Source organism: Dermacentor albipictus, chromosome 7 (assembly GCF_038994185.2).
Source record: "Dermacentor albipictus isolate Rhodes 1998 colony chromosome 7, USDA_Dalb.pri_finalv2, whole genome shotgun sequence".
In the NCBI taxonomy this organism is placed as follows: domain Eukaryota; kingdom Metazoa; phylum Arthropoda; class Arachnida; order Ixodida; family Ixodidae; genus Dermacentor; species Dermacentor albipictus.
Window position 1 is genome coordinate 84,775,158 of NC_091827.1, and position 244,313 is coordinate 85,019,470.

General features: G+C 47.0%; 3 protein-coding genes across 6 annotated transcripts; 1 reads left to right on the forward strand and 2 right to left on the reverse strand.

Moving 5' to 3' along the window:
- Window positions 1–3,730: 3,730 nt before the first annotated feature.
- Window positions 3,731–7,399, reverse strand: LOC139047859 (pneumococcal serine-rich repeat protein-like). Its single transcript, XM_070522005.1, has 2 exons — window positions 7,324–7,399; window positions 3,731–5,508 (listed from the first exon to the last, which is right to left on the reverse strand). The coding sequence occupies exons 1-2, from the start codon at window positions 7,397–7,399 to the stop codon at window positions 3,731–3,733; spliced, it is 1,854 nt and encodes a 617-aa protein (XP_070378106.1).
- A 10,751-nt stretch (window positions 7,400–18,150) lies between these two features.
- On the forward strand, window positions 18,151–192,817 carry LOC135899659 (5-hydroxytryptamine receptor 1-like). 2 transcript variants are annotated; one of them, XM_065428968.1, is made up of 3 exons: window positions 149,884–150,019; window positions 150,119–150,266; window positions 191,542–192,817. In XM_065428968.1, exon 3 carries the CDS (start codon window positions 191,788–191,790, stop codon window positions 192,598–192,600), a length of 813 nt encoding a protein of 270 aa, XP_065285040.1. In that variant the 5' UTR covers window positions 149,884–150,019; window positions 150,119–150,266; window positions 191,542–191,787; the 3' UTR covers window positions 192,601–192,817. The 2 variants fall into 2 exon arrangements, with proteins under 2 accessions (XP_065285041.1, XP_065285040.1); XM_065428969.1 differs by lacking the exons at window positions 149,884–150,019; window positions 150,119–150,266 and adding an exon at window positions 18,151–18,242.
- LOC135899657 (cuticle protein 16.8-like) lies at window positions 93,723–242,410 on the reverse strand. Of its 3 annotated transcripts, XM_070521347.1 has the most exons (4): window positions 241,124–241,217; window positions 100,580–100,682; window positions 95,700–95,837; window positions 93,723–94,092 (listed from the first exon to the last, which is right to left on the reverse strand). In XM_070521347.1, the coding sequence occupies exons 1-4, from the start codon at window positions 241,126–241,128 to the stop codon at window positions 93,736–93,738; spliced, it is 603 nt and encodes a 200-aa protein (XP_070377448.1). In that variant the 5' UTR covers window positions 241,129–241,217; the 3' UTR covers window positions 93,723–93,735. The 3 variants fall into 3 exon arrangements, with proteins under 3 accessions (XP_070377448.1, XP_065285039.1, XP_070377450.1); XM_065428967.1 differs by lacking the exon at window positions 100,580–100,682 and having other exon boundaries at window positions 241,124–242,410; XM_070521349.1 differs by lacking the exons at window positions 100,580–100,682; window positions 241,124–241,217 and adding an exon at window positions 242,293–242,406.
- Between the last annotated feature and the right edge of the window lie 1,903 nt (window positions 242,411–244,313).

The following is a 244,313-nucleotide window of genomic DNA, read 5'->3' on the forward strand; positions in this document are numbered from 1 at the left end:
CTGCGCTTGAGGAGCATGCGTTACACTCCTTCGAATCCGCCGAGCACGGGATAAATAATGAAAAGTATTTTTTTTTTCATTGTATCAAAAGTCACATAGTGAGGCTATAAAGATAGACAGCTTGATGATATACACAGTTGTTGAAGCAGGCTAAGAATCAGATTTGTACGCCACCATTTGCATGTACCTAATTACATGCAATCATTCATATTTGTTGCTAATACGGTAACTTAACCATTACTTTTTCGTTAACCTAACAGTCACTGTTTTCAATTACATATTCCAGTACCCAATCACTCGAAACCACTTACTTTATTATTGGACCAACCCGAGTTTTGCCCACCTCTTTTGGAGGAGCTTTTAGGCGCCATCTATAGGCGGCGAGAATAGCTACTCAATTCATCGCGGAGCGCAGTCTATGATTTCTCTTATATCGACAAGTTCTTCATCATTAAACGTTCAGTCTTTTTTCACGTCTCACACTCACTTACAGTTGTAACACAAACAGTATTTGTCAGGCCTGAATGATAAACTATTATAGTTTTAATTACATTACAGGCTTAGCCACCTTTTCAAGGAACGCGAAGTTCTGCTAGCGCCCCTTGCAACTCTTCGGTTTAAGTCTGAGTGGCTAACGAGCCGAGGGGGCCGGAGAGAGTTCCACCAGATACGTTCGCCGTCGAATTGAACAGTAATTGCTATGACTCTTATGCAATGGTCACTTCTGAGGTCTTTGCGAGCAAATCATCTTGGAACAATATTTTTGTTTTCAATTTTCCCTACAAGGAGCGTCTTCTGCGAACTCCAACGACAATGAAATACTGCCGTTCTTAAAGGACCCAGATGCAGGAACCGGGGCATCGAGCAACCACGATCTCGAGCGCAATGTGTTCATACGCTACAACATCGCTGTTTGTTCCAGCGCGCACAACGAACAAATCTTTAGTTTTGCTGCTGATGTCTTCACAAGAAAAGCAGGGAAGATCAGCGATCACGGGTTTGAAAAAACAGTTGCTAGTAAAGTTAAGCAGCTTTTGAAGGCTGCTACGACGCACTAAACGAGCCAGTCCACCTCATTTTACATAATTACTATATTCGTGCAATAGTAATAAATGTTGGAATTGTTGTAAAAGTAATCGATTACTTCTTTGTTATTGTTAAGGTACTTTCTTAGGGCAGTATTTGGTAAGTAGCATCGCTGACATTTCTTGTTCAAGTAACTGTAACTCTAATCGGTTACTTTTTTCCCATAACGTGTACAAGTCGGTTAAATATGCTAAAATTTAAAAAAAAGTCGTCACGCTGTCGACACAAGTTGGCTGCTAGAGTACCTGTGTGATAAGTAGTTTCTTGAGTCAGCGAATATCCATCGGCGAAAACTGCACAACAAGTGACTGTGCGCACGATGGAGGCGAAAAAAAAAAGAACAACAAAAGAGGTGCGAGACGCAGCTGCAAGAAATATACGTAAATTCAAAAAACGTGTAGTCTCAAGGCGCGACAGACCTGTTCGGATGTGTTAACTGAGTCGAAACTTCCTACAGTAAACACTGACCAGCTATACAAACAAACGTGATTCCAACCCATCCTGGAGCTTTTCACTTAGTGGTCTTACGCGAAGTGTACTATGTGTAGTTACTGCTGGCCTTCAGTTGAGTCAGATCATCGGCGCCGCAGAGCTTGTCTGTGAGGGGCGCCACTTTTATACGTTGCTTGAGAGCACAGCGTTGTGAAGTATGGTTGAGTAGAGCCGATGTTGTGCTAGCCTGCGCTCAATCTGGCCCACTTGATTTTTTCTGGCGCGTTTGATTACCGGCGATGGCGGCGGCACTTAAATGAGTACGAAATGCAAAAAAAAGAAAAAAAAGAAAAAAAAGAAACCCTTGTGTAATCAGTTTTAGGAGCACGTTACAGAACTTCAGATGGTCAAAATTAATCCACTATTGCGTGCTTACATATTGAGTCAGTGGTTTCAGCATGTAAAACTTCACAATTTATTATAACTTTACGATGCCCCTCATAAGGCCACTGCACAGTTTCTAGACTTGAGAATCCCCTAATAATAGTATTCATCTTGTATTTTCTTCCCGCTGAGGCTTGTTCGTCTGTCTCTCGCGGCGTCTATAAACAATGATGCGCAATCGTCCTTCGGCGTATGCTGACATCTTCTGATAATCGGAACTCAGTTAAGCCGAACTTCCGTGTGTGGCAAACGTTTTCAAGCGCCTGGTTCTGTTTCTCTATAGGAACGATGCGTAAAAGATGAGGTGCCCCTAAGCACTTTAGTCGGCCATTTTTAACAGACTGATGCGCGTTCGATTACCAACAGAGGATAATAGCAGTTTCGCCCAAAAGGCGAAGCACCCATTGCCGTTGCGAATGAGTAGAAAGCCATACGAACTAAGGATATTAGTTTTGTCGACCGTATAAACATGTAAACATTGCTTAATAAAGAAATTAACAAGCATGGCGTCTGCGCGCGCAAGCAAACATGCACGCATCACACTCGATTACCGCTGACACTCGCTGTCAACAGGCTGGCGTGAGGAGGCGCGGTACCACCAGTGAGTGAAGTGACCTTCCTGTTGTCTGTCGTTTCAACGCAAACTGAGCGGCGAGAACCCAGCACACGCAAAGCTGCGAGCCGTCGGCACATGCACCTAGATTGTGCGCCCAAAGCAGATCGCTTTCAACATAAAGCCCTCGCGATCGAACGCGGCCGCGCCACACGCAGTTGCTGCCAAAGTACAATGCCTCAACCTCTCCTTTCCTCCCTTGCTCGCGCGAGAGATCGAGCCGTGATCGTCGGTTCTCCCTTTCACGTTTAACCCACGCACATACAGCATACGCACGGCGGGCGACGACGGCGTTGTCGTTATTGGACTTTACACGGAACACCATGGCGATACTGACGCCAACGGCAAAAATGCGCCTCGAGTGTCCATATACTTGCCATCGTAACAAATGGAGGATATAGCTTCTCTATTTAGAATTTCACACCATAACCACAGCGTGGCTATACGAAAATATTACGCCGTGGATTTGAAGGTATTCCTTCGCATAAGAACTGTTTTCGCGCGAGAAAGAAACAAAGGTCGGTAGCTCTGCACTTGTCCATTTTGTCTTCCCGCGCCATTGTGTTCTCCGTTTACCTTCTGTTTTGCTTCACATTTAGTGCAGTGTTTGCTTGTTTATTGATCAACGATTTGCCACCGATGAGGAGATGCTATCAACACACATGCCGTCACAGACCGATGGTGCGGGAACTTTAAAGGGCTGTCGCCATTGATAATTTATCAATCAATCAATCAATCAATCAATCAATCAATCAATCAATCAATCTTTATTTTCGTTTACACATTTAGAGCTCAGCTATTTGGCTCGCTTTCCTGCGTTGAGCGTGGCCGTCTTCGGCGTAACCGAGCGAACGAGCACAGCAAAGGATGAAAGAGAGAACGTGGAGGGTAGCGGGGGATGAAAGACGGCGATAGCGAAGAGAGCGCGAGCAGGAAAGCGGAGGAGGAGAGAGAGAGAGAGATTCTTGGTTTGGGAAGGAAGAACGTGGGGTAAAGTGCAGCACAGTAACTGTCTCTCAGATGAGGACACCTCAACCGCACTGCACAGGGAGGGTAGGGGAATAGATAGAGGGGTGAAGGAGGGGAGGCGGCGGCGGCTAGAACGCCGTGCGCGGACAGGTCGGTGGCCTTCGCTTATGAGGCGCGGTGACGCGCCTAGTCGTGTCGGAGCAGAGCTTCCTGCGCGGCCAGGGCCGCGTCACACATTTGACGAACGTTGCCGTCGATGGCTGGGCACTGGTCGAGCAGGGCCCGCAGTGCAGCAGCGAGAGCGGCTATTAGCGCGTCTCTGGGGTCGCTGTTCGTAGCGGTTGGAGGGCCGCATGACGGCTCAGCTGCGGCTGTCTGGTTGTTGCGGCCGCGCAGGGCGTCACTGTACGATCGGCCCTGTGGGGAGCTGGCAGAAGTAGACGGAGCGGCCGTACGCGGCTCGGTCGTTGCGGCGCCGGCTAGTTCAAGCGCTGTTTTGCGCGATAAGGGCCGCTGGGATGAGGACAGCAACACGGCCGCCCTTCTCTCGCGCTGCCACTCAGGACAGCTTGGCTCGGTTGAGGGGTGACGGCCACCGCAATTTACACAGCGTGGCTTTTCGGCGGGGCAGTTTCCTGTGGCGTGCGACTCCCTGCAGCGAAGGCAGCGGGCGTCGCGGAAGCAGGTGGCGCCGGCGTGGCCGAAAACACCGCAGCGGTCACATTGAAGTGGTCGAGGCAGACGGGGACGAACCGCGCGGAGCTGCTTGAAGAGTCTGACGTTTGTGGGTACGACACTCCCGACGAAAGTAACAGTGACGCTAGCGCCACTCCGTGAACAAGACAGCACCGCGACGGGGGCTTCGATGTTTTCTTTCACAGTGCGGACGTCGAAGGATGGGTCGACCCCATAAATGACACCCACACAGGAGTTGCTGTGCAGTGCCTTCGAGCGCACCGCCACGCCACTGATGTCGCACACTGCGAGGAGGGGCGCCAAATCGGCACCGCGCGTCACATCCGCAGCCACCACATTGCGACGAAAGTTCACGCGAACGCATCGCACACCTGAAACACAGGCGAGTTGCGCCGCGATAGTATCCCGCGAGAGTGCCAGGAAGGTTGCCTTGCGCTCGGTGGGACGGTATAGAACCGTGACTGAGGTATCGTGGGCGACACCGCCGTCAGCGGGTGGGGAATACGGCTCGAAGTCGACGAACCGTCGAAAACGGCGTCTCCTTCTTGCGGGCTTCTCCGACTGTAACGCTGCAGGCTGGCAGGGTTGGGCGTTCTTGGCTGCCTCGAGCAGCTGTGGGGAGTTCCGCGGGTTGAGCTCGCCTGTTCCCGCAGGTACTGGGGCAGGAGTAGGTACTCTCGGCAGGCTCCTGTTTGACGAGGGGCCGTCAGCTGGGTCGTCATCGACGGGAGCGGCCACCGCCGCGGGGAGCGATCCCTCGTCCGCCGCAGGTGCAGTGGGCTTGTTGGTAAGCGGAGGTGACGAGCAGGCCGTCGGCGACGACAATGATGGAGAATCCGGCCGGACAGGACTTGCCTCGGGCGAGGTGGTCGCGTCCGTGCGGGAGGACGCAGTGTCGGCACCAATCATACTTGCGGTTGGCAAGAAGAAGGTGCCGGCACTCTCGTCGGTGTCGCCGGCCGACGGGCAGCAGGCATCGTCGTCGGTGGAGGCGGCCGAAGTGGAGGCCTCTGAGGTGGCGTCCGTTGAGGCGGACTGTGCGGCGTGGTGGCCGCTGGAAGCAGTCTCCGCCGCATCGAAAAGAAACGCGCGGAAGCAAGTATCCAAGGGTGTTGGAATTCGCGCGGATGGCGTCGCACTCCCCTGCGAATGTGTGCTTGACGGCGTGGAGCTCGCCGAGTCGGCCGACAGTGCACGCAGCGTACGTGCCTTCAGTCCGCGCTTCCAACGCAAGGCAGGAGGCGATCTCCCGGTGCGCGGCTGCCGCACTGGAACCACGAGACAGAAAGCGTATAGGAGAAGGGTATGGCGTAAGCGTGAGAAGAAAAAACGTCCGTGTCGCTCAAGGATGGTCCCTGCCGCGACGACCGCTACGAGATGGCGTCAGAGTAGTGCGCCACCGTCTGTTCACCGATGGCAAGCGGAGAGCGCGTTCACCGATAACATATATGGAAACAAAGCGCTGCATGTGTGGAGGCCTGTATGCGGCAGCTGCTGTTAATCGCGTAACCCACGCGCGTCCTCTCGTGATCTCCCGATGAGCGTGGCAGCCGTGCCACATTTCGCCCCATTTGAAATGTGCCGCAGTAGATAGACGGCCCGCGCGCGCCACGCTACTAACGGCGTTCTGGTCCGAATATAAACCGCGTACCTATATAATAATAATAATAATAATAATAATAATAATAATAATAATAATAATAATAATAATAATAATAATAATAATAATAATAATACAAACTATTGACACCCATCTTGCATTAGGGAATGTCGTAATGGTCGGTGAATTTTTCTTTTTTTCTTTTGGGGGGGGGGGAGGTTACAAGCCAGCGCTCACGGGATGACTACACGTTTGGTATCCCAGCAACATTCCCTCAAAAAGCCTTACCTTATGTACTGCAGCGGCGCCTTACCAATTTCGCTGTTTTATGTTGCTTGTTCATGTCATCGGTGACAGTTCAGTCACAAGCGGCGGGTTTATTTCCGGCCCATGCCCCTCACAATTACCCTTTCCGGATCTTCGGTTCAATTTGGACAATGTCTCTTCATTGCAACGTTTCTTTCTTAAGCTTTCTTCGCGCTTCTCGTGAATTCAATCCCTTTCGGGTTTTCGTCGAGAAGTAACAAACAAGAATCAGATGACTATAAGAATAATCCACGAACATAACTAAGGGGAGCTTTGGCAATAGTGGTTACGGGAGCTACAAATATGGCCAAAACTTCATCCTTCTGGCTTTAAACGGCTTTGCGACTTGGCGAATTGCAAATTTCCAACAAGATATTGCTCTATAAGTGCAACAACTCGCAATTATTATAGACGTGCTCAGACAGTAATGGCATTGTCGTGTTTAAAAAACCAAGAATGCTGGAAGTTTAGATGGATAAAGTATAATGAGAAACGTCACAGGAACGTTTCAAGCAACAAGTGCGAAAGCTAGACAAGTCAATATCATATATTCATGGTTCCCATGGTAAATGAACGATCGTAGTTCCCTCTCTTAATGTTTATAAAAAACTCTATGGACAAAGGCACAGACCTCATAACTATAGCTGAATCAGGATAATTTGGCGTCTTTTGTACCGCAAGGATTGTCCAAAATACGAGGAACTGCGAAGTGAAATATGTGCTTAAGGAGCATGGGCACCTGGTATTTTCGAAGGCAGTCGAAAATAAACCAGCGCGAAGATCCAATTTACATTCAGTATACCAAACCCAGCAATCCTGGCGTATCGAGGTATATCCTGCAAGAGCAAATGAAATCGTATATCTGAAAGCGCGCGTTCGCAGTGATTATCGGGGCTTATCGAATATCGATATCATGAAGCGTTTCGAGCATTATTTGCCAAATCGTTATCCGGATTGCCTGAGCGCCCAGTTTTCTGCGCTCCAGCTCCTTAAGGCGAATTTGCGTGACGACCCGTGCTTTGTGCGCGAGCGCTTAACAACTGTCAACCTCCATCATAAGGCGCTGGAGGGCAGAAACCTTGGCGCTTGCGCGGGTCCACCTAACGATCTGACCGGCTCCACTTTCGCACGCGCCCTTGCAGTCGCGGAACAAATGAGTCCTCACCTCGTAACTTACACCGGCGGTCAGGGTTCTTCCAGCCGCCCGCCTCAATGTGGGCCCAGATGTAAAACCAAACATCTACGCAGCGCATCCCGGTGCGCGGTGTTGCGAAAGAATAGTGCGAGGCTGCGCTGTTGTTACGCAGCTCGGTCTTCTCCGATATACGCGCCCTGTCAACATCTCTCAAAGTAGACTTCGCAGTTGCTCCCGGGAAGCGGTTCGGTTGCTAGCCAAACGGCCCTCCGATAAAACGGCAACGCCTCCGCAAATGCGGAAAGCTACAATCGAACAGCGAAGAAGGGGAAAGAAAAGCAAACGCGCACTTCAGTTGAACAAAAGAAATGCATAAATGGCGACAGCCAAGATTAAATTCCACGACGACATTTACAACATCGGTGCGTCGAAATCACTGTGTGCATACGCCTGGTTGAGTGTACACTTGCGTGTCTAGATAGCTCTTGTGGTGCGTAAACATTGCATGAAGGTAAAAATGTGACCTGCGCAATGCGTAAACGTTGACATTGCATAAAGGTACGCGTTGCACATGATGAAAGCAAGCACAATCTAACGCATCGCACTTGGATTTAAAGTATTCAATTAACCGCTTCACTGAGGTTTCGCGAACGCATTTACTCCATCATGTGAGTCGCATCAGTACAATGTCTCGTTTTCGCTCAGGGCCGAACGATTACAGAGAGTTGATCAATTTGGCAAGAATTACGAAAAAAAGTCAGGAAAATTGACAGTGTTAGGAAACTAAATTCACGAAAATCCTTTACGCTAGAGTTGTTCGTAATGGAAAATTTCAGTCAATCTTGTTGCTGGACGTAGTATTAGCGAAGGCGGCCAACCAATGCCAAAGAGCACATACGAACAAAAAAAGCTTCGTGTGATATGGTTCCAGAGGATCATATACAAGATCAATACGACGTTGTTCTTTTTATTAGCTTTCCGTTTAGTTCTTCATTCTTTGCTATCTTCTTTCCGCGTCCTACATGGTATAGCTTTTTTGTCATTTCTCCCCGTAATGCTTCAGCGCCTCTATAGTGTCTCCTAAAATGAACTGCATGACGCAAGGCGCTTGTTTTCGACGACCGGCGAGTGCTTTTGCAGGTACGCTACCCCTCGATTCTCTGTAGACCTTTCGTGCAAGAGAAAAAGATGAGGGCCCTTCGCGACAGATGTGCCAGTTCCATGTCTTCTCCCGCGTATACCGTTACGCAAGCAGGCCCGCATGTTTCTACGGCGCGACACGGAGCTTCTCTCACGAGTGTCAACAAAAAGACGTGTTGCAGGCGGTGTATATAGGTTGTTTGCTTAGTGCTCGCGGAACAACAGCTACGCAAGCATCTTGTGACAATGGCGGCAAAAAAGACAGACTCCCCAGTACGGCCTTCGGCATGGAGCTCGTCGTTTATTCATGCCCTGGTCATGTTTCACTTCGTAGTGCGTGAAGTTGGTCGAACATAGAATGTCACTGGAGCCAATGTGTCGACAAGGGGACTCGATCTTTTCGTCGTGAACTTTCCATTACAAGAAATCAACACACAACGACACCAACGACAGCATAGGGGAAATTAAATGTGCTTGGTAATTGAAATACAGAAATGATAAATTAATGAAAACGAATGTGGATGAAAAACAACTGGCCACAGGTGGGGCGCGAACCGACGCCTTCGCATTACCCGTGCGATGCTCTTACCAATTGAGCTACCACGGCGCCGTTTTCCCATCCGCCTTTCCGGGTGTATTTGTGTTTGTCTACGGGAACTAAGCCTGGGACTGCTAGCCAGCGCCACACCTCACGGCCTTGACAGAGGATGTGGAACACATTTTTTTTTACGCAGGTGTCACGTGTACGCCATATTTTTGGGTGAAGTCAACTGGTTAATAAACCCACACATGCTACCTAAAGGCATCAATGCTATCGAATTCGAGGCCTCGCTATGTAATGAAAGAGAAGAAGGTAAACCGAGAGACTGATCTTTATTAGTCATATCATAAGAAGAAAACAAACGACACCAAGGATAGCATAGGTGAAATTACATGTACTCTTTAATTGAATTAAAGGAATGACAAATGCATGAAAATGACAACGCATTAAAAACAACTGGAAGCAGGTGGGGCAGGAACCCATGCCTTCACATTTTGTCGACCTCTTCGACCTTCTGCCACTAAAGTACGTTCTATTAAATCCAGGCGAGTAATTACATGAAGGGTGTTGTAGGAAAGAGTGAAAATTGACAGTCACTTTAGCATACACCACAGAGGGTGAAGGCGAAAGTCTGCGCGCTCAGCAAAGATTTATTAAATTACTTTACATTCTCATTCCGATGCGTTGTTGGTTCTTATTCCTTATTTTCTCCCACCTATGGTCATCGGTTGGAAGGCTTTAATTGACGCTACCTTGATCAATTGTGCCTTGATAAACTTCGCCCTAATTAACAGCAAAGTTGGTGGGTTACTTACTTTATCTTAATTAAGTTTGTCTTTTTTTAGCATGATGCGCGGCGTCGGAGCAAGCTGTGCAAGGAGATGACAACGAACACGAGAGCAGTGGCAAGAGCGCGTGTCTGCACGAGGCGAGCTCACGTGACTCTGTACCGCACGCCGCGTTTTCCATACCAACGGGGGTACGACGAGCCACTTATGGCTCTCGTCTGAAAATACTGTGCCGAACATCGAAATTGACTGCAGTACTTATTTCACAGCTCACTTCCTACGAGAAGAGGAGATGGGGGTTCCCGTGTTCTGATAACCTGCGCACGAGCTTTTTAAGGAGACTGCAAGTAACATGTGAAGAGCGACTTTTATTTCTCACTGATCGGCTCACTTCTCGTATCGTTGGAGTACACTGACTTAAGCTGGTCACATGCTCACGACCCGATCAACAGCCCTTCGCTTCTTTGTTTAGTGTGGAGTGTGACGCTAAGAACCAGTCTGATGTTTAACTAAATCACTTGACCGCATCCGCTTGTCGTACTACGGCTGTCCTTCAACGAATAACGGAATATCGCCTTGCAACTACTGTATGCATAGCACCTGCAGTGAAGTCCGCGAACGTGCACGTCAGGTTGACTGACATAGCCATTCACCGGGGCGCGAGGCTATACCTCGACCTGTTGGCGCTGACTGATTGTGTTGCTGCCGCTTGCATGGATGCTCAGAGCTACGAATTAAGTCTCCATTGTACACCCAACATATACTACGGCATCTTCGGCTAAAAGCTACCGGACTGCCCGGTCAAGGCGAGCAGTGACGTTTACGCCTACGCTAAACCGTATATTCCGCATAGTGCCATGTATTTACGGAGACATGCTAAATCTCTCTAATGCTATGGACACTCCACGCGAGGTGGAAAACACCGGCTGGCTTCCCGGCATTGCACCTCGACCAGCGAGCTGTAAATGATCGTCCTACGCAGGCAGGGGTGGATGAATGCGCTATGGAGATCGAGCGTTCCGGTCCGATAAGTGGGGCATTCTATTGGAACTTACGCACTGTATCTAGGTCCCGGATGATGTAGACTACTGGAGACTGACGGTGTAGGACACTGGATCGTCATCTGGCACAGACCTAGTGGCCCAACATGGGAGACAACTTGTGCAACTGGGTCGGTGGGGTAAATGGCTAGGTAGATAGCTAGATAAGCCGAGAAGACCGGAAGTAGGCAAATCATGCAAATCGTATTAATATTGAATAAAATTGGCTTTCAAGATGAGCAAGAGATTTCGCTGATCAGCCGCTTTACGCAAGAGCACTAGTGTTATTGTAGTGCTCTTTTGTGTTTTCATGAAAAGACATATAGTCTCAAAATGAGGTGAAAATTTATCGATGACGGCTTTTTCATCCGTAGCGTGCGGAATTAAAGCAGAAACTGCTATTCACGTTTTGTCAGCATGTCGGAGTATCCTTCCCGAGCTATATGCAGCCGTAGTCGCCAGGTCAAAGGTCTTCCGATAAACAGGCGGTTGGTGTTCTATAGAACTATGTATTAAGCAAGTAGTAACGCGAAAGCGAGCTCCGTGTTTCCGTGTAAAGCCGGTAGCGCTGCTGACTAATTGTGACGGCAGCCATATTGGTCCGACTCATGGTATTCAGAATAAGAGGGTTATTGACTCGAAAAGGCACTGCCGGGAAGTGGAGTATCTGGCCTGCTACTCTGCGCAAAGGAAGGGGAAGAGGAGAAGAAAGAGGGTCACAATGGGGGCTGATTATGGGAGAAACGAGATGAAAGAACACATCGCATAAGTGCTACCATCACAAGTGTCCCAGGCCCGTGTCGCCTAAGAAACGTGAAAAGGCACTACGCATTGCCTCTATCGTCGGCGAACTCTCCGGCCATGCGCCTAGCAGGAGGTCCTGCGATAGCGGTCTGGTGTCTCAATGCCTCAAGGTAGCTGCCAGTGTCAGTCTTTCGCGCGCATACACAGGGGACACCATGAGCACACGGTCCCTATAGTTTCAACAACGCCACACGCTGAACAGTGCGGGGAGTCCGCCAGTTCAATGATCTGCAAATACCTGCGCGTAAAGGTGGTCTGTGTATCAGGCAGGCATTAGGGCGTAGAATACCATGCGGGATGAAAAATGTATAGCGGGATCCAGCTTTCTAAGGCGGGCGTGGCGAGCGTCTGGCTGGGCCCAGTATCTTCTCGTCGCACGTCATTAATTCCAATAGGATGCACGTGATGTCCGGCCTAGAAAACGGCACAACAGCTTGCAGGTTATTGCTGAGGGTGCGCCTTGCCTCAGCATCGGCAGTTATCAGCCATATAGTTATCAGGCAATTGTCATTATGTCATCGTGGCCATGCCGTCGACGTCGCTATCGCTTTGACATGTGATTCTCGTCATGCCGTCGTCGCCGCACCATCGTCGTCACACAGACTTCATAACACAGTAGTCGTGATACAAATGCTTTATGATACAGTCACGATTGTCATGATACACTATTTGTCATATAACTGTCCTCATACGATTGTCGTGTCATCGTCGTCCTTACTTCGACGTCGTGTATTCGTTGTCCTACCGTGGTCGTGATGCTGTCGTTTTGGTTACATCGTTGTCGCTTTAACATCGACATCTGACTTTTGCCATACCTATGTCTCCAGCCATCGTCTTCAAACAGTCGTCGTCATACGATTGTCTTCACGCCGTCATCGATATAGCGCCTTCGTCGATCCATCAACCTCATTTCTTGTTCGTCATTCTGTTTTAATCCTGTTCTCATCCTTCAATCGTGATTATGTTTCGTACCACCATCGCTGTGCCATTGTCGTCGATCAGCTTCGTCATACCATCATCGTAGTAACGCTGTCGCTGTTATACCATCGTCATCATTTAATAATCGACTTTTCGCTGTCGTGACGCTGTAGTAGGTATTTACCGCCCTTGTCTTGCTATCGAAGTTGTTGCTTCGTCATTCTGTCTTCGTCATTACGTTGGCGTCGTACAGCTGTCGTCATGCCCCACCTTGAAGGGAGAACATGGCAATCAAGTGAGATAGCAAAGTGGCATATAACGGAAACGATGAAAGTCTCAGAATGGCCGGAATACATGGTAAATAAACTTGATTTCATGAATACAGTGTTTCGCTACGTTGCTCTAATGGTATTCGCATTACCGTCAGTGAGTTTAGGAGTGCGTCCATTTCTTACTTCGCCGACAGTAATCGTGGAGTGAGCTCTGCCCGTATTTTTTTAAATCGCGTTACCTTGAACATCATGGCCGTACGCAGGGACATCGGCGTAGAGTGTGCTAGGATATGATGCACTCCATATTCGCCACAGATGCAACCACCTGATTGCCGCCAGTACAGAAATGCAATAAAGAGCCTGCCGGTTTTAGCGCCCGCTTTTATGGCTTGGGAATTCCATTACGGGCCCCTGTGCCGGCGTTGAGGAGTGATTCGAGCTGTGTTAATTGGCAGAGCGTGCACTGCTCAAATCTGCAGCGATATGAATTGTTGCTGCAGCACTGTGGAGAAAAGCAGCACGGTAAACTAATAACTGGAACAGGGACGTATTTCTAGGCATAACTGGTTGTTTTACGAAAGTGGAGCTTTGCACGTGCACGAAGTTTCTAGCACACGAGCACAGTGGCATTCTGCAATTACAACATGGAAAAACTGATAATTTCATCTTGAGTCCTTTACTTTTAGAAAAGTGCTCTGATACAAATAACGAAGAAACACGTGATAAATGACGCATTATGAACTTGCTATGTATTGTTTTTAAACTCAAAGATTTACTAAAGAAAAAGATTATTTAACCTGCATGTATTAGTAAATTGTCCTTTTACAATGCTCCCCCCCCCCCGCCCCCAAAGAAGCACCCTTAGCGTGAGAAGAAACTGGGTAAGCTAGGAAAGGTGCAAGAAAGGAAAGACGGGGAGCGACGCCGCATTGAAGTTCCCGCACCCTGTCGCCGTGACGTCACCCACTTTAACAGCTTCAGCTAAGGCCTAGTTAATAGCTTATTGGTAAAAATATACTACATTGTCTTGTAAAGGAGCAAAACGTTTAACGTGGGAAGTTTTGAAAGGAAGGAAGGAAGGAAAAGGTGGAGAAGGAAAGGAAGGGAGGTTAACCAGTTTAGCTTAACCGGTTTGCTACCCTACATCACCCCCATCCCGCTCCCTACAGATGGGAGTGGGATGGGGGTGATGAAAGATGGGGAAGAGAGAGAGATAGCACATAGCACAGCACACACACCGTCAGTTAGAATCCATCACTCTTGCGTGGTACGTGATGATATCACTGTCCAAGCCGCTTGTCCAATCACGTCTCTTTCAAAAACCGAAGTAGTCCCTTCGTCGGATTCAGCTGCGATGTCTTCTGTCGGCGGCATATGAAAATCGTTTCGATGGACCATGGTCTAGTCTCAAGGTGCGCTAGAACGGATGCCAGGGTCTGTCGCTGAACGTTATATTCAAGACAGTCGCACAGAATGTTTTCCAGCGTCTCCTCGCAAAGGCAGGCATTGCAGAGAGCGTTGTCGGCCATTCCAATGTGAAATGAGCAAGATTTCGTCAAAGCCACCCCTAGCCATAAACGTTAAAGCAGAGTGGCCTCGCTTCGCCGGAGTCCAGTTGGCATACAGAAATGCAACAAAGTGGGCAGGTGGTATTGACGGTTGCTCCAGTGGGTCTGCCTGTTTGATGTGCACCATATAGAGAGCGTGATCTCCTCCAGAAGCACTCGAAGTCTGCTAGCTGCGTCGGACCGTGAAAGTGGTATGGCCTCTTGTGTGTCTTCAAGCTCTGCCCGAGCTGCATTATCGGCGTCTTCGTTTCCTATGACGCCTCAGTGACTTGGCAGCCACTGAAACTTCACGTGGTGTCCTTTCTCCTGTGATGTATGGAGTAGGCATCTGATACCTATTACGATCTGTTCGAATGGCCCGCGACGCAGAGCTGATAGCACAGATTGTAGGGCTCTCTTTGAGTCGCTGAAGATTGACGATTGTCGAGGTGGCTCTTGATTGACGAAACAAAGTGCAGCGAGAAGAGCAGCTAGTTCCGCAGATGTCGATGTTGTTGGGTGGTCAGTCCTAAAGCTGATGGTAATAGCTCTTGCTGGGACAACTACAGCACCGGACGAACACTAGTTGTTTGTGGAACCATCAGTATAAATATGTGCACTGTCCGCGTACCTCTCGTGCAGAAGCAGAGACAGTTCTTTCAGCACAGGCGAGGGCAGCTCAGATTTTTTCCGATTCCTGGCACACTGAGATGCACTGTGGGGCTGACAAGACACCAAGGGGGTATCGATGGTTTAGATGCAGCGGTGAAGCCCGAGGGAAGTTTGTCGTAGTACTTGACAATAGATTTATAAAATGATGCTTGGTGCCTGCCTGAAGGTAGTGTTGCAAGGTGGTGATAGGGGGCAGGAGCAAAATGTCTGATGTGCGTTCTCAGGGCTTCCACCGTAATGTGAGTTTTCAATGGATGGTCCCGAGTAATCTCAATAGTTGCCTCTGTTGACGTGCATCTGGGCAAGGCAAGGCAAACTCTGAGTGATTGAGCTCGTGCTGCCTGCAGAACACGAATATTTGTCTTGCAGGTGTTGTTCAGTACAGGTAGACATATCTTAAAAACCGAGAAAGAGAGCTCTGTAGAGTTTCAGCACTGCGTGTACTGACGTCGCCCACGTCTTTCCTGTCAAGTATTTAAACAACTGGGAAGTTGCTGTCGGGCGCCGTTTCATGTAGGCCATGTGCGGGCTCCAACAGTGGTGCGGTCAATAATTACGCCAAGAAATCTGTGGGTTCTGACAAAGGAAATGGTCCGCCCGTTGATTGAGATGACATAAGGCGTCATCGGTTTGCAAGTTTCGGAAATTTTTACTTAGGTAATGCGGCCTAAGTGATCAGAAAATATTGTGCAATTTGTGGCGTCACACTTAAGTACCGGCTCTGATTTTTCAGTGCAAAATTTCAAGAAAATCGAACTTTTGTTTTCATTTTCTCTGCGAACGATCAAACCATTATCGCGGAAATAACAGAAATTGAGTTATCAACGAATACGTGCCCAATATAGATGAATGAAGTTTATTTTTCAGGGGGAGGATGGGTGGTCCCCTTAAGCTGATTTATCATATACTCTGCTAACCAAGGACGATGGCTTTTAAATTCTGTAGGTCGCATTTCTCGTTTTCGACATAATACAGCTCCACACAGTACCCAACTTTACCTATCGAAGCGTGCTGGCGCGTTACAGTCATTTATGTTGAAAAGTGCGAAGTGTCTAGTAGGAGCTGTGTTGCGCATTGTTCTCGTTTCTTGTAGTGTGCAGTGATTAAAAAGAAAATGACCTAGCATGAAATCGATGCCCCCTGGAATAAGCTTAAATGACCAATAATTGCTAGACTTCGGTGACTCTGGGTACCTTCACGTATTAGCCGACATGTGTCTTTTGCACCTTTAGATACGCGACGTCCCAACTGATCTATCGAAAATAAAGGTACCGATACTCGTCTCCACGAATGTATCACGATACACATGCACAATACCCAAATTTTATGTCAAGATTCTATCGAAAACACATGTATGTTCGATACTGCCCAGCCGTGCCTCTATCCAGTGAGGATCTCTGTTACCGCACTAAAGTAGCACTGTTACAGCACTTTACACCTCTGGTAGCGTAGCGCTAGCTGCACTAATCTAGAAACAATTTCCATTGTTGCTTTTTGGATTATGTCTGTAATTTTAAAACTCCACACCTTCTGGAGCCAAGAGTCTGCAGTATACAACAAATAAAATAAATAAATAATAAAAACAAACAAATAAATAAATAACTGTCTTTTATTTGCATATACTATATTACTGAGCCATAGCGGCTGCTGGCACAGAGATATACCATAGTAAGGTGTCCAATTGTTCTTCGCACAACATGGGTGAGCCCCGTCGTCCACACCTCTAGCGCTAAGCGCCGGTTTCGGATAAGTTTGTTCAGAGAAGGGCGTAAATTTTTGAAGCCGTCGACCTGGCCATCCGCCTGAATTAGACAAGGCAGTTGGGCTGGTTGGCGCTTAATACAGACTTCATAAATCATTAACTAGCGCGACAAAGATATCGGACGACAGCGAGTAGCACTTAGGATAGAACATTAGGATAGAATTTTTTACTGCGAAGAAACATAGGATTCATGGGATGCGCAGAACCGAGACGCAAGGAAGCAACATTCATTTTTTTCCCATTCCCCACTCAAACACAGGAGGTTTCGGAACAGGTCGATTAAAAGGTTATTTTCCAGGCACGAACACTCTTTTTTGCTGAAAGCCAGGGCCGGAGTGCTTAGACACGTATCGCCCGCCTTTATGATACAAGACGCAACGAATATTTTCCTATCGACTTGCCTGTGGAGCCACCTGAGCACACGAGCGTTTTGAAACTGCTCGGTGCACGAGCACCTATATACGGCAATGATCGGCCAGATGGCCACCAGCCGCTAAGGCACTGACAGTTGCCCTCAGTTTTCTATCATGCAATCGTTTAAACACCGACCCGCCTAGGCGACATGGTACTTGCCGCACGATACGGAAATCGTGCACCCTGAAGCCACATGACAGTCAAAAAATGGCTTGGTGTGCTTTATTGAAACACGCGTCAGTACGTTGACCTTCATTCACCATGTGGATTCCCAGTAGTTGTGGATTCCTAGCGTTCTTTTGTGTCTGCTTCTCGCTGTAGCCCGAGGTCTTTTACGCGCCAGTTAGTGCTGTCTCAAGTCTGTCTAACTCAAGCGCAAGCTGTAAGGAGTGAGGGATCGCGTGATGGCGATCCCTCACTCATATATATATATATATATATATATATATATATATATATATATATATATATATATATATATATATATATATATATATATATATATATATATATTTGCCTGCAACTGTGGAGAGTCCGAGATTGTTGAGGTTCCTAGAAACTCGCCATCACGCGATCCCTCACTCATATATATATATATATATATATATATATATATATATATATATATAGAGAGAGAGAGAGAGAGAGAGACTTTATGGAAAGTTGCAGATCTTAGCCCAGCAGAATGCCCGGCGTGCTCTGAAAAAGCGCACCTGCCCAGCTTCGTTGCGACTAAACTGGCTAAAGCTCAGGTTGCATCAGGCGTCCGAAAGGTGAGACGATGCTACAGGTAGGAGCACACGTCGCCTTAGAACAGCCCGCTGTCATCAAAGGCGGCACTTGAGGATGAAACTCGTCCAACAACATTCGTAGCAACGCCAGAAACACGCGCAGGGATGACGCGGCAAGCCTCACATCTTTCTTTTTTTTTCCATTCGCAGGTAGCCGTTCCTCCACCTGGTTGCCTCGCTGCCGGACCTCGTTAGTTGGCCCCCGAAGAGTGGAAACACGCGGCGGCCACCGCTCAGCGAGCCGCGACGAAGGAGCGTCACGCTCAATGACGGTGAGCCACCCTCGACTGCACGCGTTGGGGCAGCACGTGCCATTAATTTGCCTACCGCCGGCGCTCTACCCTGCCTACGAGCTCGCGCACCGGATTAAACCGGAGAGAACCAGACCGAGCAGGAGCGAGCCTAACGCAAAACCGCCGGCAACTTTTCCACTTAAACTTTTCTGCTGCAAGGCTCGTCGTGTTTGAGTGGAGGCCGAGACGCTCCTGCTGTGTGGAAGGATCGGACGCGCGCAGCGTACGGTACGCGCCCGGGAAAAAAAAGAGCTCCTCGAAGGCGCACTGTCGCTTAAGATTTCCACCTCCTTGCACCACGGTACTCGAGGCGAAGCTGGAGCGGTAATTTCATTCTCAGTAATCCTGCTCATCTTGCTGAATTCTGCTCATCTTGCTGATCCGAAATACGAAACACCTCCACGGCAGAAATCTAAAACCTCGACGTACACACATTCTTTTTTCTTACCGCTGGTGTTCTTTCTTGACGACCGCGGCGACATCCTGATGAGAAGCAGAATGCACGAAGACTTCTATCATCATCATCATCATCATCATCATCATCATCATCATCATCAACAACAACAACAACAACAACAACAACAACAACAGCCTGTTTCTGATGTTCACTGCAGGAAGAAGGCCTCTCCCAGCGACTCTCCAATGACACCTGTCTTGCGCTAGCTGATGGAAACTAGCACCTGAAAATTTCAATATTTCCTGAGGTTAACAAAGGAGACTCCTATACTAAGTACCAAAGAGACCTGCGAATAGCGCGAGAAAACAAACTGTTTGCTCGAGAAAAGAACGCGCAGCTTTTGGCTGCCGTATTGAGTACGTCACGGGTGGCGCCGCGCAAACTGAAGGCTTGCTGTCGACTTGACTGGGAAATTCTGCGATATAGAGTTGCCAAGAACTCTCCCATCACTTAGACTTGTTCTTTTCTTCCCAGTGTATATTGCTGAACGGAGTTCAGCAATATACACTGGTCTCCCCATGGTCTCCCCATGGAGACCATGGGGAGCAGTGGCTCTATAATAAATATGTAAACTCGCTTGCAGCTTTTATTAAAAAAAAAGAAAAGTGAGAGAAATATGCAGAACGGATACTTCAACACAGGCCGACACTAACACACTCAACGGGGGAGAAAAAGTACGAAACAAGAATGAACGCGACTGAATCTGCCTAACATCATCCTGAGTATTTTGAGCACATGTCCCTTTAATCAGAAAACGAATCAGAAAACGAAATCAAAATCAGAAAACGAAATATTTCACTGCAGTGAAACGTTCTCTGAATTCTCAGAATGACACCGGTTTTGAGACATGTGCCGCCAAACTTGCGATAAAAATGCACTGTTGTACCACTTACTTCGTAAAGAAAAAGATCCTTTATGCATTGAATTATAAAGGTAACTGGAACGCCCAAGTATTATGTCGGACTTCTAAAATATTGAAATGAATGAATGAATGAATGTTGTCTAGCGGCGCAAGGTAAAATATTGGAACTGCGGCCATCTCGAGACTTCGTTCCAAGTGGATACGCCTTGCGAGCTCACCAGCTACAATCTATAAATTGCTATATGTGCTGTAAATTATTCAATTAGAACCAGATAGCCAAATATTTTTAATTCCGCAATTCCGCATTTGATTTCACGTGAAACTAATATACACCTGATCGAGTAATTTAGTTTAAGGGTTAGAGAATTGCGCTTTATGTCACAGGCGAATTTTGTTTTTAATTTGTTGTACAAAAAAAAATATTCCATTCACCAAGTGCTCTCCATATACTTGACAGCATAGCTGCGGCTACGACCAAACGCCCGTTTTTCAGCCCTCATTGCAGGCGACAATGCCTTCCCAGTTGAAAATGACAACAGAGGTTGTGTTCAGTACTACAGAAATTTCTGTTGTACAACATGATTTTTCTGTAGTAACTACAGATTCCTGATGGAGCGACAGACTTTTCTGATGTACAACAGACATTTGTTGTTGCCACTACAGAAGTACAGTCTGTCGTATGTCTGTTGTTACAACAGAAAGCTGAAGCTCTACAACAGATTTTTGTAGTACTACAGAAATTTCTGTTGTACAACAGGATTTTTCTGTAGTAACTACAGATTCCTGATGGAGCGACAGACTTTTCTGATGTACAACAGACATTTGTTGTTGCTACTACAGAAGTACAGTCTGTCGTATGTCTGTTGTTACAACAGAAAGCTGAAGCTCTACAACAGATTTTTGTAGTACTACAGAAAAAATTGTCATCACTACAGGCACCCTGTTGTCCCAACAGAAATGTTCCTGAAGTAACCCGAAAAACTTCTGTAGTGCTACAGAGAGCTGTTGAAATACTACAGAAACCTATTGTGGCAACAGGCCCCCAATTGTCATAACAGAAGTGTTCCTGAAGTAATGCGACCAACTTCTGTTGTACTACAGAAAAATGTTGTTGTACGACAGAAACCTATCATTACAACAGGCCCCCAGTTGTCATAACAGAAGTGTTCCTGAAGTAATGGACAAACTTCTGTTGTACTACAGAGAACTGTTCCACTACGGAAACCTATCGCCGCAACATGTACCCAATGATGACAACAGAAGTGCACTGAAATTGTGTGGTGCGACAAGGTTCTGTAGTGCCCGGTTGAAAAAGACAAAAGGAATTCCTGTCGCAACTACAGAAATTCTGTTGTACGACAGAAGTTGTTGACATTTCTTAATTGGGAGACATTTCTGACATTACGACAGAAATTCTGATTTCGCAACAGAAGCATTCTGTCGCGACAACAAGAGTTCTGAAGTCGGAACAACAGCTTTATATCCTGACAGCGACTCCGACGTTACGACACCAATTCTGACGTCGCAGCAGAAACATTCGGTCGCGACGGCCAAGAGTTCCGAAGTCGCAACAGAAGCGCTTTCCGTCGCGGTCCTTTAAAATTGTATGTTTTCGCATCGGTGGTGTACACTGTACTTTTCTCTTGCGCGGTATTCAATCGCGCTTCTCTGAAGCCGGCAATGCTGATTGCACCGACACCGGTTATAAAGTCGACGTGGCGAATAGTTATAATTGTGCCGTGACGACGCGGCACCAGCAACGCCCTACCGGCCTCCTCAAAATCGGCCGCTGATCAAAATCATACCATCTGCGGGAATGGCTGCGTATCCGTTTTTTTTTTTTTGGTAAGATCTGGCACACAGGCCTGTGGACTTACATGTGCTGTTACACTGACGCATTAGTTAATTTCCCAGGAATATTTCACAAGCTTATGCGAAGCGGAAAAGAAAATTTGGGTTGTTCCACAAAGTTGCGTGAAAAGCTGTCTCGCTCGGGTCTCATTAATCTGGTACAGTGCTGCCGTGAGAAGCCAGTATGCTGTCAGAAAGAACTCTCATCCACGAATGTTCATGTAGCTATTGTGCATTGAGCACACGAATTATATGCGCGCTCAAAAGTGTAAAGAACGAGAGACAACTGTCGAAACTAGCAGTAATAACCCTAAAAGTCAACGGTGTCTATTTCTGAATTTCTTATTTAATAAGGATATCGTACATCAAAATCGAAGTTCTAGCACTGCAAGATGTACCTGTCGATGGTACGAACACTCTTGCTCTTCTAGAGATGCGGCACTTGACGCGGTGGAGTGATAGCGGATCTTGACTCTCAAAATGCAAATCTAAACATCAGCGCATCGGCACATCGTACTGTTCACATGGCCAAAACGTACACTCGAAAAGCGTGTCGAGAGCCCAACGGCCGCAGCGCTGAGCGATGAAAAGGAAGGCGCCATGCCAGGGACTCGTGAGTCAGCGCCCAGCACCCCCAAGTCGGCAACCACGAGCATGGATACCAATTCACCGCAAGATATTCCACGCCCTTCTGAAAAAAGCAACGAGGAACCCATGGAGTCTGACCCTGCGGCTGCGAAACGACGCCACGACGATGTCAGTGCAATGAGCCAGGAGCAACGACTGCGTCTCCTAGACCGCCAGTGGGGCGTAGGTGAAGGGAAAAAGCAGCGTGTCACCAGCGGGCAACGATCGTCGTCGCTTCCTCGCGACGACAACCCGAAGACCTAATAATGGAGGGACGGCACTACACGGCGCGGCGTTGTGCGCATGAAGGTAAGCGCCGTACTGGCGGACTGGTCTTGCTTAACGATGGCGGCATTTGAAAGACACCTCGTAGTAGCCACGCTTAATGTCAGGGGTCTTTCATCCAGGAGGAGGCAAAATCAGCTGCTGAGACTCGTGACTGAGCAGGAATTGGATATTGTAGCGATACAAGAGACCAAAATCGAGAGTCAAGACCAGACCGACAGAATGGTGCTCTCGTTCAGTAGTCGGTATGATGTTTGCGTGTCTCATGCCGTGGGTACCTCGGCAGGTTGCATGCTGTTGATTCGCCAGTCTCTGGGAGCGATTGTGGAAAGAGTTGAGACTTGCGCTTTCGGTCGATGGATTGTCTGTGACATCACACTTGCTGGTGTGGAATTGCGTATTATCTGTATTTACGCACACACTAACACGGAAGAGAGGCGAAACCTTTTTGAGACAGTCGGCAACCATTGTGACACAGACCGTCTGCTTGTCTTACTTGGCGATTTCAACTGCGTAAGCATGGCACGCGACAAAACCAGTGCGACGCCCTACCGAGATGCGAGTACAGCCTGTTTAAGTGACATAATTGATCGCTGTCATCTAGAGGATGTTGGTGATTGTCTCGGATGTGGTTCTGGCGTTCGGTTTACCCATTACCAAGGAACGAGTCACGCGCGTCTGGATCGGGCGTACGTATCTGTTGAACTGATACCGTACTGCGGCGAATACAGCGTACAACCAGTGCCGTTCAGTGACCATTGTCTTGTTGTCTTCCATGTAGGTAAAAGAAAAGGAACGAAAAGCAAATTTGTGTGGGAAAACTGGAAACTTAATGAGAAGCTTCTAAACGATGATATCTTCGTGGATCGCGTTACGGCGGCGATACACGAACTGCCAATGGCGGACAACGAACTTCTGGGAGCGAAGTGGGAAAGATTTAAGCAGGCAATGAAAATGATGGCAATTGAACGATCGTGCGCTATAAAGCAAAAGCAAAGGCTGCAGGAAAACACGCTGAGAGATGACCTAAAGTTTTTGATAATGCAAGAAGGAAAGCAGCCAGGCACTTGCACCGAAGAAATGCGCACCGTCAAGCAGAAGCTAGAGGCAATAGATACGGAGCGATATCGAGGAGCGATCGTGAGGGCGAGGGCACAGCGGCTGATAGCGGGCGAAATGCCCACAAAACGTGCTCTCGGCTTGGAAAAAAGGCACGCCAGCAAGAATGACATACCAAAAATAGAGTGGAACGGTGTAATCTACGTAGACAAAGGAAATATAGAAAGGGCCTTTTATGAATACTACAGCGGGCTCTTTGGTTACACCAAAGTAAGAACCGAAGACTTCAAGACCCGTTTCCTCTCTTTAATGCCGCGGCTTAGTGATGATACGAAAGAGCGGCTAGAACTGCCCATTTCAACAGAAGAAGTGCGGAAAGCCATAGAAGACCTCAACCCGGGAAAGTCCCCAGGACCAGACGGGCTAGTAGCACCGCTTTATAAGGCATTCAAAGATGATTTAGCACCGATTTTGGCTACACTGTTTAATGAGGCTTATGACAAGGATATGCTTCCTCCTTCATTTTTAACATCCCATACAATTTTAATACCAAAAAGCGAAGATGAAGCTAGACTGCGACAGGTTACCGCTTACCGACCCATATCCCTGACTAATGTAGACTTCAAGATCTTCATGAAAATTCTGGCTAAAAGACTCCAAGCCGTGATGCAAGAATTAGTGGGACCACATCAGACCTGTGGTATCAAAGGTCGCACCATATATACCAACATACACACAGCCCGGTCCGTGCTCGAGTGTTGCGATGCTTTGCATGAAAGCATCGCAATGCTCCAGCTCGATTTAGAGAAAGCCTTCGACAGGGTGCCGCATGACCTCTTGTTCTCTGTTTTAGAGCACGTTAATGTTGGATCAGTCATCTGCCAAGGCGTAACCATGGCGTACAGAGGATGCACGACGCGGTTGTTAGTAAATAAGGGGGTGGGAGCGCGCATCCAAGTGCAACGCTCTGTGCGTCAGGGTTGCCCCCTGTCACCATTGCTTTTTTGTTTGTATATTGAACCTTTTTGTTTGAGCGTTATTGAAAGCAACAGCGTTCATGGTTTTCGTTTGCATGCGGCGGAGGTCCGCATTCTCGCGTATGCTGATGACATTGCCGTATTCTGTGCTGACTACGAAAGCGTTCGTGTTGTGGTTCAAATTGTGAAAGACTTTTGTTCTGTGAGCGGGAGTGCTGTGAACTGGGCTAAGTGTTTGGGGTTCTGGCACGGCGACTGGCCCTTAACCCCAACGAATTTGGCAAACATGACTTGGACAGCAACCCCAGTAAAATATTTAGGAGTGCCGCTGGAGAATTATCGCGACAGTGAGCCATATTGGAAATGCCAAGTTGCTGAAATGCGTGAGAAGGCCGACAGGCTCAAAGGCTTCAGCTGGTCTATTTTCGCGCGTGCCACAATTTGTAACCTTTTTTTTGTAACCAAGCTGTGGTATGTCTTGCAAGCAATTCATTGTTCTCGCGTCAATGTGCAGAAGCTGCACCGTGTATTTGCGGTTTTTGTGTGGGGAAGCACTTGGGAGCGGACACGACGCACCAATCTGTTTCACCGCGTCCGCTCTGGAGGACTAGGTCTGGCCCATCTATATCTGCGCCAGTTGGTTAACCGATTTATGTTTTTTCGTGACACGAATGACCCCTTTTTGCGAACTGTGTGTCAGGTTAGGTTGGGCAGGGTTTTGCCAAATTTGGTTGTTAGTTCGGAGAGTATGCAAGGGAGCATTTTTGGCTTCCTTAAAGAGGTGTACATGGCATGTCGCGTCTTGCAAGTGCGATTTTCGTTTGAATATTTGTCAGTGGTGTCGCGAAAGAAACTTTATAAGGACCTGTGTGAGGTCTTTCTTCCGGTACCGTTGTACAGGTCGTTGTACTGTGCAGGTCCATGGCAGTCAGTTCTAAAACGTGTGAAAAGAATGACTGTACCAGGCGGAGTTAAAAGTTTCTTCTTTAAGCTCCATACGAACACTCTTGAAGTCAAGACGTATTTGGAAGCGAAGGGTTTCTTTGTGCCTTGGGGAAATCATTGTTTCATATGCCGGAAGCCGGAAACTATCGAACATGTTTTCTTAGATTGTTGGGAAGCCCTTTTCTTTTGGGACATTCTCCAACGCACGATTAAAAAAGACTTACCGGTTGATGCTTTCGGAATTAGATTTCTGCCCGTCGAGAGTGAAGACGGGATTCCTTTTGACATGATTATGATATTGGGCCTGCACAGTATTTGGCGATCCAGGATGGCGGTCAGCCACGCAGACATTGATGCCAGGCCCATAAGACAGTATTTTTGTGAATCTGTTAGCAGAGCTATTGAAGGATACAAGATACAAGACCCAGTGCCTGAGTGGCTTCCAAGAATGGAAGCTTTGCTACACATGCGTGAATTTTAATCTCATCACGTAACCCCAAGTGAGGGTGACGTATTTTTAACATACGTGTTGTGTTCTTCGCGCGGACTGATTTTGTAAACTGACGTGTTGAAGACGGCAATAAAGAAAAAAAAAAGTCAAGGGGTGGTGCAGTGGTAAGATGCCGGGCTCGGAATCGTGAGGTCGCATGTTCGAATCCTAGGCGAAGACGTTTATTTTTTTTACTTTTATGTTTTTCTTTTTTGTACTAACAAATTTACATAACCTTACGGACGTCTCTGTCAATTTTTAATTAAATATTGATCAAGAACTACACAACTTTCTACTACAGGACGTCACACTACAGACAACAGAACTACAGACAACAGAACTACAGACAACAGAACTACAGGCAACAGAACTACAGGCAACAGAACTACAGGCAACAGAACTACAGAAACAACGTCCCAAAATACGACAGACTCTTAAAATTTCCTGTTGTGTTTTTCAACTGGGTTTATACTCGTAACTGCCAATCCTCGATGTAGTTCCACCAGACCTTCATCTTTTCTCAGTCGGTTGGCTGCAATAACAACAAACACAACACAAAGCAAACGAACAGACAACAAAGATGTAGGCTCGCGTCCGCGTTGCCGCACTCGCAGTGAAGATGTTGAGCACAGCCTGCGTGGTGGAGGACCTTTTTCATCCCCACAAATATATGAGAAATAAAGTAAAAGGGTCACTGTACGAAGAACGAGGGAGTCTCAGAGATTTCTGCTTAACCGTATCGCTTTGTCGTTGAGGTCAGATGTTCTGCTAAACACTGAACACATTTAGAATGGTTGTAATGAGAGCCCTGTCATTGTAATTTTACTCCGCGTACTGCGGTTCTTGTCGCGCTGCTGCGCACACTGCGCAATTTCCAGGATGTCCTAGGACGGAACGAAAGACTACGGTATACCGTGTTTCATGATATTTACGAAGTTTCTACAGAAAAAAAAGCGGGCAGCGTTGTAAAAAAAAAAGCATAGCGAAATCTACTTGCCCCATTATTTACACAGTTGGGGGACAGCTGACGGCCATTGCTGGAAACACTTAACGTTGCGATGAGCACGTGCAGGTTTCCGAGCTTCTCCAAACTCAAGTTTGTCAGCGCGGCAGTCTCATAAAATGCCGCAAACTCACTTAGTAGAGGGACGATCAATGCAACCATCAGCGCCTTTACAAAGCGCCAACGCTTTACAACGCCAATGCTTGTCAAGCGCTCATTGCACCAGCACCTCCTAATTAAGCGAAACGTCCTTCGGCTCTTTCCCTAGGGTTAGTGTTTCGTTCGCGTGTCGTCCCGAGTTAAACTGCTGTGAGTGACAGCAGCAAGAAGGACGGCGAAACAGGAGGTAGCATTGCACAACGCGACTCAAGTCAAACGAGTCCGTCCAACAGGTGATTATCACGTCAGGACGCGCTTTAGGTCTCAGTGCTTACGCCCTGCAGGCAGAGCTGCGGCAGTGCAGCCGAACAGGTGCTCATCGATTAAAAACTACCAGGAACCAAACATTCTCGGTCGACGCACCGAGTCTCGGAGGTCACGTGTTGGGCAAACACTGCCAGGGAAAAAGCGAATGGAATGGCTTCACGGAGAGTTCGCTTGCCAAGGATGGCAGCGTGGTGTAGTGGTCCCTCCTATAGCATATTTCACTCCGCAGTTCGTTACAATGCCACCACCAGCTCTCGCGTGTCAGGATCCTTGCGAAAACGCAAATGAGAAACCGAGGAACAAAGATTCGAAACCAACCGGTCGGACTAACTTCGATCAAGGGATATATGGCACTGGGCATGTGCCGCTGTTCACTGAACCGCTCTGATGCCAACTTGGAGCACTGGGAATGTGCAACTGAATTTGTGTCACTCGTCAATGAACCTGACGCCAACTTGGGCCAATACAGAAGTGCCTCTAGGTTATACGCCACTCTTCAATGAATCTCTGTTAGGCTAACTACGGCAACGAAGCATGTGCCACTGCCTATGTGGGGCCCTACACTGACATCAGTTAAACCGTTTCACGCCAACTTGTGCTACTGGATATGTTCCACATGGTATGCGCCACTCCTAAATGAACCTCTTTCAGCGCAACTTGGGTCTCTGGCTATGTGTAACTGTGGATTCAAAAACATCATCTTTCTTGTATTCCTGTGTATTTCTCGTGTATACAAAAACTTGACACTTCAAAACTTCATCGATGTCAAATGCGGCCACTGGGTATGGAAAACAGGGCATGTGCCGCTCTCAAAGGAAAAAAAAAACATATGTGAATGTCGGCATGTGCTTGCACTCATCAAATAGAGTGCATGTCGATTCCCTTCTGTATTGTCCTGTGTTTCCGCGCTAAGAAGTCACATCATGGATTAACAACTAGCCCCATCTCTAACACTGTTAAAGAAAGCTCTTTACAACCGCTTGAATAATTTGCTTGAATCGCTTGAAACAAGGTATGCGCCACAAGCATTGTGAGATTTTTTCAATCAATGTCTTTTACGTTAACTTGGATCCCCAGCTAATCGTACTAAAGGGCACATTAATCTTGGGATGGCTTGGGCCAGATTTCTTTTAGAAACCCAAGTATTATTAAAAGTTGACAGTCACTTTAGCATACGCTAAGAGCATCAAGGCGAAAGCCTGCGTGCTCACAAGACATTCATTACATTACATTACATTTAATTGCGACAGCGTTAAGCGCCCCGCGTGAAAGACCGTCTTTACACGAAAACTAATCCCGAGCCGCGCAAGCCCAACCGCGCAGGCACTCCATCTAGCGCAGAGATTTTATTGAACCACTCGAAATTTTCAAAGTAAAATGGGTCAGAAAAATCGTGAAATACGACTTACGCACAACCTGCAGACAGGAAGGCGTTGAATTGTAATCTGAATATGCGGGAAAACATGATTCTGTTACGCTGAAATTCAAACCCGAGCCCCTTTTCAAGCCTTTCTACCATTCAGGCAGGGGCGGGCCCGGTTTCTTGCAACACTTCCAGATGACGCTCGCCTCCGCGCATCACGTGTATTGAAATATCAAGAGTAGAGAGAAAACCGTTAATTGCGGCCTTTTTAGACATTGCGGGAGCGTATGACAATGTAGACGCAACATTTTGTGTGATATTCTAGAAGGGGACTGCGTAGGTGACGACTATCTGCAGCTTTTGAGGGTGATTTAGATAGAAAATACCGTTTGCGTTGAATGGGAAGATATGAGGAGCGAGGAGAAAGTTGATATTAGAAGGGGGGGGTGCCCTTTATCCCTACTGCTGTTTATGATGTACATGGTAAAGAGGGCGCTAGAAGGAAGAAATATCGGGTTTTAATCTCTCATACAAACAGGCGGGTACAGTATTAGAGCAGCACCTTCTATGTTTATTTTATGCGGACGACATTGTGTTGCTAGCTAATAAGCAAAGTGATCTGCAACGTCTGGTTAATATCTGTGGACAGGAAGGCAACCATTTAGGTTTGAAATTTAGTGTTAGAAAATCAGGTATTATAGTATTCTATGAAAACAGTGAACAGACCGTGGCGATACAGGGCCACGAAATACATCGGGCAAAAGAATATAAACATCTTGATATATGGATAAACGAAGAAAATAGATATATGAAATCATAGGAAGAAACAATAACAGTAAAGGCGGAGCGAAATGCAGCCACAATGAAGCGCAGAGCGCTATGGGGATGCAATAGGTACAAGGTGCTCCGGGATATGTAGAAAGGTGTAATGGTTCCAGGACTTGCTTTTGAAAATGCGGTTGTTTGCTTGAAATCAGGGGTACAATCAGGACTCGATGGGAACCAAAGGTCAGTGGGTCGCCTCTCATTGGGCGCTCACGGGAAGACTACAAATGAAGCTGTGTAGGGGGATATGGGCTGGACTAGTTTCGAAGAGAGGAAAGCTCACAGTAAAATTGATTATGAAGAACGACTGAGGAATATGGCAGAAAGTAAATGGGCTGGGAGAGAGTTGAGGTATCTGTACAGGAAAAACAATGATTCAAAGTGGAGGAATCGAACTAGGAAGCTCACTATCAAGTATGCTGCCTGTAGGGTGAACTACACAACAGCAAAGAAGGTCAAGCGGAAAGTCAGAGAGGCTGAAATCATCTCATGGGTGGCGGCAATGGAAAAGAAACCTGCCATGAGTAACTACTTAAGAGGAAAAAAAAAACGAAATCAGGTAAAGAAACAAGTTAATATAACTCAAAGGGAAGCTCATTACTTTTCAAAGCGAGATCGGGATGCCTTAGAACACGCACCTATAAAGCGAGATATAAGAAGGAAAAAGAAGCATGTGCTTGCTGCGGCAAAGCTAGGGAAACGATAGATCATGTTTTATTAGAATGTGAAGACATTTGCCCAGCGGTCGATTTAGGCACTACTGGTCTTCTTGAAGCCCTTGGGTTCAGCGAGAGCATGGGAAAAGTAAACATGTCCGCAACAGAGACTAGTAAGAGGCGATTAGAAGATTGGTGGAAGCAAAGTAGGGTAACGACAGAAAACGGAGACTTGCAAAAGCAAAGTTCACAATAGGGGGTCAGAAAACGTGGTTGTGGGAGTTCGTCATGTTTTTCTTCTTCTTTTTGTTAACCTAGGTAGGACATTAGGCAGTATAATAGGAAGAGCTGGGTGGTACAACCCGCCGCCCCGTTCCAAAGGGGACGCTCATAACATTCACCCATCCATTCATTGGCGCCTCATACAAGAGGCGGCGTTTCTACAACAAAGCTCGCCTTTGTGCTTAGCGTTCGCCGCTAGCGTTTCCTGGTAAACATTACGCTTACATAAGTTGCAGTTGCCGCGAAGCGTAATAAGCAGCCAGGGATCTTTGAATGATATCGCGTTCCACTCTTAAGAGGAAGCTTTAGCTCGGCTGCTCCTATCTAAATACATGTAAAAGGAGAATTGGTTTTGTCAAAAACCACTCCACCAAATCTGACGAGGTTCGCTGTTCTTAAAAGAAAAGCTTCAAATATCGTGACTGCTGGTTGCAAATTTTTTATTTAGGTCATTATTTTTTTATTAAGAATTGGCAAAATCCCACATTTTCAGAAAACGACACTATCAGGTTTACAACTCTGTAACTCAATAATGAAAAATGATATCACAATTATGTCAATCATCTTGTAGTACTTCTAAAGCGGACAAAATTGATATGTTACATATGCATGCCAAAAATTTAGCAATATGGAAATACAGCTTTTGCAGAACTCTTGTACACAACGTAGCAAATTCACGTAAGATATAAATTGACATACTGAATTAGTCCGCCTCGAATGTGCTAATGGACGCCGTTTACAGAACTGCGATATCTGTTCTTGATACGGAGATATTAATTGGTAAACTTCATGCTTCTATTTTTTTTCGAAATTTTGTACTTTTGAAAACTTGTCAAACAAAATTCAGACCCTAAATAGAGATTCCACTTGTACAGTAAGTAGAGTTTACCTGTGTCGTTCAAATCCAACAAATTTCATTAGAACCGGTCCAGGGGTTATCTCAGGAAGGCGTTTCTGCGTTTTACGTGTATTTGAATAAACAGCGTCGGAGTTGGGCCCGAGCTAAAGCTTCCTCTTAAAGGCGAAGCTTAAGCGTCCTCTAAATTTTTCATTCGAATGCATTATTTCCTATTACTTGTTTTGTCCCAACAAAGGTCATGAGTTCAACTGACTACCTGCGATACTTTAGTGGTGCAGGTGGGGTACACCTAACGCCTCTCACATTCTGTCTAAATTGACTCTACCTTAGTTAACTGTGTCTTAATTAACTTCACCCTAATATACACCAAAGGCCGTGGGTTCGGCTTTCTATGATTTGTTGGTGCCATGATTGTTGCCATAACGCTGGACATCGAATGTTTCGCCCCACGGGCCGTTTAAGGCTTTCACCTCAATAAAAGCGACCCGTCAGTAACACCGCCCATCCTAGTCACGTTACCATAAAGTAGTTTCAATTCAATCAGTCAGTTAGTCACGCTATTCCCAGCAGCCAATGGCAACGTGCGGAGCTCTCTTTAGTCTCGAATAATCCAAGCAAAGGCAGCCGCAGTCTCTGCCGCTCGATATTCTACGCCGGCAGTCGGGTGGACTGCCTGCGTGTGATGTCCCCGGTAGCCGACACGGGCCCGAATTGTAACATGCTGCTCTGGTGACCGTCATTGGTCACCCGGGACTTATATTCAAGTAGATCAGTTCTATAGCTGCACCACGTATGTATGGGACAGGCACTGTTGATCCTTCTTGCGCGTTCGCCGACCCCTGCAGGCGTCGGTCGAACATGTGCAGCACACTTCTTGAGGCGCAACGCCGAAGAACGAGCAGGCGACTTCCACCAAGTGCGGCAGCGTACGCCATTAGGGAGTTTTAGTGCAAACATGCGAGCCTTTCCGGAATATGCCGATTTAGCGCATACACACACGTGAGCGGCAATGCTGACCAGGCCCTAACATAGCTTTTAACCACGAAGGCACCGTGGTATATCGCGCGTGCTATAAATATATAGTATCTTCAAGGCAATATTCCGGTATTTCAACGATAGCTGTAGTGTGATAAATGAGTGTGGCGAAGTGATATAATTAAACTTTCAGTTGATTCTGATATTTCAATTGCACAGTAAAATATCCTTTACAGATATATGTCAATCTGCGTACTGATACATCACCTACACTGAAGCTGTATGAGTGAGTTCTCAGACTTTTCGGAAGTACAAGCCGTCATATTCAAAACCGGTCCTCCACATGAAGCTATCCCTCTGCACTACTGAGTAGAGTTACTGCATATGGCTCCGGCAGGCAGGCAAAGTTGGGCATAGGTCCGCCATCTTGCAAGCGACATTTGTGCAGTGAAGCCATCTCTCGTTGGCGCAGGGGCTATTTCATTTATTATGTACCCTCAAGACCACAAACGTATTACAGAGGGGATCCATCTCATGAGCTGCTTGCAGCTCTGTGGACGCTACACAAGTTCTCAGCCAATAGGAAGGCCGAATCTCCTTCAAGGTGTACTCATCCGCGAGGCGTCGTCTGCTCAGCGTCTGCTTGCCATCATGTTACATGCTCCTCGGCTGGTGGAGTGACGCAGAAAAATGTCTTGACGCCATTACCATAAGCTGCATCTACATGCATGCGCTCTAACAGAAGAACTTATTTTAGAATGCCGAAATCACAAACCATCGCAGCGGAGGGCGACGAGGGCACTGTTGCACTTTTTAAGGGCAACAGAATTGGACAAGCGGCTGTAGCCTGACAAAATGTTTATAGTGCTGCAAGTGCTACTGTGCTGTGTGGTGACGGTATACGGTGACAGTATTTGACAGTGATTGTACGTATATGATCCTTTCTTTCTTTCTCTTTACCTTGCTATCTCTTTACCTCCCCCTCCCCACTCTCCCCAGCGTAGGGTAGCAAACCGGATCTACCCTTCTGGCGAACCTCCCTGCCCTTCCCCTTTCTTTTGTCTATCTCTCTCTCTACATGCATGCGACAGCAGGGCTTCGCTTTACCTATAACTTTTCCCTGCAGTTACTTTGCAGCCTCCTTAGCCAGTAGTACGGGCGAATGCCTTTACAAATGTTCGCATGTGCCGCAGCGTCTGCTCAGCGTCTATTTTGCATTTGCTCCCTACCGTCATCGTGTGCCACGCTAGAGCGGGGCAATAAGTAAATGATGCAGTGAACAATTAGGGTTTTATAGCTTTCCGCTCCATCAACGCATTACCATTGCTAAGGCTGTAACGCCATCCGCTAAATAGAAAGCAAACCAGTCTTACGGCTTGGTGCTGTGTCTGTAGTCCTATCAGCGTGAAATCAAACCACCGACCCCAATAATTACGACAAAACGTGCCTAATGATTTGACCTCAGCTTGACATGAGTCTTAGCGATGGCAGATCATGCGGCTTGTTTCTTGCTGACAGGGCAGACAGCCAGTAACCAGCGCGAAAGCGGATAGAAGCGGTCGGTCGGTGCTGTATGGGTGCTGCCACGTCGCCACTGTTAGGGTGGCTTCTCTGCGGCGATTCCGAGTTCCACGAGATTGCGCTTGGCGAATGACAACGGGGCGGCACGTAGGAAACAGAGACCCAACTGTGGCTCCCTGCGGGAGCCATATACAGTAACTCTACAATGGATGGATGGATGGATGGATGGATGGATGGATGGATGGATGGATGGATGGATGGATGGATGGATGGATGGATGGATGGATGGATGGATGGATGGATGGATGGATGGATGGATGGATCGATGGATGGATGGATGGATGGATGGATGGATGGATGGATGGATGGATGGATGGATGGATGGATGGATGGATGGATGGATGGATGAATGGATGGATGGATGGATGGATGGATGTTATGAGCGTCCCCTCTGGAACGGGGCAGTGGGTTGCGCCACCAAGCTCATGCCATGCGGCCCAATGTCCTACCTAAGTTAAGAAAAAGAGAAAAAAACACAACGAACTCCCACAACCACGTTTCCTGACGCCCTATTGTGAACTTTGCTTTTGCAAGTCTCCGTTTTCTGTCGTTCCACTACTTTGCTTCCACCAATATTCCAATCGCCTCTTACTAATCTCTATTGCGGACATGTTTACTTTTCCCCTGCTCTCGCTGAACCCAAGGGCTTCAAGGAGACCAGTGGTGCCTACATCGACCGCTGGGCAAATGTCTGCACATTCTAATGAAACATGCTCCATCGTTTCCCTAGCTTTACCGCAGCAAGCAGATGCTTCTTGCTTCCTACATCTCGCAATATAGGTGCGTGTTCTAAGGAATCTTGATCTCGCTTCGAAAAGTGATGAGCTTTCCTTTGAGTTATCGTAAATGGTCTCTTTACCTGATTTCGTTTTTTCTTCTTAGGTAGTTACTCATGGTAGGTTTCTTTCCGTTGCCGCCAGCCATGAGATTATTTCGGCCTCTCTGACTTTCCGCTTGACGTTCTTTGTTGCTGTGTTACCCACCCTACAGGGCGCATATTTGCTGGTAAGCTTGCCAGTACTTTTCTTCCTCTGTGAATAAATGTTTTTACTGTACAAATACCTCAACACTCTCCAGGCACATTTACTTTCTTTCATACTTCTTAGTGTGTTCTTCATGATCAATTTTAGTGTCAGCTTTCCTCACTTCAACACCAGTCTAGATTATATCAACCTGCACAGCTTCATTTGCAGTCTTCACGTGAGCGCCCAATGCAAGGCGTCCCATTGACCTTTAGTTCCCACCGATTCCTGATTGCCCCTGATTTCAAGCAAACAACTGTATTTCCAAAAATAAGTACCGGAACCATTGCGGCTTTCCATATACCCCGGAGCACCTCGTACCTATGGTATCTCCATAGCGCTCTGTGCTTCATTACGGCTGCATTTATTTTCCCCTTTACTGCTATTATTTTTTCCTGTGTTTCCATATATCTATTGCCTTCGTTTATCCATATACCAATGTATTTACAGTCTTTTACCCAAGGCATTTCCTGGCCCTGTATTGCCACTGTTTGTTCACTGTCTTCATTGAATACCATAACACCTGATTTTCTAACACTAAAATTGAAACCTAAATTCTCGCCTTCCTGTCCACAGGTGCCGGACGTTTCGAATGACTTTGCTTGTTAGCTATCAGCACAATGTCGTCCGCATAAAATAAACCTGGAAGCTGCAGCTCTACTACTGTACCCGCCTGTTTGTATGAGAGATTAAACCCAATATTACTTCCTTCCAGCGCTTTTTCCATTCTCGCCATGCACCTCATAAACAGCACCTCTGCCTGATTACATTGTTGATATCAACTTTCTCCTCGCTCCTCATCCCTTCCCATTCAACGCAAACGGTATTTTCCAGGTAAATCTCTCTCAAAAGCTGTACACAGTCGTCCACTAAGCTTTCCCCTTCCAGTATATCCCATGAAATGTTGCGGTCTACGTTGTCATACGCTCCTGTAATGCCTAAAAAGGCCACATATAATCGTCTGCTTTCTACTCTTGAGATTTCAAAACATTGAGTAAGAACAAATAAGTTATCATCCAAACGCCTACCTATGCTGAAGCCATTCTGAAGCTCTCCCAAAATACCATTATTCTCAGCCCATGCTTCCAGCTTTAATTTGAATGTCTGCATTGATATCCTGTATATCGTGGATGCAATGGTCAATGGTCTGCAAGAGTGAATTCTGTCTTTCTCGCCCTTACCTTTATAACTTAAATTCGTAGTACTTTGTCGCCAACTGTGTGGTATTAGGCCATCTTTTTTCCACTTTTCCAAGTTTTTTCCACTGCTTTCACCAGATCTTCCTTACTTTTTGGTCCTAGTTGATTAAAAAGCCTAACAGGAACTTCGTTGAGCCCTCTGGCTATCTGCTTAAAAATTTTCTCTTCGGCTTTCTTCCAGTCGAAATTTGTCAGAACCAGCTCCTTTTCTATCTTGTTCTCTTTCATGCTCTTTTTTCTTCAAATACAACCTCTTGATTGCCTTGGAAAGATTCGGCTGTTATTTTTCGGATGTAATTTAATGACGCTTTTCTTTCCACTTTGTTTTCACCTTCGTCTAGAATACGTTGTTGTATTGTCGTTGAGTTCCTGCCTATTACATTTGTGCGGTTCCAAAATAATGTAGATGCGGTCTTCATTTTCTGACGTATTTCTGACAACCAACGTAAACTTTCACCTTTTATTTTTGCTTGCACCAGTATTTGAACTATATACTTTTTTCTCCCGGTACATTTCCCATTGACTGGTTACTTCATCTTGCGGGAACCGCGCCTTCTATGCCTGTCACTGCTCTCTGGTGCTTCCTGTCGTTCGGCGATCGCTTCTCGTATCCCTCTGTTCTACCAGCTGTTTTCCTTTCCAACGAACGTGTTGTTTCTCTTTCTGTATTTCTGTCATTATTACACTAAGGCTCTCACTATATTCCCATTTTTTATTTGGCCATTTGCCAAGTTCTTCTGCGACTCTAGCGACAATATTTGTTATTTGTTCAGCGATCAAAGTTGTACTGTCCATTTTGCACTCCTTGCTCTGTTTCCCAAATGCATATCCCATTTTCAACATGATATGCTTATGGTCGCTCCCTATGCTGCTATACCCTTCCTCATCAATGACCATTTCTCTCAACTTATCATGAATTCCTTCTGTCATCAGACAGTAACCGACGGTCGATTGCCGGTTTCCCACTTCCCACGTGATCTGTCCTTCACACTTACGCCCTGTATTCACGATCACGAGGTTATGTTGCTCACAAAAGTCTAGCATTGACTTCCCGTTGTTGTCGGTATAGCCATTGAAATCCTGTACGTGGGCATCCATGTCACCTAATAGGATAATTTTGGCATCATTCCCGAAACGCCTAATACCAGCGCTTTTTTTTAGCACGAAACCCTTAATATCTCAACCACTCTAGAGGGTGTTGATCCGGGCCGCCTTCCTCACTCGCGCACGCGAGATTGAACCGCATTCGGTGGCCGACCCTCTATCTATATAATTGCTATCGCAATGAAAGAGAGAGCACAAATATTACTCAAACATAGCAGTCATCTCTGACCAAAATGTTGACTGAGTTGCGGATGTCTACAATTTAGCCAAATAAATACTTCCTTGTCGTTGGTCCTTAATAGCGAGGAATGGACCACGTAAGTCTTATTGATTCAAGTTGAATTTTGCGAGGGTGGTTTGTTGGGCGAGCTGGTATTCTGTTTTTGATGCCGGCACCAGAATTGATACAAACGTAAGAAAGACGAACACATTGCTGACTCACCTGCGAAATCTAGATTAGAGTTTTGTATTAAATGTATCAAAAGCGGCACAAATTAGGAGCTTGGAAATCAGTACCTTCGTTATAATTTTTTTTAATTTCTTGGCAACACTGTTATTAGCTCCAATGCTTGTTAAATGATCCTGCCAGAAAGCAGTAATGCAGTGGCGGTTCGTTAGCATACCAATGGCTGTTTGTTTTCGGCATACTCTATGAGAAAAGGGGAAATAATTAAACCACTGAACACACGGCTCGCAGTCGGATAGAGACAAAGACGCAATCAGCTCAATGCTCGCGAAGACCGGAAATGAAAGAAGGCCTTTTTTGCGTGTGCGTGGGTCGTGGGTCCCAGATAAGCATCAGGACGACACGTGCAAATTGTGCCAGGAAGGACCAGCAACACTCAAACACATGCTGTGGGAGTGCAATGTAGTTATAGGAGGGATGGCAGTTACTCCGGAGACCCTGTCGTCGAGGTGGGCCGCCGCTCTGCGCAGCTCAGACCTCGGAATCCAGACGTGGGCAGCCCAGCAAGCCCGTGAGGCGGCGTTGAGGCAGGGCCTTGACGTTGCTCCATGGGAGACCTGAGCCCGGGTCGCGTTAAACCTTGCCGGACGTACAAGAAAGTTGTATCCATCCATCCATCCATCCGTGGGTCGTGGCAACTTGTAATTACTTCCTCCCGCTTTCCTTTAGCCGTCGCGGTTTTACAGCAAGGCCATGAGCTAATTATTTACGCGCCAGCCATTCATCGTTTATCAGGCCCGATAATTAGATGGCCAGAACTATGAAACAGTAATGAAGGTCCCAAACAGAAATTGTAATAGGCATAGGCGCAGACTACGGGGATGAGCTCCGGGGACCGAGCCCCCTTCGGAGTTTACAGGGGCGGGGGGCAGAGTCCCCGGCGATGCTGAAGTCCAACGACCAGTGGACACAGTGGAAGAAAAGGATTCAAAGCCCATTGTTTCAGGACCAACTGAGAGCAGTCCATAGGGCCCATGATGTCGCTGAAAGGCTTGGCCAGACAGTGCCAACGTGGGAGCCTTGGGTTGAGAAGTCGAGCCTCCGGACCTCATCAAAATAAAAGTTTTCACATACTTCGATAATTAAGACAGTGCTTCTCGAGTTAGATAATTAATTGCAATTATACCGAAATAAATCTCACTACATTAAGAATTACTGACGGCTGCTCCACTGTACTGGAAACAATATGCACGAGGTTTTCCTCGAGTAACCCGACTGCTCTTTTCTTTAGTATTGGCGCATGATGATTTGGGTACATTGTATAAATAATGCACTCAGTTACCGAAATGAGGCCAAGCCGCATCCACGCGAAATCAATATCAACGGTAGTCATGCGCAGCAGCTCTTATATTCAGACTCATGCAAAAAAAGAAGCTAGATGCAGAGGCTGCAGTTTCGCCGCAAAGCGAAGCACTATTAGTGATAGCGAAGTATACGACAATTACACGAAAGAAGGTTACGCCACTGAAAGACGCCAGATTCTTGGTTGTATATATATATATATATATATATATATATAGGTAACAGCCTATGGTAACAGGTCAATACATTCTGGAGCCTGCACGTGTGCTATAGTGGCGAATACAACTTGCAAGGTTATAATGGAGACCAGGACGGAAACTGCACTTTATAAAGATAGCTGGGGCTGTTAAACATAGAACGAGACGAAAAAAGAGGTTCACAGACACTTTTCTTCTTCTTTTTCTCCCAAATCTCCTCGCTCCCGTTATCAACAGCACAGGCTTGGGAAAGATTCGAAAGTGCCACTAGCACGGAGAAGGAAGGAAGTGCCATTAGTATAAGAATATTGTACAATAAACGCATAACCAAAGGCATGTGCGATCAAATTAACCTCCTCAAAATATTCATGACAAAGTGTCATTTTTACCTCTTATAACTTCAGTGAATACCTAATGACCATTGTGTGAGCAGAGAGAGAGAGATAGACATGCATTAATACGAATGTGAACCATCTTCCGTATAGCGGTGACCCTCATCTGCACTTTCCAATATCTGCTGGTGGTGACCGTAACATACACAGACGCGCTACGCACTCGTCGTATGAGGTTAGAAGACGTGTATACAGGCAAGTTTTTATATATATGTATACAGGTAAGTATACAGGCAAGGCTGCCTGTTGCGTGGGCGTCCCATCCGATTTTGGAGACTGAGCTGAACGGAAGCGAAGCCGGCGCAGCACACGCGAAACTCTTTCCTGCGCTTTCCCTTTCCGGCGGAAGCGAAACGGCTCTGATTGGTTGCGCGCGTGGCGTGAGCGCGCGCCTATTCAGCTGGAATCTTTGCTAGCGACTCGCGCTTCGGCGTCGGCGCAGCTGTCAACTCATCAAACCGCCCTTTCCCGCAGCTGCTCTGCTCTGGGAACAACTTTTTTTTGCGTGACCATGACAACGCCAATTGTCAGCCAATACAAGCTTGGCTTGAAAAAGTATGCGCCTTCTTATTCGATGCAATATAGTGGCACTCCTAGAGACTCCAACGCTTATTCTACCCAGTATTTTATACTGTCCTTATGTATGAATATAGTGATCATACAGAGCAAGGAGAGCGTTTCGCGCGGGTTAGCAAGCTTCAAGTGATTACTACTTCCAGCATTGGTAACAGAGGTGGGGACACCGCTGTTACTAATGCCAAACGCTCGTCTCACTATGACAACTGCCAGTGCAATATAAAGACGAAAATAAGTACTGGAGTGTCCAGGACTGTCACTCTGTTGCTTTCAACAAGAAAGCACATTCCTTTTTTGATATTTAGCGATATATCCGAGCTTATTTATTCACTACTACAAGGACTGGATGTAACGTTAACCAAGCATTCAAGACGAACTCGGGTTTATTATGCTTGTACAACAGATTGAATGAGTCTCTGATAAGCTGGACTATTCCAATTAACTGGGCGAGCGATTTAGTACCCCTTATACCAACGTATCCTTTGTTAAAGTCTATAGCGGTTTCTAACACACCATTTTTTTTCTTCCTAAATGTAGAACACAGCCAAGCGATCAAGCCTTCGACGTATAAAGTGTGAGGAGGACTAGTGTGTGCGTAAAAACGCTACTGAAATTACTAATAAAGAACTGCTTGGCTTCTATGCCATGTCACGTGATAACCATTTATGTCGCTGTCTGGCGTTCTCTTCCAACATCGCTGTACAATTGTATCGAGGTGCGCTTTCCTTTCGTAGCACACCTCAATTGTTTTCTCGACGCTTTATGCGCCGAAGGCGCGCTGCATTACATTGCAACTACTGTGTTATAAACTCGTTTTTACTGCTCTGCAAGCGCGTGTCAAGCTGCTCCCGACATGCGTGACCTGTGCGCTTTCCACGTAGGGCTGTTATACCTTACTCACACGAAGCCGCCCGTCACATCGGTCCTTTTGTTTTACTGTGGTTGCCGCGTAGTCACGGCACGTTTCCGTTCGCACTCAATTTCTCGGCTCCGTCACCGTTCACTGCAGACATCCAGTTTACTGCCGCTGTAGAGAACTGCAGCTTTCACGCCCAGTTTCCGCGTGTCCCACTTGCAGTGTAGACGAGGACTTGGACCGTGTTTTCTTTTTCTTTTTTTCATCTGTAGATGGCTCGAAACCTCAGGGGCTGCCTTGAAGAACAATGTTAACGCGTGTCGCAACACAAACGTTGAGGCACGGGACGTCTTCCTACCGCGTGATGGCTCCGCACTGCGCACCAAACATACACTTCTACTGTCCAAGCGTATGTGTGCCCGCATGTGTGTGTTTGTGTGTGTTTTTAGTATTATTTCATACTCTAAACTAGTTTATGTTTGCGTGGTAGCCCGTGGGAAGTCTTAGAAAGGCGTCGGACAATTTCCGCACGTTATGCTGACTGCTACAGAAAAGCACGCCTCCTAGTTCTAACATTTGACTAGCACTTAAGACCACAAAGCTGAAGCACCGTCTCGTATGAAAAAAGAAATGCTAGAGCAAGCTGTTTACCACCTTTTTTTTGTTTTGTTCTGGAGGGTACGTTCGTAAAAAAATAAGGAAGCGTTACTAACGTAAATTACAGTTAGTAGTGTAAATATTAAAAATGTTTACGGCTTTGCTATACTGCCTAGATGTGAAAACTCGCTTCAGCTTTTAAAAACGCGATTATGAGGTTTGAATGACGTTTGCCACGCTTAACTCTTTAACTGGCATGATAGGAAATACTTTGCATAGAATTTCTTTGTTGCTTTATTTCTTATTCATATTGCGTAAACACATACGAAATGAAATACGACAACGTCTCTTGATAGATTACGTGAGATAGAGTATATAGGGCAGAAATATTGTTGAGCTGCTGTTAAAAATACTGCCCAAGATTGGTGTTTGGTACTTGCTTTGAAGAGGTCAGTGTGTATTCTTATATGCACCTCCATGGAGATAAAAAAATAAGAACTTGCTCAAACAAATGAAGCAATTTTGACAGTGGCAAGAATGAATATAACCACCAAGTACGCTAAGAAAAAAACGACGAAGCCTGCGGGTCCGGCCAAGCAAACATTTTGAGGCAACAACATCTACTGCTGCTTACGATCGACATTTTGTCAATACCACAGTTGAGCAGGTAGATAAATAAAGGTAAATTTACAGGTATACATTGATATGTACAGTTGTATAGTTATTGCAGACGTTTTGTTAGCCAACAATATTATTGAGCTGCCAGTTCAAAGTCAAACCTCCACAGGTCTTAGAAATTCTTGTGGCACAATACCTTTTAAAATGATATCTTAGTGTCAACGGACCTACTACGAACCCAATTTGATGGCAAGGGCTTGCATTCTCACATCACTTCCGCATGTATGTGGACAAAGGGTGTATTTCACCAGTTATGATAAAAGCCTATTTTCTTTTCGTAAACAGATACACACAGGATCAACATCACATGGCGGTTCGTCGCGTTCACTAGCCTCCATCGTCACGTACTCTTATGGCATATGAAGCCCACAACAGATTCATGCTTTGTTATCTGTAATAATGCAGCGGTATGTCTCACAAAGTATCAATATTTTCTGGAATCGGTGACAACAAAATGTTTACACTCCTGTTAAATAACGACGCTTTCATTTAACGTTGGGTTGTACGAGAATATCTTGAACTATTATTTCTGATGTAATTACGTCTTCCCCCGTGCACCATTGCCCAAGCCGCAAGGCGGCGGTTCTGAGGGCCTAGAATTTTGTGACCAGCTATAATTTACTAACTAATTTCTCGAGGTATACCAAACTCCACGCATATCAGATGCATACCTGCCAACCATATGCAAATTTAGGCTCGTTTATGATTCTTCACATATTGCGTCGATATTCACGATAAATCAGAATGTTGTCGAAAAATTTTTGCGTCGTCGTTCCGGAACACTTCATTGGAATACTTTTGTTGGTGAAAAGAAGTCATGCCGTCGTAGTCGCGCAGTTCCCGCCATGGCGTTAAGGTCATGCCTTCGTCACCACTCCAGCATCGTCATCCCATTGTCTTTATGCCATCGCCGAAATACTGCCTTCGTCGATCCATCAATGACATTGCCTATTTTTATCCTCGCAATCGTGCCACCGTTATTCCGTCGTGATTATGCCGCGGCTATCACGCCCTTGTCGCCGTTGCGTCGTCTTCGGGCAGTCGCTATCATGAATGCGTCGTACCCGCCGCGGTTGCTCACTGGCTATGGTGTTAGGCTGCTGAGCACGAGGTCGCGGGATCGAATCCCGGCCACGGCGGCCGCATTTCGATGGGGGCGAAATGCGAAAACACCCGTGTGCTTAGATTTAGGTGCACGTTAAAGAACCCCAGGTGGTCGAAATTTCCGGAGTCCTCCACTACGGCGTGCCGCATAATCATAAAGTGGTTTTGGCACGTAAAACCCCATAATTTTTAATGAACGCGTCGTCATACCGTCATGGTCATGCCGTTGCGGTCCTGCAATCCTTCTCACTGCAAAATCGACATCTGGTTGTTGAAATACCATCATCATGGGCTATGTAAGCGCGCGCCACAGAAAAGTGGGACGATACTGGAGTACGTCGCATCTAGCTGAGGCTGCCGAAATGTCCGAATGATCACTGCAAAGGTAATAATAAACGTGACGTCGGAAATACGGCGCGTCGCTACATTTCCCGAATGCTAATCGCATTACCGTCGACGGTCAGCGCGAGATGGTTTCTGCAGTAACATTCATTACCTTTCCCGTTCTGCTTTTCTTCATCTTCTCGTAGATTGCTTCGACCACTAAAGCATACGAAGATATGCGCCACTGTTTGTTTCACCGTTGGAATTTCTGCCATAGAAAGCCGCGGTGCTCCGCAAAGCACCTCAGCGGGCACGCGAATTGAGATGTGTGATATTCCGGAGTACGACGTCCAAGTGGTCGCTTTGGAACTAATAGTTGTCTCGCGCAAAATGCACGCGCAGCAGTTCCGCATACGCAGATGTGGAATAACAGGTTATTACATTAAGGGTGTGCGAAAACGACAGCGTACTTGTAGCTAACGAGTCATTTGTTCATTTCTCTATACACGGTCGAGCTTACCCGACACTGAATCCGAGCTGCGGCGCCATGAATGCATGCCTTAAATTATCGGGTATGGAACTCCAGCTAACCAATTACATGCGCTGTTGTTCTTAGCGTCTATCATTTTACGTTAGTACAGGTTTAGGTTAGTGCAGACTCAGGAGACACGGTATGTTTGTATAATCAACAACCCACGTGTTTATGAACCACGCATATATAAAATGTTCGCGACGAGCTAGCCAGTGCCGGCGGTATCGATCGCGCGTTTAGGGGGCGACGAATGTAATTAAGGAACACTTCCCCTGGCCAAAGCTAATAGCGCTTGTTTAGTAATTGCCGCGTTAGCTACTGAAGCTAAAGTATCGTTTTTGTCAGATTACCTGGGAACACAACTAAAACGAGCCGTGCGACGCTTTCACGGCTGCCCTCTTAGTGGTGGAGAGTTTAGGCTCCGATTCACGTCCCCAGGTGGCGTGAAAAAGAAAGAAACTTCGAGTTGAGTATATACAGTATGCCTCTAAGTGAGCTGTGCATACAGTGGCTCGTTCCAATTACTGTATACTCGGCGTGCGCAGCATGGGTCTGCAAATACAGTTATACTGTGCGCGGAACAGCGACGAGGAATGTTTCCCGCTGCGTCGCAAACCTCAGCTGCAATGTTTGTAACTTTATTTCGGACAAAGTCGAGAGGTTGCGGCCTAAGACAGCCCACGTTTAACTAAACGTCACTAGGTGACACTGATCGTGATGCGTATATGTGTCGCGGTTTAGAGTAACAAACAAAAGCAGTCGTTATGTTGTTGCGCTTCGGTTATCTACCTAGGTGACACTTAAGACTCGTAGGCAGTAATCATATTTAAACAGATGACCATGAGGAAAGAACAGAAGGTATGCGGATGTCGATAGATGGTCAAAATATAGGCTCGCACAGTCGTTTAAGAAAAGCATAGCAACCAGTGATTTCTTCTTTTTTTATGTTTTCATCCCTGCCCCTGCAACTAAAATTAGACAGTCATTACATGTTGCTGCAATATGTAGATTCCTTCATCCGTTTCGGCAATAGACTATGCATTCATTTGCCGCCACATAAATGAGCTTCCTCATTAGCACGAAATGAACATTGATGTCTTCGAAGGATTTAATTACCGCTTAGCTCGAGCTTGATGAATTCGTTGAAGCGCTCGGGAGAACTGATTATGACTTCCGCATAGCGGTAATGCCCAATAAAAGGTTTGCTGGTGGTGGCTTGAAATGACGGTGCGCATCTAGATCGAATCATTCTTTCCGTTGCTACTTCTGTCGCTACGTATAACGAGAAAGTGATGGCCTGTGATGTTGCAAAAGGCAAAACTGAAAGCCGGTCATCATTACACTGGTGTCTCGAATACCGTTGTTTATTTTCGCCTCGAATAATGACCTGGAGATGTATACGAGTTCTAGTAACCGCGCGAGATGAGTAACAAGAGAGTTATGTGGCTTGCGCCCCACGCCAGATGGCGCGCGTGAGTGTGAGCGCACTCGTTACAACCGTTTACACGCTCTGAAATATCGTAGTAAAAATACCTACGCCTACCTGGCGCCACTTTCATACCAAGTCGACAAAGGTAAGCCCTGTTTGCTCCCCCTTGCGACGCGTTCTTCTTTTGGACAGCCGACACTGTATCACACCGCCTATCGTGAAGAGACAGCAAACATTCTGAGAGAATAGAAAGCGTTCGTGGACGTTTTTTTGTCGCACGAAAACACAGGCGCTCACAGCTGCGCAGGTTGATATTGTAGATGACTACGCAAAGAGGTGGGCAAACATTTCTCGCGTCGTCATATGACGTAGCGCCGTAGCGCCCACCGAGAGGAAGAATTCTCTTGTGTGTGCTAACCAAACGACCGAACGCAGCGACAATCTACAATCGAAGAAGACAATCCGCGAACCGCTTCCGCAACATACAAAGTATCCACCCACAGTAACCGATATGAGAAAGCATCGCTAGGGCTGCGTTCGGTCGCAAACAGTCGCGAACCCCGGCAGCCTCCGCTCCCCGAGGTGCACTCAGGCTGGTTTTTGACGCATTGCCCTGTCCGGCGAGCAACGCAATGGCCGCTACAAGTTACGAAACGGCCGGGCGGGACCCGGCGTCGCGATAGCAGGAAACGCTAAAACAAACTGAACGGCTCCAGGCACTGACCTGCGCTGTGTCATGGTTCGTCCCACTGAACAACACCCAGGGTGCCAATATATTAGTTTGTGTAAAAGGTAAATGTATACCATCGTTGTGCAGCCACACGCTCGATTGGTGATGCTCGTGTGTATATCGCTGTGAGCCGCAACAGTTGCCGCTACCGCGAGGTCGGTGACAAACGTTGTCAAGGCGCTTAGCTTACTCAGTGTGAATTATTGAATTGCTTTGTTCGCAAAATGGCGTTTTCTGAGACAGCGGATTTCCTCTGCTGCCTCTTTCGTTCCGTACCACTTCTGCGCTCCCCCTTGAAAGACAAATAGACGACCTGCAAATATGTGTGCATATAGGCCGCAAGATAACAATAGGTGTGTGAAGTGTAGACTGTTCGGCCAGTCTGTGCATCATGTAGTAACGTTGAGCGAAAGTACGGCTGGGAATTTAAAGGTGATCCAGGGAGAGGAGGGCAGCACACGCGCAGTCAAAAGGCTGATAAAAAGCTCCAGCATAATCACATGCAAAAAATACTAGCACCCAAGAAGATATTTATTTCTTTATCCGTCAAGGCAACTGACGGAACACTGACACTCGTGGCAGATTGTGCGCATATCGGGTCAGTCTCAATGATTTCTCTCGCCAGTCTGTCATTATACTTGTTTAAAGTGGATGCATTTCTGACAATAACAAGAAAAATCACATGCAAGCCATTAATAAGTTAATACACGCATATGAGGGTACAGAAGAGGAATTTCTCAATGAATTACAGCAGAAATACTTAAAACAGGCACCCCCTTGCATCTATCCTATCTACAGCGGGAATACAAACGCAAAATTAGACGAGGAACTCACGGAGGCAGAAATCCGCGCGGCCCTACAAAAGTTAAACACCAAATCCGCCCCAGGCCCGGACGGTATAACCAACAAGACTCTCAGGAACCTGGATGATGAATCGATAGCCAAACTAACAGAATACATAAACGAGTGTTGGGTAAAGGGAGAAGTGCCAGCTCAATGGAAGAAAGCGACGATAACGCTTATTCCAAAACCGGGTAAGAAGCTTGAGATAGACAACCTCAGACCAATCTCCCCAACATCCTGCGTCGGAAAATTAATGGAACATGTAATTTTAAACAGAGTAGACAACTTCTTAGAGGATAATAACATATACCCAGATACAATGATAGGATTTCGCAAAAATCTTTCGACACAAGATGCGATGCTCCAACTTAAGCATCAGATAATCGATCATAACACGCGCTCGACAAGGGTCATCTTGGGCCTTGATCTTAAAAAAGCTTTCGATAATGCCAACCACGCAACCATATTGGAAAACATCGAACGAATAGGACTAGGGCAACGGACGTATAACTACATCAAGAGCTTCCTATCAGACAGGAAAGCAGTCATCTCCGTCGGAGGGCTCAAGTCGCCCGAGATCGACATAGGGGGGGGGGGGGGGGGGGGCCGACACGCCGCAAGGCGCTGTCATTTCGCCGATGCTGTTTAATCTCGTCTTGATGGGACTCCCCGAAAAATTAAATCACATAGAGTCCCTGAATCACACAATCTACGCGGACGATATTACTATCTGGACCTGTGATGGCAGCGACGGATCAATAGAACAACGACTCCAGACTGCAATTAATACAGTAGAGGAACACCTCATAGGAACAGGCCTCACATGCTCTGCAGAGAAATCTGAACTTCTATTGTACCGCCCCACACTTAGAGGCAGGCCTCCCAAAGGATACGACAGAAGCAAGGCTCATGAGGAAATCAAGCTACACACCAAGAACGGGCGGAATATCCCAATAGTCAACCAGCTCAAAGTGCTGGGTCTGGTAATCGAGAACAAAGGCACAAATAGGGAAACCGTAAAGAAGTTAGACACAAAGGTAACAAACACCATGAGATTAATCAAACGAATTACTAACAAGAACCAAGGTAACATAGCAGCCTTCCACAATTGGTTTGCAGCTGAAAAGCGTAAAATTAACAACATGATAAAAAAGCATGCAAACTAGCTCTAGGGATTCCCATCAGTACGAGCACGGATCTCTTGCTAAAGTTAGGACTCCACAACACACTGGACGAACTCATAGAAGCACAACAAACATCTCAAGCAGAGAGAGCAAAACTAAAACGGGACGGCATATACTAAGCAAACTAGGAATGAATTATCACAATCTATACGGGGAAAAGAGGACGATAACGAGAGAAATTCGTGACAAACTCCTAGTACCAAATATACCCAAGAACATGCATCCAGGTTACAACGACGGCAGACGCAAGAGTAGAGCAGAGAAAATTATCCGAAGCTTTGGGTCAGACGACAGAGCAACCTTCGTAGACGCGGCTGAATACCCAGACAGAAATAGCTATGTAGCAGTAATCGTAGATCACACCCAAAAACCCCTTACAAATGTATCAGTTAATACCAAACATTCCGAGACCGCAGATGAGGTAGCCATTGCACTAGCATTGGTCTCCACGAATGCTCAGTACATCATATAAGCGATTCTCAAGCGGCCATTAGAAATTATGCAAAAGGTAGGATCTCTCCTGAGGCATGGCACATCATCAGAGTCAATGAAGCAAAGTTCTCCAATGCAGAGAAGAACGGCAGGCAATTACTCTGGTTCCCGGCGCATACGACTCCAGACATTCCCGCAGTCAACCTCAACGAGGTAGCACACCGCGAAGCTCGAGGTCTTACTCGCCGAGCTGAGCAAAGAGTGACTTCCATAGGTCAGGAGAACGCGGAGGAGGAAATCTGGAGAGAAAAAGATATATTAACAAGATTTAGTGATATTACCAAATTCTATCAAAATTGGAGGCGAGTATTACCACCGCCTCACACTAAACTGAACAGAGCCGAGTCCGTTACTTGGAGGCGACTACAAACAGAAACTTATACGAGTCCCGTGCAACTAAAAACTTTCTACCCCGATATATACGAGAGCGATATGTGCAAGCTATGCAAGTCTGTTAGAGCCACCCTTCAACACATGTTGTGGGGATGTGAAATATACCAAAATAAAATGGCAGTCTCCCCAGAAAATCTACGGGCGCGGTGGTCGGCCGTGCTGCTCAGCTCAGAACTCCAAGACCAACTTTGGGCCGTCCAGCGAGCCAACGAAGCCGCACGGGAGCAGCAGCTCCCAGTGGCCATCTAGGCGGCCCCAGGCCCGGGCCTCCCAATCGTCGGATTCCAAATAAAGTTAACACATCACATCTAAATAGCGGAGTGCAACTGCAATATTTGACGTGTGCAGGTAGGTGCATACCACCCGTAACAGCCTTCAAAGACGCCGAGTGCTTTTCCACCTATATTTCCGCTCAACGTCACCACAAATAGGTGTATGGCCTATTGGAACTCATTCAAATCGCCACATGGTAGCCGAAAGATTTAGTCCCTTTGATTTGAAAAAACGATATCCGCCTGCGACTAGGTATACATGACTTGCAGATCGACATATCGTGCTCTTTGATTTCTCAGATTGCTTTTCGTTCGACGTAGTTCTTTGATTTTTGTTCGTTGTTTTCTCTTTTCTTTGTTTGCTTGCTCATTCTTGAAATTTGCTATCTCCTAGAATTTATTATTTATGTTTTGTGGGACAGCTTCAGTGGCCTATTTTTCTAGGTTCTGCTAAAGTAATCCGGTCTCGAGGCACAGTTAATTGAGATCATCCCCCACGGAAAAATTCGACGAAACATTTTCATTCTCCACCTGTACAGCTCTCCTTCCGCTCATAAGCATAATCTCCACTCACTACTAAATAGGGTCGCAACTACTGCGAAATCGCAGCCATTAATAGTCGCAGGAGATTTAAACGCTCCCCACCCGGCTTGGGGTTATGTAACACGAACAAAGAAAGGGGCCAACCTAGTTGCAGCGAGTACAGACCTAAACCTGACACTGGTCTCGGACCCACGTTTCCCCACGAGGCTGGGAAACTCGGTCGCCAGAGACACGACCCCTGATCTCAGCTTCACTAGAAATGCTGTGGCCACGTGGTCCAACTTACTTGGGGAGCGACCACTACATAATAGAACTCAGGATGGAAATAATAGCAGCTCCTCCCAAAACCTATAAATACACAGACTGGGACCTCTTTAGGAAAATAAGAGGTGAAGATGAGGCAGTATACGACACGTTCCGTGAACTGCTTGTACAGATACAAATGGATGTCGAGAAGGCCACCAATGAAATAGTTACGGATTTTGATGCCCCAGGGATGGACGCAAGGTTAGCGCATCTCCTGGAAGCCAAGCGCTCTCTCCTCGAGAGATGGAAGACACAAGGACTCAATCACAGGCTACGGAAAAAGATCGCGGAGCTCAATAAACTCATTGAGGAGCATTGCTCAGAACTTAATAAACAGCAATGGAGAGACGCCTGCTCGGCAGCGGATGGAAAAATGCTAAAAGGAGGCAAATGGACCCTCTTCAAACATCTCTTAGACGATGGACAATCCAAATGTAATCAGAGACTAGTCATAGACCGATTAATTAATAAGGAAAAAATGGAAGGCATCTCAGAGGCCTCCATATTTCGGAACCTAGCGAACAAATACCTTCCCATTGGCCAAAGCCCAGGTTCTCCCCTCCCTCAGTATTAGGGCGCGCCTGCCCCAGAGCTGGACGTCCCCTTCTCGGAAGCTGAGATCAGGGAAGTGCTGCACAATTTAAACGGAAGGTCTGCCCCAGGCCCCGACGGAGTTACAAACCGGCTCTTAAGAAATTTGGACGACAAAGCAATTCAAGCTTTAGTGAAGGAGATAAATGAGATATGGGAGGAAGGCGTTGTACCGGAGAGTTGGAAGAAAGCCACAGTGGTCTTAATCCCCAAGCCAGGTAAATCACCCAGCTTGGAGAACCTCCGTCCTATCTCCCTTACTTCTTGCATTAGCAAAGTAGCGGAACATGCAGTGCATAACAGGATATCGAGACATAATGAGCGCAACGAACTATTCCCGTACAATATGGTTGGTTTCAGGCCCTTGCTTTCAACGCAGGATGTCATGCTCCTGCTCAAAACACAGATAATCGACTCTCAAAGCAAAAATGTAAAAGGCGTCCTCGCACTGGATCTATCCAAGGCATTCGATACAATTGCACATGACTATATCCTTCAGGAGATATCGGCCTTGAACTTAGGAGTTAAATTCTTCTCCTTCGTTGCATCCTTCCTCGAGAGCAGGACGGCGGCCATAAAGTTGAGGCAATCAGTCTCGGAATACTTCACACTCGGAAACAGGAGTACTCCCCAAGGGGCAGTTATCTCACCCCTTCTGTTTAATATAGCAATGCGCAAGTTGTCGGAAAGCCTTGCAGCAATTCCTTACGTAGGTCATGCATTATATGCTGACGATATTACATTCTGGTGTCCTGGAGGATCGGAGGCTACGGTCGAACAAGCCCTACAGGAGGCTCTGGATGTTACAGAGTCTTTCTTGAAAGGTACGGGACTGGCACTCTCGCCTGGAAAGTCGGAACTCCTGCTGTACAGACAGGCTGGACGAGGTACTAGGGGTCTCACCCCACTCGATCAGGTGCCAGTTAGCGTTCGTATCAGAGATGGGCACACCATCCCGAGAGTAGACTCTATCAGAATACTAGGGCTTTCAATAAACTCAAAGGGATGCAACGCTAAGACTATAGCCCAACTCACCACGAAAACTGAAAACATTATTAGATTAATCATGAGAGTGTCCAACAAGAAAGGTGGCATAGGCGAGGATATACTCCTTAGGGCTCACCATGCTTTCCTCATCAGCCATGTCATTGGACGAAAACAGAAATGGATAAATTAGACACATTTATGCGCAAAAGTATCAAAAAGGTGATCGGCGTGCCAATCACGGCTAGCACAGAGCAACTCATGACATTGGGAGTACACAACACAACATCGGAATTAATAGAAGCACAAAGATCAGCACAAATTATTAGATTATCAAACTCCAAAGCAGGCAGAAGACTTCTGGATGCGGCAGGCCTCCGTCCTAGCTTCAATCAGGAAAATATCACGCAACTTGATGTTCAGACAAGGAACTCCTTTATTGTAGACCCTTTTCCAAGAAATGTCCACCCCCAACACAATAAAGGTCGAAGGTTAGCGAGGGCTAGAACTTTCTTAAAGAACATATCCGGAACGGAGACCTTTGTTGACGCGGCGCGACACGCCAGTGCCAACAAGTTCTCCGTAGCCATAGTCAATGACAGGGGAGAACTCCTCTCGGCAGCCTCGCTGAAAACCTCCTCGGTCGATGTGGCGGAACAGGCTGCTATAGCTCTCGGATTACTGGACTCAAAACGCACTACGGTGTACACGGACTCCCGAGCAGTCGTTAGAGCGTTCGCATCGGGATTGATAGCCAAAGAAGCAGCCAGGATTCTAAACGGCAAACACCCCTCTGAGGTTGTTCACCACATAGTCTGGTTCCCAGCTCACATGGGACCAGACGTATTACCGGGTCACCTGAACCCCAATGAGATAGCCCATGACCGTGCGCGAGGTTTCGTATGCCGCGACGGGATGGTGTCTCGCGTGAATTCGGGAGAGCTCGTCCACAGTGATCCACTGGTTACCTTTCATGAAATCACCTCTCATTACACAGGGAATAGGCAGAGTTTTCCTTTCCCCCATCATAAGCTTAACAGGCCACAAGCTAGCACGCTTCGCATGCTCCAGACGGGGTCCTACCCCTCTAGGGGCTTTTTGAACAAGCTCCACCCGGACATCGATCCACTCTGCCCAGATTGCGGCACTGAATTTAGCTCATTAAATCACATGCTCTGGCAGTGCCCTGTGTTACAGGATTTTAATACAGAAGAAGACTGGACGAAGGCCATCACAGACCCGAGACAGGACGTCCAGCTCCTGGCTGTCCAGAGGGCCCGTGAACAAGCGGAGAGGCATGGCCTCTCTGTTCCGACATGGGACGAGCCAGCGGCTGGGTAGGGACCTGCAGGCCTCCGTTTAGCTCCTCAGGACCCTAATAAAGTCGTTTGCTGCTGCTGCTGCTAAAGTAATGAAAGCCAGTTTTTTTTTTCCTGGCACGATGACACATTTGGTTCTCCTAGCGTGGCCTGCAGAGCGACACCCCGAAGAGGCTCTGCGACTGGCTATATATGAATTAAGGCGGAAGCAATGAAAGTTGAGCGAGTCGGTATGAATTCATGATGGCTGCACAACTCAATGGCACATTACACATAGAAAAAAAAGAAGACAGGACAATGCAGGGCCTGTCCTTTTTTCTTCCTCTTGTAGGATTCCCTTGCACTGTACTTCCATGATATCCACGAACGTAATTTGGCGAAGTTACCATGCAAATAGGCACCCGGTCGGATGGCCGTGGTTACGCGCTGCTGCCTGTGAAGCCCTGCTGTGGCGGTTCCCCGAATGGAACGAGCCAGTACACGCACTCATCGACGGGCAGAAGAACCAAAATGGCAATGGCGGAAACATCGGCTATGATGTGAAAAGCTGTGCAGAGCGTGAAAAACGCATGACACTGGAAACTGACGCAGAGCAGCGCGAAAAAAAGAAGTTACGTGAAAGGGACACGATAGGAGCGCAGGTCGTGTTACCTTAACCCACACGTGCTACCTGAAGGCATAAAATGTTGACGGTTTCGAGACCCTCGTTATGCAATGAACGAGAAGAAGAGAGGTTAAAAAGGACCCGACGTTGAATAATCGTATCGTTAGAAGACAACAAACCCTCGGTGCCCTTGTTTGTTGGCTTCTTATGCTATGATTAATAAATATTGCTTAACCCCTCGGTTAACCCCCTTTCTTCTCGTTCATCACATAACGAGGGACGCGAAGGTGGTACGACATGCAGCAATTACTTAGGCAGCGCCACAAGGTATATAAAGAAGGTTTGAGGAAGAGAAAGAAGGCATAGGCAATGTATACGAAAATATTAGAAAGAGAAACATGCATAGCCTACCTGATTAAATGAGGCAGGTTAGGTGACCATTGGACACCGCCCCGTTCCAAAGGAACAGCAGCAGCATCGTATTGTGCCACTTGTCACGCGATGTGAGAGGGGCGTCCCGTAGCGTCGATATGCGCAAATTTTTCATTGCAGTCGCAGTGAATTCCACCAGGTGTCACGACATGTAGTAGTTGCATCATGCTGAGTCACTTGTAAAGTGATGTGACATGTGCGCCGCGTAGTCTGGGTACCTGTGTTAACTCTTCGCTACGAACCGCAGCTGAAGAAGCGAGTCCTAGAGCTCCGCGCGCAGCTGCAAACAGGCAACGTCGGGCTGAGCAGACCGCCATGCAGAGGGCAGCACAAGCCGCAGCTCGCCTCAGACGGCGGGCGCAGAGTTCGGTTCGTTCTCGTGAAGACGACGCGAACAGACTTCGCCGCAAATACCCTTTAGCGTGTGCTGTCGAAAATGGAGTTCCTATGGAGCCACTTCACCAGCTTACGCTGTGACTGCTGCGTGGGCTGCGCTGGCCTCTGACTTGTTCTATGAAGAACCCTTGTCTTCTAAATTAGATAGATAGATAGATAGATAGATAGATAGATAGATAGATAGATAGATAGATAGATAGATAGATAGATAGATAGATAGATAGATAGATAGATAGATGGATAGATAGATAGATAGATAGATAGATAGATAGATAGATAGATAGCCTAACATACTTCATTCCATCACTCTTTGCGTAGTCCTTAACTTGTTTTCGAACGTCTCTGATAACCTACAAGTTTATGCGCCATCTATTAGCATTCATAGAATGCAATGACTTTACACTCTTTTTTTCAGCGACAGTGGTAGGCTTACACTCATGATTTGGTAATGCGAGCCGTATGCACTCAACCCCATTTTTATCCTTCTCTAAATTTATTTATCAGATTCAGTGAACCGTGTAAGTAACTGACCTAGATAAACGTACTCTTGTGCAGTATCTAGAGACTGACTGTCGATCCTGAACTCTTGAGCCCTTGCCAGGATATTAAAAGTGAGTTGTCATTGTGTTCTACATATTAATATTCAACATACATACATACATACATACATACATACATACATACATACATACATACATACATACATACATACATACATACATACATAAAACTCCCGTTTGGGATCGGGATCCTTGCTCCACCTTTGTGTCCCTACGCTTCCTTCCAGTTGTCGGTTAATTCGCCTTCGCTCTGCGATCAGCCAGCCTCCTCCATAGCTCAGACGATAGAGGGGCCTATATGAAACAGTGTTTATCCCGACTTCGATCCCCAGACCAGGAAGAACTTCGCTTCACCTCGAAAGCTTTATGTTTTGAAAAATTTTTACTTTTGATACATATGCAAACGCAGTATATATATATATATATATATATATATATATATATATATATATATAGAACACCTACATGTGCACGGGTACACAGATACCTTTATCCAAGCGCAGGTACGCACGGCAGGAGGTAGGGACGACATTCTCAATATTTGCACAGCATCCCACGCGTTATGCGGAGACTGTGAGTTTTGTTCATAATGTCGGCATGTTGACATTTTGTTCACTTCGTTTACTTACGCTTCTTCCTTTCGTTTAATCTATATAGTAAGGTAACTGCGCATTCAACCTTTATTTCTATTTCTATTGTTTCTCAGACTAAAATTTTCAGATATATGATTTCGAAACACTTTGCTTCGTTTGAAGTTTGAAGTGTGCGCGAGTATTTGTGCCTGCTTTTTGTCTGTGTTTACCTGTGCACGCGTGCGATTGTGTGTGTCTGTGTGTGTTTGCATTTGCACGCGTGTGTGCGCGTGTGTGCGCGCGTCTGCGTTAGCATTCCACCAACTCCGGAAGCGTTCGCTGGATTCACTGCACCGCGGACAATACAGCAAACGGACGACGTTCCGCGCACCTTGCACAAAAAACTTCCGGGTGCTCGGCAGACGGCCAATCCATTACAAACCCTGCTGCAACGTTCCCTGCTGCTGCTCTCCCTCATTCGCAAAGTGGCTGCGGTGCTGAGGATGGCAGCCATTGTTACTCTTGTACGAACTCTGCTACTCCGCCATACAAGCAACTTCTTGCGCATAACACAACTCAAAATATCGCCATACAAGCAAACGTGCAGATTATGTGGACGTCCACAGCGTGACGGAGCATATTGCAGCAGTATCGCTGCCGTGCTGTACCGGGTGCCAGCCGTACCAGTGCGAAGGCAACCGTGTTAAACGGTACTGCTTCGGGATGATGGTATTGTATTTTAGCAGAGTACGATGTGGGGCTAGTTGCTCGATACACGTTTTTTATAGCTGCACCAATTTTTTTAAAGATTGCCTATGGCAGATGGCAGAATCCTCACCATTGATCTAAATTACTCGATGAGGTGGCCGCTACGTCTAGGAGAAATCAGTGTCAGTGTCGTAGTGTCGCAGTATAGGCGGAGGCGTCAGGAGGCTGCGTAAGATCACGAACCCGGTGTCGCATGCAGGAGACCAGGAGGATAGGTCGTTGGCGCCTCTTAAGAGTTGTGTGAGAGGTGATATAATCAGAATCAGAATCGGTTTTTATTGAGATCATTAGAAAGATTACAAGTTGTTAATATTCGAAAGGAGGTCCCGAAGTCGAAGACTGTAATGGGACCTCCTTTACAAAGTAAACGTAATAAAACAAAAGTACAGCAGTTACAACAAATCTTTAACATAGAAAAAAATTACAGTTTTCAGTATGAACAGCATGATTGAAGAATTACATATACATAAATGTCGTGAAGGAAAGCACTGTAACACAATCTCGTTCACAACTGATAAAGTAACAGCGCAGGTGACGTGACGAACACAGTATAATTTGCTAACTCGAATGTATACGTGAGGCAAAAACAGAAACCTAATGGTATGGCAATGAAAATGGAATGAAGGCACCCTGAAAGAATGGTTGTGAGTATGGACTAGGCATCAGTATTCGACAGAATGTAATCTTTTAGTCCTTTCTTGAATTCGTGAATTTCAGGTGTTATTATGTATAATGGTAGTGTGTTCCTGAATGCGATAGAATGAGAAATGGACGCTCTGATTGCCATAATTAGTATGTATTTTTGGTAAAATGAAGTTCCTATATATTGCAAACCTGGTAATGTTAGTATTAGTATTAGTATCGAAACAAAATTGCGAGAAGAAGCGTCTGAACTAAGAACAGAGGCCGATGAAGGCGCGGAGTTCTTTGAGTGCCTTACGTTTAGGAAACTCTGCCACAGCGCGAAGTTTTGATGGGTCGCGGTAAATGCCATCTTCTGATACGACGTGACCTACAATCATGAGCTTGCGGGCGGCGAACTGGCACTTTTTCAGGTTCAGTTGCAGGCTTGCGTCGGACAAGGACGTCAACACTTGCCTAAGGCGAAGAAGATGCGTGCTGAAATCAGGGGCGAATACAACGATGTCGTCGAGGTAGCAGAAACATGTGCTCCATTTTAGGCCACGCAAGATATTGTCCATCATTCGTTCAAACGTGGAAGGCGCAGTGCATAGGCCAAATGGCATCACATTAAATTTGTATAAACATCTGGAGTAATGAATGCAGTTTTAGGGCAATCAACTGCTGACATCGGGAATTGCCAGTAGCCCGAGCGTAAATCCAACGAAGAAAAGAATTCAGCGCCTAGTCCTTGTGCTCTTCTTCTTCATTACAATATATATATATATATGTATATATATATATATATATATTGTATATATATTGCCAGTAGCCCGAGCGTAAATCCAACGAAGAAAAGAATTCAGCGCCTAGTCCTTGTGCTCTTCTTCTTCATTACAATATATATATATATATATATATATATATATATATATATATATATATATATATATATATATATATATATATATATATATAAATTCGGCGCTGTGAGATGCACCTCTCATATACTTGGCAAACAAACACACATCAAATGAACTCGCGCAGGAAGAACACTGCCAAGAATAAGTAAACCAGCGAAAGTCTAAAATGAAGATTTGTAGTAGCGTTTTTTGAATTAGGTCTGGAAAAATTATAGAGCAATATATTTTTGCGGACTAATCACAGTCCTTTTGAATCCCTCGTTTACTGCTCTACCAAGTGCCCAAACCGACTCGTATTGTTATTCGGGAAGTTACGTAACGATGCGTGGCGGTTGGTCCCGTACAACCGCGTTGAGCGCCGGACGCTACGGTTCTAGACGTACTGCGCCCACCACGGAAGGTTAGAAAAAACGCCCACATAAGCACAGCAGAGAAGTCGCTACGTCAGGCGGCTCGACTGATAACTTTATAAGCGTCATTCAAAACACACGGAATCATTCTCCGCTTCCGGCGGCGCTTTCTCCACTTCCTTTTTAAATGAACAGATGTTGATCCATAAATACTTTCAGAAACAACGGTTAAATTTGTTAATATCGGTTTTCCTTCCTCTTTGCCTGTTCCCTCGGCTCTCTCCCTTAATAGATTGCGTAATTTCTCAACTCCTTGAGACTCTTGTTTCCAGTTAGCAATTTGCGCGAAAAGTGTTATACAATTAGGGAAAAAGCAGACGAGGTAACGGGTGACATTCATATTGCTTATGGTTTTAACGGTTATTGCAGAGTTTGGTACAGGATGCTGTTTCGCGTGATCTTATCCTCCACCTTTATAACCCATATCACGGGTATATGGCTCTGAGGATCTGCCGGCATCGCGGTGAGCCGTCACTCGAGGAAATAATGAAGCAAAATGAAAAGTTAAACGCGGCTGGCGCTTCCTCCTGCCGCAACTCGTTCCAAGAGCAAACACACCAGCCTACTACGAACCGAATCCTTTTCTTGGTCCCCGGATCAGTCTAAACAAAGAAGGTTGAACTAACGAAGGAATAGCGATGCGCGTGACCGTTGCAATAGATGGTGACAACTGAACGCATTTCGGGTTAATCGCGCGGGCACCGAATTATCGAGAAAACTGGCGTTCACACCCCAGGAGATGCCGATAACTAGCGCCATGCGAAAGGAGTGAAAGAGGCCGCAAAATGTTCACCGCCGAATAGCTGTCAAGTCTCAAGCTTGATTTGGCGGTGCTTTAGAAATGTGTGTGAGGGGTGGTGGCGTGGTCAGGAGGGAGGGAAGGAGGTATGCCACTTAATTTTGGGGGAAGGGCAGGTCCCCCCTTCCCCCCCCCCTTGGGTAAATGCCTGCTTCCCAGTCTAATGACTTGAATGCTTAATTCTTCTAAGCATGCGGTGAATAGCATTGGGGAGATTGTGTCTCATTGGCCCTTTCTTGATATGTGCACGGCCTCCACAGCTACCTTGCTTCGCCACAAGAAAAGTAGAAAATTACCTATCGAGAAGGGGACACACCTATTTTCCGAAATAATCACGTATGTGTCCTGTATTCCTGAGCTACGCATTACGTCTGACTGCTGGTATCTCTGCTGAGTCAAATGAATGTTCATAATCTACGAGAGCCATATGGCGAGGTTGATTACACTGTGGATATTTTTCAATTACCTGACTAATGACATGGATGTGATGCATTATAAAGCGTCCCATCCTGAAGCCAACCTGCTCTTTTGTGTGACTGACGTGAAGGGTCGTCCTCCGAACATGCTATGGCACTATGGCCCGTTTCTACAAGGTCAGTAACGTCCTGTCTTGTGATTCAACACCGCTTCAATACTGAATGATACAACTGCTTTCTCTTAAAGGCTACTGAGGGAGCCGTTCGTCACTAATATCCGTAGCGCGTTTCTTGTCTCAATTGGCATTCTATTGCTTATAAAGATATGAGGTTTCAAGGTTCTGTTGGTAGCCAGTCCCCGGCGCCGCAGTCCAGCCGCACGTCCTCCACGATTGTCCTGGTCGTACGCCCTTTCCGTAGTGAGTGAGTGAGTGAGTGAGTGAGTGAGTGAGTGAGTGAGTGAGTGAGTGAGTGTGTGTGTGTGTGTGTGTGTGTGTGAGTGAGTGAGTGAGTGAGTGAGTGAGTGAGTGTGTGTGTGTGTTGTGTGTGTGTGTGTGTGTGTGTGTGCGTGCCTGCGTGCGTGTGTGTGTGTGTGTGTGTGTGCGTGTGTGTGTGTGTTGCATTTTCTACTAACAGTCGCCGCACAGGAATCGCTGTACGTTGAACAGCTTCACCGTAAAGCGGCAGACACACTTTCCCGAAGTTTCATTCAGATTTTCGTGAGCGTCAGAAGCGATGCAGGAAAATGACGATCAACACGATGGGCAAACCTTACGAGGTCAACGAGGGCAGGCGGCGGTGCGCGCTCCTTCTGCATGTCTTTAGAATAAAACCCGGAACAGATTCGACGAAGGTATAACGCGTACGCAGGCACTGTCTGTGACCAAAGTGTCTGGCAGGAAAAAAAAAAGGAATTGGTGATGGGGGAAGAGCTAGTTAGTTAGTTAAATGGGGTTTAATGGCGCAAAAGCGGCTGAGGCTATGCTGCGCCAAACACGAGGTGTTTTAAAATCCAGTGAATGAAGGAAAAGGCTCTGTTAATAATCTATATTTTATGTAAAAATCCAGTGTCGTCTAAAAATTTACGGACGTCACAAAATGGGACCAGTGGATCATCGCCTAAAATTAGAGCAGGGTGTAATGGTATGTGTTGTTCATATAATTTTTTCAAGAGTGCTCGTCTGTGTGTTTCAATCTGCGTACATGTGAGTAATATGTGTATAACTGTTAGTGGCTGTTGACATTTCTCGCATGTTGGTGTGTCTTCTTTCCTAAGTAGGTAATTGTGCGTGAGGTGTGTGTGCCCGATGCGTAGTCGGCACAAAACTACTTCGATGAACCGCTCCTGATGATAGCATGACTTCCACTCGCCAACTATGGGTTTCGTGAGATGTAGCTTGTTGTCGGCACAACGGTCCCATTCGCGTTGCCATTTTACCGCGAAGGCTTTTCTAATTGCACGGATGCTATCATTATATGGGAGTTTCGTGTTTGTAATATCTTTGTGCGCTGCAATCAATGCACATCTATCAGCCGCTTCGTTACCTGGTATCCCAACATGGCTTGGGACCCAGCAGAAACGAATTGACCTCCCGTATTCGTTAAGCAGCAACATGTTTATAATGTCTCCTATCAGGGGTTCGTACTCAGATTTCAACTGTAGAGCCTTCAGTGAGCTTAAAGAGTCTGTGTATATGACTGCATGTTTGTGTTTATCAGTTATAATCTTTTTAACAGCAACCCAGATAGCGTAAACTTCAGCGGTGAACACAGAAGCGTGTTGTGGTAATCGAATACTTGTTTCCCAATTTTCCGCTACGACCCCCACACCCACGTGATCTTTTGTTTTAGAGCCATCAGTGTAATATTGCATGTTATTTTGATATTTGTCCTGAAGTGCACGGAATTCTTGTGTAATGTGTTCGCGTGGGGTGTCTTTCTTCTTTAAATGAGTCAATGTCCAGTCGCACAACTGTGTGAAATCGCACCACGGTGCCAGTCGTTGTGGTTTCTTGGCAACCTGGAGGACTCCATGAGGAATGTCATAATCCCGACAGTATTGCTCATACCGCAGGACAAGTGGCTTAATCATGTTCGGTTTATTTGTGTAGTGTAAGCGTGAGTTGCATTGTGTGAGGATGTTGTAGCATATGTGTTGCGGTGATGACTGAATTCTGAGTACGTAGGAAAAAGTGAGTAATGCTCTGCGCTGCTGTAAGGAGGGTTCATTACATTCGACGTATAAGCTTTCAATGGGTGAAGTTCTGTAGGCACCACTTGCCAGTCGCAGTCCAAGGTTATGTACTGGATCAAGTCTTTGGATGTAGGATTGTCTGGCTGAGCCGTAAACAATGGAGCCGTAGTCTAAAAGGCTACGAACAAGAGACCAATAAATGCGTAAAAGACACGTTCGGTCAGAACCCCAGTGCTTATGAGATAACACTTTGAGGATATTCAATGCTTTATTTGCCTTAATTTTTAGTGCTTTAATGTGGGCAACAAAGTTTAGTTTTTTGTCAAAGGTTACTCCCAAGAATTTGTATTCTTGTTTTACCGGCAGCGCGACATCATTCAACCTTAAATCCGGGTCTAAGTACAACCCTCGTTTTTGCGAAAGTAGCACTGTAACAGTTTTCTGAGTAGAGAAGCGGAAGCCATTTTTCTCAGCCCACTCCATTAGTTTATTTATTGTTATCTGGAGTTGCCTTTCACATGTTCGTAAGTTAGAGCCGCGGCACGCTATTTCCAGATCATCGACATATATGGAGTGCATAACAGAGGTGGGAATTACTTTGTTGACAGAGTTCATTTTTATTATAAAAAGTGTTGTGCTAAGTACGCAACCTTGTGGCACGCCGTTTTCTTGGATAAATGTACGCGAGAGCACAGTGCCTAGACGGATTTGGAATGTTCTGTTGGACATAAAATCAGCCAGACAGTTTAGCATTTTGCCACGGATTCCTAACGCGGCGAGGTCACGTAAGATTCCAAATCTCCACGTGGTGTCGTACGCTTTCTCTAGGTCGAAGAACACCGCCAGGCAGTGCTGTTTGTGTAAAAATGCTTCACGTATTTCGTGTTCAAGTCGGACGAGGTGGTCTGTCGTTGAACACCCTTTCTTATAGCCACACTGGTGAAAATCGATGGAGTTCCGTTTATCAAGCGTGAAGGTTAACCTCGCATTTACGACACTCTCGTACGATTTTGCCAAACAACTTGTCAGGGCAATGGGTCGAAAGCTGCTTGGGGATGTGGGGGATTTTCCTGTTTTTAAAAAAGGCACAACTATTGCATTTTTCCAACATTTTGGCATGCTTCCGGATTCAAATATTTTGTTAAAAAAAATTAACGAGAGCATCTACGGATGCTTGGGACAGGTGTGCGAGCATGGAATAATGGATCCGGTCAGGACCTACTGCAGTTTTTTTTGCCAGCACAGAGAACCCTGTTAAGCTCTTGTAACGTAAATGGAGCGTTGTATTCGTCCCTTGACGTACAAGTAGTCGGTAGTTTCTGTTTTTCTGCAGATAGTTTGTAATTTAAGAATCTGTTTGTATAATTGGCCGAGCTAGAGACGTTATAGAAGTGTTCCCCAAGTATATTCGCTTGTTCTTGTAGTGTTGTCTGAGTGCCTGAAGGTGTGAGTATTGGTATCGTGTATGGTGTGTAGTCCCCCTTAAACTTCCTGACCTGTTCCCACATCCTTTTGGATGTGACGGTGCTATTAATTGTTGATACATATTTTTGCCAGGAAGATTTTTCTGCCTGTCTCCGAATGTATCGAGCTTTCGCTTTGGCTTGTTTAAAATTTAAAAAGTTGTTATGTGTTGGGTACCTGCGTAAAATTCCCCAGGCCTTATTTTGCAGCTTTTTTGCTATGGTACACTCGTGTGTCCACCAAGGATTTAGCTTTTTGCGAACAACGCCAGAAGATTGTGGAATGGCCTTTTCAGCTGCAGAAATAATACATGACAAAAACTGTTTACAGCGCAAACACATGCAACCACAAAGTAAGGGACAGGGCTTGTGTCCTGTCCCTTACTTTGTGGTTGCATGTGTTTGCGCTGTAAACAGTTTTTGTCAAGTATGCACCAACTCGCCCAGAAAGAAGTTTTAAAGAAATAATACAGTTAGTAAATTTTTCATTAATTTCGTCAATGCTTAAGTTTGTTAAAATAAGCTCCTCCAGCCTGGCACTTTCTGTAAAAACAGCCCAGTCTGCCATTTGTAATTTCCATTGGCGTGGTTTGTGCGATATAATGGGTAGCGTTGAGGTGAGGTTGATTATGGCAGGTAGATGATCACTACCATATGAAGTCTCGAGTACATCCCATTTAAAATCTGTAAAAATGTCCGGAGAGCAAAAGGCTAAATCAAGGCAGCTAAAATTGCGTGAACTCGGTGAAAAATGAGTTGGCGCACCTGAATTTAAAAGACAGATGTTATTTGTCAAAATGAAATCTTCGATAAGTTGTCCTCTTGGGTCATTCTTATCGCTGCCCCAAAGAGTGCAATGAGCATTAAAATCTCCGACTAAAACAAAAGGCTCCGGCAGCTGGCTAATTAAATTTTCCATGTCTCGAGTTGTGAAATGGGTATGGGGAGGGATGTACAACGAACATATGGTGACAGTCTTAAAAGTTAAAACAGTGACGGCTACTGCCTCAAACGCAGTTTGTAGTGAAACGTTCCGTGTGGGGATGCCACCTTGGACGATAATAGCGACGCCTCCTGATAGACGGCTGGAGTGCTCGCGGTCCTTTCTTATGACAGTAAAACCTTTAAGAAAATGTGTATGTTTGGGTCCCAGGTTCGTTTCTTGAAGGCAGAATGCTACTGGTGATAATTTATTTATGATGTCTTTGATGTCACCCAGATTGTGAATTAGACCTCTGCAGTTCCAATGAATGATAAAAGCCATCTTATTGGAATTGGGAAAAAATACTTTTGTGTGTGAGCTTATAAATTGTAGGTGACATCTATTTAAAACCTGGTTACTATTATGAAGGGCGGTAACCGCTCAGGTTACCTTTCCCTTTCTCACAGAAGTTAAAATATGTTTATCCTTCTGTGTGCGCTCCAAGGAGCGCGGGTCTTTTGGCGTCAATGACGCCGGGATTTTTGGATCGACGTCCATTGCCTTTTCCGAGGCACTGGACGATCGAGAGCCAGGCGCCGAGACGCGCGTCTCGGGCCGTGGGGTACGCTTCAACTTCGGGCCCTGCGGCACTGTTGTCTGCGGGCCCGTATGCGTTGCTGGTGGAGCAGCACTGGCTGCAGCCACCAAGGGGGCGGTTGGGGTTTCTACAGGATTACCGGATGTGGGCCCTGTAGATTCCTGAGACCGGTGTGGCGCTGCCCCCTGCCGCGTCACACTGGCATAGCTTGCTTGAGGTAAGTGCCCTAGCCTTTTCCTCGCTTCGTAGAATGAAATCTTTTCCTTTACTGTGATTGCAATTATTTCTTTTTCTCTTTTCCAGCAGAGGAGGAAGAAGAAGTGCAGCGCCCATAGCTTGTGTTTTCATCGGCTCCGTCTTTTCGAAATGTTTTCGCCGCGATTTTCTGTGCACACCAGCCCTAATTTTGTACCGTTCGAACTGTGAGACCACCAGGACTCTGTAGATACCAAGTTATCAGGTGGGACATTTATTTTTCCGGGACGGCGACCACTTTTGTGTTCACGCCGTCGCCGCGCTAAGGCTAAGCGCGTGCGCCAGGTGCTCGGCCTACATAGGCTACCTGGCACGTTCCCGCGCGTGTCCGTGCGAGCTCTGCTACGACGCACAAGCCCCTGGCCAAATCTGCAAAGCATGGAAGTCCAAGTATGTGGCAAAGATATTTCCCCAGAAGAGTTAACCACCGAGATGGGCTGGTGTACCGCCCGTTCCCGTCGGTGTACCGCCCGTCGCCCAGACGAGCAGCGGTGCCGAAAACTATCCCAAGAACAACAACCTAGGACGCAAGACTCTCGCTCTCGCTATAGACCCAGGCAGCAAGTTAGAACTCAGGTTCTCAAGGCCGGGCGCATGCTCCCACTACCAGCAAATGAGATCAAGATCATCATCAGACCCAAAGGAGCACTCAATATTTCCAAGGTCGGCAGCCCTACAGTGACTGCAGCTATTCTTCAAGCAGCGCAACTTAGCTCAGAAGACAGTCAACACGACACAATATGCTCGAACAACCAGCAAAACATCATGGTGATCAGCACGCCCAGCCCGCAAAATGCGGACCGGTACGCAAGAATCAAGTCCATCCAAGTCAACGGGGTAACCCACGAGGTCAGCGCGTACGAAGCCGCCCCAGATAATACCACCAAAGGGGTCATCAGAGGCATCCCTCTCACCGATGACGCCAGACAAGTCGATGCTAACATCATAAATGATCGCAATCCTCTAGCCCTGGCCGCAAAGCGAATCGGTTCCACCACGACCATCGTCATTGCCTTCGACGGACCTGAAGTACCATACATGGTTCGGTATGGCGCAACACTAATCCCATGCACCCTGTACCGCAAGCAGATCGATATCTGTTACCACTGCGGCCGTCTCGGGCACCGCATGGACGTTTGCCCGTTCCCTAATAACAAGATCTGCCGGGGCTGCGGAGCTCGCAACCCAGGTCAAGATCATCAGTGTACACCCAAGTGCATGTTGTGTGGTGGACCCCACCCCACAGCGGACAAATCTTGTACTGCCAGATACAAAACGCCGTATGTTATACGAAGACGCCTCGGAGAACGCCGAGTAGCACAGCATTCAGCCCTTCAATCAGAAGATTTCCCGTCCATGGAGACCAAGCACCGGTCCCGGTCCCGCTCCCTCTCCAGACCGAGGTCGGATCGAGGTCGGTCCAGATCAAGATCCACGTTGACTCCAGGAGCCAGACATACCTCAGAAAAGGTGAGCTTCGCAGAGGCCCTGACGGGCGTCTCGCGAGAGGGTCACGTAAAATCCCCCCCACTGCCTAAACCCAACACAGACAACACCGACATCGAACACCTTAAGAAAGAAAACGCAGTTATGCGTGATTTAATCCAAATGCTTACCCAGGAGGTTCACAGCCTCAAACAACCCAAAACCCAACCTACACCTAACACCCCAGAACCCGCTAACAACAGCCAAACTGAAGAACTCTCAAGACCAGCCCCCAAAAAGCGTGCCCTCCAAGAAGGAGCTCAGGGCCAAGTACGCTCCGAGGTCAAGGATATGCTCGTAACACTCCAAAGCACGGTGGAAGCTTTACAGAATTCTCTAATCGCCCTTATGCACAGAGTCACCGCCATGGAAGCTAATATTCAAACCCTTTTCACACAAACCGCTTCCACCGCTCAAACCGTAGCCATGGACGCCACAGGAGCCGTCGCCGCCACCCTGCCACCTGTGGCATCCCCTATCCTTCATCATGGCCCACACTAAAACTGACACAACATTGTGGCAGTGGAACTGCCGAGGCTACCTCCATAAACAGCCCGTTCTCCGTCAACACATCCGTACTACTTCATGTCAACCCGACGTAATCTTGCTCCAGGAAACGCACAATACTCCGGTCAGCCTTCCAGGATATCACTCTTTCACTGCGAACAACGCTCCACACGGAGTCTCCACACTCGTTCGAAAAAGAATTACGGCAATCGAACACAATCTCAACGATCGGCGCACCGAACACCTCTTCATTGAGCTCATCCCGCACAGAAAACGAAAGGAAGGAATATTTATCCTCAACATCTACAATACTCCATCTCAACGCCATAGCCGATTTCTAACCCTCTTCAAAAAGGCCCTTAATATCGCAGGCAGCAGCCCCCTTATCATCGGAGGTGACTTCAATCTCCCACACACAGGATGGGGTTACAGACACAGCTCTGCTGCAGGTCGTAACTTATGGCAAGACTCCCATGATCTCGGGCTTACACTCATTACTGACCCAGCCTTCCCCACTCGCCTCGGCACTTCTACTGAACGAGACACGACGCCAGACCTCACGTTCACCAAAAACGCAGACAACGCCCATTGGCGCAACACCCAACACGACCTCGGGAGTGATCACTGCATCATCGAAATTACTCTCCCACACCTAACAGCCGTTATGGGAAGAACGAGGGACTTTACTTGGACGGACTGGGATGCGTTCCGTAAACGCCGTGTAACAGCAACGACGGACACTCCCATTACCGACATAGAATCATGGTCATGCGATCTACTGTCTGATACTAAATCGGCCACCCGCATTATCAGAACAGACGCCCCGACTGAGCGCATGGACAGTAGACTCGCCCACCTTATCGAGGCCAAATCATCCATCCTCTCTAGATGGAAGGGACAACGGCTCAATAGAAGACTCAGACGGAAGGTCGCACTTCTCAACAAGGAAATTGAAGCACACTGCCGAGTTCTAAGTCGACAGCAATGGACAGAGCTATGTCACTCTCTAGACGGGCAACTCCACCAACCCCGCTCGTGGAAAATCCTCAGACAGTTGATTGATAGCACCACCACCCGCTCATATCAACAAGATCGCCTTGCCAAGCTTTTATTCACAGAGAGCAAGACGCATGGCCAGGACCACGTTAAGAATTGCTTATGTCAAAAGTACATCCCATCTGGGCCCCCTCGACCTCACGGCCCATACACAGGGACCTCCAACCCTGCCCTTGATGAAGATTTCAGCTTGGCAGAGATTCATGCTGCCCTACATAAGCTGAACAGCCGTTCGGCGCCAGGCCCAGATGGTGTTACGAATAAAACACTAAGAAATCTAGATGACCCCTCGGTGCAACAACTCACCGAATACATCAACACCTGCTGGCGCCAGGGATCCATTCCCCCGACATGGAAAACAGCCAAAGTAATTCTCATCCCCAAACCCGGTAAGCCATCTAGCCTCGCCAATCTCCGGCCCATATCACTAACTTCATGTGTAGGCAAGGTCATGGAGCACGCACTCCTAACCCGTGTAAACACTCACCTCGAATACACATGTGCTTATCCCCACTCGATAATTGGCTTTCGACAGCATCTTTCCACCCAAGACGCTATGCTCCAACTTCAGCATCAGATCCTAGATGGTAAATCCCGTCACACGAAGGCGATCTTGGGCCTCGAACTCGAGTGCGCCTTCGATAATATAAGGCACTCCACCATCCTTCAGCGCATCTCCTTGCTCAACCTTGGAGAACGCACTTACAACTACGTAAGTGACTTTCTATCCAATCGGAAGGCCTTCCTGTCGGTCGGAGACATTCGATCGGAGGAACTCTCCCTCGGCAGCACGGGCACACCACAAGGCTCTGTCATTTCCCCAATACTGTTTAATCTGGTTATGATTGGATTAGCCCAAGAACTACAAAAACTCGACGGCATTGAACACACCATATACGCCGATGACATTACAATCTGGGCTGCAAAAGGCAGTGACGGCCAAATCGAAACTGCCCTACAAGACGCCATTGACGTCGCAGAAAATTATCTTGAAGGCACGGGACTCCGCTGTTCCCCTGAAAAGTCGGAGCTTCTCCTATACCGCCCCACACTCCGTGGACGCCCCCCGCGGGGCTCCACAACTAAACGCCAATACGAGGAAATAGAGCTCAACCTGAGCGATGGCAGACCTATACCCTTGGTCCCTTGCATCCGCGTTCTTGGTATGACCATAGAAGCCAACGGAGCTAACTCTACGGCTATCTCAAAGATCCTTCGACAGACCGCCAATACATCGAGACTGCTGAAACGAGTGACCAACCGGCGAGGGGGTATGAAGGAAGACAGCCTCATCCGCCTTGTCCAATCTTTTATCGTCTGTCAGATTAATTATGTTGCGCCCTTTCTCAACTGGTACAAAGCTGAGAAGTCTAAACTGGACATCATCATTAGAGGAGCCTATAAGCAGGCCTTAGGACTACCCAACCACACCAGCACGGAAGTTCTACTACAATTAGGTATCCATAACACGCTAGACGAGTTAATCGAGGCCCAACGTCGATCTCAACTAGAGAGGCTTACTCTCACGGAAACGGGCCGCAGCATTCTAAACAAGCTTAATATAACCTACCACCGTCAACATGGAGATAAACACCCAATACCACGCGACATTCAGCAATGGATACACGCCGACCCTATTCCGAGAAACATGCACCCAGACTACAACAAAGAACGCAGGAAGGCACGAGCTACTTCCCTCATCAAAGCTTACGCCAACACCGCGGGCGTCACCTTCGTCGACGCAGCTGAGTACCAAGATGGGCGGCGCTTTGCGGCGGTTACCACAGCAGGCGGCTTGCTCCGACATGCTGCCAGCATCATTACCAAAAATGCCGAGACGGCCGAGGAAGTGGCCATCGCCCTGGCCACTCTTGACCCAGCCTGTCACACCATAGTGAGCGATTCTCGCGCAGCAGTCAACAACTACATCAAAGGTCGCATTTCTCATCAATCACTCCGCATCTTACGACAAGCCCCGCATTCGTCTGAAAATCAGATCACCCTCGTCTGGATCCCAGCACACGCCGGCGTTGTCCACCCGCACCTCACCAACCTCAACGAGGTTACACACTCCGTAGCACGAGGACTAGTCAACCGTGCCGGAGAAGGTGCAGGTGCACCCGCAGGACGCGACCGCCTTACAAGATACAACGACCTTGTAAAGTCATTTTACCTCGCAAGAAGAACCTTCCCACCCCTAAGTGCAAGTTAAACAGGGCACAGGCAACCACCCTTCGCCTGTTACAAACGAATACATACCCCTCCCTCACACGCTATCACACTATATACCCCGACATCTACCCGAGCCAGACGTGCAAGGTCTGTAAAACTGAATCGGCAACACTCCCCCACATGCTATGGGAGTGCAAACACCAATACCAAGACCTTAATCCAGTGACCCTCTCGTCGAGATGGCACGCCGCCCTGCGCAGCTCCCACCTCGACGACCAACTCTGGGCGACCCAGCAGGCCTACGAAGCGGCGAAGAGGCAAGACCTCGACGTCCCATCGTGGGAGGCCTAGGCCCAGCCGACAAAACTGCTGGTGCTTATTAAAGTTCACTCTCTCTCTCTCTCTTTTCCAGCAAGGGCAGCTCCTCGAGTAAGCAGGGTGATCGCCCTTGCAATTGACACATCGTGCGGGAGCATTGCAGTTGTCAGATAGATGGTCATTGCCACTACACTTCGCGCATGTTTCCTTTCCTCTGCATGATTGAGATGCATGCCCGAACCTCTGGCACTTGAAACAGCGCCTTGGGTTGGGTATGTACGGTCTGAAGTTGATTTTCAGATATCCTGCGTCGAGTGAACTAGGGACAGTACTACTACCAAATGTCAAAATCACATGTTTTGTCGGAATCTGTTGGTCATTTCGTCGTAGTGTGATTCTCTGGACCTTAATTACGTTTTGCTCCTGAAATCCTTCGAGGAGCTCTTCGTCGCTGAGGTTCAAGAAGTCTTCTTCAGATACAACTCCCCTGCTAGTGTTGAGTGAGCGATGTGGAGAGATTGTCACTTCGATGTCACCGATAGTGGTCAGTTCAGCGAGTTTTTCAAGTTGATCTTTTTTGGTTAGTTCAAGGAGGAGGTCTCCGCTAGCCATCTTCGAGGCTTTGTAGCCAGCTCCAATTGTATTTGCTAGGCATTTCGATACTATGAATGGTGACAGTTTTCTAACGATGGTGTTGCCTTCACTATGAAGAACATGGTATTTCGCAAATGTGTCTTGACTTGGTTTTAAAAAGAACTGAAAGGTTGCTTCGGTGCGACCTCTTTTCAGAGGCCGCTCTGAAAGTCGCGGGAATGCTTCTGCCATTGGATGGTTTCAAAATTCGGTGGCGGTGGTAGCCACCCACCACGGAGCCCAACAAGGGGACGCTACAGGTTCCAAGAAACCTGCAGACGCCAGCTATGCAGCGCCACTATAACCTAATGTATATACCCAAGGTTGAATATATGACACACGGTTAACCCTTGCCGCCAGGAAATACGGAAGTAATAAGAAGCGAAGACAGGAAAGATGGCAAAGTGGGAGAGAAAGACGAAGATTGGAGAGGAGGACAGGAAAATGCGACTGCCGATTTCCTCCAGGTGGGTCAGTGTGGAGGTGCCGTCTATGTGAAGCCGAGGCCGAAGAGGTGTGTTGCCTCTGCCGGGGGGCCTTAAAGGTCCAAACACCCAGCATCGGCTCAACCCCCAGGATCCCCTTTTCCCCAGACACGGCTAAGCCGCGCACGGCTACACACGGGAGGGTCCAACCCTCGTGTGCTCGGGTCCGTGGTGTCGCAACACACCAAACGCCTGCTGACGCAGACGCCCCTGCGGGGGGGGGGGGGGGGGAAGAGCGAATCACTATGTTTAGGAAGGGGTTCGCCAGCGGGGCGAACGGAATCCGCTGCCGTTTCACGTTTCCGTTAGTCGGGGGGCAGCAGGCAGTCATAGCTTTTCAGTTTCGGGCATAGCTTTCTTCGCTGGCGGTTTTACAGTTTTTCCAAGCCGCACAACAATAAACAAAAAAGACAAAAAAGAAGAGGCACCGCAGCGCGGAAGGAATGCAAACTTCATAAAGCAAATGAAGAAAAGAAGGAAATCAACCGGAGGGTTGTGCCATTTCTCGCTGCCTCGATTTGTTCTGTTCGTTCTAGCTTGCGTTGCTTCCCACGCCGCGAGAGCTCGCCAACGCGAGCGACCTGCCGCTTTTCGTGGTTGTTTTTTTTTTTGAAGACAGGTCGGGAGCGCAGCTCGTCCTGTGCAAAAAAGAAGCGCGAAGTGAGCCAGACAGACATAAAAAAAAGGAAAGAAACAGTAACCTAAAAAGCAAGACGTACAATAGTCTGAGCAGACGGCTCTGGTGGAAACGCGTTAGATTTACGGGCAAGGTGCTCTTGAGCGTCGGCTTGAGGCGTGATCAATCCTCATCAGTACCTTATTTATCGCTATCTTCGCTAATCTCACTCTTGTCGGCTTTCTTTATTGTTTGATTCCTTCGGCCACGCTGTTCCACGTGCTCGCGGGGCGATAAGAGAGTGGCTCGTTCCTATGGGTCCCGCATTTTATTGCGCGTGGTTCTGTCAACGCCGCTGGTTTCAAAGAGAGAAGTTTGGGTCGGCCGTGTGAAGACGTTCATTCGCTCGAGCCCCTCCGTGAGCAGCGGGCGGAATCTGGGAGCGAAAGTCACAGCGTGCCAGACGGGACGCAAAAGGAGCAGACGGAGCTCTAACTTACACCCAGATTTATTGAGGCCAGAAGGAAGGAAGTGTGGACTTTTTGAGAGAAACAGCCCAGTAAAAAACTGCATGTCATCACGTCAAATTTTGTAGCTTTATTTATATGTTGGTTTATAGGAGCCAGGATATATATTTGTAGTTCTTTATGAGCAAAAGAGCACAACAAAGCAATTTGTGACGATATTTCATTGGTGTTGGCTCTATTTATTTATTCATTAATTGCAGATTGTAAATGTTAGCTATAGGTGCTGTATGTCACGGGCTCCTCCTCAACGTTAAATTTTTCTAGAAATGTACAGTACGATAACAGGTGAGGCGAAACAATAGAGCGGAGTTAGCAAGCGGCTGCATAACAGTCGGATCAGTCACTTGCAAGTAAGAATAAAGGCACAAGAACCTGCCAGATATATCACAGTATCACATATCGAGCGTAGAAAACGGTCTTTTATAGTGTCCGCAGGCACTTCCCGAACTCTTCAAAGAAAGTTACTTCAATGGAAGAGGAAAGACAGTTGCTGACTTTCAAAGTTACCGCGACAGGTACAACGGATCTTTCTCTTAAGGGTTATCTAGCGAGGGCCTGCTCACAAAATTACCTCAATTGCTGTGCTTCAAGCGTGTTTCGTGCGCTTCACTTGGTCTTCGTTCTCGACAAGGTTCGATGATAGCACTCTGCTCCGCCAAGGCGTTACACCTTCCCTCCCTCAGTCAGCTATAGCTCAACCATTTCTCTCATAAATGCCCGAATGTTTTTTCAGTGCGAAATAAATCCGATACATTAGGTAAATAGTGATTGGTGTCGTTACGTTGAGCAAATGCATGTTCGGTGTATTTTACAACCGAAATATCTACATGGTAAGGACATCCGCGCGTTTTACTATTTTATGCTTTTAAGACGCGATCTGGCGGAATGCCGCAAGACATACACCGCAAGCTCTTAATATCCCTGAGGTACACCGAAAGACCAAACTTAATCATTTTTTTTGCTGGAGATAGAGGCTCTTACTGCCACTAATGGAAATGCAAAATTCCGCCAGAACCCACCTCACAATGTCTGTCGACTTTAATTCAATTAGCATTCAAGCAACGTATTAACGCACCGTCCGACTGAAGCCACCTTTATTTACAATGTGTTGCGGGCGAAGCGGGGAAAGGGCGCTCACCGAATTAACTCACTCACGCGCCAAAGCGCCGCCACAGACCACAGTCCGGACGCCACAAAAACAAAAAAAAACAAAAAAAAATCAGCAAACGCCGTCTCCCAGCCGCAGCCAGATTTGTCCCGCTGGCACTGCAAGATTGGAGGGGGGGGGGGGGTACGGTGTATCGGCCTTCTAATTAACAACGACTAGATTGCATAGGCGTCTATTTGAGGCGTCAGACTTAAATTTTCATTGTGAGCTAGAATGCGCACCTATCTCACTTTTATCAGTCGGACATCCTCCTGAGGAGTGCGCTCACGCGAAGTCGATACAGGATAAAAAAAATTATAATAATAATAAGAGATGCCTACATCAAAGAGCGGAAAGTAAGCTAAGAATGTTATCGCATTTATTGACGCTCAATCTTACACATGCGCATCTCTAAATGATGGACCGTTTTCACACAGCTTCTTGTTCGTAAGTACTTTTTGTCATTGGTCGAACGCGTCCTCTAATATACTGTCTAACATAACGATTGGAGGCGATTTGCCCTTATGAACAATTCTAGCGAAAGAGCTTTTGACCGATATATGCCCATTTGCGCTAGAAACCGCTGGATTGCACAAAGTGAGTTTTGGGACTTGCTTAGGATTTATTCTATCAACAGGGAAGATGTCCGTTGAAATGGCTTCATTTTATACCTGTCGCTTTTTTCTGTCAATGTATTGACTTCACTCTGCCTGTTTTTTCTTGCTTTCCGTGTTTTCCGCACTTATAAATATATCAGTCCTGCCACAGCCCCTCTTACGCTGCATGGTGTAAAAGTAAATAATGTAAAATAGAACAATAAATAAATAAAGTTCAGCGCCGCTGAACTGCCTGCTCCAAACGGTTCAGCACCTACATCTATATATGTTCTGGTTCATTGTTTTATCTGCCGGGCAGATTCCCATGGTTTACCCTAATATCTAGCACCAGAAGATGCGATCAACATTGTCTTCATGTTGGTTTGTTGTAGCTTCACTTCTAATGGGTGATCATTCAAATATATATATATATATATATATATATATATATATATATATATATATATATATATATATATATATATATATATATATATACCTTTACCTTCAGTAGTCTACCCTCAGTTGCGCTTCCCCTGCAGGGGCGTCTGCGTCTGCACGCATTTGGTGCGTTGCGACACCACGTACCCGAGCACACGAGGGTTGGACCCTCCCGCGTTTAACCGTGCGTGGCTGCTTGCCGTGTCGGGGGAAAAGGGGATCCTGGGGTTTGAACCGATGCTGGGTGTTCGGACCTTTAAAGCCCCCCGTCGGAGGCAACACACCCCTTTGGCCTCGGCTTCACGTAGACGGCACCCCCGGACTGACCTACCCGGGGGAAATTGGTAGTTGCCTTTTCCTGTCTCTCGCTCTCCCTCCAACCTTCGTCTTTCTCTTACTTTCCATCTTTCCTGTCCTCTCCTAGCTTCCGCTCACTTCCAATTTTCCAGGCAGCAAGGGTTAACCTTGTGTGAATAACCAACATAGGTTATCTCATATTTGGTTATAGTGATAACGTACAGCTGGCGCTTACAGGACCTGTTTTTTACAGTCCCTGTAAAAAATTACATTACAGTCCCTGTAGAAAATTACATTATTCAATGGCTAGTTCCTTCCCTCCCCTCCCAGATCGCCCTCAGAAAAGAGGGCGCACCGAAGACGTATTTCAGTTCTTTGGACGTCAAAGACCCAACTTCCCACGATTTCACGTAATTCACTCAGAAGAGTCAGATACACAAGTACGCGCAATCTCCCCATTTCTAGTATCAAAGTCTTTAACTGCGGCCCTTGGTCCAGGTTACAAGGCAACAAGGATGGCAAGTGGAGATCTCCTCTTGGAGCTCCAGGATCTGAAGCAATTTGAAAAGTTATCCAGTCTCGTGCCATTTGGGGACGCTCAAGTGACAGTGACTCCGCACCAGAGTATGAACACTACCCGCGGCGTTGCCTCAGACGATGATTTGCTTCACCTGACAGACGCAGAGCTCTTGGAGGGCTTTAGTGAGCAGAATGTTGTCAATGTGAGAAGAATAAAGATGAGGCGCGATGGTAAGGAGATTGCAACCAAACACCTAATACTCACGTTCAATTCAAGTGTCCTACCCGATTCAATCGAGGCCGGGTACATAATGCTCCGTGTTAGGCCGTAGGTGCCAAATCCACTGCGATGTTTCAAATGTCAGCGCTTCGACCACAGTTCGCAGAGCTGCCGCGGCTGCCAAACATGTGCGAAATGCAGTGCCCACGAACACACCACTGAAGCTTGTGCGTACGCGCTCCTCTGTGTAAACCATGATGGGGAGCACGCCGCTTACTCGCGGTCGTGCCCTTCCTGGAAAAAAGAAAAGGAAATTGTTACAATCAAAGTCAAGGAAAACATAACTTTCAAGGAGGCACGCAGGCGGGTATCATACCTGCCCAAGGAAACCTTTGCCGATGTGGCGCGTCAGGGGGCAGCCTCACAACGGCCTCCGGCGGCTGTCCGACCCACAAGCAGTGAGTCGGCAGTTACGCCATCTGCCCCCGCTGCGGTTGCAGCTAGCGCTGCTCCGTCAACTGAGGAGAGGGGACCATCGACCCCGAAGGTGGGCGCAGCCGAGGCTGCCTCAACCTCCCAGGGCCCTTTCAGCGCTGGCAACGGCCGGCGCAGCCACATCCCCCAGGGAGCCCCATCGACCTCCGGGCTGGTGGGCGCAGGGGTCTTGCCCTCTAAGGCGGGTCCCTCGCTGGTAACTTCCTGCTCGCAAGAGCACGTGTCCGGCACCTAACAAGAGGCAATGGACACTACACCCATCCCCACGGCGCGCCAAGCGCCTAAGGAGCGGCGAGGCTCCCTCGAACGCTCCAGAAAGGGCAGAACTCCAGTTACAGGGCCTCGAAAGGGCTCTGTAATTTAATCTCTGTAATTTCCATAATCACTACTTCTGTTTCTGTACACACAGCATCTATTTACTACCAACATGGATACACAGATAATTCAATGGAACGTCAGAGGTCTCCTTAGAAACCTTGATGATGTACAAGAACTCATCCACAAACACAATCCAAAAGTACTGTGTTTACAGGAAACACTCTTAAAATCTATACACACAAAGTTTCTCCGAAAGTATGTTATGTTTCGCAAAGACCGCGAGGATGCTATCGCAGCATCTGGCGGTGTAGCCATTATTGCTGACAGAAGTGTAGCGTGTCAGCATCTAAAGCTCCAAACGGCCCTTGAGGCCGTGGCCGTTCGAGCCGTACTTTTAAATAAACTCATTACAATCTGTTCTCTGTATATACCACCACATTATCACCTTCACAGACGCGACTAAGAGTCATTATTAGATGAGCTCCCGGACCCCTATTTTATTCTTGGTGATTTTAATGCACACAGTACTTTGTGGGGCGATTCAAGCTGTGATGCGCGAGGTCGCGTCATTGAACAGGTGCTTTTTTCCTCTGGAACATGTCTCTTGAACACGAAGGAGCCCACATATTTTAACCTGTCGAACAAGTCATACTCTGCCATAGATCTTAGCATTTTATCGCCGACGCTTTTACCCTATTTTAAATGGAATGTGCTTAACAACCCGTATGGGAGTGACCACTTCCCAATAATCCTAACTACGCCGAAACAAGATAAACTTCCCCCGCAGGTCCCTCGATGGAAGATTGGCTCAGCCGATTGGGAATGGTACCGAACTCTTACTCACATGACGTGGACTGAGATGTCTGGTATAACCATAGATGATGCTGTTGCATATTTTACAGCTTTTATACTGGATGCCGCCTGTAAATGTATTACACAAACGAGCGGCATGGGTTCCAAGCGGCGTGTTCCCTGGTGGAACGATGCATGCAGGCAAGCACGGAAGAACCAGAACAAAGCGTGGGCGATATTTCGCGATTCTCCAACAGCTGAAAACCTGGAAAACTTTAAACATGTCAAATCCCAGGCAAGGAGAACGCGCCGACAAGCAAGACGAGAGAGTTGGGCGAAGTTTATATCAAGCATCAACTCGTACACAGATGAGACAAGTATGGAATAGAGTGAAAAAAGTTAATGGACAACAAACGTATTCCCTGCCTTTAGTAAATAGTCACGGAGAAAGCCTGGAAGATCAAGCCAACTTTCTTGGCACATACTTTGAACACATATCCAGCTCCCCACACTACCCCGAAACATTCCTAAAGTACAAAACACGAATAGAGAAGCAAAAGCTTGAAAGGAAATGTGCAATAAGTGCGCCGTACAATGAACCATTCTGAACAGCAGAACTGCAGGCAGCACTGAACTGCTGTAATATATCCGCCCCAGGTTCAGACCGCGTAATATATGAGGTGTTAAAACAACTACCATCCGAAACACAGAAAACCCTCCTTTCCCTTTACAACGTTATGTGGTCTTCCGGCGAGATCCCCTCTGCTTGGAAGGAGGCTATTATAATTCCAATACTGAAGCACGGAAAGGATCCTTCCTCTGTATCAAGTTACAGACCTATAGAATGAACTAGTTGCCTCTGCAAAGTATTCGACAAAGTGATTAACTGTCGCCTACTACACTTCCTAGAATCACACAAATTGCTGGACCCATACCAGTGCGGGTTTCGGGAGGGTCGATCCACCACTGACCATCTCATACGTATCGAGGCACGTATCCGTGAAGCTTTTGTCCATAAGCAGTTTTTCTTATCAGTATTCTTAGATATGGAGAAAGCCTATGATACAACGTGGCGGTTTGGGATATCGAGAGACCTCTCACAGTTAGGTATACACGGAAATATGTTCAATGTTATCGAAAGTTATCTGTCGAATCGGACATTCCGTGTTCGAGTGGGCAGTGTTCCGTCACAGAAATTTGTACAGGAAACTGGAGTGCCGCAGGGCGGGGTGCTCAGCTGCACGCTCTTTATAGTAAAAATGAATTCTCTTCGTCTTCACATACCACATAACATCTTCTATTCAACGTATGTTAACGATGTGCAGATAGGTTTTCAATCACGTTCTTTTGCAATCTGTGAGCGACAGATCCAGCTTGGTCTTAACAGGGTCTCCAAATGAGCTGATGAGAACGGGTTCAGACTGAACCCACAAAAAAGCACCTGTGTCATTTTCTCTAGAAAAAGAGGCCTGCACCCTGATCCTGAAATTGTTTTGCATGGTGAGCGTCTGCCCGTAAACAGGGAACATAAATTCTTAGGCATAATTTTAGACGCGAAACTAACCTTTGTAAAGCACATAAAATATCTTAAAGACAAGTACATGAAAACTATGAATATCTTGAAGGTGCTCTCACGCACAACCTGGGGCAGTGATAGAAAATGTCTCATGAACTTGTATAATAGCCTCATACGCACACGACTAGACTATGGAGCCATTGTTTACCAGTCGGCTACTCCAACTGCTCTGAAGATGCTAAACCCTGTCCACCACTTAGGCATTCGCTTGTCGACAGGCGCCTTTAGAACAAGCCCAATGGAAAGCCTTTACGTTGAATCGGATGAGTGGTCACTTCATCTGCAGAGAACATACTCCTCTTTCATGTATTTACTGAGAGTGAACGCAAACAGTAAACAGCCCGCGTTCCCCACCATAAACGATTTGTCCAGTTGTCAACTTTTTCGCAACCGGCCCACAGTGGCAAAGCCTTTCTCACTGCGTGTCAGAGACATGGCTGAAGAAACAAGGGTTCCACTGCTTGAATACCACCTTATGTCCCCTGCTATACGGCCCCCGCCGTGGCAGTGGCAACCAATAAACTGTGATATATCTTTCGTAACTGTTACAAAGCACGCGCCTGTCGCGCATATACGAATGTATTTCCTCGAATTACAGCAAAAATACTCCTCTACTGAATTCTTTGCAGACGCATCGAGGTGTAATTCTGGCGTATCTTACGCAGCGGTCGGTCCATTCTTTTCGGATGCTGGTGTTCTGCACCCTAACACAAGTATCTTCACAGCAGAGGCCTACGCGATATTGGCCGCCGTTAAACACATTAAAGAATTTAATATCCCAAAGGCAGTTATATACACAGATTCTTTGAGCGTCTTAAATGCTTTGAAAGCTGTCAGGAAATATCAAAACCCTGTAATTATTTCTCTTTACTCAGCATTGCTAAAAACCTATGCGTCTAAGCAGCATATCGTCCTATGCTGGGTGCCGGGGCACCGAGAGATAGAGGTAAACGTGTTAGCTGACCAGCTAGCCACATCCGTCCACGCAAACGCTGTAGACTTCCACGACTATCCCTGTAATGGACCTCAAGCCCTCAATAAGAAAAAAAGCTAAGAGATTTCTGGCAGCGCTTGTGGGATAAAAAACAACAAATAAATTACATGTTATCAAGCCTTATCTTGGCAACTGGCCGCCAGTATCAAAGAACCGCCACACAGAAGTAACACTTTGCAGACTCAGGATTGGACACACATACAGCACACACGCATACCTCTTGTCCGGTGGCGATCCGCCCATGTGTGATAAGTGTGGTGAGCCACTTACCGTGCTTCACATCCTGCTGCAATGCACTCAATTAGACGCTAATAGGAAAAACCATTTTCCATTACCACATCGGCAGCTAATTCCACTCCATCCTCAAATGATTATAGGTATAGAACCTCTCTTCAAACATAAATCCCTGTTTCAATTTTTAAAAGATGTAGATAGTTTTCATATTATAGCCCCAGAAAATCCGTAGCACAGCCTCTAACAGAGGTTTCTGCTGCGGTAGGTGCAATAAAAGAAAGCGCCACCTCCCAGCCTTTGGGCTCAAAGGCCCCCGGAGGCATAAGTGCTATTTACATATTCTCGCATTTTAGCCCCATGATAACTTATCACGCGTACTATATCCACAGACCACTACATGTATCACTATCATAATTTTATGCTATATACTATTTTACGCTTCCATGACATTCATTGATTTTAGGCCACTTTACAGCCATGTTACATCCCACCATCGCCACTCACAGATCAGCGTTTAACACAATATTATCAGTCATGGCGCTCTTTGGACATACCTGGCCCTTGCGCCACTAAACAACACACATCCATCCATTCAGTTGCGTTTCGCCTCTCCGAGAGGCAAGAGGTGTGTCGTGTGAGCTCCTCAGCAGCAGCTTAGAATGTGGTGAGCGCGGTTTCAATCATGGACCCAGCACCTCAAAAAGACACGACGTAATGTTAACGGATTCCTGTCACATTTACCGCTAAATGGGCACTGCACATTTTAGACAGAGGTGGAGTGCGACATCACCATTGGGCGCTTTGTCGCTACGTTTGAGGGTTATCGTGGTAGCAACAACTTTCATGGCCGGCAATGGAGGTTGACAAAACGATGAGGCCGCTTCTGGCCTTTTCTAAAAGTTCAGCAGCAATGATCAGTCTGGATTTCCTCCTTCGCCTGTCAATGTGTGCGCAATAATTTTCACATTCAGTTTCCGTTTCTCGAAATAGTAGCATAAGATATAGGGACGTAACCTATTCAACTTCTGATTGGATATTACGGGCACACCACCGCGACAATTTTCACGCAGTAACGGTCTCATGCGTCATATATTTTCAGCGGTTCGTGACGTTGACGGGCGGCGTACTCTGGGATCGCATTGCACGGAATCTCTGACTTCCCGAAATCTTGGCACCATTCAAAGACGCAGCTTCTCGTGCTGTCGAGCTCTAAAACTTTTAACAACCTTCTTTACTAAAGACGACATTATATTTCGGCATTAAGAGTTGGCACGTCCCTGCCGTTCTTTACTGAAACTGGTATTGAAGCACTTAATTATTTTTATATATATACTTGTGTGTTTATCTTGTAATATTCAATTGACTTGTGTTTAACTGCAGAAAGTGCAGAAAGTGACATATTGTTCTTACTTTTCTTAAGTTTTACTGTTTGTTTCCGTTTACAAAACGTGCTTTATTGACAGAGCGTCTTTCATTAACCGTCATGTAATCATGCTTTCATCGTCAAACAATTTATTGCTTGCGGCGAAGGCCGGCGACACAACTGTTTTTTTATATTTTTTTCTATGAGGTTTTACGTGCCAAAACAACTTTCTGATTATGAGGCACGCCATAGCGGGGGACTCCGGAAATTTGGACCTCCTGGGGTTCCTTAACGTGCACCTAAATCTAAGTACACGGGTGTTTTCGCATTTTGCCCCCATAGAAATGCGGCCGCCGTGGCCGGGAACCTCGTGCTCAGCAGCCTAATACCATAGCCACTGAGCAACCACGGCGGGTGACACAACTGTTGCGAACATTTCCCATTTCATCCAAATAAATCACTCACGCTGGCGCACGAATGGGCAGCCACCGGCTACAGATGCTACAGCTTCGAAGCCTAGGTGCACAAGAGTGAACACACTGAAGACATATCAGAGAACAACGAAAAGAAAGATCCCGTAGCATTTTTCAACTTGTGCAAAAATCTTTATGCACAGTCATCATGTTCTGAGCACAGCTCAGAAACACCAGCTGACGCAGCGAGATTTTCGAGGACCATACGTTGTAAAACAATGTCGCTATAAAGACACGTTTTTTTTCCCACATACGCCAAGGACGTATACCGCAAACACAACACACGCATACGCCCTCAGTCGGAGAGCTATCTCTCAGAGGCACGACGAACCCGCCGCTTCCGCGCTGGTCCCACTTTAAACGGTGCAGCCCCGGGTCGCCGCGCGATGGCCTCTAATTACAGAAGCTCGTCGAAGTGGGGCGTACACAAAGCGCTAGTCCGCGGAGCCGGCACAACGAAATGCCGAGGCCCGCAATGCGAGACGCTCTCGTAATAAATCGATCCCCGGGACGGTGGGAGGCACCGCGGAACGCGCGACCCCAGTCCGCTTTAACAAGGAGCGGCCTCGAGTTCGAAACGCTGCCGCGCTTTTGCGGCCAATTGATCCGCGTCGGTCGCCATCAACATTGCTGTAAACTCACGACCGGTTGCGTTGGCGCTGCGTCCAGGCTTGTTACGCTCATCGAAAACTGCGCGCACGATGCGTAAGAATGATCGGTCAGAATGAACGCGCGGAATCATTGAAGACGCCGCGAGTTAAAAGTTTCAACGGGCGCGTGGCATACACTGGTTCGCGCTGCTTGCTAAGAGAAACGGGCCAAAGGAGATAAAGGACATGCTGGCCGTATTAATAGACCGCTTGGCTACTAGGCACTAGTGGATGAAGGGAAATGTTTAAAAGCTGAAGAAACAAAAGAAGACACTATACGGCGATAAAATCTCCGCACAAACCCGAGAAAAGGAGCTGACAACGATGCAGCCATTCATACATGCAATCCCGATGCTCTTAAAAAATAAGTATCGGGACAGCAAGTGGTTCTACATCGACTCGGGTTGACGTCGACCCGCACCATATGTCCAAGGATTTTCTTTGCCGAAAGGGGGTGATTTTTCAGGCTTGTTCAGTGTTCTGCAGAGCACTTTTCTTTGCACACGGAAACTAGAACAGTCGCACGGAAGGTTGCGCAATCGTCTGTTTGCACCGACAAACTCCACATTCGGGACTTCTGACCAAAGTAGGCGTTTGTGAATACTGCTCAAGGATGTTGTCACTGTTTGCATGAATGCGGCGCTAACTCCGTTGCCAAAATAATATTATACGCCGAAATATAAAGCATGTCCTGTCGAGCCAGCGGTACTGCTCCGCTGTACTTCAGCACTTACCCGAATTCTCAGGTCCAATATTTAGAAAATTGTCACGCGTCCATTGTTTTGCGAAACGTGATTATGCGTTTTATTTTCATTAGTCAAGAGTACGCTTTTTTCTACTTTGTCGTGCCTTTGACAATGTTTCGCCAAACCCTCGACCAGATTAGAACTTCAAGTTCTAATCAATTTCCCAACCAGACAGGCAATTCTGTCGAAATGTTTAGCTTCCTCGACCAGATTGTTTCACTATTTTTCTCGTCACCGTCTTGCACCGGGTTACCGCTGTTATGGGTTCATTGCTCGGGCAAGACACGCGTACAGTGTCCGACATTTCTTTAACGTTGTAACCGCTTCCATATTGCGAACGAGAGTCACCTCATCTGATTTCTCGCGCTACGCGAACACTGTAGCTGCTCTCTCATATGCGCGAACACCAGCGATTACTATGGAACGTGCGTCGATACAGTTATAGAAATAGCAAATGGAGTGGACCGGTGGGTTTACATTTATCACACGTCACTGTGCTTGCTGCTATTGTTATTATAGGGTTCATCGGCTCTATGGGCACAAGTCTGCCCAATCGAAAGTTTATTTTGCTAAGCGAGGCGCTTGAAAGTGCATGCGTCCTCATCGTCACCAACACGTGACAATAAGCAGTACATAGTAAATTTCATGCAAGGAGAACGAACTACATGTAACAAGTCGGGTTGCTTGCCTCGCCTCGCCGTACGGCTTTCCACTGCAGCGTTATATTCAATGGAACTTATGGCACTCCAGAGGGTGCCTTGTGTGCGCGGTACCGAGTCGACACCTACTTAAGTCGTTATAGGGTAGTCTGTCGCGGTGGCAGTTTTTGCTACGCTTGACGCCCGCCGAGGTAGCCCCAGGCATGTTCGAAGGGCTTGGCCTTGAATGTTCTGTAGTACACGGGTGCTAGTTTTGTAAGTATTGGAGACCACTGGTCCGCTATATCGAAAGTATCCTAGGAAAAGCGTCCTGTATAGTTGAAGCATTAATGCCACGGATGTGCCCCACATTTTACCGGCAAGAAACATTAGCACATGGGCGATAGAGGTAAGCCTCTTCTTTCAGTACGTGAGGCTCCATGAAAGGTCTCTGTCAATAATAAAGCCTAAGAATCGGTGATAATTTGTGTATAAAATTGTTTGGTGGTCAATAGAAATGGGGTACCAGGTGGTGGGCTTGTGGGTAAAAGCGACTAAGGTGGGCTTCTCGGTCGGAATGCTGAAGCCTTGAGCACGTGAAGACGACGATATTAGGATTACCGCTTTTTGGAGCCGGGCACACAACTGGGGACGCGTAAAGGCCGAAGCCCCATATGCATATGTCGTCAGCATATATGGAAAGGTTGACTGTATATAGTAGAACTGCGGAAAGACCAATGATTGCAAGGTTGAAAATAGTGGTGCTATGAACGCCGCCTTGTAGGACGCTACCACAACTGTAATGGTCAGTGGTTTGGCCATCCGCACTTTGAACAAAGAAGGATCGTTTGAATAGATAGCCCCGAAGTCACCGAAACATTCGCCTACCAATTCCATTATTTTCTAGGGCATCAAGGATGACTTCATGAGTTACATTATCATAGCCGCAACCGATATGTGCGACCGATATATGTTTGAGGTGTTCTTGTTGTAAAGACGTCACGAGGTTGATGACGTTGTCAACAGATGAGCGGCCTCTTCTGAGCCCAGCCATGGCCTCGGGGTATACGTTATGGCGCTCAAGATAGCACTTGAGGCGTGTGAGAACCATTCTTTCCATGACCTTCTCAATACAGTTGGATAGCGCAATGTGCCGGTAGGATGCTAGGTCAAGTGGCGACTTTTCAGGCTTCAGGAGTGGTATCGGGCGGCGCGACTTCCACCATTCAGAAATAACGTCATCATTCCATGGCTGATTGCAGCATTCCAGAAGTTCACGTCGGCCATCTTCACCTAGCTGGCATAAAGCAGCATAGGTGATGCCTCCGGTCGTGGTGACGATGAGCGCCTGCATGTGGCTAGACCAGCGTCCAGTTCAAGTGAGAAGCACATATTCAAGTCTGGAAAGCGTGTCGCAGGGACCTCGCCCAGAATTTCGCCATTGATGGTGACCATACTACCCGCAGTCTTCACACATAGATCGTCGGCAATATCAACCAGCGCAAAGCCTTGATGGAGGGCTGTGGCGCAGAATCGCTGTCGTTGTTGTAGTGACGAACCAAGACTGCGCACCGTCCTCCATATGATAGACAGTGGCTTTCGAGGGTCAAGTGATTCACAGAACGTCTTCCACCGTTGTTCCTCCAGCCTTTCCATACGTCATCGGATTTTCTTTTGTATACGTCGGGCGTCTCTAAGGTCATGAATTGACTTGCACCTGTATCGCCTCTCGGCCCTTCTACGAATTGTTCGAAGTCACTCAAGCTCCATGTCGAAATCCGTACGTTTTGTTGTACATGTCGAGATGTACTTATACGCTTCCTGCACACTTGTAATGAAGTCCTCAATGCTGCAGGCAAATCCTTCTTTGCATGCCTATTCCCCCTTTGTCTTATAAGTTGACCACCTTACTTGTAGAGAAATTCAAAAGGAGGAGGTGCCAAGAACCATGATTCTCAAGAAGGTGGGAATATGGTGACTTCCATGCGTCTCGACAACAGAAAGCCATCGAACACTTTGACCAAGACGCCGTGACTCCAAAGTCAAATCCAAGCAACTGCTATAAGTCGAGCCACGCAAGTACGTAGGACTGCCATGGTTCATAATGCTAAGTTCGCGGCCTAAAGCAAATTGCACTAGCTTCCGGCCCCTGGAATCTATTCCGGAGCTTCCCCAACGCAAATGATGAACATATTGTCACCGGTTATAATTCAGGGTCCAGGAGTCGCCATCGGGAAATCTCGTCGGTCGCCCTCGAATCGTCTAGATGGGGAGATGTAGGTACCGAAAAGGAAAAGGCAACTCTATTCTTTGTAATGCGCAAACCAGTACGCATGGAAACAAAGCGCTGCATGAGCGGCGCGTTGTCTGAGGCGGCTCCTGTGAATCGCACCCACGCGTCATCCACGCGTCACCCACGCGCTTCTCCTCGTGATTTCTAGATTAGCGAGGCAGTCGCGTCACACTTAGCTCTGCTGGCAACGTGCCACACGAGGGAGATTGAAAATTACATTATGGGATTTTATGCGCCAAAACCACTTCCTGATTACAAGGCACGCCGTAGTGGAGGACTCCAGATATTTTGTCCACGTGGGGTTCTTTAACGTGCACTTAAATCTAAGTACACGGGTGTTTTCGCATTCCGTCCCCATAGAAATGCGGCCACCGAGGCCATGATTCGATCCCGCGACGAGGGAGATTGGCCGTTCCAGCCAATTTATCGCGAAGTGAAAACACTTACACAGCTGCGCTAAAATTGCGCATTACGGAGTATCGTAATCGCCGCTGAATTTTGAGCTTGAACCTTTGCCGGCGACCTTTTATATTTGAGTTCACGGAGGGTTACAAAGGCTCACGCCTACAGGCGGCGACATTTTGAGCAACAACATGTTGTGTACGAAAAATACTTTGAAAGTTACCAATTCAAACTACAACGTAGTCCAGTTACGACGAAGTCGAAGCGACCGTGAAAATTTGCTTCTATTATCAGAAGGCCATCTTAACAAAAGTGATGTCAACAGCTAAAACTCTAATATTTCTGGTGCAACGAACTACCCAAGATGCAAAACTATAACTCAAACAAGCATTAAATTAAGGAGGCAGTTGGAAAAGTGGCCTTTATTAGATTTGAATAGTACAAAGTATTACTGAGTAACTTATGCAATCTTAAGCTATTGAAAAATTGTCTCTTATCGGCGCTGTACAGACTAGCGTGCAACCCCAATAGCTGCAATTTGGTCTAGCTTGCTCAAACGGTACTCAGTGCGATCAATTGGACAAAAAAACATCATTTCAACCCGTTCAGAGCATTATCGACCGCTTCATGGGTGAAGATCGCTGGGTGGAGTCGTCACCATAATTATCAGCCAGCAGAGGCACCTCGAGGGCCTCCTCAATTATTTCCGCGACATCCGCCGTGCAGGTTTCCACGTCATTGTCGACGCTGACGTAGCTGTTTGCCTCCCCAGAAGTGCAAGTTCGGGTCCTTATGTCGCTATACCAGAGTCGGCGTCCGCCAAGTCTATCGATCCAGGCATTTCGATGCACCGAGTAACAGCTGGCAATAGTGGCGGCTGCGTAAGTTCGGTTTAGTCAAATTAGCGGGTCGCGTTCAGCGACTGTTCATTCCTTTCTTTTTTTTTTACACTTGGGCTTACGAGAAACCACCTAATTTTGCCCAGACTGTTGCTCCTACCGAAAGTTAAACTTATACGGGTATACATCTCAATGGCAGTCTACATTTAAGGCAGGAGAAACTGAAGGCCACCCGATCTCGCACTGAACTTTCCCTCATGACGAGGTAAACTGGAACGAAACTGCGCAGTGAGCCCAACGTCTTTCGTCGCCGAAGCGGCCATCGCGAGGTGCCCTTGTCCCAAAGCCGCCTCCCGCGGCCTTCGGGGGCGCCGCCTTGGCGAGCAGGTGTCGCTGGCAGGGACTCGATAGAGCAGGGGAGGCGCGCCAATGTACCGCTGACGGGTCAGGCGCGAACCGAGCCCCGGTCCTGGCTTAATGCCTTGTTTTCGAAAAGAGGGGTGAACGTAGCTTTTACTTGCTTCGCACGGGTTCTTACTAGTTTTCTTCTCTTTCTTTTTGATTTCGTAGAACAGCGCTACAGCAAGAAAACGAAAATGAAAACGACTGTCGAAAAAAAAAAGAAACACTGGCATTCCCATTGTCGCTGTTTGGAGGAAAGTCAGCTCGAGATTAAGCAAACCTAAAAAAAAGGAAGACGGGGGTGGGGGGGGGAGGGGGCAAAAAGGGTTGCAGAAAGTGAAGTGTGCTCCAAGGTCATATTGATTGGTTGATCTATTGATCGATTGATCGTATAATTTGTAAAGAGGGACATTCTCTAATTGTTATTCCACGGGCGCTGAAGAAGACGAAACGAGAAGCTCGGCTGGCGCCCGGCATGAGTTCAGGTTTTGAGGCAACAACAACAGCTCAGCTTCTTGAGCTTGTGGCTGTTTAGTGTTGCCTTACGAAATGTTAAAATAAAGCTCTGTGCATTCAATTTCCTGCTCTGGTTTCCGCCCTATGAGAGCAAATAGAAGGACAAGGGCAAACAATTATCTGTGTTTAATTTGTTCTTGTTGTTTTCTTTAGTGCAAAAAGCATCGCAGAAAATTGAATGATGTCGTACCAACTAGGCTCATGTGGATCTCCACTGAGTATTGAATTGAAACAATATTCAACATGTCCGGAATAGTTTGCTGTATTTTCATGTAAAATGAGCGCATTCAGCAGCAATTATTTGCATTAAAACAACTGGCCACTCCAGAATCCATTACACTTGTGCTTGCAACACTGTCCACATAAAGATAGCTGCTACATCCAAGTTTACGGTGGTTCTTCTGCCTGGTGCTATTGCTTACCGTTCTCTTTTATGGTATTTTTTATGTCGCCAGCAGACTTCGAGTGCTTGCACAGGAGATCACGCTCTCTCTATGGTGCACACCAAGTAGCCAGACTAAGCGGAGCAATCGTCAATACCACATGCCCTCTTTGATGCATCTCTGTATGCCAAGTGGACTCCTCAGAATAGAGGCCACTCTGCTTCATCGCTTATGGCTAGGGGTGGCATTCACGAAATCTTACTCATTTCGCATTGTAATGGCCGACAACGCTCTCTGCAATGCTTGTTTTTGCGAGGAGACGCTAGAACACATTCTGTGCGACTGTCCTGAATAGAATGTTCAGAGACAGTCCCTGGCGTCCGTTCTAGCTTACCTTGATAATAGACCATTGTCAGTTGAAATGATTTTCACATGTCGCCGACAGAAGGCATCGCAGCTGAAGGCGACGAAGGGACTACGCTTTTTGAAAGAGACGGGCTTGGACAAGCGGCTGTGACAGTGATGTCACGTACCACGCAAGCGTGACGGACTGTAACTGACGATGTGTGTGCTGTGGTATGTGCTCTCTCTCTCCTCCCCATCTTTCAGCCCCCATCCCGCTCCCATGTGTAGGGTAGAAAACGGGTTGAGCTAAACTGATTAACCTCCTTTTCTTTCCTTCTCCACCTTTTCCTTCCTCTTATGGTGTCGAACCATAGTGTTTTGTGAAAGCGCAAGGGGTCCTTGCCTCCGATCACCGTTATCAGTTTCGGGGGTTTTAGCTACAATATTGCAGAAATAGTTGCGCTGTGCGTGCAAGCATCCGGCCTGCTCAGCGAGCCACATGGCTTTTTTTTTAAGACAAGCAGCCTTTCAAGCTAACCGAAGATTAAAAAGCGGTATTGTTTGTGCGTAGCGACCTCCCAAGGGGTGCAAGCACTTGTTCGCGGCGCTGCTAAACTGCCCTAGGTATGAAACTTAGCTGTTTTTGACCTTCATAGGCAACACCACACAGTGCCTCGTGTTGCGGTATATCACGTAGCGTCCCACGATATATAGGTAGTAACGTACGTTGTGCTTTCAGAAGCTAAATATAGATATTGTGCCCAGATAACACAAGGCTAAAGACTGTTAAGTTACCTGGTCAGTGTATCTCTCGGGGTGCACACTTCTCTTTATAGTAAGCTGATCCGTGAGATGAGGTACATGTGTGATGAATGGCGCTAGTTCGTGCTTGCAGTTCGCAGTGTTGTAGGGTCTTGTCCAGGCTGGGCAACACAGCAGACACCTCCCACCTTAAAAAAAATTCTCCAACTCGGTGAAACGTGAGAAGTGAATAACAACCAATCGGACCAAGTTGAGTTTCTTCCAACATGTTTCCAAATTTAGCGAGGGTTTTCTTTCGACAAAGTCAGTTGTGTTAGTGTAGATGCACGGATTGTAAATGTATTGAACCAGTTGTAATGGAATTTAGCATTTAGCTGCGCGCGCAGTGTCGGAATGCAAACTAGCGCTGCTGTGCGCAGGTCAAACGCTCCAAAGCTGGAACGTGCGCAGTTCGCGCTTGCTTCTGTTGTTCTGGCGAACAAAGAAACAGACATCTCACCGCGTTCAAGGAGAAAAGGGCATCTCCTGGTTGCACCGCTGAACTAAAGGTTGCTATGAAAACGATGCGTCGCCTGTCAACATGACATGTGTCATGATCAACGGTAGACCTTCCGAGGTAGTTATCATTCCTGCCACCGTGCCTGCAGACGAAAGTACATTAGCGAGAATGTTGCCGCTGCTTAAGGTATTAGTAACATTAATGCTAGGGCAGAAAAGTATAAACAAAGAAAAGCAAATAAAGCTTAAGCGTGCGTCACCATAATTTATCAAATTACCTGCCTAAACAAAGTCTACGCCTCGATTTGAAACGGCAGCGAGGTATTTAAAATAAATAAAGAGAAAGTAATGGCCTACTTGCCGGTAAGAAAGAAGTACCGGGAAGTTGCTCTTTGAAATGCGCGTCGTTTGCGCCTTTCTCGAAACGATGAAATCCTACATTGCTGTCTTTCCACCGCGATGACACGCATAATCCTACAGAACAACGGTCTTTCGATTTCCTTTTTTCAGAGGGTATGCATGTTGTGGGTTCATTCAAATAATCGGTTGGGGATGGCGTCCGCCACCGCCGCCGGTGTCCGTAGTAGCTATCGCCGGAAATCAGAAAGAAAAAAAAAAGCGTAGTTGCCGCCGGGATCGCACCCAAGCCCGTTTTGTGGGAGTCAGCTACTGAGCCACGCGATTGTTCTTTCTTTCGTGGTATTTATTACAGCAGCGTGCTCATCTGTGCGAGCGCCTGCCATTGCGGCCCTCATTCTACGACTATGCACAACGGGTTAATGTTTTATCGGATTGAGCCAGGCCATCGCTTGCTAGCCTGCATTGAAAAAAAAATCCCCTGTAAACCTGTCCTAACTCACAGTAGACACGCGATGGTACATGCGCACCACCTCGCGTCAATACGTTCACATTTTGCATTGCAGTTGCATATTAATACACCAGGTAGAACACCGTGTAGCAGATGCACAGGTACAGGCACAAGGCAGTTCGAGAAGGTTTGTAGCAGACAAAAAATCGCAGTGTCGCCCGAAAGGCGAAGCATAGACTGCGATAGCAAATTAGTATGCAACAATACGAAGTAATGCTAGTAGGTTTACCGGTCGTATAAACTTGAAAACATTCGCTTACTACATTAACTAACACGGATAGTCTCAGCGCGCACAAACAAACATGAACACATCACATTCGATGAGTACGGAGGCTTACTGTAAAAACGCCGGTTCGAGCGAGTGCGGCAGCAGCAGCGAGTAAAGCGAGTTTAATTTTCTCTCTGAATTTCAACAAATGTAATTAAAATTGGCCCAGGGGTCATCTAAGAAGAGAACTTCTGCTTTTTACTTGTACTTGAATAGGGGGCATCGAGTATCAGCTAAAGCGTCCTCTTAAAGCTCATAGCTTTCCCTGGATCTTTCGCTTGCATTCGTGGTCGGCGGCCGGACGTTCAACTCCAAGCGCATGCGCGGAAGAAAAAAAAAATGAATAGAGGCGCGTGAATGGCTACGCCAGTACTGAAGTCGTCGCTCTCCGTCGCAGCTGAGCGCGTGCGCAGCCGTTTCTCTCCGGTTCCGAAATGGTTTGGCCACGCGTCCCACGTACATCTGAGGAGCAGGCAGCTTTCGATCAGCCACGCCGCGAGCACAACCGGGAACGAGCTCGTCTACGCCATGCCGATGCTGCAGCCCGGGCACAAGAACAGGCTCGTGCAGCCGAGCGCAAGCAGCAACTGCGTACCGATGATCCGGCGCCCTACCAAGCCGTCGTTTAATGAACCGTCAGATTTAGCCCACCAGGGCCGCACATTTGCACTTCACTAGTTAACCCCCTCTATGGAGTACTTGAGCGGTGAATCTTTTATTTATATTTCGCGGCGAAATTGACCACCATTGATTTTTTGACCATTGATTTTGATTGACCAGTGATTTAGTGTTTATTGGTAATGTATAATGAAATAGCAGTTATATCTTTTCCGCTGCACACAAAGATATTGTCCTTGCAACGGGCCCTTGAACAGCTTTCTTCTTTTTTTCACAACTTGTGACTTATTTTCTGCGGCCATTTACTTAGCGTTTTTGGAAAGCTCTTATAAGCGGGCATTAATTCTGGCAAATAGTGTTTGCAAGTAGGCGCTGAAAATGTTGAGATACTATTTCTGCAGTTTTTATACGACTATGTCTGACCTCGTGATTAAAACTGATATTTTGTCCCTTATTGCTAGCTGTGTTATTTCTTGTTTTTTTTTCTGCACTAGTCAGTTCTACCTAATGCATTGCGCTTGCGTTTGGTTATCCTATATCTAATTTGATATTCGGTACTCACTATTCCTATTCGATCCGTATTGAAATAAAGTTGAAATTCGCCCACCTCAAATTAAAACAAAAGAAAATTTAAGCAATTCATCATCGTCATCTGTAATTGATTTTTCGCTAAAAATGGAGCGTTCTGGACCACGACCAAGCGACGTCGTCCAAAACATGATACGATAGCAGCACTGCTCTACACAGCGGTGAACAGCACTATGTAGCTGAAATAGAGAGGTGGGGAGGTAGAACAGAGTATCTTTAGAGGGATGGCGCTCCTCTGTCCTCTTACCTGTACTTTCCGACAGAAGCAACATGTTCAGCAATCTTTAAAGGATTTTTTAAAAATCTATTCATTTATCACCCGTCGCCGTCTCGTGGCACAATCCAGTTGATGCGTGCGAGCCAGTAACGAAGGGCAACTTCAGGTAATTACACCAGATAACTTCTTTTAAGCAGGTGCAAACGACCAGAACAGGCGTGGTGCTTTCTTTGGACAATCATCGTTTACTTTCCACAAACATGACGACGAACATTGCTTCTGCATCAATTTGTAAAAAATACGCGCGTGGGCTGTCCCCGAGACAACGGAGCCCGGTCCGACGCAGCGTAGACAGCGGCGGGAGCTGAGGCCGCCTTGGCCGCACCCAGGACGGGGCCCTGCTTGGAGCTGAAGACCGCGTCGGCGGTGTGGCCGGTAACGGTTCCCGGCTCGTTCATGTCGACGGTGGCCCGGAAGCCGTCGGCGTCGGCCACGTAGGTCACCTTCCGGTAGGTGCCGTTGACGTCCCGGTAGCCGTAGGATCCGGTCTTCACATTGTTGGCGTCACTCTCCTCCTTGTGGAAGGACTGCGTGCCGTACTCGTCCACGTTGTCGTAGCCGAAACTGTACGGCTGCGGCGGCTGCGGTTTTAAATAAAAGGCGGGACTAAATGCGCGAAGGGCAGAACTCTGTATATCTTGGAGTAGACGTTCGGCTCGTGGCGCTACACTGTAAAAAACGTTCGCAACCTTAGCCTTAAGGCGGTGAAAGAACTTTAAAGTTCATTATAGAGAGCGTACTCTACACCAGTGATGGGAAAAGCCTTATGTTGAAAACTGCCTTTTGTTTTGACCACCTTGTATGCATCGAATACTCAGAAACGAAACTTCGCTAGTGATATCTGTTCATGTTTATTTGACGCAGTTATCTTGTATTCCTTTCGCGGTTACTATTACGATTACATGCCGCAAAAACGTCAGCAATAAAGAAAGGTTCCGTTTTTCGCCTTCGATCTTGCCCCTTTAGCATGACGTTGTTAATCATCACAAACAGCATCAATAAGGATGCAACGAATTTTGCTATGTCGAGACCTGTCAAGCAAGTGATACTTATCAGTTGGCTCCAGCCACATGACAATTGTGCCCATGCATTGTCAGAATTATATATAAGCTTCAAAGTTTGGGACTTGTCAGATGTAAGCGCTTGTATAGTAAATACTTGCGAGTAGAAACTGTTTAGAGTTTCAAGCGTTTGATCACTAGAAAACGGGTAAGCAGCCTACAAGATAATACATATGTATGTATATAGTTTACAGGCTGATTACTTTTTTGAAAAGTAATTTTCACTCCTCAAGAAAGCAACTTATTTCCTCTAGTGACAGAAAGCGAGCATCTTACCGCGAGAATATCTTACACCGCAATTCCGTAAATGTCACTGGCACAGCAGTTGAACGCTGAGAGCATTACAACGCGCTTTAAGTGCATTTATCTGGGGCCCTAAAAACCACTCTGCTCCCACGCAGTGTTGTGAGCTAAATGACACGAAGCTTCTTTGACTTAGTAAGGTAGCAGCAGCAGCGTATGACACGAAAAGTTTAGTCGCCTGTAGCTGTTATGTCCCTGTGACGAGGACGAAAGCGATGTGAGCATGCTTGTGGTGGGGAGAATGCTGAAGAGTGCTGTGCGCACACAAAAGCAAGGCACACATGCAAGGTCACTTAGAGCATCCCCCCTCCCCTTTGCCTCAGAGTTCGCACATACCCATTCCGAGTGATAGACAAAGGATGGGCACACAACCAGCCAGTAGCGTAGCCATGGGTGACACACTATGCACGTGCTCCCCCCCCCCTAGAATTTCTCTGTTAGAATACGACCTGCCAAGCCCCTCCCCCATATCTCCCCGTCCATGTCCACGATAAGATATGTGCGTCCCTCCTCCTCCCCTCGCCCCATCGTTGAAGAAAATTTCTGGCTGCGCCACCACAATCAATGGGACATACCCAGTGCCCCAAGTTGTCTGCTCGGCAACACAGGAGCCAGTACCCCAAAGTGTGAGGAAGAGCCAAGTAAAACCTCGATTCAAAGAAGGTGGAGTTCTAAACAAAAGTTTGAGATAACGCCCTGCAGACAGCGTACTACTGCCACTAAGAGTCCCCACTATCACTACTGCAATGATGCTACTCAATCACGCCTGTGGAGAAATCTGGAAACCTGCTATTTGTAAAAGAGGATGGTTGGCGCAAACGTACGTAGACGGGCTCGGGCGAGGAAGCGCCAGGGCCGGCACCGGCGGCCACGACGGTCCCAGGACGCCTGAGGATGAACTGGCCTTGAGGGCCGAGCTGTCCCACGGCGGTGGCGACAGTGAAGACGAAAGCGGCGAGAACCTGAAGAATGGCAAAACATTGTAGATGTTTAACAACGCATTGAACTTGATTATAACGCTTTCGCGATAACTCCCTTGTAAACAAAGATTAAGTTGAATATACGCTCCTAGCCAGAGTTTATGCAAAGAAATGAAGAAGGGGTTAAAGTAGATCAGCGAATTTGGCTGATCGGAGCGTTTTTTGATGCCTCCCGATTCTTGTCCTATCCCCCACTATGCGTACGGGCCACGTTCAAGGCTAGCCGTTATAATCAGGCGGCGGCCTGCATATGAATTCTCATGATCTTGCACTCTCTAGGCATGCATATATCGTTTTGGCACGAACAGCTCTTCTGCGTTCTGCTATAGGCTTCAAGAACGAAATGGCAATGTTAACTCAGTATGTTACATTGTATAGACTGCACATTGTCGCAGTCCAGTGTGCAGCGCCCTACGCACGTGCTGCGACAGTGACGCAGTGTCTGTATTTACACAGTATCTTACTCTACGTTAACTGGGAAGGCGGTGCGCTAATCCTCCTAAGTACTCATACTCAATGCCTATGATGTCTTTACAATACTTACATGGATGTCGAAATGCATGATATACTTAAGCATAGTACTTGTTGTCGAGAGAGCTAACGTGTATCGTCTCACGTGTGAAGAAAAACGTTCATATTGAGACCCTCCACCATCGGATAAGCGCTATATTGCGCAGTATGAATATACCCATGTAACGAATAAACATACACTTACCTTGGCAGTCATATTTTCCTTTGGCTACCTTTAAGTGGGTACACTGTGTTATAAGTTTCTAAGGGCTTATGGGCTTGGGCTTCGTTGGATAGAAGCGACTAGATGCGTTGTGACTGCTCGACGGACATACCGAACGTTTTTATACCATCCCCGGCACTCTCTCTTCCGCAACACCTTCTCGCCTACACGTTCGCTTTCCCCCTCCGGCGTCGTCCCAGAACTAGGAAGATGGCACAAAATTTTATTTATCCTTCTCAGAACCAGGCGAGAACGTCTTCGCAATAAGGGGGGGCATTGTCACGCCTTTCTTGTTGATGCTTTCGCAGTTTGCGTCTCTTTGCAAAGCTCGGAGTTGAGAATTTCTCTTTGCGCGTCTCAGTGCCACCTCGGAAGTGCGTTGCGTTAGACTAATTTTCTTCGTTCTTGCTCTTCCGGGCTCGAGTGAGGCAGAATACCAAGCCGCTAGCGGCACGCTCTTTACACAGAGGTCAAACTTCCGCGTGAAAACGAAGTGTCAAAAACGGGACGAGTGAAACCAGTTTGACCATCGGTAGATTTTTTATTCATGCATTCAGCACTGCCCACACGTACAGGACCAAGCAGAAAATGAGAGCATGTTATCATACGAAGAATACATACGGCATTACAGAACATTAATACAGTTTTACGGCTTTTAGTCACGTGCCACTTGTTGAAAACGCCGAAGTTTTGGAAAGTGAACTCCAGTAATAGATCAATCTTTTGAAAAATGAATATTTTAGGTAAAAGTTCGCTAAAAATATCTTTGATGCCTTAAATCTGTTCAAGCTGGGCTGTTGTGCGTTCTCTAAGGCGGTGTGCTTCAGATCGCACGACAGTGTCCCACTGTAATGGAGTGGGACTTACATGGTGACGCGGCACGACATAGTAGCACTGCCGAAACAACAACAAGGACCATGTCAATTGGTATGCGTGCAAAAGACTTTAGACCATCTGCATTTAATCCGCCTTTTCATGCACATCTCAGCGTGAAATGAACTAAATAAGTAAAATAAAAACGAACTGTTTTTTAAGAGAGAAATAATCAGTGAAAAGTCCAGATAGGACACCTAGTAGAATGAGTGCTATTATTGCCAAAAGAACAGGCTGTGCATAATTTGGTTTAACCTTTGTGTAACTGTACACTAACAACTTGATAAAGCAAGTGACCTAAAATCACTGCGTTTTGAGGTAGCGCTGCGAACCGGCCCTACCTGCTGCCTGTTAAACCATGTGATTGTAATCTAAGGGCGCCATTGTAATGACATGCCCAGTCTTACGATACTCGGTTATTCACTAGTGCCACGTTCCCGAACACATAATTGTAGCTTGTCGATTTGAAAAAATACAGGGCACAAAAATACGTACTTGTGCGAAACACTTTTGTCCTTGCTGTTTCAATTGGTGTCCTCGGAATGACGGCTATGAAATTCAATAGGCGGCACCCGCAACGCTCCACCATGTCGCTGTACCTTGCTTACGCTCGTTGTTAATATGACTACGTGTTGTGACGACATAGGTCTTTCGTGTGTATGCAAACGTTACTCATTTCATGCTATTTTGGTTTAACGCTGTTGAAGGGATCCTTGTTGATAGAACATAAGAATCCTTATCTTGCTGAGTTACTCATTGATGCTTGCAACTGTTTCGGGGTTTCGGGGTTTCGGGGTTGTAAACACTGCTCCTTAGCGGTGTCCACTTTGTGCACATGTTTATTTCCTTATATTTCCGAAAGGATTAATGGGAATTTACTTGGTCGGCGGTGTAGTTGCGACGTGCCAAATGTTAATGTACCACGAAAAATCCCGAGACACGCAGTGGTCATTTCGCACCTGGTGAACTGGGCGTCCTGTTTCTAGAGTTAGCCGTTTCATTTCAGGCTGTCTCACACAGCATTTACGAATCAGCGAATCAAGGTGCACCAAACGACACTGAATCGCATCCTTGGTTGTGTGCTCCTAAGTTCGCGCGCTACGCGACGCCTGCTGTTGAAATGATTTTATACATCTGCCATCACGACTGTCCGTGGCTCTGGCTGACATTCCCTGGGATAATCTTGTATATACACGCACAGAAATATCCAAGCACGTTGACGGGTGTGCAGCCGCCGCCAGTAGCGCAATGGTAAAGCACCGCACGAATAATGCAGAAGAGGTGGATCCGGCTGCGTATGACCTGCGGCAAGTTGTCTTTTCTTTTATCGACTTCCTTTTCCCGTTTCGTGACTGAAGCTATGGTGTTTTTTTTTCGTGCTTATATCCTCGCGTATTTGACGAGGCTGCTTCTGCTGCTGGGTCGGCCAGTAACTCGGCCGATATATTTGTAGCTATATACTAAGTTTTTTTTACGTACGCTGATTACGAGTACCAGCAAACGGGCGAACAAATCCGAAGTATACCCGCCATCGTGGCCTAGTGGCTTAGGTGTTGCGCGGCCAAGCACGGGATCAGGGGATCAAATCCCGGACACGGCGGCTGAATTTTGATGAGGGCGAAATGCAAAGAAAACTCACATGTGCCGTGCATTGGGTGCACGCTAATGGATCCCAGCTGGTCCGTACTAATCCGGATTCTGTCACTACGGCGTGCCTCATAGTCAGATCGTGGTTCTAGCACGTAAAGCCGCAGAATTTTCAATCCCGAGTATGCATACCGCATGAGTAGTGCCAGTAGGCGCGCGTCTGTGTTGCGTGCTGAAAAATACGCACATGCGTAAAACCTCAACCCACAGAGTGTTTCTTTAGACTATTCATATTTATTAGAAATAACCTATGGTAGATAACATGATTGTAGCCTTTCAAATGGATCATTTGAGGCTGTGGACATTGCTTGTATGAGAAATCGAACCGCGTAGTCGACTAATCAACCGCAAATACACTCATGAAGTTGATAACTAATCACTCGACGGCACACATTGCGATTTACAAATTGTGGCTGGCGAGCTTGCTAGGCATATCCACTTGAAGCCAATTCTGAGCATGGCACAGGTTTTGAAAAACGCTGAATCAAATTTGTGGTAAAAAGGCACTGTTCCACTTGCTATTTATGAAAACACTGCTTTAGGCATCGGAAGACAATAGTAATTGAAACGCCAATGTATTTTGTCGCACACTTTGGAAATTAATACCTCGAAACTGATGTCACCCTCAAATTTTTTTCTAAGTGGTTATGTCTTGCGAGTTTATCGGCTAGAATTCCTAAACTGCAATATGTGCTGTAACATAAATAACTAAAAAAGATAAATAGGGAATAGCTGCTGATTAGTCGATTATTCATTTATATTTCTCGTCCACGTAATGTCCGCTCTTAGTAACCCAGTTCGCGGACTAGAATTACGCTATCTGTCTTAGACAATTTTTGAATGATCTGTGTATTCTAAATGATGAAAAGACATATGGTATATTGTTGGCTCGCAGGTATCACTAAAATACATACTTCTTCGTAAAGTGTATTACATTCAGCGGATTCTAGTTTGCTTTGTTATTTCATACTCGGAAGGTGCAGTGCAATAAATAGCACTTCGACATCACATGGCTGAGGAGATGAAAGAAATCATGAGCCATTCCACTATTTGAAGGCGGTTGACCAGCGAAGCTCTTTAGCACGCGACAGGCAGGTGGCACATAATTTTCAACAAAGGTGCGAACTCATTTGTCTTAATGGGTGGTCATTGTGACGAAAGGTACGCACACTAATTTATTGTCTTGATCGGTGGTCATTATTTCACTCGCAACTGCAATTACATTCACTGATAATGTATTATCGATGCACATACGCCACTGGGTGGTCGGTTGGGCCGTATCAGTGTGGCATCACAAGGTATATGTCTCTAACAGGGAAAGCGTAAGTCGCTCCGTTTTCAGGACTGACACGTCCACATTGAAATCACCGACAAAAACAACAGGGATAGTGTCATCGCAGCTAATGCACGCAAACTGAGCAGCCATGAACCTTACGGGATTATGAGTCATTGCATTTTTTTGCTAGCTTACGGAGGTATGAGCCATTGCTCCGGCGACCGGGCTGGTGGGGTAGACCTGCCGGTCCCGATGTGGGATTAGCAGGGTGCGCGCCGAGTTCGTGTCCTCGCTGGACCTGCAATAATGTTTTTTTACTCACTCACTCACTCACTCACTCACTCACTCACTCACTCACTCACTCACTCACTCACTCACTCACTCACTCACTCACTCACTCACTAACGGGGTGTATGAGCGTGGGTGTATGAGCCATTGATGATGACAGTTTTCGGCGTACTGTCCTGTATGTTGTATGCGTGATTAGAAAGAGTTCAAGCATTGTTCGCTTCACTTTGCTGAGTGATTGTAGTGCCTGCCTTACGGGGCCATAAGCCATTGCATATTTTGCTCGCTTACGGGGGTATGAGCCATTGATGATTATAGTTTTTGTTCACGGATAACATAAAATGCACGGAACCCTATCCGTACACACCTTCGCTGTAAAACTAAGCAGCTGTTATGCGGCTTGACACTGCTCCCATCCCCGAAAAAATACGTCAGGCGAGAAGAGGATACCAAGCATTCGTCCCCCATTTTTCGGCGCCCTTTGTCTCGCTTCACGCTCTTTTACAATAGGATGAATGTTTGGCCCCATTGAAGAGCAGCTGTCAAGCCAGTCCTGAACCTTTCACTAACCGAAACAGAAGCGTTCGAAGCAAATCAACGGTGTTTAAAAGCTGAGGTAAGCAGCTTGCTTTAGAGCACTTATCAGACTCATTGAAGTCCTACGCTGAAAATTATGAAGTTCTGTGCCCATTTTTAGCACGCTTTAAAAGCATTGGATTCGGTTGACTGAATTATATCATACGAGAAGCTATTCAATTACAGATTTCGATACATTTTCGGTGTCTATTGAAATTGTATATTATAACCAAAGCGGCTTGTCTCTCTTGGTTCAATAAAATGCAGAACAACCGGTTCTCTATGTGGAGTTTTCTAAGGCTCAATTCTCGCGCTACTTAATTTTAACATATATTTGACAGACCTTAGTAACTGCCCTAATCTCTGCCGCACATTAATATATGCGGACGACAAACTGTTTGTATAAAGTCGTACTACACATGAGCACGGTATTAATGATCTTAAACGCGACTCTGAGCATTTATTGCTTTGGCACGATAGAATTCAATATCGAGTTGTAACATCAAGATTCAAATTGTTTGTTTTGACAATGTCCACAAACCGATAACACGCAGCACACAGCTGTATCTACATTTTCCAGAGTGTTTTGTAATGCGCATTATCACTATGCATTGCCATTATACGTAATGCACAGTTCGAGCATTACCAAGCGTGGACAGTCTGCTAATACTGAAATAGTTCAGTTCACAGCTCAGCAAAGTGCATAAAATGTGGCTAACGTGACACCTATCACTGTGATTTCAGAGGGGAAAAAATTACGGCAGAACTCATCTGACGATGACTGCCGACGGTAATGCGAATGGCAATCGAGCAATGTAGCGACAGACCCTATTGCTGAAGTCACGTTTATTTAGCACTTGTAGCGATATTTCTGAGACTTTCGTTACTTCAGCTATGTGCCACATACTCCGATATCGTACCACTTTTCTATGGCCCTCACATGCGAAGGTCGCCCACGAACATGAAAACATGACGAAGACTGATTATGAGGCACGCCGTAGTGGAGGACTACGGAAATTTTGACCACCTGGGGTTCTTTAACGTGCACCTAAATCTAAGTACACGGGTACACACCTCGTGCTCAGCAGCCCAACACCATAGCCACTCAGCAACCACGGCGGGTGATGACGAAGACTGTATGACAACGACAAAGTGACGATGACATGAAGAAGAAGCAATGACATTGAGTTACGGCAAAAGCGTATTGCGACGATGCTATGACGACAATGAGATGTCGATTGGTAAATTATGGCGCTGGTATAACGATGAAAAACTGACGACGACGATATAAGCACAATGAGATTACGACGATGGTGTGACCGTGGCATCATCATTATCAGCCTGGCTCCGCGCACTGCAGGGCAAAGGCCTCTCGCATACTTCTCCAATTACCCCGGTCATGTGCTAATTGTCGCCATGTTGTCCCTGCCAACTTCTTAATCTCATCCATCCACCTAACTTTCTGCCGCCCCCTGCTACGCTTCACTTCTCTTGGAATCCAGTCCGTAACCCTTAATGACCATCGGTTATCTTCCCTCCTCATTGCATGCCCTGCCCATGCCCATTTCTTTTGCTTGATTTCAACTAAGATGTCATTAACTCGCGTTTGTTTCCTCACCCAATCTGCTCTTTTCTTATCCCTTAACGTTACACCCATCATTCTTCTTTCCATAGCTCGTTGCGTCGTCCTCAATTTAAGCAGAACCCTTTTCGTAAGCCTCCAGGTAAGGCACTGGTAAGGCACAGCTGTTATACACTTTTCTTTTGAGGGATAGTGGCAACCTGCTGTTAATGATTTGAGAATGTCTGCCAAACGCACCACAGCCAATTCTTATTCTTCTGGTTATTTCAGTCTCATGATCCGGATCCGTGGTCATTACCTGCCCCAAGAAGGTGCATTCCCTTACCAGCTATCTCGTAAACTGCTGTTCTCTTCCGAGACTGTTAAACATTACTTTAGTTTTCTGCAGATTAATTTCAGACCCACCCTTCTGCTCTGTCTCTCCAGGTCAGTGAGCATGCATTGCAATTGGTCTCCTGAATTACCAAGCAAGGCAATATCATCAGCGAATCGCAAGTTACTAAGGTATTCTCCATTAACTTTTATCCCCAATTCTTCCCAATCCAGGTCTCTGAATACCTCCTGTAAACACGCTGTGAATAGCATTGGAGAGATCGTATCTCCCTGCCTGACGCCTTTCTAGAAGCGATAATGGAGAAGATGGCCGGACTAAGACGGCTTAACGACGAGAGTACGACAATGAATTCATGATATCGTCTGGGTGACGGAGATGCAGTGACGAAGACAGAATGACAATGGCGGCATAATCACGAATAAATGACTACAGCGTAATTACGATAGAATGACAAATAGGAAGGACATCGATGGATCGACAAGGTGGTATGACAACGACGGCATGACGTCACTGGCATGACAATACCGAAGTTACGTCCCTGGTGAAACGACATCGTGACGACGATGGCATGACGAAAGTAGGAGGACAGCTTACAGTGATGACGATAGAAGGTCCACGATGGCATGAATGAATCGTTGTCCTACATGAATGCAAGAAAACAATGCATGACAGCAATGCATGACAACTGTATGACAACAATGCAGTGACGACAATGGCATGGCAGCGGCATGAAGACAATAGGATGATGACGAATGTATGACTGTATCACAAAACGTCGACGGAATGACGAGAGTCGAATGACGAAGCTGTAGTGGCAACGATGGCCCGACCACAACGGCATTACGAAGATGGTCTGGCAATGAAGGCATTTCAGCGACTGTATGAAGACGATCGCGTGATAGTTGCGGGCGGCATAATTACGATTGAATGACGACGAAACATTGACATTGATGGAACGATAAACGCGGTATGAGGATGACGGCATGACGACATTGGGATGATATCACTTAGGTGATCACAAAGTATGGTGCGACGTTACTTAGGCGATGAGTCGGATCACAAAGCTAGAATTACCACGATGCTACGACCACAACGGCACCGCGACCCCAAACACATATCTAGTGGATCAAGCTATTTAGACAACTTGAACCACTGGATCGTGTAGAAGGCGTGATGGTTACAGCACGGCGAGAATCAGGTTACGAAGCAGGAATGACGGCGACTGAGCGACGACAACTGTGACACTATAGCGGTGCAACAACGAATGCATGGCGAGTGTATGACGATGGTATGAAGACGATGGAGTGACATCAACTGCACGGTGAGTGTCGAATAACAAGGCCAAATTACGGCGATGCAATGACAACGAATTGCGTCAGGACTACGAGCTCATACCTGTGGTCCAAGCTATTAGACAACTTGGGTCACTGGGTCGGTGTAGAAGTGACGACAACGGCATGGCGAGAGTACATGTAAGTTGTCACGAAGCTGCAGTGATGAAAAGAGGACGACCACAACGGCATCACGACCATGAACGAGAACATACCAAGTGGCACAAGCATGTAGTCAACTTCGGCATCTGGGTCGGCGTGAGATTAGATAGATAGATAGATAGATAGATAGATAGATAGATAGATAGATAGATAGATAGATAGATAGATAGATAGATAGATAGATAGATAGATAGATAGATAGATAGATAGATAGATAGATAGATAGATAGATAGATAGATAGATAGATAGATAGATGTCAGCAATGCTGACATGCTCTTCTGCGCCTATTACTGGATATATCCGTGCTCAAAGCCTGTAACTTCCTTAGACTTGTTTACCTATCTGTTTGTTTTAACGCTTTAGCATGCTATAGGTTCGCGCAGGCCCGAAATACGTCATAGCATTATAGAGGAATGTAAAATGCAAGGAAAGTGTATGTGTGTGAAGTGTGTGAATTGATTAAGGTTTGCTTTGGCGCTGGTTGGAATATCACACTTGTGTTGAGAAAGCAGTGCTGCAAAATTTAACCACATCGGACGAGAATAGCACATGCGAAGCGCATGCGCTTCGTATGTGCTGTTTTCGTCCCTGTGGTTCAACTTTGAAGCGCTGCTTTTTAAGCACAAGTTTGCGAAGCAGGTATAGATATATCGTGCACCCGACGGTGGTCTGCTCAAGACGACCGTGTGCCACACTTCGCTCCTCGAAGAGGCTGGACGTGTGTCGAGTGAGCTGCGATGTGCCGACCATGGTTTAAATCGTGGATCCGGGACCTCAAAGAGGTGCGACGTAATTCTAACGCATTTCTCTCGCATTTATCGCTAAATCGTCACTTACTTTGTTCTGTCTTATTAGTTCAAGGCGTGTATCTATGGCGGTAAACCGTGAGCGCGTAATGTGTTAACGTGCCGGATGTTTGGAGACACCTATAAGCAGGCTTGAATACCAGCAATCAGAACAACACTATCATTTCTGCGTACATTTGTTTTTACTCTCTTTTTAACGGTTGTCTGGATAACCCGTTTTCTTTGATCGAATGGTTTTCTGGCACAGTCGCTGATATGATAAAAGAGCATGACATCAAAATACCCTCACGAACACTCAGCCTTCGAAATGGCTGGAAGACGACTGTCATTTGTTCCTGAAATCAGAGAATGACGAATAATAAGAGAAAAGGAGCGGCGTGTGTGAAGTGCTGTAAGTGCAAATGGCCTGAGGAAACATTCGAACACGCGTCATACAGACGTGCATAGCAACAGCTACGACAAAGGAAAAAAATTGTCTGATCCTTTGCAGAAGTTTTGATAGGTGTTCAAGGATCGACATCTGCAGAACAGGAATCTTCCCGAACCTATAAGGGCCACTGAATGAGTCAGGCAGCTCAACAGCTATCACAAAACACAAAACTAAAAATAAAGAATTTGTAGGACATCAATGTCACACGCTATCTTTAAAACGAATTTATTTATTTTTATTTTTTCCGACAAAGTTCTGACATCCGTAATGTGTCGCAAAAGCACTTTTAAGGGTAAGACATTTCCACCCTGTCGTGCTGAGGAAAACTACTGGTCCGCTGATGGAAAGAAACTGATATTAGCATTTGTTTATTGGTTTACTTCGTTCTTTCACTCCTTACTTATCACCGCGTTGTAGCCGTTTCTTCTCTTTATGATTCGAATTCACAGAAATAGGGGAGCTACATTGAAGTGCTGAAGAGTTTGACAAGAATTTGTGCTTCAGGCAGTTTGGCCTACAGGGCACCATACTGCACTGCTGCCTGTATTGCCTCCTATAGGCGTTAAGAAGAGCCCCAAAAGCACCTCTAGCAATTCAGAAAACAACCGCGTGCTCCTTGACGAGCGGTCCTATTCCTTCGCTGCACATCACTGACGCCATCACGGTCATACACGCGACATTACCGGGTTAAAAGCTGGGGATTACGAGGGAAGTGAGTTGTGAGCTGTCATCTTACGCACCTTGATGCTGATGGTGATGATGACGGCTTTAAAGGCAGTGGCACTTGATCACTCATATTGCCATGAACCGGTCACATCTCAGAAGTGGGTTGAAGGCATTAATTTAGAAAAACCTATCTATTCTTGCACAATCATTCTGAATGAAAAATTAAGGAATCTAAATGAGCCGATCAGCGAAGAAACAACTGATAGATGAGATTAACCATGATTTCGCGAATTAAATCCTCCGCGGCGATAAATATACGCCTGTGGGGATTTATTTAGATGAAATTAGAGGCCGTGACGATATTGTTGACATATTAAAAATGTCAAGTGCTATATATCGACCTGAAGCAAAGCACTATCCGTCACATTCTCCATGATGGCAAAACGACACTCCTCGCTCGACAGCGTAGCAACAGGCACAGCTGCTGCTTTCATCCTTGTTTAGTGTTGTACTCCTGCTGTTGGCTGCTACACAAGAAGCAAGGGGTTTTTGGAAACGCCCGCAATAAGTTAGGCTTGCTTTTATTCCAACAATATGTAGGCGCAACAAAATCTACCAATAAGATAAAATCTGCACGTTCAACAGCGGCCAATGCAGGCGACATTTTCCATCTCGCTCACTCATGTCTGTCTGCTTACTACGACGTGTATACACCCCACCTGCCCAACGCAAGAATGCAACCCCTTTTTTTTCTTTTTATCTCACGTTATCTTCTGATGACTTGGCGCTGAATGACAACGCTTCCTTCCGCACTAAAAGTTGTCCAGGAACGTCAATGCCTCTCCAACCTATATGAGCACCAATATTTTTATTTTGTCGCGCATACCCTGCTGGAGTATACAAGCTGAATCAAGATACAGGCGGTTGCACTTTACAAAAACGCAAGCGGCGACGCGTGATGCCAAGACGAACCTCGTTCTCCTCTTCTTCAGTCTCTTGCTGTGCCACACCATGTGGCAACATTATTTTTCTGTGACGGCACTGGTGCTTTATACATACAACGCACTTGGCGATTATCCCCTGCTTTGTCTAGGATTCCCCACGAGCAATTAATTGTCCAAAGATGAAAGAATTATAACATGAAGTGGTATGAAAAGAACATTCCGGTAATAAAGCACACATTTCAGGAAGAAAAGGCCCGGAGGACAGTCCAGTGGCGGCAGTAGACGTACCATTGCGATTCGCAAAGCCCTTTTCCGTAGGTAAGAAAAACGCCAACAGTCCAGCAACTCTCCATTGTTCCGTTTTTGGATGAAAGCTAGCACGAAGAAATCGCCAGGACAGATCGGTGCGTGTCTAAATTAGGGGTGCTACTTGACATTCATTCTCCCCTGCAATGCAGTGAAACGCCCGGTCTTTCTTCTTTTCTCGCTTGCCTGTTGTTCACTATCACTTGATTTAACCCCGCGTAGCATGTTTCGCACTGCGTGTGCGGAGTCAGCAGCGTATCCTGATAAAAGCGCGAGGTCCTGATCACTGTAAGTAGATGACGTTTCCAAACAAGAAAAGTGCTTCAACGTGATGCTTAGTGATGATGTAGTTTCGCCGTGTCTTCTAGAGATCGCTGCGAGAAGAGGAGAGCGGCCATGGAGTGGGTAGCGAATTCGATATAGGAACTCTGCGCCCGCCTTCGAACCTGCAGTGGTTTAGGAGTCCTTCAATGAAAACGTCCCCCGAAAGAAACGCAGAATCTTGGTTCTACTAATGCTGAAGCGCATCTATCTTCTTATCAGTACATGTAGACATAGGCATGCGAAAACCCTCTCAAAAATTTACTCGCAGAAAATAGGGCAGTAAATGGACGCACAAGAAAGTAACATCAGAAGATATGAAGATGTTGAAATATCAAGGGTGTGTTCGGCGGAAGCTTGTCTATGCATGCTTATGCGCCCTGCCTTGCAAAATCGCATAAGTAAAATCGTCCAAGTTTGAACGTATATGCTGCGTAATATGGAATGCAATATCTGAAAGTCAGGGCGTTACTTTCTCTATCTTATCGGTGCCTATATTTCCCGCACAACACAAGACGCACTCACTGTGGGAACAAGACAGAAGTGCTCAGAAAGAAGGAGGCTTGAAGTGATAAGCAGTCTTCGAAAAAGGAATGTCGCGGTAGTGACGTTCCCACAAGGCAACCTATTTTCAATTTTCAATACCACCAATCTTTACGAAAACAACCAAAGGAACATAGAACATGTGGTGATCTTCGTCAGAGTAACAGCGACATTCTTTTCTTCGACCAATGTCGATCACGTTGCGAAACTATACACTCGAAGCCGATTCCAGAGAAACCAAGCCGGCCTATGATACTGTACCAGACGTTTTAACACCTTCCAGGATTGTCGTGATGACCCCTAGGATATCGAAAAAGGCAGGATGAAACCGTCTACGTATAAATCAACTTAAAGGGGCGTCAGTTGGTCCTACGAATATGGCAAATATCGAAAATATTACAGCATGAAACACAAACCGCTGACAAAGGCGGTACGTCTGTTATTGTCATACACTTTGTACTGTTCTCCACGTTGACGACAAACTAGGGAACCATGCTCTTGTCAATCACTGACTGTGCGTCCACAATAACTGCCACCGAGTGGCAGTGACTGCTCTTCAATGAACCATTTTGACGCCAACTGGGGTAACTGGGTATGCACCCTTGGGCATGTGCTGCTCTGCAGTGAACCTCATGAAATAAAGTTTACCTCTATCTCTTTCTCTTTGTCGCCGACTTGGGTCGCTATTTGCCACTGGGTATGTACCGCTCTGTTGAACCTTTTTAAAACCCAATTTGGTCACTGGTTCGAAAAATTGGCTTCGAAACGGCTTCCGTCAACACAGCAGTCCAATGCTATGCTCAAGACCATAATCTCCCCAGAGACCCAGGTTACAGGAAGGCGGTTATAAACTCACACTCCTGAAAACTGTATTGAAGGAGGAGCCGTACGCATCCTCCGGATTGGGATTAATCATCACCATTAGTCATCCTTACACTAAAAGCAGTGACCGAACAGATCCATCAGTTATTTTCACGCATTTTTCGGGGGCTATTTATCCACGTAAGCTTGTGACTAACCTTTTTCGCGCCTACCTTGGTCACAGAGCATTCCGTGATCGATGGGTAGCGCTTCGGGTTGTTGTGCTGAGGGAACAGGGTTCGAAACCAGCCATCGGACTAAGTTCGGTCACTCAGTATATGCCAATGTGCACATATCTGCTGCTCTTCAATAATCCTCTGTCACGCCGACATGGATCATTGTAGATGCGGGACTGGGTATGTAGCGCTGTTCAAAGAAACTCTGATACCGACTTGGGGCACTGGGTATACGTCACTTGGTGTGTGACGGTCTTCAATGACCCTTTTTGATGCCAACTTGGGTCACTGGCTCGTAGCCAGTAGGTATGTGCCACTCAATCGACATCTTTGAACGCAGATTGGTTAACTAGATGTGCGTCACTGGGAATGTGGCACTCTACAATGCCGAAAAAGATTCTTTAAATTTCTCCAATGCTGAGCGGAATTGAACCCACGTCACACGAGTTCCTCAAGGAAAACAACCAAAAGGATTAGCAGGCTGCGCTACAAGTGCACTGGCTAAATGCCGCTTCCCATGAACGCCTTTCAGGCCAACGCTTTACCGAGCTGCGCCATGATTGCACTGGGTATGTGCCACTTTTCAATAGATCTTTCTCCAACTTGGGTTCACTGAGTATGTGTCACTGAATGTGTGGCAAGGGAGCGAACTATTCTCACCTTTCGAATGCACTGGCGCGCGACGCTTCTTGTTTGTAGGCCACCCGCAGACTCCTCAACAACGCCATTAGATGGCGCAGCGTGTCCACAAAGGAGCGCGCAAAAGGATTCCGATAGGCCCATGGCGGATTTGTAAGCGTTCACACGTTCCGGCACGCCATGCATTTCGGAGCCAACGCGAAAGCTTCGCGGCGACGGTGGCGCTAGAGGGCGCCCAGTGTTCTTAAGACGTAGAGTTACTGTATATGATTCTGACCATATATTATTCTGACCGAGAAGACGGACCCTGAATACAAGGACGTGGAGGCGACACCCAGTACCTCATTCTCCTTGTATATTGAACGCGGCGACAACGGAACAGAAGGGAGTACACCACCATGATTATTATTAGTGGTGACGACGTCGTCACCTTCATGAGACATAATCAGCGTTAAGAACGAAGAAGGTAAACACAGCGCCGATCTGTCAGCAGACGAAGGAAAGAGCACGCGACGTCTCGCACCTACCCGCAGAGCAAAAGAGAGGAGGCGAGCTTTTCATTCTGTCACGTGATTGCTGCAGAGGCTCGCCGCCAGTTGGTGTGGCTGCTCTGACACAGCTGCGTTTTGCCGTCGGCGAAGCGCCCCGCTCATTTTTCCGCTAGTGTGTATGCACCTTCAGAGAGGACTGCCGATGCAGTGCACGTCTCATACACAACTCGTGTGGACGGTGGCAATACCTTGTGTATCTATACTGATTCAATGCTAAACACGTTACCGTCGACAGTCATCCTAAGATGGCTTCTGTCTATTTCTTCCTTTTCATATGATGCCGTTAAACCTGTGAATAATGGACCGTGAGGTGAAAAGGCTAAGAAGACTTTTTCTTCTGCGTCAACCACATATGATCCCCTCCGTTGACCGGGAGCCAAACGACGCAAGTCTCCAAGAGCATGTTTCCTCGACTAGAATCATTGCATTTACTGAAGAGTTGTTTACTATTGTGATCTACTGTTTGGACTCATGAATTGAAGACAACTCGAAATAACCCACAGACCATTTTGGCATCCCCTAGCGACCCGGAAAATATAAAGGAATTCATCGACACTGGGCTGAGTCCCTGATGCCGTCATGGAAAGCCATAGCCTGGTTCGCAGCGAAGTGACGAAGCTCATATTGGCCGTCGATGAGCATCTTTAACACGAGCCTGAATCTTTCGGTAAGCTATCTGACTTACAGAAGAGATGGCTGTCTGAAATGGACACTTTAGAATGACTAGACAGAGGAGCAGCAAACGTTGTTGAGTTGGAGACGTTACGCGAAGAAACGTGCCGTATATTTCATTACGAAAAAGTCATCATAAATGGAACAGTTAAACTTGGCCTGAAAAATTGAAAGAACGACAGCACTGCTCAGGTCAAAAAGAGTGTCCCTCCAACGTGGAAAGCAACAAAAACAGTGTCGGGCGCTCCTTGCAAACAAGAAGGCTAGAACTTGGCCCTTAGTAGTTATCCACCAGCGTAGTTCCCACAGAGGCTTCTGAAATTTCAGATACGGGTTGTAGTAAAAGCCAACTCAACCTACAGGAAGTACAGCAAAATGAAGCCACCTTTAGCACGGCTTTCGAGCAGATATCGACACCTGCGGTGTGCACAATAGACCTGCTTAGCTGTCCTCATCAAGAACCTACTGCAGAGCTCACAATAACTAGTGAGTCCGCAGGAAAGGAATTGATGGTTCGCGAATGCGACAACAAAGAAGAGCCTACGACGAGTGACGCTGATTTCCCAAGGAGCAAATAAAGCGAGACATAACAAAATGGGAAGGAAAGGAGGGCGAAGACAGTATGGCGAAAAGGTCACTTGACGCCCACCGCTTGTCTGCACCGCAAGAAAGAGCGTTCCAGTTGAGAGATATTTTGCTGTTGCTGTATTTGCGGCAAAAGGAGACAGAGGTTGGTCAAGACGAACGGCCATGCTCGCGGTGACGACGGACACTACAGAAGAAGAGAGAATTACAGTAGACGTGCAAAATACACTGAAAATTACCGTACTGTTACTTCTGCGACGCAGACAAACGCAAAATGAATGAAGACCTAAACTAAGAAGCATATTACGGCGCAAGGTTCGACTGGAAGCGAACGCCAATATTCTGGCAACGGCCATGGAAATATCGCTAGAGATTCGAGCAACTTTAACCGCCAACTAGCAAAAACGACTCCATTGCTAATTTTGACTGGTTGTGCAAGTAATGTTGATTTTAACTAACACGAACGAAATTGAATACAATCATATAGGAGAGCGTTTTTCGTACTCTCGTAATTGATTCTGTTTATTTTGCGCTACTTTCTGCAACAAGTATGTCCAGCACACTGGGTCACTAAGAAGCTTTATTAATGTCAGCGTCTACAATTTCATAGTATTGATAAAAGATTCGTGATGTACGAAACAGGCGACTTAAAGAAAATTCTGCTAACTAAAGAAAGGATGTTAGATACCAATACAGAATAACTTTTAAAGTAAAATAAAATTGCACTTTCACCCAAAAGGCGAAGCATCATTGCGACAGCAAATTATAAAACAACTATACGAAGTAAGGATATTAGTTTTATCGGTCGTATAGGGTTGCAAACATTTGCTTACTAACTAAATTAGCAAGCACGTTGTCACGCGCGCACAGGTAAACATGAACACATCCCGCTCGATTACCGTGGAAACTCGCTGTCAAAACGCTGGAATGAAGACGCGCCGCAGCAGCAGCGAGCGAATTGATCTTCGTGCCACCTCTCGCTGCAACTCGAACGAAACGTCGAAAGCACAGCGTGTACGAAGCCACCGGCACTTCCGGTACTTTGCTTGCAAGATACGGCGCCCGCGCTGCCATGCCGTAAGCCGCAGCCGCCGGAGTAGAACGCCCTCTCCGCCTCCCTCGCCTCCCCCCGTACCTGGCGCGCGTGAGATTGAGCCGCTATCGTCGGCTGACCTTCCGAAGCTTTCACTCGCACATACAGCTTACGGCGCGCGGCGACGAGCTTATCGTCTTTGGTCTTTAAACGGAGCATCGCGGCGACGATGACTGCAGAACTGCGCTTGGAGTATCCATGTAATTGTCCTTGCAATGGGTAATTTACAAGGCGGAATGAACCATGCCGATTATTCAGACAGCTACGTATTGTGCGGTGGCAGTTCGAGCTGAGAGACAAGTGTGAACGTCTTGCTCAAGTAGGTCAATGTCAGAGTGCATCTTGTACTCATAATTCTCGCCATCATTGCACAACACCGTAGCCTGCATCGTGTTAGGTTATCACTGTTATCACGAGGGTTCTAACCTCGGCTAGTCAGATTATGTTCAGCATCGCCAACAGCCAGACAGCTTACGTCACCAGAAATGCGGGACGTGTGGCTCGAACACTTATGGTAGCCTTTCTAGGGCGGCCGTCCGTTAGGCGGTGCGAAAATAAATGGGGATCCGCGCTAAAGAATTCGCAGTGTATACAAAACGCAATCACCAATTATGTTTTTAGTGATACATGAAAATGACTTATTTAGGAACGAGCCTTGCAAAGCTCTAGGTACGGGGTAATAAAACACTTGTTTCAGGATGGATCCTTTATTTGTCAAACTCTGCAGAAACTTGGAGCTTTATTACCACATTGGATTCTTTTGCCTTGGTGGCTCCCAAATATGTCGTTTCGATATATAAATCAACGTATTACGGCCACCTTATCCACGACTGTGAAACTGCTGAAGTGTTTAACCATGCCTATTCTATCTTTACCACAGAAACTGATACCAACCTTCCAGAATTTTCATATTACGGTCACCCAGCCATACCTGACATTACGTTCAAGTCTTACACATAAAGAAAATAATTAATTTTTTAATATTGTAATCTTTGAAATTTGCATTAATGGCATCAATTTGAAAGTGCTAAGCAACTCGAAGAGTGTTGCTAGCGAAATACCATGTTATACTATTCAGTAACCTCTGTCTGTCATCTGGAGTGGTGACGGCTGACAAGAAAGTGGGCAACGTGCCGACCCACTCCCGAAAAAAAGTACTTCGTCGTCATGTAGCTGCTACCAACCAATATCGCTGACCAGCGTTCGTTCAAATTTAATGTAGCACGTAATTTACTACCACACTACGAAATTCTTAACATTAATCAATTTCTTTATTACAACCTGCGCGGTTACCGTAGAGGTCAATTTTGTGATACTCAATTAGCCCTATTTGTAAATTATATAAGCCCTAATTCTGATCAAACATTCTTGTGGACGCTCTCTTTTAGGACGTTGAAAAGGGATTCGACAAATTCCCACACCAGTGGTTCCGTACTTTCTTACATCTTAGTTCTTTTAGGTTCTATACATAATCTCCCAACTAATAGACAACAGTTTGTGTACTAGGGTGGTTGCTTGGGCTAGTTGGTAATTCATGATCAAAAACAACGTACAGCGCGAAGGAAAAGGACTGCGAGAGACGACATACACAGCACTGACTTCCACCAATATTTTATTGCGTTGCCATATCGTGTGTATATATATACAAAAGGGGGCATGCGCAGAAAATGAAAGGCAGTCACAAGGGGTTTTCTAACAGCAAGTCACTGTACAACGAGCATGGTCACTTGAAAGAAACGAACATTACGATTTCTATCTGTTTAGATACGTCACTTCACTAGGGGTCAGCGCGATAGAGGGGGCACTAACACACATACTACCAAGTTTTCTGATGAAATCAGTTTCCACAATTTCCCAGGTGAGCTGCGAGCTGTGCCTCGCTAAAACTTCGGTGTCTTAAAAGAGGGGCACGCAGTTTGTATACGCTAGTAACTACTTCTCTACCCTAAGTTCAGTTCACTCCGGGGTCCGCCAAGGTACCGTATTGTGGCCCCTTCACTTTCTAATTTATATTAACGATCTGTATGCGAATCTCACTAAACGTACGTCTATTTGTCGGCGATTGTGTCATTTACCGCCCGTTCATTAATAGCGATGATGACCGCGCGTTATACGATGACCTAGACAACGTGTCAGCCTTATGCAACACATGGATGATGTTGCTGAACACATAAAACACAATCCCTATATGTTTTCACCACAAGAACAGCGATCGCTGAAATGCGTCATCTACAACTCCGAATTATCATCCGTCGCATCTTGGAAATAGCTTGGCATCACTGTTTCTTCAGTAATTATTTACGTATTTATTTATTTACTTACAAAATACCCGCGTCGCCTGGAAGGAATTATTGGAGGGTGGAATGTTAAAAAAAGATGTATTAAATCATTCACAGAAATAAGTAAAGAATGTATAAATTACAGTAACGTGAAGGTGGGAGTACACAATAAGTGAACGCATTCAAGCGTAACAGAAAATTAAAACAAAATTAAGACAGTAATGCATTGTCACAAACACAGACTCGAATAAAAATCGCTATTGTCAGGTATTGAGACAGATTCTTCCGATAACGAATTCCAGTCTATCACAGTTGGCGGAAAAAAAGGATTTCGCAACACGGTGCGTATTACTGCTGAATTCTTTCAGCTTCTTTGAGTGGTCGAGACGAGTCGAGATGCAAGTTGGCTCCGACAGGTAGTTGTGGCTATCCATGCAAATTTGGTTGTAGTAAATCCGGTGAAAGAATTTCAGTTTTAAATTTTTTCTCCCGGTGAATAGCGTTTTCCAGCCCAGCAATGCTTTTATTTCAGTGATACTTTCGAAAGGGTCTGCCGGCGTACCAACTCTCCAGCTGTATAAAGCATGAAAAAGCTGTTCGGCATACCCGAAGAAATCAAGCAGGCTAGGTGACTGTTTTTCACTGCCCATTTTAATGGAGATACCAATAAATCCCTATCATCATCAGCATCAGCATAATCATCATTAGAATCGTATCGTGCCATTTGCCACGCGATGTGATATGCGCGCCGTGTAGCGCCAGAGAGAGAGAAAACATTTATTCGGACCATCCAGGTGGTTGCTCTTGAGGTCGAGTGGGTGGTGTCCTCAATCCAGGACTCCACTGGCCATGGCTGCTCGACGTACTTGCTGGACGAGAGCTTCTTGTCCCGCCAGGGTATCGCCGGTCAGCTGTATGTCCCACCGCTCAAATGACGTGCTAGGCGTCTTGAAGTGTTGAGGTTTCCTTGTATTTCACCAGGTTTCCCGACATGTAGCAGCTGCATGTAGCATTTCTATGCTGCACGTAGCTGGACCTGGTTAGCTCAAGCAGGCTAGGTGAATATTAGTCATCATCCATTTTAAAGGGCCCATCACTAAATCTGGCCATTTTTTTATTGATTGACTTCTTTCTTTCTGTACATCAACAGAAGTCGAAGCAAAAGCAATAGGCTATACAGCCTGACAGAGGCTTTTACTCCGACATACAGTACAGCATGCAGTCATAATGCAAGTAGAGAAACAGCAACAATATACAATAATTAACATAACATAATCATTGAACAATCTAAATTGTCTGTATAGATATACATAAACAAACAGAAATATCACAGGGTAAAGAAGACAAGCAGATCGACATATATATATATATATATATATACATATATATATATATATATATATATATATATATATAGTGACAAGCAGCAACAAAAGAAACTATGTGTACTCAGAAATCAAACACACAGTGCATATTGCGTAAGATAGAAAAAGTCAAATACTCATGGGAGTTGTAATACACACTTAAACAGTTATTAAGCCTATTAAATGCAGGTTTCTAGAAGAATTTGTTTAAACCTATTTTTAGAAATTGTTTATTTAGGTATGAAAAGTTGCCAAGTTTATTAAGCAGACTGGGTATTTGGTGCAGAATATGCTGCCGACCATAAGTAGTTCCAATTTTTGGCGTTCTTATACTTTGTGTACGGAGGCAGTATTGAACACATCTAGAAGAACTGTACGTGGGGTATAGCTTATTATTTTGGATATGCAAAAAAACTTGAGATAATAGATTTATTTAGCTTTGCAGTGTGAAATGTTTTGTAAATAGCGGACGCGTGCTCAGACCTTGCGGGTGACCATAATATCCCTCAAATATTCGTAGTACCTTCTTTTGTAACGTGAGCAATGTGGTATAATTCTGTGCTGTCGTTGTGCCCCAGATCAGCATGCAGTAACTGAGTCTGGAATAGAATAGCGTATAATATAGCACTTTCTTGAGCCAAAGTGGCTCAAGAAAGCTTAAAGCTTTCTTTTGAAGCTTTAGCGCGGCGAACAGCGCAGCGCGAACAGCGGTGCGCGTGAAGTTTGCATCGTCATCGTCCGCGCCGCGCGGGCGAATCTAACTTGCGATGACGGTGCAAACTGCACCACGCGCACCGCTGTTCGCGCCGACAGCACTTGTGGTTTCGGCGATCTGTGCGACAAGACTCGTCGTAAAGTGCAATATTTTAGATTCATTCTTATTGTTTATTTTCTCCCTTTCGAATGTAAGAACCAGAACAGAAGCGAAGTTATCTCACTAGAGGGTGGTAGAAATGGCCTGCCGAGGTGGAAACATGCCAGTTTTCTCAGCCAGCTGCAACTGCGAGCGTTGCGAGCTTCCCCGAAGAGAACCGTGGAAGCCTATCACAATTGCTGCGGGTTCTCATTTCGTAGGGACCTCGAGGTGCCGCTTCAACATCCCCTCGGCGCCGTTGTGGCTAAACGCGATTGGCGGACCAACTATTGTTACTGAACCCGCCACCACCGACATGGTATCTCTGCAGCAAGAGCTTCCCTAACAAAAGAGTGCTTTGCGGTACGTGGGCCCCCGGATTCGTCACAGTCTACTGACACTCGTGGACGCAAACCAATGGACAAACGGCGGCCACGCTGCGGGGGTCAGCTAGGGAAACCAACGCGCCTTTTAAGAAGTATGCCCCGAGTTCTGCGAAGCCCGTCTCACCTCGAAGAGGGCAGTGAAACCTGTGCGGAATGTGTGTGTGTAAACCCCCTGCCCCCTTCCCTCAAAGGCGAGCCGGCCATGAGGCCTTTCTACGCTGACTGGTCGAACGTTTGCCTCACCTAGGGATCTAGGGAACACGGAGTGTTTATAAGCAGCTGTTTGTCGCTGCTTTTTGCGTGCTCGTCTGTGTGCTAGTCATCGCGCTCGTCAGTGTGATCGGGATAGTGAATTGTGTGCTCGTGCTCGAGAAGCAATGTGTTTGGAGCCTCGTGCTCCCATGTTGTATGCTTCGTCTTGCGGGCTCCATTTGGGAGGCACGCTAGACTGTCAAATGTATCTTGTTCTAATGTATATATCTGTAAATAAACTCTGTGCGCCTATTTCCTCCCATGTTCCTCCCTACGACCCGACTTCAACTCCTACAAGGGGGATCGCGCAGTGTGGCCAAACCGGATGTGCACGCCTGTCAATGGTGATGACTGGACGGCGCGCACTATAGCTTCACTTATGCTTGGGCCCCGCGCTCTGCTGTGCAAGTTTCATTTGACACTGGTAGTACACGCAACAAAAATCCTAGCCCATTTCCCATTATTCACTCAATGAAGATGTAGCACGTCTATACTGTCAAGTTGTAGCAGTGTGAAGAACAAGGCAGTTCCAAAAAAGTGAGTCACGATTATAACTAACTCATTATGAGGTGAGCCCGCAAGCACAACGATGGCAGCGCGCAAAGTAGTGTTTCCTCTTAATCTGACCTGCGGATTAAGGCATCGGTTCATCAGATTGCAATGCTTGTACATTGCAGCGCAATCTCGGATCATCAAATGTGATGAATAATGTACGCCAGTATTCGCTTCACGCACGAAATCTGATAAGATAACGCCCTTTCGCTATTGAATCCGTGACAACATACTGGATATTAGAAACACATGTAGGCGCATCTTGAGCTAACCGACAACTTTGGAACAGTTGTTAGATGCTAAAAAAACTCACTCCCCCCCCTCCTCCAAAAAAAGATAGTATACAGTTCCTTTGGATGTTAGCTGTAACATAGCGCTCGTGGTAAATAGGGCTGCCAAGACTGCATAGCGCGTCGAAATACCAAAAATTCAAGAGCTAAACACTTTCGAATTACAGTATTTATCTAAGCAGCATTTCATGAATCCAAGGGCCAGTTACACCACGAGTACTGTGTCGGAGCTCATATTTCATGTCAGCATTAACTGTCACAAAATCACAGTATTAGACAGCCAAAAATATGCAGAAAAACCCTGTTCCTAATATTTCAGCCCTTTTCGTTCTAGCCTACATATCCGCGTTGATCTATGTGGTATAAAGTACTGAAAATATATTCAATGCTTTCCTACAGGCAGCTGTTTTTATTCCTGATGCCAGGAAACCGAGCCCGATACCACCAACGCCGAGAAATTTAATCGGGAGCGCGCACAGTCTTCTCGCACACCTTGTGTGATGTACCGTAGCGCTGAGATGCTTCTTGTATAATGTAGGAGAATCGGTTATGAAGGCAGAAGTGCTTAAGCTCATGAAGTTGATTTGCGCCAAGATAACCTGTCCAAGCTTTCACACTTACTTTATAAGAAGTCTAAAACACCATCAATATGCCGGCTGTTTTTAACTGCACCAAACAAAGCTATTAAACCAATACATGTATTGGTGACATCATTTTATCAATCGAGTGTTCAGATTGGTAACCTCTGGATACGGAGTAAGTTGAGAAGTTGTGTGCGTAATTAACAAGGCTACGTTAGTTAAATTTTCAGTAATTGTTCTTAGGTGGCTAAAGAAAATGAGCAGTTTGGAGCCCGTCCTAGAGATTATCCAATCGAGCAAAGAAACTGATCAAGCATGCTTCTGTCAGAGTCATGCGAAGAAAAATATTCGAAGTAAACGCTCTTGGAAAGCGTAACTGACGCAAAAAAGAACGTCTGAAAAGTCACACAAAGAACTGCGCTTCAAGACGGGACCCAAAAGACGAACCACACGCACACGGCGCTAACAACTTGAAGCGCTGTTCTTTCTTTGATATCGAACCAACTAGCCCGTCAGTCAATCCTCGCAAACCTGTAAAGGAAACTTTACCGCGCCTAGCCTTTTGTGACGCTGTCGTCAATAGTATGACCCCGTGAGCATGTTCCTTGTGGCCAGTCCACTTTCGCTTTTTATTCACGCTGTTTTTCCGAAGGCAAGCAGTGTAAAGTTTTGCTCTCAATATAGCAGTGATCACGAGCCACCGAATGCTTGCTTGGTCGCAGAAGCGATGAATGACGCAATGATGGTGCAGATTTAGCGCGTCGCTGGCATCAAGACAATGCGCTGCCGCCAAGGGAAGGAAGATAACGAAACGGAACAGCTTAGTAGCTGCTCACGGAGCCATGCCGACGGAAACGGTGTCATCGTGACGAAATCTGGGGCGGCGGGGTTGACGGCTGAGGCATTTATTTCCTTTCTTTTTTTTCTATTGCGAAGCCGTTAAGCGGAGGTTCTAACTCGGGCCCAACTCCAGCGCGGCCTATTCAAATAGGTGTAAAACGTCCAAAAGGTTTTCTCTGATAACCCTTAGACCAATTTTACTGAAATTTGCTGGATTCTAAAACAAAGGTATATTCTAGTGACCTTTGGAAACGGACATTCCATTTAGGGCCTCAATGTTGTTAGAAGAATTTTAGAGGTTCGAAAGTGCGAAAAAGATAGAAGCTCGAAGTTTACAAATTAATAACCCCGCATCAAGAATAGATATCACGGTTATGTAAACGGCATCCATTAGATCGTTGAAAGCGGACAAATTCGATATGTTGATTTATATCTTATGTGAATTCGTTACGTTGTGTAGAAGGGTTCTGCAAAAGCTGTATTTCCATATTACTAATTTTCTTTTGATATTCATATGTATTATATTAATTTTGTCCGCTTTAGATGTGCTCTAAGATGCAATGCACAGAATTGTGATATAATTTTTCATTGCCGAAAGACAGAGTTGTAAACTTGATGGTTTCGTTTTCCGAAAATTTGCGATTTTTGCCAATTTTTAATAAACAAACAATACCCTAAATCATACATTCAAAACCAGCAATCACTAGATTTTAATCTTTACTTTATGTGCAACAACCCTCGTCCAATTGGGTTCAGTGGTTGCCTAGAAAAATGAATTCTGATTTTACATATATTTAGATATCAGCACCCGAGCTAAAGCCTCCTCTTAAGGGCTACTTTCCCCACTATCGTGTCCGCGTGGTGAACAAACTCCCGAAGATAGTACAACGCCGTACTGACCCACGGCGGAGGTGAAGCAGGCGTTGCACTCCCCAAACGCGGGGCGATCCCGAAGATAGTGCAATGCCGCGCCGACCCACGGCGGAGGTGCAGTTAGCCATTAAAGGGCCGACATACACAACTTCGCTGGTCATACTTCTTCCTATAGTGGCAAGGAACTGCGTTCTCTTTTTTTTTTGCATTGATTTTGCTTTCAGAAATCGATGATGCTATAAATGCGATGTCATTCGTTCTTGTTCCGTAGATTTATGTATGGGTTTAAATAAAGTCAATATCCCATTCATCCACAAGAGTAGGTGTAAGCGGGGAAATACGCGCTCACGCTCACACACGCACACACACGTACACACGCACAACGTACGCACGTTCGCGCACACACACAAACACACACACACAGATACGACACATGCTCATCCACATTCACATTCACACGCGCCTACCCATGCACACACGCACAACAATGTACATAGCACGCACACGTACTTGTGCGCACGCATATTCAAATACTGAGACACGCGCACGCAAATAGAAATACACACGCACGCATGCTCAAGATGTGCCACATTCATATACACTCCCTCTCCTTCCCTGTTGCCTCACAAAAACATGCGCGTGCAAACAGACTGAATGACACTCGCTCTGTTATTACCGTTAAAAACTCCGGCTGTAATAAATCACTTTACGGTTTAAATTTCGCGCTTCTTCAAGTCAATGTGCCCTGTGCTGAGAGGGTGCAAGAGCATTCATTTTTGCTCCTTTCTTGCGAAATAACCGCCCGTCCCCGATCAAAGCCCCGCTTTAACGCACCACCAATGTTCCGACTAAGTGCCATTAATGCATATGTTTTTACAAAACGCTACTATCTTGGCGCAGACCGTTGAAACTTCTTGGTACTCGGCTAAAATATTGAAATAAATTGTTAAAATTTTGCCCATTCAGTTACGCATATGCATTGCCGTGAAGTTCCACAGGAAGGTGAAGGTGCAATGTCCAGAATTCCTGAGTATGTACATGCTACAAGGCACGATAATATTTTTCTCTAACGTAACACAAAGATATGCGCATGCTTGTTATGGTGTCCAAGGAATAAACTCTGTTAGTGAAAGCGATGACTTAACAAATCAGCAACCCATTCCCAAGATTTAGAACGTAAATGTACACAATATGATATTTGAAAAGCCCTCCTGAAGAAACCAAAGCTAAAACTAAGTCTTGAGTTTTGTGTTTCGGCCATCTGGTGAAAGACTGTCGAACCCAGTCCTACGTGGCGTTCAAAACAAAGCGTCACGCAGCATGAGGCGGAACGATAGGTGCGAACGATTAAATGGCTCGTCCACGGCTTCCAACGTTTCCGCAAGTCATACGCTCGGGCTTTTATAGATACCACGTGAGCTTGCACGACTGTGTGTCGAAAATCGTTTTTGGGAACAGTGTTACGCCATGCGTAGAGAGTCAAGATAGGCATCAATCGAAAGCAGAGTCTCCGGACTACATACGCTGCAGCGACTTTTACGATAGACACCGTAGTTTTATCACAGCTAGCGTTTTTGTCTTAAAAAAATCGAGTACAAATTTTCGTCGTTTCCATAGGCTTCTATTGCTGAATCTTTAACCGCAATTCTTGCTTGCCACAGCGTGAGCACTGCATTTGGCTCGTGTGGATTGTCTTCCAGAACATGCCTATCACCTGACTCTTTCAATACTCGACCTGCAGCTCTTATTATTCGCGAAAAACCCACTCTTTCCATTGAAAGAGTGGGTTTTGCCACTCTTTCACGTACCAACTAGCGCCCCAAGGGGCCCCGACCGCTTGGTGCGCTAGTTGGTACGTGTCCAGAAAAGCTGGATATGAGCGCACCACCACCCAGAGAGAGATCGCCAAGAGTATCGCGCATCTCATATCCCGCGTTTCTCGACTTTATGAGTCGTCTGTAACAGAGTGCATCTGTCCGTTTGATAACAGTTCCCCCCGTTGTCTGAACTCTTATCACGTCGGCATGGTTGAAAAATATAGCGAGCAACTTTAATTGCGGGTATTCGTTGGAAACCAAGCTTTTCCCTTGTACCTACGAAGGCAAGTCTGAAGTTAAGTAGAGGAAAGTTTCTAATGAACACCCGTTTCTTTTTTCTTTTTGGGAGGGTACATTAAAGCGACTTTCCGGGAGGGGATCGCGCGAAGCACGTATTCTAGCGGCCTTTAATTAAATGCGCTCAGTTTTCCACCGCGATTAATTATACATTCAACTCTACGCGATCTTTTACGCAAAAATATAGCATTAACAATGGTCTGACGAGCTGTTTCACTGGAAGAGAAGAAAGACGGGCTCACAGGTCCAGCACTTCAAAAGAGCGTAGCTCAAAGTTATATAGTATGAAAGAAGGAAAATCACCATGAGAAACTCTAAACTTTCAGCTATTACGCTTATTTATGGCTCTTTCTTCCTTTTCCGAAACGGTACACCGCGATATGCAAGGATTCTAATTTCTGTTAATTAAGATGTTTCACTTTAGCTTTTTTTTCATCCTCCTGAGACATCCCGTACATTAGAAATAATGCGCACGTTTCTTTTGCCCATCTCAAGATTAATTACGAAGTGACCACTTAACATATTCACTCCGCATATGAATGCCTTGCCGCCAGCTTTCTATAAATTGGAAGCTAATTTAATATAGAATGTTATGCCGTCACGCGTGTCATAAAGTAAGCCGCGATGTACGTGTGCAATGCGACGACATGACGCGAAAATCCAGGCTGCAGCGTCAACGTGGCGGTCCACCCACGATGTGTCACCTTCGTATCCGTGTTTGTGCAAAGAAAAGCAATCTTTACCACAATAAACACGAGACAATTGCTTGTTTGTCCACATAAAGATGCCATTTCGGGCATTTACTTGTAGCATTTAAGCAAAACAATTGGTTTTTCACGCTCGTAAGGTGACAGTCAGTAATCAGAACCAACCTGAAGAATTGATAACGTCCTTGAGCTGTTTTGAAGTCACTTTACGTTATTCACATTTGCGTTTCGCAAAGATGATGTGGGAGGAAGTGCGAGGAGTGAAGACGGTTTTATTCGCTGAAGGCGAGATCTGCGCGAGAACTTCCGCGGTGCCGGTGGAAGTGACGAAGACTCGGGTTCGTTTCATACGAAGGCTCACGGTTGAGCAAGGGGACCCTCGAACTGTCTCTAGCCGCCACCACATTGCTCGTTTATGAGTCAGTGTTTATCACACTGCAAAAAAAAAAGCAACGTAAAAACAAACAAACGCAGAATAAGAACTTTACTGCCATCGCGGTGCATCTTCTCACAACCGAGTAAGACGCAGGACAGTTTTCGGCAGAGAAAAAAGGACCCGAGGGCACTTGCCTTGCACATCTCACGCTCGTGGGGAATGGGTGTGAGCTAGGTCAAGGTGAGCCGGTGGGACGTCACAACGCGTCGCGATAAGGCTTACACAGCGAATGTTGGCGACTGACGTGTCACACAAGGGTGCCGATGGTGATGTAGGAGATATTGCGGCGCCATGTACTTGGTGGTGAGTTTTCAATGAGTCGTTTATGAAATGCATAAACGGGCTGCGAATAGTGGATGCAGCACGGTTGTAAAGGGTCCTGAAATAAGTAGCCGCAACTTGCGTAAAATGTGTCAGTATTAAAATAGTGACAATGACTACAGATGTGTGCTATCACCACAAATGATTGTTACGAAGGGATGATGTAGGATGATGTACAGGTAAATGTAATGATGGTGCCTCAACAAGGCCCTTGAACACAAGGGCTTGGATGCACTTGCTCTGCAAAAATGCTATCGAAGCAGCAGCAGCCTCTTGAGGGAGGATGCGCTACGAATCTCTGCTGCTTCTCACTTTCAATAAACCAAAATGTTTTGAATAGCTTAAAACGAATTTACCATAAAAAGCGGTTATGTTGCAATGAACATTTCAGAATGGCGAGGAAGCCGTTCTTTGTAAGCTGAGGTGGAGCAACTTTTACATAGAAGTTCTGCTCTGTGGCATTTTAGCAAAACATGAAGGACAGTCAGCCCCTCACAACATCTGTCACATTTCATAGGCTCGTCGCCAGCCAGCGGAAAATTGTTGGCGCTAACTGTGTTCCCTATCCCGAGTCTTCTGAATATCACATCAATGTAACCTGTTGTTGATGCGGTACAAACGATCAAGATTGGTTTCATAACGTATAACTGATTGTTTTTTCCACCATTCTACTAGCGTCGCCAATGGTTTTCCTGTTTCTTAAGTAAGAAAGGCTTGAGATAATAGCAGTAAAATATAAAACGCCCACCAAAATGGGGTTGTCAAAAAATTCAAACATTTCGGCTTCCACACGGAAGCCTTGTTCACTGAGCTAAGAGGGGAAAAAACCATCAGCTTAAATCCGCGTCAATAATCGCTTCAGGCATCTTGCGTATGTTGGCGGGAGATTGCCATCGTTTCGATTAAGCGTGTGTGCGATTGTTTGGATAGTCAGGGATTCCAGATACTGTCGCCAAACTCTTAATTTCAAAAGCTTAAGATCTTCTGCACGGAAAGCCGCGGTAGAATTAACAACTTCCGATGAATCTGATGTAGCGATTTCGTCGGCAAGCGCATTACCCTCTTATTGCTCTATGCCCAGGGGCGCAGCATACTAATGCATGTTGATCAGATAAATAAATAGTGCGCAATAGTGTATAAAGCTCAGTAAGAAAAGGATTCTTCTGTTTGTTCTTATTTAATGACAGTAAAGCTTTTGCAACACTTAACAAGTATGGTACGGCAAAACTTTATTCTGGTCCTTGGAAACGCGCGTAAGCGCGTAGCGGGCCGCTTCCACGTCGGCACATAAAGGCCGAGCCTCTCTGCTGCGTCGCGGGCCCGATGGCCAGCCCATAGTTGTGCTTCAAGATCGGGGCTGCTTAGGGCAGCCTCCCATTTAGACGACGTGACGCCGTCACCGTCGCATAATGCGGGGCACCGCCAGAGCGTGTGTTTTAAGTTAGCTTCTTCTGAGCTCGGTTGATTGTATCTCTGGATAGATTCTGTGTAAGAGTGCAGGGTTAGGGTCCGCCCCAACCTGGAGTAACCTAAGTGCTAACGCCTGTGGTCAGCTCAGTTTCCTATGTGGCGGAGGATATCGTCTCCGTCCCATGTAAAAATGTTTGGTAAGTTCGTCGTACGAGGAGGGATGGTCCCGATTGTCCATAGCCTCAGCGCCGCACCACACGTTAGCAACGCTGTCGATGACTCCTCGTGGAGCTCTACGGGCTGCACGACTGGCCTACACGACTCAGTCAGTAAATATTATCGCCGTTTGCAGTTTTAAATTCCTTTATGTGTTTTACTGCACGCAGTACTGCATGAGTTTCCGCTGTAAAGATACTGGTCAGAGGTTGCAGAGCGCCGGATTAGGAGAAAGAAAGACCAACAGCTGGGTAATACCTATACGCAAGCACGTGACTTTGAAGCGTCCGTTCAAAATTGAAAATAAGAATTCATGCCACGAGTATTTCGACTCAAGCTCTAAATAGGTAATTTTAGTGTGTGCCTGTGGAGCGCGTTTCATGACCTCGATAAACAATGTGTCACATTTCACCATCCACCTCAGCTACGGAGGTAGTAGCTTTGCTAAGGGCATTAGACGATATTCTACAATGGGACACCCATTTCCTCACTTAGCTCTCTGATACGCAGTGAGAAGGGCTCTCTTGCTATATGTCGGTTACGAAACAGTACTAGATGTGGTATTGTTTAAGTAATTCGCGTAAAAGGTGTTCATGGTTCGAATGCACTTTTAGAATATAAGTAAAACAGAATTATGGCCTTTGCAAATTAAGTGACTGTTCATTTGATTCCACGTAGATACTTTGTACAGGAGTTGTCCTGAAGGCTCCTGTAGCAAATCGGTTGCCTAAATGGTGAATCGGATCTAGCATTTCTAACGCAGTTGATGCGGCAGAGGCATACACCACGGCGCCCTAATCTAAGCTCCACCGTACGAGGGGCTCTTGTACAGTTACAATAAATAGTTCCAGCCACCGCCCCATGATGTGTGTGACAGTATTTTGAGAGTGCTCATAGCTTTCAGGCATTGAACTTTGAGATACGTAATGTGAGTAATAAAGTTTAGTGTCAGGTATCACACTTAGAAATATGTCGTCCGCGTTCAGAGGTAAGTGCTGTACATTGAGTTCTATAGCGGGCTATCGCACGAGGCCTCTCTATCTTGTAAAGAGCACAGAGGGGCTTTTCTGGGGTTTAGCTTAATTCTAATCTCATGAGGCCATCTGGACACTTTGCTAAGGCTAAGTTTGACCTGTCCTTCGCTGATTGCGAGGTTACAGGATCTGTATCTCATCTGCGCGTCATCGACATAAATGGAATAGAACATGGTTTTTAGAGCAGAAGAGATAAGCGAATTCAATTTTACAATTAAAAGGGTACAAATAACCACTCTGACCTGTGGTACCTCAGCCTCCTGGGTAAATGCCCTGGGCAGAACATTCCCATGTTTAACACAGAACGTGCGGTTCAATAAACAACTTTCTATTGCTTCAAAGATCCCAAATTCCACGTTAGACGTGCATAACGTACATGGAAGTCATACTGAAGCTCTGCAGAACGGTAAATCCTTGCATGTTAGAGGAAACGAAAGTTGGCCACTAGTTGCAGGGAATCGCCGAGGATGTTTACAACTTCCTCGTCGGGAAGGAGAGCCTCAACTCAGGCGCTGAAGTTAGACATTGCCGCACTTTCGAGACCCTCAAGACGCGGCGCATTACACCAAAGTTTGGACGACTTGCACATGTTACGACTGTTGCAAGCGGAGACTACTGCCCATCACTCGATCTCACATCGACTACTAATGTAGATCGTGCAGTAGGAGCTGAGTCGACACGCAGCGATGACCAACGACGAAGGATGGCGTGATGCTCAGTAGCTTTACCGTCACACACCGCCTCATTTCTACACTGATGCAACAGATGTGGAACACTACCGCGCGAGGCCAACGTAAACAATGCTACCTAATTACTACCAGGAGTCTAGTTGCCACCACACTGTCGGTCATCGTCACTCATCCAATGGCCACCTCGAACCAGACGAGCGATCTTATCGGCCCCGAACGTCCTAACATCTCCTGTCAAGTGTACGACGTCGACCGGGAACCTGCTGTGTGTTACACTGGGCATATTTCTCGTTTCTGTCGCCAGCGTCGCCACACACCGAGGTGGTATGAACCACCATCGATGCTATCTCGGCCCGAGAGTCGAAACTTCGGCCATCCGTGGTCTCAAGGATCGTTTGCGATGACCTTTCCCCAACAACGCGCCACGACGCCGTCAGCGCAGTGATAATCCTGCTTCCGACCACAGCGTGGCTCCGCCACCTTCACGCCATTGTCGCTCTGCCTCGCCGCGGCGAGGTTCATTATCACTACTGCCGCCGCCGCCAAACTAGCCGGCGTTCACTGTCGGAGGTGAGGTCGCCGGAAATGATAGGACAAAGATGACTCTGCCGGTTACGATGCTGCGAAACAAAATGTGAGTGTTAATAGACGGTGTATCTACAGTGAATTGGTTGGACATTTGGCCAATGATTTCTGTTATGAGCCTTTCTTTCAAGAACTGCCATCGTCGTATAGTGATGTCGTGTTTTCTTTAGATGGTCATACTATATTTCGTGGTGTAAGCAGAGAGGTGCTTCGTCCCCTCGGTGTTTGTGCTAAGGGTGTTTTACTGGCTCAGAAGTGTTTCTTAACTGAATTTGTGCTTCTTGAGCTGTGCGCGCACGATGTTATCCTGCGAATTGACTTTCTGGAAATGCGTGTGGCATCTGTTGATTTGCAGTGCTGGTGAGCGTTCCGTCAGCAGCGTTATTGTCCCTGGAATCGTTGATGGACGACCGCGTCCACAAAAGGCATTTGTTGTTTCTGATGAAGCGGCGATGCCTCCGGGTCGCTAGCGTCGATTCCTGTCATCGCTTCTGTTGATACTGGCAGTTCACTTGACGCCCTGGTTCAACTGTTCAACTCTAGTTTCGTTGTTACCATGGAAGCCACAACTTTTTTCCTGGAAATTTTTGTAAAACCACACGCGTCAGCGAACTTGCCGTAATTTCCTTCTTTCCTTCCCTCCTCTCTCTCCCTGTGATCTTTGCTTTCCCTTTCCCATTCCCCCGGTGTAGGGTAGCCAACCGGACGTTATTCTGGTTAACCTCCCTGTCTTCTTCTTTTCTCTTTCCTCCTTTTCCTGGATGAGTATTTGCTTGTGCAGAAGAACAAGCTACTGTTGAGTCTGCATGTATAAGCAGCTGGCATAATTTGTAGCGATGAAGAGGTTGACGACGGTGGCGTTCGAGTGGGTACGTGCCTTATGTTGAATCCGCGTCCTTCTCCCGACCTGGATAGCGTGCAACTTCTCCTTTTAAACGAATTGTGTTAGCAGAAGAAAAAAAAACGTTTATGAAGCTCCTAAGCTGCAGGTGCTGGTGGGTACGGCCTAACATAACTAAAACTGGCGCGCACATTGCTCCACAGAGCTATCAACACGCGGTAAAACAGGAAAGCGCCTATTTTGACGGCACTTTGTATCGTCACACATTGCCCCTCCCACATCGCGCCGATCGCTGCGACTCAGCGGCGGCGCGACCAACTTGATGGAATCCAGTCAAGGAGAGCCCACGATACCGCGGCGGTCGCTCAGCGACGGAATTCGCTGTGTCGCTGACTGAAAATCGCGCCATATGAAACAGCCTTCTCCCTAGACACTACGCAGAAGTTTCTTAGTGCGTGCTGCATGCGTTTGTCCCTAGGCGTGCCGGTAAAAGTCGCGGAGCGCGGTAGTGCTGAAATTAGCATCGCAACTTGGCGGTTGGACGTAATTGTATTCATTCAACCGTGCTTTTCACTGATTGAAACAACGTGTCATTATTTCGCATTATTGGCGGCGCCTCCAGGACGCCAAAGCTACAACAAGGACACCAACGCTAGAACCCGAACTGGCCCTCCTGCTTCCAACTTTCATCCCACCGCTACCCTATGAGTGCCCCGGAGATCCTGCGCAACCTGCTTTATTATGACCTCAGGTGCTCTCCTGATGTCTCCGTTTGCCGGTTACATGTGCCCTCCTGGAGCAGTGCTTGTAAAAAATGCAATCTGTCGCCGCGACGAAAAAAGTGACCCGCAACTTATACAACGTCAGTCAGAACCTTGCTCCTTCAGACACAGCGATCACCAAATGGGGCGTCCGTGCCCACTGGCTCACCGCGCGGACAGCCCGCAGCAGAGCGTGAACACGACCGCACTCCGCAATGGCGGCATGTCTAGGGGACAAACGGATTCATCACGCGCTAAGAAGCCTCCCCCGTAGTGCCTAGGCAGAGTCACATATACAAGGAGCAAAGTCAACACCTTCTAGAGAACTCAAGGCCTTCTGGCTGTACCCTTTCCCCTTAAGCTACGTCATGCAAAAGAGGCCGACATAGAAGTTCCGTGCAGCGTGCTACGAAACTACGAGCGGCGCAGCTGTGTTGAAAATGAGACGCGGAAGACCGAGTGGGCGACGACGGCGATAACAATTCGATTAGTTCCGGGAACCCTGCCGCTCCTTGGATAGCTCCGGGGTTAGAAAAGACCTGGCATGCTGCGAGATGCTTCCGAGCGCACTTCTTTTCTGGACGTGAACAGTGCATGTAGTCTCTGCGCTTGTGCTGCAATTGCGGTTGTGTGTCCGGCAAGCCTTCATTGCCGCGGAATGTGGATTACGTTTGTGCCAGGATATGCCTAATAAGTGCTGCGTGCCGAATTGGTGGAGCAATTCCAAATCGGGGCCGAAATTCATGCGCTCATGTATCCGCCAGATCAATGACAGAATAATGGGTGCCAATGCTAAGGCAAAGAAGAGAAAAGCTGGAATTCTGCGGAATAAGGCAGCTCTTTCTTTGTAAATAGTTGCACGAATGTTTTGTATCTCCATTGCTAAACTCACTTGATGTGTTGTAAATATGTGGACTGCGGTACTGTATGTAATAATACCTCGAAAGCGAAATTATTCGTTCAGAGTCTAATCTAGATTGGAATAAATACATGTGCCCCGAATGCGAAGAAGGGCATACCAGTGAAGTTGTCATGAGATGTGTTTGGTGCACTGCTAACATTTTGTTGAACTTTTGTGGCCGCATGAACGGCAAACTCTTTGACGCCGACGATGAGTCAAGGCAAAGAAGCTACTCTGAAGAAGAGGGCAGCACTGTGACTTTTCAATATAAGGCATGCTCCCTGTCATCCTTTACGCGAAATTCGTTCTCAATCCTACGGCTGAACCATTAATTTTTTTATGGACGGGCTTTTTAATAATGCAGCACTTAAATAGTTTTGCATAAATAAAATCGTGAGCCGCCGTGGTTCCTCAGTGGCTATGGCGTTGGGCTGCTGAGCACGAGGTCGCGGGATTGCCCGGCCACGGCGGCCGCATTTCGATGGGCACGAAATGAGAAAACACCCATGTACTTAGATTTAGGTGCACGTTCAAGAACCCCAGGTGGTCGAAATTTCCGGAGTCCTCCACTACGGCATGCCTCATAATCAGAAAGTGGTTTTGGCACGTAAAACCACATAATTTCATATAATCTTGGAACACCCTCTGTTCTCTGCGGGTCATCTGCTCAACTATGGTTAAAAGACAATAACTGCGCTCTGGTTAACGTTGCTCATAAGAGCGCGATCCCTTCATTCAACGCGTATCCCCGAGTACGTCGCCGGCCTCTTCTCCGTGACGTCACTCGCCGAGCGCTCATGCCTTCTCTTGTCTAGGTAGTGTTGGTAAAGTCCCCCAGATTTTCTCTCTCGCGCCCACCCATACTCGCGCCTTCGTAGAAACGTTGAGCGCAGCGAGAAACGCCATGCCTCGCTGTACCTACTAGCAATTGTAAAATTGCCCCCGTACCTTTCCAAAACGTTTCACGCAGCGTGCGGCAGAGGGCAGCACAGTATCATGAAAAATAACGAAAAAAGGCGCATTGTAATGTCGCCACGCTGTCCCGAAATGCGCAGTTTCTGCGGGAGCACAACACCGCCCCCTCCCTCCATCCCATATCCTCACGGCCCTTTTCGCGACGGAAAACAACGCGTTTGCTGTCAGCTTTCTTCGTTCGCACGCGCCAGATTTAGCCGCGATCGTCGGCATTCCTCGCGTGATTTTAGTCGCACGTACAGCATTGGAGACATGGCGAAGGTGTTATTGCACTTGTACTTTATTGAGAACATCACGGCGACGGCGAAAACGTGTTTGGAGTGTCGGCGTAACTGCTATTGCAATAAAAAGATGGCTCTTGGAGATCTTGCTATTATTAAAGGCGACCGAAGGCTCTCACAACGAAAGATGTGTACCCGCTACCACGAATCGGTGACGTAATAGACTGCCTGCATTCTGTCTCCTGTCCAGCAGGTTCACGATGCCGCCAGGAAACTCAACCTCCCGGTTCCGTCGTGGGAGACGCCCACTCCATGAGAGCCCAAAGCTGTCGTGGCCTGCAGGACCTGAATAAAGTTGATTTCCTTCCTTCCTTCCTTCTGTCTCATTTTTGTCATTCGATTTAAGATCAGGCAATTAGAGATAGCTATGGATTCCGCCGACAAAGAGCAGACTGCATTTGGAACACCGAACGGTTTGTTCGAATTTAACGTTATGCCGTTCGGGCTTTGTAACGCGCCCGCCATATTGAGAGATTCACCGAGACAATTTTTTGTGGCCTAAAGTGGGAGATATGTCCGTGTTACCAGAATGATATTGTCCTTTTCTGTCGTATGTTTCAATAGCACGACACAACCTGGTTTTGAACTGCGTGGAGAAAGCTGGATTGATTCTAAACCCCGAGAAGTAGCGGTTTGGTGAGCGCCAGACATTGGTTCTTGGTCACTTCGTGAGCAAGGATGGAGTCCGACCTTACCCCCGGAAGACTGAAGCAGTCAGAACCTTGAAGCCACCCCAGCCTGCACGAGAACTCCGCAGTTTTCTTGGAATATGCTTATATTTCCACCGCTTTGTTCCGAGATTTGCTGACATTGTGCAACCACTGATGTGTCTGTTGTAAAAAGATGTACCCTTCGATTGGACCCCAGAGTATGAGTCATCGTTCTGCCAACTCGAGTTCCTATTTACGTCGGACCTTATATTGCGTCACTTCGACCCTTCTTCACCCACCAAAATCTATACTGACGCCAGCGTGATAGGCATCGGAGCAGTGCTCGTACGACGACACAACGACGCGGGATACGTTGCTGCTTATGCCAGTCCTTGCCTCAGCAAATGTGAGCGAAATTACACTCTCACGAGGCAAAAATGCCTCGCGTCTGCTTTCGCTGTTCAGAAATTTCGCTGTTATATTCAGGGTCGCCCATTCAAGCGCATGGGCGACCACCATCTTTTTGCATAATGAATCCTTACCAACTAGCTCAGCTTTCTGTCGTTGTGCACTTCTCTACTCTTGTGTCCTGTCTGCACGCTTCACTTCTTTTTTGCATAACGACTACCATCCTTTATACTGGCTTGGAAGTTTTCGAGATCCGGCTGGTCGTCTGATACACTTTACGACTTTGTGATAACTTAGAGGAGCGTCCGCCATCATGCTGACGCCAATTACCTGTCTCGCCTACTTTTGGAAATCGGCACACTGTGATTGAAGACAGCTTCGGTGACGTACTTTCATGTGGTGTCAACCTCACTGCTTGTTTCGTACTACCTTCTGCTCGCGCCAGTTCTCGCTCGCGCCTGTTTTGGCTTGCTTGGTTTGGCCTCGTTCCCGCTTGTTTTGATTGCGAGCGTTTGCAACTGTCCTTAACAATGATGAGCCTAAACCGAAACGTCCCGATGGAAAGGCTTTTCGTGACAGTGCGCCATATCCGATTCCGCATACGGCAAGACGGGCCCTGAATACAAGCAGGCGGAGGCGACACCTCATACCTCATTCTTATTGTCTTTTGAACGCGGCAACGGCCCAACAGAATGGAGCACGCCAACATTGTCATCAGTGCCAACGACGTCGTCATCTTCATAACGCATAACTCGCGTTAATAACGAAGCACGCGGAACCTAAACACAGCGCCGATCTCTCAGCAGACGAAGGAAAAAGCACGCGACATCTCGCACCTTCACGTAGAGCAAAAGAGAGAAGGCGAAATTTTCATGTTATCACGTGACTGCCGCAGCTCTCGCCGCTGGCATCCTATCGCCGCCAGGCGGTGTGGCCGCACGGCCAGAGCTGCGTTTTGCCGCCGGCGGCGCGCCGTGCGCGTTTTTCCTCTATTGCGGCTGGGGCTTAACATGTTGTGCTGGTGTCATTGGAATGGTATTTAAGCTACTACACTGGAATATTAAGCAAGGAGTTTTAGAAATACACAGTAAAAGCCCACTTCTGTAAACGCGTTGTCTAATTTTGGGTGAAGACGTGATCGCAGTAGCCGTACGAAAATACCTTGCTCCTGTGGGACGTTGGCCGGGAAAATAAAGATAACGCGTTATCGCGAAAAACGTGATATTCAGAATTGTGGGAACAAGATTTCACGGTACATGAATCATCGCATCTTTGCAATTGCGGCCTAATACGCTCTTGTAAAGGTATTTGTTAAGCTTTATCGCAGTAACTTCACCAGTGCCGACGGTTTTTCTTTAACACAACAATGAAACTGGCCTCGGCGCGCATGTGCAGTTACAGCAAATTCTTGCATTTATAACGCAATAGTTTGATGAAAATTATCAATTTGCGAAGTGCCGATGCAGTCCGTTGCCATTAGGTTGAACTTTGGGTAAATCAGAGTGCTGCCCATCAATACCATGCCTGGGTGCTATTCTGTACATTGTCGAAGTCGCCATCTTGTCAGCTTTCATTGGTACAGAGAGTTGCTACGGCGTCTCTGAGTGGCTCAGAGTGCTGTCATTACAGAATGTCACAATATGGCGGCATTCGACGATGTGCAGAATAGCATCCCTCCTGACGCGTCTTACTAGCAGCTACTGAAGACACTAGCAGCACCAGAGCTCCCTCTACTGATAATTTGTAAGAAAGCCAAAGGGAGGGGGGGGGGGCTGCGTATGCCGTAAGTGTCCAGCTAGTAGACTGACGATGTCGGCCGCCACTAATTAGCTGAAGCCCAGCGAGAAGGAGACTGACTGGGGGCGTCTGTCTCCATCTCGCTAGGACAAGGACACCAGCCCAGCCAATGAGCATTTCAGCAGCTGACGAAATGGACACTCCACCAAGGTGGACTCTTACTCCCAACTGCTAATTGTCGCACGGGCATGAGTGAGTTATGGAGCATTTCGTTTTCTTCCGGCGGTGCAGTTGACGCCGACGTAGAGCATCCTGCATGGGCGAAAACGACAAGGTCACTACGGCCGCAGAGTTTGTTACTCCGCTACGTAGAAGGAAATCTAAAGCCATCATCTATACGTGTTTCTTAACAGGCTTTATGTCACCATGGCAATGTCGGGGTGAGGGTGGGCGAGGCTCGTCTTGCACGTGGTTTGGCCTAAAACATCATTTCCGCACAAATAATGCTTTCATAGGTTGGAGTAATCATTTAAAGTATTCATTTAACCGTGTAACATCTTTCAATATGCATATAACGCATTGAAAACGACGCAAGCGAGGGAGCGTGGACCTTGCAGTCTGCCCTCCAGATTTGGAAGACCACCGGAAATGTTTAAGTATAATATGATTGTAAACCAAGCACAATTGTTCCTGATTTAAGGAAGTGTGTTTCTACGTAATCATAAAATAATTATATTTTACCTACTGTTTCAGTAGACATGAATTCTATTGCGAGAGACAGAGGGGACGCTGCTAGCCAAGTGCGCCTTGAAGGTGTCTTGCCAAAGCCGTCGTTTGCTGGTAATGCATCAGGTGTTCCATTAAAGTAGAGAAATTTCCTGAACGTTCATGATGTCGTGCACGAGGAGCCGCTAGAATATGGGCCGGAGGTGTTCTGGTGGAGTCATCCGGCCCACCGACGAGTTAGGAAAAAGGAGGCAGAAGAAAGGAATAGAGGAAATACGGTTATGCCTTAGCTGGAACTCATGTAAACGAGCTGCGGAGCTGCTGTAAAGGAGTGCTTGGCTAGCGGCCGCACAAGAGTCAAAACGAGCCGCTTGTATAGCGAAGTCCATCACTCTCTCCTTCTGTTCTTGGTGTGTCTTGACCCCCTTAGAATGGTGCCAATCAAAAGCTCCCACATCCGGGCATTCAACATGCGCACGACAGCACTGCGGCACCAGTTTTCCCTTCCTACGAGTGATTATAGGAAACTATGACTATGGTAGTCGGCGTAGCGGAAAGCAGCGACAGACGAACACTACAAACATTGCTTCGTGCTTTTACCGCTGTTGCAATAAAACTGGCGCTTACATTTGAGTAAATACGGTATGAATGTCCTGGAAGTAATAATTAGCGGCCCTCTGCTCGCGAATAAACAGAGCGGCGCCAAAGCACGTCAAGGGGCCATTCTGTTGGCGCGCAGCGTTAACGTAATTAGTCGGCGGTCGTGACAGAGCGCTTAGCGCCAGGTGTAGAATCCCCTAGAGAATGCGCAAAGACAAGGTTACAGGAGAGCTAGCTCCACAATATCTAAAGACAAAGAATAGGTAAGCCTAAAGTGTAAATTATTGCCCTTAGTGTCCAGAGAGCTACTTCTAGGGACAATGAAGCTCCGATGAACGAGAAATTAGGGTGAGCGTGCCAAATCGGCACCGCCACTGTACGGCTTAAGATTCCATGACGCAATATGTTTCACTTATTTATCAGTGGTAATGTTTAGTTTATGAGGTCGCATTTCATCATCATTATCATCATCATCATCATCATCAACATGGTTACGCCCACTGCAGGGCGAAGGCCTCTCCCATACTTCTCCAACTTCCGCGGTCATGTACTAATTGCGGCCACCTTTCTGCCACCCTCTGCTACGCTTGCCTTCCCTTCGAATTCAGTCCGTAACCCCTAATGACCATCGGTTATCTTCCCTGCTCATTACATGTCCTGCCCATGCCCATTTCTTTTTCTTGATTTCAACTAAGATGTCGTTAACTCGCGTTTGTTCCCTCACCCAATCTTCTATTTTCTTACCCCTTAACGTTACACCCATCATTCTTCGTTCCATAGCTCGTTGCGCCGTCCTCAATTTAAGTAGAACCCTTTTCGTAAGCCTCCAGGTTTCTGCCCCGTACGGGAGTGCTGGTAAGACACAGCTGTTATACACTTTCCTCTTGAGGGATAATGGCAACCTGCTGTTCATGATCTGAGAATGCCTGCCAAACGCACCCCAGCCCATTCTTATTCTCCTAATTATTTCAGTCTCATGATCCGCATCCGCGGTCACTACCTGCCCTAAATAGATGTAGTCGCTTACCACTTCCAGTGCCTTGCTACCTATCGTAAACTGCCGTTCTCTTCCGAGACTGTTAAACATTACTTTAGTTTTCTGCAGATTAATTTATAGAGTCACACTTCTTCTTTGCCACTTCAGGTCAGTGAGCATGCATTGCAATTGGTCCCCTGAGTTACTAAGCAAGGCAATATCATCAGCGAATCGCAAGTAACTAAGGTATTCTACATTAACTCTTAACCCCTTTCTTCCCAGTCCGGGTCTCTGAATACCTGCTGTAAACACGCTGTGAATAGCATTGGAGAGATCATATCTCCCTGCCTGAAGCCTTTCTTTATTGGGATTTTGTTGCTTTCTTTATGGAGGATTACGGTGGCTGTGGAGCCGCTATAAATATCTTTGAGTATTTTTACATACGGCTCGTCTACACCCTGATTCCGTAATGCCTCCATGACTGCTGAGGTTTCGAGTGAATCAAACGTTTTCCCGTAATAAATGAAAGCTATATATAAGGGTTGGTTATACTCCGCACATTTCTCTATCAGCTGATTGATAGTGTGAATATGGTCTATTGTTGAGTAGCCTTTACGTTCTCCTGCCTGGTCCTTCGGTTGACAGAAGTCTAAGATGTTCCTGATTCTATTCGCCATTACCTTAGTAAATACTTTGTAGGCAACGGACAGTAAGCTGATCGGTCTATAATTTTTCAAGTCTTTGGAGTCCCCTTTCTTATGGATTAGGATTATGTTAGCGTTCTTCCAAGATACCGGTACGCTCGAGGTCACGAGGCATTGCGTAGCAGGGTGGCCAGTTCTTCTAGAACAATCTGCCCACGATCTTTCAACAAATCTGCTGTTACCGGATCCTCCCCAGCTGCCTTCCCCCTTTGCATAGCTCCCAAGGCTTTCTTTATTTCTTCCGGCGTTACTTGTGGGATTTCAAGTTCCTCTAGATTATGCTCTTTTGTATTATCGTCGTGGGTGCCAGTGGTACTGTATAACTCTCCATAGAACTCCTCAGCCACTTGAACTATCTAATCCATATTAGTTACGATATTGCCGGCTTTGTCCCTTAACGCATACATCTGATTCTTGCCAATTCCTAGTTTCTTCTTCACTGCTTGTATACTTCCTCCGTTCCTGAGAGCATGTTCAATGCTATCCATATTATACTTCCTTATGTCAGCTGTCTTACGCTTGTTGATTAACTTCGAAAGTTCTGCCAGTTCTATTCTAGTTGTAGGGTTAGAGGCTTTCATACATTGGCGTTTTTTTATCAGATCTTTCGTCTCCTGCGATAACTTACTGGTATCTTGTCTAACGGGGTTACCACCGAGTTCTACTGCACACTCCTTAATGATGCCCCATAAGATTGTCGTTCACTGTTTCAACACTAAGGTCCTCTTCCTGAGTTAAGGCAGAATACCTGCTCCGTAGCTTGATCCGGAGTTCCTCGGTTTTATCCGCATATATTCTGTTTTGCAAAGTCTACTAATAACTCTCCCGTGCTATTCCTAGTGCCTATGCCATATTTCCCCACTGACTTGTCTCCAGCCTGCTTCTTGCTTACCTTGGCATTGAAGTCGCCCATCAGTATAGTGTATTTTGTTTTGACTTTACCCATCGCCAATCCACGTCTTCATAGAAGCTTTCGACTTCCTGGTCATGATGGGATGTAGGCGCGTAGACCTGTACGACCTTCCATTTGTACCTCTCGTTAAGTTTCACAACAACACCTGCAACCCTCTCGTTAATCCTATAGAATTTCTGTATGTTACCAGCTATATTATTATTAATCAGGAATCCGACTCCTAGTTCTCGTCCCTCCGCTAAGCACAGGTAGCACAGGACGTGCCGGCGTTTTAGCACTGTATGAGCTTCATTTGTCCTGCTAACTTCACTGAGCCCTATTATATCCCATTTATTCTACTCTAATTCCTAAAATATCACTGCTAGACTCGCCTCACTAGATAACGTTCTAGCGTTAAACGTTGCCAGGTTGAGATTCCAATGGCGGCCTGTCAGGATTCAGGGAGTCTTAGCACCTTCTGCTGCGTCACAGGCCTGACTGCTACCGTGGTCAGTTGCTTCGCAGCTGCTGGAGACGGAGGGCCGGGATTTGATGGTTGTATGCATGTAGGAGACTGTGGCCAAGTACTGCACCAGGGTGGCCAATCCTGCTCTGGTGAGGGATTGTGTTACCGGCTCCTGGTCACCGGGATCAGGCCGTACTCCAGGCCTGTTCATGCGATTTTATGAATACGTGGATTTTTTTTTAATCCGGTGAAATATTGTGCGGCACCGGGATTCGAAACACGGTCCTCTTTCACGCGAGGCGGATGCTCTACCTCTACGCCATCGCTGCACCTGGCATGGCGCCCAAACGTACGCTACAGCGACGGCTCTTTCCAAGTAGCAAAAAAAAAACCTCAAAGGCCTTGCAGAGGCAAAAACGTGTCATAGACGCCATGTTTTGAGCACCACCTGTTTTTATTGCACTTTTCCGGAGAAGGCACTGATGATACCGATTCGCAACTGTGCGTTGACAATATTTGCACGAGGGTGGAGCCACATTCAGAGCGACGCTCTAACTTGTCAAATAAGGGCCTCAGCGATCACCGGCGCGGATATTCTGCGTTAATTACCTTGCGCGTCACGGGCGATGCTACTGGTAGAAATATCTTTCGGAAACCTCAGTCACTGTTCTCTCTGTCAACCGCCGCGGTGGTCCAGTTGCTATGGCGACGAGCTGATGAGCTCGAGGTCTCGGGTGCGATCCAGACCGCAGCGGCCGCACTTTGGTTGCCGCGATTACCATTTGCACGACAGATTTAATGATAAATAGAGTACGTGTACGAATAAATTGAGGTGCGCGACACAGAACCACAGGTGGTCAAAATCGATCTGCAGTCCCCCGTTACGGCGTGCCTGATAATCACATATTGGGTTCGACACGTAAACCTCCATAATTTAACTTATTTATTTCTATCATCTCTCGGAATAAATCCGACTTTGAGTTGTTTCTAAAATCAGTTCTCACTTATTTATTGTGTGCCTTTGGTGTCTCTTGAATTGTTTCTTAAGTAAATGCACTTTTGGTTGGCGTAGCAGCAGCCGCGACTATAATGCGCTTGGGCCACTTTATTCTGGCTCAAATAAACCAATCCGTTAATTCAATAGATTGGTCGATTATATAGGCCAAGGGTATACTTGACTAAAGTTCGTATAATGCACCTATTGATTTAATCAATTGAAATGTTTCCTCAATAAAAATTGGAGTTCATCTTCAATTACGAGTGCTGAATTGAAAAGTACCCGGAATTTGCAAAATACAATAAAGAACATTTGCGATTGTATATCGCATTGAGAGCAGGGTATTAAAATGCGTAAAATTGTTAATGGCTGTTCGCTAATTACGGCTACTGTTCATTCAGTAACAGCTATAGCAGCAAGTTAGTCATGTATGTCCAATACTGAGACGGCCCTGAACGACTTCGTAAAATCATTCCCTGTGTCTACAGCTCCTCCATTCCCCCGACATTGTCGTAATAGTGTGGAGATCGGAATTCATCTGTTTATCGCAAAAAGGCTGTCAAAATTTACGAATACCGGATTTCAAGCCTGAACTGTGCTCTCGATACGATGAGGCAAAATGAGTTCAATAATGTGCAATTCAATTGCAGCATTATTTAGTGCGTCTAATATTGCGTTAGGTATAACAACCAATTCACAGCCTAATAAATCCTGTCACTACCATAACGTTAATGGGAGGTTAGGTCTTATCTGCGTAATTACGGTTTTCTTTTTCAACATCAGAGGGTGCCAGAAGTAGCCTTAAAATGCAATGCCTGATGTGATTACCTAACGTGATTAGATACTTCGCGTCTATAAGGCGTGGCTTCCGTTACTTTAATCATTATTTATCGCCTGTATAGCTGCTACTTCACGACCATCACTACTTATTGACTAAGCTTGAGCTGTCAGTCGCACTGAGACGTTAATAGCATGCAGTTGTGTTTAACCACAACGCTGTAAATTAAATCAGGAGCATATTTATACATGTGTTTACTTATTTCATTATTTCGTAGGAAAACCATGTGTTAGCTGCAAATGTATTATTTGGCTGGCTTCTCTACAACATTAAATTGTTGATTGACTGAAGGATGAATGACAGGTACTCTACTGACGGACTAAATGCGACAAAAAATTTTGGAGTAGAAGAAGCTATACGTGCTATGCTCAAGAGTACGATGACATGCAGCTACGAATGTGCCCACTAAAGGTGATATGAACTGTGATCTCACAAGACGATCCAAAATTAAGGCAAAAGCATGCGACCTGGAGACGGTGCAAATTAAAATACGCGTATTAGTTAGCCATACATTAACGTATTTGACTTTGTGAGTATGCTACATATACTGTACGCGACGCAGTTAGAGGGACTGAGAGAAGACATGAAGACCAAGAAGTAGCTTATTAGTTACGCGAAAGTTAGGGCGTTTTAAACGCATAGACGCCTTTTTTTTTTAGAGGTGGAGCGTTTTTAACAGGTGTCGAATGAACTTTCAACATGTTGCTCTGGTGCAGTACGAGAGAAAAGGGCACTTTGTTTCTACTAAGAAAGACAGTGGTTTAGGTAAGAATTCAGGCGTCGGCTAGAGAGGAAAAAAATGACAATTAAAGCCGGCCAAGCAACGGCCGAACACTGCGGAAACAAAGCGAACGCCGTGAAAGACTTCTTTAATACAAATGCTCTTATTTCCACGTGACTTATATTCCAAGTAATTGTTTCTGCCCCGAATTACTGGTTTTTCACCAACATCTCCTATACTTTCGCATTTATAGGTATCGTACAATAATCACGGCGAGGAATTCTTCGAAAAAATGTTTCCACACGTGCATCTCAACTTTTGCATTCGTTAATGAGCTTTCTTTCATTCTCATAACAGGCTATCGCTTTTTTGTTTTTCGTAGTCAAACAGAACTTAGCCCAGCTGTAACATGAGCGCGAGAAGCAGACACTTCAGTCTCGCAATAAGGCGATGCTTGCATTTCTGGGTCGGCTCTTTCCTGTTTGTTCTGCGCTTAATATAGCCTCATTACGGCACTTGTCACGTATAACGAAAATTAAGCAGCATGAATTCCAGTTATCCCTTTTCTTAGCCTTTCATCTAGCCCCTCCTGCTTGAACCCCGCCCCCTTTATTTTCTTGTGGCTCCATCCCTCTCGAGGTTTCATCAAAGGCACTGACGACGTGTCACAAGCTGTAACAACAGCCATCAAAATAGCGAACAAATTAAGCGCCGAAAGCACCACTACGTCGTTAAGGCTTTCCTTTGTGCTTTTGCATGCGCGAAGTCTTGACGCGTTGCTACCCCTTATGGGTTGCAAAGGGAGTGGCGCCTAATTTCGAAGAGGGATACAGTCCACTCGTGAAAGCTTCGAGTCGCGCGGCAGAAATTCAAAGCAAAATCTACGGTACACCTTCGAGCACAAGCAAGCCTTGCAAAAGCATCGAGCTCGCGCTTGTATCGGTTTTGTTGACAGGGCTGCGATAGCTCCAGCTCATTTGGGGCCAGGTATTTCGCGTCTCGCCGCTTACTTCGCGTTACGTATAGGCGCGAGAACTTTCGGGACATGTATTCCTGTCTCTTTTCTTTATTCCTTTGCCACGGCCTTTGTGTAGCTTCCAAAGCTTGCGTTCGCGTCTTTCAGGCCCCAAACCCTTTGTCTCGAATATGAAGGCGCGCCCTCTCAAAGTGCACGGTCTCGAAGCAATGGCCCATTAAGTCGAGCTCCGCGCAGTGGCCTTGAAAGATCGTCACCGGAGTATGGAAGCTTGTACTAACGTCTCAAGAGCGAAATTGCGAAACGTTCCGTACTGAGCTGTGCTCAAAAAGAGCTACCTTTTACGAGGTTCGTTTCTTTCCAGGCACCGAACAAAGGCCTCGAATATAGTAAGCGCACTGTACTGCGTTGTATGTGTATGTATGTGCATGTATGTGTACTCCGTTGCGTATACATGAGGCGACAGTATATAAGGACCGCTAAAACGACATTTATCGCTGCGCGCAGGGCATTAGCGCCGCATTTTTGGCTCAGATACGAAAGGAACAAACACGAATGCGCTGCGTGTTTTAGTGTAACGTTAACATTACACGCTGTAGCCGGAATACATGAATAAATTATCGCAACCCGAAGACGTCGCGGTCTCCGGCGCACAACCACAGTGACGCGTTTGTACCACGGCACGATTTGCGCAAGTGCCAGTGCGCAGGGACTGCCCGCACTCGCGACGGAGACGCAGTGGGCAAGACATTAAAAGCACAAAGGTGCACATAACGTGATTTGACGTAGCAATCACTGTATAAGTTACCATATATCGACACATTCGTTCCGGAGAGGGCCTTGGCGATGCGAACATCCGCGTCAGCGGAAATTGCGGGGAGCGATGAACCTCGACGACCGTAAAACTCGCGTATCTTCCGCAGCGTTAACTCCCAAAGTATGCAGAGAAGTATAACGCATGCATTGGTGAGCCACGAAGGGCGTCTCCAACAACAAAAACAACTAAAGGAGAGTGGATAACGGGGCCAGATGGTATAGATTCATGGCTGCTTGGCAGCGCGCGAATAGACACAACGAAGGAGAACGACATATAACGCCCAGTCTGTCAGCGCTCACTGTGCCTCGTTCTTCTTTGCTGTGCGCGTTCGCGCTTCCAAACAACCACGAACAAGAAAAGCACTCACGTGGGCTACAAAGCAGCGAAGTGTATAGCTTCAGTCTTCGCCATCGTCCGTCCGCGTATTGCTGAGAAGTGACGATAACCATATTTCCTTTGCAGCCGTGTCACTTTGGCATGGATCTTAAATTATGAAGTTTAGTAAAGTCTGTGAAATGCAACTTCGTCGTGCAGAGGGCTTACGAAGATTTCTGAACTCGTGTACCTGTTATAAGGACTTTGAGTGATTAATTGGCTGTTTTGGCCCAAGGGCCAATAACGGCCAAAGGGAGCCTAACTAACGGTAATGAGTTGTCAATGGTACATGAAGTAGCCATCTAGCATACAAGATACCTAGGACCCTATCATGTGCAACAATTCCAATCTTTTTTTTATTCCACTTTCCTGATGTCAAATTTGCGTAACCGCTGACGCAAACATCGGGCGGTGACCCGCACCATCGTCTTAACAGGTCAATGAAGCATTCTCATTTTTTATAGGTCCCCTTTGTTTGCTTTGAAAGCGGATAGAATTGCCTACTTTGATAGATTTTTCTTATATATTTGGCTGACGAGAGGCAAGGAGCACGCAGAAGTGGAGAAGGTTTTGTTGGGGCCGAGTCAGCGCCGTGAAAGTAGATAACGGGATGAGGAGGGTGGAGTTCGCGTCTGGGTTTAGACCGCTTCCCCTTGCCTAGTTTGCGATAGCTGGCCGAAAATCGCGGCGGCACACAAAGGAAGGTTAAAAATGCCCCTGAAACCTATCCTCAGCAAAGAAGAGTTCGCAGAGCTGTTTCGTATACATGGCAAAATGCCTCGACAGCGTTATACCAGCAAGTAAATTTTTTTATTATTATAATGAAATAAATTCATCCTGCTTGGCAGCTCCGAGTAACCAGAGCCAGAGCTATCGGTCGGCTGACATCTTATATTCCTTTCGTGACGGCGCAGTCTACGGCTGTTCCGAAAAAAAGAATTTCGATTTTGTTCGGCGTATTAATGCATCTTTAGTGCGTACACGCCACTTCAACGTGATGAGTTTTCGCGGCTTCGCGACGTCGCGTGACAGGCGAAGTGACAGCAGCCAGAAAACTTTTGACCAATACTGGGGGTACCGGTGGTGAAAAAGGCGTATTATAAAAAAAGAAATTCAATTTTCTTTGGTGTAATCATGCAAAGTCAGTGTGTAGACGTCATATCAGAAGAGGAGTTCTAGCGGTTTTGCTGACGTCGCGTGACACAAAAGCGAGGTGGCAGTGAGCCGAAATTTTTTTTTCACAAATCGTGCAGGGCTGATTGAGGAAATGGAATAGAAAAGTTTCTAATAGCTTTACGTTATAGCGCCCCTAATATAGGTCGCTGTAGAATTGTGCAAGATAAATATGTAATAAATACACGACAAGGGCGAGTAAAGTGTGCTATACGGACATAAAAGATACGTTGCAAGAGAGATATCTTGATGCATATCATTCACGGCGTGATTCTACTAGGCACGAAACAGTAAAGGAAGGATATGCACATCTCATAAGTGAAAATTGTTTTGGACGATAAGTCCTAAAGTTTGGGAAGTTGCGGTGGAGTTTCGTGGTAGTTGTGCATGGCATTTTGGAGGCGAAGCCAATCAGCACTGTGCTTTGCAGAATTTATTAGTTAAATAATGTTTAGCGGTGGGCCAGTTGGTGATGAATTTTTCATAGCACTGTTACAGTACATACAAACACACACACACAAAAAAGAACAAGAATGCATAGGACAAAATGGAAAGCGTGCGCTCTGCCCTGTAGTTGTTTACTTTGTTGATATCTGCTGTAACATTTATTATAGGGAGGGTCACATGGGAGTGGCCGAGTGTATATGGCTTCCCTGCAGCCGCTGGGTAGTTCTGGTGTCGACCTTGAGCGAGACAGTTACGGTGACCTCGGCACCACACGCCCAGCTCCAGCTTTGAAATGCACTATCTTGCCTTATTTTTAAATATCTTTTAAATCGTTTTATCTGTATTTTAAGGCTTCCCTATCACGTCCCCTTTCCTCATGAACCAACCTGTTTCAAACAATAGAAGGCCCAAGTATCAGTGCCTCATTCCTTAATTCATTCCCCTAACGATGGAAAGTAAGTGGTTCTAAGGCAGGCGCTAAATTTTGATCGCTAAGAGGGCTAGCAGCAGCCACAGATTCCTATCTTTAAACGGTTGTAAGGTAGGCACATTGAAACGAATTCTAATAAGAAGAGGCCCGTTGGAAGCAAATACAGACACAAAGCAAATATAGACATATAAGTCCGCGTGCTCTTAAATATTTTCTTGCGTTTTAAAAGTATTTCAATGGAATGCTTTCGAGGCGTTTGAAGGTAACTCCAAATAAAGAGTCTAGCATTTTGGAGACGCAACCTCACGCGCACTTTCACACCTAACGAGAAGATGTCAGAGCTACATTGGCGAAAAGACAGTGACGTTCCATGCTGATAGCAAAGACTCCAGCATTGATTCAAACAATATGGTAAGACGAGGTCGGAAAATGTTTGAACATCGAACATAAGGTCGTAGAAGCCATGAGCAGCGAATAAAAGGCCGCAGAACTTGTACTTGGTTCTAAGAGCTACAAGGTTTCTCAAGAGGGAAAGAAACACTGTTTTTCACCATCCACACCTGTCGAGGGCCACAGTTACTTCGGGAGCTCCGCTACCCGTGCGAAGGTCAAAGGGTCAGCGCGCGTTGCAGCCTGGGAGCTTTCGACCAAGACCTACGTTTCGAAACGCCATCCATTCTAGGACACGAAGTAATGAGCTCATAGATTATGATGACGATAATGATGATATTAATGATACGTTTGCAACATACGTTGGTTGAGACAGCAGTTTGTACGCACTGATAACTCCCAGCTCCACGCAAGAAGGAGGCAAGGAAGTCGGCTGAAATACATGGCTAGCTATTCCGTCACCAATGCAGGGATGCTTGCATACCTTTCCGTGAGAACTACATGTTCTTTCCGGACACTCGCGCATGGATAGTAAGCGCATACGCAGCCGTTGTCTGCCTTTTGAGCAGATGCTCTTATGTAGGCTGAAAACAATCCAGAGTATTACGGTGACGCCCATGCAAGGAGCTCTCGTTGCAAAGGTCTACTACACGGGAAGATTGTTGCTACGAGAAAAACGTCGTGACGTCCATCACAGCGCAACCATCACCCGTTCCTAATACAAACGACCACTGTGTAAGACTTCATATTCCTTTCTCTTTCGGTTTTTTTTTCGTATTATTTTCTAGTTTTCATGTCTCTTCAATGTTTATTCTTGGCAGCGTCGAAGCGCGCCGCCTTTGGAACGCTCCCGTTTTGGTTCCCAAAAGTGAAAACATGCCCGATATCTTGAGCGCAAGCTTGAATACTGCACCGTTCTTAACTTTAATGCAGCGAAGGCAACGCAGCGCTGCCATAAAGCTTTTAAACAATCACTGCGAGAAAAATAAAAACGTTACAGTAAACGAAGTTATCGTCTTTTCCTTCACCTGCCTAAGGAGTTCAACGTGCGAGAAAATGCGCCGAGCCAAACAAAAGCACCTTCCGTTATCATCAAGAACGGCGTTTGTCGGTGTTGTCTCCCGTTTTGAAAGCGGTTCTGCATGTATGACGACGTTTAATTATTCAGCCTCCTATACGATTGCAGCTCACGATAAGGCACGCGTCATTAAAATCGGCAACCCTCGGGTGTCTGGGAATGTGGCACGCCATGCCGTGAAGCGTGCTTTCATATTCCTTTTTTTTCCACCAGTACAGGAGCGCGATGTTGCAGGTTACCTTGACCACGTAAATGTTCATTCTTTTCCTGCCTTTTCTGCTCGTAAAAACGATTTACGCTTTCTCGTCCAATACGCTGCAGCGGCTCCAACGCAGAGCCTTATTGCCGTCGTTCTCGCCACAAAAAAAAAAAAATCGAGATCGCGTCGCACTACTTCCTGCTATTGGCCGCAATGCAAAGCACAAATTAGATTCTCTAGAATGCACCGCGTGTCTTTCTTCCTCCGGGCCCCGTCGCAGCTATTAAGAGAAAACAAAATGCGCGTCGTCGACGTGTAATGAAATTTCTGCGACAGAAGAACCGCATGGAAAGATAAGACCATTTTTATATCTAGCCTGCACATATATGTATATGCTTAACTTGGTTTTCATCGCGTATATATATGCGTCAAACTGACGAAAAAAGCGCGCCGCATGCAACTGCGCGCTAAAAAACTATCGACGTTTGCGAAGGTGGCACGTCACTTGCTTCGACGTCTCGTTCGGTGCCTGGTTTTGTAAGCGAACCACTCTAAAGCAACAACAACAACAACAATAACAATAAAAAAGGAACGACAGGCAACCATATAGCGTTGCTCTGCAGAATGCAAAGTGCCTGTGCTTAAATGCGCGGGCTCTTATTCGTAACACGTTTTTTTCTCGCTGCCACTGCATATATAAGACCGGTTCCGTGCACCGTTGTGAATAGTTCTTTTTTTGCGCGGAATTTCACACACACACACACACACACACACACACACACACACACACACACACACACACACACACACACACACACACACACACACACCTATGTATACATCCATATATATATATATATATATATATATATATATAGCAATAGCGGTGGCAGAAGGCACACATGACGTCACGAGGCAACAGGTAGACAAACGTCCCCATAGGCATTTCGGTTAATGTAAACTTACGATTTTCGCTTTGTAATTCAGCTTTGTGTCGAACGCCGAAAACGTAGAATGACGAACGACGGCGCACGATTTCTTTCAGAAGGGTTTCACAACGCTGCTGACGCGCGCGATAAGCGTTGATGTTATGCGCAGCGTTAACGGTACGTTCGCCACCGTCTATGAGTGCGTTCAGAGCACCTTGCGAAGCAGCGAGGGCGATTCTTTCAGAGAAAGCGAAGCTAAAAATAAAGGCAAGAGAAAGATTTGGCAAACTTGAATGGTTATTGATTCCTTGATCGACGAAATTTCGAGTCTAAATATTTAATTAACTTCTGGGGTTTTCCTTGGCAAAACGACGATCTGATTGTGAAGTGCCCTGGAATGGGGGTCACCGGATAATTTTGATTACCTTAGGTTCCTTAACGCGTGCACTCAACTCTCAAAAAGCACGGCACACCGCGCCAGTCACGTCACAGCGTGACGTCACCGGCGCACGTCCAGTAACCCTGGTTGGTAAAACACTACCTCCGCCAGCTCTCGGCGGGCTGCAGTCGCTCAGTGCTTGGTGTGGGTGTACGCCACGTGAACGTTCTTTTTCTTTCTCTTTTTTTTTTTCTCTTTATTTTTTATCGGAACTGCGCTGTGGTCAGTCAGATTAACAGTGATGTGCCGGAGAAAATCGGTGAGTGGTATAATGTGTGACGAAAAACTGTCGACGCTGGCTTTCGACAGCGTAGCTGTCTATGGCTAAGATCCGCGGTTCCGTGGCGCCTGTGTGCAGAAACTATTATAATGTGGGCGGATCCTGATGATGGTGCAGAAGAGATCCAAGCTCAATGGCACTTATCCCTGTGGGCTCGGGGTCTTGTAACGCGCCCTTGCTCTACCTCTGTCACACCTGGGACCCAACGAGGTACATAGGCACAAGGGTAAGAAGAGATGTTTTTGAAACAATGGTTTGTTCAACTTTTTCAAAAAGAACTGTTAAAAATTATGGGTGTCAACCGCGCGAATGCGCTCGTGCCACTGCTCGCGCGTTCGTCGTCGTTTCCCACAGCTGACACAGTGTCTAAACGTGACACAACAGGTATGCAGATTTATGTCGAAGGTGGTACTATTGAGCAATTAGACAGCATAAAATACTTAAAAGGGTTATTAGATAGCAACCTATTCTGGAGACCACATATAACCAGTATGTGCTCGAAATTAACCTCCGCTTGCTGTGTATTAATTAAATGTAGAGCATACTTTAGTCTTAACATACTTAAGATTATTTACTTTTCCCTCTTTCGTTGCCACATCATATACTGCTGTGAATCATGGGCTGGTACATACAAAACCTACATCCGATTATTCGGCTACAAGAAAGGGCCTTGCGTATCATAACATACACAAACGGACATGATAACAAAACCATGCTATTCAGCTGTCTCGGCATACTACCATTTCCCGTAGCATCCGAAATGAAAGTTGTGATTCTGATAAACAACATTATACTAGGAAATCACTCATTGCTGCGGAACTTCTTCATTATACCTAATCGTAATACAAGGAATGCAAAAAATATAAACCTTAACTTACGTGCCTCCCGAAACACGTATAGTCGACTGATTAAGTTTCATAGTGAAAAAATTTGGAATTTCTCATGAAGCATAAATTGCAAACCATTTTGTAAGCGCCGTCAAAAAGCTTTACCAATCTAAAATTACTTGATTCCTGTTTTTGTATCGTCTACTGTATTTGTCGTTAATTGAATGTGTTTGTGATCGCTTAATTGTTGTAAATATTGTTCCTAGGAAGTAGACATGTAGTAAATTTTGTACCTGCTGAATTTATGCATACTGACTACGGGCCCACACTAGCCTTAGGCTACGGGCCCCATAATTTTTCGTACAATTCATGAAATAATGAATGAATGAATGAATGAATGAATGAATGAATGAATGAATGAATGAATGAATGAATGAATGAATGAATGAATGAATGAATGAATGAATGCACGCTGGCCTGCAAATCTGAGTAGAGAGGCGCGATTCTGCAAGCTTGTAACGCTTTAATACTGTAAGCACGAAACGCATTCGTGTCAGCATCGCTCGACCTGGTGGGACCTTGCGCACCCGTCGCTCATGGAGCACTCGTTGCTCAACGCTGCCCAGGATAGCCTCGATTCGCGCTTTACGCTTCTCACTGACCCCCGTGTATTCATAACTCGTTTATAGCCTCTTGCTGCTGCTTGCCGCATTGCAAGCGGCGCTGCGAGAACACCCGAGTGGGCGGCGGCGATCTCGCAACTCAGCATCCGAGGGAGCTGTAGGAAAGGAAAAATGATGCTTTCGCGTAAACGCGTTCCTAGCGCTAACAACGCGATACTTTCGCCGATGTTTTTATCGCAGCCCGGACTACTGCTCCCACCCAGCCTGGCCGTCGCTTGCGTCCTCGTTGCTCGAGGGATGCACCAGCAGGGAATCGCCAGAAGTCTGGTTATGCCGAGCAGCCGCTGTGGCTGGGAAACAGTTGCGTTGCTTTCGAGCGCCCTGCGCATTCGCAGCGAGCATACGCAGCACACTTAGGACCGTTTACCGAGACTATTGTTCTTTTGGGACTAGATCGCGGTTGTCCCAAGAAGGTTGCTAAATGCGTGCGCATTTAGTTTTGTGTCCAACCCCAGTTTTCTTAGCCTAGGTCTCTGGCATCTATGTCGCGTTTGTTTGAGCCCCATATATGACGCCACAATGCTGTCCGACGCGAATACATAGAGTATGTCTGATGGACGGCATTGCATGATAACGGTGCTCTATGATGGGAGTTCTGATGATGGCACGTGTTATTTATTTATTTATTTATTTCTATACCTTAAGGGCGATATGTGGTGTTGCAGAAGCGAGCAGGGGTAATATAAGCTCATGCGTCTCAATACGTACATACATGAACAGATGCTGGAGTAATAGTAAAAAAATAATTGACTCAAAAATCAAAATACGCAACAGCCATGACAAAAGTAAAAACATCCACTAAGCAAAAGAAGGCAGTACAATCATAACTAGTTGCTCAGAAAATATAAATCATGGAATATAATTTTAGCTGCTTTATTAAACAGATGACTATGAAATTCTGAGAATGCAAGTGGGCATGGTGCTTCATTCATTGCTGGTCCGTGGAATGAAAGATAATGCTGGGGCTCACGGTAATATTACAGTATGATGACGCTACCCATGATGATAATGATGTTGCCTATAATTATGCTTGATGCCCGTTATAATGATGACTATAACGATAAGTCTTCATGCCAGTCTTCATTCCAACGCTCTCGCACTTACATTTACAGTAATCTATAGATGGGCTCCATACCAAATAATTTTTTTTTCTCCAGCGCCTGTGCACCGACGGTGAGATGAATTCGAAAGAGCATTTCTGAACTTCCCGAGGGCTGCACTGGCGAGTGTAAATGAGTTTTTTGTTTACACTCGATGATTTATTGTCTGCAATTTTACATCAGACCTTGTAGAGTGCCTTCAATAAAAGCTATCCAGTGTCACTACAGTGAAGTGAGTCAGAACCCAAGAACTTAGCAAATTGCCAAGGATTGCTGATGTAGCCAACAATGCGCAAGGATAACGGCAAAAACGAGTAACAACAGAACGTCTTGCTTTTAGCCGGATATTTCTTCTCAATGTGATGTGTTTATATATCTAACCATGCCCACTGGTAATTATACTGTGCACTGCTTTTATTTCTTTACAAATCGGATTCACACGTAATTACGGCAAGTAGACGCCGATTATCGGGAATGTTAACGTATGTGGGGCAATGTATCGGGCAGTGGTTAAATTGCCTTCTTTCCGTCACCATTCCAGCAAGTTGACATTCGTTTGTTCTGTGGACTTCAGAGCACCATCTCGCCATCAAAACTAAACAGTGAAGTGCGTTTCGAATGTCCTCAAACGACATGAAAATCTAGAGTGCAGCTTCAACCTGCCAACCATCCACATAATGTTAACATGTTCATCTCTGTGTTTGGTCATTCAAAAAATGGCTTTTACCACAAAATACACAAGGAGATAATTACTTATTCCACGTAAACAGAGGTTTTGCTTCTGGCACGAAACCATGTACTTTTTAAAGTGGCTCTTCATGCTTATAACATATAAACCGGTAATACAAATTGATTTTAAAAGTCATTATGATCCTAAACACTTTACATGCCTTATGAGGATAAACATCTACGTCCGATACATCACCATGGCAACAGCGGCAAACGTGAAAGCTTAACAACCACCCGCAGTGCTGGCACAGTGGCTATGACGTCGCGCTGCCAAGCAATAGGTAACGCGTTAGAGGCCTAGCTGTGGCCGCCGCATGTCGATGGTGTAGCAATGCAAAAACAGCCGTGTGCTGCAGCCGGGGCTAGTCGGGGCTAGTCAAAATTATGCCGGAGCTCTTCACGCTGGTGTCCCTCACAACCAACCCCGTAGTGTCGGCGCCTTCAACTTCACGATTTCATTTTCAAACATTAGTAACAGCAGCAATAATAACAATAATCGTAGTAAAAAAGCAGCAACAACGTAACCTGATACAACTGATCACGCAAACAACAATAACCTATTGGCACATTGTACAAATTTTATTTCTTTCCCATGGAAGGCTATTGAGCTCGGAGGGCCGACACAGTTCTGCGACTCGGAGAGCATTGGCACCCGCGCGTATTTCGGAGGCAACAGAACACAATAGGTGCCCTGCGCTTAAGCTTTCCACAAATGACAGTAGCGTCACAACACAGCCTAGCGAGCGAGCGAAGGAACATTCGAATGACGGGTTTCACATATACCGCGATTGTCTGAGATCTGAAAAAGTCCAAGTGTGCACGTTCCCGATGAATCGGCCTGCTTGCGATCAATATTAAAGAGCGCGAACATTACCGACCTTCAGCTGGACAGAGCACGGGGAGTGCGCAAGCCCAGGCAGGGCCGCGCGGTCTGCTCAGGTGGCCTTCCCGAATCTCTCCAACCACTGCGACGACAATCGCAAGAGCGCGCTGTGCGCCAGAAACGAGCGCTTGGCAATGACTAGTGGAATACATTACGGACGCCCCACTTCGCCCGGCTGAATAGAAATTGCCTGACGAGGAGTTTCACGCATGTGTGTATTTAACAGTTTCCTGGTGCCGTTCTCGGGCCTGCGGTAAACGCCGGCTTTATTTATATCCTCCGGGACCTTCAAAGACATTATCCGTCATTATAACGTCTAGGAAGCAGCCATTGAAGAGTGGCGAAAAAAAGCGAACGGGCTGAAAAATGCGAAGTTGACAATGTTCTCTCCGGGTACAGGCGAGTCGGAGCCGATCGTAAAGCACGCCTATCCTCGTTTTCAAGGCAGCCTAAGTCTATTTAATCGTTTCTATAGAAGGCGTCTGAGCCATACCGTTTTATGGCGTACAGACACGATGCTAAAACTTGCAAGCTTTTAAAAACTCATGGATAGCATGTACTCCAAACGAACGAGACGTTCGCGAAGTATTAAGCGGAGCGTGGAGTACCCGTTAATTTTCGGGACGATAAGACGACGTCGAAAAATATCTGCTCTAAGCGATTTTTTGGTGCGACTGCTCGGATCAGACATCAAGTGTCATCCACGTATATTGCGCTATATGCTGAGCCCCCCACGGATCGAATCACGGCCGTGGCCACCGCATATTGTTGGGGGCGAAATGCCTAAATAAAAAAAAACACCCGTGTATCATGCGTTGGGTGCACGTTAAAGATGAGTATAGTGTTTTGTGGCGCAAGGGCCAAATATGACCAAAAAGCGCCAGGCCAATGTGAATGTGTTCAATGCGGAGCTATAAAATACGAACAAAGGATGGGACAGGGCTGTAAAGGGGCCTAAAAGACGTTAGAATACATGTAATAAAATTATGACAATGACTATGAAGCGTGCCAAGGACGCGAAACATACGTTGTGAAAGAATTGCAATGTGCTCAGATTGATCGCAGACTAAAAAATTCCTAAAAGCACTGCTGCCATATCGCAGTCCTTGAAGCGCAAGGACCTGAAGGCGCGTGCTATAAAAGGTCCACTATCACAGCAGCATCCTCTGTAGAGAGGATGTGCTACGAAACCTTTGGGCCATTAACGTGCAAGACCACCTCTTTCAAAAAAACCTAGGACAGCTTTGGTGGTAAAAAGGGGTTCTTTACCAATAAACATAGCAGGATGGAGAGGGAGACAATAGCGGTACGCTAGAGGAAAATGTTCCCTTCTTTCTCTTTCGGCTTCCCGACACTCCACAAGGACGTGGAGGACGGTGAGCCGTTCACCACATCTGCCACAGGTTGGAGGGTCATTGCCAGTCAATAGAAAATTGTGAGTACCATATGTGTGTCCTATTCTGAGTCGGCAGAATAGGACGTCAACTCTTCGTGATTTAGTAACGGAGGGCCAGAAACCTAACTTTGGCTTAATCAGATGGAGCTTATTATTAGTTTCGCTGTCCCACGAGCGTTGCCAGTGTCTTCGGAGTTTAGTTCGCAAAAAATGCTTGAGATCTGTGGTAGGTATAGCAGTGGTAGGATTGATAGCTTGAGACGTAATTGATGTGACCATTTGGTCAGCCAGCACATTACCTTCCATGCATGTATGGCCAGGAACCCAGCATATTATTACATTTTTACGAACTGAATAAATATTGCACAAATACGAGTAAAGCTGAATAAGAACAGGATTTTTGTGTTTTCTTAAGGACATGAGCGCTTTTACGACACTTAACGAGTCCGTAAATATAAATGCTTTTTCTAGCCCTAATTTCTTTATGTGTTTAACCACAGACAGTCCTGCATAGGCTTCTGCGATAAATATACTGGTATGGGGGTTCAATACACCTGATTCAGAAAAAGAGGAGCCAACAGCCGCGTAAGACACGCCAACATGCGTTTTTGATGCATCGGTGTAAAATTCAGGACACGAATACTTCGATTGGAGTTGATGGAAATGCATCCGAAGTTCGAGTTCTGGTGCATGTTTTGTAAGCCTTACAAAAGATATATCACAATCACTCACCTGCCACTCCCACGGAGGTAGATACTTCGCTGGAGGCATACAGCGGTGTTCGAAGAGTGGGACATCCATTTCAACGCTAAGCTCCCTTACGCGCAGTGCATGAAAAAGGCCTTGCCACTGAGGGTCGATTGTGGTAAAGGGCAGTGTACGTCAAATTACTAATGGTTTTAGAACACGGATGATCAATATTACAGTGCATTTTAAGAAAATATGTGCAGCTGATATATGATCACTGCATATGGAGTGACCACTCATCCGCTTCTACATATAAGATTTCAATCGGGCTAGTTCTGAATGTGCCTGTCGCCAGAGGGATACCGAGGTGCTGGACGGGATCCAGCATCTTTAGTGCGCTCGGGGCGGCAGAGTTGTATACTATGGCACCATAGTCTAGCCGTGATTGAACGAGGCTGTTGTAAATATTCATTAGACATTTCCTGTCGCTACCCCATGATGTGCGAGATAGCATTTTCAGCAAGTTCATTGTTTTTAGACATTTAGTTTTCAGATATTTTATGTGTGAGATGAAAGTAAGCTTACAGTCAAGTATTACACCTAGAAGCACGTTAATGAACCCTAGATGGTCAAAATTACCCTGCGGAGTCGCCCACTACGGTTTGCCTCATAATCGTATGGTTAATTTGACACGTAAACGTCAAGAATGTATTTCTTGAGTTTTTTTGTATACCCACGTATATATACGTTTAGCATGTAGTTTTTAAATTAATAATAGACGTTGCCTTCAGCGTAACATTTCATATAACGTGCTGTAAGTCCAAATCTACAAAGCTATACAAACATAACATATAGAAAAAGAACGCGTTGTGATTGGCAACAGAGAAAATCCGCGTTAAGCGCCGCTTACTAACCGCTACTTTCAAGCAGCATATTGCGGAAATATTTGCAAATGGATACTCAGGTGTATTTTTGTTTCCAGCTGTCCTACAGCCACTGTTTACACAGGTTACATCTCTCTTTTTACATAATCAATGTGAAAAAAGGCCGCTGGGTCCATCTTTCTGTTCCCACACCGCTCCAACTAAAGAGCAGACGCGTTGGACAGAACTCTCCTTGTTCAGATTCAGATTCAGATTTATTGGTTCCAAAACAAAAGTAATTACATGACGAATATACAGACGATGGTCCCAAAGTCAAAGAACTGTAGTGGGACCCTTGTTGAACCATCTTTGCAAGAAATGTGCACTTTTTTACAAATAACATCTGCAGAAAGAACTGTTTTCTTCAGCGTACAGAAGGTCTTTCCAAAAAAGAATGTGCGAGGATTGGGATGCTCCCTCATTCGAAATTTTAGCGCAGCTCGGTACGTGATCTAATTTCGCGACATATTGAGACGGAGAATTTGACACCTGAATCACCGAACCGACTGGCAGTGGGCCAGTGCCGTCAGCGCATTCGCAGAGGGAGGGCCAGTGCGGGAACGCTGGCGTGACGAGCGGCATCGGAACCACAATCTAAACATTTTACACCCTTAAGGGTGTTTTCTTGTCGCCCTGTAACACCCTTATCGTTAGGGCCTTACAAACATTTATAGAGGACGACAGGGGAGCTCTAACGCAATGTGTGATAACAAAAGACGTAGTTGAAAACTATGTAATCATTCTGACAGCCTTGAGCGCATATAAATATCCGACAAAAGAGTTTCCTCTCTCTCTCTGTGAAATTTTCTTGTCGGATATTTTTGTGCGCCCAAGGCTGTCAGAATGATTACATAGTTTTCAACTACGTCTTTTGTCATCGCACATCTCGTCAGAGATCCGCTGTTGTCCTCTATAAGTATTTTAGGGCTCTGACGGTAAAGGTGCTACCGCGGGACAAAACACCCTTTAATTACCCTTAAGGGTGTAGAAAGGTTTAGAGTGCAGCTGTGGAAGATGACTGCGACGAACGCGCGAGCAGTCGCACGAGCGTATTCGCGTGGTAACGCCAAGGAAAACTGACGCTCAACCCAGGAACGTGCGCCTAAGAGGTGCGCCCTAAAATAATAGACAAGACAAGGATAGAAATGCAAAAGTCACGACACAAAAGCGTTTACAACATTCAGTATCTTCTGTTCAGGGGCATATTAATGTTGTTCCAACGTCGAAAAAGAAAAAAAAACTAATAATTAAACAACCACTCTCTTTCCGCGTCCATTCCGCGCCACACTTCCGGCAAGTCACGAAGCAAAACAAAAATAAACATAAAATTAAAAATGAGCCAATCATCTCATGCATGTTTCGTTTTGCTCACGATGAGCCCTCTTCCTGCGACGTAAGCGCCGACAGGAAAATCCGGCGCGATCATCACGCGAGTCGCGCTGTGGTTACTCGGAGAACTGCGCGCTTCCGGTGGCAGATCTTTCCACTTCCTGCGACGAGGCGCAAACACGGAAGCGGAACGATATGCCACCGGAAGCGCGCAGTTCGTCAAGCAACCACAGCGCGAATCGCGTGAGCGCGCCGGATTCTCTTGTCGGCGCTTACACTTAAAAACCGCTACGCCCGGACATCATGCAAACATCAGTTATTTTTCCTTTTTTTTGCATGCTGTTACCCGGCTTTAATTAAAGAATTTCACAGATGCGCTACGCGCTCGCGACGCGGACCGATGTTATAGGCAAGCAACTCTAGCGACCGCTTCCTTCCTGAGAGCGCGCGTTTTCTCGGCTCGGGAAGAATAGAGAAAGATTAATAATCTGGAGAGGAAAATGTAGGGGGTCGGAAAAATGAAAAGTGATAAATGTGGTTGGCATTGAACTGCGCCTAAAATAATTCTAAACTGCAAAGTTCTGTACTTTCTAAGACGTTGTGCTATCTCACGCGCGCGCTCTAGGTCCTCGACAAAGCCGCTCTAGCGTGGCGCAGATAGACAACCCTAGGTGAGGCCTCATAGTTTTTTTGTGACGTTATGGTTCCTATTTAGATTTGAAGGGAGCGCGATTCTCGCTTTCCCGCTCCCCTTCACCTGTAGTACTGCACTTGCATAGGACGTCGCCAGCGCCCCCGAAGGTTTCAAACCTCTCAACACACGCTCAAGCAGAAATAGCTTCAAGTTTGTGCGATGCTACATTCACCATCTATTGTCGTTCTGAAGCGGGTATTCCGTGCAGTAAATCCTTATACGTGCGTATGTTTGTGTAAACCACGCTACGTGCAAAAAAAAGAGAAAAAGCTTGGAACCTTTTAGGGGCGCTAGTGATCGGTTCGGCAACGCAGACATGTCACGTGACCCAACAAAGCCAATCTCGCACGCGCAATGGCAGGAGAGGACGAAGTTGGACAGTGGCTACACAAAAGATATGGTGCTATCCTAAAACTTTTTTTCTCTATAGGGACGGTATGTGGCATTGTGATGTTGCGCTATCTTGCCTGCATTCGGAGAATGACGACTTCTGCCTCCGAGATTTCGGTATTCTTCACACCTTTTGCGTTCATGTCCCCCCTACCCCGCCCAAAAAAATATTGTTTTTTGCAAGAGTAGGGTTGTAACAGAATGCTTCGCCACATACCCTGCGATAAAGCAGTCACTCTCGCTCAGTTTCGCTCCTGCTATAGGGAAGTGACTATGCGCGAAGTGACTATAGGGAAGTGACTATGCCCATCGCCTTCCCCTCTTTCTTGGAAAGAAGGGAAGGCGACGGCAGCATCCTTTTACGCCACACTTAAACGTCACAGAATTGTTAGACGGACACGCGGTCCTGCATAATTTAGAGCGAATATTCCTGCCTACATAAACCCACTGAAATTTAGAAACACGTAAACTTTTGTAATGAATCACTTAAACTCTGCACTACAACCTTGTGCTGTAAAGTTCTGAATTAAGAAGTTAAAAATGTTATTAGTTTAGTGAGTTATTGCTTTCGTTGTTGTCGCATGTGAGCCAACTTGGCTGATTATTCATCTGTTGCTAGACTATTGACGTATTTGCAGTAAATTTTGCAAGCTTTCTTTTTTTTTCTAAAGAAGAAGCCTTCGAAGTAGAAGAAACAAACCACTGTATTTTAATATATACTGATAAGATTGCTCTGTCGAGAGCTCAGAGCCCTATGAAAGGGCATTATTTGCGGCTTTTTCTCTGTGCTCCCGACATCATACTGCTGATGTAAAACAAACGAACTTAATTGTGTTCAACCACGCCTTTCTCAATGGTTTCGCTTACTTTATATCGCGCAGTTAGAAGTAATGCACTATATCAATCGTCTCAGCGGCGATATGGTAATGAGGTGTAACGTACGAGAGATAGGATAGAGTAGATAAACTTTATTAAAAGAATAATCCGAAAAACCGCTAATGGTCGGGGCCCTTAGTCCAGGGCTCCGCTGGCTCTTGCCATCTTCTCAGCTCTCTTTATCAGCTTGAGAAACACCTCTGTTATGAGAATCGCCATAGTGGGGCACCTCCTTGGTGGGAGCTGAGCTGAGGGTTATTTTCTGCTACCGGGGATATTCCGTTTGCACCTTTGTCTGAATACACGAAGTATTTTTTATATTGATCGTTCATTGGGGAGGACCTCTGGCGTGAGGCTCTAAGCCTAAACTTGACGCTAGTCACGGACCCAGCATTCCCCACCAGATGCGGAACATCGTCGAGCCGTGACACGACACCGGATCTCACCTTTGTCAGGAGCATTGCAGCGGTAAAGCGGACGAACCTCGGGGTAGACTTTGGTAGCGACCATTATATCTTGGCCACGCACCTGCAAGTCGACCAGAAGAGATAGCCCATGTTCCAGTACACAGACAGGGACAAATTTCGCAAAATTATAGAAGAGCGAACGGAGAGTGAGGACAAGCCTAGCCTCGAACAATGGGTTGCACAGGTTAGACACGACATCAAAGCTACCATGTACCGACGACCTCCCGGTGGAAATGATGGACAGCCGGCTCACTCATCTGTTGGAGGCCCAGCAATCCCTCCTCGCCAGGTGGAAAGGACAACGGCTCAACCGCAGGCTCAGAAAAAAGATATTGGAAATCAACAGAACTATAGAGGAACACTGCAGAGCCCTCTGTAAACAGCAATGGGATGAGGTGTGCAACTCGATCGACGGGCAGATGTGCAACGGGGGCACCTGGAACCTCCTAAAGCATCTCCTCGACGAGACGAACATTAAAACCAGCCAACGCAACACACTGGCGCGCACTCTACACACAGCCAAGCGAGAATATTCGAGCAAGGAAATTTTATCGAAACTCGTACATTATCTATCAAGTATCTATCAGTCGCATCGTGCCCTACACCACCTTCCCCTGACTACGAATGCTCCGAGAACCCTGAGCTCGACACAGAATTCAGGATTGAGGAGATCAGGCAGGCGCTCCACGCCCTCAACGGCAGATCGGCTCCAGGTCCGGACAAGATCACAAACAAAGCTCTACGGAATCTGGACGAGAAGTCCATCGAATACCTAACGGACATCATTAACCAAGCATGGAGCAGCGGTAAAGTCCCGGAAATGTGGAAATCGGCCAACACCATTCTCATCCCCAAGCCAGGCAAGCCGCCCAGCCTCGATAACCTCCGCCCAATTTCGCTTACATCATGCGTGGGGAAAGTTGCTGAGCACGCAATCCTAAACAGGCTTTCACGCTACCTGGAGGACCACGACATTTACCCACACAACATGATCGGCTTCAGGGTCGGACTCTCGACGCAGGACGCGATGAAGCTCATCAAGCATCACATTATTGACTGTAATACGCGGGACACGAGAGCCATACTAGGTCTAGATCTCGAAAAGGCATTTGATAACATTCTTCACTCGTGCGTTTTGAACACAATCTCGAGCCTAAACCTGGGGAAGCACTTTCATTCCTACACGAGATCTTTCCTGTCATACAGAGAAGCCACCCTTAAGACGGGGACCTGACTTCAGGCATGATCAAGCTGAGGTCTAAGGGGACGCCACAAGGGTCAGTCATATCCCCAACCCTCTTTAACCTCGTCATGATTGGTCTATCCCGGACACTCTCTGCTATTGACGGTATCAGTCATACCACATACGCAGACGACGTTACCATCTGGTGTACGCGAGGTAGTGACGGACAGGTAGAGACGGCCCTGCAAGAGGCGATTGATGCTACCGGGAGATACCTTGAGTCGACGGGCCTTCGGTGCTCACCGCACAAGTCGGTACTGCTACTTTATCGACCCAAGCGCAGAGGCCCGAAACCAAAGTGATGGAAGCCACTCGCCGAATGCGACATAAAGCTGCGCACAAAAGACGGAGGCTATATTCCGAGGGTGGATGCTATCCGGATTCTCGGCGTGATGGTAGAGTCGAGTGGTGCAAACAAGACAGTATTGCGACTCACTAAGAAGACGGACAATGCCACCAGACTAATCAGAAAAGTGGCCAACCGGCAGCAAGGCCTCGGAGAAGATAACCTCGTGAGATTGGTACATGCGTTCGTAATGTGTCATTTCACTGACGTCGCGGCCATGCACAACTGGCAAAGATCGGAGAGGGATCAGCTCAATGCATTAATCAGGAAGGCAATCAAGAGAGCTCTCGGCCTCTCCATATACACTCCCACGGAACGCTTACTTCAACCTGGCATGCATAACAAGTTAGAGGAAATAGTGGAAGCACAGGAGAGGGCCCAGTTCATCAGGCTATCTACCACACAAGCTGAAAGGCACATCTTACAGGAGCTGGGCGTTGCTCCCAGAGCAGTCAAAACAAAGTTCTGCAGCATCCCTCGAGAGCAGCGGGACCGCATCACTGTCGCCCCGATCCCACGAAACGTCCATCCAGAGCACAACGTGGGAAGACGTCGGGCGCGCGCGGAAGGCTCTTCTGGAAAAGGCTCGTGAACGTGCATCGCAGAACAGTTTCGTAGACGCAGCGCGCTACGCCGACGGACAGGCCTTCGCTGTAGTTAGCGTAAATCTGAAAGGCAAATAACGAGCGCAATCTCGATTCGGACGACGTCCTCTGAAATCGCAGAGCAGGCTGCAATAGCGATGGCCTTATTGGACGACATCATCATCATCAGCCTGGTTACGCCCACTGCAGGGCAAAGGCCTTTCCTATACTTCTCCAACAACCCCGGTCATGTACTAATTGTGGCCATGCCGTCCCTGCAAACTTCTTAATCTCATCCGCCCACCTAACTTTCTACCGCCCCCTGCTACGTTTCCCTTCCCTTGGAATCCAGTCCGTAACCCCTAATGACCATCGGTTATCTTGCCTCCTCATTAAATGTCCTGCCCATGCCCATTTCTTTTTCTTTATTTCAACTAAGATGTCATTAACTCGCGTTGGTTCCCTCACCCAATCTGCTCTTTTCTTAACCCTTCACGTTACACCTATCATTCTTCTTTCCATAGCTCGTTGCGTCGTCCTCAATTTGAGTAGAACCCTTTTCGTAAGCATCCAGGTTTCTGCCCCGTAGGTGAGTACTGGTAAGACACAGCTATTATACACTTTTCTCTTGAGACTCTTGAGGGATAATGGCAACCTGCTGTTCATGATCTGAGAATGCCTGCCAAACACACCCCAGCCCATTCTTATCCTTCTCATTATTTCCGTCTCATGATCCGAATCCGCCGTCACTACCTGCCCTAAGTAGATGTATTCCCTTACGACTTCCAGTGCCTCGCTACCTATCGTAAACTGCTGTTCTCTTCTGAGACTGTTAAACATTACTTTAGTTTTCTGCAGATTAATTTTCAGACCCACTCTTCTGCTTTGCCTCTCCAGGTCAATGAGCATGCATTGCAATTGGTCTCCTGAGTTACTAAGCAAGGCAATATCATCAGCGAATCGCAAGTTACTGAGGTATTCTCCATTAACTTTTATCCCCAATTCTTCCCAATCCAGGTCTCTGAATACCTCCTGTAAACAGGCTGTGAATAGCATTGGAGAGATCGTATCTCCCTGCCTGACGCCTTTCTTTATTGGGATTTTGCTGCTTTCTTTATGGAGGACTACAGTGGCTGTGGAGCCGCTATAGATATCTTTCAGTATTTTTACATACTGCTCGTCTACACCCTGATTCCGCAATGCCTCCATGACTGCTGAGGTTTCGACAGAATCAAACGCTTTCTCGTAATCAATGAAAGCTATATATAAGGGTTGGTTATATTCCGCACATTTCTCTATCACCTGATTGATAGTGTGAATATGGTCTACGGTTGAGTAGCCTTTACGGAATCCTGCCTGGTCCTTTGGTTGATAGAAGTCTAAGATGTGCCTGATTCTATTTGCGATTACCTTAGTAAATAGTTTCTAGGCAACGGACAGTAAGCTGATCGGTCTATGATTTTCCAAGTCTTTGGCGTCCCCTTTCTTATGGATTAGGATTATGCTAGCATTCTTCCAAGATTCCGGTACGCTCGAGGTCATGAGGCATTGTGTATACAGGATGGCCAGTTTCTCTAGAACAATCTGCCCACCATCCTTCAACAAATCTGCTGTTATCTGATCCTCCCCAGCTGCCTTCCCCCTTTGCATATATCCCAAGGCTTTCTTTACTTCTTCCGGCCTTACCTGTGGGATTTCGAATTCCTCTAGACTATTTTCTCTTCCATTATCGTGGTGGGTGCCACTGGTACTGCATGGGGCTCTTGCATTGCCCAGGGGGCGCTGCGAAAAAGGTGCTAAAAAGCGCCCTCTGTCCTAAAATGGGTCGTACCAAGCTCGGTCGTCTGCTTCGAAAGCACGTTTACAATGTGGACCCGCCACTTTCGGTTCTGTTGTATCACGGCCTGCAGCGAGTATCGGGTGCCGAAGATTTTTTCAGGGGTGGCACGCTGCGTAAAGGCTAGAAATAATGCAGTGCCGAATACCTGTACGCCGTTCAGGAATTAAGCGGCGAAGTTTTAGCGCGGTGTCAATCGCAAGTGAAGCGAGTCGCGTACGAAGTGGAACTTCAGGTTAGGTTTGCACGCTGCTAGATTCAGCCGCACAAACGCGAGGAAATGCTTGATATAAATGAATCCACAGTAGCGATAAGCACACATCATGTGTTCAGAACTGCTCGAGCACACGACGGTAAGCGCCGCGATGTACGAACTGCCCGAGCGCACGATCGTACGCGCCGCGAAGGCAGCGGTCTTTCGACATGCCGCGAAACGGCGGGCCTCCTGCAATTTTTGTTGACTGCATGCCGCTAAACAAGTAGTTATACCTGCGTTGTCGTAGAGGGCATCTGTCCCTATTAGTAACTGGTAATAACTGATGCAATGCATATGAGCTCGCACGTACGTGCGAATCGCGAAGCAGCGCGAACTCGTGCGCTGCTCGCTTGACGTAGCTTTTAATGACAGCGCTCGAACATCGATCTGCTGTAATCAATACTACCTTGCTGCGCTGCCTCAACATGCTGGCTTGAGGTCAGGTATGAGCACATTTCATTCTCTAACGTGTGCTGCTCGTAGTGGGGTAGTGAATTGTCACCGAATCAGCCCTGCCATTTGTGGTCATTTGCACACACCTGGTCACTTCACCACTTCGCTTCAGTCGAATTGTTAATTGTCGCTGTGGCCGGGTCTCGAATCGTGAGTTACCAGCCATGCCTGCTGCTATGTCGGTGTGCTGTCGGGACTGTAGGTGCAAAAGACCGAAATTTAGAACGCAGATAATCAAGCAAGCTTCAAGACAGGCGAAGCAGTCAGCATGGCGCGAAGTTTCGCTTACTCAGCGCGACGAACTGCAGCTATGCAGCGTGCCCGACGCTCCACTTCGTGAGGCCTTGAAGGAAAACGGTAGAATCTGATGTTGGGATTCAGGCCTTCTTGTTCATGGCAGCCCACGACGCAGAAGTAATGACGGTGACGCCTTCTCGAGGCTGGGCTAGGTCTCTCCGGATCGGCGTCACCGATTCCTTCTGCTCCCAGCATTATGTCTTACGGCACACGGAGAGTCCGTTTTCGTTAAACTATAGGCTGCGGCGAGCTCGCAGCGTGGTCGGCATGGTCTGTGAGAAGTGACGAGCCTTTTCGCACTCGCAACAGGGCAGAAAAAGTGTGAATCGACGCAAAACTCGGCCTAGAAACGTGCTTCGCCACAGCCAGGGCTCAATACGACCCATGCTGGTACGACCCAGATCGACGCCGCTACTGAAGAGGACCACGAGGACCCCAAATTCAAACCGGTGGGTCCAATATTTTGGATTTTATCGGACTTTGAATTTCCCCCGTGGTCGGCCGGACGGTAGGCCTAACGAGACCTAGCACGAGAGCGGGGCTCCGCGGGCTTCCCGGCCTCGGCCCGAGGTAGAGACGACCCGGAGCGAAGTCCCGAATACCCAACCCCAACTTTGAGCAATCATCGACGAGAGGACCGACAGGTTTCATGGCGGAAACCCAAGAAACCATGGAGGAAGATTTTCACGACGCCACCGAGCCCGTCCTCGTGCAAGATCGAAGCGGGCCCGCGGCAGGCACCCAAGCCCCGAAAGGCAGCACCCCAACGACAGGAAGACCACAGGCAGAAAGCAATAACGACGTGGACCCGGAATGGGAGATCGCTATGTCCAGGAGACAGAAGAGGCGCCAGCAAGACGGCAAAGGATCGAGCAGCCAAGTTTTGGCGGGAACGGCGCTAGGGAACAGAAATTCCCTAGGCGACGAAAAGATCACAGGCGGCGCGCCAGCTGCGCCGAAGCGAGGAGGGGGAGAGGGGCTGCTGCGGAGGAGACTGCCTCCGCTCCCAAAGGACGATTTAAAGATAGTGCTCAGGCCGAGGGGACTGGCAGTCAAGAGCTTGCAGACACACCAGGTTGCGCGAGCGGTGGTCGCGGCCACCGGATCCGGATGCAAGGCGGAAGACTTGATCATCAGGCTGCGCAATGGCTCCAACATCATAATAGTAAGCACCGGCAACGAAGAGGCTGCCCAACGTATACGGCGCATCACGCAGCTAACGTTCGGGAACAGCAGCTACGCCATCAACGCACACGTGGCAGCGCCGGAGGGCACGTTGCGGGGGGTCATCCACGGGGTGGACGCGGGGACCTCGCCGGAAGAGCTCAAGGCGAACCTTAGAGTCCGAACGCAAGGAGTCAAGATCTTAGCAGCCAGGATGCTGGGACGGTCGAGCACGGCAGTCATCACATTTGATGGCCCCATAATCCCGAAGCAAGTACTCTACTACGGTGGAGAGATGTGGTGCTATCCGTACCGCCCTACGAGACAAGTATGCTACAAATGCTGCCAGCAGGGGCATCGGTCGGACGTCTGCCCGAATCCGGAGGCCAAGGCCTGCAAGCAATGTGGCTGCCAAAATCCAGCGGAACAACACCAGTGCACGCCCAAATGCCTGAGATGCGGGGGTGACCACGTTGCAGGCACGCGGGACTGCAAGCAACGACTCAAGACGGCAGGCGAGCTGCGAGGAGGTCCCCAGCGACATCAGCAGCAGAGGCGCAGCCGCAGCCGAAGCAGAGGCGGCGCAAGAAGACCGAGGTGGTTCCGAGACGAGGGCCAGGACCAGGGTCAACAAAACTTCAATGCCTACCGGAGCGGGTCAGGGAGCTGGAGCCGCGATCGGGGCCGGAGCCAGAGCCGAGGGTCCAACCGGGGCGGATCCTATCCACCCCTGGGCGGCACGGGCCAGCAGCAGCAGCAAAAACAGCAAAAGAAGAGCGGCGGCGGCGTTAAGGTGAGCTGGGGGGCCGGCCCTCCCAAAACACTTTTTGCTCCGCACTCGGGACCACACACTAACAACACGCAGACAGCGGCCGAAAGGCAACTAAGCGAGGAAAACAAAAGTCTCAAACGCGAACTCGAGCTAAGCCGAGAAGAAACGCGACAACTCAGAAAGAGGATAGACGACCTAATTAAAGAAATGCAAGCGCTCAGACGAGCGGGCTACTCGCCGATCAGAACGCCAACGCCACCACCGCAGGCCGTGGCACCAGTGCAGCAAAACACAGAGGAGAAAAGCTTTAATGATGAAATCAGGAATTTCATGACTAGCGTGCAAAACCAAATGCAACAGATGCAAAATCAGATGCAACAAACGCAACAAAAGATAGCTCTGCAGGACCAGAGCTTCCGTAACTACGTCAAAAATCAAAACACGCAGAAAACCACTAATGACGCCAGGGATAGGCTATACAATGACAGGCGATTCGGATCAGAAACCCAAGGTACAAGCAACAACAGTAACAACGCAACATGGCAGGACAAAACCAACTAGAAGTATGGCAGTGGAACTGCAGAGGGTACAAGCGCAAGCAAGGACTCCTGCAACAGTTCATATCTACGCGAGAAAATCCACCAGATATAATCATGCTACAGGAAACCAATAATACCCCCGCACTCAGGGGCTACACGTGCCAGGAGAGTGGCCGCACCGCGACCCTCATAAGTAACAAAGTAGTAACCATAGCGCATAAAGAAATCGAGGACACCCAAATAGAACACGTGATCACGGAGGTCATTCCCAAAAAGAAAAGAAAGGCTAGAAGTACGTACATAGTAAACTTGTACAGCCCACCTAAACAGACAAAAGGAAACTTTATTAAACTTTTCGCGGAGGCCAAAAAATTGGCGGGACAAAACACCCTAATCATAGCGGGAGACTTTAACGCTAAAAGCCCGCGCTGGGGCTATAAGAAGGAAGACAAGAAGGGACGAGGCATCTGCACGGCGCCAGAAAACACCGGGTGCGAGCTGCTAACCGATGAAAACCAGCCGACTAGACAGGGAAACAGCGTCAGTCCAGACACGTGTCCCGACCTAACCTTTATCAGGGGCGCCAAACAGGCAGAGTGGGAAAACCTGCTCGAGAACCTTGGCAGCGACCACCACATAATAAGAGTCAGCACGGTGGCAGACAATGTCAAGAGGAAAATTGGTACGGCTCGGCTGACGGATTGGGACGCCTTTAGAGCACACTGTCGACAGCTAAAGGGTAACATTACCTCGGTTGAAGAGTGGAGCCAGCAACTCAAGCAAATTCAGGAAATGTACACGCAAGAAGTGCATAGAACGGAACAAACACCGGAGGTAGACAAGCGGCTCCTCGGGCTCTGGGAGGCTAGACGCGGGCTCACCAAGAGATGGAAAAGACAAAAGCTAAATAAGAAGCTAAAGAAGAAGATAGCGGACATCACTAGGCAGACGGAGGAGTACGCGACGCAGCTGGCCAGACAGGGGTGGCAACAGTTTAGCAACTCGCTGAACGGGACCCTAAGTACGGCCAAAACGTGGCGCATCCTCAAGGCCCTAATGGACCCTAGCAAGAACAAGTCCGAAAGCGGCAAATCGATCCAAAGACTGGTCCACCAGTACGAAGGCCCCGAAGAGCAGCTCCTGAAAGAAGTCCGAGAAAAATGCTACGGGAAAGACCAAATCGAAGGTTACAAAGGAGATTATCTCGGTGAGGAAAACCCGAAAATGGACCGACCCATCACAAGCGAGGAGGTCACCGAGGCCGTTAGAGCGGCCACCAAGAATACAGCGGCGGGAGCGGACAAGATTCGAAACTCGCTCATAAGAAACCTAAGCGACGAGGCAGTCGATCAGCTGACGTCCTACCTCAACACGCTCTGGCAAGAGGGGAAGGTACCGGCGGAATGGAAACACGCCATCGTGGTCATGATACCCAAGCCGGGCAAGAAACTACAGATCGAGAATCTCAGGCCGATCTCGCTTACGTCGTGCCTGGGAAAACTGTATGAGAGAATAGTCACCAGAAGGATCCAGCAGCACCTGGAGAACGGAAGGTGGTACCCTGACAGCATGTATGGCTTCAGGGCCAACCTATCGACGCAGGACGTCCTCCTGCAACTCAAAGAGGAGGTACTCGACACAATGCCTAAGGCGGGTGAAAACGTTGTGATGGCGTTCGACATCAAAGGCGCCTTCGACAACGTCAGCCACGCGGCCATAATGGAGGGCCTCAGCAACACCAACTGCGGAAGGAAAGTACACGACTACGTCAAGGACTTCCTAACCGACAGAACGGCATAGGTAGGGCTGGGGGAGTTGAGGAGCGACACCTTCTCCACACCGTGTAAAGGCACACCCCAAGGCTCCGTGATATCGCCCGTGTTATTTAATGTGGCGATGATCGGCCTGGCAAAACGACTCGGCGAGATTCAGGGCATCCAACACGCGATGTACGCGGACGACGTCACGGTTTGGGTCACGCATGGTTCACTGGGAGAAAAACAAGAGAAGCTACAAGAGGCTGCGCGCTGTGTCGAAAAGTACACCAGAGAGAGGGGACTGGTATGCTCCACAGAAAAATTCGAATTACTGAGAGTAGGTAGACACCCCACCCAAGCAACGCTGGAAGTAACGCTTGATGGTCAAAGCATCCCGGAAAAGAATATGATCAAAATCCTGGGCATGTGGCTACAGGGCAGCAGAAAATGCAGCCACACCATCAGCCTGCTGAGCAAAGTGACGGAGCAGGTGGGCCGGATGATCAACAGGGTCTCCCAAAAAAGATACGGCATGAAAGAGGAAGACACACTCAAACTCGTCGGCAGCCTGGTCGTCAGCCGAGTCATCTACTCGCTACCGTACCACGCGATGACCAAAGGAGAGAGGGAACAGGCGGACACGATAATCAGGAAAGCATACAAGACGGCTCTCCATCTGCCGAAAAACACTTCAAACGAAAAACTGCTCCAACTGGGCATCAGCAACACTTTCAGCGAACTGGCGGAAGCCCTGCTTGAAACACAAAAAGCCAGACTCAAAAGCACCCCTGCAGGGAGAGCGCTCCTGACTAGGCTGGGACGGGACACGAGTGGACACGTAGATAGATACGCAGATGTGCCCGACTGCTTAAGAAAAACAATAAGCGTTAGGCCAGTACCTAAGAACATGGACCCCAACCTCCACGAGAGCAGAAGGCAGGCGCGAGCCGAATACGTGGAAAAGACACTCGCGCTACTAGAGAACACGGTGTACATGGATGCTGCCACGTACCCGCGAGAAGGGAAGCGCATGGCCACGGCGGTGGTGGTGGGCGGCGACGGGAATATGATCACATGTGCGACGGCAAAGGCAGCCGACACAGCGGAGGCCGAAGAAATTGCCGTGGCGCTGGCGGCAGTAGAAGGATATAGGACAGGCAGGCCTCTAAACATCCTAACAGACTCGAAGGAAGCGTGCAGAAATTACACGCGGGGCAGGATTAGCAAAGCCGCCCTCAGAATTCTTGGCGGAGCCAACTTCGCCGAGAGGAACGTTACGCACAAGTTAATCTGGATTCCGGCCCACGCAGGCATAGAGGGTAACGAAAGGGCAGACAGCCTAGCTCGAGAGACCACGTTCCGAGCAGAGCAGTCGCGCGCCCCGGAGTATCACCCACACGCTTGTGAGGGAGGATACACAAAAATCTTAAACTTATACAAAGGGACGAGAGCCAAATATCCCCCACCGCACAAAGCTCTAACGCAGGAGGAAGCAACGAGTTGGCGCAGATTGCAGACAAACTCCTTCCCAAATTTATACATCCTAAACAAAATGTACCCAACACAATACAGAGACACCTGCCCATGGTGCGGGGCCACACCCACACTATACCATGTCACATGGGAATGTAAACACAATAAATCATTCCACCAACACAATAACCCGAGTGCGGAGCAATGGGAGAGTCGGCTTACCAGCTGCGAGCTCACGGCCCAAAGGGCCTTAGTGCAGCACGCTAGTGCGGTAGCTAGGCTCAGTGGAGCCCTGGAATAGGGGCCCACCCTTGCTGGAAGAGGCTCCAAGTCGTCGGCGCCCAAGACGACCGAGACCTCGAGACGCTAAATCCTTGAAGGAACCAAAATAAAGTTTCTCTCTCTCTCCCGCGCCGCCACCAGGCGCTGCTACTATACCTCAAACTCCAGCGCAAGACGCCTATAAATCTCTATAGAACTCCTCAGCCACTTGAACTATCTCATCCATATTAGTAATGATATTGCCGGCTTTGTCTCTTAACGCATATATCTGATTCTTGCCAATTTCTAGTTTCTTCTTCACTGTTTTTAGGCTTCCTCCGTTCCTGAGGGCATGTTCAATTCTATCCACATTATACTTCCTTATGTCAGCTGTCTTACGCTTGTTGAATAACTTCGAAAGTTCTGCCAGTTCTATTCTAGCTGTAGGGTTTGAGGCTTTCATACACTGGCGTTTCTTGATGAGATCTTTCGTCTCCTGCGATAGCTTACTGGTTTCCTGTGTAACAACGTTACCACCGACTTCCATAGCACACTCCTTAATGATGCCCTCAAGATTGTCGTTCATTGCTTCAACACTAAGGTCCTCTTCCTGAGTTAAAGCGGAATACCTGTTCTGTAGCTTGATCTGGAATTCCTCTATTTTCCCTCTTACAGCTAACTCATTGATCGGCTTCTTATGAACCAGTTTCTTCCGTGCCCTCCTCAGGTCTAGGCTAATTCGAGTTCTTACCATCCTGTGGTCACTGCAGCGCACCTTGCCGAGCACGTCCACATCTTGTATGATGCCAGGGTTAGCGCAGAGTATGAAGTCTATTTCATTTCTAGTCTCGCCGTTCGAGCTCCACCACGTCCACTTTCGCCTGTCCCACTTGCGGAAGAAGGTATTCATTATCCGCATATTATTCTGTTCCGCAAACTCTACTAATAACTCTCCCCTGCTATTCCTAGTGTCTATGCCATATTCCCCCACTGACTTGTCTCCAGCCTGCTTCTTGCGTACCCTGGCATTGAAGTCGCCCATCAGTATAGTGTATTTTAACGCGATAGCGTTAAGGAGCTCGTGTCTCAGAAAAGCCGGTGTCGTAGGCGTCCGCGGCGTTGACCGTGAATGATAAATCACGGCAGGCACTTCATAAATAAAAAGCAACTTCCAAGATGGGCTGGGTGGGAATAGAACCAGGGTCTCCGGAGTGTGAGACGGAGACGCTACCACTCAGCCACGAGTTCGATGCTTGAAAGCGGTACAAATGCGCTTCTAGTGAACGCGGTGTTGCCTTAAAAACGTGCCGTAGAAAGTTATACTGCGGTGGATATCGGTAATTATGAGCATGTAACTTACAGACGTCGCATTTACACGAGTAGCGAAGTACGTTTCCGCTACATTTCTTCTGCGCTTACCGCACACGCAGATCCATCTTGCGGCAAACACAGAAGACCCCCTCCTCTCAATGTACGGTGCTGCCCCGACAGGAGGCGCGCCATGCGCGCATTGGGGCTGTGCGCGGACCGGCCCCGACTCCCTCTCCCCTGACGACGCTTCGCCGTGCGCCCACGCGGCTTGCAGAATCAAGCGCCGTTCCTTTCTTTAGATTACTATCTATCTATCTCTCTTCCCGTGCCGATCACGACGTTTGGCTGGCGTAGATCGTTTCCCCCTCCGACACACCGAGTTCTTTGGTTCGTTCCGTTTGCTCAGGCGCACGTTTCGTTGCCGCGCCGAACGCTGCGTTGCTCGACGCTCTCCGTGTGATAGGTGGCCGGAAAATACGATGCGGGGCGCCTCGTAAGTGATCTCTGTGCCGTAGCGCATTGTCTTACACCCCTTGGCGGGTCGATGGGAACGCTGTCGCGTTCTACTCTTGAAGGCGAAGCTTAAGCGTCCTCCAATTTTTTTTGTTTTGACTTTACCCATCGCCGATTCTACGTCTTCATAAAAGCTTTCGACTTCCTGGTCATCATGACTGCATGTAGGGGCATAGAGTTGTACCACCTTCAATTTGTACTTCTTATTAAGTTTCACAACAAGACCTGCCACCCTCTCGTTAATGCTATAGTATTCCTGCATGTTACCAGCTATATTCTTATCAATCTGGAATCCGACTACTAGTTCTTTTCTCTCCGCTAAGCCCCGGTAGCACATGACGTGCCCGCTTTTTAGCACTGTATATGCTTCTTTTGGCCTCCTAACTTCACTGAGCCCTATTATATCCCATTTACTGCCCTCTAATTCCTCCAATAGCACTGCTAGACTCGCCTCACTAGATAGCGTTCTAACGTTAAACGTTGCCAGGTTCAGATTCCAATGGCGGCCTGTCCGGACGACAAGAGGACATCAATCTACAGTGACTCGATAGCAGCTGTTAGGGCATTTGCCAAAGGAACCATATCCGAGCTGGCCCTAGGAATATTAGGAAGCAAAGAGATCAAGCCACACACATTAATCTGGTTTCTAGCCCACATGGGACAGATCGAGGGTGCCCCGCCCAACCTCAATGAGTCGGCACACGGAGCTGCGCGAGGGATCATCAACCGCGTAGCTACTGGGCAGCGTGTCGCCGGGGGTACTGACAATCGGGACTCTCCTTCCTCGTACACCGAAATTACTAAGCACTTTTACTTGGCTCGGAGGATCTACCCCCTCCCACATTGCAAACTCAATAGACCACAGGCTTTGACATTAAGGCTTCTGCAGACGGGGGCATACCCAAACCCCCTACTTCTTCACAGGATGTACCCCGAAATTCAGACGACAAATGCACGTGCACTATGCAATGACTTAGCGAACTTACCTCACATGCTCTGGCGATTCCCCGCGTTACGCGGCGATGAAAGTAACACTTCTTCAGGCTGGGATGCTGTCCTCCGCAGCCCCAACCTCGAAGAACAGTTATGGGCTGTCCAACGGGCCCGCGATGCAGCGGAGAGGCTCGGCCTCTCTGTCCCGACGTGGGAGCGGCCTGCTGCGCGCTAGGGCGCGCCTTAAAGGACCCTAATAAAGTTTTTCATCCATCCATCCATCGTTCATTCGTTCAAGAAGACCAGCGCAATAAAGAATCGAACCTGAGACCTCGTACTTAGCCGTAGAATTCCAAGAAACACTCACGGCCGATGGCTAGCCGGGAACAGAAGTGATAGACACCATCTTAACCACCCTGAAACGAACACAACTATGGACGCTCCTAACAGCACCGGCACAACTTTATACTAGGTAGTTCCTTGCTGTTGGAACTGTCAGTGGTTTCAACAACACATTGTTTACCATATATTAAAGTCAGTTTAGCGGCCATTAATTACCCCAATCAAACTGCGGGACTTAATGTCTGAAAAACGTTCAATGTGCTAGGAGGGGCAGCGCACTGGATGGCCCCGGAAAATATTTCGCCACCCCGAGCTTTTTTACATGCGAACGATTTTACATGCGAACGATTTTGCATACGGCCACCATCGGAATGTATTGAACCCGTCATGACGTGCTCAGCAGCGCATCAGGAAACGCCATATTAGTAAATCGTGCGCGCACAACGTAGTCATACATTTACGAGCAAAATAATGGCTGCTTAGTGGCTTCTTACTGTTAACCCTACTCAGCCCCGAAATTGGTGGCTGATGCCGAGTATTGAACGAGCAGATCTTACCTCCAAACCACAATGTAATGATGCAATTTAATGTCAGAAGTAACGCATTGCTCCGAGATAAACGCTGAGGGGAGGATCAAGGCCAACTTTGACCCCGCAGGGCTCTTTAATGTGCACCGAAAGCACTCGGGTAACAAGAATTTTCTTTTTTTTGTGCTTTCTTGCGTTCCACCACATAGCAATATAGCCTCCATAGCTTGGAATACAACTCGCGCAAAAGCGCAGCGCCGTATTGCATAATTCATCGCGGCCTGTGGTGCGGTGACGTCCATCTTTCTGTGTGCAGATTTGGAGGCTATTTATATGCAGCGGAGACGCACGACTGAGAAGTTGTTCGCCACTGTCAGTTTCCTGAAACGAATCACTGGCCCCGACATACGGGCGACCGTCCTCTCAAGTCCAACTCACGTTCCATCGGACGCTTTCAGAGTGGCTCAATAAAACTCGAGAGCAGAGTTGTCGTGCAGAAATCTTCATTAACGCTGCAATATCAGCTCATCTTTTTGGCAGCCTGGGAGCTAGGAATCGAGGAATCGGAACCTAAAGAAGCCGGCCAGGTTCGCGCCACTTCCTGGCAGGAGAAGCCGCATACCTAGCGCTGTAGTCGCATTCAAGGAAATTTCTGATGCGAGTTTCACCACGGTCGCTGCACTCACAGCGAAAAGTCATTACGCTGCTACAAAGTAAGTTGTCTGAGCGCAGCCTCTACGATAAATGAAGCTTTCCACTTCACGAAAGGAGATTGTTCCACGCGCATCTGCGAATGCTTACACCAACTGATATCGCATGAAGCGGGAGTGGAACCGGGCGAAGTAAAAAAGAAAGAAAGAAATGAAGTTTGGCCCACAATGCGCATTATTATGCACGGCAAGTCTCGCGCTGTTTCCCCTGGTATCTGCGGGAGTAAACAGTCACCGAGGCGACCATACAATCTCCGTCGACAAGAAAAAAGCTTTCCACAATGTCGACGGTAGTTAACGTTGTCTTGTTTGCGAAGGCGACAAACCCTGATGGTGGTAAAAAGGCTGTCTAATGGTGAAGTCCAGAGAAGCGGCTTATTTACGTATTTTATATTTATTTATTTATTTGAATACCTTCCAGACTAAAGGGCGTTACAGGCTATAGTGGGATAGTATAAGAAAAAAAAATAACCAAGATAGTCAAAAGCATCCAATTACATCTATACATAATACAGAAGTGGCGGAAGAAGAAAAAAAAGGTAACTACATCTAATTAGAAACGAGAAAAGTGATTGCAGTCTTGAAAGACTTGCCATCCTCTGTAGCAGCAACGGAGATGGGAACATAATTCCAGTCTTCGGTGCTTTTTGGTAAGAATGAATGTAAGAAAAAGTTAGGGCGACAAAAAGGATACTTTTTCTTGCACTCAAAGATTTTCTGTTAGTATGGTCCATGCGCGATGACAAGTAGGATGGTGCTCAGACGAATTCCTCCCGAAGAATTGGATTACTAAAATAAATATTATCAAAGAGAAACAGGACAAAAACATTTCGTGGTATTATCAGGATAGGAAGGTCAAGACAAGATTTGATTCAGGTAATGCTTGAACTTCAGTTATAATCCGATAAGATACATTTTGCTGCCCTGTTTGGATCGATTCTAATGAGTCAAATAGAGTGTTTTGATGAGGATCTCATATTGCTTCTGAATATCATAGCTCAGGTCGAATTAGTGTTTGATATAACAGTAGTTTAAGATTTGCAGGGGCTTCGTTAATGTTTTCACGATCTGATTTAGTTCTTTTAATAAGGTAATCGAAAGAACTAGGAGATGCGAGAAATAATGATGATATTACATTTAGTTGCGTTGAGTGTCATTAGCAATTCCTTACACCACTCAGATACGGATTCAAGATCAGATTGAAGAGCAGCAAAATCGTTTATATTGGCTATTGGGCGAAGGATGACACAGTCATCAGCTAACAACTTCATGGAGGAGTTAAGGGAAGGTCGTTATTATAATTTAGAAACAGAAGAGGACCATGCACAGAACCCTGAGGAACTCCAGCACAGGGGGTGGATGAACTCTTATTAGCCGTCGCATATCGAATGCAATTAGTTCTAAAACACCACATTCATTTTAAGATATTAGGGTCAGTATATAGCACGCTAATTTTAATGCGTAGTCACTGATGAGACGCCTAGTCAAACGCTTTGGCGAAAGTATGCAATCAACCTCCAAACCATGATCTAAAGATGAAATGACATTATGGGTCAAAGATAGAAGCTGCGTTTCACACGAGTAGTTCTTGCGAAAGCCATGCTGAAAGTCGATAAAAATGAATTAGATTACAAAAATTGTATTGGGTTCGTGAAAGTTACATGCTCGAGCAATTTCACGGAACACATGTTATAAATATTCTTCTGTAATTCAGGGGGAGGGGGGATGCGTGATACCGGACTTAAATATTGGAATCACCTTCCCTGCCTTCACATGGTTAGCTTAGGTGGAACACTGGAGGGACTGCGTAAACATTTGAGATAAGATGATTGAAGAATACACTGCAGTATTTTTGAGAAATTTCGCGTTGACTTCGTCAACGCCGCAGCTAGAGGAAAACCTAAGTTTCTGGATTAAACTTAGAATACCTGCAGAATCAATAGCAAAAGGATCCATTAGACAAACATATGTGTTCCGTAGCTGTGGTACTGAGGCCGCATGAGGAAACATTGCAAAAGCGTAATTTAGCGCAAAACAACAATCTTTATTGCTGAGAACGTGGCCACTCGAGTGAGTGAGGGCTGTAAAACTTTATTTTACAGGTTGCACTATATTCCGAAACGTGGGTGGATGTGTAGTGAGCAGTGAAGGCAGCGTATTGTTAAGATAATTGTGCTAGGCCTCCCGGATTTCAGTGCGTTACTCGGAATAGGCATTACGGTAAGCGCATATGCGAACTTTATCGTTCGAATGTTAGCTTGCCGAAGGAGTCGCTGTTTTGTTCGTTAAGAAGTGCTTTCGATTCTGAGGTAAATCACGCTGAACGTCTCTTGTTTGATATAACATGAAAGCGGATGTACTTCTCAATCGAGCATGCCAGTTTGTTTTTACAAGGTTGCGATTCTGTTCGACTGTTCCATCAAACAAAGCCAGGCATATACACATCTATAAACATATAAAGGTCTATGTTAATTGCTCTAGAGGTAGCTTTCATGTAATTGCTTACTACGTTTTGTGTAGCAGTTTGACGTGGGACGTAACATGTTAAGCTGGAGGGGATCAAGCAATGGTCACTAATACCAGGGAGATACGTTAGTGGACTCACAAGGTTAGGCGTTTTCGTGAGGACAAAGCCTAACATGTTCACCGAGGTTCCGCGTATTCTAGTTGCTCCAGTGACCATTTGTGTTAAATTAAAGAACAAACACAATTTAACGAAAAAGGTACTTTCGGTTGAGGTTTCCATGACGACTGGGTAATATCCTGACCAGTCAATGTTTGGGTAATCAAAATCACCTCGCAAAAATAGGGAGGCCACAGGCATTGTCTAATGAATCAAGCGCTTCATGCAGTTCATGACAAAAGTCAGAGGTCTCGTTTGGTGGTCGGTAGCATGCACAGAGCAGCATGCTTGGTCTGAAAACGAAAGTATAAGAATTCAAACGAAGAATGAAGTAAAACAATGCTTGACGCAAGTGCTTCAGTCCCGACGATACGGACACCGCCTCCGGATTTAGCGGTTCGGCCGGGGCGATGCTGCTTTTTTTATCCTCCCTGTCGCTTCTCACCGCTGGCGTCGTCTGAACTCTTTCATCCTGGTGCTACATTATAAGTTAGCTGTCGAGGATGGAGAGAGCAAATCATAGCTCTCCGGGTGCAATGTGTTTTTCTGTTCTATTGTAGCATCGGCGGAAGCACATTATGAAGTGCGGCAATTCTTTCGCAGTGTCATGCCCTATCATTTAGAGGAACCACGCGGGCCAATCTCCTGAGTAGTAGAAAACTTCAATGTCAAGGTGGTGATAAAGTGGAGGGGCATGTCCAATTTCTTACTTCTCAATCCTATCCTGCCTTTCTGATTCTAGCGCTGGCTTCATTTAAGTTCTTTCGCCGAGGTGCTTGTTTATAAGTGCTGAGAAGGGCATGGGGTCAAGCCATCATAGCAGCTAACCTCGTGACGGCGCTCTCCAAGCGCAGTAGTTTTCTCTGCTGCAGCACCGGCGGAGCGGCCAAGACGGTCATTGTGGGAAGAGAATTCGGATCCACTCGGCCAAATGAAATTTTCCCCAAGCACTTTTGGATTGCTACAACACAAACTGCCGAATACCGGCCTTCAAAACGACAATATGATAACAACTATCACTTTGAAATTTTCCCCCCACCCTTCATAGGCCCTGGGTTCTTCAAATAAAAAATTGATAAACACGCAGCTAGGCACCTTAACGTTTAGTGGTCTAACGACCAATGCGGAGTACTGTAATAAACACCATCCTTTCTGTGACGGGGCCTTCCTCCGATAACTTGAGACTACTAACAAGCTGTCTGTCTCGTCGCCCCTGGAAGCGGTGGTATGAAATGAAATCATGGACATCAGGGGAACCCCTCGGAAAAAAAAACATATTTTGGTCGATGACATTGCACATGAGACTGCGCTGTGCCCTTTGAGGACAGTTACCGATCTTGATGGCATGAACGTTTGCTCGTGTAGCTCGCTATCTCGGGAGTACCTTCATTTGCTGAGTCATCTATGACGTCGATATGTCTGTCCGCAGTTCCGACTTGACTTTCCTAGTTACGCGAGCCATTGACAGCATCGTCATCATCTATGTATTTCGCCTCAGTACGTCCCTTTGTGTGAGTATAATATGTAAGGGAGAGTCTCTTCCTTTCCACGTCAAGATGGACCCCTCTAGACACCCCGTGAGACCATTTGCCTCAAGACTGCTTTAATGCCACAAGTGGATAAAGCTAGGGCACGTGGACGCAGTGTGTGGGAACTCGACAGTTTGTTCACGCTGTGCGGAGACCCATGCCGCAGACAACTGTGCAACCACAGCGCTCAAATGTTCCTGTTGTCTGGCGTACCATTACGCTTCATCGAAGGATTACGCCAAGATAAAGAAAAAGAAGTTGCTGTCTTGAGACAAATGGCAACGGAAATATTTTGTCGCCGGAAAGCCATGGCCAGCGTTAGAAAGCGACGTTCTTTACCCCATCGGACTTCAAGGGACGTCACGACTTCCGAGACGGCGTCCACTACGCCACGTCAGAGGTCACTGCCTCCATCGTCTCCCAGGCCCAGTGGAGTCGAGTGTATCCCTGAGAGCAAGGTCGTGTCAGAGAACCTGAATCCTGACCCGCGCTACGAAAACTACAGCCGCAGCCCTAGCCGAATCCATAGCCTTATCCACAGCCACATCACGTGACACAGCGCATCGCGGTAGTGTTGACAGAACTGGCTGCCGACAAACTGCCCGAAGAACGGCTAGTTGCGATGCTTCGGTCGTTTATCGAGTGAGCTGCATACCCCGTCAACGCGAAATGCAGTGCAAGTGCTGGAGGCTTTTAATCCATTGCTTGTGAGCCTCAAATAAGTCCCATGGCTCGCATACTGTCATCTTTTCGCACTGAAGAGCAAAAGGCCGCAATATTTACCTGGTATACGAGAGGTCTACGCACACCTATACCAGAGTTACGTCAATTTATTTTCGCAAACCGCTTCCCCATACCGGCAATTTGTGAACCAGATATATCGGCTTCGTTCAGACAGTCTGGTTACGTATCTTTTCTCTCGAGTACATGCGGAGCGCGCAACAAAGTAGTACTATACAGGGCACTCCAGCTAACTTTAGCCAGAGTTCAAAAATATGCGAATGCCACGTAGCGGGACAGAACCAAGGTAATGTCGTTTACCGTCGCTTGGAGATAACCAAATTATTATTTTTCATTTCGCCTAATTAGATAATTAGTCGTAATTAATCAATTATTCAAATTCGCAAATAATATAACTAGATGAAAAGCGTAAATCAGAACATGGCAGAACGACATGAAAAACTCCCGATGCAACTTTCTGTTGCGCAATACGTGCTACATAAAAATGTTTTTCCGAGCGTGAAAGAAGCCCGCAAATGCACGCAAAATTGCCGCACGACTGGCCGCTCGAGGCACTTGGCGTGTATTCGCGGGCTGCTTTCACGCTCGGAAAAGCTCTTACGTAGCACGTACTGAGGAAGAGAAAGCTGTATCTGGAGTTTTTCATGTCGCTCTTCTATTTTCTTATTGACACTTTTCATCTGATTAGGATATTAGAGACGTTGATTATTTAATTAAGACTAATTATCTAATTACGCGGGGTGAAAAAAAATCGTTTGAGTGTCTCCAAGCGACGGCGAACATCATTACCTTGGTACTGTCCAGCTACGTGGCATTCACATATTGTTAACTCTGGCTAAAGTTAGCTGGCGCTCCCTGTACATCCTCACGTATTTTCGGTATGTTGACCTCGTGGCAAAACCTCAAGACAACATCCGACATCTCTGCCAGCATGTAAAGTACAAGAACGTTATGTCCTTCACACTTATTGAAGCCAACATATCCGCAGCCGGTCGCGTTAACTACAAGAAGCTTAAAGAAACGCTGGTAACGACCACGGGCTCCTGCGTCATCACAGTAGGTGACTTGAACGCACATCACCAAGTATTGGGTAGCACCAAGATTGACTCCAGAGGAAGAAGTCGAGTCTCTTTTGCTGCGACCATGATACGTGTTGTTTCAATGACGCCAACGCCGAAGTATCTGCGGTGCCCGAATTGTAGCAGCTGTTTGGCAAATCAGTTCTGCGGAAGACCGCAAGACGGAAGAAAGTTCATCAAGATTCGTCCCTGACCAGGACGAATTTTTCTTCAACTGCGAAGGTGACCTTCCCTAGAAACTCTTATGGGTTATGGATGTAGTTTTCTGCTGCAAGCTAGGTGGGTGGCAATTTTACCCTTTAATGACAGCTGCTTTTGGATTTGAATTAGGTGTCACGACGCTCGAGAGAGAGAACACCGTGTGTTCACTCTCTCCCTCGTTCCCTTTTATATTCCCCCTTTTCCTTATTGCTAGTCATCATCATCATCAGCCTGCTTTTCATTACACAAAGCACGAAGGCCTGTCTCAGCGATCTACAATTACCTATTTAATTAAAGCTATAGCTGAGTCGAGATAGGGAACTCCCAGTCCAGCGCTACTCCCAGTGTAGGTTAACAAACGGGACATTCGTCTTCTCGACCTTCCTGCCTTTCCCCTCCTTGCTTTCTCCCTCTCCGTCCCTCTCTCTATCGCATTTTATTATTTGAGCAGGTGAACCTTAGTTGAAAATAAATTAAAGTGCTCGGTTTTACCTGCCATACCCACGATATGACTATAAGGCACGCTATAGCGGTGGACTCCGGATTAATTTTGACCACCTCGGTTCTTCACCGTGCACCTATCGCGCGGTACACGGGCGTTCTTGCATTTACCGCTCTCGTCCCCCCCCCCCCCCCCCCTCAATTCCTCCTGACATAGAAATGTGGCCATGTGTGGCCGCGATTTAATGTCGCGTCCTTCAGCTGAAACCCACTTCGAAATACGTATGTATATTATTGCGGAATCCCGTGGCGCTTAATGGCCCCTCTGTAAAAGCCGCGAGTAATGCTCATCAATGACATCGTGTTGACTTCCCAGAACTAGCTATCTGCGATGTGGATTGCTGTGCTGGGCATTTTCGAAAGCAAAGCAAACTTTGGAAGTTCACATACGCTTTTTTCTCCACTTGCGCTCGGGAACAAAGGCTGTTCCTTCGACCAAAGGCCGTTGCGAGATGCAGCGATGGAATGCATCGTGCGTCTGCGCATGCGCCAGTGTACTCGGCGAGCATTTCCTCTTATGTCTTGCCGGCAGGAGCCCGTTGCCGGCATGCCGCCACTGCACTGCACGAACAGTAGAGTTGTTTATCACGCAAAGGCCAGTCGCTGCGGATGCAACATAAGTTGTGCGTCCCGTGCACTTAACCACTAGGTTGCACTAGCAGATTGCTGTACTCTTTTTCACAGCTGGGTTTGCGTTCACTAGATCCGCTTCAGTGCAGGAAGAAAAAAATCAAGCGTAGTGCAAAGGACTTCCGAGTCAGCTCTCGACGGCAAGCGTTCTATGCGCGAAGCGTTGATTAAAGCGACGTTGTCGCCTCTTATCGCTCTGCGCCGTCATGCTTTCGCATCGCCGAGATGTCTCAGTCAAACTGCCTCTCACGAGAAGGGCGAACGACAGCAGATGGCTAGGGCGGATATGACGGGGATTACAAGGGACTTCCGCCAGACTACTCAGCGAGCTGGCGTGCTTTGACGTGTAGCGAGCGTAGCGGCGGGATGGATTGAGCGATCCGGCGGGGTTGCTTGTCGCAAAGTCAGACGTATCCGCCAGATCCTTCGTCACGAGCGCAGACGAGATCCTTCTGCTCTTGATTGATCGCCCCCGAGGCCATTTCTCTAGTCTGCAACTCTTGGCGAAACTGCATTCGGGATAGGAAAAAAAAAACGAAGAAGAAAAGCTCAAGGGAACGGCGAAAGCGGGGTTCACGTGAATGCCGGCGCCAAACGACCCAGGCGGAAACGAAGCCTACAAGACATTGTTTGCCGCATCATTCAGTCTCTCTCTAAAGGATGTGTGTTTCTATGGAAAGAAATAATTATGTAAATACTTGCCTATATTCAAGTATATCGAAACAGTTATAAGCTATATCAGTGCACACATTAAACAGGGCTGCCTAGGGCAAGAATTCTGCTGATGCGGTTCATACATGACGGAAGGCTCGTCATTTCATTTTTCAGTAAAACTAACTGCTGGCCTAGTTTCTTCATGCACATGGCTAAAAACACTGAGCATGAAAAAGAGAAACACTTGTCTCTCTTGTCCTGCCTCACTTTCTTTTTTTATAGCCCTCAGTTTCGAGCCTTGCTTCCTTACTTTATGCTTTTTCTTACCTTTATTACCTTCGCAGTGAGGCATCTTCCCCGAGATCCTATATGTCCGTTGAAGTAAGTACTGCATGTGAGTGAGGAATGTGTCCCGACTTGGGGCTGCAGGAACAAATTGCGCTGTCATGCACGAAAATATGACCGTCAGCGGGGCGGTACGCGTGCCTGCCATCTTTCGGTGCATCCAATTTAGCGCACAGCCGCGGGCTACGTAGGCGGTTGAAAAAAAAAAGATTTTTTAGAAAGGCGAGTGACGAGAATAGTAACGTGGTGGCGAACTCATCAAAGGATGATTGAGCAGCCAAGTGCTTGGATCCACAAGCTGCGGCGCATTACTCTACAGTGCGCAAAGATGTTCTACGTCAAAATAAAAAGCCTGAATTCAAGTCACCGCTCCGGGGCTCGTGTTCGTCGTTAGTCAGGCGTATTTAACAAAGAACACAAGCGGAACGAAAAGAAAACGTGCACCGCAACAAACAATAATTGGGCTTGATATTCCGCGCAAGAGCCCAATCCGAAAGGAAGCCGTGTTAAGAGTCGGCCGAAAGATTTGAAAGAGCATGGCGACATTTTGCTTTCTACCAAGATGTGCCTTTTCGTGCTACGAATTTCGATCAGTCCATTGAAAATACAGGCAAAGAAGTATTAACACTACCAAATGTCCATAAACCTAATCTCGATCGTAGCACTCTGCCGAGATTTCATTCACTTCGAAGCATTACAGGCTGACAGCAGGGGAAAGTCTGCCTAAATGTCTCGAACGCTCTGCAAAGCGTTATGGGATCGACACCGCTTCAGTTAGATTAAGGCGAGAGTATTCCCACGAAAAAAAAAATACAGCCAACAGCGTAGAGACGGAGACACAGGCGAAAGGAGAAAGCGAGGGGGGGGGGTTAACTACAAGACGAAATCCCGTTTGCTACGGTACACCGGTGAATGGGCAATGGCGGAGCCATGAAGATAATAAAGAGGCGACTTAATAGGCAACGACTTGACGCACGATCCTAGCCGGTAACGTTAACCATATACTATCGTGCAAAGCAGAGAATCATGCACAGCACAATGAACGCCAATTAAAGCTGAAACCGTTTCTGCAGGTTCATTAGCCTCAAGAATTGCAGCAGTGCCTTCGGGAACGCAAATTGCCTGCAGCAGCAAACGGTGTGTAAAGGCTTCTTCGCCTAACTTGTGCCGAACTTTAAAAAATCGACTTGTGTGAGTTAATGCAACCGACTTAGTATCGTTCACTGTCGTCTTGAGCAATTCATGCTATTTCTCACTGCGAACTTAGGAAATAAATAACAATATCTAATTAACTTGACAGTACTAATTTAAACGCAACATCTTCAATTGAATATTGCGCTGCTAAGCACGACCTCGCGGGTTCTATTACGTGGGCTCGAATCAGTCCTAGCTATTTGCTTAGCCGTGCACGTAGACTGCCTCCGATGCTGGCCAGAATCGGAACACACCAATGGTCGCGTTTCACCGTGGGCGCCTTCATGTTTAAATCCATGCTCACGCTTCCATTGCCACGCCCCGCCCCCCTGCATCCGCGGCCTGAGTGTTTACGGCGGCTGCGCATGACTCCAGCGTGATGCAGGAAGCCGCTGTTTCCCGGGTTTCGTCTGAAACGGCCGCGGGAACGAGCAAAATTTTCGCCAAGGTTTCAGAGCACATATAGATGCGATGTATAAGCACCCTTACAAGCATATTGCGCCTTTCTTATTGTCACGGTGCTCGTAGTAGAAGGCAGGACAGGCAACTGTATTCCAAACTGCAGTATAGAAAACTTTCCGCTATAGAATTAAATTGCAATCACCACCTTATGCCCTTCCTTCTTTCCCCTTTCTTTTCTTATCACTTTGGAGCTGCAGTTTGAGATGTTTCTTGGCTCATTATCCCTCATTGTATCACACTTTCCGGCTGAACCGCTGGCGATTGTGTGCAACCGTACAGATGTGTTCTCGACATTAACCAAGCTTACAACATTGATGTTCTGGCGTACTGGAGACATATTATAGGCAGCTCATCAAACTGCTTTCCTGGTGTACACCTCGAACATTTTGCAGGCTGACACTTCGATGCACTCAATCGTTCATTTGTTCTCGATACGTGAGCGATTGAGTGACCTGTTGTGTGAGTCTAAGTGAGATTGAGTTTATGTGGTCGTGAGTAGATTGCATAAAAATGTTTTTATCGGCACAAACGAGTGGCCATTATGTTTACACATCTGTGACTTCGGCAACACATCTTTATAGCGCCTTGCCTCCTGCCAAAAAATATTTATTTGAAGTAATTTGTGGTTCACCATCATATTCTATGGTTGTGGAGGCGAGAAACAAGCACGATGAACACATCCCAAACATGTCAGGCGATGCAACGCTGGTGCATTGTCGTTAAAGGTATAGGCCACCTAATTACCAATAATGTGATTTAATGCACACATCGGCATTAAACTTGCACGGGCATGACTCAAAAACAAGAAAGGGGCTGACAGATGGAATAGCACACTGTGGTATAATGTTTGTAAACAGGGATAAGGTGCCTCAGAAAGGCTGGCCAACGTTTCGATAGGAGGACCTTTCTTCGTCAAAGGCGGCCTCGTCATCCTCGGCGTGTTAGTTTTAAAGGGTTAGTGCAGTGACTTCACGTCGGGTGTTGTCGCTGGCGGCTGGTTTTAAGAGAGAGGTTACCAGAGAAAACAAGCGCTGTCGTCCGACGTCTGTGAGCTTCATTCTCAAGACGAGGAGACAAGAGCGTGAGAGTGGGCACACGGGGAGAAAAGAAAAGAAATAGAAGCAGAAAAAAAGGGAAAAACAGAAAAAAAGGGGGTGGGGGAAGCCACCTTATCCCTGTTTACAATCTTTATACCACAGTGTGATATTCCATCTGTCAGCCCCTTTCTTGTTTTTGGACTTCTATGCCAGCTGACGTTGACGGAACAGGGTAAGTGCCCCTTGTTATCCTTTGCCCATGTAGCAGTCCTTGGAGACAGTCAGTACAGATACCTGGAGGAACATTTTCCACAAGGCCCACACGCGCCATACATAAGACACCTTAGTGGGGCACAAACATAAGATATTCTACCGCTAGTTTGTGATACGCCAGTTGACACCACACACTTTATTATCAATGTAGGCACAAACAACCTAAGAACACAAAGCGCCGCGGACACGATAGAGTCCATGAGCGACGTAATAAGAACCATTCAAGCCGCTCGCCCAAACGCACATATAACCATAACGACTGTCGCTCCCCGCCTACAAAACAAACACCGCCTACTAATCTACCAAACGAATGCACTCATGAAGCACAATGAGGAGATTAACAAGCTCAACTCATTAATTTTCAACTTAGAACAGGTCCATAAGAATGTTGACACCATGCACCACGCATGGTGTCGTATGCCTGGCTTAATTCGATCTCGGTCTCTGTTTGAGTTTGTGTGTGTGCAGGCAGGCGTGTGGGGGTCTGTGTGTAGACTTCGGTGGTGGGTTTTCTGTTGTCTGTTGCCATTGTGTCTGTTTGCACTGTGGTTGATGTCATTTTTGGTGTTGTGTGTGCCTTGTGGTTCTTTTCACATTCCGCTGTCTGTGTTCCAACTGTTCTTGTGTTGACTGTTTCACTTGTGCAGTGGCTTGCTTCACATTCCACTGTCTGTATTCCCTATGTTCTCGAAGTGACTGTCGCACTTATGTTGTTCGCGTTGGCCCGCTCCGCAGAGTTGGTGGGGGTGGTATTTGAGGTGGAATTTAAAAGAGTTTTTCTGTACTTGTCCTTAATAAAGGCCTTGATGTGTTGGGAAACTAGCTTTATTCCACTGCGGTTCAAGTGGAAGCCGTCCCAAGCTAGGTGTTCGTGTGGTGCTTAGTGTATTTCTGCGTGGTGCATGGTGTCAACATTCTTATGGACGTTTTCTAAGTTGAAAATTAGTGAGTTTAGCTTGTTAATCTCCTCATTGTGTTTCATGAGTGCATTAGTTTGGTAGAATAGTGGGCGGTGTTTGTTTTTTAGGCTGGGAGCGACAGTCGTTATGGTTATATGTGCGTTTGTCCGCGGCGCTTTGTGTTCTTAGGTTGTTTGTGCCTACATTGATAATAAAGTGTGTGGTGTCAACTGGCGTATCACAAACTAGCGGTAGAATATCTTATGTTTGTGCCCCACTAAGGTGTCTTATGTATGGCGCGTGTGGGCCTGGTGAAAAATGTTCCTCCAGGTATCTGTACTGACTGTCTCCAAGGACTGCTACATGGGCAAAGGATAACAAGGGGTACTTACCCTGTTCCGTCAACGTCAGCTGGCATAGAGGTCCAAAAACAAGAAAGGGGCTGACAGATGGAATAGCACACTGTGGTATAAAGATTGTAAACAGGGATAAGGTGGCTTCCCCCACCCCCTTTTTTTCTGTTTTTCCCTTTTTTTCTGCTTCTATTTCTTTTCTTTTCTCCCCGCGTGCCCACTCTCACGCTCTTGTCTCCTCGTCTTGAGAATGAAGCTCACAGACGTCGGACGACAGCGCTTGTTTTCTCTGGTAACCTCTCTCTTAAAACCAGCCGCCAGCGACAACACCCGACGCCAAGTCACTGCACTAACCCTTTAAAACTAACACGCCGAGGATGACGAGGCCGCCTTTGACGAAGATAGGTCCTCCTATCGAAACGTTGGCCAGCCTTTCTGAGGCACCTTATCCCTGTTTACAAACTTTATGCCACAACGGGCATGACTCAGTATTTCTCTACCTCTCTATGGCATCATTATATACCCTCGTTACACTACAGCAAAAAGAAAGAAATTCATTCAGTCAGGAGCAGCCCCAATTTACAAAGAAAGCCCGTGAGTACCTCTCACAAAGAAGGCTTTGTAGTTAAAAAAAGTAATTTCAGTCTGGTAATCGAAGCCGTGACCAACTTCATAAACGGCAGCTCCACTATCCAACCTAACCACAAAGTTAGTGGACAGCAGCGCCACGCCAACCCAAATTATAGGACATCCGAAACACAGGAGTAATAAATGAGTAAAACATTTCTGCCAAACTGAACGTTGAAAATTCTATAAAATGAAAGAAAATTGTCACCCATTCGGGAGCAGCATGAAGCTACGATGGAATTCCATGAGGCTTTCTAGGAGGGAAAGCTTCGCATTTGAAGGAAACAAACGCAGAAAGAAAATTAAAAACAAGGAAAAGGAAATTTCTCCTGGGTGAAGGATCCCATCACTCACGTTCTGCTGATTTCTGCAGTAGTGATCTGCTCATATACTAGACAGATAGAGAAAAAGGAAAAGAAGGGGAACGGAAGGACAGGGAGGTCAATGAGGCGCACGTTGAGCGTGCCACATAAAGGCATCATTGCATTTCTGAAGCAGTCCATAAGTCTTTTCGATAACTAATGGCTGCCAGCGTCTATGAACAAACCCTGCGGACGACTACCTCAGGGTACTGTACTCATGTGCTAGTCAGCGTTGCTATAGTCATACTAATACGGAAGACGGCAAAATAGATTGACCCCTTGCAGGCTTCTGCCGGTAAACAGAGGTTAGCAGTGATTCCGTACATTCACGGCTTGTCGCATCAAATAAAAAAAAAGATTTGGCAAAGGGTGAATGTTCAAGTTGTTTTTTTCGCTCCTGGCAAGCTTAGAAAATTGTGCAGAATTACGGATCCCGGTGCCTATCACACGCTTGAGTACAAAAAGAAGCACAAGGACAAGTTCGTCAAATGTGCGGAATCGGTCGTGCACAGGATACCGGTATCTTGCAGTAAGGCATACATAGGAGGAAGTGGGAGGTGTGTAAATGATCGCCTCCGGGAACACCATAGATATGCGAGGGAGAAGTGCGGATGGTTCCATGATGCGCACTGTAGGAAGTGTGATCGTAGTGCTGTTCCTAGTTCCGGTCAAAGTGCAAACCAGCGTGTGAAATACAGCCGCGCGCTGATCTGTCAAAAATGCACCATTGTCACTAGAAGCACGGACCGATTCATCTGTGCAATCATCGAGGCCGAGATGATCGATACTTTAGAGGAAAACTGTATGCCCAAGCAGTCAATTTCTCCATTTTCGAAGGAATTACACTACTTTCGTCGCCACTGATTGTTTTGGTGGCTTTGTTTCCGTGATGCATGGCCATAGCATACTTTTATACTGCGCTTTGCGGTTCTCCATAAATTGTTGCAAGTTAGGGCTCTTGTGTCTCCTGTCTTCTTTCACCGTCCTCATCTGGTTGTGTGGTCTACGTTTTTAATCCTTACCTGCCTGCCTACCTACCGCAAAACGCCAAGAATGAGACAAAAGAAGTAGCAATATACCTCTTTTAGAACGATCCGAGTGCATCTTGTCCCAGCGAGAGGGACCTTAATCCATTGCTCCTGTGCCCTTGGCTGCCGAGCGAGCCAGGTTCACTAGCTGTCACTGGATACCCAGGCTAGAGCTGAGCAGCGCGGCCTCCTATTGGGACGGGCTGGGGTTGGTAGGAACCGCCAGGTTTTTCTCACACCCCCAGATTGTATGACATAAACTGGCGTATTCGCCACAAAAAATGTCTTATTTTATCGTGTGGGTACTACTGGAGTCTTAGGTGTCTACGTATTTGTCCTTAGTCGCCGCCAGGCTATGTCCTCTCTGGTAAGCTTACTAGTGGCTAGTGGTATCCTTCTTCCAATTAGGTAGTATTGTGTTATCTCTTTATGTTGTGAAGAATGCTTCTCATTAGGAGGAAAGAAAACATTGAGGGTGCCACTTTGTTCGGAGGTGCACATCGAAAATAGAATCGATAACGGCGTCGGACGATTTCGGAAACTGTGCAGTAACGCACGTATTCTGCACACCTAAATCGCTCACGCATACATATCACCGCTCGTTTAGAGGCACATAAAAGAACTGACGTAATTTGCTCTCTCCTGCTTCTCATCCACGCAGGATAACCCTGACCCCAGGAAGTAGCTGACCCAGCGGAAGCAGTGGCATCACCGGCGGTGTCCCGTTCCCCCTGCCACCCTGAGTGCACTGGCGTTGCCTCTGTGCCTGGGCGCGCTCATCGGCGCCACGGCGGTGGGCAACGCGCTCGTCTGCCTCTCCGTCTGCCTTGTGCGGCGCCTGCGGCACCCGTCGAACCACCTGCTCGTCTCACTTGCTGCCTCCGACCTCTGCGTAGCCCTGCTGGTCATGCCTCCCGCCATGTACCTCGAGCTCTCCGGCCACCGCTGGGACCTGGGACAAGCAGCCTGCGATGCTTGGGTGTCCATGGACGTCGCCTCCTGCACCGCCTCCATCCTCAACCTGTGCATGATCTCCGTGGACCGCTACCTGGCCATCACTCGACCCTTGACCTACGGCGTCCGGCGCACGGCACGAAGGGCCTGGGCTTGCATCGGTGCCGTCTGGCTCCTGGCGGCGCTGATCAGCGTGCCCCCACTGCTAGTCCTGGGGAACGAGCACGGCACTCTCGATGCACCCACCTGCCTCGTCTGCCAGCACCTCGCCTACCAGCTGTACGCCACGCTCGGAGCCTTCTATATACCCTTGGCCGTGATGCTGTTCGTGTACTGGAGGATCCACAGGGCTGCGAAGAAGGTCATCGAAGCCGAGCACCGAGCAAGGCCTGGACCTCGCAGCAGGAGCCTGAGAGTCGTTCTGAGGGAACGCAAGGCCTCCATAACGCTCGGAATAATCCTGACAGCTTTCACGGCCTGCTGGCTCCCTTTCTTCGCCCTCGCCCTGGTGCGGCCTCTTGGAGGCAAACCCCTTCCGGAGGTGGCGCACAGCTTCGCGCTGTGGCTGGGCTACGCCAACTCGGCGCTGAACCCGGTTATCTACGTAACCTTCCACCACGACTTCAGGCGCGCCTTCCGGGACCTGCTGTGCTTCCGCTGCCAGACGCAGACGACCGGAAGCAGCACGACTGGGGGCGGAAGCAGCAGCGGCACGGTCAGACAGTTGCTGGGCAGCAGGGACAACCACCTCAACTCGTGGGCCTGACCGTGGTGGACGTCACCTGAGGACCTACGGGTCTCCAGGGTCGACGTGAATCAGCTGAAAAATAAGCACAATGATCAGGGTAATCACCAAGAGACCAATCATCATCAGAACAATCGAGGCAGCACGTGCGAGCCGACCAACTCACCTGTCTCACCATTGTTCGACTGACCCAAGGAGGCCGAACTTACAACTGCGATATCTGACGTGCGCTCGGAAAGAAACAGCAGGAAGTCTGAAGAGGTTATTTTCGCACGAGCAATTTGCGATGTCACTGTCGCACCGAAAAGACATGCGGGTTACAAATGACCAGCGTAATCACTGGAGCGTTTAAGACGAAAGCTGCATTCTTTCCCTATTTCTTCCCTGATACGTGTCAATTATCCTTACGTGATGCGTGCAATGCAAGGTTGTGTGAACACGAGCCGAGACCACATGGAGATGGAACTTTCAGGTGCACTGCGCAAGTCTCTGTAAATTACTATGTGTTCTCGGAAAGCCCGCAGCAGAATAGTGGCCTGTAAATTGTGAGAGAGACCATCTGTCCGCAACGAAAAAGCGGAAACACAGCAGGACGCATAAGCTGAGTTAAACAAATCGTCTTTGTACACTTGCTTACTGCAGATATCGTAACGCACATTTGTCCGACTGAGAAGAAAATTGAACTGCCCACGGACGCCAGAAAAAAAATAACGAATAAAGAAGAAAAGATTGAAAAGAATGGAAAAGGGGGTAGGGGTGTTGTTGCGGAAGAAGGGAACTCGGTCCTTCCGATTTCCGCCCTCTAGCTAAAGACTATACAAGGTTCAACCAGCGCAAAAATTGCCTGTCGACCCAAAAAATGAAATTTTTCGTAGTGACCATGCACTGTGTAAATTTTACCATGGTCGCGCGTGTTCTGGTTGACATTGTTCCCAAAGATGTGTCGGGAAACGCATTTTCCTCTACCGCAGCAGTCTATAGATTCATTCTTTTTTCGCGACTAGAGCCATTAGTCAAGTTTACCTAATAATCTAGCCGATAAAACATGCAAAAAGATGCTGTAGCGAAGCCACCACGTTGATCATGAAATTTCAATTGCACCACCGCAGTTATTCCCTTGTGACCTTCTATATACTTTCGCAACGTTAGAAGAGAGGCCTCAAATCGCACGCCTGGATGATCGCTTAAGAGGACCTGACATAGTTTGCCCGTGCACGTTTAGTGTCACACGCCATTCACTACATTTTGTGAGGTTCAATTAGGGCAACCTTTCTCAGAGTGCATGCCGCGTGACATCGTTACTGCGCGCGCCACCCGTTTCCAACGCGGACGACAGACTTGTTCTAACAGAGTCCTGCAAGAACGCGCGTGTAATTTCCACACGCTCGCGCTTGATAGAAGACGTGCTCCGTTGCAGCAGGGCTCATCCTGCCACCGCCTGAATGTACGGCGGTTACCTCCGGCGAGTGTAGAGTAGCGAGAATGAACAATCTAGCGCACCGTCTACGGAAACGAGTTTACTGGGAGTCGGAAACGCTTGCGCATCGTAATGCGTACGAATAGCCGACGCGCAAATGAACGTGCAAGCGCTTGCGGATCTTTCATATTAACTATTCATTGTGAAAAAGCAGCATGAATCTCGATGTGTATGGACAGAAGAAACACAAGCAAACGTTACGTTCATGTTCAAATTTGCGCTCCTTTTCACGATGAACGTCAAGAAAGTTACCCAACTCTCAGCCTTCTTACATTTATAACATGTATCGCCATTGACAGGTGCAGAAGGGCAGGGCTAGTTGGAATTTCAACATCTGCAACTTTTGTGTTAGCTGTGCGGCATTCACAAATAAATGAAGAAAACAAGATTTGGGACAACAAGAGACGAACTGCACAAGACAAGCGCTGACCCGCAACTATACGCTTTAATGCGAAGCAACTTTCTCCTAGCCAAACCACTTTTTTTATATCTTGCAATTTTCGCGGAACTTGGAAAAATCGCTGCTTTCCTGAGTAAGCGAAGAGACAACTCTCGTCATCGGTAGTCACGGATGGGAAGTAGCTGAGGCGTCGAAGTGGTTCGCCAAGCTCCCCATCTTTCAGCGCGCGGCCTTGATGCGCGGCGCGAAGTGAGCGTCCACGTTCGCTTTGGCGTTATCGCATTCCCGTGTCAGGAGGGGGTGCGGTTGAGAGCGCGTCTCCCTCTATGGCACGGCCGTGGCTTCGCGTGGCACGGCCTTTTTTTTTTTTTTGCACGCGCGCTCTAAACGTTCGCTGCCCTGCGGCGTGGCGTTCTCGCTCGTGACAAACACAGCATGTGGTTCCAGCTGACAGCGTTTGCATCATCTTCGAGAGATTTCACGTGTATCGACATGCGACGCGACCAACTGGAAGAGCAAAAGCGTTTCTGGTGCTGTACCCCAAACGCTTTTAGCAGACGACTTCGACGCCACCGATGTAGACACACGGGAAATTTCTCGAAGGTTATGTATCACTGGTAGCAATCTCTCGAGAATATCGGGCTTAATACAACTAACATTTGCTGTTTGCACACTATCGCCTTTGATAGCGAAACGACAAAGCTCTTCTCGTGCCGTTCGCACACCACCAGCTCAGTGCGCATGGGTGACTCAGGCTGCAGTGATTTCCGCAATGCTTCACACTACGTAGATGTCAACTGCAGTTGAGTGGGCGAAATTTTTATTAGAAGAACGTTAACATATATTGCCACTTAAAACATCCTCTAAAGGTGACACATAATACGGTAGACCCTAGTTAAACGGAACCTTAAGGGACCAGGCTAATAAGTTCCGTTTATCAGGGGTTCCATTCACCAAAAGATGGAGCTCAAGGACACTCACAATGCTTTCCTGAAAGGGGTAGATTCTTTCTTGCCCACATAAGATAACAAGCGTAGCAGATCCGAATCCAACTGCTTTTACTAAGTTTCTAATTGCATGCAGCCGCCGACACCAGCTAGAAGCACAACGCGTAAATATAAGAATTAAAAGAGTCAGTTAATAAAAATATAGCCATTTTGAAGAAGCTGCTCCCGAAGTCATCAGTAACATTGAATTTCGTCTGCATTCTGATGGCATTATGCCGACGTTTCAGTGCCACCATGAGAAACACTAAGCAAACTCACAGCTCATCGACATTGCTAATAGAAAGTAATCACCGCAAACCACGACCGCTGTATAGCCGCACTAACTACAGCACCAACTAGCGCCAGCAAAAGCCGCCTTGGTGATAACGCCAGGGAACTGGCACGAAAATCGGGAAATGAAAGGCAGGAAAGCTGCAAAAAGTTACAAGTATAAGAGGTCGTTGAGGCTTACCACTCAGGTGCGTTTTCGGCAATATTTTCAGCTGCCTTTACCCAGAGTAAGAAAAAAATGTCATTCCGCTTCAAAGCTTTTTTTTTTTCATGGCCTTTAATGAAAAACCAACCAACCATGAGCCGTTCTTCGGTTGAAGCAGCAGTACTGTTTAAGAGATTTTTTTTACCGAGACTTCACTGCATGTAATATATAGCACAACGCTAACGTTTTGTAGCGTTCTAAAATAACATGGCTAGGAGTTGGCGCGTAATCGGTGCACGTCACTATCTGCGGTCCAAATTTTATGTTTTGTGAGCGCCGCACAAATCGCAAAATCCATTAATGCGTGCCAACTTGCTCGATTAGTTATCGATCTCAATTTTAGACACTGTCCGCGCCAGGGCAGGAGAAAGAAGCATCTGAGGCGGGCAGATAACAGACGAACGACAGGACAGTAAGGGCGCCTTTCTTTAACTGAACTTAAAATCTTATACACCCCCAAACAATCGCATGCCCCATGTAGACGCATGCGTCAAGCTTGGAGAATTTCATTGCATATTCAGGTGGTCATTTCAGAATGCTCTGGAAGCGCTGAAAAATTCATGCAGAGGAGTGACCAGGCGTTACTGCGACCTCAAACAGGCTCTACTGATGATAATGAAATAAGACAATCACTTTCATATCCTGTTAGTCTCGTAATACATGGTTCGTAGAACTGCCGGAGCACTCTGAAACAACCATACGAATATGCAATCAGCATGCTGCGATGCGACTGCATTTCTGGGCAGTAAAACATTTTGAAGTTCGGTGTCCATCCTGTTCTGTCGTCTTTCTTACGTTCTTCCGGTGTGTGTGTGTGTGTGCGCGCGTGCGCGTTTGTGCGTGCGTGCGTGCGTTTGTGTGTGTGTGCGTTTTTGTATATGTTAACAGAGTGCTAGGAAATGTCACAGGTATGACAGGTGGCGCTGATGCGCAATCCCAGGTGGATGTCTGGACCAGACCGAAATTACTTGCGTAGAGAACCTCAATATCGACGAAACTTATTTAAAAGATTGGCTGACTATGCTTTAAATAGTTCACTTTAGCAAATATACAAATTACAGAATTGACGCTTAGAAGTAGTGTCCCGCCTCTTGAGCAGAAATACAAGTGCCATTTTTGAAACATCCCTCTTCGAAATTTCCTACACCATGTATTGGCATTCTAGTTGGTATCGTCTCGCAATTTCAGAAGGAGGCTTCTTGGGAAACTTAAGAGTGAAACGAATGTATTTCAGAATATATTGAGGAGGGGTGCTTCGAAAGTCGTGCTGGTCTCAAGGTTTCTGACAAGCAAACATGACCTCGCTACTCATCATCATCATCATCATCATCAGCCTGGTTACGCCCACTGCAGGGCAAAGGCCTCTCCCACATTTCTCCAACAACCCCTCGCTACTGCGGCCTTACAATTAGGCAATTTATGATTATTATAAGATTATAATAGTAAGACATGGCATATCGCGCCTTGAACCCTCTCTTGCTGATGAATTTCATAGATTCTGTGTTTACATCACGAGTAAACACAGAATTTTAGTCTGTCCATAAAAGTAGTAGCCATCACGGAAAAACGGGTAACCGAAGACGAGGACTTTAGAAACGCTGCTAGCGACATATTTTGACGGTTTGTCCAACCATAGACACAAGACACGTTTTCGCGTTACCTGGGTGTCGTCGTAGTAGTGGCAAAAAAAGAAAAAAAAACATGGTTGCATGTTAACGATTACTTCGCTGCAAGCGACTTTACATCGGCAGCTATGTAAAATATACCTGATTTTTGCAATAAAAGAGGGCTTTAGCATGTCTGGTATTCCAGTGAACGCAAGCGAACTGGGCGTTTTACCGAATGAACGCAGGCGCAAACGTGAACGGCCTTCAGGTGCAGCCACGTCGTGGCCCATAGTTCAACTAAAGATAGAGCTAACATAGCAGTAAACAGGCGTAGTCTACGCCACTGCTGGTATAAAGTTTTGGCAAAGGCACAATCGCACTGCTGCCGAATATTCATACCAGCAGCAAAATAAAGTACGCTTGCTTAATGCAATATTGGCTGTCTTTTTCTGGTTGAGCTCTGTGCCACAAGATGGCTGCACCATGAAGGCCGTTCAGGTTAGCGCCTCCACTCATCCGGTAAAACACCCAGTCCGTTTTAGAATTCCGGACACGCCTGAATTCTCTGCTTGCTCTGACCTGCTCTCAGGTTAAACAACGCGTCTTCAGGTGACGCCACTAAACCGGGCACTCACGTTTACGTTTCTGGTAAATTCAGTGTTCCGCAAACGGCAATGCTTTTACGGACAAGATAAAACTCCCAAATAACTCCTTCTCTGGTCACTGTTCTCACGCACGCCAGACTAACGCTGGCAATTCTCAGTCAAATAGCAAGACAGCTCTCAGCGCTGGAAGACATTTGAAAGTGCCTTGTACAGAGCTTATTTTCACTTGTCCTGACCGGTGTTTAGCTAAGGTTAGTGTCTAAAGAAATGAAGAATTCGTCTTCAGGCAAGAATCGCACAATAAAAAAAAACGCACGTGAAATGACTGAAACGCCTTTCGCATATGCACCCACATTTAGTAATCGTCCACATTGTTATACAACTAACCATATCCCAAAAATTAAGCCCTGTGCTCGCTGTGTAAGTAGGTCCTGTACACTTTAAAAATAGCGTTTCAGGCGATAAGAGTGAGAAAACAGCAAATATAAAGCGCCACTTTTATGCTCTTTCTACTGTAAGTTCATTCCATTAAAGCTAGAGCAGCGGTCGTGATGCATTCTACTTGCTGATGATGAACTTGTGTCCATTGGCCATTATCATTTCAGCACTCGTGTTCCTGCAATGCAGTCTTCGTCGATGTCTGAACAAGTGCATTCCACGCGCCTTAATTGCATTTTACTAAGTTTTACAAAACAGACAAGCATCTTTACGTAGTCACATTAAGTAGTTAAAGATATTGGTGCCTACCTCAGTTGTTGATGATTATAAGTTGATGGGAAGTCGAGATTATAGATCGTCGAGGGCACAGCCACCGAAAATAAAAAAGATAACCTCGAGCGACTAAAAAACGTACAGAAGAACAAAAACAGGAAGGCATAAAAAACTTTCTCCTTTATTCCTGAGATATAGTTTTCGCCACTTAAAGTTATACCGAACCCATAAACACGTTTTCAGTTGGTTTCAGCTATTGTTTGCTAACCAATTTAGTTTACCTGCGACGAATTTCGGTGGCCCTTCGAAGGTTTTCAATAATTCAATCAATCGATCAAAGAAACTTATATTCGTGCTTGAGGAATATGGGGGTGACGGGGAATTGCTGCAAATTGCAGGTTGATGACGTTTCGGCATTCTACCCATTTCAACAGCACGTCAGCCATTGTGTGGTTCTTAATAAGACATGTGCAGGAAGCCATAAAATGTCATGGGTAAATTTTTACGCAACTAAAAAGGCCATACAAAAGACAAACACTTATAACGACAGAAAGGGTTGAGCTGAGATGCACCACGCGAAAACTGCATAAAGCACAGAAAACACAAACATGTTGCAAAAAGAAATACTCAAAGACGCGTAATAGAGGCACAACAATGAAACAAAAGATCGTAAGAAATAAGACACAGCCGCAAAACTAATTATCAACACGAGGACATAAAATTGACTATCAAAGCATATTTGGAGAAATGCAATTACGGTCGATTCTAACACACATAATTTTATTTTAATTTTCATCTTATGGCATAATCGAAATGCGATGGGAGAACACCCGAATAACTCTGACCTAAGGTCGGTTCCTCGAGCATCAGGCAGAGGTAGAGTGTGTAAGCGCAACTTATCCCTGAACGATAGATAATCAACAGTATATCAAGCATTCAGACCATGTTTGCGATATCGTCCTTAAAAATTATCATGGAGCAGTGAGTTGGGGCTAATATTAATGACTGCACGAATGAACACAGGGTACACGTGGAGACATAAAACGGACGTGTACATGCAATCGTGGGCACGAAAATTCATCGCTAGCGCACGAACCTGTCTGAGCGGGAAGGTAATGCATGAAACCTGCTACGCATTCTTATAGGAAGGCTGCTCCAAATCCCCGAGCATCATTCGTTGCACGTACGTCGTTGCACTTGCCTATATCAGACAACATGCTTGTGCACCAGGATTATTCAAAAGTGGCGCCAAATAGCCCAGCCATAGCCGCTACAAATTAGAGGCCTTATTAAAAAACGACGTCAATTGTTGCTCGCCCTTAAAAATACTGTTGTGTTTATTTGCTCATACTTTTAATATTTGCAACGAACGTTGTTATATGCTAGGTCACAATTTTGAAGAACGATTTCTCGATCGGCTCTGTGAGATAAAATAAAACAGTGCAGAAGTTTGCGATATGCATTTTGCAGGACCTCTCGTGGTTCTTTCAAAATCATGGTTCAATTGTAGCTGACGCATACAGTGCTCTTCTCGCCACTTTTATGCTTTTGGTGCGCCAGCATTTTTTGGCGAGTTACCCTGCAAAATCCGTCCGTTTAATGACGCCTTCTATGTGAAAAATAAATGCATAATTGGTCAAGTTAACACATGTAATTTTTATAACCGTCTAGTAGTAGACGATTGGTAGCTTTATAAAAAAAATATTTCTGACGAGGATTGGAAACATGTACCGCAGCGAGGCAGGCAGATGTATGTGTGAGCGACATTACATTCATGGGAGTGAAAGCTGCTTTGGCCTGAGTTTACTTTACACCCGCTGCAAGCCAAAATGACATTAAGGGGTTTCTATCCCATTTCCTTAGTTTCCTACAGTCCTATAGTAATGCGTTTGCATTCTATGGCGAGTACCGCATCGAAATCTGTCCATCCTGTAACGCCTTATATCTGCAAGGTAAAGGCATAAATTGGTCAAGTTAACATATGTAATCGTTGTAAGTGTAATAGTAGATGATTCGTAGCGTTAGAAAAAAAAATTGCTTACATCGCCATCGCCATGTCAAGGTCGCAACAAATGGTAATAAAAAAGTAAAATAAAAAAATCCTGTGGTGTGGCAAAAGGAAAACCGGTTGTGACAGCGCTTCGGCTAAGTTGATACATCTGCAAAATAAATGTATAATTGGTCAAGTTAACAGATGCACTCGTTATAGTAGTGTGATAGTAAATGATTGCTAGCGATAGGCAGACATGAATGAGCTAGCTAAATAAGTAAGCAAAAGCGAAGTAGGAGCTCTGCCGACGAATGCTTGGGCATTACTAGAAAATTCTCAGAATTTCTGCGCCAATGTTTTTATTCTATCTGCCTACAAATTGCGAATAGCTTACATGCGTATTCTCACATATATTTTGAGAAAATGGTATATCAGGTGACCGCTTTTTAATTGTGTTAGATCTGTGCCAGGGGCATGCAGATTAATATCTCTAATGCGATGTCACAACCAATTTAACAGAGATTTCCTGCGGCACTGTTCCAGCGTGTCAACCCATGTACGGTCGTGAACGAATTCAGCAACATCTGGACGCACAGGTGTTCCTTAGAAACCACCAAGATCTACCACACCACAACACTTTCTGCAGGACTGAGCACTCTAGCTGAAGCTAAAAAATGGTCTGGGCAGTTATGTCTACCTAGATTTATGCAAGACGATGACCAAAACGAGAACAAGGTGAAAGCAGGAGCTAATATTTCGACAACTGGACTTTTCTCTTTCAAGGCGACATATGCCCTCCTCGGCACAGTGTATATAGGCACGGCATTTTAAAGGTGGGAAAGGATAAGGCGGGTGGGCGAGGCAATGACCGAGGGTGTGTTAGCGGCGAGGGCGTAGAATCGAAAAGAATGTTGCGCTACTGAACGTCGGTGGAGGAATGTCAGGTAGCGCCGTGTGTTGGCCGGTTGGCGTGTCACTGTGGGTTCCTCTTTCGTGGAAGGGGCCCGGACGACGGGGAGGAGGGGGGGGGGGGGGTGGGGCATCATCTGCTCCGCTGGATATCTGCTCCTTGGATTTCTACCAACCCGTGCTTTCGCCAGATTTAAGCAGACCACCTTTTATCTTTCAGCGGATAAGTTGCAATTATTTCATACCTCCACTGACTGCTCATCCTTTGCCTCCTACTGTGTCACAAGTGCTGCGACATAAAAAAAAAAAGCTGCGAAAGGCCTTTCTAGCGTATTTACGTAAAAGGCGGGAATTAGTGAAAGCACGGTGATGGATCAAGGGGCCACAATCACTAAGGCTAATTTCATAGAACCATCGTTCAAAACAACTGCCACGCTCATTTACCAACGCTTTGTCACCTTGTATTCCAAGAGGCTCATGAAAAGATAGTGCGACGCTGAACAGTTTGTCAATATCAAGATGGCTGAGCACGACTCAGCGATATGGAGCACACTTTTTAGCAAGCATAAAATATGGACACCAGGCAAACAGACTCGCTGAATGTCCCAGCTACAGGCGTAGGAGAACCAATTTATAGGCTCACAGTTCTTGTCGACCAGTGGGCGGTAAAGTTGCAGCAATAGCTCAGAGAGGCAACCATGCTCAAAATGTTGTTGAAAGAGCTGCGGAAATGTGCAAAAAAGTGAACTGCCCTTCAGAGACCAAATATGTGGGCAATGACCAAGTGAACGTTCAAGCAGAGTAATCTTGTTATGCCCAGTTCATCATACATGCTGTTTTGATACCTCGAAGTTTGTATTTGAGCCCAGGAAAATCAGCGCGTATAGTATATTAGCGTTCTTGATACGCTAGAGCAAATTTTCAACTATGAATTCTTCAGCAAACCATTTACCAAGGAATTACCACACGAATTAACGTACCACTAAGCATTTCAGTTTCGTTTCTAGATATACTCTCCATGCTAAGAATGAAAGGGGAACGAGTTGTTACAATGTTCCTTGATGTGGACCTGTGTTTTGGCATTACAGGGTGAAATGCGAAGTGCATAAGAATGACTTCGGTGACCACTTGTCAAAGTATTTTTTTTGTCAACAAAAAATTTACTTATACAATCTCAAAACATTGCTGGGCTCAATGGCCACAGCGGCAAGTGTCGGCTCCGACTCCGTCGTCGTTCTTTATTATATAACTTCGATAGGGTTTAAAATCTGCGTACGCTAAAGCTTGTGACGCATGAATCAGAAGCATGTACACCTACCGCCACAAAAATTAGCAAGAATCATTGTAAAGTATTGTAACTTTGCCCCACTTGTAAGAAGTTGAAAGACCAAACTCGCCCAGACCAAGCAATATGGACAGTTTTCTACAAAAGAAAAGAGATCTGCTAAATCCTTTTTCGCCTGGACATTTCAAGGTTTACTCACCCGAGTAATGCCCAAATCTTCGATAAACTGCAACGTCTATTATTTTGTTGTTACCCCACCCTCCATTTCACACACTGATTTTTTGACGTAGTGCACGTTCAGTACCGAGCGAGGACGCGAAAAAATTCCACAAGAAAACTGGGGATGTAACTATGATAAGGCTCGTAAAATAATTCCACAGTATCCACCAAAACATCGCGATGCCACATGCTGTGCTTGTCATTGAGACCAAAAATGTGCTATGTGGATAAACCTGGGACGCATTTTTGGAAAGAGTCGAGAATGAGCAGCTAGCTGAAATTTTTAACCGTGCACTTGTTATTTCAGAAGCATTTTCTTTGTCAACCAGTGCCACAGCCACTACCTCCTGCCTGTGAGACACTGAGTTTACTACAGTGTTCGGCATATTGTTAAGAGAAACATGAACTGCGGTTGAATGTTCCCGCTGACAACCGCACGGTGGGTGACCTTTCCTCTTTTCATGTGACCATTATTTCTAAAATATTATGCTGATATTAAAATGAACCTGCGCTGTCTGTTCATGCGTTCTCATGTCATCATGCCCATGTTGATGTCCCTCTGCCCATCCACTGTACCTTTCCTGCACAGCGTTGAAAAGAAATCTAGCCCAACTGAGCATGTTGTTGTCACCTTCCCATTTTTTGTCTGTTTGGATGTAAATGACACGAAAAAGAGGAACACATGTTGGTATGCTGCGTGGCGAGAAAGAAAGGAACCATAGGAATATTTTTCTGGTCTGTTCTTCTCCCGTTGATACTCTGCCGATGTGAACTAAAATAAACGATTTCGTCGCTATCCATGCTTGTCTTGACATTTCAGTCATTTTGGAAGCGCTTTATTTTTTTCTTCTCCTGTCTCCAAGCTGTTACCATCGTCGCACGACTCCTGAACACCTCAAGCGCAGCTACAGGCCCCCGAAACACCGTGCTCTGAGCGCAACGTCAACGCGAACTCAGCAAGACGTGACCGACACACTACCGCATACTATACAGGCCGTGTAAACACAGTGGAGTCGGTTTTTATAAACGAACCGAAAACGTAGGCAGCAGAAACTGACGTGAGTTTCGTTCTATCTACTTTAGGATGTTGTATTAGCGCGACGGCTGTTTTGTGTTTAACGAAATTTTTCAACAAATGATATAACATTTATTTTCTTCAGGTGGAGGGGAGGGAGGGGTGACGCAGGTAGAGGATCACTATATTTAAATATTCCACTAGCAGCGTTTTCTGCTGGCTTCTACGGAGGTTGAGTTGCCGACAGGTAGAAGAGGCACTCCAAGTCTCACCAGCATCCACTTAATATACTATAGCAAGGATCACAAACTTGAGTAGTATAGTTCACTGTGGGATGCGCACCGAAACGTGCTTTTGCAAATGAATGCCAATCCAAGTAACTCCTACAGCAAAGACAACGAAGTTGTATAAAGGAGTTGCCAGACCTTGCCGAAGCCCTATAGGGGGTCTGTCTGGCTTGGGACTGCTCATAAACTACAAAAGGCTTTGAAAACACTGTATGATGAATTGCGCAATTTGCTTGAAATACCAGATTATTTACAAACGCTTCATTATATTCGAGCTTAGTACAACTCTCCAATAGGCCTGGCTCACCGATCCACGAAACGTCTCGTCCCGTGCACCGTCACTGCACGGAACCAGCGTCCGTTAGGAGAGTCTTTCCTAGCCGGTTCCTCCTAAACTATGGGATGAAAGTAACGTTAACAGCATGCGCCAAGTTCAGTGGCATCACATTTTATTGCAATAGCAATTATATGGACACCCCAGGGGTATTGCCGCCGTCGCCGTCATCGTGAGGTTCTGTATGAAGTCCAAGGGCGATAAAATTATCGCCGCGCGCCGTATGCTGTATGTACGGGTGAAAGCGTGTGAGGGTGAGCCGGCGATCGCGAGTCAATCTCGCGCAAGGCACTGGGTGAGCGTAGGGAGGTGGGCGTGTTCTACTCTGGGCGGCCCACACGGCTGCGCACGCCTGCCCAGGCCACTGTACAGTGAAAGTAGTACGCTCCAATTGAAAGCCATCGGCGACACTGGAGTCTGCCGCGCGCTGTGTTTTCGCGGCTTAGTTCGCATTCAAGGAGAGTGTGTTGGGATGTTAGTTTGTACATTTTTTCGCGAACTTAAACTGCGCTAGGGACGAGACAACGAGGTAGAAGACAGGACGAACACAGACTAACAAGTGATCTATTGAAACCACACAATGCTGCCTCTTCGAACCACGAGCATACCCCCCCCAACCAGATCATAACCGCGTGAATATGGAACGCTCCCTCGCTAAGCCCCTATCTACACACAAAAAATCAAGCTCTTTCTTGAAAAGATACACTGATGGTTCGCTGACGCTACAATTCCCGAACGTTCAATGCAATCGTGAATCGCCTGGAACAAAGACGGCAAAGACAGCTCAAGTTGCTGGCACCTGAGGATCCATATAAGATTGCTACCTCAGGCTAGTGGAACTACTCAAAGATGACCTGTCAGGTGCGAGCTCGCGCTTCTCCGTTGACGTCGAGGAGTTATTCTACTCGATTCCCTATGAGGCGGTTCGCGAGTGCATTGAATGTTCGGGAGTCGTAGCGATCCAAAATGCGAGTGGTGTCTCCGTAGGGGGGTTCCCAGAGTTGTTGTAAGTGCATATTACCTGAACTATCGTAAGGTTTCACGATAACTTTTGTGTACAAAAACAAGCTATATGTATTGGACCAAGTGTTGCACCGGTACTCACTGAAATTTTTTAACCGAATCAGACTGCTTCTTGTCGCGGGTGCTGTTAAGAATGGCGAGTTGCATTGCAAGATTGCCACCCAGTTAGACCGGGGAACAAGACATGCATCTCCGACTCCGTCGCTTCAGCTAGGATGCGTTCGATGAAACGGGCTTTGAGCAGACACTGCCGGCTGATCCTCCAGCCCCATCGCCGTTATGACGAAACGAGTTCGGCGGGCAAACTATTGTGCCCGAGCTTTCCAGCGCGGACCTGATCTGCTACGCGTGAACGGGCTGCCGCGGGAAAGCCGTTTTTTGTTGCTTCCCACGCCGCGATCGGGAGTCAAGACAACGAGCTACCCACCATTGGCTCCGAGTTTCCCGGAACGGCGCCCCTCGGACGTCGGCGCCGGACATCGGAATGTGTGTGCCTATGTGTGCGTAAACTGTTCTGCGGGGCGGCGGCAAGTTGACAATGAGTAAACGAACGTTTGCGTCACCTTGTATCGCGGGAGGACCGAGTGTATAAAAACTGCTGTGGTGCGAATGCTGATACACTTCTCTTGAGCAGTCATGTTGGACTGACACTTGTCTTGAACTGTCACGTTAGACTGATTTAAATACTGTAAATAAACCCATATTCCTGGTTCTCGATGAGAAGCAGTTCTTCCCTTCATCAACGTCCTCAGCGTGGATAAGTTGGACGACGGCATGGGCCAGCTACCTTCGAATTCATGCCGGACTCCAATCTTGACAAAGGACCACGAGCGATGGGATTGAGCCCCCAATCCTGACAACTGGCTGACAGCGGTGAGATGGACTATGTGACATGGTGCTTTGTGACATGGTGGTGTGTGTTTTGACTCTCTAGGCTTCATTTTGTGGTTGTTCTTTTTAGAACAGTAGGGAAGCTAGATTGTTGAGTGTTAGCTAGGTTGTGTTTTCCTAGCTAGAGTTAGAGAGCAGGATCAAGGCAGTAAAGCAGCAATCATGGATTTAAGGACACTGCTGAGAGACGAATTGTTGATTGTTGGTGAGGGACTTGGCTTAGATGTGCGCAAGGAAAGGCTAAAATCGGAATTATTGGAGGCAATTTCCAAAAAGGCCAGTGAGGGAGAAATTGAAATGGGGTTTGAACTTCTGCAAAAAAGAAACGGGACAGAGAAGAATGGGGCAGAGAAAGAGAGGAACGCGATAAAGATCGCGAGTTAAGCAAAATGCAACTTGAACTTGAAAGCAAACGTTTGGAGTTGTCTCAAGGAAGTGAAGGCGCTCTGGGACGATCAAGTGAGGCAGAATCGTACCCCTGCTTGAAGCTTTAATTTGATTGCCTGCACTGCTACCCTGTATATTACCGATGTAATGGTCAACGGTCTATACGAGTGAATTCTATCTTTCTCTCGCTTACCTTTATAAATTAAATTCATTCTACTTTGTCGCCAACTCTCTGGTATTCAATTCGTCAATCTGGTAAAGCTTGTTCCGCTGCTTTCACCAGAGCTTCCTTACTTTTTGGTCCTAGTTCGTTTATTAGCCTAACGGGAACCTCGTCTAGCCCTGTGGCTGTGCCCTTAGGAATTTTCTCTTCCGCTTTCTTCCAGTTTAAATTTGTCAGCACCAGCTCCTTTTCCACTTGGGTCTCTCTTATGCACTTTTTTTCTTCAAATACAATCTCGTTATTGCCTTGGAAAGATTCGGCTGTTACTTTTCGGATGCAATTTATTGCCGCTTCTCCTTCCAGTCTGTTTTCATCTTTGTCTAGGATATGTTGTTGTATTGTTGTTGACTTCCTGCCTAATAATTTTATGTGGTTCCAACATATTCTAGGTGCGGCCTTCTTTTTCTCACGTATTTCTGACAACCAACGTTCTCTTTCGCCTTTTAATTTTGCTTGCACCAGTATTTGAACCATGGACTTTTTCTCCCGGTATATTTACCATTTACTGGTTACTTCATCCTACGGCAACTGAGCCTTCTTTGCCTGCCTGTGCTCTCGGGATGCTTCCTGTCGTTCGGCGATCGCTTCTCGTTTCTCCTTGTTCCACCAGCTTTTCAGTTTCTTTTTTCGTTTCCAACGAACAAGTTGTTTCTCTTTCCGTAATTCTGTCGTTATTACACTTAGAAGCTCGCCATATTCCCACTCATTACTTGGCCATTTGCCAAGTTCTTCCTCTACTGTGGTGACTATATTTGTTATTTGTTCAGCGTTCAAATTTGGACTGGCCATTTTGGTCTCCTTGCTATCGTTCCCAACTACATATCGCATTTTCAAAATGATGCGTTTATGGTCACTCCCTATGCTGCTAAACCCTTCCTCATCGATGACCATTTCTCTCAACTTATCATGAATTCCTTCTGTCATCAGACAGTAATCAATGGTCGATTGCCGGTTTCCCATTTCCCACGTGATCTGTCCTTCACACTCAGGCCCTGTATTCACGATGACGAGGTTATGTTGCTCACAAAGGTGTAGCATTGACTTCCCGTTATTGTCGGTATAGCCATCTAAATCCTGTATGCGGGCATTCATGTCACCTAATAGGACAATTTCAGCACCATTGCCGAAACCCTTAATGTCAGCGCTTATGCATTCCACTAACTCTTTATTCTTCTCTGTGCAATTTTTTTCGGCCCACAAATATGTAACGCCCAGCCAAGTTTCTTTCCCACTCATTGTATACCTCATAACTAAAGATGCCCTTGAAATTGTGAATTTAATCTTTTCCATTTGGCTCCCTGATGGATGAGCATTCGGACTCCCCCTCCCTTTCTTTCCGAATTAGTTCTGTTGCACCCTTCCCAAAGATAATTCTCAATAACTGGTGGCTCTTCTGAGTCTCTAAGGTGCGTTTCTGTAACCGCATACACCCCTATTTCTTCTCTATGGAACAGCTCCTCAATCTCTACCCACTTTTCCTTTCTTCTGCCGCCCTGCATGTTTATGTAGCCTATTGCATGGCAAGCTCTTTTTTTTTGCGTTCCTCCTTTTTCTGTTATCGACGGCGATGCTCTTCTGATGTTCCCCTAGGACCTTCTTCATTGCTATCTACTCTGACCGCCTGAGCGCCCGCGGGCCCCCTAAAAAGGCAACAGCGCGACCACCAAGTCGCCAGACCACTTCTCGTGCCAGCCTGTAATTGAAGTGGATCCCGTCTCGTTTAAAACCACCACAACTTCTCACTTCCCTGTTTACTTCGACAACCTCGAAGCCTTTCTCTCGGCCCATTTTCCATATTGCCTCATTAGCAGCCACTACGGCTCTTTGTACGTGACTGTCACGTACAGGCACCTCCGGCACCGTGCACACCACGATCTGCACCTGAGGGGATAGCTCGTGCAAGTCATCCACCCCCTTCGCCAAGCGCTGGGCTAGTCCTAGCCCTTTCCTGTTTAGGACGTCATTTAGCCTACCTGCTACTATGACAAGGTTGTGAATGTGGGAATTATCCCCGAGCTTTTCTTTTGCTCGCTTCGTGACAGAACCGTGTCCGCCCTGGAAATGTCCCTATCGCCACTCTTTTGTCGCCTTTCAACCTCTCCACAATTTTTTTTGGGCACCCAGCCAGGTTTGAGTCACCAGTGATATTCACCCTTTCACTCTCTCCTGCCTCTCCCTGCTTCCCTTTGTCCTTTTCCGCGTGGTTCACACTCGACAAGGGGTATTGTCCCCTGGGCTCCTGCTTTTTCCCCGTCGCGGCCTCAAGGTAGGTGCCGCTCTTTCCAGCTAACCCTTCATCACCCTGCATGCAAACCATGTATTTCGCTGACCCTCCCTCGCCTGTCGCGTCGGGGGTCTGCGTTCCATTGTCACGCACATTCTCGGTCACAATGGCGGGCCGGTTCAGCTTTTCCTCGGCTGCTTCAAGTCTCTTTTCAACTTCCTTCCGTGTGTCACGTTTCCTGTTTAGCTCATTTTTGAGCTCTTGCACCTGTTTGAGAAGCTCTTCCTGGAAAGCCTCCATTTTCTGCAGCCAAGCATCGACGTCACATTGTGTGCCGGTTTAGTCGATGCCCTCGCCAATCTCATCCACCTCCTCATCTGCCGTGAGGGACCCTCGCTCACTGCTTGCTTTCCGGTCTTTCTCGCCATTTATTGCACGGCTTTTTGCAAATACTACAATACTATAATAATGCTACTACTGATGCAAATCCTATAATACTAAGTACTATATCAATGCAGAGCACGTGATTTTTAGCAAAGATCGATACGCACAGGATCCAAATCCTCAAAATGCCGCAAAGCAACTCTCACGGCTGTTTCAAAAACAATCAACGCCGCGGAGACCGAAGGTATGCCACGGTCTCGCACGCGCTCAACCATGCGCCCACGCTCTCACTTTCCTACCAAAACACGCACAATAACACCACTAATAGCTATTTGTCTTGCCACTTCTAAGCTACTATTCAAAGACTACAAACTCTCAACGTCCCACCCGGCTGCACGTGTTGGAGCACGTGGCACGAAAGGACGCTCTAACCAACCAGCAAAACAAATGTACACGAAGCACACCCACGCACCCAAAATACGAGACAAAATAAGGAAAGAAAATAAGGCCACCTAATTACTATTTAAAGGCAAAAAATAAGCAAATAAAAAACAGAAGCAAGCTCAAAGCATGCACAAGAACTTATTTCGTCGCCACCACGAAGCCCCGAAAAGCACGTACATTCGCCACAAAATCTAATGAATTCGAGATGTCAGCGCCACCTATCGCTGCGCTCGGGAGGTAGCAGCAACGACGGCATATGGCCTCTGATATCCGAAGATATCGCTGGGCAACTAAAACTGCAACATACGTGTGCTGCTTAGCGTGCGCTATACTAGAGAGTTTTAGTATAGCGTAAAACCCTTGCGTTAGCGTTAGCGTGCGACGCAACGCTAACGCAAAGAAAGACTGCACTGCGCGGCACAAGGTAGTGTTTTAGAAGAGCGGAACGGAGAAAAGCGTTAACGTTAACGCAAACAAATACAGCGCCATCTAGATGTAAAGACACAAAGTACTGGAAAGCCAAATCCACACGAAATGTCGAGCTTATCCAATGCCGAATCCGCAAGTGTGTCCTTAAGTCAAGCTTATCGAAAGCCACAGTCGCTGCGTTAATTACGCATGTAGGTGTTTGGTTTGAGCGTTGTTTTGTCGAGAGTCGCGAAACATACCGATTAATCTTGGCATGCTGCGATCGAGTGTTCTGTGGGACCCATATTACGTGTCCTTTTTAAGTTGGGATGACATAGACACCCTCACGCTTCGGGAATGAGAGCGACCGCGCAGGTTCTACGTGTCCTCAAGATCCACTCAACGTCGAAGCTATAGACCAGAACACGCTAGTCTCGCACCCAGACTAACCGAACGCATACTCTCGCACCCGGGTTGCCCGGTCGACCCGACTGGGCTGCCAAAGTGTGTTCGCCGGCGACCAGTAGACATGGCAAGCGCCAGCTCTAGGGCTCCAAAGTGCGGAAATGTGCCCGTTCACACGGATCCAAAGTACAAGAAGTCATCTGGGCATCATTGCGTCGTATTTGGATGCCAAAACAACCAGCGGAAAAGGAGCAGGTTGCTTAGCGCTGTTTGCGAAGAGCACAACACACGTAGGGTATCGTGCCGGTGCGGCGTTTTCAGCCTGCACCGATTTCCATCCGCAACGAAGAATGCCAAGCTGCGCCACCGGTGGATAGCTGCAGTGAATAGGAAGAACTACCAACCCAGTGAAAATGCACGAGTGAGTATTCGATCTGTGTATATTTTGCTGCCACGTTCAACTTTGCGCCCTACGAACGTAATATGTGTAACACGCAGGTTTCCTCCGAGCACTTTCTGGGCAAGAAGCCTACAGAACAGAATCCCGTGCCGGTGCTTCGCCTTGGCTATAACAAAAAGGCAAGCCTTTTCGTGTTTTCATTCAGGCAGAGCTCCCGACGGTTAAGCGGAACAGTTGAGTTTGCGGTCAGCGATACTTGCAGCTGGCGCACGGCATGACCATTAAGCGTGAACGACAAGTTGTAGGCGAAAGTATGTTGCCCTGCTGGTGAGCGTTATTGCTAATGAAAGTAAACCGAAGTCTGCTCGTCACGTAGCATGCGTCCACAAAAACGAACGACGACTGCTCGTCGACGAAGGCGTTCTTGCAGCGCGTCTGTCTTTACGAGCTGGTGTTGCAGGTGTCATTCGTAACTTGAGCCTCCTGAGCTCTAAACTGCGTGCGGGCTCTTATGCGGGGCAAAGCGCAAAATTTTTCCGTTGATAAGGCGAGGAAAATAAGGTGCTTAATTATTGTTGTATATTGTAACAAAATTTTGCTCGTTCTCACCAGTCTTTTTTTTTTACTGTTTTCTTTTCTAAGGGAGCGCTAACAATCCGATATGGCCTCGCACAAGCGAAACAGGTCTGAAACCAGGTATCTGCAGTTGGTGGGGCTAATTTTTTGGAATGCAGGTGCGGTTGTTGTCTTGTACCAAAGGCTTCCCTGATGATGCAGCTTTAAGTAGGGGTGGTAATTTTATGTGCCCTGTCATGGTTTGTGCAACTGTACAACACCTGCATCCGTCATGCTCGCCCTGTTATACGGGCTTTGAGTGCACATGTAGTTGAACATTATAACCACTGTAGTTCCTCATTTTCCAATGAGTGCAGGTTTAGCATCATATGCTGCTTGTTCGAGTGCTGTAGGTTTGTGTTCTGAATGCTGTACTCTTAAGTGGTTGTACGATACAATTGGCCTGGTGCATTTTCTATTTCATTTTGCGGGGACCTTATATCTTCGCAACAGTGATGGCATGGGAAAGAACTACAGCCCTTCTTACTATAACATCTATTTTGTTTTCAATGTGCAGGTGGTGAAGGGCTGGCGTCTGCTAATCAGGCACTCAAACGACCTCGCCAGTTGGTTGCCAAACGCGGCCAACCCAGTAGTGACCATGACAAACAAGACCAAACTGAAAGTGCAGAGGACAATGTTCTGCGTTCTTTAATAATATATGTCACGAACACAGTGCTGTAAAATCCTTCACAGGCTACGTGCTTACGTGGTTACCCGATGTATTCGCTTCTGCAGTCTGCACATCACTCAGTGTGGCCATTGCGGACTTGCATGAGGTCTTGAAATTTGATTGAATCGAGACAGCGAAAGTGACAGGCTAGAAAAAACGCGAAATACGTCTTCCGCCCAGCTAAAAAGCCCAAGTTTCGCCTTCGCGCCGGGTCGCATCTCCCGGCGTGGCAGCCCAGGCCTGCTACTTCGCGGCGCTTGGGATAGGTGGCGCGACCGGCGCTCATCAATATGGCGGCGCCCTTTGAATTCACGGTGTTCTGGTGTATACCGGAGGGGACGTTTCGCCGGCAATTTCTCTTCCAGAAAGTGGATTTCCCACTTCTTTCCAATTTTTTGCAACGGACGCCCACCTTGACGTCCATCCGAATGGGTTCAAGGCGAAAACCTCCTTCACGAGGTTCATATCGTCGTCGTTGGTAAAACGCACACGCATTGTGACCACAGCACCGACCACACTACTGTGTTTTGCCGCGGAAAACATGACATGCATCGGTTCCACATGCGGCTTTACACCAAGCGAACGGGCGAAATACACTTGGGCGCCATCTCGAGGCGGATACAGCAAACACATTTAGCAAACCCATAGAGTTGTTCTACTAACTCTATGAGCAAACCCTCTCGTTAAGCCTACTGCGCCGCTAATCGAGAACGTATATCATAAACAACGCCCATTTGTCACCTGTGCACCGCTGCCGAAGCATCATCACACAAATCTAAGGCGAACACGAGCATTAGTGAGGAAGGATAGAGCCTAGCAGTGCAGGCAGACGGCTCGATAGATCCGAAGCGGGCTGCTCTCACTTCGACTGGCGCCGCCATCTTGCCGTACGTAAGGCTCTCCTTGCGTGCGTTAGCGTTCAACGCTAAATCCTGAAAATAGCGTGCGTACGTAAGAGCTCCAGCAGCGTTTACGTATAGCGCATGCGCAGTGTGGTGCACGCAACGCTAACGCTAACTCTTTGCGTTTGCTGCTTTACGCTATACTAAAACTCTCTACTGTAGCGTGTAGCGTACGCTAGAGTTGCGTACGCTACACTATAACTGACTAGTGGCGGAATCGGTTCTTGTGGTGGTCTCGCAACCTAGACGTCGGTGGTTAGAATCGGCAGGCCAAAAAATACTTATTTATTTTCGCGCGGCTTGAGTTTATTCGTAGGGCAACACCGACGCCGACACGAGTGAGGGAATACAAGCTTGGTTTGGAAAAGGCAGTATTGTTCTACGAGCATTACAAACGTCATAACATTATTTATGAGTGCTCGCCGGTGTACATCCTATAAGTAAAATCAGTAGTATATATATTGGAGTGAGCAAATATCACGTTTTAGGTGAAACAGAACTATTTCTTGATGCATAGGAATAGGATGCGTTATGGTTTCGCATCTTTGGCTTCATTGCCAATACACGTCGGAATAACGCGCGCGGAGCACCGGCGCAGCAAAGGTCACCTCGCGCTTGGCTTCTCGTGGCGGTCATGTGAAAGCGTAACAGGTCCTTCGTTTTCCCCGACACTTCTCGGTAAAGTTTGCGTGTTCACTCACGTCAGAAGTATCGTCCCCCATTGCAGTTGTTATATAAGTGATACCCTGAAAAAAATCGGCAACCAAAGTAGTTTCACCCTTCTCACCTGCCACGTAGGCAGCACTACACCATCAGAGCTATGTGAGATAAAACGCAGTTGCACCATTTCACTTAACCGCTGTCATTCAACATGGAAAACGAATACGACCCGGATGGCCAGCTCTTGGCGACGGTGAACATAATCTCAGTGCGTTCGTTGCTTATGCGACGGCGACGAGCCAGAAACGCAAAAAGAAGATCAAGCGAGCGCCCTGCCTGGTGTCACAGGGACATAGAGAAAAGATGCCATGGGGGGATTGAGCGGTCGCATGAATTACTTCAATCTACCACTTGTAAGCTTAGGTTGTTGAGCGTGACGTTTGTGGCATTTTAAGAACAGTATAGCTCGCAAGCTTCAGGTAACCGATGAACGCTCTCTTACTACGAGCGTATCAAAAGTAACTTTCACGCTTTATGACACGTTTAACGTAGCGCATGATATATTTCCAGCCTCTCGTCGCAAAATAAACATCGAGCTGTATGTCACGTAGTGGTATTACTGACATTACACCGAGGCTGAGACAGAATGAATGGATCACAAGGCGCACACGTATGCCGGCCTGTGGCCTCAACGTCGTTTTCTCCCTAAGATGATAAAACTCAAAATAACTTTCCCTGACCATCGGCAAGGCCCTGCTTCTTGGTTCGTCAGGCACGTTTCCATGCACGATCGCAGCCTGCTTCTCTCTAAACAAGGCAATACGTATGCGCGCGTCTTCGCGGTAGACGCCATCTCGATGCGATGGCGAACAGAATATCGATCATTAAGGCCGCAATGGCTGCGAATGGTAGATGCACCTTGCCATCAACCCTTTTGTTTTTCGTTGTGCACTGGTAGCTATGTATCTGTAGTAAGGCAAAGTAATAAAGCCGCTTCAAATTCGGTATTCTGTCCCGTTTCTCTCCCAGAGCCCTTCGTGCCTGCTCTGTTCCTTTGATTCTGATGCGATGCACGCCGTGGCACCCTTGGTGCACTTCCTTTCTGATTAGTTTTGTGAACAGCAGATGAGGTGGCCAGTCTTGATCTTTTCTATTTATGCGTTACGCACTTTCTTCGTGCAATAATCTTCCATTTGGCGTGTACGCACTTTTAGTGGTCAGGTCCTCCTCAAGCCACAAAGACAATCAAATTTCTTCTCTGCGCTCCTCCTCTCATCAAACTTCATCTCCCTTTTTCACTCATAATGTTGTATTCACAAACCCCGGCCGGCCCACCACATTGAACGCTGCTGTGTACATATATAATTCATTCGAAACACTATACACCAGATATAAATGGCAATGGTTTGAAGTCGCGAGAAAGACCTTAAATTTAAAACACGTGCTTAATTTTATAACACAAAATGGAATGAAGAACGCTGTTTTCTAGAAATGGCCGCCGAAAAGCTTTGCTCAACTGAGGTATATATTTTATCCAGATGTGAGATTTCGCTAAAAGGATCGCCTTTTGAAATTCACAACTTGTTCTCGCGCCGCTGACGAAGGTACGGGGTGAACAGGCGGTAATGCAGAGAACTACGTTAACCTCGAATCTTTTTCCTTCTTTCTTTCTAAGCGATTACCGAAGGCCTTCCTACTGCAGGCAGGCCTTCCCTTTTACCGATGCTTCCTCTGTCTTTACGCCTGCCTCGTCTATTCAATGATTAGGAGCATTATAGTGCATATATAACATTGACCGGTCTTTCAAGATTGGTTTGGTGATTGGTCACGCTTGAAATAGTTGCGAAAATTGTCACAATGCAGTGAATGCAGTGAAAATTATGGTCAACGGTTTCCTTCCTTTGGCTGCAGCAACCACATATATCAGGGTCGAACTTTTGTATCTCTTCTGAAACCTTACGCCTCGATTCCTTGAACTCCGACAGCAGCCTCAATGCTTGGTGTTCAAAGCCATGTGCTTGGTGTTCCAATATAGATTTCCTTTTTTAGAGCGTTCTGCAACCACCCTGTAGGAAAGTAATGCGTTATGCCTGCATTTTGGTTCTTGAGAACGCAAAATTTTACTATACAACCCACCTGGAGTCCACGTTCGGCCGCGATACAGGTATCTGAAGAAGCTCGGCGTCGATGGCCTTACCATTTGCTTGACTCTTTCATCATCATCCTGCGACTGTAACAGCAGTTAACAGCTCAAACCGTCCTTCGAACCGTTGTCATCGCAATCGTGTCCTCATTGTCAACCACGTCCCCTCTCTCAGCATCACCCTCACCACGTAGCAAAATAAATAAAAATAAATCTTCCTTACCACCGATGCCAAGAATCAAAGTCATATAGCTTCAAAATGTGGAGTTGGCAGCCCGATCCTCCAACCACTGCGCTATCGGGTAACCTTGGTGGTAGGCATTTTGTGCGGAGTTCGCGCGCCAAGCACACTGCGAGAGCTGCGGCCTCTGTGCATGTACCATCGGCATACACTGAAAGGCGAACAAGAAAAAACTCCAATCTGCGCTTTAAAGGCAGTTGGCCAGCGAAGCTGTGGTTTCACCTTACTCGGTAGACCAATGTGACATAGCCTTAAGCTGGGTCCGGCTGAGCCTGAGCACGACGCCATTGTGCATGTTGACGTTACTGCTCCTTTGATGCTCAACTTATTAGAATTGCTCTTCAGGCGCCCAAAGCGTGCGTCACTTCCTTTGAGCAGGAACCACTGCGTCCTACCTAGCCTGAGCACGACGCCACTGGGCAAACTGACGTTGCTGTTACAGTCGCCGCTCATCGTGTTCACGCCGCTCTTTAGGAGTCTTAGCTAAGACTGGCCTTTCCATAGAGCTATCAGAACACAAATGAAATCAATTGCGGGTTTTTCTTTTACACATGAAAGTGCACTTACGCCACTCCCTGCTTTGTATGCTACATTTGCCGCCTCTCGGCAACTGCAGCTTATGCAGCCGTAATGTTTACCGGGAAACGCTTGCGGCGAGCTCTATGCGCAATGGTGAGCTTTCCGGTGTTCTTTCCCGCGCACGGCCAGCGCCGCCGCTGACGCGGATGCACGAAGACGATCGCCATCGGTTGGTAACCGATGGCGCTGGGTTACCAACCGAGACGGCCAATAGAGACGTAGGCACCATGGAATGTGACACCGGTGGTGCCTACGTTTGTATTTTGTCCATGTCTGCTGGCGCTAAAATTTTGTACAAGTTCGTAGACCAACAACCCAACACACAGCTGTGATTACATATATATTGCTTTCTTGCTGTCGCTTTTCTCCCGTACGCATAACCTTTCTCGAATTTCTGTCAAGAAACTTGGCTCAACATCAGAGACCTCCAATAAGTGTTCGTTCGACGCATTTCATTTGGACTCCAGCCACTGCATCATTTGGATTCCAGTCGTCTTTCAAAAGTTTGTTTATCCACCAATAAAATTGTGCAGCCAGGAGTGCAGATCGTGATGAGCGTTTTTTAGACTATCAATTTTCTTTGCTAGTGGCTATCGGTAATGCTCACATTGTGTTAATAGCTTGTACAACGTTAGGACGGATTGATTGATGCATATTGTTTTTGGCGCAAGGGTCAGAAATGGCCAAAGAGCTCGATGACACTTGGAGATGAATGGCAATGAGAATAGTAGAATATGGTGGAAATCGAGTGGCTGTATATTGGCCTAAAATGTTCGCTGTAAATTGTGTAAAATATGTATATATTAAAATTGTGTCAATGAAAAGTGAGTCCTGTGGTTATAAAAGTACGTTGTGTATGATTAGATACTAAAACGTGCTAATTTATAGCAGCACCAGTGCCTCTGCAGAACCCTTCAGCGCAAGGGCTGCGAGGCATGTGCACTGTAAGTGACTGCATTGCAGCTACAGCTTCTAAACAGAGGCTGTCCTAAAAATAGCCGGGCCAAATGATTTCTATGGTATTCGTTTCTTCTAAGAATTTCAGTACTGATTTAAAATTAAATGGAGGGTCATTGCTTAAAAAGAAGAATATTATGACGGTACAAGGAAGGGAAGAACTTTTTTCTCTCTTCTAATAATGGGCACTGAACGAGAACATGAGGGACTGTAAGTCTACTGCCACACATAGTGCGCGTCAGAGGCTTACTTCCCGTTAGAATATACGGGTGAGTGCTGTAGGTGTGCCCAATTCTTAATCTACAGAGCAGTACTGCCTGGTGTCTTGTTTTCTCAGAGATTCAGTTCCGTACTTTTGGTTTGATTAGGTGCGGTTTGTTGGATACCTGAGCGTCCCATTCTGAGCTAGGATTCTTTTCGTTCGTCTGCTGTCCATGGGGTTGATGACCTCTTCCGATATACTGAGCGTGAGGTCTTGCCTGTAGAGGTGTTGTCTGAAACCCATCATTGTGCTGCGGAAGAGTTTGTGCTTGTCCATGTGTTCTTGCAAGTCATCTAGAATTACGTGTTCTAGCCGTATGTCCAGGCATGACGTGAGAGAGATGGGTCTCAAATTTTGTATATGTAAACTCTTCTCTGGTTTCGGTACGAAGGTTATTTTTGCGTGTTTCTACGCTGCTGGCAGCTTGCCTTTTGCCCAGCATTGCCTAATGAGTTTTGTGATAGCTTAAATTGATTACTCGCGGTTTCTCAATGTTTTGTTTGTGATTCCGTTCGCTCCAGGACACAGGATGTGCGGAGTATGTGTAGCGCTGCCCTCACCTGTGCTGTGCCGTCGCTACTTCCTCGTTCATTTCTGGATTTGGAGGCCCCTTTGTACTCAGGAAGCGTTTCCTTGTCGGAGGTATCTAGATATCTGCTCCTTAGCTCTTCAAGGACATCGTCGTCATTAAAGGGGTGCTCGTGTATGATGTGGCCAATGTTCTTGTTGCATGCCTTCTTACAACTTTCAGTGTCACATGCCTTCTAGGTCCAGTTTTCCCTTCAAGTGATCGAACGTCTGACCCCATTTTTCTTCGACCACCTTTTGGAGTTGCCAGGATTGGGGGCTCAATCCCATCGCTCGTGATCCGTTGTCAAGATTGGAGTCCGGCATGAATTCGAAGGTAGCTGGCCCATGCCTTCGTCAACTTATCCACGATGAGGACGTTGATGAAAGGAACGACTGCTTCTAATCGAGAACGAGGAATATGGGTTTATTTACAGTATTTACATGCAGTTCAACAGTCTAGCATGACTGCGAGAGAAAGTACGTCAGTCTAGCACGACTGCTTGAGAGAGTGTCTCAGTCTATCATGACTGCTTAAGAAAGTGTGTCGAGCATCTGCACAACAGCGGCTTATAAGCACTCAGTCCTCCCTTGATTCCAAGGGGACGGAAAACGGTCGTCCAGTCATTGTAAACAAGCCGCCTCTCCTCGGGACGGGTTACACACACACACACACACACACACACACACACACACACACACACACACGACCACGCACGCACGCACACACACACACACACACAGGTGCAATGGTCCGGAGCCGACGTCAGAGGGGCTTCGTAGAACTCGGAGCCGCCCGGGTAGCGTGCCCGGGTAGCACGTTGTCTTGCGTCTTGGTCGGCGCTTGGGAAGGAGCCTTCGTCGGCGTTCCCGCGGCAACTCCCCCACTCATAGCAGAACAGGGAGGCGTTGTCGCGTTGCGCACAAAGCCTGCTTCATCGAACTCCTTCAGTCACAACAGCGACGAGGCTAGAGCGTAACAGTGGCTGTTTCAGCAAAAAGCCTGCTTCGTCGAACGCATCGTAGCTGAAGCGACGGAGAGTGGAGGAAGCGCGTATTGTTCCCGACACAAAGTTGACTTAGTGACGCCGTGGCTAGAGGTTGGCGGCGGAATTCCATGATGAGGTTGCCACTGCTGGCGCAAATGGCTGGCAAACTTGCACTGCAGCTGGCCGTTCTTAACAGCGTGTAGTTCTATTTCTTTACCTATGCAAGTAATTTTGAGCTTCAGTCTTTTGATGTGTTTTCTTTGGGCCATCTCTTTTGGAGGCTATCGTGTGCTTGCTAAATGTGTAGTCGATTGTTTCTATTGCATGTTTCCGCTGTGATTGGTATGGTTTCGGTTTTGACATCCTTGCTTAGCTGCTCAACGCATTTGTCGAGCTCGTTTATGGTGGTGGGTTCGTATTGTGCTCTGATTAGTCTAAATTTGTCCCAGTAGGCAATCGTGATTTCTTTCCTCCTTTGTTTTTCAGCGACGTAGCCAGAATAGTGGTTCCGATTATGTAATGATCGCTGCCTAGACTGCAGGCGTTGTTCTTACACTTCCCTTCGCCCACGCTCTTACTGAGCGTGAGGTCGGGGCTTGTGTTTACACGCTGAGCCCTCTTCGCCTGGGCTGTATCGCATCGTTCAGCAACGTTAAGCCTTCATCTTGTATGTAATTCCATATTGCCATGCCCATGTTGTTTATTTTGTAGCCCCAGGCTAAAGTCTCCTACTATTATTAGCGTCTTGTTTCCGCAGAGACTGAGTGTTTTGTTAACTGCCTCTATTATAGGGGAGATGGTTTAACCTGGGGTTGCTATATACGTTGAGAACAAAAAGGCTGGCTTGTCGTATTTTTTGAGGAATTGTTTCCTCGAGGAGGCATTTCGTGACCTTCATGTCTATTCTGCGTTCGATGGCGGTTAAGTTCCTGTGGGCTAAGAAGGCCGCACGTGGGTTTTGCGTTCCCGTTTTAGCGCGATAGCGTTAAGGAGCTCGTGTCGCAGAAAAGCCGGTGTCGGCGTTGGCCGTGAGCGATAAATCCCAGAAGGCACTTCATAAATAAAACAACATCTTGCAAGATGGGCTGGTGGGAGTAGAATCAGGGTTTCCGGAGTGTGAGACCGAGACGCTACCACTCAGCCACGAGTTCGTTCGTTCAAAACGGGACAAAGTCGTCTCTATTGAATGCGGTGTCGCCTTAGAAACGTGCCGTAGAAAGCTATACTGCGGTGTATATCGATAATCATGACCATGTAACTTATAGAAGTCGCAATTTCACGAGTAGCGAAGTACGTTTCCGCTACGTTTCTTCTGCGCTCTGCGCACACGCATAGCCATCTTGCCGCAATCACAGAAAACCCCTCCTCGCAATGTACGGCGCTGCCCCAACCCGTGGCGCGCCAGTCACCCCATCATCGCGTCCGCCTTCATGGTGCGTCGGGGCCCGGCTATCTGTGCCGATCGCGACGTTCGGCTGGCGTAGGGCGCTTGAGTAGGCGGTGCGAACGGGGTGCGATAACGCTATCGCGTTCCACTCTTGAAGGCGAAGATTAAGCGTCCTCCAATTTTTTTCGTATGTTTTATAATGTCTGAGTTCAACTTTAGTTAGAATTTCGTGCAGTGCTATGAGGTGCGGAATTTCCGGCTTGTCAAAGTGTTGGATGTGCAGTTGAACGTTCTCCCTTGGGCGGAAACCCCTGCAGTTACACTGCCATATTTTGATTTCTTTGAGATTTTCCTGCATATATAGTGTGCTCTTCGTACCTGAGCGCTTATGACACCGGGTTTGGATAGTAATATCGCTGCGAGTTGCTCGGCATAATCTTTGAGTTGAGTTTGTATCATGGCTACAGTAGCCTCTGTTTGGCCTAGTATGGTCTCTACAGCGTCCTACAGTATGGTCTCTTCGTAGCTAACGCGCCAATTAGTTCCTTCATGTTTGCCCTGAATTTATCTTCGGTTGCTACTATCTTCGCCATGCAATTAGGTCGGGCGTTCATGCCTTGGATTAGGTGAATTACATCGTTTAGAGTGGAGCTTTCTGCGACTTTGCCCATTCCGATCGTTCTATGTTTAGCGCGGGGCCTTCGTTGTGGCGATGAGGCCCGCGAGTATGCTGCGCAAGGGTGTACTGAGCTGTTGGTGCTCATAAGGGGGGTGTGTTATTGAAAGCTTGGTATCTCGTTTTGGGGAGGAGGGGTGATTCTACCCTGTAGGTTTACAATCATTTCCTTTAGCTCGTTCATTGTTTCATTTTGCTTTTCAGTTATAGCCCTGAGCTCTGAGCTGCCACCTCTTTCTCGGGAGGTCTGCTGTTTCCAGCTCACCTGTTTTGGGCATGCTTGATTGCAGGCCTTCAGCAAGGAAGAGAAGGAGGTGAATCGGCTACGGCTTTTCCAGTATCTACGGTTGGAGTTGGACCTTGCCCTGCTCCTGGAATGGGGTCCCCCGCTGTCTTGTTGTCCGCGTTGCCACTGGCTTTCGGTGGGTTTTCATCCCTTGCGGTTGGACCTTTCGAAGCGGAACTTCTATCTTCTGGTGTCCATGAAGTGCTCTCGGTTGCACAGGATGCATTTCAGGGTGCAGTCTGGTCTCCCCTTGGCCGCGTGTTGCGTACCGCAGCGGTTACATAGGTTGGTCTTTTCTTTCGGACGGACATCGGCTCTGTGTCCAACCCGTCGGCAGTTAAAGCAGGCTTCAATTTTGGCACGCTCAGGTTAGCACGGGCATAGTGCTCCAACCAAGCGGATTTCGCTGCCCACCTTGTGAATTCCAGTAAATGTTATTAGTAGCGATGAGATCTTGCTTAGCCTTCTTGATTCTCCAATTTGTCATCCTGTGTCGAGGTCTGAACATCTGACCTTTGACATGACAAAAAGAATGATGATAGCAGTCTTCCGTATGTCGGATGGATCGGCAGGGACGTGGTGATGCGCTTTTACCAAATCAATTTTATTGACAATTGTACAGCCGTAAAATGCGGCAGTGAAATCCTGTATATGCGGAATCGGGTTACATTAGTCAAAGCGCGATAATCACTGCAAGGTCTCCAATCACCACTCTTTTTGTGCATCATGTGGAGCTCTGAGGACTACGGGCTGGATGACGGGGCACAAAATCTAGTTCGAGTATGTGCTCAAATTCTTGGCGAGCAATCTTCGGGTGGTCTGGCGCTATGCTACGAGGTCGTGCGGAGACCGGTGGGCCTTTCGTGACCAGGTGGTGTCTTACTTTATGTACGATAGGTGTGTCAGTGAAGTGCGAAAAAAACAGGTCCAGAAATTTTGCAAGAACTGCTGACCAGGGAAAGGAAATACTACCGTGCGTGTGGAGAAGCTGTAAGATGCCTTGCACATTGTCTTTGTCGATGAGACGATGTTGTCTGACGTTAGCGAGTAGCTTCAAATGCCAGGAAATGTCAGCTCCTATGATCGGAACTCACACGTCAGCTGCAAAAAAAAAAAACAGCGAAATTTTTGCTACGGCAGTCCAGAGAGACCAATTGACCGTAAGTTGTAATGGTGGAGCCATTTGCGGCAGTGAGCGAAGGCGTAGACTGGTCACGTCGTCGACGGTCTTTCAACGTAGGCGGAATAATGCAAATTTCGGCGCCAGTGTCTACGAGGTAGCGGACGTTGGTCAGGAAATCGGTCACGTGGAAGAGACGGCTAGTCCCGGGGCAGACAACAGTGGCCGTCGTCAGTGCAACGCCTGGAAGTTTCCGCGAAACTACAAGGCGGACGGCACTGTCTAGCGCGGGTACGGTAAAGAGCGTGGCACCAGCAGATTGAAGACGACCGAGGCGATGATGGATGGATGTGTGTTGTTTAGTGGCGCAAGGGCCAGGTGTGGCCAAAGAGCGCCATGACTGATAATGATGTGTTAAGCGCTGATTGGTGAGTTACGATGATGGGGTGTAACATGGCTGTAAAGTGGCCTAAAATTAGTCGCTATCGTACAAGCATAAAACGATATATAGGTATAAAATTATGACAGTGATACGTGGAGTGGTCTCTGGGTATAGGAGGACTGACAAGTGATCATGGGGCTAAAATGCATGAATATGGAAATAGCACATATGCCTCCTTAAAGCCTTTGAGCCTAAAGGCTGGGAGGCAGGTGCTTTCTTTCAATGCAGCTACCGCAGCAGAAACCTCTGTTAAGAGGCTGTGCTACGGATTTCCTGGGGCTATAGTATGAAAAGACCGAGGCCATGAAGGAGAAACTCGGCGATTGCGCTCATGAAATGGCGTCTCGAGTAATGAACGATGAAGATGTGGTCAAAATCCAGCCAGCTGCGTCGCAAGTTTGTTGACTTGTCGTGAGAGGTTTGCATTCGACTCAATGATGTGCTGAAGATGGTTTGACGTAGTAGTTCTGCGGAAACCCATAAGGTGGAGAGAATTATTAAAAGAAAAATGAAACATCAACTAGCAAGTGCTACAAAGGAAACCCATACGAGTTCCTCGAAAGAAAAGCCCCAGAGCTGAAGAAAAATTCGTCCTGGTCCGAGACTCGAACCCGGGACCATCGCCTTTCCGGGGCAGCCGCTATACCATTTGAGCTAACCAGGCGGCTAGGAGATTGCAGGGCGAAGTCGAATTTGTCGACAACACACGAAGCAAAGGCAAGTGTTTGACGTAGTAGTTCTGCGGAAACCCGCAAGGTGGAGAGAAGTAATTAATAAAGGGAAAATAACAATTAAAGGGAAAAAGAAACCACTTAAAGGAAAAACCACTTAAACCACTTAAAGGGAAAAGAAACCACTTGCTACGAACGGGTGGATGTTTGATTTTCCCTTTATTAATTGCTGAAGGTGGTCATCAAGAGGTGGTGCGCGCCGGTGGCAACAGCATGACCACGGTTGACTGCAGCGATGCCTGGGACGTCAACTTCCATAATTTTCTCTGCTTCTTCAGCTAAAGCTTCCAGCGAGTCGGTGGACGAGAGACAGAATCATGCATACCTCGCGAGGCAGTCGCTAAAGAACCAGCTCTCTGAAAATGGCATTAGTGCCTGCTGACGCGGAGTCGTTGCCAAGAAGGCGCCGCATGCGACGGAGCAACTGAGTTGGTTTTTGATCGCTAAGTTTTTCCGTGGTGAGAAGAGGTTACTTCCGACGTTGGTCAGATTCTGTCGTGCGGAGAGGAAGCGCAGCCTCCAAGGCGTCGCACGGATTTTCGGCACCTGGAGTAAGAAGGCTGTCACGAACGACAGAGGCGTTCGAAGTTGTTAGAACGCCGATAACGCAGTCGAATTTTGACTGCTGGGAGGTGATACAATATCGACGGAAAAGACATTCAATGGTGGCAAACCAAAGAGCTGGGTCTGCCGGCCAAAACTCCGGAAGCATGACGGTTGCAACATCAGAAGTAGTGGAGGAAGCGGTGGCGTCTTGTGGATGCAACATAAATTGTCCCTCTGAATGCAGAGCGGTGCAAACGAATCGAAGCGTGCGGTGCGGATGTAAGAAAGCTGGCAGTTTGAAAGCGTCCGAGGTCACCCCTTGTGGGTAATTGAGTGACGCATTCAGTCACGCTGCACAGTAATATATATTTTATCACTTACACTGGCGAACATACGACCATCGGGGAACAAACAGCACGCCAAGCGCGCGCAACTTCATCATAATCATTTCTCTTCGAGCCGACGCACAGAAAAGTAGGCGCTACACACTGAAGCAAAAGAGTAACTGGAACGCTCAAGTATTTCCTGCCATTTCGGGAAATATCTCGACACTGGTGTCATTCTGGAAATTCATTTCAAGCGGATACGTCTTGCAGGCTCACCCAATACGATTAGTAAATTGCAATATGTGCTGTAGACTAGATAATTGGGAAACTAAATAGTTAATTTTTGTTTGTTTGAATATGTGTTTCAGTGTCTCCTGCTGATGTTGCCCACTTCTTAAAATAATCGAGCTCAAGGACAATAATTATGCCAACTTCCGCCGCCGATTTTTCAAGGTGACCTAAAATATAATTGTCACCCCATATAATATACAAAGAATACATGGCGAAAAAATGAACCGGAAACCATATGCCACACCACTTCATTGTACGCTAGATTTTCGGTTGGTTTGTGCGTCCCGCCAACAAGCTATGTGATGAAGTGAAAGCGCAAACCGGAATATTGCAATGGTGGAAATGAAATTCAAGAACATTTTTCTCTGTGATAAACTAATTTGCTTCGATTAAAATTGCCGTGGCCAACGTTCTTATGCTTCTCAATTTTGTCGGATTTTCTGCCTATCTTACCGCGGACTACCTTAATGTGTTATGAACGTCTAAACATAGTTGCCTAAATGGCATTTTAACCAAAGTCAGGCTTTTATGTTAGAGCCAGTGCGCATCACATTGGCGAAAATAAAATTTTAGCAGATAGCACATGTTCGGGATAGTAATATAAGAATAATCCCACGTTTCCCTCCGTGACCGGCTATTGTGAAACTTTTGCACAAAACGCTACAGCTTGCACATTTTGACCTCGGTGCTAACGGGTAAAGAACCTAAAAGCCTTTTGTGAAACTGCCTTATAATGAAAGTTCTGTGTTTAGGCAACGCGGAAACGTACCTTTTAATGTATTACGCGAGACAGTCGATTCATGGCAAATTCTTGTTTTGCACATGCTTTTCCACCGCAGCGCGAAATTCAAATGGTCTCACCAGCGCAAAAGAAAAAAAATAAGAAAGATTTTTCCGCTGAGAATATTAGGGCCCCGTGAGACAAAGAAATCCGGTATCGGCCTCGGACGTCGTTAAAATCAATCCGAACCGCCACCACGCAGGCGCTCCGCGTGGCGCAGAGGCGTTGCTAAACTAAGTGAATTCCTCAATGTAAAATGCGCCAGCAAAATCGTAATGTACGACCAAAACACAACCTACGTACATTATAGCGTCGAACTGTACTTTGAATATGCTAGAAAACATAATTCTGTTAGGCGAAAACTCAACTACAAACCCTTTTTTCCAGCGCCTCTACCATTACAGATCGGCGCGGCCCACTGGGTTCCTTGCAACACAATCCATATGGCGCTCGCCTCCGCAAATCGGCAAGAAAGTTGCGGTTTTCGGGAAGCGTGACATGCAGTCACGAATCTTTTAATGCTACCGCGTCCCACTCTTAAAGGCGAAACTCGAGCGTAATGCAATGTTTTGTATGGGGGGGTAAACACTATGCATGGTATGCATATATACATGCATCATTTTTATTTTTTGAACGACATTGATATTGCTCGAGCACCACAGCTGCGACAGTTGGCGTGGATTGACCCTACAACAAGCTGGCCGGACTCTTTCAGTGCGTCCGCTGCAGGACCTCACATACTTATCTTCACCAACGATTGCTTTTCAATATTTTCCTCGGTCAGCCTTCCTTGTCTATTTCCCCCCCCTTTTTTTTTGTCTGTGACGACATCGGCAGCGAGACCGAAAGCACGCCTGATGTGTGGGCCAGAGGGAAGAGCGGTGGAGTACGAACTCCTTTCGTACGATGTTCTGGCTACTCATTGCCGCGATGCTCACAGCTTCTATAAAGCGCAGAGCTTCATTGTTGCTGGTGCTCCCTTGGGATCAGTGACCAGTTGGAAAAAAGATTCATCCGCATGTAATTTCCTCGCGTAAACGCTCAAATTGGCCATCGTTATCGCGCCAGTGCAACACCAGCTCAAATTTTAGGCTAGCACGTGGTGGAGCTTTACGATGACGAAACAGATACTTACGCCTGGGTTCGCTTGTCTGAGCATGCGCATTCGTCAGGCGGCTGCTTGACTCGAACTCGGGTATTTCACTGTAGTTCCCGTCAAAATAAAGTGTTCATATCTGCGCCACCTTTTACAGCCAGGCCGTCAATAAAGTAACTGGCTACTTGTCGTTGGTAGCAGAAAAAAAGTAGTTTAAACGTAGCAAGCGCTACGGAGTAATGTAAGTAACCAATTACCTACAAGACCATCAGGAATTGAATTTCATTACAAATGAGTATAATTACGTCATTCGTTGCGTACACGAGTCTTATCCTTGGGTTAGACGCTCGCCGAGGCTTTGAAATGTCGCGGACGGGCAGCCGATTTTTTATACCAACACCACCAGCAGACAAAGGCGGCGCCCCCGCCCCCTTTCCCCAACGTACGAACCGCCCTGGTTCTAGCTTAAATCTCCCCGCTGCACCTTGTGTGCACTAGAGCCGTGAAGGCATGACAATCGCATACTTGGGGAGCTAGCGTTGCTAAGTTCTGGCCTAGACTTTATTGCGACAGCAAGCGTATGGACACTGCAGGCGCGTTTGTACCGTCGGCGTCGCCGTGAGGTTACGTATAAAGTCCAAAGGTGGTAACACTGTCGTCCAGCTGTGTACGCTGTATGTGCGAGTGAAAGCGCGCGAGGGGAGCGGACAATAGCGGCTTAATCTGGCGCGCTCGAGGGAGGAAGGCGGAGAGCAAACGCGCCGTCTTCCAGCGCACAAAAGGTCGTGCGGGGATGGAAGGGAGAGAGGGGGGAGGCGGCGTTGTGCTCCCGCAGCGACTGCATATTTCGCGACCGTACGCAAGTGGAACTGACGATCGCGGCTCAGTTTCACACGCGGAAGGGACGAAAACAGGGAGGCAGCGTCGGAGGGAGGGGGCGGATTCGACTCCGCCAACGAGTGCGTACTTTGCATGGCCGCACGCGCCGTATCTTGAAAGGGATCTGCCGACGGCTCATACCTTGGTGCGCACTGTGTTCTCGCTGCTGTTGCGTGGAAGCGATAGACAAAAGCCACTTCGCTCGCTGTTGCTGCCCCGCTTGCTCACAGCAGCGTTGTGACAGCGAGTCTCCGAGCTCAACGAGTCTGACGTCCTCCTGTTTGCTCGTGCGCGCTGACACCATGCTCGTTAATTCAGCTAGTAAGCGAATATTTCCACGTTTAGACGACCGATGAAGCTACTATCCTTACTTCACGTGGTTATCTACCAATGTGCGATCGCAATCGATGCTCCGCCTTTCGGGCGTAACTGCGACGTTTTTTTTATTTTCTAGGTTGCTCGCTACGCGTAGCGCTACGATGTTCGCAAAAGATGATCGGCAAGGCATATTGTATGCGACACGTGCATTTATTTAAAACGCGTAAAGTGTCAGATGGTGCTTAGGGCCCCTTGAACGTAAGGTAGCGGAAGTGTAGGAGGCCGGGTAAAAAACCTCAGAGCTGCAGCACACCTTGGTACCCAAAGCTGGAACTTTGTTCAACTAATCCACGTAATGCACGTCGGACGACACTCCTGCCATCGCAACGTACTCTGTGCCCGTTTGCTGAACAAGGTTGCCAGTGTCCCAACCTCCGGTGGCGTTATTGTCGTTTACTGGTACATAGAAGACGAAGAAGACGAGTTCTTGATCAGCTGGTACATGAAGACGAAGAAGACGAGTTCTTGATCAGCTGCTAGTCCTGCTTCGCTCTGGTTTTTTCGGTTAAATTTGTGCGTACCGACGCCCCCGAGGCGGGTACGATATCAAAAGCAATGACGGACGTTCCGCCTCCTCTGCCGCCAAGGTTAGGGGCTGGCCATCAAGTTGCAAGTCGGTCTGCTGCGCTCGACCACCTCAACGCGACTCTGCCAAGGTCATCGAGCTGCTCAGACATCGAGGACATGGATTCTGACGGCGGATATACCGAGGTCACAAATCGTCGGTTGAAGAGGAAACTTCGTAGGACATCAAGCGTGAGTGAGCTTAACTACAATAAGCCGCCCACACAGCAAGCGTACACAATCGCCTACATCCCCGTCGCTGCTACAGGCAACCTCAATTCCCTCAATAGGCAAACTCTCACTGCCTATCTCGAGAGACTGGCTCCAGGGAAAATCAGAGAGGTCCGAATTTTTCCCAGAAGAAACATACTTACTGTTGATGTGACTACACGAACCATCCTCGACACTTTGAAAGCTGTAACTGAGCTAGGCAATATACTTGTCCGCTCATTCATCGTACATAGAGGCAGCACCACCGCCGGTGTTATCTACGATGTCGATACAGATATTGATAATGACGATCTCCAAACGCTAATCTCCTCAACTATCCATATCATAGACATACACCGTTTTGGACGGTCGAGGTGCATAAAACTCATTTTTGAGGGAGAGATCTTACCAACACATGTAAAAGTGGGCTATGTGCGACATCCTGTCCGTCCATACATCCCTAGGCCCTTGCAGTGCCGTAAATGCCAGAAAATCGGGCATGTGAGTGCTGTGTGCGTTAACAAGATGACATGTCCGCGCTGTGGTGGTGACCACGATCAGTTGACGTGTGCTGGCTCTGACTTGAAGTGCCCTAATTGCGATGGGCCGCACGAGGCAACGTCGAAGGACTGTCCTAAATTAAGGACTGAAATGTCCGTGCTAAGGAAAATGGTACGAGATAGATCTACGCACAGAGAAGCGGCTACCAAGGTCCACCGCCGCCAGAGGCGCTCACGTAATCGCAGAAGGAGATCAGCATCGACCAGAAGGCGATCCGCATCGACAACAGGACAACCTGTACTCCAGGAAAAGTCGTCGCGTGCTCCTGCTACTCCTCAAACGTCAGAGCCACCTTTAACCACGTCTACTCTTCTGAACACCAAGGACACTACTATATGGCCTTCCCTGCCATCTCGGAGTCCAGAAGTGCAGCCCGAACGCCAGCGTGAACATGAACCTTCATCGTCGGATGAGCAAATCAAGGCAATGCTTGCACAGTTGATTCGTTCCTTGCGAATGCTGCTCATGGGAGTTAAGACGCCCATTGCCAAGGCTGCGGTGCAAATTCTCGACGCACTAGAACCAGTGCTTGCTGCTCTATAAAAGTTAGTAAACGCCATGGCATCATCAACTTCAAGATTGTCGCTACAGGAAAGGATAAGCGGTTCCATAATATTCCAGTGGAACGCACGAGGTCTACGGGGTCGCCTGGGAGATTTTAAACAGAGAGTGCTCAAGCATCGGTTTCCAGTTATCGTAATACGCGAGCCGAACATGACATCGCCATTTAGACTCTCTGGATATGAACAATTCGCGTCTGGGACAAGTGGAAATACTAGGAAAGTTTTACTATGTGTGCGATGTGACCTCACGTATTCGCTAAACCAAGTTCCAGTGCATAGCAGCAACGAGTATGTCTCTATAACACTGAAGCTAAAGCGCCGGATAATCTCGATAATCGGTGGCTATATTTCACCCAGGGGAAGATTTGACTCTGGACATCTGAAGCTTGTTCTTGACTCTTGCCAAGGACCTCATATTATTGTAGGTGATTTCAACGCGCACCACCATCTTTGGGGCAGTAGGATCACAAATCTTCGAGGAAGACAACTTCTTAACTTCACAAGCAGCAATGATCTTGACATCCTGAACGATGGCTCACCAACATTTCTTCGTGGCACAACGTACAGCAGTTGCCTCGATTTAGCTATCGCTTCACGATGTCTTTCGTCTTCTGCTGCCTGGTGCACAGATGCTGAAACGTATGGCAGTGATCACCTACCTACGTATGTACAACTGAGATGGTTTACAAGACTTCCAAGTTCTCATACGCGACGCACTGACTGGGATGCTTTTCAGAACAAGCTAGAAGAATCCTGCAATTGTGTCATTTCACCGAAAGAGATTGAAGAGCGCATTATAGCAGCAATGCACGCAACAACACGCATCATCCAAACATCAAATTCAAGAACATCCGTTGACGTTATATATGAAGAGCTGCGGGCAGTCCGACGTCGCGCCGAGAGGAAATACAGGCGAACTAAATTGATATCAGACTTGAGAACGGCACGCCGTGTGCAAAAGAAAATTCAAAGATACTTGGACAAGCTCGACAGACAACGTTGGAGGTCCTTTTGCACCAGCCTGGACCCACGAAAACCGTTCTCCACAATATGGCATGTTGTACGAGCACTACCATCTCCTCCACAACAGCTACGTCCCTTTCGAGCTTTGGCTATCATCCAGACGCGCAGTGAGAAGGAAATCGCGGAAGATTTCTGCATACACCTCTCTGGATCTACAACATCGATAGCTTCAGTGCTCAGGTGTGCTCCTCCAACAATGGACGATCGCCTCGACCTCCCGTTCACGCTGCAAGAGCTACGTGCAGCGATTTCCTCTTCAAGACACTCAAGTGCGCCTGGTCCTGATGGCATTACCTATTCTACCTTGCGCCATCTAGGCCCTCGAGTGACTGAAGAGCTCCTGGCTTTATACAATCTCTCTTGGTCCTCGGGAACTGTGCCTGCACACTGGAAGACAAGCAAAATCGTGGCATTATTGAAACCAGGCAAGACACCCCATGCTATGCTTTCCTACAGACCTGTCGCGCTTGCCAGTTGCATAGGTAAAACCATGGAACGTATGGTTTTGACGCGCCTGGAGTGGTTTTTGGAGAAACGTAATATATATCCAGACGCAATGACAGGTTTCCGAAAGGGTAGGTCGTCAATCGACAGCGTCATTGACCTAGTAACAACTGTTGAACATCAGAAACGTCGCCGTCGATTAACGGCTGCTGTCTTTCTAGATATCAAGGGTGCTTTTGACAACGTTCTACATGATGCAATTTTAAATGCCCTAGAAGAATGTGGCGTCGGGGGACGTATGCATCAGTGGATAGCCAGCTATCTTCAAGAGAGAACGATATTCATGACAACTCCTGACGGTGAAACAAAGAACCACCCCGTCTATCGTGGAGTGCCTCAAGGAGGTGTATTGAGCCCAACCTTATTTAATATTGTTCTCATTGGACTGGTCAAAGAACATGCAGGCACAATCTCGGTCTCTGTGTACGCAGACGACATCTGTATATGGACCACGAGCTTAACGCGCTTGCAAGTGCAAACGAAGCTGCAGCGCGCGGTGTTGATAACGTCGACATACCTAAACAGTCGCGGACTGCAGCTCTCACCGGAAAAAAGTGTGTCCATGGCATTTAAACGGAAGTCAATGGCCTGCTACCCCGTTATGATTGATGGAAAGATTATACCCTCAGTAAGACACTACAAGTTTCTGGGAGTCATCATCGACCGTGACTTATCTTGGTCGAAGCACCTCTCCGGATTAAGGAAAAAGCTAGACAGCTTTACTCAGATCATTCGACATATGTCTGGAAAATCATGGGGCCCATCCAAGTCATCTCTTCTGCAGCTCTACCAGGCACTTTTTGTTGGCTACTTCCGCTACAGTGCGCCTGTACTTTCTCGGATTTGTACAACTGCTGTACGCACACTTGAAAGTGCTCAGGCTCGCGCACTGAGAATTTGCCTTGGACTACCACGATGTGCGTCTACTTGGGGCACGATTGCAGAGGCACGTGCGTGCCCAGCTCGAGTTTATCTGCAGCATGAGCCATTGCGAGTGCATCTAAGGCTACTGACCAGACACAGGAATCATCCACTCACGAACGTCACAAGCGTACGGTCTGTGTCTGCCTACTCAGAAGCCGTGTTGTCGCAGCAAGACTTATTGCCGTCGGACTTCCAAACATATGACATACCCCAAGTTCCACTCTGGACGATGGCAAAGCCAATGGTGAGACTCTCAATCCCTGCAATAACGAAGAAGTCGAAGATGCCGCTTGCTGGGCTCAAGGATTTCGCGCTATCATACATTACTTACATGATGATGATGTGTGTTGTTTTGTGGCGAAAGGGCCAGGTTTGGCCAAAGAGCGCCATGACTGGTGGTAGTGTTAAGGATGTATTATGGAAGATGTGACTTGGCTGTAGAGTGGCCTAAAATAGTCGCTGTAAAGTGCGTAAAATCTACGTGCTATAAAATTATGGCGATGACTGATGACGAATACTATGAACTTTAAAATCCATCGTAAAAGAATGATGCAATGTTTAAAATATGCGAGATGTTAAAGTGCTTACAGCACTACTGCCTCGCCAGAGCCCTTGAACCACAAGGGCCTAGAGGCATGTGCTTATTCAAAATAATTATCGCAGCGACATTCTCAGAAGAGAGGATGCGCTACGAACATGTGGGGCTAAAAACATGCAACACAACATCTTTCAAAAAAGCTAAGACGGCGTTGGTGTCAAAGAGTGGTTCTGGACCAAGTAACATAAAAGGATGAAGGGGGATGTGGTGCCTGTATGCTAAGAGAAAATGTTTTTTTCTTTCGGGTTCGGCTTCCCGACACTCCAGTAGGACGTGGAGGACGGTCAGCCTCTCCCCGCATCTACCACAGGTTGGAGGCTCGTTTCCCGTGAGTAAAAAGTTATGTGTGCCAAAAGTGTGTCCTATTCTTAGGCGGCAGAATAGCACATCTGTCCGGCGGCATTTGGTTACAAGAGGCCAGAAACCTAATTGTGGCTTTATTACATGCAGTTTATTATTGATTTCTTCGTCCCACATGCGTTGCCAGTGGCTTCGTAGTTTCCTTCTTAAGAAAGGCTTCAGGTCTGTGACAGGGACCGAAGCGGTAGGATTAACTGCATGCAATGAGATTGATGTGGCCATCTGGTCGGCTAGAACGTTTCCCTCGATGCCCCTATGTCCAGGCACCCAGCATATGATCACATGTTGGTTAGATACATATGCTTTGCACAGTGCGAAGTAGAGCTCATTAAATACTGGATTTTTGTGATTACAGAAAGACATCAAGGCCTTCACAACACTGAGGGAGTCCGTATATATAATTGATTTCTGGAGTTGTGATTTATTTATATGCTTTACGGCTGACAGCAGTGCGTAGGCCTCAGCCGTAAAGATACTAGTTTCCGGGTGCAGTACGTCGGATTCCGAGAAAGATGGACCAACGGCTGCATAGGATACCCCGTCGTGTGACTTTGATGCATCTGTGTAGAACTCCGTGCAGGAGTATTTGTGCTGGAGTTCCCGGAAATGCATCTTGATTTCAATCTCTGGAGCATTCTTTGTGACTTCCACGAACGATATATCACATTGTATGAGCTGCCACTCCCAAGGAGGTAGCAGCTTGGCTGGATGCATTAGGCGAAGCTCGAGGAGTGGAACGTGCATTTCTTCGCTAAGCTCCCTCACACGCAGCGAGAAAGGCTGTCTTACGGACGGACGATTGCGAAAGAGTGTAGCACATGTCATGTCATTAATGGTATTATAACAGGGATGTTGGGGGTTTGAGTGGACTTTCAGAAAATATGTATGGCTGATGTATGTTCTCTGCAGATGAAGTGACCACTCATTTGATTCTACATATAAACTTTGTATGGGACTCGTTCTGAAAGCGCCAGTGGCCAGTCGGATTCCTAGATGGTGGACTGGGTCTAGCATCTTTAGTGCGCTTGGGGCGGCAGAGTGGTAAATCACGGCGCCATAGCCTAGTCGTGATCGAATGAGGCTTTTATAGATATTCATTAAGCACTTCCTGTCACTACCCCACGTAGTCTGGGATAGAAGTTTGATTATGTTCATTGTTTTTAGACACTTTTCTTTGAGATGTTTAATGTGGGGGACGAAGGTGAGTCTGTAGTCAAGTATGACACCTAGAAATTTGTGTTCTTTGTTTACAGGTATCTGTTGTCCACGCAGTTCTATGCAAGGATCTGGGATAAGTCCTCTCTTTCTTGTAAAAAGAACACAAGAGCTTTTGTTAGGATTGATCTTAAACCCATTCTTGTCTGCCCACATTGACACTTTGTTCAGGCCATGCTGTACCTGTCTCTCGCAGACTGCGAGGTTACAAGATTTGAAAGCTATTTGAATGTCGTCCACGTAGACAGAGTAAAAGATGGCGGGTGGTAGTGAAGCACGAAGCGTGTTCATCTTCACGATAAATAGCGTGCAGCTGAGCACGCCTCCTTGGGGTACACCCGTTTCTTGCGTAAAAGGACGTGAGAGTGCATTGCCGACTTTTACCCGGAAGGTACGATTTGACAGATAGCTTTTTATTATATTAAACATATTACCGTGGATGCCCATTTCTGACAAGTCTCTTAAGATTCCGTAACGCCACGTCGTATCGTACGCCTTCTTCATATCGAGGAATATGGATAAGAAGAATTGTTTGTGTACAAATGCGTCCCGGATATTTGCTTCTACACGTACAAGGTGGTCAGTAGTGGAGCGTCCTTCTCGGAAGCCGCACTGATAAGGATCAAGAATTTTGCTCTGTTCAAGGAAAAAGATGAGTCGCCGATTTATCATTTTTTCGAACACCTTACACATGCAACTTGTGAGGGCTATCGGGCGGTAACTTGCCACTGAGGAAGGGTCTTTGCCTTGTTTCAAAACAGGGACTACAATGGCTTCCTTCCACGCGGTTGGAAGGTACCCTGCATCCCAGATGGCGTTGAAAAGTGTGAGTAGTGTAAGTTGCGTGTCATTGTGTAAGTTTTTGAGCATTTCATACAAGATTCTATCAGATCCGGGTGCTGAACTCTTGCATGCGCTCAAGGCAGCTTTCAACTCCGCAGCACTAAAAGGGCAATTGTACGGTTCATTCTGTCGGAATTTATTGGTGAGTGGCTTGCATTCTTCTATTTGTTTATATTTTAGGAAGCATTGCGTATAATGATTTGAGCTTGATACACTTTCAAAGTGCTGTCCGAGTGAGTTGGCCTGATCTTGCAGTGTATCTCCCTGTGTGTTTACTAGGGGGAGTGAATGTGTTTGCCGCCCTCTAATCCTATTTACTCTGTTCCAGGCTTTGGCCTCATCCCTAAACGAGTTAATACTTGATAAAAACTTGTGCCAACTTTCTCGTCTGGCCTGTCGGCGGGTTCGCCTGCCTTCGGATTTTACTTTTTTAAAGTAACTAGATTCTCTGCGATGGGAGAAGCGCGTAGCAACCCCCACGCCCTGTTCTGTTTTTTGCGAGTGATCCTACAATCGTCGTTCCACCATGGGACACGCTGTTTGCAGGCCAAGCCTTTTACTTCTGATATGCATATAAATGCGACATCTATTATGAATGCTGTAAAAAACTCGACTGCAGCATCAATTCCTAACGAAGACAGCTCAGCCCATGATATACTAGTTAGAGATCGAAATTTTCCCAATCAGCTGTCTCAACCTTCCACCTAGGAGCGTATGGTGGATATTCGTTTTCTTTATATGATCTTAGCAGTATAGGGAAGTGGTCGCTACCGTAAGGGTTGTCGGTAACTTCCCATTCAAGTTCAGGCAGTACAGACGGGGAGACTATACTAAGATCTATTGACGAAAAGGATCGGTTTGCAAGAGAGTAATATGTGGGTTCTTTCTTATTGAGAAGGCACGCTCCAGAAGAGAAAAGGAACTGTTCAACAAGGCGACCTCGCGCATCTATACGAGAGTCGCCCCACAGGGAGCTGTGCGCATTGAAATCGCCAAGAACAGCATAAGGTTCTGGCAATTGATCGATCAAGGAGTGAAATTCATGTTTGTTCAGTTGGTAATGCGGGGGTATGTAAAGGGAGCAAATGGTGATGAGTTTGTTTAGTAGGGCAACTCGAACCGCCACTGCTTCAAGGGGCGTTTGTAGCTGTAAAGGCTGACACGCAATACTTCTATGAGTAAGAATCGCAACACCACCCGATGATGCGACGGCCTCATCGCGATCTTCGCGAAACGTAACATACGTACGGACAAAGTTTGTGTGTTTAGATTTTAAGTGTGTTTCCTGTAAACACAGCACTTTTGGATTTTGTTTGTGGATGAGTTCCTGCAAATCATCAAGGTTTCTAAGGAGACCTCTGATGTTCCATTGAATGATTTGTGTATCCATGTTTAAGGTAAATTGGTGCTGTGTTTACGGAAACGGAAGTGATGTCTTAGATTACAGAACTCTTGCGAGGCCCTGTAACCGGGGTTCTGCCTTTTTTGGAGCGTTCGAGGGAGCCTCGCCGCTCCTTAGGCGCTTGGAGCGCCGTGGGGGTAGGTGTTCTGTCCATTGCCTCATGTGAGGCGCCGGACACGCGCTCTTGAGAGCGAGAAGTTTTTCGAGAGAGTCTCACCTCGGAAGGCGAGACCCCTGCGCCCACCAGCCCGGAGGCCGATGGGGCTCCCTGGGGGATTTGGCTGCGCCGGCTATTGCCAGCGCTGGAAGGGGCCTGGGAGGTTGGGGCAGCCTCGGCTGCACCCACCTTCGGGGTCGATGGCCCCGTCTGCTGTGTTGGCGCAGCAGCGTCAGCTGCAGCCGCCGGGGGGGCGGATGGCGTCACTGCCGCCTCACTGGGTGTGGGTCGGACAGCCGCCGGAGACCGTTGTGGCGCTGCCCCCTGACGCGCCACTTCGGCAAAGGTGTGCTTTGGCAGGAAGGATACCCGCCTGCGTGCTTCTTTGAAACTTATATTTTCTTTTACTTTGATCGTTACAATCTCTTTCTCTTTTTTCCAAGATGGGCACGACCGCGAGTACGCGGCGTGCTCCCCATCACAGTTCACACAGTGGAGAGTGTTTTCACACGATTCAGCGGAGTGCTCATGAGCACTACATTTTGCACAGGTTTGGCGGCCGCGGCAGTTCGATGAGCTGTGGCCAAATCGCTGGCATTTAAAACATCTCAGAGGGTTTGGGACATATGGTCTGACCCGGAGCTTCACGTATCCTGTCTCAATACTCTCAGGGAGCACACTTGTACCAAAGGTGAGAATTAGATGTTTTGTTTTGATTTCTTTTCTATCGCGCCTTAGCAGATTTCTCTTAAAATTGATTACGTTTTGATCACCCCAGCCTTCTAATAGTTCAGCGTCCGTAAGTTCCATCAGGTCATCATCCGAAACTACACCACGGGTGGTGTTCATCGTGCGGTGCGGGGTGACTGTGACTGGGACATCTCCAAATGATAGAAGGTTAGGCACTTTCTCGTGTTGTTTTTTGTCACGGAGCTCCAAAAGGAGATCACCGCTAGCCATTTTTGATGCTTTATATCCTGGTCCAAACGCCTGAGTTAGAGTTCTTGAAACAACAAAAGGTGAGATTGTTCGTGCTTGTTTTCCTTGTTTTTCAGAATGGATTACGTGGAATCGCGGGAAAGTTTCTTTTTGGCGTCCAAAAAATTCAAAGATATCTTCGGTGCGCCCCCTTTTCAGGGAGCGATCAGATAGTGGAGGGAAAGAACTAGCCATAAGTGGGAGTGTATTTTTCGGCAGTAGCGCCAGCCACCCACCATGGAGCCCAACAAGGGGACGCTGCAGGGCCTGTAAAACAGGGCCTACAAGCGCCAGCTGTACGCTACCGCTATAACCAAATATGATATAACCAAGGTTGGCTACTCACACAAGGTTAACCCTTGCTGCCAGGAAGGTCGGAAGTAATAAAGAAATGAGAAGGAGACAGGAAAGGTGGAAAGTAAGGAAAAGACGAAGGTTGTAGGGAGAGAGAGACAGGAAAAGGCAACTACCGATTTCCCCCGGGTGGGTCAGTCCGGGGGTGCCGTCTATGCGAAGCAGAGGCCAAAGCGGTGTGTTGCCTCCGCCGGGGGGCCATAAAGGCCCAATCACCCAGCATCAGCTCAACCCCCAGGATCCCCCTTTCCCCAGACACGGCTGAGCCGCGCACGGCTACACGCGGGAGGGTCCAACCCTCGTGTGCTCGGGTCCGTGGTGTCGCAACACACCAAACGCCTGCTTGCGCAGACGCCCCTGCGGGGTACATTACTTACATGTATAGATATTACGAACATGTTTTCACAGATGGTTCTGTGACACAGACCTCTTCCGCGGCGGCCTACACGGTGCCAGGAATGGGAATCGCACAGCGATTCAAGATAGGACACAGGACGTCGTCTACAGCAGCTGAGTTGACCGGAGTTCGAGAAGCAGTTCGCTGCATACTGCAACAGAGTCTCGAGAAGTGGACAGTGTTTTGTGACTCAAAACCAGCACTGCAACTCATCAGCAATTATATGAGTGAGAGAACGGCATATAGTCCTCTAGTTCATGACATCATGTCTCTACTTGCTGAGGCGTCACACTCCGGGCATACCATCGTGCTGCAGTGGATTCCTGGCCATTGTGGAATAGCTGGAAACGAACAGGCTGACGCGGAAGCAAAAAAGGCGCACACTGACGGAACTATTATAAAAATTCATTTTTCCCGGTATGACATTAACGCCTTGCTCCATACCTCCCTTTAAACTTCTACGGCACGACATTGGGACAACCCCGAACATCGACAAGAGCGCCTTCATAGACTTGACGCTGGCTTACAATTCCGGCTTCCACTTCGGTTGCGGAGAAGCCAGGAAACACTCATTCATCGATTACGGCTGGGTGTTGCATACACCCACCGATACCTTCACAAGATTGGACAAGCACGGGACCCTGAATGTAGCGTCTGTCACACTCTCGAGACAATAGCTCACGTACTTTGTGTGTGCCCTCAACATGCGGCCGAACGCAGAAAACTCAAATCAATAGTTGACAGCTTGGACTCCCGTCCCTTTTCAGAAGAAAAGCTTTTGGGCGCTTGGAGGAGTGTTCACTGTGCCCAACGTGCCATAAAATCACTTTTGAACTTTTTAAGTGAGACTGGTCTAGACGATCGCCTTTAGAAGCTGTGAGACGTGCAGTCAATACGAAATGTGTTTGCGCAATAACTTTTTGGGACAATATTACTTTTTGTATGGACAAGATTACCGTTACGTGTATGCGCGTTCACTGCGCACCCGCATATTGGATAACGTGTATATAGTGTCTCATTGTACCATAATATAATCACCTGCCACCTACCTTTCCCTGTATTTCCCACTTCTCCTTTCCCCAGTGAGGAGTAGCAGGCTAGAGAAACGCTCTCCAGGCCGACCTCTCCTCCTTTCTGCTCATTAAAATCTACTCCTCCTCCTCCTACTGGTACATACGGGTACACTGTCTGAACGAAAGTTTCAGTCGATATTGGCGGGTATGGAGTGTATGAGGGCGCTATATCCATGGTTACCTCATTCGTAGGGCCGCCTTGACCTGAATGCAAAGTTAATGGCGATGACGGCTTCTCTATGCAGACAGATGCTTCAATCTTTGGCGTAGCATCCTCGCCCGTATCACTCGACATGCTAGGAGGAACTTGACTCTCTATCTCGTCTGGCAGTTCCCTTATGTCGGTGCGCTTCTCTTCAGCATTGCTGCATAACGGTTCCTTCGCCGTCTCCTTTGAGCGCAATTCTTCGAGATCTCGGCGTTCTCGCACACGGTCTCGCATGTCCATCAAAATCTCTTTCTCACGGAACCGCCTTCGAATCCACAGAGCAGTACCCGAATAATATTTGACGTCATCCCTTTCATCGTTGTAATGTTCCATAAACGCCTCCAATAGTCGTCCTATCTTCGCGGCTTCAATCTGCTTTATTTGTTTCCCAATTTGCTTGCGCTTGCGCAGCTTGGACATTAATCGCTCCCTCCTCCTCCAACCCTGCAGTCTTTCCTCGTAGGCAGTCATCTCCCGCATCCTCCACTCTCGCACCTTCCGGCCATACTGTTCCCTTTCTTCTTCCGTCCCCGGTTCCTTCTCACCACATAACTGTCGACACTTAGGCTGTTCGCCGTCGCTGACTCTTTCGGAAGAGTCTGAAGGGGTTCGCGAGCGTGCCTCCTTTTTTGCGGGTACCTCTTCCCGTTGCCTCGAACGTGCTGGCGCCGGTGACCCCGATGACGTCTTGGGACTACTATCGCGAGCATGCCTCTTGCGCCAGGCTCGTTCGCGGCCGCGATCAGATTCGACCGAACTCGTCTCCCTCTTTGATAAGCATGGAACGTGGTCTCTTCCTCGGCCGCGCGAGGAACGCGGGCTTCTTCCCAGGCCGCGTCGCGCCTCCGGGTAGCGACAACGCTCTCGTTCCGATTCGTGGCCATTTTCCCTTCCCATCTTTTCGTGCAGTCCGAGCCAATCTCTAGACTCGGAAACGTCGAAGGCGAAGACGGATATGCTCTCGCAGTTTTGGTTACGCTATCACTACAACTCAGAAGTCTTGGCGCTTGGGCTCGTTCGCGAATTCGCACTCGAGTCCTTGTGGCTGTCCGCCCGTTAAAAAATTTCAATTATCCTTTGTTGCAGGACGTCGAAACAACTTGAGGCTACACCTCAACAGAAACATTGCCAGCTCCCTTTACCTGGCGTGTTTCCAGTTCCGTTGTTTTCATTTACGGTGGACGGTTGTCGCAAGAACACTGCTTCGTGTGATTGGAAGTCGCTTCGTTACCACTGCGAATTTCTGCACAGGCGCGCTTCCGTACCTCTGTCGTGCCTCGTCTGTTTCAGAAGAAATGTACTTTTGTATGCAGAGCGCAGCTGCGGCGATACTGCCATTCATCTGCAATACGATAGAGGGAGACTTACGACATAATGGAATGCTATTTCTGCAGTGACAACTGAATGGTGCATTCCTTTCGTGTAATGTGAGTGCTTTCATCGTAAAGAATAAAGCACGTCGGCACGCTTTCGAAGACTGGAAATATCAATGGCGCGCCCGCTGTAATGATGATGATTTGGGTTTTATGGTGCAAGGGCCAGATGGCCAAAGAGCGCCAAGCACGTGCTGATGAGTTCGCGATGGATTGGTGATAAAATAGAAAAATTAACTGCGAATGGCACATGTAGCATGACTCTAAACAGGCCTAAGATTAGTCAGTGTAACTTACGTCAAGTACATCAGGAATAAAAACATAACAATGCCTGGAGATGTGTGCTATGACCATATATTTTTGTTACGAAGGGATGATGTAGTAAAACGTGCACGTGAAGGTATCACTGGTGCCTCAACACGGCCTTTGAACGCAAGGGTACAAATGCACGTGGTCTGCAAAAATACTATCGCAGCAGCACCTTCCGGAGAGAGGATGGGCTGCAGATCTAAAGTGTTTTATTGTCCGTAACTGGCAATGCACCGATTTCTTGAATAAACCTAAAAACTAACTTGTCAAAAATATTGCTTCCATGTCAAGAAGCATTGCTGGCTTCCGGAGAACGTGCTCTCTATTCGCTCAAGGAAAGTGCCTCTTTCTTTGAGGTTCTAATTCTTTGCACTCTATTAAGACGTGAAGTACAGTCAGCGTCTCGCCACATTTACTGCAGAGAAGGTTCATTGCCAGTCAAAAGGTAAGCGTGTGTCCTGTACCAGTGGCGAATTCTAAGACGGCAAAAAATGACCTCAATTCTCTGCATTTTCGTAATGGGTGGCCAATTCCCTAACTGTAACCTAATGACGCTGAGTTTATTTGGTGTTTCATTGTCCTATAGGCGCTTCCAACACGGCCCACGTCTTTTACGCAGGCAAGGCTCCAAATCTATAGCAGGGACAACTTAGGGATGCTGCTCCCCTTTCTTGTTAGGGAAGCGGTAGTTTCATGTGCAACCAGGTTGTCCTCAATAGCTGCGTGGCCAGGTAACCAGTATATCGTAACACGCTGTTTAGACGTATACGAGTTGCACAGCACAAAATAAAGCTCGTTAATCAGATGATTTTTTTTTTGTTTACGGGGCGACAATAATGCTTTTATACGCTTAACTAGTCAGCAAATATAAGTCTTTCGAAGATATATTAAACTGCAGACAATGGGGCATTAGCCTCAGCCGTAAATATACCTGTTTCTTGGTGCAGTTCAGCGCATTAAAAAAAAAAGCATGGACCGACTTCCGCATAGGACACGCCAGATAATGACTATGATAAACAGGTTGTACTAGGGCAAGGGCCAGTGATGGAAAAAGAGCGCCAAGAAAAATGGCATGACCCAGCCTGTGAAGAAGTAAATCAGAAATGGTAATTGTACCATGGCTATACAGGGTGTCCCACCTAACTTGAGCCAAATTTTAAAAATGAAAGCCGCGTCGGAAGCGAATTCAACCCAACTCGTACTATTCGCACTGGCCTATAGTAACTCAGGCGTTTTTTTTTTATTTTACCCGTACCTCACTAATTAGGTTAATTACCCAATTTTTAATTATTGGCTGAGAATTTCAAGTATGATACGCAGATTTGTAGAGGCCCTCAGAAAACACCGATCGAGTATATTTCCAGTATGATACGTCTCGCGCAGTCTTTTTTTTTCGGGTTGCAGAGAAAGCCCGCGAAATATAAAAAAAGAAAAGCCATGTGACGGAGCGGTTGCGCAGGGGTATCGTGCTTCTCTCAAGC

Coding starts and splice junctions, on each gene's coding strand:
- LOC135899657 (XM_065428967.1), bottom strand. CDS start 242,047: ATGGGAAGGGAAAATGGCCACGAATCGGAACGAGAGCGTTGTCGCTAC. Junction 95,838..241,123: donor AAGGCGGCCCTACGAATGAG/GTAACCATGGAT, acceptor GCCATTCTTCAG/GTTCTCGCCGCTTTCGTCTT. Junction 94,093..95,699: donor CCTCGCCCGAGCCCGTCTAC/GTACGTTTGCGC, acceptor TTAAAACCGCAG/CCGCCGCAGCCGTACAGTTT.
- LOC139047859 (XM_070522005.1), bottom strand. CDS start 7,399: ATGCGCTGCGTAGATGTTTGGTTTTACATCTGGGCCCACATTGAGGCG. Junction 5,509..7,323: donor GAAGAACCCTGACCGCCGGT/GTAAGTTACGAG, acceptor TCGTGGTTCCAG/TGCGGCAGCCGCGCACCGGG.
- LOC135899659 (XM_065428969.1), top strand. CDS start 191,788: ATGCCTCCCGCCATGTACCTCGAGCTCTCCGGCCACCGCTGGGACCTG.